General features: G+C 38.9%; 7 protein-coding genes and 1 long non-coding RNA gene across 15 annotated transcripts in view; 6 read left to right on the top strand and 2 right to left on the bottom strand.

Moving 5' to 3' along the window:
• The first annotated feature begins 18,108 nt into the window (after positions 1 to 18,108).
• Positions 18,109 to 47,367, top strand: LOC129347902 (uncharacterized). 2 transcript variants are annotated; one of them, XR_008600241.1, is made up of 5 exons: positions 18,109 to 23,221; positions 25,572 to 25,670; positions 43,424 to 43,553; positions 44,727 to 44,778; positions 44,879 to 47,367. It is a non-coding gene; the product is annotated as an uncharacterized LOC129347902 (long non-coding RNA). The 2 variants fall into 2 exon arrangements; XR_008600240.1 differs by lacking the exon at positions 44,727 to 44,778.
• A 9,426-nt stretch (positions 47,368 to 56,793) lies between these two features.
• On the top strand, positions 56,794 to 71,897 carry pparaa (peroxisome proliferator-activated receptor alpha a). Of its 2 annotated transcripts, none has more exons than XM_023277231.3 (8): positions 56,794 to 56,975; positions 61,118 to 61,337; positions 63,298 to 63,452; positions 68,463 to 68,601; positions 69,420 to 69,619; positions 69,699 to 69,968; positions 70,405 to 70,648; positions 70,762 to 71,897. In XM_023277231.3, exons 2-8 carry the CDS (start codon positions 61,142 to 61,144, stop codon positions 71,004 to 71,006), a joined length of 1,449 nt encoding a protein of 482 aa, XP_023132999.2. In that variant the 5' UTR covers positions 56,794 to 56,975; positions 61,118 to 61,141; the 3' UTR covers positions 71,007 to 71,897. The 2 variants fall into 2 exon arrangements, with proteins under 2 accessions (XP_023132999.2, XP_023133001.2); XM_023277233.3 differs by having other exon boundaries at positions 56,795 to 56,975; positions 69,702 to 69,968.
• A 3,631-nt stretch (positions 71,898 to 75,528) lies between these two features.
• On the top strand, positions 75,529 to 189,451 carry cdpf1 (cysteine rich DPF motif domain containing 1). Of its 4 annotated transcripts, XR_008600145.1 has the most exons (5): positions 75,529 to 75,748; positions 77,039 to 77,150; positions 78,195 to 78,336; positions 100,518 to 100,635; positions 189,330 to 189,451. XR_008600145.1 is itself a non-coding variant. In XM_035951407.2 (4 exons), the coding sequence occupies exons 1-3, from the start codon at positions 75,639 to 75,641 to the stop codon at positions 78,321 to 78,323; spliced, it is 351 nt and encodes a 116-aa protein (XP_035807300.1). In that variant the 5' UTR covers positions 75,529 to 75,638; the 3' UTR covers positions 78,324 to 78,336; positions 100,518 to 100,650. The 4 variants fall into 4 exon arrangements, 3 of the variants coding, with proteins under 3 accessions (XP_035807300.1, XP_054862318.1, XP_023132996.1); XM_035951407.2 differs by lacking the exon at positions 189,330 to 189,451 and having other exon boundaries at positions 100,518 to 100,650; XM_055006343.1 differs by lacking the exons at positions 100,518 to 100,635; positions 189,330 to 189,451 and adding an exon at positions 80,417 to 80,551.
• Positions 80,680 to 83,119, top strand: cdkn1ba (cyclin-dependent kinase inhibitor 1Ba). The gene is made up of 3 exons (XM_023277219.3): positions 80,680 to 81,109; positions 81,370 to 81,522; positions 81,803 to 83,119. Exons 1-2 carry the CDS (start codon positions 80,680 to 80,682, stop codon positions 81,513 to 81,515), a joined length of 576 nt encoding a protein of 191 aa, XP_023132987.1. The 3' UTR covers positions 81,516 to 81,522; positions 81,803 to 83,119.
• On the bottom strand, positions 186,402 to 200,520 carry LOC111573175 (DENN domain-containing protein 2A-like). Of its 2 annotated transcripts, none has more exons than XM_035951405.2 (20): positions 200,484 to 200,520; positions 198,157 to 198,228; positions 196,459 to 197,562; positions 195,102 to 195,193; positions 194,127 to 194,221; positions 193,831 to 194,040; positions 193,568 to 193,661; positions 193,424 to 193,474; positions 193,136 to 193,335; positions 191,995 to 192,104; positions 191,688 to 191,757; positions 191,302 to 191,379; positions 191,076 to 191,216; positions 190,016 to 190,164; positions 189,321 to 189,498; positions 189,159 to 189,200; positions 188,921 to 189,029; positions 187,940 to 188,209; positions 187,780 to 187,866; positions 186,402 to 187,683 (listed from the first exon to the last, which is right to left on the bottom strand). In XM_035951405.2, exons 2-20 carry the CDS (start codon positions 198,213 to 198,215, stop codon positions 187,652 to 187,654), a joined length of 3,171 nt encoding a protein of 1,056 aa, XP_035807298.2. In that variant the 5' UTR covers positions 198,216 to 198,228; positions 200,484 to 200,520; the 3' UTR covers positions 186,402 to 187,651. The 2 variants fall into 2 exon arrangements, with proteins under 2 accessions (XP_035807298.2, XP_023132970.2); XM_023277202.3 differs by lacking the exon at positions 200,484 to 200,520 and adding an exon at positions 199,066 to 199,338.
• Positions 200,521 to 200,714: 194 nt separating this feature from the next.
• Positions 200,715 to 213,278, top strand: slc37a3 (solute carrier family 37 member 3). Its single transcript, XM_035951406.2, has 14 exons — positions 200,715 to 200,853; positions 203,413 to 203,619; positions 204,851 to 204,965; positions 205,270 to 205,362; positions 205,748 to 205,831; positions 207,020 to 207,165; positions 208,477 to 208,573; positions 208,660 to 208,744; positions 209,068 to 209,279; positions 209,381 to 209,522; positions 210,230 to 210,331; positions 210,545 to 210,744; positions 211,033 to 211,098; positions 211,857 to 213,278. Exons 2-14 carry the CDS (start codon positions 203,543 to 203,545, stop codon positions 211,947 to 211,949), a joined length of 1,512 nt encoding a protein of 503 aa, XP_035807299.2. The 5' UTR covers positions 200,715 to 200,853; positions 203,413 to 203,542; the 3' UTR covers positions 211,950 to 213,278.
• An 833-nt stretch (positions 213,279 to 214,111) lies between these two features.
• Positions 214,112 to 221,624, bottom strand: cdkn1d (cyclin-dependent kinase inhibitor 1D). Of its 2 annotated transcripts, none has more exons than XM_035951408.2 (3): positions 221,469 to 221,624; positions 218,139 to 218,635; positions 214,112 to 217,501 (listed from the first exon to the last, which is right to left on the bottom strand). In XM_035951408.2, exons 1-3 carry the CDS (start codon positions 221,477 to 221,479, stop codon positions 217,443 to 217,445), a joined length of 567 nt encoding a protein of 188 aa, XP_035807301.1. In that variant the 5' UTR covers positions 221,480 to 221,624; the 3' UTR covers positions 214,112 to 217,442. The 2 variants fall into 2 exon arrangements, with proteins under 2 accessions (XP_035807301.1, XP_023132994.1); XM_023277226.3 differs by lacking the exon at positions 221,469 to 221,624 and adding an exon at positions 220,990 to 221,195.
• Positions 221,625 to 239,353: 17,729 nt separating this feature from the next.
• sapcd1 (suppressor APC domain containing 1) overlaps positions 239,354 to 241,260 on the top strand; it is a 6,645-nt gene continuing 4,738 nt past the window's right edge. The window contains exon 1 of the mRNA XM_023277177.3: positions 239,354 to 239,756. Coding sequence (XP_023132945.2) covers positions 239,658 to 239,756 — 99 coding nt within the window. The 5' untranslated portion in view covers positions 239,354 to 239,657. The remainder of the gene's footprint in view (positions 239,757 to 241,260) is intronic.

The raw sequence follows: 241,260 nt of genomic DNA, 5'->3' as shown, positions 1-241,260 counted from the left end.
ATCACCAAACAGTGTTGATGATAGGGATCGTCCTAAAGAGATCACTGCTGGACTTTCAGTTTCTCTCTCAGCAGCTCAAATGCCTTCTGAAATGCCACAGATGTTCAGTTTTATCAGACTCTGTGGTTCTCCAGCTCAAATATTCTCTGCTGGTGTCTCCCCAACAAAACGCCCTCATGTGGTGGAATGAAGGAAAGGTCAGGAGGTGTAGTAGGTTTGATGAAAAAGACAGAATTGATGGAAGAATTTGAAAAGATGTTTTCGAGACTAATTTTCTCTTGTGCAGAAGCGTGAAAAAGCTGCATTTTTTTGTTTATTATGATGAGGTAATTGTTGACCTTTCTACAGTTTTCTTGCTAAACCGTGTTGCCTTTGAGGGTGCAGAGCAAGGACGAACACACAACAAAACGAGGACATTTTGCTTTTAAATTTCATTCAAACGCAGTTCGCAGTGGACACAAGATAAAGTTCGTATTTTCTTGACTTGTTGACTTGAAACCGAGTCGTTCCAGGCTTCACTTGACCTGAGCAAATAACCACAATGAGATGATAAAATTCCTTCCAAAGCGTGGTATCGATCATCTGAACAAAAGCAAAGCCCGTCTCTGAGAAAAAAAATGATTGAGGGCAGCGTTGTGGAAGTGAACCTCTTAATTTAAATTCTCAACAAGGCGTTGTGAGAGATAGCAGGGCGTGGGGAAGAGAATACCTTCCATTCTTTGGTTTGTTATAAGATTGGCCAGATGCTCGTGCCCGCTCAGACTGCGTGGAACTGTAGCTGCTGTCAGATATGCACGAGAAGCGGCTTTTTTTCCCACCAAATCTGAACCATCGCAGGACCTTAAGCTGCATTTCAGCGGACAACACGCAGATGATGTCTCTGGCTCGAGGATAATCGGGGCAGAACCTTTTTTTTTTTTTTTCTTTTTTTTTGTCTTTTACTTTCTTTCTGACTCCCTTTCTCTCCCCCTCCTCTCTCTTTCTGTCCAAATAATCCTCCTAAACCACAATTTCCAAAGCCAAGATAGCACTTAAGGCAGTGCACTCACTGTCCTGGCTCCCGCTCTGCCAGATCTGTTTCTTTTCATATTCTTGCGTAGAAGTCGAGGTGAACAGGGAGACACGGGAAGGAAGGAATTCTTACAACATCAGATCAATGACGTCAGCGGCTGTAGGACTAACATCAGTTGTTTTTTGTTTGTTTTTTTTTTGTTTGTTTGTTTTTTGCTTTGATTTCTGTCACGGCAGCTGGCAGAGCTTTGCCAGGAGCAGATTTGACGGCATCATCCGCAGTGGGATGATGAATTGCAGGTCTGGAGACAGGAAGGGAGAAACCGGAGCAGTCACGTAAAGAGGGCTCACGCTGGGAACAAGCCTAAAAAAGTCCAGATTAATAGCGCTCCCCGTGGGATTCTGGGTCTGTCTTGTCCCTGAGCCCAGAATCGAAGCTGTCAGAGAGGCGGCATTGTCGAACGTAATAGTAAACATCTGATAATTCATCACAAGTGACGTTTTATGAAGAAAAGCGCGACTCATGGGGGGGGGTGTCGGATATAGACGACAATCTCATCCACAATAAGACACAAATGAGAGGAGCTGTTAACCCTCTGAACCCCAAAACCTGCTGATGGGTTGGAAAGATGCCATAAATTGCCAAAATGACACCATCTATCAACACTTTCAGACTGTAATGACCTTAAATGTGCCATATGTGACAGTCAAATCTAAGCTTAAAATCACAATATTTTATCCAACTCATTTTATTCTTCATGTTTTGTTAAAAATTCGCTGAAAATATATTGTCAGCGGTAACCAGATCCTGTGAAAAGTAAAAAATTCTGTTTCTCGACGCCGTGGAAATTGACCCGGTTTAAAGTTTGAAAATGTGGGGGAAAAAAATATATTTTCACAGTGAAACTTCTGATGTCCAAATTTTCAACATTTTTGGGAAATCTTTGAACATTTTTTGGTGGAAATAAAGAAATGTTAAAAATGTTTCTTAAGAACATTCACAAAAAATCAGCCAAAATCCAGGGAAATTCGCTGGATTTTGGTTGATTTTTTGTGAATGTTCTTAAAGAAAATATTAGAAGTTTTACTGATATATATGTAATCACTTTAGATATTTTTAGGATTTTTTTGGGGAAGATTTTTACTCATTTTTGAAAATATATACAAGAATTTTCTTGCCAAATTTGGGGGATTTTTTAAAAAAAATAAAACTTAAGGGAAACTTTTAAGGAATTATTGGAATTTTCTTCCTGAAGGTTTTGCAAATTTTCAGAAATTTGTGGAATTTTTTGGCAGAATTTTTGGATTTTTTTCAGACAAGGAAAGCATATTTTTTGGTGCCTGTAAATGAGGACAACAGGAGGTTAAACCATTAGTGGCTCAGTTGCAACATACAGGCACGTGACAAAAATTCAGAGACTCCGAGATTGAACAGAAGCAGAGAGGAAACAAGTATGGCAACAATTTTAAAATATAAGTAGTAAAATATCTAAAATATGTCGAGTCAACATTTGTTCTAGAATTGGTAACACCTGATGGACACTTGAACAAATGTTGCTAGAATAAATAATCATAAAAATTCAATTTTTTTTTTCTTTCACTGTGATTTATGGAATTGTAACTGTATGAAGTTGCACTGGAGACATTTCTGAGTTTTCTCTACTTCTAGTCCTGGTTGCGCTGTTTCCATTGAGGTTCAGTATTTTATATTCTATTTAAAAAGGGGCCCTCAGTGAGTAAAAATGCGACAAGAACATCGCATCAGCTGCTCCATTCAAGCTTCACCATCAATGACTCATCGATCAGCTGTGTGGCTACCAGCTGACTGACTTGTGGCGTCTAATCTGATTCAAAAAGCTGTACAGCGCAGCGATTATAAGCTTAGACTTCTAAGCATTGATGTACAGTCACATTACAGTCTTACAAAATCTCTTCCACTTCTTTGAAGGCTGCGCGATGGACAAACACAAGCCTACACTTCCTGTTTCGCTGTGATTCCCAGCCAGCTCTGGCAGACTCGCAGATCAGAGTTCATCTCTGATCTGTTTGAGCGGATCTGCTCAGATGCCCAAAAAACCACACTGGTGCACCGACTCTGGAAATGAAATATCTGTGCATGTTTCGCCATGCTCTTATCGTTTTCATAAAGTGATCAAAATACACTGGACAAAAATCAAAACGCAGCATGCAAATGGTCTTCTGTTCCATCTTGGATTGGAGAAAAGGTTAAAAAACTCATTGCTGTTGTTAAGATTAGATTTAAACGTAGCCAATGGTGCACAAAAAGCTTCTGGGCTGTTCAAGTGGTGACAAATTCTCAACCACTGAATTGATCCGCATCCTGTTCTGCTGTTATGTTAAAGGACCAAGATCAGATAGTTTGACCAGACACTGCTTTGACTAGGGATTTTAAGGGCCTCCTTAAAATGCAGCTTTATTCACATGATGAGATGCCACAGATGACAAGAGAAAGATAAGAACAAGCTGTTGGCTTCTGGTATGTTAGAGCTGTAGTCAGACACTTATTGTCCTTAAATGTGAGAATTTACTGCTTTTCTTTGTCTTTTATAGCAAAAAATATATGTATTTCTTTTGTCTTGGACCTTTGAATAAGCTTCACTGGCCTTTAAATAGGCATTTAAGTAGATAATTAGTCATTTATCAAGACTATTAACACCAAAAACACTGGTGATGTTAGTGATCTTCAGATGGTGGCGTGTCAGTTGGAACTGTAGTCAGACACGAACATTTCCAGCTATTTTTTATCTTCTTAAATGTGAGAATTTACTGCTTTTCTTTGTCTTTTATGACAAGAGAACTACACTTCTTTAGTCTTAGAACTCTGAATAAGCTTCACTGGCCTTAAAATAAGTATTTTTTGGTAAATTGTCAATTAATCAAGACTATCATCATCAAAAACATTGGCGATGTTAGTGATCATTAGATGCTGGTAGGTAATTTGGAGCTGTAGTCAGACACTTGGACATTTCCAGCTTTTTTTAGCCTCTTAATTGTGAGAATTTGCTGCTTTTTTTGGTCTTTTATAGCAAAAAAAACTACATTTCTTTCATCCTGGATCTTTGAATAAGCTTAACTGGCCTTAAAATGTGTGTTTTTTTGGTTTTTTTTTGGTAAATTATCAGTTAATCAAGACTATTACCACCAAAGACATTGATGATGTTGGTGATCTTCAGATGCTGGTGTGTCATTTGGACCTGTAATCAGACACTTGGACTTTCAAAGCTGTTTTAGCCTCTTAAATGTGAGAATTTGCTGCTTTTCTTTGTCTTTTATGGCACCCACTCCATCATTTGTCTTCAAAGGAATAGTTTCAGACATCCCTGTACGACATGACAACAGACCAAGTGCCACCACTCGAGCTGAGGATCATCACATCCGACTTGTCCATCTGTGAAATCCGTCACAATCAACTACAGAGACTTTTGATGAAGTTGTGAGCAATCAGAGAATATCTGCTCAACCTGTGAGGAATGGTCTGAAGGAAGCTGCTTTGTCCTCTCCTCGAACACACTGAGGCCTTGATCTGATGGCAGAATTGCGTCGTAATCGGTTCCATTGGGCAACCAGACTGTTTCATGGACACCAGCAAGACCGAGGATGATCCTTTTCACTGATGAATCTGGTTTTCAGCTGTACGGAGCAGATGGTAGATGTTGTGTTCGGCTGTTGTGCAGGGAAATGCTTTGGAGAGAGGCCCGACGGACAAAGAACATATCTGCATTTCATCGATGACAGTCTCAGTGGCCACAATACCGAGATGAAAGCCGTGGATATTGCGTTCATTCACCACCGTCACTTGACATGTCAGCAACACAATGCTTCCTCACGTTGCCAAAACATTCTATGTCCTTCTAAAGCATTAGAAATGTTCCAGTCCTACCACAGCCTGCATTCTCTCCAGACATGTAGTCCATCAAATATCTGTGGAATTCTCTGGACATACGTGTCCAACAATCTGATGCTGTCTGCCAAAATGTCCATCAACTTCACCGAGCCAAAATATTTGCTGTTATTTTTCAGATTTTCCCTGTTTTGGGAAAAGTCAAATAGTAACTAGTTGAGTCACAGAAAACAGTATTAATTTACATATTACCCATAAAATAAAAAGGAAAACAGGCCAAAAAAGGTGAAAGTTTTTATAAACTGTAATTCACTCTTTTAAGATGTTTGACTGTAAAATTCTACTGTTTTCTCTTGTCTTTGAATTAGCAAATTATATTATTTTACAAATATTAGCTATTATTTGTGAGAATTCTTAAGTATGGATAATATGTAGAAACATATATATATATATATATATATATATATATATATATATATATATATATATATATATATATATATATATATATATATATATATATATATGAAAGATCAATATATTTCATTAAGGTTTGATGTTAAAGATTGAAAAACTGAAATAAAAATGTAAACTATTATTTTGCAGATTTTCCATGTTTTGTTAATTTACAGATATTTGCTAAACTAAAAAAATCTTAATTGAAATGTTAAAAGAAAGAAAGACTTCAAACTGAAAATAATGTCAAATCCAAAATCTGTATTTTTCGTTTCACAGTTTTATTATATTTAAATCTGCTTTTTTAAAAAAAACTATCATTAGTTTACAGATATTTGCTGTTTTCTTTAACATTTGAATAGTTTTTGATTTTTAGTGATTTTTTTCCTGGCAACTGTGACATTTTTTTTAATTTTGAGTTTTTTTTCAGATTTATTTATTAATTTATATTTACAGTACATTTGGTTGTATCATGACAAAGAACAAATACTTATTCCACTCCTTTAAAATGAATGGCAGCCATCAGTCAGTTAATCTGTTAGTTGTCAACTTAGAAACCATACATAACCAAAAAAACATGAAAAATCCTTTAACTCCAGCTCATTAAATATGAATATTTCCATGTTTTTTTTCCTTCTCTGTGACCGTAAACTGAATATCTTTGGGTTACGGACAAAACAAGACATTTGAGGACGTCATCTTGGGCTCTTGGGAGCACTGATGAACATATTTTTGCAATTTTCTGAATTTTTAAAGATCAAACAACTAAACAATGAGTGGATAAAATATTAAACAAATTACTTGACAATAAAAATAATCATCATTTTTTAAATGTTTTCCCAATGGTCAGGATCCTAACTTCCTTAACTGCCTTTTAGCAGTAAAAAGCATAATAATTCTGTGTTTAAGACATAATTACAATGCCAGAAACCCTTGAAGCATAATAAAATAACATAGTATTATCAAGTAGAGTGGGTCTTTTATGTCACGGAAAGCCAATTTAGATTGCACAGAAAAGACAAAAGTAAAAAGCACATAGAATAACAATGACTATGAATTAAAGAATACCTAATGTAGCCCCGCCACAGAGAACAACGTGTAAAAACATGTCAGCCCGCTGCCAGCACATGACCTGCTTAATTATAGCTCCTATAAAAAGGCAGCAAATGACAATAGCAAAGCAAAAGAGCGACTGACAAAAAGAGAAGAGCAACATCTTAGCTTTTCTAACAAGACTGATGCTTTCTTTGTGTTTTTACGGATGAATTAATACTGTAGCTCTGCAGCCGCCGGCCCACCTTTAGTGATAATAACTTTCAGGAGGAGATTCCCCATGAAAATCACCTAACCCCTGAAATATTGTGACAGTATTTCGGCGTAATATTTGCATCTTCTATTAATGCAGCTTTATTATGAAGCCCTATAAATTGTTGACCAAGAATGATCCACCCTAATCCATCAGAGGGTTTGAAAAGCATGTTAATGTTTTAAACATAGCCTGAACAACATCATTTATCAAATCCAGAAACTGCGAAAACAGAATGAATCATCTAAGTTTCAACTTTGTGGTGGTCCTTGAATGAATCATCTATGACATGTGGTTCTGTCAGGATAAATTAGCCAAATACATGCTTTCCTATTGTGATATTTAATCAAAATCATATCTCTTCTTAAACAGTTTGCCAAATATCAACCATTTGCTGTAACCCGATTCTGGAAAAAACAAAAAATTCTGTGCTTCTCGGCACAACTGAAAAGCCATTATTGACTCAGCTGTGACCAACAGTTATTTCACAAAAAAATCATTTTAAGTAAACTGGGTTGAACTGCAGGCAGTGTTTACACAGAGCAGATATAAGACAAGCATGGAAACAAGTAGTAAAATATCTATTATCTGTAGAGTCACCATTTTTATCCCAGTATTGGTAACACATGTGGGCACTTGGAAAAAGTTTGCACATGTTGATTTCAGGGTGTTAAATTTTTGAAACTTAAATAATCAAAAATAATCAACTTTTTTTGGTACCAGATAGTGCAAAAGACAAAAAAAAAAAATCTCAATTTCTCAGCACATCAGGTGAATCAGGTGACAAAAATTCTGGGACTTTTTAGCTAAACTGGGTTGAACTGCAGGCTGTGTTTGCACACAGCAGACAGGAAAGTATGGAAACTAATTAAAAATGTTAGTAATAAAATACTTATTGTATGTAGAGTCCCCAATTTTCCAGTATTGATAACATGTACAGACACTTGGAAAAAAGTGTAAATGTTGATAAAATTTTTTATTTAAATTTTTTGTAAATTAAATAATCAAGATAATCAACTGTTTTTGGTACTGAATTGTGCAAAATACAAAAAATTCTCAATGTCTCAGCACAACTGTGAAGCCATGAATGACTCGGGTGCAACCAACAGTCACATGACAAAAATTCTGGGATTTTTCGAATGAACTGCAGGCTGTGTAGGAGACAAGTACGGAAACAAACAAAAAATAGTAATAAAACATGCAAAGTATCTAGAGTCACCATTACTTTATGTACTGGTAAGACACTTCTAATATTTTACATATTGATTTATTTTTGAATTTTACAATTAAATACAACGTTCACTTTTTTCTTTAGGATTTATGGCATTATAAATGTGCCATGCTGCACAAAAGACATTTTATTTTTGAGTTTGCTGTATTTCTATCCATAGTTGTTCTGTTTCCATAGAGGTGCAGGACTTTATAATGTTGTGAAAAAATGAGCCCACAAGTGAGTAAAAATGTGACAGGAACACCCAGAAACAGCTTGTGGTTCACAGACAAACAGATATTTGCACTGTGTTCTGTTATCAGTAAGAACATTGGCACTTTAATAAATCTTATACACACTATACTGCTGCTAAAATGAATCTTCCAGAGAAAATAATGCCCTATTTTCTCCTGTTTGAGTAGCTTTTGCTAAAACCTGCAGCTGAAATTACTTTAATAAACCATGAAACTCTACATATGTGACCCAGTTTGTGCAGATTTCTGTAGAAGCGTGAAGCAGAGTGCTGCAGACAGAAGTGTAACACACTAACACGGTGTTGATTTTGGGCTTTTTATGGGATTTATTGTCAATAAGAGAAATATAGAATAACGCCAGCCTTATCCTTTAAGTAGAACATTTGAATTTTAATTAAATCGGGACAGACAGGCATCAAAGGCCTCAGTTCTGCAGATCATGTCTGATCTACTAAGACGCCCTGATGGGTTTAATTTGTTAAAGTCAGACAAGTGCATATGGGCCATTTTTGCATACAGTTACGTGCAACTTGAGTGGCTTTCAAGCTTAACCACAATGTCAGAGGCATTGTTTGGACTCTAATACAGCAAGACAAACACATGGTGCTTATATATGTAATGGGCTACGACGCATGCTGGAATGCAGAGAAAAATCCGAGTGTGGTTGAAGAAATGAACGTCGCCCCCTGTGCTGTGGAGGGATTTCAGACTTCAGAGATAAAAAACAAAACTACCCTCCGGGGTGAAGGAGGCAGCCGAGTATTTATGACACAACTAGAAGAAACTACTTTGTAATCAAATCTAATTTACACCGTTCTGAGTATCCCTGAAAGCCGACAGAGCTGACAGGGGGAAATTGTTTCCATGTTTGAGGAACAACAATCCTACTTTTGAACAATTACTGCCTTTGAAGCATCTTGAACCTTTTTTTTTCTTCTTTTTTCTCCGAGCAGCAGATGAAGGCCGGGGCCATATTTTTAACAATGCCACGAGGCACATAAATGTCCTCGGACGTGATTCCTTTTATGTGAACAGGATTAATGTTTTCGGTGTAGAAATACAGATTTGGAGTTGTAAACATGTTGCAGATGTTGGTGGGGGAAATGGATACAGGGCATCACCAGAGAGGGCTTTGATTTCGACATCATGAGCAGCTAATGAAGCCAAAGAGGATCAGCTGCGTCCTCGTAAGTTACAAGTTTATAATTCATTTGAGAAACAACAGACCAACCAATGAAAATGCTTTAATAAGTTTATTGTTCATTGGAAAATCTTGGTGGTTTTGTGAATCTCAAAAGCACTTGTGGAAAGACAGTGATAAACCTAAAAGATGTCCTCAAAAAAAAACTGTTTATTTCATAACATGAGTGGAGCTATAACTATTAATTGATTCGTTGTCAACTATTAAACTAATCACTACCTATTTCAATAACTGATTAATCAATTTGAGTAATTTTTATGGGGAAAAAAGTAGAAAATCTCTCTTAAATGTAGATATTTTCTGGTTTCTTTCCTCCTATTTGTCAATAAACTGAATATCTACTATTGTCCATACCCAAAAGAAAACAACAAAAAAAACAACAACAACAATTTATGTCATAACATGAGTGGAGCTACAGGGCTTAATTGATTTGTTGTCTACTATTAAACTAATCACCACATATGTTAATAACTGATTAATCAGTTTGAGTTGTTTTTAAGAGGAAAAAAGTAAAAATTCTCTTCCTAAATGTGAGTATTTTCTGGTTTCTTTCCTCCTATCTGGTAATAAACTAAAAAGACCCTTTTGTCTGTGAACTAAACAAGACATTTGCTGTACTTTGGGAAACACTAATCAACATTTTCCACCATTTTCTTCCATGTTTTAGACCAAACAATGAATCAGTTAATCGACAATGAGACTATTTGTTCATCAGTGGTTGTTTATTATGAATGCAATTCTTTGTAGACTCTTTTCTTTACACATAGCATGTTTTTATAGTCAGTTCTATGCTCTATTTGGCCGTTTTTCCACTTTTTTTCCAGGATTTGTTGCATTATGCACCTCTCTGTGTTTCTTCCATTACTGTCTTTCCCCTGCTGTAACTGCAGAGGGAGACAAAGCACCAGAGAAGGTTTTAGTTCAGGTCAAACCTCTCTGCTTTGGGTCAAGCATGTCCTCTTCACGGCAAAACCCTCTCACCAAAACTCTTTCATGGCAGAAGAATAGCAGCTTTTTACCAAACCAGACAGCTCCACCGTGTTTTAATCAGTTTAAGCAAGGTTTTAGTATTATATTCCTTTATTATCATTCAATCCGGTATTGAAACCCTCATGCATATTGAGTAACAGTTTGCTGAAAGAATTCTCTTTCTGAATCCATTTATTTTTAAAAACACGTCTGGTGAACTCTTTGAACCCGATGACACTTGTAATGTATAAAGTGAGTTATTCTATTATCCTCAAGGGGGCTCTTTACTCCTGTGTTTCAACAGTACAGCAGGCAAAGCTGTACAACCAGCTGGCCCCCCTCCACCAGCCCTCAGTGCTTCCACCATCTTGGTTCCTACCATCGAAATCTCAAAATTTAACCGACACGTTTGTTTGTGCAAATGCCGCACGCATGTCGGTTTTCTCTAAAAATCTCACAGCTGTCAGTGAATGTAAATTCAAAATCGAATTCTGTGCGTTGTTGCTTTTGAGAAAAATGCAGTTTTTGCATTAGAAATTGTGTTTCTACACTTTATTCTACTACTTGTTTTGGGCTTGTAAAGCTTTAGATTCTACATTTTAGAAGAAAAATCAGTGTGTGCAGGATTTTTGTAATTTTCTGTCTTTATTTTCAGACAGAAACCTGATCCTGTTATTAGTAATCGTCAATGGAGAGCAATCAGTCTGCACAGCAACTACAAAACCAGATTTAATTCGCATTAAGTGCTTCTTAAATGCAGAATCCAGTTACACTGCAGCGCCACATTTGTCATTTTACACATGATGCTTATTAGTATGAATTACTTAAGTGAGAATCCAGAGTTTTATGTGCAAATTGAAGGAAAATAATATAATATTTGAGGATTTGGGGTGGAGTGTGTGCTGGACATCAGGCCCCTGATCCCCCTGTGTAATCCTGGGTTCAAATCCCATCTGCTGCTTTCTGTGCCGCTACTTTTTGATCAGATAGTCTGGCATTCTTTGGAGCTAATTGCGAACGATTTCAATGTTGTTTTCCTTTCAAAAAATTGGCACTTTGACAAGAAAAACCTGCAATCTCTCCACTAGTAGCCCTTCTATTTAAAGAGGACATTCATGAGATTTTTCTCCTGTTAAGGAAACTTTGTTAATTATAAAAGTAATAGTATTTGTTCATTCACATCACCAGAATTCCTCTGCAGCTGCTGCGATCCAGTACGACTTGATTTGATCTGTTCGTAATTCATATGTGAGGAATTATTGCGCTGGGGCTCTGGGAATCAAACATGTGTTACACTTCTGTAAGTTTCTATTCCCCTCAGAGATACTTGGGCCCTTAATGGGTTGGGCCTTACTGTCGAAACACACTTAACAACAAAAAAAAAAGCGCTCCCTCTCTCTTTCTCTTCCTCTCTTGCACACACACAAACACACAAATTGATACAACCGCAAGCTCTTAACCGGTTTTAGCAGGCTGCGTTAGCTCGAATCAGAGAAAACACATCTCTTCCAGGAGCGGCATCGTATCAGCGCTGACCTCGCTGATTGAGTTTGCTCACAATCACATGGGTCAAGGCCGAGGTCAGGCCCATGGATCATTTAGTTTAATGGCTGCTTCCTGCCTGCTCAGATGTACGTGCCGCGGTGTAGGAAGCAGGCAGATGTAATGTAGCACATGCTATTTAGAGGACGTGATGGGAAAGAAGACGGAGGGATGCCGTTGAGAAAGCGAAGAAAGAGCCGGTGACAAAGGCAGAAGGAGAGAGCTCTGCTAATTTTGTGGCCTGTCTGTGTCACCAGCACCCTGTTGGGACGACAGATGTGCAGATGATGTCATGTAGAAAGGGGACAGGGCCGGAGGGTGGAGCGATCAGAGCGCGGGAGGACAGTCGAGAGGCGGAGCCCCCCGATCCGAGATGGGAGAGAGGGAGGAAGGGAGGGAGAGAGAAGGAGCAGGACTGTGGCGATCCTTCATTACCCCGCAGTCACGCAGTTATTCAGTTTTCAAAAGATGTGACTCAGTGTAGTTTAGACTCCAAAATAAGCTGCTCAAAGTGTTTGCACGACGGTTAAGTAGTGTACCAGCTCTGGAAATTAAAACTTCTGTTTGCCGTGCCGCCGTCGTCGTCGTTTTGCAACAAATGTGCTGAACTGGTGGGTTTTTTAAGTCACAGAGACCTCTCACAAAGCGCAGCCTCTCCAAACCGCACAGGCCATCGCAGCTATAATTTACTTAGTGCAGTCATTGCTGAAGTTTACCCTCCCATCCCCTGACCGGCCGCAGCATAAGAACCCAATTGTTCTCGTGGTTCGGCTGCGACAATGGCTGTTTGTGGTCTTCCTGAGAGAAAAAGAAAAGTGAGAAAGAGAAAGGGATTGAAGAAGGGGGAGAAAGTGGAGCCGAGCGATTCAGTAATTTGTACCGTTCGCTGCTAAAGATATAGTCGGGGTCAACCTCGGAGAGAGGAGCCGGGGAGGTCAGCCGGGATCGCCTCAAGGACGAGATTTTCCCAACAGCCTGCGGGGCTTTAACCCATCGAACAGTTAGAGCTGTGTGACTGACTTTGGCTTGCTTGCATTTCGGCTTCCCAGCCTCCCTCTGCCCCCCACCTGCACACTTTCAGGCCAATTGTGCTTGCATGGCGGAGGGAGAAATTGAATGAATTAGGCGGTCGGATGTGGCCCTAATGGTCGTACCGCACAAAATGCAGCCATTCCTGGCATTGTTATGTGTTCGAGTGAGACTGAGAGGGATTGTGCTCTTCGGTCCGGTGCAGGAAAGCAGCTAATAAGTGAGGCAACCTGTGGGAAAGAGCAACTCTGAATTTCTGTTTGCTTTCGGAGCTGCTTTTAGACTTGATGGATTTGTGACTCGTCGATTCATTGATTCCCGAATACATGGCGGCTCTCGTGTAAAAACTGCAGCAACTCTGCAGCTCAGAATCGCATGAAAACAGCTCGACATCCCAGAGCGTGACCCTGCCTCCCAACGCAGCACACACAATGTGAACACAATGCTGCTTTTCAGGCAGATAAGATACACTGATAGCCGCAGAGGCCTAGAGTTACAGACGGCAGCTGCAGCCCACTGTTGTCCCGCTCTCTCATGGGGGAAGCAGCTCTGACCCGAGTTTGAGGACACCCTCGGTAATCATTGACCTGTTACCTGTGGCAACCGAGCCACAACATACTGTACAGCCACGGGACTGCTGATAATAAGGCGCACAGACGGACACACTGCAGTGCAAGCATGTGGGTTCACACTTTTCACTGATATCAGATTCCAAACACCAAAGTGTTAATGAAAAAGTTGTTTTCCTGCACTCATTCTCATTCTTTTTTGCTGCAAAAACACGCATGCTCATCCAGCCTTCACTGCATAAACAAAACTTTATTAAAGAAGACTGGGTGCATAGGAGTCAGTTTGGAGGAGACCAGCTTGGAGGCAGTTCCGATGTAGGGGTTTTTCTTCACTGGTTTTGATTTCTAATTAAAATATGCACACGTTCATTGAAATAGTTGCACGAAAATCCTTATTACCGTCAAACTGGCTTTGTTTCTTATGAAAATAAGGCCTGTTTGTGTCCGACTGGTGACTTGCTTAGGAGTTTATTATCAAATTTTAAGAAGCAAATATTACTCAGAGTGACTGAATAAAAGTTTGTGATCCTGGTCTGTGCAGCGTGATTGATCATGAAGTGTTTTCATGGCACTATGTGGGCCGAGGCAGCAGTCTTTCTTCACCGATTTCGATTTCGAATTAAAATCTATACTCATTCATTAAGATAGTTTGCACGAAAATCTTCCTTATTGTCAAATTGGTTGAATTTGTTAAGAAAATCAGGTCTAATTTTGATCAATAGCACGACTAGTACAAGTATATTGTGTTTCTTAGTGAGTGTGCAGCAGCCAAGGTGACCTGCTCAGGAGTTCATCAAACTTTTTCCACTTGCAGTGAAAATCTAGCAGCAGATTTTAATCGGAGTGACTGAAGAAAAGTTTGTGATTCTGGCTTGAGCAGCGTGATTGATCATGAAGTGTTTTCATGGCACTATGTAGGACAAGGCAGCAGTTTTTCTTCACCGATTTCAAATTAAAATCTATACACGTTCACTGTTATTTTTTGAAGAAAATAGGGCCCGATACTGATTAATTACATCAAAATGCTGCACCGTGTCGTGCATTTGGTGCATATCCAACAGCCAAAGTGACCTGCTCAGGAGTTTATCAAACTTTTTACACTTCGAGTGCAAACCTAGAAGCAAATTTTACTCGAAGCGAATGCAGAAAAAGTCGCGATCCTGGTCTGAGCAGCACAATCGATCATGAAGTGTTTTCATGGCGCTGTGTGGGGCGTGGCACTGCACTGCAGCACGTTCGAGGGGGGAACCAGGCCGGGGTACCATCCGAGGAGAGGAACGAGGCTGGTGGAGGGGAGAGAGAGACAGACTGGTCCTCAACGAAGCCTCCTCCCACTTTTTTTTTCTTCTTTTAACCTCCTCCTCAAAAACTTGCTCCTTCCTCGTCTCTTTCCTCTCCCCGGCTGCTGCCTTTGGGTGCTCCATGCAGAATGGTCTGTGTCTGAGAGCAGTGGCCTGAAATAAAACTAAGAGGGGTCTTGGGCGGCGGAGAATGCTAGCTTTGTCTCAGCTGCCATCCACACTGTCTGGAGACGTGGTAGGGAAAGAGCTCAGAGAGAGGGTCTGATTGCAAATTAGCAGTGCCAGAGCAGTGCCACCTCCACCAGATCCAGTCCTCTCATCACCTCCTTGAACATGCTTCAAATTGAGCAAAATAAAAAAAAGAGGTCTTAATGGAGGAGTCAGTCCTTTACCTCCTGTCAATACTTCTCACTTAATTGATGTGAGCGAGTGATAGATTGCGTGTTTGAATCTGATCAAATGAAAGATTGATGAGTGCTGAGTGCAGAAGTCCATTTAGGTGTAAAGTTTTGGATGATGAATGGTTTATACTACATCTGTAATATATCCATCAGTGGCGCAACGTCTTAACTGAAGTCATGTTTCACTTTGGTGCAACATTTTGAACAAGCAGCTGCTGCTTTGTAGTATTGAAGTCTTGAATTTTAATACATCCACTTATAAAACTGTGGGAAAAAAAGTCAGAAAAGACTAGAAAAGGTTAGCTGCTAAACATTTCTTTCATGTTTTCAGCATATTAATTTGCACAAATTAAGCAAAAATTTAAAAAATATTGCAAAAGAAGCATATAAGTGGAGAAATCTGATTTACTAAGACTGCTTTGTTGCAAAAAAACACCGTAAAATGAAACAAAAACAGTGTTTGTCGATGAAATTAACAGAAAAGAAAAAACATATTACACTTTTCTGCTTGCCAAAATTACATCAGGATACTGGTATGTATGCAATCATTTTTAATACATCATATATATTCTGTAGAATCCCTTATGATCCATTAGATAACATAAAAATTGACTGTCTATATATTATAAGTCGCCGAAATACATTATTAGCTATTATGTGTGCTATTAAAAAACTCTACAGTGTTATAAATATTGCCTTTAAAATATAATAATTATTACAAATAATAAAGCTGTGAGTAATTACACAGTGATTCAATTTTTTGCTCTTATTCTGATGTATTTATCCAGAAATGGCTAAATTGAATTAACAGTGAATTATAATAAAATGTACACAGTTTTTATGTATAAAGCAGTGTTTCTCATTACTACAGCTTTTAATACATGCTAATATTATTCACTTAAACACAGAGAAAGTATAAAAAACGATACAGAGCAGGTAGGAGTGTGTATGTTTGTTGTCTCGAGTCACATCAGGGTATCAGTATGAACTTGTGTCACCCTCTAATCCCTGTAAAGCTATAGCCTACATGCTCAGCCCATAAGCAGTGAAGCTGTAATAATACACACACACACACACACACACACACACACACACACACACACACACACACACACACGCTCCTAATCCTATAGTATGTTTATGTGCTGATGCACGTAGACAAACTCGGTCACTGAGTGCAACCGTAATGTCACTTGTCAATACAGATTTACTCAGTACACTGTGTAGCTCTGACTTGAGCACAAAAAAAAAAGAGAACAGGAACAGTTGCATAAACAAGCCTAAACCAGATGCTGTAACAATTACATTTCAGATGTTAAACCTTTTCTTTGCATTTTTATTTGAAAGAGGAACAAAGTTTTTTTTAATGCACTGAACTAAAAAAAAAAAAAAAAGAATGACTATGAGGGGTTTTTATTAATTTGCTCATTTAATAATTCACCTTTAGTTACTTATTTACTCATTTTACGTTATAATATTTCTGGGTGAGGGAGTGTGTTCTTAAAACATTCCAGGGGAGTTAATTTTTACCCATGCCAGGGCTAAATCTGAAAACCGATCACCCCTTATTTAACATGCACTTTAATTTGTGTCACTGCATTATTAAACAGTGGCTCTGCAGGAGTCTGTCCTCAGTTTCCCTTTCTATATGCTGTAATGTAGTGTGTGTTTTTTAAGATAGAAAAAAACAGATTTGAACATACAAATGGAGAATAATCTACCAACATTAGGAGTTTTCTCTTTTTTAAATAAATAAATAGTGCCAAAATCCAATTCCAGCCTGATGCATTAAACATATTGTCATCTACTTTAATTAAAGCTCATATAAAGAAGCATTAGAGATTAAATTCAGCCCTAAATAATCCCACATTGCCCTGTTTTTGTTTTTTTTTTTTTTTTTACATTAGGGGTCTTATTTTAGCAGCTTTTTGAGCTTGGGATTGGTCCTTTAGCAGCTGTGGGGTTGCTTCACCTCCTCAGCTGATTAATCAATAAAGTGCCTGTGAGGCAAATTGGGTAAAACTCAACAAGTCTGAGCTTGTCCACAAAGTCACCTGTGGTCTAAAGTGGATGAGTTAGACCTTCATTAATTCACAGAAGCAGAAAACCTTCAGCAAGCTCATTAGAGCAGCAGAAACAGGTGTGTGAAACTCATATTTGAAGCTACATACGAGTTTGTTCGTGGAATTATCATAAAAACGTAGCAGCTAAGCTAAAATGTTAGCTAGCAGGAGATGCAAATTTAAGGAGGTTTATATTTGCTTTTTTGCTGGTAACAAGTTGCACTTGTCAGAGGATAACACAGCACTTTCAAGGTAATACATATTACATGGTTACTTAGTAATGTACTCAGTTAATGTTCTTGGTTAATATTATTTGGAGTTTTAGCATAAAGAAAATAATTAGCAGCTATGCTAAAATTTTAGCTAGCAGAAGATATGAATTTAAGAAGGTTTAAATGTGCTTTTTTTGCTGTGAACAAAACCAAGTGTGACTTGTTGGAGGATAAAACAGCACCTTTAAGGTAATAAATATCACTTGGTCAGATAGTAATTTACTTATTTAATATTCCTAATTAATATAGTTTGTAGTTTTAGCATAGAGAAAATAATTAGCAGCTAAGCTAGAGTTTAAGCTAGCAGGAGATGTGAATTTAAGTGCTTTTTTTTGTTGTGAACAAAACCAAGTTAGACTTGGGGGAAGATAACACAGCACCTTTAATGTAATAAATATCACTTGGTCATATAGTCATTTACTTATTTAATATTCCTAAAGAAAATAATTAGCAGCTAAGCTAAAGTTTAAGCTAGCAGGAGATGTGAATTTAAGGGGGTCTAAAAGTGCTTTTTTGCCCTTAACAGAGCAAAGTTACACTTGTGGGAGGAGAACACAGACAGAAACCAGAAAATAAATTTAACATTGCATATATTAAATATATCTGAGTGTTGGGGGTGATAATGTGACTTTTTTTAGCAACTTTGTGGTGTACTGTTTTATTTTTATTATCTCCAACAGCAGTGTGTTACTCCTTTAATGCTCCCATGTGATAATCTGCTGCGGTTTATAATGTCGCGGTGGTAATTTGAGCTCTTTTCAACCGTGATTTATTTTTTAAAAAAGTGAATGACAGATTTACAAAATGTCTTTTTCACAAGCTTGACATCAGGTAACGAGCAAATAGTGCTTTTTTTTCGAGCCGCGGAGGGGGCATGATAGGAGAGGAGGGGAGGGAGTGAGGCAGCTCCATAATGATCAGCGAACACTGGCTGGTTTTTACACATATTTCAGCGTCGATGTGCCTTTTCTCAGTTTTTTTTCTTTTTTTTTTCTTCCGGAGACATTAAATAAGCAGCCCGACGGATCAGCCCCGCTGCACACCGGTCTGGTTGTATAACTAACTGCGTTTCACCTCAGCTGAACTTGACGCATCTGGTTCATCGGCGGCGCAGGACGCACGGCGCAGTCTGAGTGTCCCCGCTGAACCGAGCTGGATGGTCGGCCACGGGGACACACAGAGAGAGGGGTGACGGTGGTGGCGATGGTGGTGGAGCAACACTTTCATGGCCGCCTTTGGACACCGATTCTCAACACTTCTCCTTCTGCAAATATTGCTCTTTTTCCTTATTGTCAGACACACAATGGAAGACGAGCCACCATAGGAAATATAAAGACTTGGAGTTGGACACCCCCCGGAGGAAGAGATCATCCAACTTGAACTTGAGAGCATCGGTACGTATTATCATTTCTCTCTTTAAAAAGTGCGTTAAAATGACAGCTTTATAATAATAATAATAATAACAGGAAAAAAAACGTTGCACACCGAGTGGGTTGCAGCGATGTTTTCCCCCCTCAGACTGGGTCAGTGCATGGTGTCACTGTTATGACTGAAACGATCCACGCCAGTCCTTTGGGTTAAGTTTTCCCGGGTGCCAAAAACATTTGTGACATGCGAATTTGAGAGCCAGACGAGCTTTACGCGGAGATGAAATGGTCGCCAGACTGGCAATACAAGAAAAGAGGTCGCCTTTTTCGTGCCCTAGTTTCTGTTCGCAGACAGAGAGAGAGGCATAATCTTCCCCTTTGTTGTCCCCCGATGCAAACACAGATAGGCAGCCGGGCGTCCATCCACCGCCTCTGCAAATGAGCAATTTGTTGGATTTCAGTTTTAAAAAAAAAAAAAAAAAAAAAAAAAAAAGCATTTAATTTGAAAAAAAGCGGCGTCTCACGAAGCTGCTCGCCCCGAGATAATCAGTGTATGTAAGACATGGGAACATATGGTGGAGCTGTGCGGTTTTCCCCTCATGTGTCACTGTGGTTTCCCCCTCTGAGAAGTTTTTTTGATGAAATTAATTCATTGAAATCCGAGAGGAGCTCACTCAGCAGTAGCTCGATGTATTTTTAATGGTTTAAAGCCATGTATGGTGCTGCCTGGCTGCTGTTCTCAGGTGCAGACGGAGCTACTTGGACAAAAAAAAGTAAATAAATAAAGAGAAAAGAAAGTTAAAATCCTGTGAGATAGTAGTAGTAATAATAGTAATAGTCAAAGTTGGATGATCTTGATTTATTTGGTGTTTTATGTGGACATTTCCTCAGAAAGAATTAACAGGTGCTGCACATTCATCAGGTAGAGAACAGTGGAAATGAGTTTTCAGGTTCATGCAGAGTTCGATTTTAAGCTTCTTCTTGTAGCTGTACATGGTGAATATATAACACTGCACGCCTTTCCCACAAAAAATAATCAATTTGTGTTGTTTTCTTTCTTCAAAGCAGAAATTCAAACCAGCATTTAGAGTTCTAGAAGGATAATTTACAATAGAATAATTTATTATTTGCATTTGCATTGAGTGTGTTCTGTTTTACAGCACATTTCAGCTTCGTTTTTTAGTTTAGTTGTCTCCTATCATGGCACAGATTTCCTTCATACCAAAGATAACTTCTGCTTCCAACACCGCGAGGCAGCGGCACCTTACACTTGGCACAATTCAAGTTCAAAACCGTAACTTTATCAGGTTGTTTCTGCCCGTCTCGGACATTATGGCACATCTGGATGTATATTTTTTGCTTTTTGTGCTGTCAAGTTAGTGAGTGCTGGCCAGTTGGGTAAGATTCTGCTCATTCTGTGTCCGTTAAAAGTGCAAGGTGTCATTTTTTCCCTAGAAAATATTTCTGCTAGCTGACAGAAACACAATGTTGTGCTGTTACCAAATTCCCTCCATGTCTCTCTTTCGCTGGAAAGAGGAACCGAACTCTCAGAAGCCGAGATACGAACGGGGTCAGGGTGACCTTTTGGCCACCCTTCTGGTCGATCGCAAACACACTGCTTCATGTGATGTATTAATACTCTTGACGCTGCATGTTTATAAAGCACAATCACGGCTATAAACAGGAAAATGCCATTGTGCCTTCGAGAAAATGGAACAGAAACACAGGTGGCCCTCAGACAATGGACTGAGGTTCATTTCTCCACTGTGAGTCAGTGGGACAGGAGAAAGCACATGGCTGCAGAATGAAAATTGGCGTGATTATCTTCTGATTTACTCTGCCACCCTGCAGCTCAGAGCCCCGTTGTGGGCCATGCTGGCAGTGGCCAATGTGGAGACAAGGAAGAGGCTCAGATTCACCCAAAAAATTCTCTCATTTGCTTTCAGAACAGCTCCCTCCCACTCTCTCTCTCCCCTGCTCATATCTCACGCAATTGATTGAAACCCTAAACGGCGAGATTGGGCCGAACGCAACCAAGCCTTTCTATGAATAGTTGATTGGACGCAGTGTCGCGTGTTGTTTCTTTAAGGGCGTTTCAGGTCAGAGGGCGGCGAGGCGGCAGGGTCGGCGGGTTGGAGGATTTTCAATGTCCCATCCCGTCCTTTAGCTGTGCTGTAAAGGCACCCAGGCTCCTGTCACTCCCTAATCAGGTCATCTGGTGTATTGAGAGTACATGCACATAGCACTGCTTTGCCTGCGAGGGGATTTATAAGGTGCTTTTCTTAGCCGCTTTTTAAATATATCATTTATTTTATTGTGTGCGCCTGAGCCACCGTGTCATGTTCTAATCTGCACAGATGGATGGTGTATTAGCAGTAGGTGGGCGTTTGTCACTGATTATTTCTTTGGTATTAATAATGTGGAAAGCCATGAGCTGACAGTACAGGGTGTAGCCGGTGTGTGTTTTGGAAGTGCAACAGGCGCTGCGTGTTTGTTGCATACTGCTGTCCCCCAACCAAACACTTCACGTTTTTAAATCTCAGTGCAGGGCATTTAAGTGCTTGACCTAATTTCTCTGGCAGCGAAGAATCCACCAGTGAAGGCCTTCGTCTGTCCGTGTGTGCGTATGTGCGCAAGCGCGTGTTGCTCTGGGTGTTTCCTCCTTGCCTTTCTAACAGGAAGCTGATGTGGAGTTCAACTGAGGACAGGGAAAAGGCCTTTTCTTTCCACTGTGAATCATTTGAGAGCGAGAGAGGGAGAAAAAAATGAAAAAAAAAGTGGAGCAAGAGAAAAAAAAAGAAGCAACCAGGCTGCTGCATTGATTCAACCCTCTCTCACTCGTTCTCCTTTTCCCTCCTTTCATTCTCTTTACCTTATTGTCTGCTTCTTTTTCTCACTCTGTTGTTTTTGCTCCTGTGATGTCGGATAGACAGCGGCGTTCTGCAGGGAATCGGTGGGTTTATGGAGAGTTCACAACTCCTGTGAGAAGATCGGGGAAGTGGGGTGGAAAGCAAATGAAGCAGGGCTCTGTGGGGAGCAGTGCAGGTTCTTCCGGTTCAGTTTTAACATACCAACAGCCAAAAAAAAAAAAAAAAAAATGCCCGCGTTATGTACTTAGGAAGCAAAAAGACCATAAAACACCTACACAAACTGTTTTATTAAGGCCAGTGTTGAGGCGCTGTGAAGGATTCTGAAACCTTTTGTATTCCCTAAATCTGGAAAGAACAGAAGTAGCCGTCTGGGTGAGAGATAAATGCCAAACAACAAGGATGATTGGAAATCTGGCATGAAATCCCCAAAACTGCTGCAATCTTTTGGTAGTAATGCGGATTCATTTGAAGGTCACTGAGTTCAACATTTCATGCTGCATGACACGTTTTCCAAGAACCGAATCCAGGCCAAGGCAAATGTTAGAAACGTTGAAACAGCATGACCTAAACTGTAATTGTAGATAATCTCATCCTCAAGGTTTTGTGTATATATTGCGGTAAAGTGGGGGGATTTTTAGGTATTAAATAAGGCCACATATTCTAACTGAAACCACCTACTCGGGTTCTTTCATGTGTTTGCAAAATCTTTTTGACTGCAAGATGGAAGTAGGAACGTTGTGGGACGCATTGCAGCTGCAGCAAGTCAGAAATATTCATGAATGCATGTTTGACAAGGAACAATGAGGAAGATAGACTCTGGTTTTTAATGAACTGTGCTGTTTGTAGGGTAGTGGAGGGGCCTTTTCCTTGACTTTCTTGTTGTGGTTTTATAACTTTGTGCTAATATACAGAACTAAAGCGTCATGCAATGTTCTTTGGCAGCATCAGACTTGCAGCAGTTGACTTTATGCTCCCAAAGGGCAGAATCAGTTAAATCAGTGAAATAGTTTTATTATTTACAGCCTAAATTAGCATATAGCCATCTCAATTCTGCTCGGTTCATCTGTGCTTAATGTGACAATAAGTATCCTGTGTATCTAAATGTCTTTTTTTGCAAATTATGTGATCCAGCATGATTAAAAATTATGCATGATTCCAATTAACTAAACTGATTGTGTAATTAAAAACAAAACTTATGTTCGAAAGGAAGAATGAATAAATTCTTGCTGGTCCTCTGCCCAACAGCAGTGACATGTAGCAGCAGAAATGTTCCAGTGAGAATGTCCTGTTCCCAGCTCATGTTGGCACGCCGTGAGAGAACGGCGTGCAACAAAACTGTGCACTACACGTCCTTATAAATCACCAATCTCAATAATTATTCACAGTGCAGGTTGAAACAACAGAGCGGTGATGTTTCACAGTGTTGATTTGTGATACGAGCCTCTCTGTGTGTCTTTTTGGTTTTGTGGTGCAGGGCGGCCCATACCAAGAGCGAGAGGCAAATGAGGAACCACGAGGCCTCGGACACGGCGAAGAAGGTGAGCACATGGGATTTTAATAGGAAGATAATGTGTTTTGTGTAATTTCAATATTTGGTTGCACTTTTATTAAGCAGAACACAATGACATTTGTGGTTTGCTTGAAGGGCAAAGGGATACAACCTCCCGAAAAGTTGCAAAATTACATTTATTATAATTTTGGATAGAAGTTATATACAATATAATGCATCAGTTCAACCCTGTTTAGTCTTTTTTATCACTTAAAAATGCAGTTTTAATGTAAAAGTGACTAACCAGGTTGTATAAAGTTTGAAGGATAAAACTGAATTCAGTCTCTAGGAAATAAGTATTTCTTAACATTACCTGTCAAAGTTTTCAAGTAGAATTTACTCAAAATCTAAATCACACTCTTTCCTCATCACTTGTGAAACTGTGAGTGGTAGCAAGACATAAAATGATACAGGCTCGATCTGACAGTCACTGTCTAACCTTTCAGTGCAGTATATTTTTAAGAGAACGTAACAAGCAAAATCAGATTTGAGCCGAGGTTTGCCCGGCAACGCAGCCAACAAATCTGACTTTACCAGTGAAGGAGAAGAGGGGCCTGTGTGTACTTCTACAGTGACATAATTATGAGAAAAAATTAGGGGAATTTTATTGTAGCGGACTCTTTGTTACAAGAGTCTCTGGTAATGAATGAACTTTTGGCGTGACAGTTTGTGATTTTTATTTTCCTCCATTAAATTGATCCGAACATCGAGATGTTTTTGTCTCCTCGTAAATCAGAACTTTATGTCACTGTTGTGGAATTGATCCGATTTGAAAATGTGGTTTGAAACAGTAGTAGGAAGTAAAAGTACTAATTCCACACTACAAAAATGCTCCACTACAAGTAAAAGTCCTGCTTTCCAAAGCATACTTAAGCTAAATTATTTAAGTATTGTCAAAAGTATCAAAAGTAAAAGTACTTATTCTGCAGAACAATGTGTGTTTTACTTTGAAATATGATGTTTTTGGATTCATATTGCTGCAGCTTTTCTGTGTGTTGCATTTTGCTGCTTCACGTGTTTAAGATTGAGCTCATTGTTAAAACTTTATATACTGTTGGGTACTTTAATTGACAATAATGCGTCATATTCTATAAGATCATCATATTTGTAGCATCTCTGAAAAAGTCAGCTTTTTTTTTCACAAGCTTACAAAAACATCACTGTTCTCAGAGTTGTGACGATGCATTTTCCAGCTAATCCATGAGGGTTTTTAAATAGTTCATTCAGCTTTAGAAGTAGGACAGTTTTCTCAGTCCCATAAAGGAACACTTAATCCTTCCGTTTATCACAAAAATTCAGAATCACATCTGGAGATGGATGGTTTTCACTGTAAAGAAAGTGTACGAAATACTGTAACTTTAAAATTAATAAAGCTGTCAGACAAATGTAGTGGTGCTAAACAAAACAGTATTTGCCCCGAAGACGTTGAGCAAAAGTATGATGTTTGTAAAACTGCTGGAAAGTGCAACACTTGCATAAGTTATATTCCACTATTGAGCGAACTGTGCAGGTAATGAGTAACTTTTTACTCAATAAGGAAAAATAATGCGATCCACAGGCTTGAAAGGACAAAATCGACATTAACCCTCTGAACCCCAGGCAGTTCAGAGTACTTTTCGATTCTGCCACATTTTTACTCACTGTAGTCTCATTTTTTAGTGCAAAATAAAATCCTGCACCTCTATGGAAACAGCACAACCATGGCTAGAAGTAGAGACAACTCAACAATGTCTTTTGTGCAGAATAACAAAGCTATTGTGTTGTTATTATTATTATTATTATTATTATTATTATTATTATTATTATTATTATTATTATTATTATTATTATTATTATTATTATTAATAATAATAATAATAATAATAATAATAATAATAGAGACAAATAAGATGAATTTTAATTTTTTCAATTTATTTTTCGAAAATTGGAGGAAAAAAGAATCAGCATGTTACCAATAGTGTAGAGAAAAACTTGTGACTCTGTATACTTTAAATATTTAACCATTTGCATCTTTAATTATTTTTATGCCTGTCTACTGTCTGCTCTGTGTCAACACAGCCTGCAGTTCAGCTGAAAAGTCACAAAATTTTTGTCATGTGATTGTTGGTCACAGCTGAGTTACTAATGGCTTTACAGTTATGCGACACAGGGCAGAATTTTTTGTTTTTTACAGAATCTGGTTAAAGCAAATAGTTTATTTTTTGCGATTTTTAACTTAAGCAAAGTGATTTGATCATATATTTTACGCTTAGATTTACCAATCAAATGGGGTGTTGCACATGATTAGTTCAAACCTGCTGAAAAAACTGAAAATCTGACAATTCTCTCTCTTTTTACAGTTTCCGGCCTCTGCTAAATGGTGCATTTTGGCATTTTTAAAAAAACGACAACATGCCTTTCAAATCTTCTAATGGGTTTTGTGGTTCAGCACGTTAAAGGTAGGATTCTTTAGTTTTTCTTTTTTCAAGTAAAGTGTGTGACAACAGATGTAAGCAACATTCTTGACACCAGCATGCTGGGATGCCTATCCCTGCCCTACAGTAGGTGAAATCCTGCTTGCCAGTAGTTTGTCATGTTTGTTTTAACTTGCGCAAAGTACCAGATGGGTGGAGTTTACTAGTGCAGTATAATTCCAGTCCCATGACACTGAAAGTTCACTGAGTTTAAACCACTTGGGGGTTGATGCTCCTCTTAAACTTGTTTTGTATTTCTTACATGGGAAAACAACACCCCCCTCGTGAGCGTGTGAAGCACATACAGTATTTTGTGTATATCAGCCACATTATCTCACATGTTTTGAATTAAGTATCCAGACCAAAAGTGCTGTCCTTCTGTGGCCCCACCATTACATGAAGTGGAAACAATTTGCATGTTTCTCACATCACTTTATGCCATTGACTCGTAATTCAACTTGACACATTTAGTATATTTGGAAACATTAAGAGCTTCACAGAATATGAAATAAAGTTCTGCGGTTTTAAATGAAGCTCAGCTGCAGGACATGTTTGAATTGTAAAGTGGGACAGAAGAGTTTTAAAAATTTCATTTTGTAGTGGAAGCTCAGCCGGACTCGTTCTGTGTCATTCCTTTTTAAAGTGTAGAGGTAAGATTTGGCTCCAGACCAGCATGTTAGCTCTTCTGTTTTGCCTAGTGGGAAAGGTATAAACTGTTTAAATGCCGAAACCCACCGACAAGTTTGAAAGACACGTTTTCTAAAAAGAAGTTGACAAAATTGCACCATTTATCAGAGCCAGAAACTGTAAAAACTGAAGGAATAGTTATATTTTCAACTATTTGGTTATATTGAAAAAACTACCCAAAAATAAGATTAATATGGTGATATTTCATCCAGATCAATTCAGTTTACATTTTTTTTTTTAATATCAGTAATCAACTGTTGGCACCAGATTCTGCCAAAGACAAAATAATAGCCATAGGTGACAGTCAGGTGGCAAAAATCCTGGATTTTTTGAGCTGAACTGCAGGCTGTGTTTACACAGAAGACAGAAGAGATAAGTATGGAAACAAATAAAAAAATGTGAGTAGTAGAACGTATAATGTATGTAGGAGCACCATTGTTTTTTCCAGCGCTGGTGACACCTAAATGCACTTGGAAATAAGTTGTGCATGTCAATACCATTTTTTAAAATTATTTTTGTAAAATAAAAAAGCAAAGTAATTAAACTTTCTTCATATTTTCGTTTTTTTTAAAGGATTGATGACTTTATAACTTGGTCATATTGCACAAAACACACTTTTGAGTTGTGTCTAGCCATGGTTTTGCTGTTTCCATAGAAGTGCAGGATACTATATTGCTGTGAAAAATGAACCTACAATGAGTACAACTGTGAGAGGAGCAAAAATACAAACAACAAAAAAAAACAAAACGGAAAATACTCAAGGTTCCAAATGCTAAAGATAGAAAATCCTGAGTAAAACATTAATTATAAAAAAATATTAAGAAAATGAAATACTCAATTGAAGTATTATCTCCCTTATGTTGAATCATGGATTGAAAAACGTAAATTATTTCTTATAATTAGGATTATTTTTTGCTTTTTATGGCTGTATTTTAATGTAACAGTGGAGAAAGTGGGAGTTGTTGGGGAAAAAGAGCAGAGGAATGACATGCAGCAAATAGTCGGGAATCAAACCGGGGAATTTCTGCTCAGGACATTTGTACTCGAACCACGTTTCTGTCGGGTCGGCCCGAGTGAAGCAGTTGTTGTAGCTTTTCCAGCTGATCGGGGCGGCACTAGATTTACTGTGTTGGATAGTAGAAAACTTCCCATTGTGTCATTTTGCATTATTTAAAGAATATGTTTTCTATGCATCAAAGTAACTGAGAAACAACGTTTAAAATAGTGAGTGAAAATGAAAAAAAAATATATTTTAGTGGAGTGAAAGTTTAGAGAAAGAAAGCAAATTGGGCAGGAATAATATGCTATGTGGCTATTTAAATGAGAACTGATTAGTTAACTATGATTCAATGCTCATTATATTGTTCTATATCACAAGCTACACCCAAAACAAACAATAGCAGAATAAAAAGTATTTGTAAATGGCGTTAAAATGAAGTCTTATCGGTCATCTCTCTCTGTCTCTCTCTGGTGTTTTCTCTTCCCTCTTCACTTCCTCGGTTTTTCTCCCTGCAGACTTTTAGCTCATGTGTGACCTCTGCAGGTGTCACTCTATAAACAGCAAGTTGAACAGAACTCAGCTGAATATTTGCATTTCCAGTTTACACGTAATATTTTCACAACGTCTTTTTCACAACCGGCAAACAAAAAGCAACTCTTTAATAAAGCTCTGTTGCATACATTTATGTAAGAATAGTAAATTAAGCAGATTTTTTCATCCTCTTTACACACCCTCTCTGACGTGTAACTTTTATGACATGGATTTTAATGCTCCTGGCAGTTTCTTTCCACACATTTACAGCATTATATTAATTGTTTATATATGAAAATTAAAAATAATGAAATTTACCTACCAGGTGAATCCCAAAAAGACCGTTATGATTAAAATTCTTTAACAAAAGAAACTATTTAGAAGCAAACGAGTCTTAGAAATATTCGTAAAAGTTGAGAAAGTGTGTTTTCAGCGGCATTTATTATGTGAATTCATTACAAGAAAAATAAAATGTGACGTTTTGTGCATGAAACCAGTGCTCTGAGTTTAGATTTTACACATTTACAGTCTATTGGACTTAAAAGATAGATACTGTGAGTTGCAGTGGTCAGTCTACGTCCCACTACATCCCTTCTTTGGACTGAAACCTTTCATTTGATAAATCCAGTTTAGTGGAGGTCCAGTAGGCAGCTTCCCTCAGATCAGGTGCTGTCCAGATGTGCGGGTGACGGCCTTTCTCAGGCTCCTACTAATCTCGTATTTGGAGAGAAGGGATGGAACAAGAAAGCTCTGTTTGATTTCCAGCATGTTATATTCTTTATAAAAGGCTTATTCTTTGGGTATCAGATGAAGATTTGACTTATACTTGACCAGCATTCTCGTGACCATAAAAATGAGCCTCAGTCCGACACAGAGAATCCTGTATTTGATTTAAAAGTAGTTTATAAGGATTTTTTAAAGGTACTTTTTTGTTTCTTTGTTTAAACAGTTAGTATGTGCACAAGAATTAAACGTAGGTAGATAAAATGTGGACAGACACACAAGTTAGGTATGTTTAATTAGTAAAAACTTAAATGGGGAATCACAAACATTTAACTATCTGAAACTTAAGCAGTTTCATAATTTTTTTTATGCTAATGTTACATTTTTACTTACTGTGGGCTCATTTTTCATTGCGATATGAAGTCCTGCCCTTTTTTGGAAACAGCACAATAATTTTTTGAAGTAGAGAGAACTCAAAGATGTATTCTGTGCAGTGTGAGAAATTATAATTCCATCGATTGTTAAAAAGAACAACAAAAATGAAAAAAATGAAAGTAAAATTCCGTTGAATATTTATTCCACAAAAATGAAAAACACCTGTATTCAACATGTCCAACATTTTCCAAGTGCCCACAGGCGTCACCAGTAATGGAGAAAAACAATATTAGCTCTACGTACTGTAGATATTTAGTATTTAAAGTTTTAATTTGTCTAGTCGATGTAAACACAGCAAAGACTGTTGATCGCAGCTGAGCCACTAATTGCGTCACAGTTTTGCTGGATGGTTTATTTTTTCAAAGCTTAAAATGAGAGACATACAGTAGAAGAAATATGATAAATTATCACAATTTAACCTTAGATTTTATTAAATTTTCCTGATTGAACCACATGTCAAACATTATACATTCAATAATCATGAAAAGGTTGAAAATCTGCCTATTCTTTCATTTTTTTCAGTTTCTGACTGATAAATGATGGGATTTTCTTTCTTTTTAAGGTATCTTGACATTCAACCCACTGGCAGATTTGTGGGTTTAGTGGGTTAAGTGCTATCTTGTAAAATCTTTTACTCCAAACCCTCCCACCGTGCTTTGTCTGTTTTCATTTTTAGCATCTGCGATTATGTTTACATGCAGGAGAATTTAGTTTTAGTAACCCAGTTAACCCAGCTGTGGTTTGAGTCACACAAATCTAATATCTCAGTTTGAAAAGCTCTGATTATGGAGGCCGTCAGTTGACTTGCTTGGCTTGTTTCCATCACTGTGGCTTGTAAAAACGTTACTCATGCTTTAATTTTTGACCTGAACCAACACTTTTGGATGATTGTACTCATCATTCCTGCTACAAATGGGGTTATTTGTTTCTCCTGAATCAAGTGATTAATCAAACTGTTTTAATGTAGCTTTTTATTCATTATTCTCTCCATGTGAAATGTATTTTTCAGCCACTTTCTGCCCACTTTATTTAAAATTCCAAACCCAATAGGCAGAATTACAAAGCAGGATATGATTTTAGCCATAGGGACACTCTTTACAAAAGCTAAGATGAGTTAAGCACCGTGTGATTATCAAGCACGGCTGGTGTCATACTTGATAACAGGAACAGTTCAGGTCCGCTGGCGTCCAATTACAAAGCCTTACATACGAGGTAATTATGGGGTAAAGTTCAGGGCAGTGCAAAAGTGTTTGGGAGTTACTCAGGGCAGAATTACAGGCGAGGTGTAAGGTAACTTTATCTTGTGTCTGTGTTCATGGAGGAGCAGTAATCAGAGTGGATGATTGCTCTCCACCAGACAACCAGAATGAACTGTGCAGTGGCAAAAAGAATCTCTGTCTCTCCCTCTCTCAGACCGGGGGCTGCCCAGCCTCCACAGAGCGCTCGGCCACTGCTGCATTGTGGCCCGGGGCCTCATTTGAATGGGCCTTTAGTATTTTGTGTGAACAAGTCAGCGCCATTTGCATTTGTTCCAGTCACAAAGGTTTAACAGGTCAATAGGGACTCCCTGGCAGAAAACTAACACGCCAGGGTAACTTTTTTTTCCCCTCCTTCCCTCACGTCTCCTCCATCGCTGTGGTTGTCAGGCACCCGGCCGGCTTGTCCTGGTAGTATGTACCTCAAGCATGTGGTGTGTATACATATGTGTTTAAGAGTGTGTCCGTATATGTGTTTTAGGACAAGATTGGTGACAGCAGGGTGCCGGGTCAGAAAATGGGCGCTAATACTCTCCAGGCTGCACTCACAAAGGTTTAATTAACATACAACCTATAGCAGCAGCTTGTTTGAGTGACAGAGGGGATTTTGTTTTTGTGTGTTTCAAAGAAAAAAGAGACTTTCTTTCACACACATACACACACACCAGTACATTTGCGTCTGTAGGCCTGCAGAACTTCATTTCCTGGTCCTGAGTATTTACACTCTTAGCGAAATTTGTAACATGCTGTGGAACAATACACGATGATATGTGGGAGCTAATTGCACCTCGCCAGCTTCACTGCGAGTGTGATGGCAGCATAAATGACCATTGTGCCATTTATAAAGAGATAAAGTAACACATTGTTCGAAGGGCTTTCAGCTTGTTAATTCTCTTCTCTGGGAACTTGACACATTATAGAGAAAAACTTCATCTGTTTGTCTTTGGAAACAAACAAAAAACTTTGTACATTTGTTCTTAATAGAAACTGTAAATATGTCAAAATTTGAGTGACTTCAGTGAATGCAACAGCAAAAATCTTTAAAGCAGAGTTTAATTCATTTTCTGTTGATGTTAACAGTCATATAAAAGCTGTGTCACCAAAAATTATTGTCAAAATAAAACGCTTGCGTTCTAGTTCTAGTGGAGGTGCTTGCTACAAAACCATGAACCCTATTAACCCCAGTTAACAGATTCTGGGTGTTTTGGGTTTTTTTTATGCTCCTGTCACATTTTTTACTCACTGTGGGCTCATTTTTCAATGCAATGTAAAGTCCTGCTTAAACAGCATAACTATAGCTTGAAGTAGGGAGAACTCAAAATGTCTTTGGGTAGCATGATAAAATTATAATGCCATAAAACATTTAAAAAAAACAAAGTTTAAACTAATTTATTTTATAAAAATAAAAAAGAATCAGGGAACATGGACAACAATCAATCTGCTCTGTGTAAACACAGCTTGCAGTTCAGTCGAAAAGTTCCTCAATTTTAGTCACATGACTGTTTGTTGCAGCTGAGTCATAAAAGATTTCTTGACTCTATCAAGGAGCACAGAATTTTATTTTTTTGCAGAATGTGGTTGCTGCAAACAGGTTATTTTTTAATGAGACATGCAGATTAAAGTGATTTGTTGTAATATCATGAATTTGACATTAGATTGGCTTAAGAATAGTTCCATGACCACCAGAAAGTTGAAAATCTGTCGATTCTTCTTATTTTTTACAGTTTGTTGCACTGATAAATTCTGTCATTTTGGCACTTTCCTAAAAATAACATTGATTTTAAAACCACTGAGTTTTGGAGTTCAGAGAGTTAAATTCTGTATTGGTCCTGACGTTTTGAAACTGTTGTTTTTGTCCCACTAAACCTATTCGAGGAGAATATCTACAGAGAACAGAGTGTTGTCTTATCAAAGATTTATTGTGATTTTTGGAAGAATAGCAGAACGGACTCTTTATGGGTCTATTTTTTTTCTGAGCATAGCTTTTGTCGCTCATGTGGCTCGCTTGGGGTTTTCTCAGTCCAAGATCAACAGCACAGTGAACGAGTATTTTTGTATCGACTACACGCTTACATGTTCTAAAAAAAAAAAAAAAAAAAAAAAAAAGCTCAAAAGTTATCTTAGAGGAGGAACGGGCCATGCACTTGAAATAATAATAGAATAATGCTGGTTCACCGCAGATTTTCCGTCCACTTTATGTGGGATTTAAGTGCCATGAGGGCAGTAGGGTGTCCCAGTCCTCGCAAATATTGTCCTGCATTTAAAATGTCAATACTCCATTCCTCATAACAGCCAGATGTGCTGCTGAAGGGTCCTCAGGCAAGACAGAGACCCCCCAGAGTAAGAGAATACACCTGAGTGCCTCATAAGTGAATATACTGTAATACTGCTCTGTCAGACTTTACACATTGTGGACAGATATGTATTGTTTTCTCACTTAACTTGTTAAGATTTTTTTATTTATAATGTGGTGTCTAGCCTTACAAACAGCATGAAAGATTTTGTGTTTATACTGTATTGTGCAGAATTAATCTTAATTCCCTTTTTAAAAATAGGCATAATAGCAAACCTGAGTTGTATCCTTGAAGATTTCTATTTTCCTGATTCGTGTATTATATCTGACTGCGAAAAACATCAAATCAACCATGTGAAGCTTAAGAAGAAAAGTATTAGTCTCCAGTGTAATTTATGCAGGTGTGCAGGTCACAACATATGAATGCTCTGCACAACAAATATGTATGAAGATGATTTTTGTGTCCAGCATCGAGGATGGACAAAACATTTTCTTGTTCCAGACATGAACTGGTTTAATCCCTGTGTACGCTAACATGTACACTATAAGGAACTTCCGTTAGTGGCTTGGCACACATAGCATAAATACAGCAGTACATACAGACACACACAGTGTATACAGTAGGATACAAAACTATGTACACATCATGCACAACATGAACATTAAAAAATGCACTGGCTGTATTTATATCAGCACATTACAAGTGTTCTTGGAGACTGTCTTATAAGGACGTTTGACAGACAGCAGAGGAGGGACAAGTCAAATATGTCGTGGCAGACCTGAGTGGGAGCCATGCTTACAATGCTCCTGTCATGCTGATCCGAGCTCATCTGGCTGCAGCACTGTGCTCTGCTGTGCTGTATTTTGTTGCGATTGTTTGTGTTGAGCCGTGTGACCCACTATTTGGACTTCTGTTCCATTATCTTTCAAAAAACTCACTGCACTTGGGTCTCAAGCGAAGAAAAGCAAAGTGAGAGACCAGCGTCAGGTGCTACAAGCTGCGAGCTAGGCCTGTAGCCAGGCCCGGAGAGCCAGACCTGGCAGCTCCGAGGCTGCGACGTGTGAAACGCTGCACACAAAGGAGCTCACTCCATCTGTATGCACCCTACATAGGCAGGCTTTTGTTGCAGCCGACAGGCACATGACTGCTAGCATCTTAACCCCTGAGAGCCAGCGTCTCTTTTCCCCTCTCACTAGACTGCACACTGCAGTAGACACCACAATGAGTCAATACTTTTAGGTAAAAACAACACTTGATTTGAAGCAGAGGCTTAGGTTTACTCGTGATTTATGTGTTGTAGGTATTTTTGTGGACATTTCTTCTGAGAAAATACATCTAAAAAGAGAAATATAATACAAATACCTGCGTATGAGTGAAGTTTGGAGACAGATAGTTGAAATGTTCAGGCAAAACTTTGCCAAAGTGAAATGAATGCTATACATTGTTTGAAGACAATGATTTGAGGTTAATATCGAGGTCAGACATGAATAGGAGACCACAGAACAAAACAAAAAAAGTGTTTTCATATGAAATATATGTATAAATATGCAGACAGATATCTCCTGTGTCTCTGTATGGATTTACAAAACAATAAATGTGCAGAGGTCAGATCAGTAGTGTTCACATTTCAGTCTAATTACATTTCCTCTTTACTGCCATGCTAGCTTTTCTTATTTGTCTGTACATTAAAGTTATAGGCTGAGTTCAAAAATGAGACTGCCAGCCCCCACTGGGAAACCTCTCTGGAAAAATCCAATTAAAGATAAACGACTAGCATCAAGATTCAGCGGCTCCAGCAGTTAGGAGATGCTCTGACCTATTAGCACTCTAATTTTTCAGTTTTTGCATGCGATATGATCGTCCTTGAGTACATCGTTAAGTCACGCAGACACACACTCATTCTCCGTCTGGGAGTGGTTTTCTTATTAGACCTCAGTGAACCACCAATAAAAAACAAAATTATACAAATTATCTTCTAAATCCAGAAGCTTGTGAATTTCTTGCTCACATAAATACATACTGTCGGTTTCATGCAGATATACTTGTGTGCCCTGTTACCTCATATAACCCAGACAACTCCAGACATGTGTGTGTTTGTGTGGATGCGTGTGTGAAGCACTGAGCATGTGCGTGCAGACTCGTGCTCGATATGAAATCAAACAAACACTCTATTTGGAGCGTTCCTGAGCCCTTACTCAGCTGAATTAGATATGGGCGAGCGAAGCGGGCATGCTGTCATTCAGTCAAATCAGTGTCTGATTTTTTAGAAATAAGATGGAGAGGGGAGGAAATCACAAGAAGGCCAGGGAGGCTGCCGTTAAAATATAAAAACGTGGCTGCGCATCTTTACCACCTTTCCTTGTATGAGTCGTGGGCGTTCGGTCCCGACGGGGGCTGGGGTGCGAAGGGCTCCTATCTGGGCCGAGCTAGGTCACGCAGGCCCATCCAGGCTGCAGTGGCTCAGTGACGTGGCATTAAAGTAGAACCAACAGCAGGTCAGAGTGCTTTAAGAGGTGGTACCACTCCCTGAGAAAGCCCCAGACCTGCATGTGAGCTGATGTTTGATAAGAGCTGCAAAAATAATTATTTATTAATACGATATGGACCCCCGAAATGTGAGCAGTAAATAGCCAGGAATCAGGAGAGGTGTGTGTGTGTTTCTTTTATATGTTGTGAGGAGGAGGAGGAGGAGGAGGAGGAGGGGAGAAGAGGGGTAAGTTCAACTGTAAAAAAAATGTGTCTAAAAATATAGTTTTCATTTATTTTTTTGCCTCTTTGCCTGTTTGTATTTTGTCTGCGTTTTCTGCGTTATTAGTAAAGAGGTATTCCTGAACAGCAGGGTGTACAGAAATGTCACAAATGGTGTCGGGCTGAAATGTTGCAGCCTTGAGAGCACTTGACTTTGCATTCAGAGCCCTTTTCCTGTGTCATCCAGCACTGCAGAATGTTTTGATAGCTCACAGTGAAAATCTATTTACCGCAGGCTTGAATAAGACCGAGCAAGCAAGGATTGAAGCATTAGTTTTGTTGTAAATAAAATTTTTTGGCCAGTGTTATTGCAGATTACAGGGGAGGGGGAAGCCTTTTTTTTTTTTTTTTTTTTTTTTAGTCAATAATCAGAATGATATTTCTTTGTTCCCTGAATAAATATGACTGTAATTACATTTTTTTTTTGTGTCCTCAAGATGGGCAATGAATTCTGTTAGCTAAATTAGAAACTAAACTTTTCTAATAAACCAGACAGTTGCAAAATGACCTAGAGAGAGGAGTCTCATGGTTAACTGAAAGTAGGACAAGGATTCTCCCAAAGCTCTGCCCTTACTTTAATGAAGAAGAGCTGCAAGAAGGACAAGCTGTGAATCTTGTCAAAGTGCTGCTTGTGTTGGGATTTATTTGTCTGTTTTAAAAGCTGTTTAGCTTGTCTTGAGCGAACGCAGGTCCATTCGGTCTCTCCTCTTTTCCAACCTTTGCTCTGCTTTGCTGCCGAATAGGCTCGCTGCACACAGAGAAGCTCGGTTTGCTGAGGTGAGTGGCTTAATGATTATCAAAGAAATACATTTGAATCAAAGTGCTCCGTTAGTGCCCTTGATAAGTGTGAACTGTGTTTGGAAAACACTTGAGAACTTTTTCTTTTTTCTGCCACTTCGTATATTTAGAGTTTCTCTCAGTGGCTTCACCGTCTCATATATTTACTGAATAAAGCTTTTAAAAATCATTTTTATGAAGTAAAAGAAAAAAAACACACAGTTAATACTTACGCGTTTAATATGATTTAATAAAAACATTTATTTTAGCATGAGATTCAGGAAATTTGCAGTAATGAAAAAGAGTGCTTTCTGATCACACATGGAAAATGTCTAAAAAGGACTGAAAGTCAAGTGCTATTGTACTCGATTTTGGCCGTGACAGTAACTCTGTATTTTTAGTTTTGCATCTATTTATATAGAGATTTAAAGTTTTGTAAGTGTTTTGTGGCATCCTGAATAACAGCCTTCTAAATTCACTTTTAATTGCAGCGGCTCAGAGAGAAACTTCTCATGCATTTCAAACCTCAAGTAGTTTGTAAAAATGTCATATCCTTATTTCAACAATAATAGTATTTTTTAATATAAATTACTTCTAATAAAGCCTTGTGTGGAAGAAGCACTGAACTACAAGCTATTTAAAGTTCAGATTATGAAAAAGTTAAATTTTTTCTCCAGCAGAATGCAGGAAAAGCAAAAATGATCATCTTTTTAATTGTACAAATATGCAGAATCTTTTTTTGGGAGAATAATGTGTGTTTTGTTTTATCTTAATACTTTATATGTAAATGCAGAATTGAATTTTCAAATTTTTTTTCAGTTACTTTTTAAAGAAAAGATGAACATGAATTCATTTGGTTTTTAATAAAATATATCCAGAGCAAAAAGAAATCCCTGATCCCGGAATAAATTTGCTTCCTTTTTTACTGCAGTGAATTTTGACTGTATTGGCTCATAATACAATACCAATTATTCACAACATAGTATTTATTTATAGTCTTTGTTAAAAATATTTTTATATACGAAGATCAGTATTTATATATGCATGATATATATTTGTTCTCTCTTTTTCTGTTTTTCAAATAGCATGTGCTTCTATCGCATTATGCCATGTATTTGTTTAGGAAGAAATGCTTTACTAGGTCAGACTTTTTTGTTCATTCTGCCAAGAAATGAATAAAATTTGTGTATATTGTATGCTTTGAAACAGCAGAAATACATTTTTTTGCCCATCATCATTTCCGCAAAAGGAAGAAAGCATTAAATATGATGTTCACAAATCAAGGTGAATAAAAATCAACTTTTTCTGCATTGTTCTTGAGAGGCTGCACAGGGTTAACCTCAGTGTCTGAGAGGTCTCACAGCGACTGAAGGAATTCATGAAGTCACCACAGGTTTCTGCTTTAGTCTTTGTTTAAAAAAGAAATATTTTTTATATAGTACATACAGAAATACGTTGTAGAACGTGCAACGTTTTAATGGCGATTTGCCACGTCATGAGCTCTGTGAATGGCTGCATCATTCGGGCTGCCATCTTGTCTCCTTCTGTCCTCCATTTTGTGATTTTGTCTCACCTGCTGTATCGAAGTTTTACCAATGTCTCTCTGGCTCTTTGCCTCTAAGTGGAAAAAATCAATTCAGTAGCTTTCACGTGATTTTCAGATGTACATTTGTTTATTTATTTTTTTCCTTTTTTGCAAGACTTGTCAGACTTTTATTTATGTTTTTGCAGGGACAGCCAACCTAATGGCGAATATCTGCCTTTAACCTCCCTGAAAGGCTGAAATGTGCTGACTAATGCAGCAAGTTGAAAGCTGCCTGGACAGGCAAAGCTCCTCATACGGAGGCCTGAGTCCTCTTTGACAAGGTGTTTATCTTTTAAAACAATTTGTCCATGTAATCTGCGGCACTCAAGTTCGAGGCTGCACACGACATTGGGTTTTACGGCTCTGCGAACGCGAGCGACTGTGACCCGTAGCCCCATAATGGCCGCCGGGGGTCACAGAGGTTAATAGAGACTGATGTATGAGGCCCCAGAGTGACATCCCAAAGGGGATGGCCCCTTAATCCTTATTAGGCCTCTGTGTTAGTGATCCTTACCTTTCAAAGCAAACAGCACGCTCCCTTTGCCGTGGGGCCCCGAGCTGCCCCCGGCGTTACACTTCTGACCCTGGGGTCGTGGCCTTTGTTCAGAACCCTTCAGAGACTGACCTTAAGGGTCACAGTTGTAATAGAGAAGTTGTTGAGGCGCGTGCTGCTGAGGGGCCCCTCAGTAGACCACCTTGTAGAGGGAGCAGGCCCGCCGCACTGGTCACCGAACAGAGGAGGAAGCGGGTGTGTGTGTGTGTGTGTGTGTGTGTGTGTGTGTGTGTGTGTGTGTGTTCGCCGGAGTGTGAATGTATAGACGGCTGCAACTTACAGGCTTTAAATACGACAGGGCTGATCTATGTGAGTTTATATCGTGCAGAAGAATATCTTAAACTTGCAAAAAAGACCTGAAAAATTGTCATTTTAAATGCAAGAAGTCATCTCCTGAGAGGTTTGTTTGACACTGAAAAAGCTGTATTTTTGCTGAAGAAAGTGATTGTTAATTTTTTTTATTATTGTCCTTTTTTTGGTGCGTCTAAGGCTGAATTCTGATTGAATTCTTTAAAAAATAATTTGCTTTGTAATTGCAACTCATGTTGGGATTTGCCTGTATTTACATGGTACTGTATAATTTTTGGCAGTGACTATTAAAAATGACTATTTGGTTATTTTCTCAGTGTTTGCTGCTCGCCTCGGGGCAGCGCAGCACCGAGCAGCACATATGTGCCATAAATTTAATCTGTGTTTGTTAATTGGTCGTGTTTGCAGCAGTGTATTTGCAGATGATTCATAAGGATGTGAAGGCACTCTGTATCTGATAAGACCACTGAATCAACAACTTCATTGTTTCAGCTCATGAGTGAGCTATAACTCATCTTGACTGCACTGTGCAACATGAGCTGTGTGTCTCTGACACATTTACTGTGTTGTATGATACTGGTTTTGTATTTAATTTGCCTTTTGCATCTTTTTTCACTTTTTTCTGGTTTGGAAAGATTGTGCAGTGAAGTCTCCAGTCGTCTCTGTGGCTTCTCATCTTTCCTCACCTGCAGTCAATCGCCTGAAATATGCAGAGCTTTAAAATTACATGCATATCAGCTCTTAACAATGCAATTTTCTTTTATACACTGATAGTAAATGTAACGTGAGGCAGCTGGGTTTAACCTGGAGGTGAAGAGGGCTGATAAAAATGAAAAAAGTAGTGGTCATAGACTCGTGGAGGTGTCATAAACGAGGTTGTTAATATTGGAGTTTCATCAATGGCAGCACTACGCAGGCCGCTCCTGCAGGGGCGAGGCCGCGCAGAGGGCTACAGTGTCAGAAGTTGGCAGCTGAGCCAAAACCAGAGCCGTATCCTCAAATGAACTCTCCACGACGTACGGTGCAACGGGCTCTGCCAAGTTTTTTGAATTCCTGCCACATGTTAGATGGTAAACAACTGACTTGCAGACACAGTGTCTTAGATAGATGATGAACAGCTCAGGGACTCTTCAAATTGCAGATGAAACATGCGTTTATTTACACTATTGTTTGATTTATCTTCAGCATGCAGTTGTAGTGGCGTTTTGTGCGTGCAGTGATTGCAATTGGTTCAAAGATGTGGCGAGATGTGACGTCACGGGGTTCAATCCGACGACTGTTCGGTGCTCAACCCGTTTTTCTCATCAAGGGGGACACGAGTGAGTTTATATCTTTTGATAAAGCGCGCTGAAGTCTTCGGTTTGCCTCACGTTGAGCCTCCTGGTAGTCTTGTGAGTTCTGTCTCGCTCCTCGTCTTTCATGAGTTTTTGCGCATTTGTGTTGTTATTTTTTGATATGCGGATGGTGCAGCAGAAAACACAGGGAAGCTGAGTTTTATTTGGAGGCTGTGGAAAGCTGAGGAGAGTTTAGGCAAAACAAGTGCACTCAATCGCTGTCTTTTTCTGCCTCTCTCACTCCCTCCGAGTCCGTCCTGTGAGGTAGAAACACACACAGAAGCGTAACGCCTTTTCTTTCAGCCTCCAAGACTCAGAGTGAGGAGGTAGGAGAGACTGCAGCTAACCAAGTGGCCATATTAGTTTGCTGTTCAGTCGCTCATACTCACTCTTTTCTCAGTCTAAATCGCCCCACACATGATAAAAAAAACTGCTTTTATTTGTTTCAATTCGTGCAAGCCCTCTCCAGGCTCTGCGTGAGCAATAAAGGCAGATTGAAATCGAGACTAGCTAGCTGTGCTCCATGATGTGAGAGCCGTCGTTTTGTTGGACAATTTTCCCTTTTTCCCCTCTCTTTTGTACAGCTCCTACTTTGAGGAGAGAAGAGGGGAAAAAATTTGCCTGTGCTGAGTTTCTGGGTTTCTTTTGGGAAAGGAGAAAGACTGAAGGGGAGGGGAATGGCGTCCAAAAGAGAGGAAGTTGTTTTTTTTTTTTTTTCTGCGATGGGGAATCTGTTGCAAACAGCTACGGGGCCAATACAACAGTTTGGCCACAGAGAAAAGTTTTCGGGGAGGGAAGTCGGGTGGAAACCGGACGGGTGTGAATAACCTTCAGCATGCTGATGCAGGGGTTGGTAGGTGTGCAGGGAGGGAGATAGAGAGAAAAGACAGCAGGGGTGGTATCTGGCACAAAAAAAACCTAAAAAAGATCCATCGCATGCAGGCTTAAATTAACACTAGCTGTCCAGAGCGGGGCTGTTTATTACTGTAGGCTATAACAGTGCTACTCAAAGGACAAGAAAGGGTGGGAGACAGAATAGGCTGGACACTGAAGGGGGAGGCGGAGGGGGAAGGAGGGTGCAGGACACGAGCAGAGTCATCAGCAGAGTCCATTTTATCGTTCGGTTCCTGCCCGACATTTCTCCTCTCCTTATTCGCACGCAGGACCAATGCTGCTGCTACTGCTGCAGTTCACAAGCAAAGGCGAGGGTGGCCTAGTAATGGCACATGGCGGGCGCACTGCGGTAAATATTACAGGGTTTTACAGCACGGTTCACTGTTGCAATCATGGTGGGGCAGTCGCACCCAGGTGCTTATCTGGCTTTGATTGCGTGCCAGTGCAGTCCGTGTGGCTTTTCAAGTCATTAACAAGCAAAATGAAGCAGCAATCAAAGCGATATTCATCAGCGGGCGAACCCGACCTTCTTTTTTTGGGGCCTTTTTGTAAGAGGCGAGCGCCATTGCCGCCTCAAAAGTTTTGTGATTAAGGACGTGGCGGTCAAAGACAAAACCGGCTGATATCAAACCTCAAAGCGGCAGCGGCTGCGCAGAGAAAAGATGCATTGTGCTAACATTGAATCTTAAAGTTTTAGGTGTTGCAAGTTGTCCCAGAATCCTTTTAATCATTTGTTTGCAATGACTCCCCCCCCCACCCCATCCTCCCCGACTCCCACCTCGGCTCCCCCACCTCCTCCCCACCCGGCCTCGTGCACGCTCACGTCGCACCGGGCGCACCATGATGGCAACGCGTAGTGCGCACGTTACTCCCACACGTCCCCGTTTCATCATCAGCTGAGCTCCTTCTCCTCCAGTCACAGCTCGTCTCCCCTCCCTCCCTCTCTCTCTCGCCCCCTCCCCTCGCTGCTCCTGCTTCTTTTTCTATCCATCGCTCGCCTCCTCCTCCTCCTCTCTCCCTGGGTCCCGGCCACATGCGAGAGGGTAGACTAGGACGCTGCAGCTCTGAGAGAAAAAAAAAAAAAAAGGGGGGAAAAACGCTCTGCTGCTATTTCTACAGGCAGGCCCTCCCCTTTAGCTAGTCTGTGCCAAAAGAGGGAGGGATTTTTTACTACTCCCAGTCCCAGGATTTTAACCCTCTGCCTGCTCTCACTTCTCTCTGCAAGATCTGCTCCTCAATATCATGCAACAAGTGGCTTTTGGTTCTGCTGCTGCTTTCGACGCCGCCGCGGCGAAGACATTTTATCGGAGCCCCACTCGTGCATTTCGCTTCTTTTTGGTAGAGATGAACCGGACTGAGCAGAATCTTTTTTTCTTTCTTTTTCTTTTTTTTTTTGTTTTTGTGCAAAGGTTTTTTTTTGGAGCACGTGTTTCTCGATTGCTCGCCATGCTTCCTCTCCTTGTGAAGCTGAGGACGAAGGCTGTTTTTTAGCACGGAGCAGATTTCTTGTGCATGCGACTTCCGATTATTTCTCGTGCGTTTTTCCCCTCTTATCTCCTTTTTGCCCTCCACCTTCCTTAACCCCTTTTTCATCTCTAAACCTGTCCCCTCTTAGGGTTTTTCTGCCCCACCCTCGCTTCCTCACGATCCCTCTCTCTCTCCTTCTCTTGCCTCTCTTGCCTCCCTCTCTCTCTCTCTCGTGGGCAGCCTCCAGTGAAAGGGGAGCAGGAGGGCGGAGCGGCGACGGGGCTTTTTCTGGGACAGGTGCCAATTCCAAACAAAAGACACAAAAAACCCCAAAAAAGAGTGAGATAGTTCCCAACCACGGGGTTAGGAGAAAAAAAAAGTGGCATGTTTCAAGAACTGATTTGTAGTAATTACACGTGTGTGCGTGTAACTATTCTCATCTTGCAGGACTTTTTTTTTTCTTAATTGCATGAGTGAGTAGCAGCAGAGATCTTGAATTTTTCCCCCACCGCCTCCTCCTCCTCGCTGCTCTCTTGCTCCCGTGAAGGCATTTGAGTTTCGAGCGGGGAAAAGAAGGAGGGGCGGGTGGAGTTTGGAAGGGGCAGATGGAGGCGGAGCTTTGCTTCCTCTCCTCCCTGCCGAGTCTTCTGCATTATTCATATGCCCGGGCCAGTGCCGCGATCTGACTGGCTGCCTGGCTTAGCATTCATCCGACATTCAGCAGCTCTGTTTGCTAACATTCCTCATTCAAAGCCTTGTTAACTGCCAGACGGGAGGAACACGCGACTCCATGGGAAACCCACATGGCCTCCCCATTGTGGCGGGCCCTGACAGTCTCAGACTAGGAGGTGGCAGACAGGGGAGAGCGACAGGAGCTGGTTTGTAAATATCAGAAAGCAGTTAGCTGAGGTTGGGGAGGTTACCCGAGGCTTAGAGACGGGTTTGAGGGTAAGGTGGCCAGATTGTCAGGGTAAATCCCAGACAGACAGGCGGACAGACGCGTAGAAAAGGCGTTGAGGCAGACAGGGAGGCTGGTACTTTCTGGGACTCTGAATGGGTCTCTCGTTGGCGTGCCCGCCTACTCCTTGCAGGGAGTGCAGAGCTGTGTGACTGAATCCGAGCTCCTTCTCTGCCCTTCTTTACAGAGAGGATATGTGGACGTACTGTGCAGCGACCGACGGGGGCCCGGCACAATGAGCGGCGGAGATTTCTGCGCTTTATCCCGGATAGGCGATCGCTGTGCCGCGGACCCAGTTCGCTTCAAAGTCTCAGTGGGTAAGTCAAGAGAAGAGAGAGTGCGTGTGGGTGTGGAGGTAAGTGTGTGCATGTATGTGTGTGAAGCATGCACACATGCAGAGGGTTTCTTTTTTTTGGCAAAAAACAAAAAAACGGTGAGACATGAAATGAACGCCAGGAGCTGCATCGTTTGACCCTATCTCCATGTTGGCGTGTTTAAACGCTGTGTCTGGGTGTTGCTTCCTCCAGGGCTACATGACTATCCAGTGTGAGGAGGCTTAACTAAATATAGGCAAACCAGGGGGGAAACGTGGCATGGGCTTTGAACATTTCGACGAAACCGAGCTAATCTCCTCTCCGGTGCGCCGCTACCTGTAGTTTTGCGCTCAGATCGGCCTTTTTTGTGCTTGGAAGAGAGACAGTTTTGGAGGGAGCAGATAGGGACTAGTGCTGTAATGTTGGGCTGAGGGCCAGACAAGGCCTGCTACACAAGGCCGAGCCCCACCACAACGCTCTCTCTCTCTCTCACCCTCTCCCCCAGTCTCTCTGTATGTCTCTCTCTTCTTTTCTCTGCTGGTCAGCTATCAGAAAACTACTAACCGCCATTCTCGTGTTTAGCGTTGCCATTAAAACCTCACCTTATCGGAGGTTTATTGTCTATAATCGAAGGTTAAACATCAGAAAATGGGTCGGCGCTGACACGTGGCCCCCTGGTAGCTTTAATATAGCTCGAACAGGCCCTCTGGACACCCCGTTTATTATACCCTGATAATACGGGCCAACTTTAAAGCGTTCGTTTTCATTTTTTAAATTTTTCTTAACAAGAAAATGCTTCCAGGTTATTAACCAATAGACTATTTCCTCGTTAGTTTGGTTATACAACTTGCAGACTCCATGAAATAGAAAACAGTGTAAGCTAAATGCACAGTATATGGGTTGTGCTCGTCGCCCGCAATTGAGCGACGATGTTTTTTAAAAGAAATCTAAAACGTTATATTGTCACTAACATGAGCATCACTGCAGCTTCATCCCTGAGGAGGAATATCAGCTCTAATTTTGTCTGTATTAGATCAGATTTTCCACATAATTAAAAAAAAACCTGACCCGCCACACCCCTCGTCAATGCCATCCAGCATGGCATCTTTTAATTATCGCCCATAAACCAGTTTTTCAAACGCTTACTAATTGAAAATCCACACTGATTGTCGACAGGGCTTCATGTTCTTGAACACCTCAGCACATCAGAGTCGACCATGACCAAAAGGTAGGAGTGGAGGCAGCGTGAGTCATCACAGATAGCTCTAGTCATCCCACCTACATCCTATGTTTGACAGGCCTATTCATCCGCCACTCTCGCTCTACAGGGTCTGGCACGAGCTCCTCCATCACTGTCACCCTGGCAGGAAATCCTGACGTCGCTTCCCGCATTCGGTGCATCCAAACCTTCCTCTGAGACCCTCGGTTAGGGGGAGAATTATGAGTTAAAAAGAGCAGGATTTGGACGAGGAACACGTCTTTGTTGGACTCCAGTTGGCTCACAAGGTGCAGCAGTAAAATCTGCAGTAAAGTCAAATACAGGATATGAGTGACTGTTGGTATTTTTTTACTTTTATTGTCTATTTCTTACCCACGTTTTCCATGTAATGCACATACACTACTGTACATACATTTGTGTGATGCTGCATTGCGTAAACACGCTTTAACGTGCTTTTTGTAACTCGAAAACTGTTGATCGTTTTGTTAACTTTGGAAGAATTTTACAATATTTTGCAGTGTTTTTCCCCGTTTCTCATAGGTTCTCTGCATACTTTACAATCTGATTTGCCATGTTTATTTATATCATAAACAAAAAAGTGTATTTCCTCAAAATATCAGAAGACCTGCAAACAATATTGGATCTGGAGAGCATGAGATAAACCAGAATTACATATTTTTCATGCAAAAACTGTCACTAAGATGTAGTTTGTGAGATTTAATGCAGTACTTGCGGAATCTTAAAGAGGTTCTGCGTTGAGAAAATGAAATTATAGCAATTGTGAATTAGATTTTAACATCTCATCTGCAGGTCTGTTTAATAAAACATGTCGACGCTGCAGAACATGACAAAAACAAAAGGGAAGCAAATGTGAAAATCACACTACGTTTTGCACCAGACACACAACACACACACAGACACACACATGCAGGCAAACACCCAGACACATTTGATGCTATGTACCCCACAATGAACCCTAGCTCCTAAGATGAATGGGGTTCCCACGCCTCTCCCAAGGAGTGCAGGGCACAGCCTCCTCCTCTGAGCATTCACACACACACACACACACACACACACACACACACACACACAATGCATGAACTACAGATGGCCACACAGTCTCACACAAACACGAGTTCATTTGACTACGATACAAAGCCACACACATGTAGTAAAAAAGTGTCGTGACACGTTTTAAAAAACACAAATACTTAAAGTTATCATCATAAATATTATTCTGAGAGCCTGAAGCCACGACGCCAGTTTCAAAGATGGAGTCGCTCAAGCTCCAACTCGAGATGCAACTCGCCAAAATTTAAAAACATTTTATTTATTTTTTTTTAAATCTTAGTTTGTTAAGCAGCAATCCAGAGAGGAAATGAGGTCTGAGGTTTGTTTTGGTTGTTGTGCTTTCAGTTGCATTTCAGCTTCTTTTTGTTTCGTTGTGTGTGTGTGTGTGTGTTTGTGTGTGTGTGTGTGTGTGTGTGTGTGTGTGAGAGGCGAATGTGTGTGTGCTAAAGTGTTGTTTTGCAGGGAGAATTTAAATGAAGCGGGTTTTTGTGGGAGAATTCAGTATTTTGTTTTCGAAAGGTTTTAGCAACACTACGTCCTTGATAGAGAGAGGGAGCGTGTGTGAGTGTATTTTTGTGTGTGTGTGTGTGTGTGTGTGTGTGTGTGTGTGTGTGTGTGTGTGTGTGTGTGTGTGTGGGGTGTTCGTGTTTATTTCTGTCCATGGTTTAAATTGTAAATTCTGACTTATGAATTAGAAAAGAATATTTTTGCAGTATTTATTTTAAACTCACTGCACATCTCTGTTACAGTTGAAATTAAATTGTGTTGAATTATTTCAATTTTTTTAATCGTGGAAAGAAAAAGATGGTTAGCAATTCAACAATAGAGTTTAGAGTGTATATTTTTATTCTTATAAATTCCTGTAATTTTACTGTATAATAGAAGTTTATTCTGAAATGTGTGTTTTATATATTGTGTGTGTGTGTGTGTTTGTGTTACACAGAGGGGGCCTCCTGTATTTATATATTTATTTATTGCACAACTAAGCATACACTTTTAAAATAAATTGTCAGCATAAAAAAAAAAATAGAGGTTTTATGTCTAGATAATTTTTTTTTCCCTAAATGCTGATTTTTTTTGTTTCTGGTATATTTTAAATTACGAAGTGCTTTTTTTTTTTTTTTTTTTTAAATGCAGTATTTTATTTTTAGACACTAAAATTGGCCCACAACAAAAGAAACCAAGCCAATTACGTAAAATTCAAATAAATGTTGAACAAAAAGCCGCAGCTTAATTTGTAATTCCACTGACACACAGTAATATAATGCCCACTAATCATTTTCTGGAGTGAAGGCTTTTCTGAGAGCTTCTTCAACTCTGGCCAATGTATGGTAATATAGTTATCCAGGCTAAATTCGGCTGCAGCGTTCTGACCCTTGATCACTCTAACATATGTTACATCAGCCTTAATGATACACTCAAGTAGCTGCTTGGCAGGTTTATGACCTGAGCTCTACATGGACACCTTGGCGAGTGTGTGCACATTTGTGGTTATATCTGAGCAGCATTGTGTGTAACTATATTTATGTCTGTTTTTCTCTTTCATTTGCAGACTCATTATTTGGGATTTTTCTTCCTGATCAGACATTCGTATCAAGGTTGGTTGAGCAAATATTTTATTATTTCTTTTATCTCTGTTTCGTTACTGAATCCAAGTTTCTATCTACTTAACTCGCTCACGAATTCTCACACTCCTTTTCCCTCGCTTTGAATATGCATCGTTTGGCCTCCGCTTTTAGCTGCCTGAAGGCGCCCAACAATCCCCGCAGTTTGACGTTAGTTTATCGAACACAATCGCCCCGACCACGTAACGGCGGACGTGGAAGCTCGGAGTGGCGCGTCTTGTCAAAACCAGCTCTGGCGTGTTGTGTGTGTCATGTCATCTGAATCAGTAAGTCTGTGCTGCAGCTCAAAGGTAATCTCCTCAAAGGAAATTAGTCAGGAAAAGGGGGAAAGAAAAGCCGTCAGCCTAAAGGTCAAATGAAGATTAGAAGGGAAACAGTACACGAGGGCACCCCGGCTGGCACCCCGGAACCGCACAAAGGCCTCATTGTGAGGGGAAACCTTCGGCTCTGCACTCGGTGGGCCTGCAGGGTTGTGGAGACATGACACCTGTTGGCGGTTTTGGTCAACTGCACGCAAAAAAAGTGACAGGACACCTTCACAGTGTGCTCAAACCTAAATTTCATTCCAGGGCACATGAACACATCGACAATCAGCAGACTTTCCAAACAAATGCAGTCACGGGTTGGATTCAGGGTCATGAGTTTCTATCTCATGTTGTTCCCTTTTATCCGCATAGTCTTTCCAGTGACGTGACTGAGCATGTGCGTTGACGTAGACGTCAAAATGACAACGCTAGACTTTAGAGAAATAAAGCCATGACTCGTGATTTATGTCTGCTGATTTTTCAGTTTTATTCCAACCTTCTGCACAGTCAAAGTCCACTCGCTTCACAGAGTGCAGTGGTTAATCTCAAATAATTGTCAGGATAAGTCTTGACAGTTAAACACGGTTTTACAGTTTGTGGCGCCATGCATCCAAAACGTTGGATCGACATTTTTTTTGGAAAGCTGTTTGACGGTTTATGGCTACAGAGAGTTTCTCAGTTGTGCAGATCTGTAGTTTTCAATCTGATTATTTTTTATTACAAACTGCATGCTAACACTATTTTGAACGGATTGAACAATACACTTGGATATATTTTAATACATTTTTTTAAAGTTACTGCAGTGAAGAAAAGGCACATTAATCTAACACCCTGCTGGTGTGTAAGTTTGTGATTAAAAGTTTGGATATTCCTGAAATGAGTGAGTTCACCCAAGTTAATAAAAATGTTGCCAAAAATATTTCACTTATTCTGGTAGTTTGAGGTTAATTTGTTTGAGCTTTGAGATTTCTGCCTCCTCCCAAGGTAATGGAGGTTTTTGGTGCATTGAATCAGTCTAATAAGAGCATATTTCATGAAAAGTTTTTAAGTTACTGCGGTGGAAAGGATATATATGGTCAAATATGAATTATTTATTTTAACATCCTGTTGGTGTGTAAGTTTGTGATTAAAAGTGTGGACATTGTCCCAGTGTTAAAAGATTAGCTCAACCAAATTACTTAGAAAAGTCACCAAAAATACTTCACTTACCTTCGATAGTTGTGGGTTTATTTGTTCGGGGTTCGAGATTTCAGCCTCCTCCCAAGATGATAGAGGTTTTTGGTGCAATAAATCAGTTTAAAAAAAGACATATTTTATCAAAGTTTTTAAAGTTACTGCAGTAGCAAAATATGCAGAGTTAAATGAACACCATGCTAGTGTATAAGCTTAAAAGTTTGGGCATCATTAAAAGATTATATTACCAAAATTACAAATGAAGCTATGAAAAATAGTTCACTTGTCTTTGGTAGTTAGAAGTTAATTTGCTCGAGGTTTGAGAGTTCAGCCTCCTCCCAAGATAACAGAAATTTGTGATGCCGTAAATCAGTTCAATAACAACATATTTTATCCGAGTTTTTAAAGTTACTGCACTAGAGACGATACACATGGCAAAATATGCTGAATTAATTTAACACCCTTCTCGTATGTAAGTTTGTGATTAAAAGTTTGAACATTATCTCAGTTTTAAAAGATTATTTCTCCCAAATTACAAAAAAAAAGTTACCAAAATTATATCACTTTGGTAGTTTTAAGTTAATTTGTTTGGTTTTGAGATTTTGGCCTCCGCCCATGATAATAAAGATTGGTGGTGCATTAAATCAGTTTTGACTGCAGTAGAGATGATACACATGGCAAAATATGCAGAATTAATTTTAACACCCGGCTAATATATGAGTTTGTGTAAAAAGAGTAGCTCAAACAATTTAATATTAAAGTTGCCAAAAACATTTCACTTGCCTTTGGAAGTTTTGGGTTAATTTGTTCGGGCTTTGGGACTTTAGCATTCAACCAGGATAATAGGGGTTTGTGGTGCATTAAATCAGTTCAATAACAGATATTTAGGACTAACGTCATTACAGAAAGTCACCATTACTCTGAGTAATTGGGGCATTGTTTTTGGGACTAATATTTAGTTTTAATGTAATTTCTCAAAGCTGCGAGCACAAAAAGTGAAATTCAGTTGCCTTGAAGTGGAGATAAAGATGCAAAACCTTCACTAGTCTGTATAACTACAAGCCAACAGCGTTAAATGAGAAAATATGTGTAATTTAACTAACCCTTTAAGTAAAAGGCGTTCTCCTGTGTAAACCTGATCCACACATTAACAGGGCAAGTAAAAGTTGTGCACACAGTGGGCTCTACCTCGCAGGCCTGGACATTAAGTAGCTCATATAGAGGTTTGTGTGGCATTTATGGGATGACCGACCTGCAATAAAACAGCCGCAAACTGGTGCGTGCGTGTGAGGAGTTAAAGCAGTGACTCACTTTTATAAGTTCGACCCCACCTCGCTTCCTCGCGTCTCCCCAGTCGCTCCCCGGCTCGAGGGGAAACCACAGCAGAGCCGCAGCCTCTCGCTCAGGAAACTCCCTGAAACAACCACAACCTGCCGGCTTGACCTTTCAGACAAACACACACACGCTCAAACATACAAATTTATGCTCACAGGCGCCGACGTTTCCTGTGACATACACAAATAAGGTATATCTTCGTGGTTTTTCCTTTGCGCTAACAGAAGCCGACAGGTAACGACGCAGATAACCCAACGAGATCCACAGGCTGAACACACTCTCACTCATGTGTTTATATGCCGGCATGTGAGCACCTGTACACACCTGCAGCTGTTTACACGCAGGTAGCTCTCTCTGCCTGCAGATTCCTGAGCTGCAGCGCTTCTGCTGTTATGTGATGCTGGAGTGTCAGACAAGAAGTGAAAGTTTGACCCTTGAACACCCAGCAGCAGCTTCACTCTCTCCTCTCATTTGTCAGGAAACCTGAGAGGAGGCGAGCTGATGGACCGACGCCACAGAGGAGACGTGACCTGCTGAGCTCAGGTGACATTGAGGAAGTATTTGGAGAGCACACTCTTTGATTTGTGCTAATTAAGGTATGAAGAAATGATCAGAATCAGAAATACTTTATTGATTCCAGAGGGGAAACTTTACATTACAGTTGCTCCCCTTTCAAAAAAACAGTGCAAAATATATATACGAATAGAAAAATATGTCCTAAAAATACAAACATCGGTAGAAACAATATAGGCATACATGTAAAATGTGCATTTTTTTAAAAGAAAATCAAATGTTAAATCTGATAATGCTCTGACATCATATTGAATTATCTGTAAATGCAGAAAATTTAAAAAACTAAATCTGAAATAAAATATAACTTTATTACAATACTGTGAGAATAAACCAATAGTGGTAAATATTAAGTGAATAGTAGGAAAGAATTGAGTTTATTGTCATTTACACGGGTACATTAAAGTGTAGGTACATTGGAATTCTTGGTGCTTTGTAAAAACAAATTAAGGGTAAAAGTACGAGCAGCAGCAGAAGAGAAGCTATATATGAATCTATATTATTATAATAAAATAAATACACATTATAAAAAGCACTCTGTATAAAACAATATGAAAATAATGACTACATGGTGTCTAAACAGCAGCAAAAATGAGTAAACTAAAGTGAAACTAGAATACAATAGGAAAAAGTATCACTTGCAATGATATTACAGTAATAGACTAATATTTTACATGGTAATAAAATACTGCACATGAAAGAAAGTAACAAAATTCAGTTCAGTTTCTTAAGTCCACTGAGGTCAACTTACCAGAACTTTCATTTAGAAAATTATTTTGGAAAATATACTATCCAGTGAGTTAATGAAGTTTAAAAATGGCCTTTAAACGATGATGAAAGTTGGAGTTTCATCGATATGTCACATCCTGTTGAGTTGATGTGGCCACAGTGTGACCATGATTTTAATTTAGCTCCAAAAGTCCCCGAGGCTCGATGGAGGAGTCGTTCAAACCACATGGGCAAGTTTCTGGTTCCGCTGTTTGCTGCATGTTTCCCTTGCACTGCTACTATATGAAAAATATGGCCTTTAATCATCAATTTAAACATCCACTTACTAGAATTTTCTGACATTTTCACTGCGTCTCACACCTCTGATCAGCAGATATATATTCCATCTTTCAGGCCTCAGGAAATACTCAGCGTCAGGGTAGTTTTATGACACTACACCCGTCTTTTCCCGTTTTTTAGGTTGTGTTTCAACAGGTCGACAGCCTGATTCGCCTCCCGGAGATAAACTGTCCTTTGGGGTGAGGTAGTAGGTTGTATAGTTTTAGGGTCATTCCCAAGCTGTCAGATGACTATACAACTTACTGTCTTTCCTGAAGCGACTGTGATGGCGTCGTCTTCATCATCACGACCACAAACGGAAATATGACTTCTTGGAAAATACAAAATGTTTTTTGTTGTTTTTCTTTTGAAGTTAGACTTTTAAATCTCTTATTTTAACCTCAGACTGTCTGCAAAATGTTGGTGACTCTTATTACTTTCATTCTTTTTAAAGCTAAATCAGGTAAGTTAAATACCAAACTTAAGTTTTTAAGCTGTAAAGTAGGTGCTGCAGCATGTATATTTAACTTGGGACTATTCATTTTTATCATCTTTACTGAATTTATGTGACTTACATTTTTTTTTTCACTTTTTGCTTCATTTTTGGCTGTTAAGCTGCAACTTTAACTGTTATGTTGGTATTTTTTATGCAGAAACACAACATTTTAGCTCTCAAGGCTCATTATATCCTCTCAACAAAGCAGTTTTGTCTCCATCGATGAGCTCTGACGTCCGGTTCGTCTCCCCCGCTGACCCGTCTGGGTGACTCATGGTGTTCGTACAGGGTGAGGTAGTAGGTTGTGTGGTTTCAGGGTTGTGATTTTACCCCATCAGGAGCTAACTATACAACCTACTGCCTTCCCTGGAGGGCAGCAATACGTCACAGGACCGTCCTTTCTGTCGCCTTTTCTACTTACACAACATGGAAAGTCTCATTTACTGAACTTGTTTGAATTCAGAGTGAATTTGAAACTGAACTTTTGTCATGTTTTATTAAGAAGTAATGGAAGAGCAAACAATGACTGGAGCCTGTTCTGTGTGGTGATAAGAACTGTACTGATCTGCAACAATAAAGTCTGAGTTGGTGGAAAATTTTCTAAAAAGTGTCGTCTTATTCTGAGCTCATTATGCGCTCAAATACCCAGTGCTTTCCACTCTTTAGAAAAAGTTTCAAATGCAGAATTTGTCTCTTTTGCTTTAAAACAGTTTCTTAGATTTTTTTTTCGTGTACGATGTCAGTGACACTGCAGCAAATGAAAGTCAAATTTTAGATGACAATTGAAGCTGGAAAAATCAGTTTAACCTTAAATCTATGGAGTCATACGCTGTTCAGTTTACATCCCAAACTTCACCAAAGCTTTTATCTGGTTCACAGCTAATAAAACCACCTAATTCAGAAAACATGAGCGCATGTTTTCCTCGCAGATGGAGCAGGGGGACCAGGTGCCGAGGTGAAAAAAGCTGAAAAAAATAAATGGAAAAAATCATAAATTATCACCCTCCCACTTGTTTGTGTGAGAACACACTGAGTGTTTTGTTGTCTGGATTCACTGTGGAAGTCAACAGGAAAAGATGACAGCCAAAATACCCCAGTGAGTCTCAGGATGGAGGAGACGTGTCGAAACATTGTCATGCAACAGTTCGCAGTAGATGGCGCCAGATAGTGCAGGTTGTGTTGATGCTTTACTTGGGATGTTGGCAGCTTTTATTCAGTGCACAATTGTTTGATTCGTGAAGACTTTTGGCACATTGAAGGCCCGTCCTGATGACCCACATATAGAAGCTGACATAGAAAACATTGTGAAGAAACAGAGAAAAATACGTACGCTGTAACCAAAAGGTTTATTTTGCTAGAGGTCTCACATGCTGCACATCTTAAAATCACAAAAATGTACAGAAATCAACAAAAGGAATATGTTTTTTTTAACTGTTGGCTTCTCTAGTAGTATAAGGTGCTGTTAGGTGTAAATGCTAAATTATTCTTTGAGGAGGATTAGAGTTAGCAGGTAAAAAAGTGTACACCATACAGATGTGATTAAAAACTATTCCACTATCAAGGAAAAGATGTGAACCAGCAGAGCAGATAAATCTAGGTGTGCATGAAGGAGAGGAATCTATCTGATAGATGCCTGTGATCATTTTTACCTTGGCATGAAGCATAGGAGATAAGATGGCATTTACTGTTAACACGAACTCTGTCTGAAAACAGTCAAGAGGTTGGTGAACGATTTAATTTCAGCCTAAACTTTAGCTTCTTTGTCATTTCACATTTGCACTCAGACACAAGCTCAGAGCAGTAAAGTCAAATATTTTCGACATGTTCTCCAATCCAATACACCAGTTTCCAAGAAACATGTCCTAAAATGAGTCGTAATAAATGACACAGTGGTCACAAATCTACATTTTAAACATCAGCGCAAGATTTTGTTACACAAGTGATGCTCTGATAAACATTTTCTGAATCACAGTGAAAATACATCAATTCACGCTGCTTACAGGATATATTCAATAATGTGGCTGCTATCCAGTTTAATGGGAAATTAATCATTTATATATATTTTATATATATTTGTAATTAACTCATATAATAACAGGCTCTGTGACATACAGTATATGCAGTGGTGGCGACGGCACTATGGTCGTTTTGTTGTGTAAAAAGTGACAATATTTCACAATAGATAAATTACAAGTGAAAGTAGTGAAGTTTACTGTGGAATGTCAAAATGAGTTCTGGACTATTTTATATGCTAAAGACTAGATTAATCTATAACATTGGTTCACATATAAGATCTTCACGTATTGGAAAAAAAATTGCTAATCTATAAAATGACAATGACTGTTAAGGAAATGCATTGTAGTAAAATGTACAATGTAATAAATGTTATTTTAATAGCACATTCAGAACTAGTAAGTTAAATATTATGGTCAAGGCCATACAAAATTGCATGAAATACAAATTTAAATACTGAAATGAGTTAAATAATAAGATCAAGTGCTTGTGGTATTGTTAATTACGGAGATTTACCTAAATAATCAAGTTAAGATCTGACACAATTATACATTGAAAAGCCAAATGCAAAGATTTTTCTATTGGCAGCACATTGGCAACAGTGTAGAAGAAGAACTCCCTTTAAAACAGGAAGAAACCTCCAGCAGAAGCAGGTTTAGGGAGAACAGCTGTCTGTCTCCACCGGTTTGGGGTGAAGACGACAGACAAACAGGATGTAAACACTGGACAGACTGGTGGGACTGGAAACCTGTGCAGCTCCAGAACCAGAAATACCTGCAGCGAGAAGTTAAAAACATCAGTAGTTTATATGAATCATAGTCTATGATATGAATGTGTGGAAGAAATGAGGTGAGAGGTGAAACTAGCAGAGCAAAAGATGAAAAACGGAGTAAAATAAAGCAAGCGATCAACAGAAGACAGTGAGTGTAGATATGACGATTTGATTAATTAATGCCCTATAATGTATGACAATAATATATAGCATTAGAAATGAACTGCATACACGTTCACTCTGTATTTTACATATATAGATATCATTCTATAAATACTGTGTCATACTACATATTACTTATACATCTTGGATATTCATATATGTTTCATATGTTTCCTATTAATTGGCATTTTTGCAGAAAGCACTTTTTTCATCATTTGGATAAATACTGCGCTATTGTTAATTGATAATAATATAATCCTAATCACTCTATGGAATACACACCACGCTGTTTATACCATCACCTAACCCTTTTTGTTTTTTTTACTTACTTCTATTTATCTTTTTATTGATATTTTCACACATACATATTTGGTACAAATACAAATATGTATAAATGTGCTGAAATATATTCAGTATAAGCCATACTATCAGCATAAATAGTGCATGAATAAATATTGAAAATGCATGAATAATATATAGTAGTATAAATAGTACATGCAGTGGGGTGTTTACAGTAGGATACAGTATTAACAGAACTGGACACTTACATGGAAATTCATACACAGTATCTATCTATCTATCTATCTATCTACATATATATGCACTATTTATACTATTTATACTGCTGCTCATAATGAAGTTATTGTAGCACATTTACACTGCACTTAATGCCATTCCACTCATATATTTATTCATTTTTACAGATTTTTTGAGTGTAAATAGTGCATGTAAGTATGCAAGATATACAAACATCCAAGATGCAGAAGTAGTACATGTATATCCTATGAGTATTTACAGTATGATACAGTATTAATAGAATGTTACATAGAACAAAATCATATGTAACTATATCATACTGTATATACCCACACTGCATATATATATTACTCATACACTTAATTATGATTGTACACTTATATGCACTATTTATACTGTTAATAGTGATTATATGGAAGATATTTTAGCACATTCACACTACGCTTAATGCCATTCCACATAGATATTCATTCTTTGTTACAGATTTTTGAGTATAAATAGTGCATGTAAGTATGCAAGATATACAAATACTGTATCCAAAATGCACACATAACATGTATATAGTATATGCAGCATGATACAGCAGATTTGTATGCACTTACTGATGCATTTCATCGCCTTGTACTTTGTGCAGGGGCGTTAAAGTTCAATAATCAGGTTTTATCTAATCTAATGATGCTGTTGAAGTGATATTTTATTTTTATATTATTTTATTACATAGTTTTTTACGGCCACCATGAAGTGTACTGCCAGTAAATAAAGAAATCAAAAATAAATAAATAAATATATTTTTTTAAATAGAAAGAGGGGCGGGGCGCTTTCCGGTCCGCGCCCGCTGATTGGCTGAAACCATAGGTGTGTCAGGAGGTGTGTGTGCGTCACGCCGCCGCTGCTCGTCTCCGCGTCCTGACGTCGCCGCGTTGGATGAGGATGAACGTCGGCGTGTGACAGCGGGGAGGGAGGCGACGCTTCGGGGCCGAGCAGAGCTGATCGGGAACCGCGTCGGAGCGTCCCGGGACCAAAACACGTCCCACGATCCGCGATCAGACAGCGACCGTCCCGGAAACATGACCTGGAAATACTCCGGATAGCAGCCCGAGGTAAGCAGCGGCTTTTATTCCCCCAAGTGTGGCTGTTATGTAATTCTAAGAAGCTTCAGCTGAGGGTTTAACCAACTTTAATGTTCACATGTGCAGGAAACGGGGAAGAATTTTCTGTAACTTTTCGTTCCTTTATTGTTACTTCCTGACTGAGGCTTCACCTGTCACAAACCACATGGAAGCCGAAGTTGCACTTGCAGCCTCTAGTTGTGGGTTTCTCTGTGTTTATGCAGCAGCACCGAGAAACAGAGTAAAAGCAAAAGCCAGTTTGAGATGCGTGTGGTTTAACTGTGTGTTGGGGAGATCAGAAAGGTCAAAGCTGATTCAGCAGAGGTCAGAAGAAGACCAGAACCACATACCAGGCCAGTCCTGGATAGCCAGTAATCTCCAGAAGAGTTGGTGTTGTTGTGATTCTCATCTGGTGTCACGCTTTGTCCAGTCCAGCTGACGTGTCTCTGGCTCCTGTTTCCTCTTCTAAAGATAGAGCATGCAGTCTGAGATGATGGTTCCTCTGGGATTTAAACACAATGTCCTCTGAGGTGATGCAGGGGAAACCAGGGCTGGGGCAGGAGTCGTCCACGAAAGAGGAAATAAAGTTGCAGTCAAGAATGTGCTGCTGACCTATGTTGAGTATGTTGATAAAATAGGGCGATAATTTAGTCCAAATGCAGGTTTTTGTCATTAGTTAGGGCCTTTAAACCTCAAATATTCAGTATGTTCTGCCTTCAAGCATCAAGTTTGCCATTTCTCTTCAATTTTTCTTTGCAAGAAAGTCCATCTATCCTTGCAGATTTGGATTTAATCAAGCAGTAGAGTGCAAAATTTACTGCAGTTTGTGCAGTGATGCGTATAGTAGCTCTTCTCAAGACTGTAACGACAATAACACATTGTAAAAAAGAATGTTTCTTTTAGAAAAAATACTGAAAAATGGGGAAAAAAATCACAATGTCATAAGTAATAAAGTAGTAGAGATCTAACTATCTAACGAAACTATCTAAAATATGCCTGTGGTCATTTTTACCTCAGTTTAAGTAGATTTGGCATTGAAGAAATCCCAAAATAGATGTTCTGAGGCTCTTAAACGTGAGAATTTTACCGGATATGTAGAATATTTGAAGTTTTACTGCTGTTAGTTGCCCCCAAATTGATGAAAAAAACTGCACTTGTCTCCTATTTTGTCACACAATTTTGCATTTTGCTCATTTCCTAGGCTTTAAATGAGTATAAACATAATTTTCCTCACAAAAAAGCACAGTTTTGGGTTGATTAATCATGCAAAAGAGTGCAACATTTAACAAGATACTGAGATTTGTGCAGTGATATGCAACGTGGCTGTTCTCAAGGCTGTGCAATAACAATAAAAGAACAGTAAGTCCTCAAAAAAGTCCTCGATAATAAGGAGGTAGAGTGTGTAATCCTATCAAAGAAAACTATCTAAAATATGCCTGTAATCAATTTTATCTCAGTTTGCAGCCTAAGAAGTTGGCAAAATTATCAAAAAAATCATATGTGGAGGTGGTTTTGTTTGTGTTTTGATCAGATTCTACCTCAGTGTAAACAGTAATTTTGTTGGCAAGTACAATGACCATACATGCCGGGTACAAAAAGCTCAATTGCAAAGTGTGTGAACGTGACAAACTGATGTTTATTCTGTGTTTTTTGAGATCCCCCATCTTACTCCCTGACAGAGAAATCACTGTGTCAGAGTGCGAGTCAACAAACCAGTCCGTCAACAGTTGCCTCCATCTGTCTGGTCCCACGATGTCACACAGACGGAGGCCACGTACTGCCTTCCCTCTATACGCTGTGGTTATGATACACTTAACCCACATTATATCCTGTAGCACGCGTCTGTTTACACACAGTCACGTATTACACAATTCTGGTGAGCTGTCAGGACCTGTCCCCTGCAATACGAAGACTAGATCAACAAGATCAAGCACGCTCTGATCAATAACGCCTGTCCCTAGAATTGACCGAGGACAGCCAGACAGATAAAGATGACATTTTACCTAATTGGCAGGAGATTTAACAGTGAAAGCTGAAGGTGCAGAAGCCTTGTAGAGGCCGTACAGATGTGTCCAGAAGTTGTTTTTTCATAGTAAGGCTCTTGTTTTCCTGCCTTCATCTGACAATTTAGCATCTAAGCAAGTGAAATCTGTAGCTAAGAATTGCTGGAAGTCGGCTTCAGGCCTCAAGCTTTGGACACGGTGCTGTTATGTTATGGCTCGAACAGATGTTCTTTACCCCGCTGTGAGCAGCTGGGAACTCCAGCAAACTCCCGCCCACACATACCTCAGGATCCAGTCTTTCAAGTGGACAGACGAGCAGGTAGACAGTCAAAGTAGCAGAGTGTTTAGTGTAATGTAAACCCTGCATGTAGAGTTCAGTATCTCCTTTGTGTTGGTCAGTAAGTCAGACTGGATGTACTTTGTTTGGCTGCACATGTTGGGATTTAGTAATTCATTCTGAGTATTGTGCTGCTGTTGACTCAGAGGGAAAGGTTCGCTTATCAAACAGTAAATGTCGCATTCTGAGCTTTACGGTCTTCGTTCCCCAACAGTGTGTCCACATGGAGCACATCTGATATCGTTAAACATTAAATAAGCTCCTCTGACGCCTTTTAAATGTGAGTTAACTGCACTTAGATTGATTATTTATTGCAAAGTCACCCTAAGTTGTAAAATAATAAAAGCGACAGAGTTAAATCAGCTGAACTTAAGAAAACAAGTTCAATGAACTGAAAAATATTAGGTTGAATCAACTAGTGGTTACAAACAGACCTGTGTCTCTGAGTAGTTTTAACTTTTTAGCAATGCATCCTGGGTAATCTGTTTATATACTGATTTGATTTCTTGTAAAATTTTAGGTTCATTCAGCTTGTAAACGTAAGTTCCCCTGCTGCCTTTAAAAATTTGAGTTAACTGCACTTAGTTGATGAGTCAAAGCGAAAAAAACTGGCTGAGTTAAATTAACTGAACTTAAGAAAACAAGTTCAATCAACTTTACAATATCAGGTTGAGTCCAGTTGTTACAGACATGTTGTTCTGTCTCTTATTCTTTTAACTTACAGTTGCAGATTAAGAAACCACTTTATTTTACTTTATTAAATTTTTCCTTTTTACAGTGAGATTAAATACCAGTGTAGAACCAGCCAGAAGGTACTTTAATTTGTATCAGAAACACCAGAAAGTTTACACTGTATCTTTTTTCTCAAACTACTAAAATAAATAATCGTCCTTTGGGAGTTTGAACTTTGTAGCAATGCATCCTGGGTAGTACATGCTAATTTAGTTTCTTATAAACATCATCAAGTCAACTTATGAGTTGTGAAATTATTAAACGGAGGGGGTTAAATCAATTGAACCTAAGAAAACATGTTCAATAAACTTAAAATATTAAATTGAACCGACTGCAGTTTATACAGACTTGCTTTAAATTTACGTTTTCTACATTTAAAGACTTTGTTCTTCATTTCACTTACAGTTGCAGGTCAAGAAGCCATTTTCTAAACTTTAATACTTAATTTTTTTCTTTTTGTAAGATAAAATATTAGTCTAGAAACAATCAGAACTTTAAACTGTATTAAAAACACCAGAAAATGTCTGTCACATCTGTTTTCTTCTAAACTTTGTCAATCATTTCAACTTTATTCATCTTATAAACATAAGATCTCCTGCCTCCTTAATGGCACTTAGACAGATTAATTAGTTCAAAGTCACTTTATAAGGTGTGAAATTATGAAAATCTTTAAATTAACTGAACCAAAGGAAACAAGTTCAGTAAACTTAAAAGATTAACTTGAGTCAACTAGTCACGGAGACACTGGTTCAAACGGATTTGCTTTTCTTTCTACAGTTTTAGTAATGATTTTGATTAAATTTTAAGCTCTGATTTGGTTCATTTCCCTCATAGAGCTGCACATCACACATAATATGGTCAAAAAACATTGTGAAGTTGATAATCTAATGATTATTTCTGTTTTTACAGTTTATGGCTCTGATAAATGGTGTGATTTTGTTGAGTTTTAAACTCAAATGGTGGTTTTAAAAGAAGACACTGCAAATTTTTTGCTACCCAAATTCCAGACTTGTGTGTTTTGGTACCCATCAAGCATCATTCCTCATTTCTCTTCCTCACAGATCGCTGAGTGACGGGTTTTTACCATGACCTCCACCATGGCGGGGGACCTGTACAGCCCTCCATCCCCACTGGGAGACTCTCTCCTGGGCAGCCCGCTGTGTGGAGACCTGATGGAGGATCTTCGAGTCATTTCCCAGTCGATGGGAGACGACACGCTGGGGTTCGATTTCCCAGAGTACCAGAGCATCAATTCAGAGTCCAACAGCTCCATCGCACTGGGTGAGTGGATTTAATGAGTATCCGTCAACAACCAGGTTAAAATTAGACACTGTAAACTGGTAAGTAAGGGCTAGCTGTTTCCTGTCGTGAGTTTTTGGCCTTTTGGTGCCAGTTTTCTATTTGTGTGTTTACTAAAGATGCTCATATAAAGCATGTGAGCATCTGTGTGTCTGATAACAGAACATTATATTCAGTCCTGTTGAAAATAAGATAAATTTACCAGACTAATCCAACAGATTTGTTTACATGTGTTGTATATAAATATGTATAAATGCAATACATCAACTAGCTGTTTTCATTGCTGCCATCTGTTTGTTGTGTTATTTTATCTCTTCTACACTACTGTGCATCTTTTATACATTTTCCTTGCGTTTTTAGACCTTTTTGACAGCGGAAATTTTAAAGGAGGGAAAGTACAGGTGTAAATCCTGTCGTTAAAAACAACTGAATTCCATTTAGGTGAGCTGGTTGAAGGATCCTTGTTATTCACTGTGGTGACTGACTGGGGCAGGCAATGAAACTGAGTCACTGTTAATAACATGTTGTGCTGTGACAAGTCACAAAGTCTGGTGTGGAAAATTCTGTTTATGTGGTATCTGTTTTCTTCACCCAGTATGGACTGTTCAGAAGTTGCTTTTATTGGTAGTTTCATTGTGTTCAAAGTTCCTCTCACAAGCTACAATTTAAGTAAAAAAAATAACCAAGCTAGCATAAATTTTATCCGGATACGAAACATAAATAAATTTTATCTGGATACGAAACACCACGTTAAGCTAACCTTTACAGCCAGAAGTAATATTTTGAGGAATACTGTTCTTACCAAGACTCTTGTATATTAGCTATGAAGCTAATGCTACAACAAGCTGTCAGTTAGCTTAGCTTAGCTTAATATAAAGACTGGAAAAAACTAGCTTAGCTCTTGCCTCTAAAGCACCATTAAAGCTAGCACCATTAAAGCTCACTAATTGACATGTTACATCTGTTTACTTTTCCCCTGTCACTGTGCTAAATTAAATTGCATTTTAATACAAGTGTTTTTATTCATATATTTTTTTTTCTGTTGTCAGACAACAGAACAAGTATGAAATAGAAGCAGAAACACACTTCAGAGCCATTTCCAAGCTGCTAAACTATTCATTTTATAGCCTCAATGTTGTCTAATAAAATAATTGTAAATTAAAACCACTGGCTGTGCTGTGAATTTAGTGACATTTACATGTAATTCATCGCTCAGAGACAAGGAAGCAGTAGTTAGAAGTGAAAATCCTGGTCTCACACACTCATTTACTTAAGTTGACTGCTGTTTAGCTTAGTACTGTCAGTCACAGACACAGAGAGAGTCTTCTTCCTGAAGGGGGCGTGAACACCAGCAGCTCGAGACGTTGAAGTAACCCGTTTAGAAGAATACTTTGCAGTATTTTAGCTGAAATATTAAAAGACACATTCTGGAGACATCCATCCATTATCTATGCGCCGCTTAATCCTCATTAGGGTCACGGGGGGGCTGGAGTCTATCCTTTTTAGACTCTGGGAGGAAGCCAGAATATCCGGAGAAAACCCACACATGCACAGGGAAAACATACTAGCTAAACACCAAGCCACTGTACAGCCCATTCTGGAGATGTGAAACTAATTAATCTGCTGCAAAGAGGCACAATATGCGACCTTTCACATGCTAACAGCACATAATACATCACGTATAGGCAAAAACAACCAAGAGAGCTGTCATTGAAAGTATTTAAGTGAACAAATTAGTTTGCAGCAGTTTCCTATCTGCCGCCTTGAATTACCATGTGTCTTAGCAAAGCACGGCCACTGTACTGTGAATCACTTCTTTAAGAGTCTAGGAGTTTAAGAGTTTTCCAAGAAGTCTATTTTCAGTGGAAACAGAAGCTTGTCAAGGGGAAACCCAGTAAAATCGCTCACTGCCGTCTACTTTGTGCTCTGTTGTCTGCTGTAGACACCTTGACTCCCGCCTCCAGTCCGTCGTCGGGGGTTTGTGGAGCAGCTCCGGACCCAGACAAGAGCTTCAGCCCCCTCAACCTCGAGTGCAAGGTCTGCTCGGATAAAGCTTCCGGCTTCCACTACGGGGTTCATGCATGCGAGGGCTGCAAGGTGAGAAACACGGGACTGTGGTCAGACGCAATAGCGTTCAGCCTGATGGTGTCCCTGCATGTACTCTGCAACTTTACCAAAGGTGAAAAACATCACACATGTACAAACACGCACCCAAAACACACACAGAGCCTGGCATGCAGAGGCTCCTGACCCAGAGGCCAGTGGAAAGTTTCTGAGACATGCATGCATCCCCCTCTTCACATGAGTTTATGGACACGGTGACCTTGGTTGACTTGTCGCCTCTCCCCTTGTTGGCAAAGAGCCCGACTCAGTGATGTTAGCACAAATACACACTTGAACATGGTTACTGCTACTGGCACAGAGAGCAGCTGTGCTTATCATACATTTGCCCTCTTGCGGCGTCCTCTTTAGGGATTTACTGATAAGAGAAATTTGATTTGCCTGTATTTTTTAAGGGTTCTCATCAGATTAGAGGTAAACCCTTAAGACTTGAATTAGTTTGGCCCGGCAGGACATTTCCTTGCCAGAGTTTTTCTGGGATTTCAGGAGATTTTACAGAGTAGAAAAATGTGACACTGAGAACATTCTGTATCTCAGAGCTCAGTGATCTGTTGTGTGTGTTTTAAAACCCCCGAGGATCATCGCTGCATAGTTTTTGTAGTCTCACACCTCGCTAAGCTGACCACAGGTTCTTAATCGGAGCCTTTGTTTGCTATTTTTGCCTGACTCTTTAAACTCGTGTCCTTGATCAAGAAGTGCTACGGACATTTTTGAAGTTATTGCAGCTGCAACGGGTGTAGTTACTGCAGATTTACAGTCTTTTGCATTCAATTTAACTCTAATCTGTTGATTAGGAGGCTAATGTTTCACCAATTCTATCCCTCTGAGCAACTTTTCCACCAGTTGCACCATGCACATCTGTCTAGCTCTGGTTTATGGCTCACATTTAACGCTCATCTTGCCATTCAAGTGGCTGGCCGTCTTGGCACATGACCCATCATTGTGTCAAGAGACTGTTGCTATTCAAATATAGGGACATAAGTACCCTGCACATGGAGCAGTCTCCTCTGTTGGCCCTCTGTTCTTAAATTCTCTGACTGATGATGTTGCAGCATCATGGAAAAAGCTTCCTTGTGATATGCAGTGGTCACAATCCACAGTTTCCATGCTGGGCTCTGTCCGTGGATCACTTTCAACACCTCGCTTGAAAGAGAGCCGCACTCAGCGGGGGAATGTGAATGCAATGTGCTGTGATTCTTTGTTGAGAGGGTTTCTACAACTCTACAGTTTCATTTAGTGGACGCTTTTATCCAAAGCGATGCTCATATGAGAGTAGATCCAACACAAGCAGGGATCTAGTCAGGAGAAAACAACCTGGATAAGAGCCATAAAACAAGTTCAAGTGTGATAATAGCACTTTGGTGCCTACAGGCAGGAATTTGTTTTCAGTCTGTCTAGTGCAGGGGTGTCAAACATGCGGCCCGCGGGCCAAAACCGGCCCGCCAGGGGGTCCCAGCCTATGGGACGATTTTATAAAGAGTAAAAATTACAGAGACTACATTAACTGCAGATTGTACATTTGTAAAACTATAAATTTTGTATCAAATTGTTTTGATCATGAAGTGAAATATTATATTGCTCATTGTTCTTTTGTAACTTTGTGTGTCATTTTTGTAATATTTTGTCTTTTTTAGTTTTTTGTCTTTTTTTGACTGACTTTTTGTCGTTTGTCTCATGTTTTTGTCGTTTTGTTTCTTGTTTTTGTCATTTTGTTTCCTTGTTGTCACGCTTGTATTTTTTTGTCTTATTTTTCTCATTTTGTGTTTCGCGTTATTCATTGTTTTGTGTATTGTTTTGTGTAATATTTTGTCCTGTCTTTGTTGTTTGTCCATTTTTTTTGGTGCTTTGTAACTTTTTTTGCCTAATTTTTTATCTCTTTTCTGTTTTGTTTGATGTTGTCTAATTATTGGTCGTTTTGTTCTCGTTGTCATTTTGTGTCTCATTTTTGTAATATTTTGTTTTGTTTTTTGATGTTTTTTGTCTTTTCATGTCCGACTGTTGTTGTTTTGATGATGACTAAATGTTCAGTGCCTTTGCAGACACTCTGTGATCTGTAAGTTGTAATGTGTAAATGATAAACTGAGGCATATTATTGCTGAAATTGAATTTATTTTTCTGAAGAAACTTCAGGTTGTTTATAATTTTTTGTTCATTAAATGTGAACATTTGAAGAACATACTTTTTAAACAAAAACAGAGGAAAAAATTTGAAGTTTTATGGGTTAATATGCTGTAATTTGACTGGTCTGGCTCACTTAAGATCAAACTGGGCTGAATGTGGCCGTTGAACTAAAATGAGTTTGACACCCCAGGTCTAATGCAAGGGTGTTCATTGAAGAGCTGGGTTTTGAGTCTTTTCTTAAAGACTGAGAGAGGCTCTGCATATTAAACAGCATTTGGTAAGTCGTTCCACCACTAGGGAACCACAGAGGAGAAGAGTCTAGTTACCAGGCGCCTTTCGTTGGTCAGTCGTAGTGGGTTTAAGTATTAGATATGCAAAGGGACGGCCAGTACATGCAGACTCAACCCTCCTGTTGTCTTCATTTACAGGCACCAAAAAATATTGTTTCCTTGTCTGAAAAAATACAAAAATTCTGCAAAAAAAAATCCTAAAATTTCTGAAAATTAGCAAACACTTCAGAAAATTCCAATAATTCCTTAAAAGTTGACCTTCAAAGTTTTATTTTACAAAAAAATACCCCAAATTTGGCAAGAAAATTCTTGTAAATATTTTCAAAAAATGAGAAAAATCTTCCAAAAAAATCCTAAAAATATCTAGGGATTGCATATATATCAGTAAAACTTCTTGTTTTCTTTAAGAACATTCACAAAAAAATTACCAAAATCCAACGAAATTCGCTGGATTTTGGTTCATTTTTTTGTGATTGTTCTTAAAGAAACATTTTTTTAAACATTTTTTTGGACCAAAAAATGTAAAAAATTTCCCGAAAATGTGGATATCAGACGTTTCACTGTGAAAATATTGTTTTTTTCCCACATTTTCAAACTTTAAAACGGGTCGATTTGACCCGCAGGACGACACGAGGGTTAAGTTATGGAAGATAAAGAGATGCTAGCTTGATTGTGCCTGAATTTAAACTCTTCTCCCTGTTTGCCCTAAAGGAAGCGTTGCACAATAAACTTCTTTGTCATCAACCTCTTACTCACCTTACATGTCATATACCACGGCACAGTTTTGGCGTGTACACAGACATGCAAGGACATGCAACCCCGTAAACACACACATCTGTTGCACATCGCCTTTCTGATCCCTGTCATGTGGCGTCCGCTTACATGTCTCGGCCTTCACAGTTTCTCCTTTAACCGTTTTCGTGAAGATTTCAACGAGTTTCCCCCACAAAGCCAGATGTTTTCGGTTAAATATGACAGCAAAAGTAATATGTGTCACATAATGAGCCGTAATAACAAGTGCTCTTCTACACAAACGCAGCCAAGACCTTGTGTAAGATGATGTGTGTCGTGACAGTGTGGCTGCAGATTTAAAAACAGTCCGTATGACAGCGAAGGTTGAGGAACGTTCTGATTGAAATTTCAGGGATGTGCGTGGTCTGTCAGAGGATCGTATGTTTTGGCTCATGTGTGACGTCCGTTAGCTTGTGTTGGCCTCCTTCCCCCGATTCTCACATTGTGTCGGAGGGCTGCAGGCTGTCTCGTCCAATCAGGGATCCTGTCCAGAAAGGCCAAGGTTTAACGTTTAAGAGCATCCTCTGAGACGACACATGTAATTTAACTGTAGCTCAATCCAGAATGTAGTCTAACACCAGAGGTTAAAACGTACAGAATGGATGTATGAGGTGCTTCAGATATAGACGTCAGACAGAACGTACGCAGGAGATAGCTTTAATGAGTGGTAGTGGCATTTGTGTTCACATTTCATGCATAGATACTAGATGTTCACACGTACACGGTAGTATTTCAAATTTCATTTTTTCAATGCGTTTTGGTCTTTCATTTTTCCAAAAATGTAGCTTTAAGAGTCCCTTACAAGGTGTTTTTGTCTTGTGACATCAAAGTGGGCACCGTTATCTCCATTCTTACCATGAGGTGATTATGTGCACCAAAAAAGTTCTGGTGCTAATCTTGCTAACAGGAGTTTTACACAAGTTAACATATAAATGAACAGTTTCTTTTCCACTATGTTGACGTTTCACAATCAGTCCACACATATGATTCCCTTTTTTGACTTTTTTTTGTTGTTGGTAGCCATTTTGGAAGCGATTTTAGCTTATTTTCAGGATTCTGATTAGCTGTCGTAGCTCTAGGGTTGGTATTATATCGCCACCTGTTGGTTGGGCATGCTTTTAGCAGTGCTTTCATTGTGTTTTTTGCATTTTCATGTGAACTAAGAGGGGAAAATGTGTTACCTGTGAACTAGGCCTCAATCCATCTATTGGCCAAAGGATCCACAATTAGCTGTTAATGAGTGTAACGTCAAAAATTTGAACTTCTAGGACTAATCATTAAGACAAGTGAATCCACATCTTTTATTCTAGATTTAGAAAGGCTGTTGGGTCACTTTTGATGTTTGATATTTGATTTGATGATTGTAAAATTAAGAATCTGGCTGTTTAGCAACAACATTCTGGGTTTCAACGTGCTGGTCGATGGTGGTGAGTTTCCCTGTAGGTGCATGTTTGGGTTTTTTTTTTTGGCTCCAGCTTCCTCCCACAATCCAAAGACATGCATGGCAGGTTAAATGGTGATTGCATATTGCATGAATTGAGTGTAAGCATGCGTAATTGTAGACGTTTTTGTGATAGCCCTGGGATGAACTGGTAGCCTGTCCATGTGGCTCATGGATGAGGTAAAATTCAGTGAAGAGCCCCGAGAAAGAGAGTACACACATTATAATGACACTGGGAAAGTTAACAGATTTTTATGTGCCATAATGAACATATTTTGGGCTTTTATTTATAAAGAATGTTTTAGGATGACTTTATGTGAAGAGAGTCTCTGTCTCTCTCAGGGTTTCTTTCGGAGGACCATCAGGCTGAAGCTGGAGTATGACAAGTGTGAACGCAGCTGCAAAATCCAAAAGAAGAACCGTAACAAGTGCCAGTACTGCAGATTCCGCAAGTGCCTGTCTGTGGGAATGTCCCACAATGGTAATGCAACAAGCTAAACTTCTGTCAGATGGATAACAGGGAAACGTACAGTTACAGTTGCACAAGTAGAGAAATCAAAAATTCAGAGACATCAGTTTCACAACAGGGTCTAGCTAACATTGGCTACCACGGAGTAGCTTTTAAAGGCTGATACAATGTCTTTTAAAGCTGAAGAATGTACTTTTAGTTAATTTGTAAGAGGAAAATATGTTACACTATACATTTTCTCAATTTCTGCCATAATATTTGTGATAGTTTCTACCTGCCAAAGCACTACGGAGACTAGAAGTGACTTTTAAATAGAAATATAATGAACTGAAGTAACAATTCGATCATGGAAATCATGACATAATGGTCCAATCAACAATCTGTGTGCATTGTAAAAGCAGTTACACAAAGCTCTGGTCAGAATGTCCTCAACCAACACTGTAGTGTGTGTTTTTTAAAAGAGGAAGACTTGTCCTCATGTGATTTAGCTCCAGTCCAGCGTGCTTTACATTGACAGGGTTTTTATAGCAGCGCTCTGCTGGAGCCCGGCCTGACACTGAGAAAACACAAGCCCATATAGCTCCACATCTGGCCTGTCATCTGCGCTGACTTCTTGGGGTCATTGGGTTTGTTACGAAGGCCTCCTCCTGCCATTGACATGCCTCAGAAGAATGAAAATAGAACAAAATGCACTGGAGCTGTGATTGTTTTCGTTTGGAAGAATGCATATATGCTGCTGAAGCCTTATGTCTCTGTATGTGGATTTAATGTAAAATAAAAAGAAAAAACCTCTTCTACCAGTTTCTAATGAGGATTGTTTTTTTCATCAGCCATCCGGTTCGGTCGGATGCCCCAGGCGGCAAAGCTGAAGCTCAAAGAAGAACGCAAGAAAGTGGAGAGAGATGTGGAAAGCCCCATGAAGCCCGACCACAAGATTCTGGTCAGACAGATCCAGGAAGCCTACATGAAGAACTTCAGCATGAACAAGGCGAAAGCACGACTCATACTCACTGGAAAAACCAGCAAGCCAGTAAAGAGAAAGATAAACTTACAAAATAAAGTTTGAGAATATTGTCTTTTCCAGCTACAAACATCTTTGTCTTTCCCAGCAGCCTTTAATCATTCACGACATGGAGACGTTCCAGCTGGCCGAGAGGACGTTAGAGGTCCACACGGTTAGCGATGAGTATCCGGAGTCCGAGAGCAGCCTTCGAGCCGGACAGGTGATTCCAATGGAGGTGTGTGGGGAGCTCCAGCAGACGGAGGCCGAAGCCAGACTCTTCTACTGCTGCCAGAGCACCTCGGTGAAGACGGTAACAGAGCTAACGGAGTTTGCCAAGGCTGTGCCGGGTTTCCAGAACCTGGATTTGAATGATCAGGTGGGTTTAAGGATGTTACTACGAGGGCATTTCAAAAAGTTCTCAGATTCGCTGGAAAACATCAAACCTGATTTATCAACACAGTCTCCTTTAACTTCAATGAACTTTGTCCATCAATGTTTCAAGTTTTGCCTTTATGGAAGAATGTCACATCTTGAGCCTTAAGATTCTCCTCATGTATGACCTTTTCATCACTCTGAAAAAGGGTGAGGGAGGTTCCTGGGGCTTGCTTCTCCTGGAGCACCAGACCTCCAATCATCTGAGTATTTGTGGACAGTGATATGTGGCTTTTAATATACAGTTATGCCCCAAAATTGGAGTTACACCCCTTGTTTCCACGAGAACTTTTTGAAGCACCTTTGCATGCCATTTTTCTATTTAACTTGAACTCAATAGCATGTCCGAGTCATTCTGTGGCCTTTTTCCTTACTTTTAGGTGACTCTCTTGAAGTACGGCGTTTACGAAGCCTTCTTCACCCTCCTGGCCTCCTGCATGAACAAAGATGGCATCTTGGTGGCTCGTGGCGGCGGCTTCATCACCCGCGAGTTTCTCAAGAGCCTCCGGCGGCCATTTAGCGACATGATGGAGCCCAAGTTCCAGTTTGCAACCCGCTTCAACTCTCTGGAGCTGGACGACAGTGACCTGGCCCTCTTTGTGGCTGCTATTATCTGCTGTGGAGGTAACTGACAGAAAACTGATGATAATATATAACTGAACTGGTTTAAAGTGAAAAAGTAGTGTCAATTTGCTTAAAAAAAAAATCCTCTTCTTCATTGTCTTTGTCCCCCTCAGACCGTCCAGGCCTGGTGGACGTACCTCTGGTGGATCAGCTGCAAGACAGCATCGTTCAGGCGCTCCGACTCCACCTGGTGGCCAACCACCCAGACAACACCTTCCTCTTCCCCAGACTGCTGCAGAAGCTGGCTGACCTCCGGGAGCTGGTCACGGAGCATGCTCAGTTTGTGCAGGATATCAAAACGACGGAAGACACGTCGCTGCACCCGCTGCTGCAAGAAATATACAGAGACATGTACTGAAAAGTTAGCAAGCGGACATATATCATAACTTTATACCCAAAAGTGGGTATATAACATTAACTGAGACCATTATGCTCATTAATATACTGGATGCAAACTGCTGTGATCATGAAAACTCAATACTACTGGCGCAAAACTAATATGTGTAGGGGGAAAGGCAGCTGGAAAACAACCATAGATGTGCAGAGATGTTCTTTAAAACCACCCAAATGCATATAAGTAGGTTGTGCAAAGCTGCATAGAAGTCATTCATGCACTGAAACTCTAAGCTAATTATGCCTGTGACCATTAATGCCTTTGGATGTAGTTAATGCCATTTTCATGTCCTTTTATTGTGCATTTGTGCCTTATTGAAATCAAACAGCTGCATCAACAACATAACAGATCCTCAGCCGTACTTCTTTTGTAAGGAACCGCCTTTTGAAAATACTGTAATTCCATGTATTTATACTAATCCTGTGTCATACCACACAACATGCCAGCTCACTTTTTTCAGGATTTCCAGTGTTCCAGAGTACAGTATGTTTTGTACAAATCCTGCCATTGTGATTTTATTCTTTATTTTTTTCCTTTGGGCCAGTATTGAATATTTTCACAATAAGCACAATAATCTGTTGAACTGGTTTATGTTGTGTTTTGTAAATATAACAAGAATGTAGTGACCCCGGTGAAAGGGACATTTGTGTGTCTGCAGACAGCAAAAAAAAAAGAGAAAAAAAGGCCTCAAAAGGAGGAGCTGATACTTTCTGAGCCTAGAAATCCAAATGAGACAGTTTATATTTTTTATCATGTACAGTATACTAGATTTAGTAAAAATGTCTTTGCTGTTTCAATGAAAGGAATTGTTTTTTGTGGTAGCCTGGAATAAACTAATATGTTTAAGTTTTTTAATGTTGCGATTTATTTACCTGCCCAGTGAAGCCGATACTTGTCTCTTTGCATTGAATACATTTTAATATTTCCTTTAATCACATGTTAAACCTTCTGCTGTGATTATAAAACATTTTTAATATGATAAAGGTCCATACTAGGATTTGTTCCATCCACATACCTTCATTTAAAACCAAATAAATTATGAGGAAAAACAGCTTTTACCATTATACATATCCAACGTTATTAATGTTTACAGCAGGATGTTAATTTGTCAGTAAATATAAAGGATATTAATGACATAGCAACAGTTGTAAATTAACCGTTTTACAAATTATATTTTATCACTATATTCTTTCCAGTCTATTGTTTTACTCCTCCAGTCCAATAGGTGGCGGTAAAATTCCAGGAAATGAGAAAAAGTTGGAGCGAATGCATGAATATGAATGGTAAAGTTTCAAAATTAAGGTAATAGAATTGGAAAAGGAACAAAATATTGGCATCTGCGTGAAGTATAAAAGAAGACTCAGAGTATTTATGTGTGGTACAAAGTGGTTCATACACAAAAGGAGAGAAAAATATTTAAAAATGATGCTGAATAAACCACCAGATCTAATAAACAGGTATGACCAAGACCATTAAGAGTTTTATAGAGAGATTTTGAAATCATTTCTGAAAAAGAAATTGGTGTAATGTGTGTAATTTCTGCTTGTTATTTTTCTGCAATATCCCTAATATTTTTTTTTTTTTGCACTATCCTGCTGCTTCAAAACCAAAAAATCCCCAGCTGTGGGATTAATAAAGATTTATGTTATGTCAATTTATCTTAATAAAGGCTTCAAGTAGTATATTGGCTTTTAGTATTGTAGCATGTATTGGTTTGAGAGAGAAACAGTCTGGCAGTGTTCTTCAAATAATAAATACACATTCTCAGTTATGTAGTGTTAAAATGAGGGCTTTACATAATATAGATATTTAACTTCGATTTTAACAGATTTTTTTTCATATTTTAACAGAATCTGGTGCAAATTTTTACATTAAATGTGTAGAATAAAGTCAAATTTGACTAAATATGAAGATTTTCAGCTTAGATTTGCTCATTTTTGTTGATTAAAATTCAGATCACACATGAGTAGTTCAAGAAATGTTGGACATCTGCAGCTGAAATGATCATTTTTCTGCAACACTCAGATTTAGAGATCGTCTTAAAACGACAGAGTTTCAAATGCGCAGCTCAAAACTAATATTTGACCTAAAGAAGAGTCAACAATGAGTTAAAGAAGATTTAATGCCAGCGACCAAAACTTCAGCTTTGTTCTGATTAAGCTGTAGAAAATTCAGCTAGAGTCAAAAAGGGCCTCGATTTACTAAATAAAATACTAATGGAACCAACAGGGAAGAGTCCAGTAATTATACAGATATTAAGAATTGGTCAGACAAAGTTCTGCCACCGAGGTCTTCACCCTAATATGTGAATTACCCTGAGATGACACGAGTTATAAATCTAACGTGTATAAATGAAGTTCAACTGAGCTCAAGCTGAGACATCTGACTGGCCATTTTAATCATCTATCCATGCATCCATTATCTATACGCCCAGAGAAAACCCACACATGCAGAAGAAAACATGCAAACTCGATGCAGAAAGATCCCAGTGCTGACCACCGAGCCTCTGTACAGCCCCATTTTAGTCAGTGTCAAGAAAAAAAGAGACAGTGGAGAATTTGCTCTGATTTCATGCTAGTGGAAAGGAGAACAGCTGGGATAATTATAAACTGTAACAGAACCAGATAATAATTGACCTTTAAAGTTAGAATGAAGCAGTGATGGAGGCAGCAAAGTAAATAAAGGCTACTTACTGGTCACAAGGGTTCAAACCCCACTAAAAATAAAAGGATTTGGGAAAGTAGCAAAATGAAAAAGGGGAGTTTTTGCACAATAATAACAGATACGATGAAATAACTGATAATTAATGACTGGACTGTGAAGTAAACTGTTTAAATCACAGCTTTTCCTCCTCAGTCTTCTATTGATTTCAAAATTTGGGATCATTTTCATTCAAGTAGGCTGATGTGAACATGATGATGTGAAATGTGCTAACATTTACATATGGGTCAAAAAATCCAGAGATAACAAACATATCATCTCCCAGAAATAAAAATAACAACAGATCTCTTTATTTTATTTACAATTTTTGCGGTATGTGTATGAGTTTCTGTGTTGTTGTTTTGTTTGCTTAGGGTTTTTTTATGGTTTTGCACCAGATATGGGATTTTTTTTGTCGTCACTTTTGTTAATACTTGTCTTTGTTTCATGTTGTTTGGTTTTCTTTTTCTGTCTCTTTGTTGATGCCCTATTTTGCCAGATGTGTACTGTTAAAATCTGGACACCAACAAAGAGCTCTGAGTCATTTTAATGCGGGAAAAACGTGTTTATGAGGCTCACAAAATACATGTGTGCTGTGTTACAAAGAAATCACATTTCTAAATCAGATCAAGCACAGTTTTTCCTAAACCTACTATCAAATAGCTTGCTGAAACAAAGAGCTAATATTGGATATATGAATGTTTTAGGTGAATGAAAAGTGGGCTGGTGTGGTAAAAAATAATTTTGAAGCCTTGTCTGATATATAAAAAAAAGCAGAAGATCAAATAAATAATAAAAACTAATAATTCATATCAGCATTTCACTTGTGTTATTGTATTTTACATGTATGGTTATTTGAGTATGTTAAAATATTAACATAACTTATCTTCTTTAATTTCTGTTTTTTGAACAATACAAATATAAAGTGATTTATTTTGGAAGTAGAAAAAAGCTGTTTAAAGCATGTAAAAGAAAAAAAGGTGCATTTGGACCATTTACATTTTTGTTTTTAATTTTTTTAAGATTTATTCTTAATTTTTTTCTTCAATATCTTGTAATCAGGAGGTTAATATTTCTAGAATTGCAACAGGTTGGGAGCTGAGGCCTTGTAGTGAATCTGTAAATTGTTCCATGATTAAAAAAATAAAAAAAATTATTGGCTAATTATTACAGCCTTTTTTAAAAAAAAAAAAATACTGAAAACATTGCATTCAAATAAGATGTCCAAAGAAATCTGTTAAATAAATCACAGCTTCAAAAACAAAGATTTAACCCTCCTGTTGTCCTCATTTACGGGCACCAAAAAATATGTTTTCCTTGTCTGAAAAAAATTCAAAAATTCAGCAAAAAAATCCCCAAATTTCTGAAAATTTGCAAAACCTTCAGGAAGAAAATTCTAATAATTCCTTAAAAGTTTCCCTTAAAAGTTTTATTAAAAAAAAAAAATCCCCCAAATTTGGCAAGAAAATTCTTGTAAATATTTTCAAAAAATGAGTAAAAATCTCTCCCAAAAATCCTAAAAACATCTAAAGTGATTACAGATATATCAGTAAATCTTCAAATATTTTCTTTAAGAACATTCACATAAAAATCAACCAAAATCTTTTCACTGTGAAAATATTTTGTTTCCCACATTTTCAAACTTTAAAACGGGTCAATTTTGACCCGCAGGACAACACGAGGGTTAAGAGCCGTTTACGTCAACAATAGGTGGCGATACAGCTCCGAGTGGTGGCAGTTTGACATTACAGACGCGACTTAGAAGACGAAGAAGAAGACAATGCAGAAGAAGAAGCAGCCTGGTGGCGGTAAAGCTTCACGGAACAAACATGGCCGAAGCACTGGGATGCAGACGGGCTGAACTCGAACCAAACTTCTTGTGAGCAGCTGGAAAAGATGGAACAAACAAGTGAAAGCCCCCAGAAAACATTTACCTGCCAGCTGTGCGGTCTGTGCAGTGCTTTCACGTACTACGGCCAGAAACCGCCAAACACCAGAGCCATTGTGTGAGTGGAAAAGAGCAAGAAAAAAAAAGACGCTTTTTGTAGCGGAGCTCTGGAGCTAGCTGGGCTAAAGCTAATATTGTTAGCCTGTAACGTTAACTTTTGGTGCACACAAAACATAAGCCCGTTATTTATATTACGGCGTATTTAAAACAACAGCCGGTGAGTCAAAAATAATTTCCAATACAGAAATAAGTTTAAATATTAACGCTAAGACTACTTATTATGTGAATTTATCAGAGTAATTTTAAATTTAAAGCTTTAAAGCTCATATAAAATTACTTGACTAAATTGAATGTTAAAAATAACAGCTTGCAAAATTAAATATGCACATTTACGCAGCTCATTTTAGTCCATAGATAGAGTCCATAGATTATTTTATATATAATACAAAAATAATAATTAAAGCTTTATTGTAGAGATGTATTAATTTGACTGATTAAATGAACTGTTTTCATTGATGATTTTGTTTTAGTCAGTTTTTTTTTTCTTTTTTTTTGTCTGCATTTGTTCTCATTGTTTAACTCCACAAAAGGGGAGTCAACATTATATGAGATCGATGCATATTTTAGTCTTGCAGCCAAATATTTTAATAAAAATGATTTAATATTAAAATATTTGGCTAAATTAGTCAGTTTAATCTCCAAAATAAATAGTAGTGTGTTTTTTTTAGCCCTGATATTTCTTATTTTATTTCAACTTACTGTTTTAAACATTTTATTTTTAATATTGTATCATACTCATGTCTCAGTGCCTGTCTGTTTGGCACTGCATTTATTTTCATGTGCAGTTTTATTTTCTGAGCAATGTCTTTCACAAGAATTTCCTTCTGCATCAATAAAGTTTATCTTGTATTTAAATTGGTTACGGTATTTTTCCATGATTAATTGTAGCCTTAATAATTATCATATTCAGGCAAAGTTTAATTTCATGTAATTTTTTAGGGTCTCAATCGTTAATATTTAAATTACTTAATTATTTGCTGTCTTAACCATACTTTTTAAACTTTTTAGGTTAATTTGTAGTGCCAATGTTTGGCTGTTGCTCCAAATGCTATGTATAAATAACTGCAACTTGACCTAACCTACAAATTTTCCTTACTTACTTAGCTATTAAGGATTCTAAACACTAACAAATAATTATTATAATTATAGATGGAAACCCAACAAACCCAAAGAGTCGCTATGAGCAAGTATAGTGGTGAAAACAGCATATGCCTTGAGTCACATTTACGTCAAGCCAGTGTCAACCAAATGAACTTAAGTTTATGTCTTGTTCGCTGTCGTCCATCAGATTGCTCGAGGAGTGTTTTGTGACCAAAGACCCCTTCAGCCCGGATAAGGAAAAGTTTCTAGTTTTGGGATCCACCTGCAGCCTGTGCAGCAAATGTGTCTGCGTCGGATCGGTAAGATTTCTCAACCTTAACAACATGTGTGATCATGGAATTCAGCCTAATGCAGAAATGCCCGTCATTGCTTACTGAGATACAATATGTTGGGACAGATGAACCAACTCAAAATTATTATCATCAGCATAAACTGGGAATATATTAATTTGAAACACACAGCCTGTTACACACTTAAAAAAAATATAATCCCAGAACTTGTTTGCTGACTTACAGAAAAAGTTCAAAACATTATTTTTGTTGTTTTAGTCCCAAGAGGGTTAAATTTGCACCTAAAAAATAAAAGTTCACTTAATGACAAATTTTCAACCTTTGAGTTAATCCGCATCCTACTCAGGTGTGGCTTTAAAGGACAATAATCAGATAATCTGGCCTTAAAATGCAGCTTTTTTCAAAGGACATGATGCACCACATGACGAGAGGACGATGAGAGCAGGTTGCTGGATGTTTTATGTCAGTTTTTGCTATAGTCAGGCACTCAAATGTCCACAAATCCACCATGTTTTCGTAAGAAATGGGTTCAGAAAGCTCTCAATGTCCGACAAAGTGATCCTGTCTCCGCGAAATGTCCTCCAACTCAGCCGAACCCTTCAGGAGAGCAGGACAACATTGTTACAGATAATACTGGACATACTATTGACTTCTGATTTCTGACTAGTAAAATGTGTAGTTGCTTGCTTTATGATGTCCATTCTGTTACAGAGATGTCCTGTGTAGGAAAAACAAATACCTATTCCCTTGTGTCAAAAATGCAGGATAAGTTTTAGTAAGATATTACATGCTGTGTTGATATTATGGTTCGGTTGAGTTCTCTAGTATGAACAGGTGTCATTCTTAGCAAAAATCATGCATCTGTGCTTTTAATGTTTGCCTCAGATGACTTTATCATCGTGTACAGACTGAACTTCATGATCGTGAAGCTCTTGAAATCAATTAATGCAGTTTCACAAATAGAAAATCTAAAAAAATCTCTCCATCTGGGAATGAATGTGATTCGTCCCACCAGGTTGTTGTATGCTGAACTTTGCTCTCCTCTCCTGTCAGGACTGCAGCCTCTTCTACACCAAGAGGTTCTGCATGTCGTGTGTGAACAAACACTTGGACCAGTTTCCTCATCAGATCCAGGCCGAGCTGGCTAAGAAGAAGCAGAACTCCAAAGCTGCCGTCTCATGACACCAGACAAGAGGTCCATAACCTGCTCACCACTCTGCAACAAACGTCTTGAGTACATTTAGACAAAAATAGACTCAAACATGTGTAGAGGTGTTTTGCCAGAGCTCTTAATGAAAACCACACTGGAGCAAACTGCAAAAACGCCACATTGGTGAAACAAAACCTCTTGTAGTTTATTGTCGTTGCTCCGGGTTATTATTAAGTTGGCAGGAAATTAACACCACCCACCAGAAAAATGCTATTTTATGCTTGTGGCCGTTACACTGCTTTGTTATCCTACTCAGTGTTATTTATTTATTGTTAAAGGTTTTATAGAAGGAAGCAGCAGGTCTGACTTTCTCGAGGTATTTTTAAGAATGCGACCTTTGCTACTAATAAGCCTTATATTCCCATTTCTCTTTTAACTAATAATCTGTGGTAAAGTAATTTTTGCAGCCCAGTTCTTCTATTCTTGCATCGCTGCACACAGTTTTAGCGATTTTGCAGCTATAAATACGTGACCCAGACTAGAGTAGTAACTGTATAACTAGCGTTTGTTGTAGTGACTGAATTATGTAAGGTTGCATCATCCTAGTCAGGTTAAAAATACACACTTTACAGCACAATCTGTGCTTCCCAACATACAAAGAAATGGTTAAAATAATACTATAAATGCTAAAAAATATATGTTGTCAGGATTTAAGCATTATTACCTGATGGGAAAATCTCAGCAATGTCTTTAGTAAACTGTAATAAAACCAAGAACCTTCATCTTAAGGTTTCACACTTGTTGCTCCTACTGCCTGTTTTCTCTGCAGCTAAAACCACTGTGAAGGAAAGTATTACCGCTTTGGTTCTGCATTTGAGACCTTAACAAAATGTTCTCTCGCCTTATTTCTCACTCACCCGCCTAATCAGTTTGATCAAAATCTGTTTTGGGTTCAGGGATCAGTCTATACAACACCGTGCACAGTTTGCAGCAGCATAAACACATTATGGATTAAGTGTGATCCCAGCGATAGCATCTATATAACAGATGGCCTCGCTGCAGTTATCACGAGATGTTTGAGTGTTTTTAAGGGTTAATTGAAACAGCATGGCCTTAAAGGCAGGCCCAGTGATTTCTTTTTTTCTTCCTCTTTTTTTTTTTTTTACTGGCGAATGCTGCAGTGGAGGAATGTAGATGACACTGTAGAGTTTAGGTTGGGACATTGTGAACTTCTGGCCATGTAGAACTCGCTGTTCTTCTTCCATTAGCTCAGAATTCCTATACAGCTCTGGGATGTACAGAAAATAAATCCGATAATCCTCGCTGTGAATCCCAGTTAAATTCTTCAGGCCTTTTTTTCTTTTCTTTTAGAGATGCACACTCAAACCTGCATCCTTCTCTGACTCGTCTGTGTTTCAATTCTAAGTAATTACAGCCAGCAGAGCACACAAACCAGCCCTGTGGCACCAGTGGCAAAGTCTGACAGCGATAGGCACCGTGCCAACGATGACGGAAGGCTTCTGCTCCAGATCTGATGTCACTGGAGGCAGATTTTTTTTTTTCACTTTCTCGTTGTTTTCCTGCATGAAAACCTCCCTCAGTGTCACAGTATCCTCCAGTAACCTCCGAGCTGCAACTGAGTAGATTTACAATGATCGAATCAAGTGTGCCTAAGCTGTTTATGTGGCACCAAATCAAATTAAGTAGCGATATCTGTCAGCACACATGCAACGATTCGATGATGGATTCCTGTGATGATGCCACCAGCCTGGAGCTACTCCTCAGAGATAAATCTTTCTCTGCAATCAGGTGTTCGAGACAATTATCGGTTTGGATTTGACTCCGTTTGTCATGTCTAACCTGATCTTTGCTTTGATAAGTCAGCTCCTAAAGGAAGCATCACAGCTTAATTTGTAACTTCCAACCTCTATCCGCTTGGTGTTTCTTCTGTGTTTGACTAACATATTAATTAGTCCGTATTCCTGCACAGAGTCAGTGCAGTTGTGTGTTGTTGTTACCCTTGTTCAACTTTAAGAGCTCTATGGGCGGTCCTAGTGCGCAGACCAATGAATCGCCTTCTCTGTTTAAATAGTCCTTGATGTCAACTTTTCTTCTTCACTCATAGCTCCCTCTAACGCCATGTTGGTTGTTATGGCTTGATGTGTTTTCATCTGCCTTACTACGGACTTGACAGGAGTGGCTCTCTTAAACCCCCCTGCGCCGTTTGGAGACGCTTTTTTCCATCTTTTTGCGCGTAACGGATGATACGCGCGGAGTTATGCATGCACCATCCCCGTTACTTCACATTTGAGAGGATTACTACTTGGAAATAGCAGTTCGAAACGTTGTTTTTTTTTTCTTGCCTTGAGTTGTTGAGTTTCTTGTCATATGTGCAACAAAATGTCAGATGTTCGCCTTTCTAATGCGAGCCCGACATTGGAGAGGGTGGATGCGCGGCAGCCGGATAATGTCAGACCTCCGGTGCGCAGAAACCTTTTTGGAAGACCTGACCGAGAGGAGGTACGGAGGTACGTGACGGACTCGGTGCGGGAAGATGTGCAGGCTTTCACGGAGAGATATAACTTCGACCCGGTCACCGAGACGCCGCTTGCTCCGCGCAATTACGACTGGCAGCAGGACAGCGACCCACCGGAATTTTATCTCCGACCGCCTCACACCGTCCACCGGCCGCAGCGAGAGATAGACTCGCCCAACGGGGACTCGCAGGACGGGGATGGCGAGGAGGAGGCGAGTGGAAGTCGGTCGCATCGCCAGCGAGACCGAGGAGATTCACGGAAAAGACGCTCGGAAGATTCAGGTGAGAAACCTTGACTTGGTTCGAGCTGTCACACTTTTTTCTGTTTGGCTTTCACCGAGCTGTGGAGCTTAGATGCTCCGCAGCCTGGACTCGGTTGTGTTATTCGTTAAATTTGGCACGATTACGCACATTTAAGACATCTGATGCGCCATATTGCAGTTTTGCACACAAATTTGGCAGCCTGTAAAAAAGTGGAAACCACCTCGAAACTAAAACACTCACTTTTCTGCGTCTTTTTTTTTTTTTTAAACGTCTGCCAGGTTCTTGCTCCGACGAGTGCCAGACTAAAAGGTCGCATACCGACGAAGATGATGATGAAGACCAGTCGGACGGTGCAGGAACTGTGGCGCTAACAGGCGCGCAGGAGAAACCCAGCAGGCCAGAAAACTGCGCGGAGGTCCAATGAAAACCAGGTTAGGAAATATTCCACTTTTATATCATGGTTTAAATGCGCAGTAATATATATATATATATATATTTGCCCTGTGCACAAATTCCGCATGTACAACAACTGCTTTCCTGCACGCAACACTAACACGTCACCAGCTTTTCAAACTTGCATTTTTTTTTTTCAAAATCCTCCACAAACCCTTGAAGCTATGACTGTTCGTGCGTGTGGAGGGATATCAAGCATGAGCAACTGCTTTTTCAATTGCACCATTCAACAGCCTGTTTCCTCTTTATGTCCCACAGAGCGAAGAGAAGAGACCTGTTGCTGGTGGAATACTGTAGCCTTTCTCATCTGACAAGAGTGGAGAGAAAATTTATATTAAAATAACAAAAAAAGCAGCCTTATCCTAAAGAAGGGAGGAGGAGAAGGCTGCACAAGCACTGAATATGTACACTATCAAGTTTTGGCACTCATATTAAGCAAATTGCCTCAGAAGCAGCAGACAATGTAGCAGTGTGCAAATGGAGTTTTGCTCATTTTTTCCTTTTTTTGTATCTACTACCTATGTTTAAGATGTAGCACATAAGAAAGCATATTATGCTTTTCATACCTTCTTTTGTTTAAATGTGTTTAAATAAGTGTGTAAATTTGACTCGGGAAGTTGCAGTGCAATTTTCCAGCAGAGAGATATTATTTTGTTATAGTGGTCATTTGTATCATTATTCAGGTAAACTGAGTTAAGTTAAAATAAAAATTAAAAAAAAATGCAGATTTCAAGAAGTCAGGGTAATGTGGAAGCAAAATGTCTTCACTTTTTCTGTGGCTTTATTTTCCCAGTGTTATATATCTTGTTTTTTGGGTTTTTTTTTTGAAGGCCCAGATGGCCACACTGTAAGTTGAGGGTCCATCTAACTGGGAATAGCCATGATAGATAAAGTTTACATGCAAATAATGTCTCCCTATTTCCCATTTTTGTGTCATTTTTTTCTTATTTTAAGGGGGTTTGCCAAAGTTTGTGCCCTTTTTTTCCTGTGGGTGAGGGATGGGGTGGGAGGGTGGCTAAACTGCTGAGCAATATCCAACCAAATTTTTTTTATTTTTAAAGTATTTGCTAATAATCCTAAGAGTTAGCTTTTATTTTTAAATTAGGCAACTTATTATTCTCGTGACTTTTCAGGTCACATATCCCACCCCACTTTTTAACAAGTGTGGTCCAGCTTAACATAGATGAAAAATGTGTTAAAATCACTGGGCTGTGTTCTATTATTATGCAAATATGTGAATCAAAGAATTGTCTTTGTGGTGTGGAATTCATGACGAACATGTAATTGCACTATTGTTCATTTGTCGTTATTTTTAGTGAGGGCAGAAAAAACTAAGGGACACCACCTCACTTGGTGTCAGACTTTGAAGTGTACCTGTGTGCCTGTTCTTTTTTTTTTTTTTTTTTTTGAAAAACACTGAAAAAATTAAACTAACTTATTTATGTTGAGCTTTTTTTCTGTGGGTGTATGTACAGCCTCCCAAAGTGAAATTTTTGTGCATTTTTGTAAATATATATTTTCATTATTGTTTTTAAGATAAATAAATAAAATTGCAAAACTGAGCCTAATAATCGATTTTATGCCCCGTGTGTCTTTTTTTTTGTAATTTTCTTCAAACTGCCATTTATTTGTAATATATATATTCACACTTTTTGGACTGTGGAGCCACTCCACCTTCAACTAACACACTTTAAAGTAGTTTGCACTTGTAAGCTGTCACACTGAGCATAGTAATTACAAAGTGTTGCACAAAGACTTGAGTTTAAACCACTTTAGATGTTTAATTGTTCCTGCTGTTTGAGGTGATGGATCAACTATAACTTTGCAAAAGCTGATTAACAGTCTAGTGACTTCACTCACTAAAGAACTATTTCTCAATCTATAGTGAACTTTTTGCACCAAAATCAGCTGTGAACTTGTTTCTCGAGGAGCTTGGCTATTAAGGAATTTGCAAAAAAGGAGCTTTTTTCCTCCGCAGCTGCAAATAGAATAAAATCAGCCTGAAAATCCGGCACGTCTCGAGTGCAGACACGGCACCAGAGTGCAGGCTGTGACTGTGCAGAATCGCCCAGCTCTGCCTCTAAAGTTGAAAACAACAAGGGTATGTCCTGAGGAAAAGAAAAGGGGGAAAAAAGTTTTCAGTGATTGACTTTCCCTCTCTCCAATCAGGGCTGAGAGAAGAAAAGCAGACCACTTAGGAGGCAGCCAGTCACAGAGCTGTGGGAGGGAGTTCGGGACAGTACAGGCTGTTCTTTTCATGAGACACACACCACCCAATTAGTTTCATTGGCTGACTCTTTCCTGTTGATACCAGTGTGTAGGAGTCAACTGCAGAGCGAGAGAGAGCTATTCCTATGATATCTCATGCTGCCTCTGAGTGTTTGTAGTAATTACGAGTGAGCTCATGCCCTCTTTGAAACTTTCAGAGACGATCGCAGCAACTTTTAATGTGGTGGTGCTTTTTGCACAGAAAGTGTCAAATGCCAAAAATCGTGTGAAGTGTATCAGTCTTACCACAATGCTGCATTCAAAATTAGCACAAGCACACGGTGTCCTAAAGGAAATCCATAATTTATGTCTTGACACTTATACTTTGAGGAAGTTTTCAATCCTTAATGTGTGTTTGCATGTTCTCTGAACTCGCCCCGGTGTTTTTTTTTTTTGTTGTTCTGTGTAGGAACATTTTGATCTGATGTAGTGAAAACAAATCATTTTTTTTGTGCTTAGCTGGATATCACGGCACTGCTTGTTATTTGGCACTTAACATTTCTGTCATAACTGAGCTTGGAGAAGTAGAAGCACATAGAGGATTCTATGAGTACAGACCACGCCTATCTACATTTCTTAAACATAGATTTTGCACATTTGAATGTTATATGAAGTGATTTTTTATTGTTTTGCGACACAAACTTCTTCAATTTTGCTATACACATTTCATCTGTCCCATTGTTTTCCTTGTAATTTAAGTTTATTTGGCATAAACATAGTTTGTGAATCCAAACTGATGGCTGATGGCTTTACACTATAGATGGGGCAACAGCAACATGGTACATTTACAGGAAAATATGATATTTACTAGTAGTGTATGCTGATGACATTGTATTATTTACATGTAGTAATCATTGCTGAAACAGAAAATTAATAATGACTCCATTAGTCACCAACAACAAGTTTTTTCTTTGGCTCATCCAGTGTTGTGTGAATCTTTATGTACTGTTGAAGAGTACAAAGTGGTTGAGTCAGGAGAAGGGTTAAAGGTTGTAAATTACTTTAAATAGGTTAAACAACAGTTAAGCATGTTGGAAAGTATGCTTTGTCATTGGCTTCGTGCAGCAACTGTGTCAACCTTGAAGTTACTAAACGTATTGCCTGTTCCATAATTGCACTAAGAAAAGTAGGAATTAAAGTCCAACACCTGATTTGAAGGAACATAAGTCAGTCGGGGCTTGATCAGTTCCACAGAGTTCCAATAAACTTTGTGCAGTCAGGCCAATTCAATACGTGCATGCAATTTGTCGAAATGATTGCAGGTGTGCCTATTCTCAAATTGATTTTCTGCAAGCTTAATTTTTTTACACCGTAAAAAAGTTTGTTGTTTTTTTTAAGTTTTTGACTTTTTTGAGAAATAATTTGCTGTCTTTTTTTTTTTTTTTTTTTAACAGATTTTTCTGTTTTGTAAAATTCCAGATCTCGGCTAGTACAGCCACAGAAAAGAATTTCAAATTTACAAAAAAAGCAACTAAAAATCAGTTCAAAACTAAGTGATATCCACGTCAAAAATCCGTATTTTTCCAAATAATTTGCTCTTTAAAAATATTTGACTGTAAAATTACATTATTTTACTGTATTTACATCAGCAAAATATAATTATTTTTACAGATATTGCTGTTATCTGACAAAAATGTATATATTAAGGGTTAAAAGTGATAACTTTTCAACTGTAATTTGCTGATCTGTTGATAATATCCAGAAAAATCCCAGAAAAAAAGTTTTAATGTACATGATTTACATATTAACCATCAAACAAAGGGAAAAAAAACAGGCCACACTGTTCATAATGTCCACATCAAAAATCTATATGGTAATTTCTCCCTTCACATTGTGTGATCACAAAATTATTGTCTTACTGTCTTTACTTTGCAGGTAGTTTATTTTTTACAATTATCACACATTTTTCAATGTATGTTTTCTGTCACCCTTGTTTATGACAAGATTTTCTGTTTTTTTACAGTGTACTGGATAATAAAGTCGGTCAGATCAGTGTTGTAGGAACTCTAGTTACGCTGCAACCCATTGCTTAGCCTGTTTAGTTTGAAAGCATAATCTACCAGAGTAACTGAGCTTTAATTGTGTTGACTTAAAGTCAAACTAACTGAAAGAAGCCTGATTTATTAGTAAGCTAGTTTAATAGAACTGGCTTTTGGACAAAAAATGTTCCAGCCTAACTAGTTCTGAGAATGTAAACATAATTTTAATGTAGTTGCATGGCACAAATTAGCATATAATCTTTCCTAGAATATTAGACACAGAATAAAGGTTAATTTAAGAGTAGGCAAAATAAAACTCTGGACAAACAAACAAAAAAAAACATTGAAAGCACTTCTGACCAATTTGCTAACAGCATTAATTTAAGTCTGGTCTCTGATACACATCTTTTAGCTAACTCTACATTTCTAGTCTGACTCACTAGCCAGTAATGATATATAGGATATGACATGTAGAGTACATTAAATTAACAAATTATAGCCCTCTCTTGTCTATTTAAGTCAAATCTTTCACTTAAAGCCTTTTTACAGTCAGCTGACTCATGACATTTTGCTGATGTTTGTTGCAAGTGACAGTGAGTTTCAGTCCTTGACATACTGGTTTCCTCTTTATTCTCTCAGGTTTCCAGTTACAGCCTAATGCAAATAACACATGAAGCAGATGCAGTTTCAAAAAGCCAAAGCAACCGGATGCTTGGAAAGATCTTCAAGGTTCAATGTGTTTTTATAGGGATATTTTAATTAACAAGTTAAGGTGTCATTTTATTCAGTATGAACAACATGTCTTTGTGGTAGGTTAACTTTCTGAACACTACACCACAACAAAACATAATGTGACCAGAAAGTCCAGCTTCTCAGATTAGGATCCAGTTGTTTGGGCTTGATGGGGACCAGAACCTTTTGGTGGTTACAGCGACATTTGCTTGTTGTCGACGTCCTGGCCAAGAGTCCCGGCAGACGTCAAACTGAGTCATAATCAACAGAATCGGTGCTGTGTAAATATTTTTGAAGGTGGAAGCACAAGAGTGAGATTAAAACTTGCAGTATATCCAGTTAAAGTGGAAGGAACATCACCCTTGAACCTGGATTTTAAATATACTAGATATAAATACAAAATACAGTTGTGTAGATAAGATTATAATAGAAAGTGTTGGCTTTTTGGACATATTTGGACAAGCAAACTGTCTACAGATAATGTTGATATACTCAGTCAAATGAAACATAAGATTTAGTTTTTATTATTTCAATGAATAACAAAACACTGAGAACAATGAATCTGGGGTTCCAGATTAGATGCCAATGATTAGGACCTCTCTAGGGAGTGACAGGTGGAACCTGTCTTATGTAAATCTCTAACATCTTGGGTCTGGTGTTCTCTTTGCTATTCAAGTGTGTAGCGTCATCATGCCAAGATCTAAAGAGCTCTCTAAAGCCTTCAGAGAAAAGGTCATGGCAAGGGATTTAATAACATCTCCAAATTATGTGGAATAAATCATTCCACCATGAGGAAAATTGTCGACATGGACTTGCCCTGCAAATTCAGACCACAAGGAGACGGTTTGATGCAAAAAGAAGCCTTTAAGAGCCCCAAAAATTCATCCCAACATCTGGGGTAACTCCTGCAGCTGTTGGTGTCAAAGTGCAATCAGACAGATATCACACAAGTTTGACCTTTGTGGGAGCAGAACAAGGCAAAAAGGCCTTAGCCTTTTTGTAGAGTTTTTGGCCACAGTAACAGCAGATATGTTTGGACCAAAGACAGATTTTCAGGAAAAGAACTTCACCAGCTGGGAAACATGTTGGTTGAAATGTTATGGTTTGGTTTTGCTTCACTGCCTTAGGAACTGGGCAGCTTGAAATCATTGATTCAACTATGAATTCTGCATCATATCAAAGAGAGCCTGGAGATAATGTCAGGCCATCTGTCCGAAAGATTAAGTTGAACCAGAAGTGGACCTTTCAACAGATAATCCCAGTGGCACAAGAAAAATCCACCAAAGAATGACTCAAAAAGAAGAAATGGAGGGTTCTGGAATGGCCTAGTAAAAGCCTAGATTGGACTTCCGGTTTTACATCTGATTTGAATCAGCAGAATGTGCAAGAAAACCTTCAAACATCTTGAAACTGAAGGGATTTTGCAAGAAGGGTGGTAAAGAACTTCGGCAAGCCCATGTTGGAAACTGGTGGACAGCTATACAAAACATCTACAAGAAGTTATTTCTGCTGAAGGTGACAATACTACCTGTTAGTTTTTCCACAGATGGATATTACTTTTATTGATATTTTTGTTGATTTGGAAGAGGATTGAATCTTTCCTTGTCAAAATATGTCAAAAAAGGCAACAATTTCCATGCACGGACACACATACACTATTTTGGCAAAAGTATTCGCTCACCTGCCTTGACTCGCATATGAACGTAAGTGACATCCCATTCCTAATCCATAGGGTTCAATATGACGTCAGTCCACCCTTTGCAGCTATAACAGCTTCAACTCTTCTGGGAAGGCTGTCCACAAGGTTTAGGAGTGTGTTTATGGGAATTTTTCACCATTCTTCCAGAAGCGCATTTGTGAGGTCACACACTGATGCTGGACCAGAAGGTCTGGCTCTCAGTCTCCGCTCTAATTCATCCCAAAGGTGTTCTATCGGGTTGAGGTCAGGACTCTGTGCAGGCCAGTCAAGTTCATCCACACCAGACTCTGTCATCCATGTCTTTATGGACCTTGCTTTGTGCACTGGTGCACAGTCATGTTGGAAGAGGAAGGGGCCAGTTCCAAACTGTTCCCACAAAGTTGAGAGTATGGAATTGTCCAAAATGTCTTGGTATGCTGAAGCATTCAGAGTTCCTTTCACTGGAACTAAGGGGCCAAGCCCAGCTCCTGAAAAACAACCCCACACCATAATCCCCCCTCCACCAAACTTTACACTTGGCACAATGCAGTCCGACAAGTATCGTTCTCCTGGCAACCGCCAAACTCAGACTGGTCCATCAGATTGCCAGATGGAGAAGCGTGATTGGTCACTCCAGAGAAGGCGTCTCCACTGCTCTAGAGTCCAGTGGTGGCTGCTTTACACCACTGCATCCCACGCTTTGCATTGCACTTGGTGATGTATGGCTTGGATGCAGCTGCTTGGCCATGGAAACCCATTCCATGATGCTCTCTGCTGAAACACTGTTGTTGAGCTAATCTGAAGGCCACATGAAGTTTGAAGGTCTGCAGCGATTGACTCTGCAGAAAGTCGGTGACCTCTTGGCACTATGCGCCTCAGCATCCGCTGACCACGCTCCATCAGTTTACGTGGCCTACCACTTGGTGGCTGAGTTGCTGTCGTTCCCACACACTTCCACTTTCTTATAATACAGCTGACAGTTGACTGTGGAATATTTAGGAGTGAGGAAATGTCACGACTGGATTTGTTGCACAGGTGGCATCCTATCACAGTTCCACGCTGGAATTCACTGAGCTCCTGAGAGTGACCCATTCTTTCACAAATGTTTGTAAAAGCAGTCTGCAGCCTAGGTACTTGATTTTATACACCTGTAGCCATGGAAGTGCTTGGAACACCTGGTTCTGATTATTTGGATGGGTGAGTGAATACTTTTGGCAATATAGTGTATGATGTAGTCTGAACCCAGCATTTGTGGTGGGATGACTTAGACCTTGATTATTCAACCTGTGTAGAGATGCAGATAGGTCAAACTGAAATCTGAGTGATATGAAGCCTTTAAAATTGCCACGATTGGCTTTGTGATGCTGTCAGGCCTGTTGTAAGCATGCTGTTGATTTGTTTTCCATGATAGACCAATGTTAATGTGGAAGTTTTACATTTTGAGGATATCAGGGTATAAATTTTCAACAAAAAAAAGTAAGTCTTTAACTCTTAACTTAGAGCTGGAAAAACACATTTGAGAAAACAAATCACAGCTGAAAGGTTTCTTAATCCAATGGAGAAAGACACCAAGAAGGTAGAACAGGAAGAGAGTCAGTGGTTCGTGCAGTACGCCGTGATGCAATATGAAATCACCGCTTCAGAGGATTTCAGAAAGCTGTGCTGGGCATGACCTCAAAACCACGCAGGGTGTGGGTGTCTATGTGTGCTTTAGCATGTGACTGCGTTACCCCAGACTGACCTTTTTCATCATTACACTTGATGAACTAGACACATGCACACAAAGCTGTAGCCTCGTTGACTTTTTTTTTTTACCAGCCTCCTGCACCTTTCAAGATGTATGCAGAGTTTAATCAGTCTCCCGTGGACACTGCTCCACCGTGAGCTGTTCCGAATTTGCTTCCAAGTCAGGAAAACACTTCCATATTCCCAGCATTAAATTAGCGGGCCCCTAATTATTGCTGCAGATAACGAGAGGAGAAATGGGTCATAAAAGTCTGACATCTTGGAGCTGACACTATTAAGAGATATTCAGCAGAGGGCCTACAAAGTATGAGCTCATAACTTGGCAAACTCCACTGGAGGGGAAATGGAGGTGTGTTTTTTTCTATTTTTTGTAAGAATGTCTTGTTTTTTATGGAAATACAACTTCCCCATCTGTTTCATGTTATTAATTTGTCAGATTTTTTTAAAATTTTTTTTATTTTTTTTAAACTTCCTTTAATTTTCTTTACAAGGGCAGCGCTGCTTTAGTTTTTTTCCCCCCTTTTTGCTCTGCTTCACGGTCATGTGCTCTTGGCAGCGGTGAGAGATAAAGTAGAGATAGTTAAGGCAGGAAGACAGAAAGAAGAAGAGGGAGGAAGAACCGAAGAGAAAGGAAAGAGAAGGGTAGGGTTAAAGAGAGGAAAAGGAAGACTTGCTGTTTGGCTGCGTGTTGCTGCAGCACGGCCAAATCACGTCCAGCGCAGGATGTAAACAAACTAATCTGCCAATGCGAAGTCTTTACACATTTTGGTTTTGCTCTGGGCTGCGTGACTCATGCAGCCTGGCAGTGTGACCTCAGATGCTGGCTGGCCTGCTGCTGCTTCAGGACTGGAGCTTTAGTTTGCCTTGCAGCAGGGGTCACCAAGACTATGCAGGCCCGCTGTGTTCCCCCCTAATGCATACAAATACCCCTCCATAAAGTGGATAGAAAAACAAACTTCTGCCTTTTTCAGTAAAGTTTCCGTGCAGGCTTGCAGAGTTTAACATTCAGTTTATCAGCACAAACAGACAAGGTCCTTAAAGTTGTCGTACTCAAGATTTCAGTCCTGATTGATTCCAGTTTACAGTGCAGCCAAACAAAACCAAGTTGTTTTTAGTATAGAAGTTGAGTAATCCTTGCAACTGTGATTGGATTTGTGCGCTTCATGCAGCTGCATTGATGAAAAATGCCCAAAAAATGACACATTTTTGATAACGAATTTCATTTTAGCGCTAATGTTGGCGACCACTGCATTCCTGATGCTGCTTCACAATGAAAGCCATTCTGTGGTTGGCTGGTTGAGTGCCTCTTAAGTGTATTAGCAGTGGTATAAAATATTTGTTATAACAGGTACTAATCAAACACAGCTCTGATACAGTAAACAGTGAGGCTAAAATCAGTGGGATAACTGTGGTTTTCTGCAAATTCTTTGTGTGAAGTCAGTTTAAATCCAATGTAGGAATGGCAAAGAAAGTGCTGCTGGATGAATATATCACAGATTGTAAATAAATTCACTTGCAAACTGCAAAGGTTAGTCAAAGAATTTATCTACAGCTATGTTAAATTATATTAGTAGCTTTTCAGGCATGAAATCTAAACAGGTGAGTATTTGATGCTTTCCATCATCACAAATGGGGCATCTTTGGGAATATCATTAGATGTCAGCTTTGGGAACTTGTAATTGCCCTTTTCTCAATTTCCTGATGTTTTATGGATCAACAAAAACCGATTAGCCCTTTGCTGAACTGCTGTTGCAGAAGCCTGATCATAAACAGGATTTGAATTCACGAAGATCTTAATAATTATAACTTTGAATACAGTATTTTAGAGATACAATAAGGTCAGATAATGAGGTTATTATATCTTTACTGAAAGAAGCCACTGTATTCATGCTATGGCAACTGTTTGCGATCTCAAGGCCAACTGAATGTTCAGTTTTCATGAAGCGCCTTTGATTTTTCTCGTCCGACCCCTGGGGCTTGATGACATGAGCATTTGAGAGCAGAAGAACACCAACTCGGTTGAAATAAGGCAACAGTCAACTGCTGAGGTGACTCGTGCTTTTGCTAATACCCCGAGGCCATGTCTTTTCCCCCGTATACATCAATGCTGAGGCAGCTGGGGGACGGCAGGCCAAGCTCCGCGTTTCCATATGTGCACGACAATCATAGCTAAGTCAAATCTAAAACGCAGTGAGGGTGAATTTTCCTTTAATCAATAACAGGTTGATGTAACTGTATGTTTGTTTTCATGCTGGGGTGTCTGCAAGTGTTTCATGCAACCACAGAATTCGGCTAATATGAGCATGTTTTTGTGATTCACTGATCTCAATACCTGCTGCTTATTTTTTTTGACTTATGTAAGAAGTATCTGATGCAAGATCAGGCTCTGGTTACTGTGATATTTTATTAATGATGTATTTGACAGCTTTTCCACGCTGCCAAGATAAATTTATGGGTGGATGCTCTGTAACGTATCTGTCAGTGTATCACCTCAACAGCATATTAGTCAGTGTTTGCAGCTTGTTAAAAGCAAAGAAATAAAAAACGGCTCGGATGATGTCTGAATGGGTGAACCCTTGGTTGGGGTTTTCAGCGGTGAGTAATGCTTTACCCGAGGACGGACGTGTGGCTGCAGGAAGTATCGGCACTCGCAGGTCAGGCCGAGGTCATAACGAACTCCTCTAATGTGTCTGATTGGCGCTATGACTGGTTGAGTTTGGGTTGAGACCCTTCGAGGGGGCGAATGTTAAAGGCTAAGTCTCTACATCAAGGTTGCAGGGAGATTGTTTTATTTCACAGCAGGTCAGAAACAAAGATTCTGGGGAGTTCACAAATCTGGTCACAACTGTGATGTCTTTTTTAGCGTGAAATATGAGAATACATGGAGAGCATGCTGATCTCCTGTCATGAAAATTGTTATTTTTTAGGCACTGTGATAAAAAAAATCATCCTCAAAGAAAGTTTAATTTTCAAATCAACCATTTTCCAAAGCATGTTTTAAGTTTTTACATTGATTTCTTACCGTTTGTCACCTTTTCCATTCACTGAAGCTTACTTGTGCTTGAAGGTCACAATGCATATTCATTGTTTTCAATCTTTTCAGGCTTTCTTTTTGTTACTTGTTAAGGCAGTTGCAAGAATTCCAAGCCTCTGCATATTGGTGTCTTAAAAAATATTCAAATCCAAAAGACATGTTAATATTACAAACACAGAAGAGCAAGAATAAGCCAAACAGTCACATACTCATCTACGGCCACATTAATGGCGCAAATGTTCTAACGTTTATTATCTATAATCATTGACTGTGTATAAAAGATGGATGTGACCTCTGAAAAGTGTCTGAAAAATGAAGACAAACCTGCATTCTTTCTAACAGCCAGCAGGGGGCGTCTGCTCTGGTTGCCAAAAGAAGTCAGATCGTATAGAAGTCTATGAGAAAATGACCCTACTTCTTTCTTGATTTATTGCCTCAATAAGTGTTTTCCTATTGAATTTATGGTCTCATTTGGTAGTTTCACTTGTCCTCCAACACAGTATGATGTTATTGTTATAAATTATGGTCCCATTTAAAGTAAATCAGACAATAAAGCAGGGTATGCTATGGGCAACGTCTATTGGAAATACGTAGTGTCCTCAAGTTCCCCCGTCAGATCCACCCCTTGCTTGACACATCTGGGTTCCAAAGGCCAAGACGGTGATGGCCAAATTTCAAACTCAAGGCTTTAAAACGGATGTCTACAAGCAAATCGGAGACATTGAGGTAGCTACATCTATCTTTTTTGTGCATACAGTGATTATAGTTTTAGTTGGCGTGAACATTTGCTAATCACCACTAAACAATGTCAGTGTCAGGCTGATGGATTTATCTTAAACCAAAATGTCAGACCAGTTTAAATAATAGCCTGATGATGGCATTGTACATAAAGTTAAGGTGTCAGAATTGACATCAGATTACCCAATGTGGTAACAATTCATCCAACTGTTGGTGAGACTTAGCTTCAAAACCACATCCTCATGGTGGCACTAACTTTGGTGTTGGTATTTGGTATTAAACAGTGATGAAATACATACTGTACTTCATTTGTATTATTGTTTATAGGACAAAATTATCACACTTTCTAATTTTTAGCGACTACAGAACCTTGTTGCCCTGAGTTCAGCCCTTAAAATAACTTTCTCTGACTGCATATTAACTGAGGCCTCACTGCTGTAAGCTTAGCAGGCCAAAACCACAATCATAGCCTTAAAAGTAACCCTTACCGCCCTCAATTTTCCCTTGGTACACACTGCATTTGATGGGATGAAGCCTGCAGATATGACAGGTTTTACAATCACCCAAGCTGTCTTGCATTGCTTAATGCACAGCGCAGTATATGGGTGGTGAGGTTTAGCATGTGACTGTCACCAGAGTTTCTGCTGAGGTGGTATAAGGGTGATAGCAGAGGCTGAATATCAGAGCATCTGTGCTGAATGTCAGGACTTGTGACTGAGAAAGCAGGGACCTCTTTTAAGAGATGGCACCACTTTGTATGCTGAATTTCCATTTTCTCCAATTGCCTTGATTCCTTTTTGTTGCCTCATCTTACCCCTACACATAAGTAAAAGCTGTGAAGATTTTCTGGTTAATCTCTGCCTTTTTTTTTCTTACTAGACAGAGGTTTGTTGTTACACAGTGCAGCATAGGTGAAAGCCTGTCAGTTTACAGGGTGGGGGATGGTTTGAGTCTGAACTCGTGGTTGACACCAGAGAATTGACCTTTTGCAGCAAAGACAAACTTGCCCTGAAGTTGACACCAGTGTGTGATATGACGCTGGATAAAAAGGCATGACCTCAGCTGACTTCAGAACTGCTGAAACTGAAAAACCTTCTTAGGAACTCTGTCTTTGCCCTAATTGCAACATCTTCATCCTTTGAACAATTTAATTCAAAAATCAAACCAAAAATGTGTTGGACCATGAAAAAAAGTCAAGTCAAGAGTCAAAAAGATTGAATCTACAACCACCCATCAGTTCTGTGAGGTTTGTGCTTGTGCATCATCTCGTTTTGAGCTAAATGCTAATCAGTAATTTAAGCAGTAATCTCTGCAGACGTTTATCAGGTATATGCTAACATTGGTTAAATAGCACTAAAATCAAAGTAGATCTGAAGCTGGCAGGAATTTCACTGGTAAGCGTTGGAAAAATTGGACCTGATTGCGGAACTATTTGAAAATCTGTTTGGGTTTTTTTCGGAATTAATACCGAAGGAAACTTGGATCTGCTAAATATCATAACAATCCATGTCATAGTTAGTGAGACTGGTTTGTTTGAAACCACAGATGGTAGCCATGGTGGGACTACAGGAGAGTTCCTGTGTTCTGGGCACCACGAATGTCTATACATGGATAGTTTTTGAGATATCTAGTAGAAACAAGGTTCTCCGCACCTTACAGCAAAACTCAGCTGAAATTGATGCTTCTCAGCTTGAGAACAGCAAATTTCCAAAGTACAAAGGGGTTCTAGAGCACACTCCTTAATTCACAGCCTTTTATTGTGAAGACAGACTAACATTTCAACACTGCTGTGTCTCCATCAGAGTCAAAGTAGATAAATTCACAAGGCAAACAGATACAACCAGCCTAAACCAGGTGTACAGTTCGATGATGAATCCAGTAGTGGGTGTTACCATAGTCAGTGTCCAAGTGTTAACATGCCCAGCATCATGCCAGAAACAAAGAATTATCCAATTACCAGGCATCCACCACTCATCCAATAACAATTGTACACCCATTTTGGTTGTATATATCAGCTTGCCTCATGTCTTTGTCCTTTTTGACTCTGATGAAGACAAAGTAGAGTTGGATCATTAGTCTGTTTGCACAATGGAAGGCTTTGACTATAGTCATGTGTTCCAAACCCTTTTTGTACTTTTGGGATATTCCAATTTGGACAAAAGTGGCGGATCAGCCAATTGAAGTTGCCTGGAGGATAGTATAGCTAGAAATATGTTTACTGGTAACAAAATAAAAATGTTTGTCCGTGAGTTTGGCACTTCAGTTAAATCGCTTACACAAGAGTCATTGTTCTTTTGTTCTCAGGAATAACAAAGAAACCCAAAGGTTTAGCGCTGTGTTAAATAGCCGAAGGATGTCTCCTATAAATCTGAACTCAAAACATCTGAGTCTCATACTACATCATCTACATTTGACCACATATCCACAGGAGAACATAAAATACGTTGTAAACGTGACAGCAGGGTGGATTTATCCCCAAAAACCAGACCATAACCTTACACAACATATTAATGATAAGCGAGTCAAGCACATTTCTGGACCATTTTAGCTCACAGGAAATTTTTGTTACACCCTTGATTGGTAAAGTCAACTCCAATCAGCTCGGAGGAGTGATTGCACATGCACAAAACACAACCCACATTCAGGCCCGGGAGCTGCCCAGTGCTGCCACAACCACAGTTGGGAGTCCAGTTCATTGAGAGGGAAGCGCATCCCGTTCACTACCGCTGCCCACATTTATCCTGGCTGTCTCAGTTTACCCAGAGAAATGATTTACAGATGTGAAAACCCCACATCTGCAGCTTCGGCTCTGTGCTGCTGTTGATTTGCATCAGCATTTTGCAGTGAGAGAAGATGAACATTAGTCACTGCTAAGTTGAAAATAGTCATTGTAGGTTGTTGTGTTGTTAACCACAGTAGGAGGTGATATGTACGAATGTGTTTGTCTTTATCTGATGCTTTTTATATTAGATATCATATGGTATCGCCAAACTAGGTTGCAACTTAGAATACACACTATGCCAACCCAGAGTTTCAACTGTTCTGTCAGTGGTTTTACAAAATCATGTTGTCCTCCTTGTGTAGGGGTCACACTTTAGGTTGTATCTCGTGTGGTATTTTAAATCCATTAGCCAGTATATATTGAGCTGAAACTGTCTGTAAAAATTGCAAATCAAACTGCAGCTGCAATCTCTGTATGAAAAATTGCAATAAGATGTTTTCCCCCGATTAATTCATGTAGTTCAAGGATGCTTTGGTTGCTTTATTGATTGAATTTTTACACTGCATGATGCATTTTAGTAAGAACATAAGTTTTTGCTTAGCTTATTGTTGCTTCTTTGTGTCTTTGGAGCTGAATTGCTGCAATGAGGGAGACGGATAGACTGGTGCAGAAAGGCCGGAGGATTTGTTTTTGGGGGTGTGAGAGAAAATCTAGAGACAGAAAGAAGACAGATGCCTGCAGGCTGTTTTTTTTTTTTTTTAAATTTCTGTGGTATCAGGGTCACTGATGGCTCACACGTTTGCCAGACGCATGCACTTTCACACTCGCACACGCACACACATGCATGAACACACACCGCCTAAAGCTAATGCTTCCCACTCACTTTCACTTCATGAGGCTGCTCTTTTGTCTGGTTTGTAGTTGGAGACTAACATTTTGAACCAAACAACGCATGCAAAAGGGGGACATCAGATGACTTTTGGCATTGATCAGATCAAACACGGGTAAAACCTGCACCCACGCCTGCAATGGTGAACTACTTTGTGTGTGAATACATGTGAGAGAAAGACAGAGAGAGAGAGAGAGAGAGAGGAGGAAACAGCAAGCTCGAACAGAAAAACAACAAGTCTGTCTCTGGCGCAAACCACAAGCCAAATGTCACATCCAGTACAGCACAGTTTGAAGGAAAACCGCTGCACCAAGTTCTTTTTCTCACAAATAAACATATATTTTTCTCTCACATCTATCTATCTCTATTTTAAAGAACATTTTACTTCTACAGTGTCACAAAGGTTGTTACCAGGTGAACCCAAAAAAAAAGGATCAAGAACATCTGTTTTTAGTAAGACTTGCATGATACTATATCACTTGTCAAGAAAACAAATCAGCATGGTCAGCACCCGCTGCCTATCTCTCCTCTGGATATTAACCATCTGTTCACCATAAATGAACACACATGCGAGCACCTGGGCTTCATCCAAAAACAAGGTCCCCTTTTTATGATTGATGATGATGCATTTAGCCCTGTGATAAGCCATAATGTGGCTGTATTGGTTGATTATTAACTGTAATTAAGCTCCAGGATCATCACATAAACTAAACGTACTCCGAGTGCACTGGAACAAAGGACAGTGTACACAATTAACTGACAGATGGATGAAAAATCCAATAATGTTGATAAGGTGCCAAGTTCAAAGTTCAGCTTTAAATGACAGCAAATGTTTTCCTACTGATAAGCACTCCAGCACTTTCATTGTTCATAAATAACAAGGCTTTAATTCATAACTGGCAGAATCTTCTTTTGGTTTGTAAGTAAAACACTCTCTGAATTTTTTAAAGATGAATTTTAAGCACATTTTTGAGTGAAACTCTGAGTATATTCCTGATTTCCTTAATGTCCTTGAACTATTGATTCATTTTGCATCACAGTATCACATCTGTGCAATGTTGACTTACCCTGCAATTTATTACACGTCTGCTTATCTTTCTGCTTTCGACTGCCAAGGAGACAAGTGTGTGTATCTACCAGTAGCAACTTTTTAATCCATGTAAACTAAATTAACTTTTAATGGAGGTCAATGTGAAGTCTCTGGTTAATTTTCTAAATTATCACCTTGAAATAGGGATTGTGAGATTTCTTTGAAATGTTTTACTGTGGGTAAAGATTGCTACGCCCCCACAGTTTAGTGAAGCAGACAGGAGTTTAACCACCTTACCCTGCAATCAGACAACCCTTTCTAGTGTGATCTTTAAAGCCACCAGATTCTGATGAGAAAAATAATGATTTAACCATATAGAATAGGGGAGTATCTGGTGTCTTTTAACATGCTGGTTTGCCAAAGCTCAGTCTTAAATGCCTGTTTAAAGTGTTGCAGCCAGGTAGGCCGACTTGCATCATTTGTTGAACAACTGTGATAGCTGGATGCCAAGTAGCTGAGAACATTTGTATCTGTCTTTTCCAATGCAGTGGCTTTGGATGCAATGTGTGCCAACTTGCATAAACGTTTTTGCAATGATATCTGAGCAAAGATCAAAGCGTTCATGTTCACTCTGATGTGGTTTTACAGCCTTTTAAATTACATTTGTTCGTCCCACTGTTCAGTAGAACTGGTTTCTTTTATTTGCATTCAGTGTGTCCAGGGTTACCACACACACACTTAGGTGGCTCCTATAAGCGTTCTGTTCACAAATACATCCATCCATTATCTATACACCGCTTAATCCTCACTAGGGTCGCGGGGGGGCTGGAGCCTATCCCAGCTGACTCAGGTGAAGGCAGGGGACACCCTAGACAGGTCGCCAGTCGGTCACAGGGCTACATACAAAGACAAACAATCACTCTCCCATTCACACCTACGGGCAATTTAGAATGATCAATTAACCTCAGCATATTTTTGGACTGTGGGAGGAAGCCGGAGTACCCGGAGAAAACCCACGCATGCACAGGGAGAACATGCAAACTCCATGCAGAAAGATCCCGGGAAAGCCGGGACGCGAACCAGGGATCTTCTCGCTGCAAGGCGAAAGTGCTAACCACTACGCCACTGTGCAGCCCTTCACAAATACATACTGTATTTTAAGCAAAAAAATGGGGAATTAATATCCTGTAAACAGATGAGAACTATTTTTTTTATATGTTACTCAATAAGATAAAATACATTATTGTTGGGGACTATTTCAAGCTGCAGATTTGCTGAGCAGTAAATCTATGATGTTTATACTCAAGTTTATGAAGGTACATGCCAGCTAGTGAAACAGCAAGGCTTATTGATTTAATTATTTTTAGATGATAAAGAAGCACATCGTCTGCAAACATGATGACACTAGACGAACAAAATACGCCCCAAATCAGAGCCGCAAACATCCAGAGTAACAGATTCTGGAGGGAAGCAGGCACAGATGTATTTCAAGCCAATTTCTTCTCCGGTGAAGTCTCAGGAAATAAATCTCATGGCTTTATCTTTTGAGTTCTTGTATTAGCTAAGCCCCTTTCAGACATGCCCTCTTTTTCAATAATCTGACAGCATTTGAATTTGTCGGTTTCATTTTTGAATAAGTACCCTGGTACCTTTTCCACAAGACTCACAATGACAATTTAAAGTTGAACCTAGTGACCTTTACATGTCACTTTCAGCATGGCACAAGTCTGATCTAGATGCAGTTGTATTTAGAGATAGACAGGAACAAGATTATGATGTACCGACATTGTTGTATATAGTGGGCGCCACTTGATGTACTGTTCTGTCTTGGGGAAAAGGCAAATATGTTGCAGGTATTATTGTATTTCAGCATTATGCATGTTACCGTTTGACTAGGGACGCTGTATCTTCAATTTTGGACTTGTTGCTTCCCAGGACAATTACAGTTGATTTAAAAAAAATAAACACAAGCAATCCTGAGCATTTTTCTCCTGCCTTGTTTGAACCTATCTGATGTCTTTTTTAGTACCAGTCATTTGTAATAGTTTTGAAAGGCACAGACAAGATGATGTTCTCCTGCCTCTAGGGGCAGTATTATGTCTTTATGTTTATCTGTATGTGAGGTTTAACAAAATGCATTGTTTCTTGCAATCTTAGGCTCTCAGAACGAGACTGAGTTGTCCACCTGCATCTACAGGACAAGGAACACTTCTTTAAGAACTGCAATGCTGACCTTCTGGAAAGAAGAAGACAGATGGTTTGAGAGAGGAGTGAAGTAAGTAGTCATGTCCCAATCTCAACGATCAAGGGTAATTTTTAACTGATTAGTGACAGCACAAACCCAAGTCCAATCATTTGTTTACATAGGATGCAAAATTTTAAATTTACGCCTGATGGCTCATATTGGCCACAGTGGACTTCTGTCCAGCGCTGGGATAGCTCTTCTAACAAATGAACATATCATGTGGGTCTCGAAGACAGCTCTGTTACATTTGTCATTAGGATCAAAGAACGCCGCCCCATTTAGTTCCAGCTTGCCTGAATCGCATGAGCTGTATGTAGAGGTCTTTAAGTGTCACAGAAGACTTTTTCATGGTGTCCCTTTATTAACTAAACCCCTACAGTGTTCTCTGGTTGTCAATATAGAACTGCTCATTGTCTGAATGATCACTTCCTCTGGTCTCTATAGTAATAAACAGAAACACCTAGTGGTGCAACCAGGTACTGCAACTAATCTGCAACATTTAAAATGTGCATTTTGTAGGAAAATGGTGTTGAGTATCAGCTGATGCTAAATATTAAATGACTCGGACTGGATCAGTGGTAAAAAGAAAAAAAAAGAAAAATGTTGATCAGGACATCCCTAAAAGGCAGTTATCTATGTAAAATTGGAACATTCATCTCTAAGCAGAAGAGGGGGTCAACTAGACCACTTATCAGTTACTTGTAATGCAGTCTTGATTTTTCTTCATGGCAAGTTTTAACCACCTTGCTTCACAACCACTCACAGCTACAGATATATGAGTCTTAGGACATTCATGGGCCAATAGCAATGAGATTTAATGCCAGCAATATACTGTAAATCTGGGATCCCTCATCAGTTAAATAGAACTGAAGAAGCCTTTTGATATGTGAAATGTGATCAAGAACCATAAAGGAGAAGTTCAGGATTACATCAAGTTATCATAGTATTGTACAGAATTGTGCGGGAAACATTTTGTCTAGTCAGGCCACAATAGTTGGTGACTATGAAAGTTTAACTGCCGCTTCCACTATTTTACCGGTTAACCACACAGAATAGAACAGAACCTTCGACTGATGCAGCATTTATATGCCAAACAGATCGTTGGACAAACTTACAGACCACAGAAAAAAATGCAACCAGAGCATGAGTGGCGACTCTTGTTAATTTCCCAACCTGTCTGTCACCCAGGCCATTTTTGCAACTGAGTGCATTCTGAGCTTCCTCTATGTCTCCAAAGAGGCCTATAAAATGAGCCATAATTGTTATGTAGATGAGCGATGAGGTTATGTCCTCGGGTGTATAAATATATCTTTATATGAGAGCATGGTAGGTAATGAGCAGTCATTATGATAGGGGCTGTCTTACATTGCACACTGAGTCACATCCCAAGGGCTCCAACACACACATATACACTAAATGCTGGCAGTTTTCTTTCTGGCCTGCGAAGGGAAGGACTGAAACCAAAACTTTTCACTGGTCCGACAGAAAAAGAGGGAGAAGGAGGAGAAAAGACTGAAAGAAACGGAGAAATCCTACTACTTAACGGCAGGAATGTCTTGGCTTTCGCAGATATCTTCTACCATCAGTACAGAAAGAGAGGGAGGACTGGTGTGTTTGGCAGCAACACCCTCTAAATCAAACACGCGAGTTGCAGCAGAGGGGAAACCACTGCAAGGAAACCATGAATTTGATTTTGAAGTTATCGGTGTCAGCTCCCCTATCTCGTGTTCCACTACTGGAGTTTCTGAGCCTCTTGCAGTAATCTCATGTTTAAACACTGTTCTGGAATTGGATAAAACTGGCGGGCCACCATTATCATCTTCAACACCACACAGCAGCCACGCCTCTCCTTGAATCATCGACCAAACTGACACTGCAGAGCACATTGTGAACTCTCAACAGCATTTATACTGGAACAAAATATGGAAAATAACTGTATTTTTATTAGCTTGTAGTTTTAATGTGTGACTGAAACTGAATTAATGTATTTCAGCTTTTTAATTTTGTGCTAAAACCCATGAATGCTCAACACTGCAATCAAAAAAAGAACTTAAAGCTGCACTAATCAGTATTTTGATATTAGAAATAGCTCAATAGCTTCAACTTGAATAAATAAACAGTTGCTTGTTGTCAAATACCCACTGAAAATCACCTAATTTGTCAGCATTTTAGCATCTGTCAGCCTATTGTTTTGGTTTTACTCGCTTACAACTTAACTGTTTTTAGTCTTACTGCTCTCATCAACAATTTTTCAAAAGTGCTTATGCTAAACTGTGCTACCTGCCTAGCATGAAGTAATGCAGTGTAGCAGTTAGCAGCAGTAGAAGCCATATGTTTTTGCAAATCAGTACACTGCACTTACTGCTATCTACAGAAGAGAGAATTGCATATTAGTCTTGCACACAAATGCACCAAAGAAGAACAGGTGATGTTTGGACGTCATCTTACCTGTCGCATGTTTACTCACTGTGATCTCATTGTTCACTGCAATATAAAGTCCTGGACCTCTATGGAACAACACAACCCTGGCTAGAAGTAGAGAGAACATAAAAAAAATACTTGTGTGTAGTATAACAAAATTATAATACCACAAATTAAAAAAAAAAAAAAAACCAAGATGATTTTGCTACTACATTTTACAAAAAACAAAGAATTAAAAAAATTGAGTGTACTACATTTTTCCAAGTTTTACCAAGTCTTACCAATACTGGAAGAAAAAAAAAATCTGGTTGTATGTACTATGAATAATTTGCTATTTACATTATTCATTTGTTTATTTGGCACACATGCCAGCTAGTGAAACTTATTTATGTGTTTAGTGAAACTTACAGGCTTATTGGATAAATAATTTTTTAGATGGTAAAGAAGCATGTCATCTGCAAACAATGACAACACTAGACAAGCAAAATTCTCCAGGAATCAGAGCCGCCAACTTCTTCCAGAGTAACAAATTTTGGAGGGAAACGTTTTAAGATGTCAGGCACAGATGTATTTCTTGCCAACAGGGTGATTTTACACCGCACAGATAGGAGACAAGTATAGAAAAACCGAATAGTTCATGATTTTTTGTTACGTAATTGTTAGCTATAGCCATGTCGCTAATGGCTTCACGGTTGTGTTGAGGAGAGCAGAATTTTTTGTTTTTCATAGAATCTTGCTGGTATAAATGATTTATTTTTGCCCATTTTTCAATGATTTTCATGAAATACCACAATTTGCAGTATACATTTGGTAAAGTTTTCATGGAGAAATGGTTTCTGGTTCCAATAAATGGTCAAGTTTGGGTAAAAACACAACATGCATGGGAGAAAGAAGTTGTCAATGCGCCCACAAAATGAGAGGAATAGGAAGATACAGGATTTTGTGGTTTACAGATGGCACATTTGTTGAAGGAATCCACAGATTTCCAAAGATGCCTCCATATGTCTTAAGACTATTCTGGAAGGTGTGTTTGAAATATGGTTCAAGATTCCGGTTGTTTTGAGATTAAGTCCCCCACTATGGCCAGTCATTTGGCACTTTGTCATTAAACTACCTTTTCATCATGTTTTTACCCCTGAAGGACGCGATTTACTCAAATAGGTCAACAGGGATTGGTTTTATCGCTGTGCTCTCTAATGTCCAGTGTTGTGAAGGAACCTTTCCACCTCTGGCTGGATTGCCACTCAGCTTCAAAGCTATTAGAGTAGCACAAGGTCAGCGGTCAATCTGTTTGTGTTCCTCCTGACATGAGTGCAGTCAGCGGGCCGTGGAGAAGGTAGACGGAACGAAAGATGGGTGGAGATTTTATCGGCTGTTTTCTTAAAGAGGAACTTACACTGGCTCGCCATCAAGAAGAAACTGTTTAACCACATAATGATGTCAGCCACATTTTTAAAAAATAAATCTGTGCAAATTAATCTGCATGACACACTTGCACACCTTGTTTCACCGGCCTCATGGGGGTTACTCATTGATATAATACCTTCCCTGGCCCTTCACTAAAAAGGTTACCCGTTGCCAATGAATGCCTAACCGTTACACAAACTTAAATCTAACCTTAACCCAACCTCAAAACATGCCTTCACCTTAAAATCTAATGATTTGTCTTCTGTATACTTGGTTTTTGTCCCCATAATTTTACCATGTTAACAGATTTAGGAGTAATGCCTGCCTACACACACAGTTTCTTCTCTATATATTACAGATACAAGGTGTTTCTTTTAACGTCTACTGATTTTTCCTTTCTTGGTGAAATATATTTGTGCCCAGGTAATGTTTTCCAACACTGGAATGAGGAAACATTGTTAATCAACATATACACTGACACTGCAACCCTACCTTACAAAAATTATGCTAGCTAGTAAGTAAATTGAATTTTAATTTACATTTCTAAAGAGGCTAAGCATTTTTCCTCACTGAAACTTAAGACTGTGACATAGTAGGAAAAGTCTCCCGTTTGAAAGAGCCACGTCTATGAAAAGCTGTTTTAACATTTAATAGCTAGACTTGATATCCATAATGTAATTCTTCCTAGTCAAAAGGAGCATTTGAGGTATCCACAATGTCATTCTTCCTTGGATATTCACGATGTCAACTGCAGATAACTCCAACTGATTTATAATATTTATAAAAATGATAATTAAAGTATCAGATATCTGCAATTTTATCCTGGTTAGTTGTAACTGTTATTCAAGATATCTTTAATTTACCCTAAATTCAAGACATCTACACTGTCCTTTTTAGATATCCTAAATTAAAGAATGATGTTGTAAATATCTCAGATGTGTTATTACATATTTCATTAGGTAATATAATGGCAGATATGTTAAATCAGAGTTTTGATTTGGTGGAACCACCGTTCACATATGTTTAATTACATCAGAAACTACAGCGAGACGCGGAGCAGCTTGCTGTTCAAACATGCTATGACACTGTTGTCATAACTGCATATGATGAGACGTTTTACTGTCACATCGGAACAGCCTGAAGCCTGTGACCACAAGTCTCAAATGAACAAAGCTCTTGTTCCCCACAAACTCCTTGTTGATAAGCGTTTCCTATTTCATGGCTATTTCGACTGATCCACCACAGCAGCTGTCATTACTTCAGCTAACACTGCCTTGAATTAGTGACATCATGCTTAATAGTTCGGACTAGTTTTTATGACTTATGACATATCTGCAGCTTTAATTTTGACAAATCAAAATTGAATCAGATATCTCCAGTTGTTGTTTTGACTTGTCAGAATAATATTTAAAATACAGAGTAAAAATTTAGTAGAGTAGAGACAGTGTAATTACGACTAATCCAAAAGACAGTATTGATATCTGAAATTTTAATTTTGGTAAAAAGATAAAAGAATTGGGTTTCACATCCTGTGTTGGAGCATTATTCTTAGACTTAATTATTGGTTTTTTTTGTTCCTTACTTTCAGTTTTCCTTCACTGTTTTTTTTAGGTTTAGGCACCAAACCTACATGGTTAGGTTTAAGAAAATAATACATTTTGGGTTAAAATATGACAGTTTTACCGCATGTTTTAAGGTTTTCTTCCAGTCTCTGGTTTGACAGAATGACAAGTCCCGCCCCATCTAACATATGATTTATTGGCTGGAAAGGAGCGACAGTGAAGAAATAAAGTAAATGGAAAATATATATTGATATGAGACAATCAAACCTAATCCAGCAAATAACATTTCTTTAAAACACATTTGGAAATACAGTTTTTAGCTGTGCGGGAATATATTTTTGGGATGAAACTAAACGCATCATGCACTCTTCACTGGCCTAGCTTTGTACACCCACCATCTACCCCAACCTCCTCCTGTGGACTCAGATGACATTTGTAAATATGGTGCTTCTTTCATTCAGAAACATACGGCCTCCCATGCTTTTCCCCATGAAAATATCCAAATTTGCAATACAACATCCACTTGTAGTGACTATAGTGTTTTTCAAATTTAACTTTGTATACCTGCCATGAACCCCAACCTCCTCCTGTTGATTTAGGTGGATCTCATAAATGTGATACTTTCTTCATTCAAAAACATACTCCCTAATAGATTTTTTTTCTATCAAAGTATACAAATTTGCAATATAGTTTTCAATTGTAGTGACTCTTTCTAAACTTAACCTTGTACACCCACATTCCACCCCAACCTCCTCCTGTGGACACAGATGAAACTTGTAAATGTGATGCTTCCTTCATTCAAAAATATATTGCCAGACGCACATTTTTCCCATCAAATTGTTCAACTTTGCAAGACAGCATCCACTTCTAGGGACTGTGGTGTAATTAAACTTGGCTTTGTATGCCCACCATCCACCCCAACCTCCTCCTGTGAACTCAGGAGCTTCCTAGTGCTTCCTTCATTTGAAAACATCGCCTCTGAATATAATCCACATTTACACTCACCGTGTACTGGATTCCATTTAACTGTTTTTCTGTCCACCACAGGTGAAGTGGATGTTGTATTGGATCACACTGGATTTGCTAATGCATGTAAATGTATCTGAATATCATTTCTAGTAGACAGGACTGGAAAATGTTGTTATGTGAAGGTAGAGTATGAACCAGAGAATGAGTTTAGCTGCATTGATCTAAAGGAAACAGCAGACATTGGTTAATCCTTTTAGTTTATCACTAAAATCACCCCTTTGATATTATAGTCATTTGATCCAGTGTTATGACCATTAATCCATGAATTTAACACAAAATTGCCCACTACATCCATATTTCCTCTAATGTGTATGTAATGTACCATATGTAGATTTTTTTCCGCACTTTATAAATGTAAAAATCCCCATGCACTACTCAATAAACACAAAAATAGGGGAATAAGAACACAACCAGGACATCTATCCTGAGCTGACAATAATATTCATTCAGGGTCAGACCGGGAAAAATGATAAACAACAGATGGAACCTAGTGTGCACTCCATGAACAAACCATGAATAAACATGACGACGCTGTATTTTCACCTACTGGGATTCAAACAAACAAAAAACTAGGCTGTTTCTCGTCAGCGCGTCGTGCTAAAAAGACAGGTAATGCATCTTCCAAAATCATTGACACTAAAACTGCTTTACCACATGTTGATGAGTGGTGGATGAAATGATGGTTGTGCAGATTGGAAACTCGTGTTTTCAGAAAATCTAGAGTTGACTGATGAGCTTCAGATAATGTTTCAACCTCAAAAGTGACACCCTCAAATTTTTGGAAGTGAACCTCTCATACGCTCCGACCACCGAGCCATAAGTCATTCCCTGGTAGGAAATCATGGAGAGCATTGGGGCCCGAATTCATTCCTTGTCAAAACAGGACATACTACAGCGGCCATTAAATTGAAAGGAATGTAGGGAGCGCGTCTCGTAATTTCTCTCTGTCTCTCTTGGCCTCTAACGTCTACTCGTTTGGAAAAGCAAAATGAAAGACAGGCTTCGGTTCGCGTGCTCAGGGTCTCGTTGCTTTAAACCTTGAGGGCAAATGTGTCGGTGGGGGGATACTGGGTGATGATGAAGGGCATATGGAGTGGACAGCTAACATATTTCACAGGCAGGACAGATCAAAGAGTGATGACATGCTTGTTCTCTTTCTCTTGCTTTGTCTTTCTACCTTTCCTCTCTGCTTTTTGGGCAACTAATAAAGTCCACTAATCTAATTAGGGCCTCCTTAAAGGGACCGAGTGGAGCCTCGTGTGCAGAGAAAATATTGTTTTTCTGGACCGTGGTTTGGAAAATCTCCATCTTCGAGGGTGGAGCGGGAATTTTTTGTACCGTCACTGCTTCACTTCTCACCTCTTGTCTTTGCCATTCGAGGCTTAACTGAGGACAAGATGTTATCGCTACAGCTGCCTCTGATGGGTGAGATTTCTCCAGGTCACCTAAAGCTACGTAATAGCAGTCACATGAGGTGATCACACAGGAATATACCACTCACAGTAAGAGGTAGGGATTAAAAACCACGTGTAAGCTAAAGCAGAAATGAAAACGGCTTAAATACACAGAAGCTTCGGAGTTGATTTTGCATATGAGAGACATGCAAGGAATTTGAGTTCCTTCCAAAAATATACACACCCAGGAATACTTTCCATATCAAGCAGCCGCATATGGCTGATTAATAACACATATGTCTTCATCTCATTTTCTTTCTGTTATCTAAATTGCCCTTTAGTGAATCACAAGCATGTCAAGTCACGATGCTGTCAGCTGTTTAATTATCAATGTAAAATGGCTAAACTGGCTTTAAAAGGTAGTCAGCTTGGGTAGAAGAGAAACAAGATGTTAAAGATGATAATATAACACACATTGTTATGTTGCCACCGCAGTTTTTGCACCAGCAGCTGTTTTTTTTTTTGTGTGTGTGTTTGGGTTGCGGTGTAATGATATGTGTGATTTTACTACGACAAGGGTGTGGCTGCACTCGACTTTGCCGCTTACGCTTCACACACAAACACACCCGGCCTTAAAGAGGCAGCCCAGTCGAGAATACGTGTTACTCACTGTAGCAGATTGTTGCTTTGACGTTGTCTTGTGTTAGTGTTGCAGACAGAAATGAGGTGTGAAAAAAAAAAACAATTTCACAATTACTGCATTATGATTAATAGCTTCTGTGGAATCAACAGTAATATGCAATTTCTCACAAAACCCCAGATTCCTGTACCAGTGTATTCTTATTCCAATAAGCATACTTTTATGGTACGATTGGGTTGATTTTGTGTCAAAAAAAGCAGTATATTGAGACGTCTGTAGAATAATTCACACTTTTGTGCTCAGTTTACTCATATTCGATTACAAAAGCATTATCTAAAGTATCATCTTTTGCATTATTTGCCTTGCTAATGTAATATTTGTCACTTTTTTCCACCAAATAATGCTTAGGTGTGTTTAAAAGTAATTTACTAGCCCTAATTTTGCATATGTTGATTTAAGAATCATTTTCTGTCTTAAATCGCAAAAACACAGACACACAAGCACACAAGAGGAGTTATTTTACTTCTAAGGAAAAAAAGAATTTCAAAATTACTGCATAATGATTAATAACCTCTGTGGAATCAACAGTAAGACAGCATTTCTCATAAAACCCCAGATTTCTAGACCAAAGTATTTTAATATAACCTTTCAAATGTATTGGAAGAATCTACCTTTTTGTTATTATGGGTTGTTTTTGTGTCTGAAAAGGCTGTATCTTGAGGGATGTGTACAAAAATATACATGTTTGTGTTCAGTTTATTCATTTTTGGTCACAAAGTCATAATCTGAAGTATCATCTTTGGCATTTTTCACCTTGCTAATGTGATATTTTGTGTCTTTTTTTCCTTTTTTCAAGCAGTGGTTAGGAGTCTTAAACCTTTTGCCTTATCCAGTATTAAACAATTCTACAGTTCATTTCCTGGAGATTGAATACTGCCAACTTTGTTTTTTGCTTTGAATTTGCAAATGTGACTGAGAAATATGAAATTTTCCGACTCAACATTGCAAAAACACACGCACACAAGTGCACTAGAGGAACTATTTTACTACTTGCACTGTCAAGCAAACCGGTTGGACCAGCAGCTCAACAGGAGCCAAACTATTTCCCTCCAAAGCTGCTGGGCGGAGACACAGGTGCAGGAGTGCTGGCATGTTGCCCTCTCTGCTCTGCAGGCAGGGGACATTTCCAGACAGATAGAGGTACTTTTCCAATCCAGCCGTAAAGCCTGTCCGGGAGGGTAAACCACCACTGCAGTCTGTGCCAGTGTTTTTCCCCGCATTCCTCTACAAGTCATATAGAACTTCAAGTTCTTACAGAGAGACAGTGGTTAAAAAAAGAAATGGCTCAGAGTTTTTATTTTTCCCTGGTGTGACTAAATGAATGCACAAAAACAAGTGAGAAACATGGTGCATCCAGGAGTCAGGAGTGCGCAGGAGCCAGTGTGTATGTAGGGCATTAGTGGGTGTGCATGTGTACCTTAGCACAAAGTTGTGTGCTTACGGTCCCTGTCACATGTCTAATTAGTAAGAATACATTACACTATTTGTGTGTGTGTGCAGGCCCAGGTAAAGTGTTTACAGTACTCATAAATCTAGTCATGCAGGTGGTGATTAAACCTGCATTAGTGGCCATAAACCTCTGGAAAGTGTTTTGCACTGTGTGGGAAAATATCACGTACACGTTAATGTATAGTAAATAATTAACAGGTGTATTCATCTGAGACTGATCTGCAATAATTCACCTCTGATACGAGCAGATAGGTATTTAATCAAACAGATCATTTTTTCGCCCCCACCTTTCACCTGTGTGTTACTAATGTGTCTGCCTTCCCTTTTAGTATTTAAATCTGCTTTGGCTTCCTTTTTTATTGTATATTATTGTAACTGGTTCCTCATATTTTATTACAGTTGAAATTCTCAAAACACTAACAGCCATCACTACATTTTATGTCATCTGCAAAATGTAATAACTCACTCAAAATGTTAAATTCTTGTTTCAAAATCAGCTAAATTGCTTATGATTACATGTTACATAAAACTACATGTAATGTGAGGGAATTGTGTATAAGATTATGTAAGCCCACATAAAAGCTGCAGTAAAAGGAGGATTTTGTGTCGTTTAGGTTATTGTTTTAGTTGTACTGCACTTGTAGACATTGCTGTCAATCCTGCTGGGAATGTAGGGCAGTGTTTGGACACTAAAGAGCCACATATTCCTCTCAGGAGCTGGTGGAGAACAAATGAGAGCTAAAAGGAAATCAAATATCAGCCTTATACTTGCTAAGTGACCAGAAATATGACTCCATGTTAATGCAAATTTCACATTAAATAGGCCACAACATCTTTGTAAGTAAATAAGAGAATTAAAAAAAACCCTTATCATTACTTTAAAAGTCGCATATCATGCTCGTATTTGACAAGTTAATAAAGTCTCCCATGTCTTAAGTTCTAACTCAAAGTACTGCACAGAACATTAATTCTACCTTGTTTATGCTTCCTCTGTTTTTAAATCTGTTCCAAGCAGCAAGTGCCTAGTGGTGGTCAGTGGTATTGCACTTCCTTATTGGCTTCATTTTTCAGAGCCGGTTGCTTCATTCATCTTTCTTACACATTTATAATAATATATTATGTTAAAAACAATCAAAAACAGGCAATTTACATAATACGACTCCTTTAATGTGACAGTCCAACTTCGGCTGGAGCCTTGGTGGTAATTTGCAGTTGTGTTTTTGAATGTCACTTTACAGAGAGCCAACCCAAGTGGCTGTTGTCAACTGTGCAATGCCTTCATAGCAATTTGAGGTCATAACACATGAAAACAATAATGAAATAATATCTGCTGATATGAGGTTTAAAAAAAAACGTTTGTTGCTTCACAGATAAGTAGAAGAGCAAGTCTATCTTATTAGCTCAGCCTTCCCTCTTGGCAGAAAGATGAAGTGATGGGGCATGCATGGCTTGTAGTTTTTGTGCAGGAATGTCACCCCACATAGTCAGTTTGTAACACTTTCATTGTAAGAACTTTACTGTATAACTGGGTCATAGGCTAAAGCACCATTGCGTTGCCTCATTTGCCCAAAGATGGTGACTCAACAGACATTTTTTGAATGAAAAGCTGCCAATTGTCTGTACATAGAGTAACCTTAAAGCAAATTTCCATAGCTGGTGGAGGAACTTTTGCCCACAAACAATGGCTTAGCTGTCAGTAGCCCATCATGTCCCATGAAGTTAGTTGTTGGGTTCTCTTTGTTGGTAGGTCTGAGTATGGCTAACTAGTCTAAAATTAGAGGGACACAATTGGGGGCAGTAGGACTATTGGAAGGTTGCTGTGCTATGAGGGGTTTGTGGGAATCTTCTGACTTGTTTGGCAGTGATGATGTGAATCCTGCTACAGGGAATTCATGTTAAGGCGCTATGTTCTCAAGGTTCAAGTTGGTTTGCAGGAAAACCACAGTGCTGGAGACTATCTTTGATGCAGTCCTTATAGCGTTTCTTTATCCACTTGTTTCCATGGCTCTGCGCAAGCACACTATAGAGCAGCTACCATGGCATGCATGTCCTGTCCATATGAACTAAGTGGGTGGGTGAGAACTTGATGTTCTTGTTGTTTATCAAACGAGACCTCAGATGACCCAACAACTGTCTGGCCTTGCAGATTGGAGCAGTTATCTCCTCGTCAATGGAACCATCAGAAGAGATAATACTCTGCAGATATCTGACCCGGTCGACTGACTTCAGCTCAGTGCCTTTTGTGTCTATTTGTATACTTGGGAATGTGCTGTGGTGTCTGGAGCAGGTTAATGCAGGACATGTACAGTCACAGTAAGGTAAAAGTGGAAGCCCTTGTAGCGGCATCCAGTAAAGACAAATTTGTCACTATATGACAAAGGATTGCCGGACCTATTTCTGAAATGTCTCCTCACCTATAAAACCCACAGTAAAGGCGTCAGCTTGACTATTCCTGGCTTATGATAAAAAACTCCTCCTCCTCCATGTGCCACTGCGATACACAGGCCACGATAAGATTACTCCCTCACACTCTCTCTATCTGTCCTCCCTCTATCCTCTGCACTTTACCCTTTCTTCCTCCCCCTTTCTATACCTCTCCCATAACTGCCTCCATCTCCCTCTACACACATACATGCACCTTCCTCCCCTCGGCACGAACTGCACTCCCCACCTGTCCTGCCTTGTCATCATGCGCTCCATACCTCATCATACTTGTCTTTATCTCTTTCTATCTGTTCCTACTCTCTCGTCACACCTCTTTTATCTCCCTCCGTCTGGTTCATTCAGGGTTAATGCGTCATCGTGAGCCCACTTGGCCCATGTAAGGAACAGACAGAACAAAGAAATCCTGTGTAGAATGATGGTGTGTTTTCACATAATGTAGCCGCAGGATTATAACAGATTTGCTAAAAGATGTCTTGGCTTTAGGAAGAATTCAAGGAGCTTTGCATCTTTTTCACTGAAGAAAAAAACATAATTTAAGCAACTAAAGATCTGTTTGCAGAGTGTGTGATGGAATCTGCAATGAATTTAAACAATGTGTGGCATTAACAGGGTTATTTTGATTTGGGTTTTCTTCTCTAAAGCATCTTTGGTGGTTCTTTGAGGCATTTGGGCAGCCTGAAGAATCACTGTGTTGGAAAACTTCTAAATTAAGGCAGAGGAAAAAGGGGAAGTTTTTTTTTCTTCATCTTTGTTGACCATCTGTCAGGGTGCCATGGAAACATTTGGGTTTGGGTGTTTGTGCTCATACCCACAGATGTCCAGAGGAGATTGTGTGGTGACCACAGATGACACAGCTTCACTGTCTCCTTTCATCCAACCTCAAATCAGGTGCACACACAACTATGCGACAACAACAACAGTGACACTGGAACATTAAAGGCAGATCTGGTGTCCTGTAAGCAGCCGTTACCACCATCCAAAACAGGAAATGCTGACAGACGCAGTAAGATGTCATTGTCTCTCAGGCTGGGAAAACGCCGTGGCCTTATCAACCAATAAACCAAAGCATGGAAAAAAAGTCAGTCAAAGGCCTGAAGGGTTGCAGGAATGTAGGCAGCGGCACATTGTAAATAGCAAACCATAATTCAAAACTGTTTCAGAATCTGTTTTAAAAAAAACCTCAGTAACAATTTGCCCGCAAGGTGTCCTATGATATTTTTATGTAAGTGGGTCATGGACTCAAAGTAAGACACAGTCTTCTAACTTTTTGACCAACCCCTCTACGCTGATGAATTTTAGAAATTACCTTGATGTACAGTATAGTGCATTTAATTTAGCCATTGTTGCCATGTGTCAGGTTAGTGGGGTGAATGCATTTGAAAGTAATAATTTAGCAATGTCTCCATAGATGTTGCATTTCAAGAGAATTTGATTGGTATGTTCCCTTGGGTCTTAAATTTCAAGAGTACCTAGTACCTAGTACCTAGTACCTGTGCATCAAACAACCACTTAATTCCATTGTCCATGTGCCCTTTCTCCTCAGTAAAGACGCTAAATATCCTTTGGTGACTCTGTGTTTTCTGATAGGAGAGTGACAGTGATTTGAATCACCACTTCCAGTCAGAACTTTTAGAATGAAATCAGCGCAAAAACAAGATGCAGAGAATTTCTACAGCCTTTAGGCAACCATATGTACCCTTAATCGTGCGATCATGAGTGTATCTGCAAGGAGAATCATGATTCAGATCATGACTCTACCCCAAGAGTGTCATATGATCTTTTGGCCACATCACCTGACCCTACAATGTTGCTGCCTTCCCAAAATTTTGTGGAAATTCAAGTTGTATCTTGATGTGTCAGCTTTGACTAGATTTGTTCCTCAAATGTTCAGTTAGTCGAAAACCTGAGGCTCGAGCAATCTTTTTGCATTATGGCACTGTTGGTCACTTCCTCCACATTTTTGGCAAAGACTCAAACTATTGGATGGATCGGCAATAAATTCTGTAAAGATAATTACAGCACCCATATAATTTACTGTAGCCTAATGGCTTTGGTGGGGCCCTTTCTAGTTTTGTTAAAATCCTCATGCTGTTTATGACAGAAAGGACACAGGGATGCAGTAGTTTCAGTAATAAGAGAGCAGCTGTCTAAGATGACATTTCCCTCGAACAACCAACAAGAAAAGTTTACGAAGGATTTTTTCCTTAGCTTACTATCATAAGCAGACATAGTGTTCTCTTTAAGATATTATCTGAAATCAGCAGCAGCCTGGAAACCTGGTAACCAAACCAAAACATATTGTTTCCATTGGTAAAAGCGCAAATGTAATGTAAAGTATAGGCCATTTGAAGTTAATAGGCTAAACCATGAAACACAGTCAGCATGCTTATTAAAGCATGAACACCGGGAATCTAAACAGAGCTTTAGTTTATCTTTACTCAGCAGAATCGGTTGTGTTCTGCAGGAGAGGCTGACTTTATGAGTATAAATCAGCAGGAGGCCATCCGTTCCTCAGTCAGACTTGGTAGCTCGGTTTTGCCAAAACGTCTTTAAAAAATAAAAAGAGAGGGGCAAACTTCAGAATAATTTTAAGTGCTCCAGACTGGGGGGTAAGTCAGCCGACAAATTTATCCTCCATTAATGATAATAATACCCTTTTAGGGCTATTTTCAGCCAACGGTGGTTGCCATCAGATACATTTTTAGCCTGTTTAAATGCTCTGTGCTTTTTTCCAACTCTGAGTTACTGAGGGAAAATAGATGCTGGTGGAGAGACCTCAGACCGCAGCATGGAACTACGTCAGGCCCATTAAAACGCCAGAAGTTCACTAAGTATAGGGAGCGCTCTTCAGGTCGCATGCCGTTCCCTCCTCTCCCTCTGCCTCCCTTTAATGTGTGAGTATGTGTGTGTGGTGGTTATGAAGTCCAGGTTTATTTGTCAATAGGGAGGCCTAGAGTTTAGGATGATGGTGTAAAGTGACTATCATTCAGCTGGCAGACCAGTCCTCAGCTGATCCCCAACTATCTATTTTGTGGTCTACATTTAGCCTCGGTAGCAGTCCTCCTTCTGAATCACCGCTATGCTATGCATGCATGCATGCATGCATTTTAGATACAGGATGCCTGGAGCAGTACGTTCACTGCACAGTATGTCCAATGGGATAACAACTTAAGGAGTCAACCAATGAGTGTGTTACTGTGAAAAGAGTTCAGTTCAGTTTAACATTTTTATTACGCTAATTCACAACAGAATTAATAGCAAGGCATTTCACATGTTATGGTTAAGATATTACAAAGAGAAACCCAACAAATCCAAACAATTCCCTTTGAGCAGCTTTTTAGAAACAACAGGAGCAAAAAACTCCAGCAGAGCCAGGCTTAGGGATGGCGGTCAAATGCCTCGACTGGTTGGGGTGAGAGGGGCAGAAAAGGGTAGACAATAAAAAAATAGGCAAACAATCCATGAAAGAACACTGGGAAGCACTGGGAATGATGGGGAAAACAGTAACCACAGATCAGCAAGGGTCCATTCCAGATCCTCAGATATCAGCAGATAAAAGAAAACTGAAACTATTAGAAACACAAAGCACAAAGTGACTTGTAATGGTGGCACATAAATGTATGGAGAGTGGAAGAGAGGTGTTCTGTGGATCATGGAAAGTCCCCCAGCAGCCCAGGCCAATAAAAGCATACCTAAGGGATGGTTCAGGGTCACATGAGCCAGCACTATCTGTAAGCTTTATCAAAAAGAAAAGATTAAAGCCTCATCCTTAATGTAGAGAGGCCGTCTGCATCCTGAACCCAAAGTGGGACCTGATTCAGCAGAAGAGGAGCTAACTTTTTGAAATACCAGGATCTCCAAGTAAGCCTGCAACCTGAGAGCAAGGTGCTTATTTGGGATATTATGGTACAATAAAGTCTTTATGACATGATAGAGCTTGGTCATTAAGGGCTTTGTATGTGAGGAGAAGGATTTCTAAGTTCTATTTTGGATTGTACAGAGCACCAACACTAAGCGTGTATGAACAACATGCATTTTGAAAGTTTTAAAGCTGAGGTTGGCAGTACTTTTCTTGCTTATGTCACCCTTCAGCATATTGTAATTTAAGTGGTCTGAGAAGGAACTAGACTCTTTTGCTTCCACTTGGCTCTGTTTTTGGGTCTTCAGAAAATCTAAACTAACATACAACAACGTCAGCTATGGAGTTCCACAGGGTTTTGTACTAGGACTGATACTATTCACAATATCGTTATTCTTGTACATGCTCTGCTTAGGCAATAATATTAGAATACACAAAGCTTACATTTCTGTTGTTTCTTTTGTTTCTGTTGTAGATGGCACCCAGCTACATTTATCTTTGAAGCCAGATGAAACAAATCAGTTAGTCAAACTTCAGAGAGATCACACTCCTCCCATATTAGCTTCTCTTAATTGGCTCCCTTTAATATCCAGGATAGAATTTAAAATTCGTCCTCTAACATACAAAGCTCTTAATGGCTAAGCTCCATTGTGTCTCAAAGGCCTTATTGTGCAATATTATCATAAAAGAGGACTTAAGTGTCAGACTGTGGTCCCTAGAGTTTCCATAATCAGGATGAAAGGTAGATCCTTCAGCTGTTAGAACCAGCTTTCAGTTTAGGTTGGGAGGCAGACACCCTCTTTACTTTTAAGATTAGGCTTAAAACTTTCCTCAGTGATAAAGTTAGAACTCGCTCAGGGTCACCTATGCTGCTTTAGGCCTAGACTGCTGGGGGATTTCCCATGATGCTCTGAGCACGCTATTTAAATACAAATGAATTGGATTGAATTAAACTGCTATTTGTTTCCTGGACAGGTAACCTGTTCATCTTCATTTTCCTGTAAATGTTTCGCAGTGGTTGACAGTTATCTGTAATAGCTGGTGATGAGGGGTTTTGTTAAATGTTGCTAATAGTTTAGCCTTCTGCTAAAGGCTGCAGCTGTGACTAATTCAATTTCATGTTCATGTTTACATTGAGCTTGTGTTGCATATACGCATGAACGGGCGCATGAATATACACGTGCTATCTGGAGGATGTTTTGGTTTTTTGCCCTTTCCACAATTCTGCCTACCCCAGCTTTATTGAATTTACAATTTGGAGTTGGGTGAAATTAATGCACTTTTATTTAAAGTCTCTGAGGACAGAAATAAACAGTAAAGGTAAGCATTTTGAGCCACAGTTTCCCCTCACACCATGACTCATGATTGAATTTCCCACTGTGCCCCATTATTATTGCTTTATATATACATCTACATATAGATATTTTTACACGAGCCACAAGGACAGAATACTGAGGAAAATGTTGGCATGTCGACTCACACCCTTTTTACGTGGTGGAATTACACCACGAAGTGCCTGACTGTGCCACCGTGCACTTCACACTAATGGCACCAGGTTTAGTTCAACCCAAGCCTGTCAGGGCATGAAATCTTCACTTTTATTTACTGTGAAAGGCAACTTAGTTCACAAGAACTGTTTTCAACCTAATGATTGTCAACACTGATACTGGGATTGTTACAGTGGTTGTACTTGATCCTGATTAGCCCTTTTCCAGCTGTTACACGACGCTGATTACAGTTGCTTCGTTTTGGCATTCTGCTGAGCAAAATTAAATGGAAAAATATTTAGATTTTTTTAAAGTAATTCTGTTTTCTCCATCACTTCCCCTCATTTATTTGTTCACTCAACCTAAAAATAGGCTAAAATCTGAAAGTTTCCATACATCGCATTTTATTTCAAGATAAGACGTGTGAACTACAGCAAAGGTTGAAGAGCATCAGGATTTATTCGTCCACACACAACACACTACAAAACAGATTCCAACCGAAAGGCTTATGTTAAAAGTATGACTTCAATATCGCGCTGCTGCAACCTTTATGCAGAGATCTCCCAGGGCTGGCAAGGTCAAGTGGCAGCAACATTATCAAGGTCATCATATGAAACAAAGATTTGCACACATGCTTTACTTGCAAGTTTACAGCCAAATGGTTGACAGCAAAGAAATGAAAGAAAAACTAACTTGGTCAGATGACAGGCACAATTGAAAGTACTGCCTGAATTGTGCCAAAGTAGTCGGCTGACATATCACACCCTCCGGGAGGGTCACACGTTTTAGATGCCAACAGCTGTAAACAGGTATCACTTGGTCTTCTTACTCTGCCAGTTTTGTTTTTACTCAAAGAATTTGCCTTAGGATTGTTTCCACTGGTTGTAGCAGCCTTAACCTAGCTGGAGCACAGCTTGACTCTGCACTCAGTGTTGTTTGAGGACAAAGTTTATCAGCGAGTTGTGACTGAACTGACAGCACAAGAATGGGCTACATACCATAGTGGGTATAATGTACTTGTAAACACATGCTTTGTGAGATAATGGGCCAAGATTACTTCAGATGATGAGGTGACTCCATAACGCCACAACAAGCCAGAAACAAGACCCAAGTGAACTTTGCTCACATTTCACTTCAGCTGCAGCACGTGGCCTGGTTTACTGTGAACAGGAATAACCTGGATTCGTTTTTACAATGTATCTCTGGTTGTTAGGGCATGGTCGCCTTAGTAGGAGTGTGTTTTATCCTTTTTAATCCTAAAAGTACAGTAATGGCAAATGAGTGACAGGTGTAAAACCACAAAGAAATAAGGTTGGGTCTTTGTGAGCTAAAACTGAATTCCTACTAGAGAACTCTTAGATGACACAGCTTTTTTAGTATGATGAGTCATAGAGAAAACAGTGATTTTTTTTACAGCTGGGCCTTGGGACTTTCTTAGATTAACACTTGTGATACGTTGCCTAGGTGCAGCGCCAATGTGACTGACTAAGAACTACTGTATGCATTGTTTTGTGGAGATTTTTGTTTGTTGGAAAGGTGTGAGGGCTATTGTTTTATTTTTATAGGCCATGCCCTTTAAAGCCATCAGCTGATGTTACACACCCTTGTTAGTCTACGTCTCTTGGATGCCGGTAAGCATGAGGAGGTTTCATTTCTAAAGAATGACTTCAACTGCCATCATACCAGATATCAGAAGACGACATGAATTTTTGTGCGTTTTTTTAAACTCAGCAAGCTGCAGCTTTAAGCAGCCAAGTATCCCAAGAAATTACATGCATTTAAGTTATTTGTATACAAATCCCTCTCAAGATTAGTGTCACTGCAAAGTCCCTTTATGTGGTAAAGCAGACACGAATAGAATGAATGAATGGCTTTATTTCAGTTACAAGATTACAGTACAATAATTTTATTTTGTGCATTCAAAAAAATATACATTCTTGCAGGATGCTTTTTTCCTTTTCCTTCCTCCCTCTTTCCCTTCTCCCCCCTCCTCTCACAAAAAAGAAAGAATGAAAAAGAAAAGAAAAAAGACAAAAAATGAAAAAAATAAAATAATCAAACAAAAAAATATACATATACATACAACAATATTTTTTTTCTTTTTCTTTTTTTTTTTTTAACAAGTTCTGTAACAGAAAATAGGAATAGGCAGAAGCCAAGGCTTATTTTGCCTATCCTGTACAATCCATAGTATCACCCAGCATATCAGTAATATAAGAAATAAAAGACAAAAAGAAAAAACAAAAGATTTTACTCAATTTGTCTTCTTATTCATTTCACATATCACTCATTTTACATTGTAATCCTTGATTATTTTGCCTTTCAATGCTTTTTTGAAACTCACCAAAGATCTACACAGCTTCAACTCATCACTAAGTCCATTCCATAAAATAGCCCCCAAATGTGAAACACATCTGTATTTAACATTAGTTCTTATATGACCTCTTTCAAAGACACCCAGCTCTCTTAAATTATAATTTTTTTTCTCTTAATTTAAAAAATTGTTGAATAAATTCCCTGTAGAGCTTATTTTTCTTTTTACAAGCTTTTTCCAACCCTTCTGTGAACTATGGTTTTCCCTTCTTTTTTGGATTTGGTCTATATTCTTTCAATGGGCAATGGCGGTCATAAAAAAACAAAAATGTATCTAAAAAAGCTTCATATGACTGATTGGTATCTTCCACATAAACTTCTTGCCAGTCATGATTTACAAGCTCTGTCTTGAGTGCCGTGATTGCCTCTGGCGATTTTGTTCTAACTAAATTACTAGTCTGTGTATTTGTTCCTACTACTCTGCTCGGGCGGTGCGGCTAGTTAGCCCCGGTAGCTGCTGGTTAGCTTAGCCTCCAACGGCTCCTCCGCGAAACAAGCCGCCGCTTCGTAGAGATTTAGGACTGAAAAATGGCCGCTTCGGCTCTGTCTGTGCTTCTGAATCCCCACACCGAAATTCTCAGGTCATCCAGCATCAAAGCTTCAAGCAAGAAGAACTTTGGACTTTAGAGCACAAACCAACATCTGTCTCTAAGTTCCATGAGGGATACCAGACTCATACTTACCAGTTGGGTTATGTTCTAACCTTCGCATGTGTCATGGATATAAATGGAAGAAATTAGTTTCCTCTCAACCTTAGGCCTTACCAAACCCTAGAGATGAGGTAAGAAGCTCAAACATCTGGTGGGAGCTTGAAGTAGACTTAGCTGGCTTGGTTCAATGCAAAGAAGTAGTTCTTCCATCAAAAGGAGGCAACTTAGGTGGTTCAGGCATCCTGGGCACCTTCTTGTAGAGGTTTTTTAGCCAAGTCCAACTGAGTAGGTTCTGGGAACACCTTGGGATCCCCCAGTAGGAGCTCTAGGAAGTTGTTGGGTAAATGGATGTCTGGAATGCCCGGCTTAACGAGCTGCCACCACAACCCAACCGTGATTAGCAGAAGAATATAAATGGAGTGATACAGTACAGAGTGCCCCAATTTTCTTTGATTTACTAATTCAACTCAGATCTCTAATCTTAAACCTGCATGAACTAATTTAGTGTCCAAAGAGGGCAGAGGGAATGAGCCCTAATTACAACACAGTATTGACATCCCTTAGTCATATTAGTTAATATGGTAAACATCTGCTTACATTTACTGATGCATTTCCACTTCCAGAAGAAACGGTGCATTACCTGTCATGTTTGTACCTGTAGAGACTAAGACAATACTTGAAGCCGCTGAGATGCTCCACCTGGATGATCTTTATGGTGTGCTGATTGGCACTTTCCTTGTTGAATCTTTGAATCACACAACCAGCAGCTATTGTAGAAACCTGACACCTCAACGGTCAAACACATGACTAGACAATCACTGGTTCCTATTTATGACTCCTACACTACCCATAAGTGAATATAAGCTAATTATCAAATTTTTTGGCTTTGTTTTGCTCCCCATCAGCTCCCGAGTAGATCAAATGCAGTGAGTTTTTTACTGAAAGTGGACAAGTGAACCACCTCACAGCTGAGGTCACAGGAAAGAACTGCACATGTGGGTATATTTGGCGGATGGCATTGTGGAGTTGGCTGGTGTTTGCATGCAGAGAATAGGCACGTGACTGTATTTGCTTGATGCGTCAGTATGAAAAACTATTTGCTCACTGCTTGTGTGTTAATTGTGTGTGTGTTAGCAGCACAGCTGCAAGAAAAGACTCCCATTATAGTAAAGATTGACACATCAACGGTCAAACAAATGACTAGACAATCATTGGTTCCTATTTATGACTCCTACACTACCCATAAGTGAATATAAGCTAATTATTAAAATTTTTGGCTTTGTTTTGCTCCCTATCAGCTCCCGAGTAGATCAAATGCAGTGAGTTTTTTACTGAAAGTGGACAAGTGAACCAAAACAGTCACATGGAAACCCACAATCTTCTTGCTGTTAGGCGACAGTGCGAATAACTCCACCGCTGTACCACAGCAAGGTACATAATCCTGAGCAGCAATGCAAAGAACGCAGTCATTGTGAGTTAAAAAAAAAAAAAACAAACTCGTGCATTCATAACGTGTACATGGTTGGTTTTAAATATCCAGTCATTATTTGCATGTAACCAAAGCCGTGATAACATCGTCTGTGGTTGCTTTGTTTCTAACATTACTCAGCTGTACTCAGTGCAGTTTAAAGGAGTGCAGGTCTGTCTAGTTGTGCTAGATAGGGCAGTAAGAAGCAATGCAATCTGGCAGCTTGTTGAGTTCTTTTGTGAAACAAGTTAAAATGAGACAAAACTGGGCGAGGTCCTGTTTTTATTCTTTGTACCAGTTTAATAGATTCATTTAATAGGAGATTATTTGACCAGATGATTGTCACCCTGATAAGGAAGGTGTAACTCAGGTGATTATTTTTGTTTAAATGTTAAGATGCATTTGTATCTTATAAAACCTAAATTTAAGCAGCGTTACTTTATACAGTCATTCCTTTACCATGATGGTCGTTGTTTCCACTACTTGCTGCCTTCTATTACCCTTTCCACTTTTTTTTTTTTTTTTTTTACTTTAGAAATTTTAAATTATTTCATGCCTGTGATTTTGGGATACAGTGAGACTGAGACGCTCATTCATTTCATCCCATTTGTCTCACCAGGCTCTGCTTCCATGGTAATATTCACAATATTGCAGTGTATTCTGTTTATTTAAGCCAAACATGTACTCAGATCCCCGTCGCGGCAGACAGCGAGACATTAACCTTTATTTAGCTACTACAGCCCACTGAAATTGCATCTGTGATCAAACGTCAAGTTTACCACTGTACAAATATCATCAAAGACCTTCCTCGCCTTTGACAGGCACGTTCCATAATAACAGCATATCCCGGGGCGAGAAAACTCCTTAGTTACTTCAAACTACACTTTGTTTGCACTCGGCTAAAAATAAAAAAAAAAACTGTTCCAGGGAGCAAAAACATCATATATATGCCTTATATGGTCCGGGCTATTGGAGCCTTTATGGTTGCATATAAAAATAAACAAGCGTGCTGTCATCGCAGAGGCTGTTATATTCTAAAGCCAGGCAATTAAAAATGTGCTGATAGTAGCAGTGCAGCAGCCGAGAACTGAGACGGTGCCAGGGCTCCATATGTGCGAGGGAAGAATGAACTCACAGATGGGGTCACAGGAAAGAACAGCACATGTGGGTATATTGTGGCATTGTGGAGTTGGCTGGTGTTTGCATGCAGAGAATAGGCGCGTGACTGTATTTGCTTGATGCGTCAGTATGAAAAACTGTTTGCTCACTGCTTGTGTGCTAATTGTGTGTGTGTGTGTTCGCAGCACACCTGCAAGAAAAGACTCCCATTATAGTAAAGATTGTAAGGTAGATTGCAGCGTGACAGCTTAATAGGGCGTGAGCGCAGCTGCATTGTTTGGTTTCTACCAGAGTTACTCAGTTGAGATGAATGCCGTCTCGCTCACACTCACACATGCAGGCTTGTTGGGGATGTGGTGTGCGAGCTGGCTTATGTACTCAATCACTCCTCAACGTCACTCCTCAGCGTTTATGGCAGGTTGCACACACACACACACACACACACACACACTTGCAGCTTCACACAAACACCACCTATATGCAGCAGCCTTTTCCCAGGAGATGGAGTTCACACTTCACACTCTGTATTCTGCACTCAGGGTGGCCACGTTCTGCAATGGAGGTAAACAGAGAAAAAAAGAGGAAATTCTATAAAAATCTTATAGGGGGTTTACCTTTTCCACTGCTGTGCTTCCAACTGCTTTCAAAAATTTGTTTGGGAAACTCTGCATGTCAATTTTGCGTCCGTGCAGGTCTTTTGAGGAGTCGGCTCACGTTGCAAAACACACAAACATGGTGTAATTTGTGTTTGCACTGTAATCAAAGCCGGAGCTGAGAAAGTCGAGAAGAGCACAGCACTTGCATTGTACCGTGTCGCCCCCCAGGGAGGTCTGATGATTAGATGTTTATCCACTCATACATTTTAAAATTAATCTTCTGGGGGTCGTTTTCATGCAGGTATTTGGCTTGAAGCACAGCTTTTTCTGCTCTGTTGGGTATTTTTTCCCACCTGTTTCTCTTTGGCAATGCAGTGTAACCCAGTCTAAACAAAATTACATTTCTATACAACTACACTCCACTTTAAATTTAAGTATCTTCCGCTGGACTTGAATCTGAAGTATCACAAATATGATTCAAATCAACATATCATTGCTACTTGTTTTATTGCTTTATTGTTCCTCCTCTCCAGTCAATCAGTCATATCATATATTAGATTTGTCACCCTATATCCCAGTAAATAAAGGAGAAGCTTCAAACATGTAAATTCCCAGTCATCCAGGTCTTGGTCATCCCAGGAGTTTCAGTTAAGAGCAACTGGACTTGTCTTTTTGGTTCTCTAAGAACTCTAATCTATAAGGCTTCTTTATTTCTTTCACGTTGCCCCGCCCATAACAATTGTGATTGGTTTAAGGGACTACAGCAAGACAAAGTTTTTTCCCCCTTCTTGGACACAGTGATGATGAAGTGCAGACCAGGTTGCAGAGGAAAATCGTCTGTGCGAAACTAGCCTAAACCAGAGAGCGATTAGGCATCAAAATAAACAGCAACTAAAAACAGAGCAAAGAGACAAGTGTAGAAACTAAATAAAAAATGTTAACAGTTAAATATCTAAAGCATGAAAAGTCACCATTTTTTCTAGTACTGGCAGCACCTCTATCAACATGTACAACATTTTTCAACAGGTGCTGCCAATATTGGAAAAAATGGTGATGAAAAGTCACCATTTTGACTTTTCATCACCATTTGTTATGCTGCTCAGATGATGTTTTTGAGTTCTTCCTACCGATATACCATTGTCTCCATAGACAAACAGGACTTTCTGTCACAGTGAAAAACAAGAAAAGCATTCAGAGAGTGCAGTACTCCTCCAAGGTTGCCCAGTCGTCATATCATCTCCGTCGGCTGAAATCTTGAAAAAATATGTAGTGGGCGATGGAGTTGATGGGACTTGGAAACACTCGCACAATTTAATCAATTGTTCCTTGTATCATTTTGGATGGATAAGTCCTGATAAGTCTGTTCACTTGTAGTCATAGTTACAGTGACGCCGTACCGCTATCTCGCAATGATACAGAAATCTTTACCAAATCCGTGGATCCAGACTGTAATCTGCATCACTGTCAAAATCTAATTATTTGGTCCTTGTGTCATTTCTGACCTTCCCTGAAAATGTCCTTCAAATCCGTTTGTCCATTGACAGACAGACAGACTAACAGTCAAACCAATGCCAATCACCACATAACTCAACCGAGGCTCCGCCTCCTACACAGATTAATTAGTCAGCAGTGTGTAAAAATGTGACAGGAGCAAAGAACACCCAGAAACTGCTTATGGTTTAAGGATTTAAGTTGTTAAAGGGATAGTTTGTTGTTTTGGGAAATATACCTATTCCTAGAGACGATCACCACCAGGTAGCATAACGTAGCATAAAATCCAGAAATAGAGTGAACCAGCTAGATGTTCTCTGTTCAAAGGCAACAAATATCACCTACCAGAAGCTGTAAAACTCACCAATTAACACATTATATCACAATTTTTCAATCCATACAAAAACTGAGGTGCAAAAATGACAATCTGCTACTTTATTTAGGGTAATTTGACTCAATCGTGGATGGAAATGTATTCCTCCTATTACAAACATCTGGGGTGGGGCTGTTAAAGAAAATTTCTAGGAACCAATATGATTGGATCTGCCTTTACCAATCCTTAACACACCTGCGGATAATTTGATATGATGATGATGATGATGATGATGATGATGATGATGATGACAGGTTGTTGCTAACTGCACCATTCTACACAGCTGAGAATGAACCCTCACTATCTCTCTCTCTCACACACATATATAATCAAGTCATAAGTCTACAGAATGTAGCCTGCAGCGTTCAGATGGAGACGGGGAGTGAATTCATCCTCTGTCAGCTGCTGAAAAACAAACCCAGCATAAGACTTAGTGTGTCTGACTCCTGGAGTCTACGCAAGCAACAGTCTTGTTTGATAAATGATGTCACCGAAACTTGGCCAGAGCAGACTCGGGGGCAAACACACACAAAGACAAACACACACACACACACACACACACACACACACACACACACACACACACACACACACACACACACACACACCTTGAAACCACTGGTGCTCGGGTCAAAAAAGTGGTTTGTTTGGCAGAAAAAGAAGATGTGGAAAGTTAGCTGAAGCAGCATTAGCCAAAAAGAACAAAGACAAGAGCTACAGAAAGAGAGACTTTGAAAAAAGGGTTAAAAAAAAAGAATATTATAGCTTTTGTTTGCTAAATTCTTACATGTGACTCAGTGTGACATGGTTGTAACGCCATAAATCATAAAAAAAGATAAAACAAAAGGTGAAGTACCCACACGTATTACCAATACTGGGAAAAGAATTTGCAGCTCTACATAGTATAGATACTATACAAACTGCATTTTTAATTTGTTTTCCACACTTGTCCTTTATGTACTCAGTGTAAACACACCCTGTAGTTCAGCTGAAAAGTCTCTGAATTTTTGTCACATGACTGTTGGTTGTGGCTGAGTCACTAATGTCTTATCGTTTATGTTGAGAAGCATAGAATTTTTCTGATTTTACAGAATCTGGCTAGGTTGTATACTTTATTTCTGACAAATTTTTAGATGGGGTTGTTTTTGGGTGTTGGATTTTAGATGTCAGAGAGTTAATGTAGACTCTGGCTCCATAATTGTATTATATGTGGAGTGAGGTGTCAGTTTTTCACCAAAGAGCCTTGGTCCTGTTTAGTTATTGGATGAAAAGTGAATAAAAAATAATAAACCATGGTAAAGTGTAGAGAGGACCTTTTTGTCTTGCGACTACATTGATCATGATGCAGAGAGAAAAGAAGAGCCTTGAAAACAGAATGTGATCTCACAGACTGTATTTTTGTGCATCATGTGGTTAAAGGATTGCTCTCTGCTTATCTTGTTGTAAATAAAGTCCCATGAAAAGAGTAAAACCAACAATCAGTTGTACTAACAGCTACTTCTGGTGCTGTCGAAGCATAATAAAGCCAGCTTTTCCATGCCATAGAGCTTCTGTAGACCAAAAATTATTATAAGAACATCAACGAGCCATACTGTTGTGCTCCTTCATTATAACATTACAAGGCACTGTGGTTTATTTTGAGTCAATCCCACAACAATTGTTCTGCTGTCGTAAATGCGCACAAAGACACCAGATGTGTATTATTCATCAACTGAAAGTGGTCCTATTTATCCTTGTTTGAGTAGCATTTGAGAAAAAGTAACGTGCCCAGCCCATTTTCAGAAGCTATTTCGCTTTTTTTAACAAAAGAATGTATTTCAGAGTGTTTTTTCTACAGGAAGTAGATAAAACTCAGGAATGTCTTTTGTGCAGCATAACAAAGCAATAATCTCATAAATCTTAAAGAAGAAAAATAGAAAGTTGAATTTCTTTGGTTATTTATTTTACAGAAATTTAAATAAACTGGAATCAGTATGTGCCACTTTTTTTTTCCATACCACCAAAAATAGGAAAAATAACAGAACTATTGACATTTAATGTCTGTTTCCATACTTGTGGCTTCTCTATGAACACTGCCTGCAGTTCAGTCAAAAAGTCATTGTACCTTTAGTGATGTGACTGTTGGTCGCAGCTGAGTCAGTCATAGTTTCTTGCCTTTACAAAATCCGGATTTTGCAAATGCTGCATTTTTGGCAAATTTTTAAACAGGGCACATAGACGAAGCAATTTTGTCGAAATGTCACAATTTTATGCTTAGATTTGGTTAACTGTCTCCATGGATTCCTATTCAATGATGGTCAGAAAGTGAAAAATCTGAGTAGTCTGTTTTGACAGTTTCTAATTTCGGTAAATGGTGTTGTTTTGCAGATTTGGCATTCCTTGGCGGAGTTATGTGGCCATCGCCTTACGTTTGTCTGTTAATCTGTGAATCTGTCTGTCTGTCTGTCTGTCTGTCTGTCTGTGCACAAAATTACTCAAAAACGGAATTACGGAATTGGATGAAATTTTCAGGGAAAGTCATTGTGAGATAGTGGCACGGTGTCACTGTAACTATGACAACAAGTGAACGCTACGCCAGCTGCCTGCTGATGATTACATGATTGTGATCCTACTACAAATCCACTGCTGCGGACTTGTCGGGACTTATCCGTCTGAAATTGTACAACGACTGAGCAGCCTTGGTGGAGTACTCTGCTCTCTGAGTGCTTTTCTTGTTTGACTTGCAATGATAGACAAGCATCTCTGGTACTGCTGGTGTTTAAGATTGTGTGTGAGAAACACATTGTAAAGTGCATTGCAGAACTTAACTAACGTTCAAAGGTGGTATATAAGTGCGGACTATTTGCTACCGCCCTTTCAAACTTCTGGTGTTCAATTGGTTGCTCTTTTAATATGCAAAATGAAAGAATCTTACGAATCCTGTAGCTTGTAGTCTTTGCTTTGCCTCTCGCTTTTGCTTGTTTGTATTTCTTTTAACCAATCACAGTCATCCTGAGTGGTAGGATACGACTTTAGTGTTTCCTTAAGATCCAAATCCTCTGCATTAGTTGAAATTTAGTTGTTGGTATTATATCCCAGAGCGAAGAAAATGGTAACATATAGTGGAAAGGGAAAAAGCAGCAAATGAAAGTCACATGATGTGGATGCAGTCTTAATAGGGGTCAATAGGCTTGAAAACATGGAGGTCTCACAATTTTACAGCCTTTATTGCGACCTAGTAACTTTTCTTGCAGTGGACCAACATAGCTGTTACCCACTATGCTGAGAGACTGTGTTGAATAGGGAAAAAGTGCAGAATGCATTTACCTGAAGTCATCTCGAGCTTTCCAAATGAGCTGGTAAACTGATCCTGCCATCTGTGGTTTGGGATGTGATGAGAGGAGGAAGGGAGGGAACAGAATGTGAAAAGCATAATTGACATACTGAGGTGGTTACACTGAATGCTGCAGTAGTTCTAAGCTGTTTTGTGATTCACTACCTCACCAGTCATCATCTATGCTTTTTTTTGTAGCTCTTATTACCTGTTTTTGCATTTCACAATAACACTTCTAGGCATTTTGTTATTGCAGTTTCACCTCACGGGAGGAAAAGGAAAGAGTCGCTTTTTTAAATCTAATATTAATCCTGAAGTGTTCCACCAGGCTTCTCAGTTTTATGTGTGTAAATGTCTGGTAAACAACTTTAATCACCAAGCAACTGATGACAAACCTCCACCGTTCATCGTCTGTGTTTTTGCTATATTCCTGCCTTTACCTCACCCATCTCATTAACACATACATCCTCCCAAACTCCCCCTTTTTCCTCCGCCGGGCCGGGACCGTCTCCGTTTTATGTGTCCGAGGAGAGGCCTGTACGTCTCGCTGTCTATTTCTTTACCATGTCTGAACCGCAGGCGGCACACGCAACTTCCACTCGTCCATTAATGCCTCTGGATCAGGAACAGGTGGTTAATATAATTCCATTTGAAGGCTTTTCCAACTCTGGCTGCACACTCTGCTCCGCTCTGCTCAGTACAATGATTGCGTGAGGACTTTATCTGGGCCCATTATGGGATTAAACCTAAAGATGCAGCAATGCTCTCGTGATTTTTTTTCATGGTTTTAGAAAAAAGCTGCTGACAGAAGGACGTGGGCGTGTTTCTGAATATCACACCTGCATAACATCAGTGTGTCCCTGCCAAGAGAGTACAATATGAGTCTTGTTTGAAAAGACGTGTTGAAGTTGCGTTAATCTCTTCTATTGCAAGCCATAACTCAAGGTCTGTGTCAGTGTGATTTCATGTTATGTCTGCATGAAACGGTAAATATAAACTCCAGCTTTCTACTCAGTAATGACAAATGTGAAGCGTACGTAAATAAACAGCAACAGATGAGTGTCAAAACTTCACATAAATCACTGCAGAAGAACGCCAGAGTCACATGAAGGTGCCTGTGCATTGAGATTATTTGTTTATGCTATCGTTATGGTGATACTAAAGTGGATGCTGCAGGCTGAGTGGCAGGAACACTAGCTTTATTATGTTTTGGGCAATGTGAGATTTAACTTCAGTGCACTTATTTAACACATATATCCTGTTGTGTCATATTCGGATCCTGCACTTAAATAAAGTACTACTACCACAGTGTAAAACTAAGTCATTCAAAGTACAAGCAGAGAAGTATTTTTACCCAAATATACAAGTATTTAACATGAAAGTGCTCATCATGCAGCCAATACAGTTGTCTGTCTTGATTGTGTATTATCTTTAATGCCATCCTCAAAATACAGAGTGATTAACTGCAAAGCAAGTTAAACAAATTCCGGATTTCTTCATGTGAGTCGGATCTAAAATCTAAAACCCAAATCAGAAGTACCATGTTACAACAGTGTTCATCAACTTTCTTCGCTAACCAGACTTTCTTCTCCAGAATTGATACTCATTCAGAAAAAAGATAGTGCTGGATGCATTATTTGACTTCTTCTTCTGCCACCTGAGTTTTCCTAACCTTTAGCCTTGAGTTTTGTCAGTGTTGTTTTCCTTCAGTCCTTGTTGTGTCCTTAGCATATTCCTTGTGGCTCTTCATGCCATGTTGTACTTAGATTTGGTCAGCTTTTAGTCCTGTGTCCCTGCTTTGCCAGTAATTAGTTCCTTGTGTTGTCCCAAGAATATTTGTAGCCCTGTGTGTTCGCAGTTGTTAACTTTTTGTATTTAATTTTTTCGCTAGCTTCCTGGGAGTTTTGTTTCCTTGGTTTTCAGTGTTCAGTTTTCTATTGTTAACCGAGCCGTTCGTTTAGTTAACTTGCCTGTTCACCCTGCCTTGCCCACTTCCCTGGTTAGTCTGGTTTGTCTGTCACTGTACATAGTAGTTCTTGGTGTGGTTCCACTTACTGTAAACAGGAAAAGCATTGAGAGAGCGCAATACTCTGCCAAGGCTGCTCAATTGTTGTGTGGTTTCCGATGGATAAGTCCCGATAAGCAGTGGATTTGTAGTAGGATCGCAATCATGTGATCGTCAGCAGGTAGCTGACGTAACGTTCACTTGTTGTCATAGTTACAGTGACGCCGTGCCACTATCTCACAATGATACAAAAATCTTTAACAAATCCATGGACCCAGACTATAAGCCGCATCACTGCCAAAATCTAATGAGGTGGTCCTTGTGTCATTTCTGACTTTCCCTGAAAATTTCATCCAATTCCGTAATTCCGTTTTTGAGCAATTTTGTGCACAGATAGACTAACAGACGGACAAACATATGCCGATCGTCACATAACTCCACAGCGTTCCACAACAGAATAATTAATGCCTGTCACTTATTCTCTGGACTCATTCTCGTTGGCATCTGCACCTAAGTTTCCTCGTAAAATAAAACGGAATATGGTCAGGAAAATAACTGGTGAAACGGAGACGCTTCTTACAGCCGATTTAAATCCCAAATGTTGAACAGAACCGTCTCAGATGAACTAAGCAGCATCAGTTACCATGGTGGTCAGATAATTAGAAGTATGGCACAAAAACAGAGAAGTATCCAAGACAAGTTGCTGACACACCAGATAAAAAAATGTAACGAAAGTCAACAGAAGAAAGCAATCGAAGAGAACGGCATAAATACGTCCACAGTGTTTGTGTAATTACACTAACTGCCAGGAGGGGGAGAAAAAAGCGATTCACTTCAAACGGTAAAGTTGCATATGTAAGAAATAGTAGACAAATAGAACTACAAGTATGTCAAAATGATAAATAATGTCATTTTCCACCACTGACAATGGTGTTCATCAGATTCTGTTAATGACTAATATGAACCTCAAATGTGACAAAGACGTTTCTTATGAACGCCGGTATTTTTTAAAACCATGTCGTAACTATGAGCACAGTGGTAACATTTGTTTTATTTCAGGATTAAGTCTAAAGTTGATTTTTTAATCATCTAATAGATATTAATCCTTTGCGTTTACGAACTTACTCGCTGTAAATGTTTTTTCTGTCTGGCCGGTTGGGTGTGTCGGTGGGTGGGGATACCACAGGATGTATCGGGACATTTTTAAAAGCTGCACGTAGAAATGCCTCAAAAAATGACTCACAAACCTGTACGGCATGTGCTTATATTCTGGCCATTTATGTGGTGAAGTAAAAAAAAATCTGAGTTAATGGTCCTTTAAGATGGTGAGGATACAGCGTAGTGTGGAGAAAGAAAGAAACGACTGGAAGATGAGTTAAATAGTAAATCAGTAATGAAGTGTTTACCACTACACCACACTGCACAACCGCTTACTAGGATCATGTTATAGCCAGTAAACCAGTGGAATCAGTGGAAATCAGCAACTGCTCCCCGTCCTTGATGTCTGGATTTCCACAGAAGCAATAACGAGCTGTATGTGATCCACACATTACAGGCTAAACATGGAAAAGCCATCAGACCTGGGTCACCTATGGGTGAAGAAATCAGGCTTTTTTTTTTTTATTTCCCGTGTGAGTCCATGCAGGCTTATGGAAACCTTCAAACTGAGTGAAGTCATGCCAGTTACAGTACAATGAAGCTGATGTAATAAACCAACTGGCCGCTTTATTAAAGGACTTTATTTTACAATTTTTAAAAAAAAGAAAAAAGACAGAGATGACGTTTTGTTTTCACAATGCTTTTAGATTTTCCTTCATTTCATTGCACATTTTTTTGGAATGTTACCACGCTTTGACCTCTAGGATGGGACAGAGAGAAGTCAGGCACGTCTGATAGTGATGGAAAAGTGAAGGGAGGCGGCGAGAACGACGCCTGTGCTTTTGTTGGAGGCCAACCAAGACTTGGAGCAGAGAAAACAGGGGCTGCAAAGACATTTGGGATATTATCCACACAGGACATGTACGCTGCAGCTGATTTATAACAGCAGTGAGCGTTCGGTTTTCAATAGAAAAATCTGTTGTCTGCCTCTGGAGTTGTTCGCTGGATTGCACTGGCTATTGTCTGGTATGGGTTTTGTAAGAAATTTGTGGGCTTTTTTTAGTTTAAATTGTGATGTTGCCAGCCATTCTGCAGGAAATAGAAACAAAACAGGTGCTTCTGGCAGCCAAAAACAAAATAAGTGCAAATATCAGAGACCCAAAAGCGTCTACAGAGACAGGTCACTGTTTAGCATGCAACAGGAAACAATACTTCAGTGTGTGCCAGTATGTCATTCATGTCATTAGAATTATAGAAACTCTTCGTAAAACAAAGCTACGCCTTTGTTTTTGTGGAACATTATTTGTGATCCTCTGTATGTTGACATAAAAACATTGTACTATCTTTATAGGGACATTAGTGCAAATGAAAATACTCTTTACAAGTATTTTTTTAAATTATTTATTAGAACTAGTTGGTAATTTTATCTAATTTTGTAAAGGAAAAAGGAAGCGACACAATGAGCCACAGAGGATAGGCCTTGTTTTCTCCTCTTTCCTCATGTTTCCCCCTGGTTCCTCTGGTTGTTTGTGGTTCTGGGTGTGGTTTTCCACTCAGCTCCTCCCTCAGGTTGCATCAGATCACCTGTTCTGTCTCCACCTCCTCCTGGTTTCATCAGCCGATTCACCTGCTCCTCATCATCCCATCAGTGTGAACTATTTAAGCTCTGCTTCTACAGACATTCATTCAGTCTGTTAGTGTGGTAGTGTCACTAAAGCACAGAGTTTTGGGCTTTTTTTTAACCCCCTTTCAACCCTTTTACCTCACAGTCGAAGGAGATATTTGATCTGGATCAATTTTTGACCCAGATTATCCACTAATGTTCAGTCTTAAACCTACCAAACCGGTTAATCTCAAACCTTTACTAGTACTAGCTAACATACAGATGGTAAAACTGAATAACCCTCCGAATCCCAAACAATATCTGTGTTTTTTACTGCTCCTGTCACATTTTCACTCACTGTGAGCTCATTTTTCACTGCAGTATTTGTTTGGCGATCAAATGTCTAGAAATTCTAACATATTTTTGGACAGTTAAAAATATACCTATTTGTTTTGTTATTGTTTTAACCAAATGTTAGATGAGATGAGCAAAACAAAGCAGTTGACCTTCTGTGTAGGTTTTTGTCTCCTGTCACATTTTTTCTCCCTGTGAGATCATTTTTTTACTGTAATATAAAGACATGCATCGCAATGGAAACAACACAATCATAGATGGGACAAAAACAAGAAAAGCTGCATTTCTTTGATTATTTACTTTAGAAGAAAACAACATGCCCAATGTCTTTCCAAGTGGCCATAGGTGTTACAAGTACTAGAAAAAATAGAGTATTATTGGAGGCCATAAAACTTTTTTACTTTTGTGACATTTAAAAAAAAAAAAAAATTTCCATGTTGAAATTCAAGGTCAATGAAGTTACCATATATGGTTCCTTGCCCATTAGTGGTAAAAAAAAAAAACAACAACAACCAGAAACAAAACAAAAAAACATTCCAACAAATGTATGTCATCACTTAGCACAACTACCGAGCTGTAAAACGTGTGAGTTTTGTCAACTAATCATGGTTAGTTTTGACGTTTCGCCTGCAAATATAGAAGAGGACCAAGCCGCAAATTGGTCTTTTTCCAACTTCGGAGTAAAGAGATAGTTTGATACGTTCCAGGCCTCTGCTGATTGGTCAAATGCCGCGATGTAGTGTGCTGTAACGTAGAATGATCTTCGCTGACTGGCTAGGTGATAACCACATGCTTCTTGACCTCACTGAGAGGCTGTAGCAACGCCATATTTAATGTGTGCGGAGGTTACCAAATATGATTTCTTGCCCGATAAAAGGTTAAAAGACAGAATTCACTCGGTGGTTTTCCTTTCTTGATTGTGCTTCTCTTCAGGCCTCACCGGCTGATTGCCCAGATCTATTTCTCCTGTTCTAGTTAGTATAAATCCCAGTCAGGCACCTGCTCCACTCACTGATTGTATCTTGCACCGAAAGAGGCAGTTTGCCAAAACATCAAACCAAACTCCTTTCAGTTTCCTGCAGCTTTTTATGTGTCTACAGATTGTCTTATCTGTTTCCTCTTTACTGTTTATACCAGCGACCAACAGCAACAGCAAGTAGGTTCATGTTGGCATCAGTTTGTTTTGTTGACCTTTCCATACATGCTACTTTAACTATACTAAATAGAATACTATGTTTTATTGGTGAGCTTCAAGCAGTTCCTCAGAATTTTTTTTGCTCCTGTCACATTTTTACTCACTGTAGGCTCATTTTTCACTGCAATAAAATGTCCTGCACCTCTATGGAAATAACACAAACAGATCCAGAAGTAGAGAGAGCTTAAAAATGTATTTTGTGCAGTATAACAAAGTTTTAATGCCGTATATCACCCAAAAAGGACAAAATCTGAGAAAAACAATGGGATCAACAAGTTTTACCAATGCTAGAAAAAATGTTGACTGTATATTTTTATAGATGTTGTAGGCGCTACTTACATTCTTAATTTGTTTTCATGATCGTCTTGTATCTTCTTTGCGTAAACACTGCCTGCAGTTCAGCTGAAAAAAGTCCAGAGTTTTTGTTGGTCGTAGCCGAGTCACTCATAGCTTCAAAGTTTTGCCAGAAAAACAGAGAATTTTTTAATTTTCTGCAGAGTTTTGGTTAATGCAAAGTGTCTATTTTTGCTGATTAGGGATGTAACACGTTGGAGATTAGTAGAGATTCACTCTGTTTTTACAGTTTCTTGCACTGATAAATTTAAAGAAAACATATTTTCTAACCCTGCAGGTGGGATTTGGTACAAAAAGGTAGAGCCAGGACAGATACCTTGAGATTCATGTCTGGAATTCTTTTTAAGAGCTCAACACAGACATAACATATGAGCAGTTTTTGCTGGATGTTACTTATATTCTTCCTCCTGCTCCTCTGAAGCTGCAAACCTACTAATGTGTCTGAACCACTAGACTTTCCTGTAATCAGATGAAGTCCCTGGTTGAGATGTGTGCAGCTTGTTGAGCCAAAACAATGCTTGACTAACAACTGATGAGTGGAAATATCTATAGCATAAATGCAGAGTCCAGTGCTGTGTCCTGCCTCCCTCCTCTTCCCTCTTCTTTCCTGTTTTCCCGCCAAGTGAAATGTTCTCATTTCACAGTCTCTCGCTCTTTCTCTTTCTGTCTCCTTTTCCTTTCTTTTTTCTCTATCTCCCCTCCGACAAATAAACAGGTCTCACGTGAGCTCCGTCCTCTCAGAAAGAGGACACCGCCCTGTCTGGCCTCCACGGCGACCTGGGCAGCACTGTGATTGGCTGGTTTTGCAGCGCTGTGGCAGACAGGGATAGCGTGTCTGAGACAAAAACACAGGGCATCCTGCCAGCTGTTGTCCCCGAGGGGTGAGGACTCGTAGATGGAGAACACGAAGTGAGCGGCTGGCTGTCTGGCTGCAGGACAAGTCAGTGTGGAGGGCTTTGCTGCAACACACTCTACATCTGTTTTGAAAGCACATAGCAGCCACATGTTGAATACATCCAAAGCACAGATGATTAAACCATATTCAACTGAGGTTTGTTTTATATTCTTCATGCACAGTCAACCTAAATATCAGCAATATTAATCCCAGCAGTGGCTCGGTAGGAAAAGCCATTGGAGTTTTTATATCAGATTTAGGAATGAAACCCTCTCTCCTCCTGGCCGAGTGATGAAATGACTAGATGCTTGAAACACCTCATGGAAAAACCAACTAAATCTTCTTGTCAGGTTTAAAAGAGGTCTGGCAATCAGCGCATTTTCTCAAAGCAATGTGAGACGGCGAAAGGTCTATTTTTGCCTCACATTGACAACTCGAATCATCTATTCTCACATCACAGCTGCATCTGATCAAAAAAGCTGCAAAATGATTTAATATGGTAGAATCAAAGAGTCCTGAAAGACCTGATGAAGGGGAATAAAAGTCGCAAACTGAAACTTTTTTCAGATCGTTTTCACAGATTGTCAGTTTTAGCTTACTGATGTCTTCATGTTCGGTTTACTATAAGCAGCTAACTGACTCACTGGCAGCCTGACAGACTAAACAGCTTCCTCACCGCTGACTGATTAAGTCTATAATTAACAGTTTAATAGGCCTGCTGAACGGCTAATTGTTAGTGGTGGGTGCTAACTGCAGTAATTTGCTCTGAGCAGTGGCATGCTGGGTCATGCAGGTGCATTTAGATGGAACCATTGACTGCATATGAAGATGATCAAAAACCAGTCGTTGGGTTTTGTTTCCATCTTGGCAATTTTCCTAACTTCCAGCTAATCCAAAAATGATCAAGGAGATGCAGTGTGAGTTGAGTTGATGGAGGTCATACAACCGTCTCCAGGCCATGAATTGGATTCCTCAATTATGCATAGCTTTAATCTTTAATATCATTTAAATGAATGAGTTATATAAAATTTAAACTCCTGATTAGTTGTCAAGATCTGAAAAATTAGTTATGGAGACCACAACTGCTGTTTGTACCAGGAATTTCCACTGTAAAGTTGGACCTGCTAACATCAGAGTCTGTGGAGGTTGTCTCACTTTTAGAATCAGGCTCAAGTGGCCATTAGAAAAACTGCTGCTTTGGCACTTTAATAGACCTGCTAAAAGACTAATTGCTCATTTGACTTGTGGATGCTAACTGCAGTAAATTATTCTGAGTAGTGGCATTCTAAGTCATGAAGCTGAATTGAGATGGTACCACTGACTGTATGTTAAGATGAATAAAACCTCTCTAACGTCAGCCTTTAGTTTCGCTAAAGAATGGCTTTGACACTCGGTAAGGTGACCATCTTGGCAGTCTTCCTAACTTCTGGCTAATCCAAAAATGATGAAAGAGATGCAGTGTGAGTGGAGTTGATGGAGGTCATGCAACTCTGGGCATGAATCAGATTCCCTTAATTCTGTATAACTTTAAGCTTTAATAGAAGTTAAAAAGGTGAGTTATATGAAAATCAATCGTGTGATCTATTTTCAAAAATGGGTAAATTAGCTCTAGAGACCAAAGCAGCTGTTTGTACCAGACTGTAAAAATGTTGATTTCTGCTTAAAAGTTGATCAGTTAACATTGGGGTCTATGGAGGTTGACTGACTTTTAAAGCCAGCGTCAAGGGGCCGTTTGAAGAACTGCAGTTGTTGGTGCTTCCACTTTGGCTTGATTTTTCAGCCCTGAAGTTTTTTAGCAGAAGTGTCTCCATTTTAATTCTGTAGTAAAAAATGTAAAGATGCCATGTCAAATTTTCTGCACAGTCTTTTTACAGCAAAAATATAGAGACTAGTGTTGGTCTTGTGAAAGTTGTTCCTTCTTCTAAATGACATACAAAGTGACAATATGCACATCTTAAGGGCTTCAGTCAAATCAACTCAGCTTCTCTTTTTGATTCTTGAAGACTTTTCATCTCTCGTCCAAGAATCTTCATCAGTTTTAACTGACTAATGGGAAGTCCCGCATATACAATGTGCCGTCACGCCAAAATCCCATTATCAATGGCCCATTAATGACCCATGACTCACACGACTCGAAGTGCGAGTGGTTGTGAAACTGCAAAGTGAAGGATGATTTGAGGTGTTAATTGTGGGGAAACTGGGGATAAATCTCAAGACTGCATTATAAGTACCTGATAAATGGTGTGGTAGATCCCTTCCTCTGTTTAATGATGGTTGTTCCACTTTAGCATAGATGGCTTTCTTTACTGTAAACATTGTTTTTCTCATGACTAATAGACATGTTATTTTAAGGTGACAGTAATTCCCCATCAGCCAGTTACAACTGAAGAAGCCTCTTGGATGAGATATGAATGTTTTTAAGAACTAAAAAGAGAAGCGGAGTTGCTTTTACTGTAATGCTCTTCAGATTATCATGACCTGAATGACTAAGGATCTACGCAGACATGATGCATATTATGGTGGATCAGTTGCTTTGATAAGAAATTATTTCTGATGTAAAGATCTCTTCAATAATGGTCGGCATAATTTACATCTCCACTAAAAGGGGAGGTTATGTACCCTCCAACTGTCGCCAAGTGCTTGCTCAAAGGGAATTCACAAGAAATATTGGATTTGTTGGGTTCTCTGATTTATAATGATAAATAAAATTGAATTGAACTGAACTTAACTGAACTGCATTTGCTACATAAAGAAAGCCACACAGCCCTAGAAGCTGCTAATTCTACAAGAAAAGTCATACAACACCACTACAAAACGAAGGTAGTCCCATTTAAGAAGATGCAAAGTTGAAATTTTGCATTAGTCTTTGTAGAAGTAATAGAAATCTCAATAATTCCGTGCAGATTTTTTTTTTTTTGTATTTCACATCTCACTACAGAAAGTATATATAGAAACAGTGCAAAACATACAACAAGTTATACTTTGTGAGTTAGCTCAATGGAGAAGGCGAAAGAAGAGGAGGGTGGTGGGCTGGATACGAGCCAGACAGTCGGGACAGGATAAAACAGGAAAGACGGTGAAAAAACCAGAGATACTCCAAGGACTTTGCAGACATCCCAGTGTCTCAGTCAGTGAGTGTCTCCCTGCCACACCCTAAACCTCTTCCCTCTTCTTCCCCCTTTGACTGATAATCAGTCTCTATGTGTCTGAACCTGCCATGATGAGCTGCTCTGCCTCTTTTAAACATGCCTGTGTGTCATGCAACTACTGACCCTCGATTGAATCATTATCCAGACCTGGAATAATCTCATTTGGTTGCACCTAAGTGCTTAGACAGACCTCTGTTGTGTCAAACCTGAACATTTCTTGGCCTGTTGGAAGTAGATTAGATTTGAGAAGACATATGGATGGCTGAAACTACTAAAAAAGGACATAAGAAGAACAACATTTGCTTTTTACTTAAATTAATCCCTTCAGTCTTTCAGACTCAGGTGTCACAAGAAACTTCCTCTTTCACAACCCGCCGCCGCCGCCAAGGTGCTGATTAGGCTTTTCGCTGTCTCACCTCTAAAAGCGTTACAGTGTTACCAAACCATGTCTGGGTTTGAAGTATGTAAGCCATTGAATTAAGGGAGATTTAAGAATGAGATTATATTTCAGAGTGTGAGTCAAGGTGTGTGTGGAATGTCAGGTTGTCAGACCAGTGTGTCGTCTTTTATTACAAAACCACAAAGTCTGCACTCGAAACTCAATACAAGCATTTTGGTGAAAACCTCGCTGGCATCATTAGTGTCTCTAAAACAAAGAATTTGTTGTGTTTATAGGGCAGATTTGAACTCAGATAATATTTGGTAGTGCGAGTTTGAAAACAGTCTCTGGTGACTTTCTAGTGCTTCCTGCTGACTCATTTTGAAATGAGAATCTTGTAGAAGGGTTTTAAACAGGCACTTGATGATAGATTTTATCTTGCTGAAACAATCGGACCAAAACTACATGTAGGAGGAAAAAAGTCTGCTGATCCACGTAGATGATATGGAAATAACGAACAGCATTGTTCTTGTTTTGCAGTGTTTAGCTAGTTATTTAGTCCCACTAATAGCCCTGAATTATGCATAACTTAAAGCCCTAATACAATTTAAACAGGCAAGTTATATATACAATCACCACCGTGCATTTGCGATGAAGAGGAAAACTAGCTATACAGACTAAAAACATTGTTTGTATCAGACTGTAAACATGCTTATTTCTGGTGTAGAGTTGAGCATTTTAACATGGAGGTCTATGGGAGTTGACTGACTTTTGGAGTCAACCTCAAGTGGCCATTTGAGGAACTGCAGTTGTTGTGTGTTCGGTGTTAGCTTCATTTTTCGGCCTTAGAGATCAACATTTGGTCCTAGCAGTACAATGAAGAAAAATGTAAAGTGACACCATACTAGTATGTTTTTTTCTGAATATCTTACAAACATGCAGGTATTTTTAAGTAGTATGTTTCACTTTTACCATGAATGTGTGCACATCCTGCTGCTAGGAGTCTCTCAATCAAAACAGTAATAACAAAATGCAGTTTTATAGCATCATGATGTAGCGTGGGATCATGGGAGTTGTTTTCACCACCATTGCCAAACAAAATTTACTTGACGGGACTCAGGCAAAATTCACAAAGACATGTATTAGAGCTTTATTCACATTACATTCAGTCATCTGTCACTGTTAGTTAATGAATTGCTTATTTACTTTTGCACTGTAAAACAAAAATGACAGATTTTTTCCTCAGTATTTTTAAAAATGTTCGAAACAATACAAAATAGTGTGAAAAACAAACAGTGAATTTGTCTGGTGTAGAATGACATTAAAATACTTTTTTAAAATTAAGACTGTTAAAATCCATTTACAAATCTGTCAAATTAAAAACAAATATTTTTTAAAAAATTGTCAAATTCCAATTTAATAGTGTAAATATGTATTCAGAATTAGATACAATTGGCGACAATTAAAAGAAAATAAATATAACATTATGCTTTTCTCTGGGTTTGAACGTGGTTTGGAACATTTGGGATGATAGAAGTACACATGTGTACAAAATATACATTATTCTGGTCATTTTCAGACATTTTAATGCAAAAATGTTGCATTATAAACCTTTCAAGAGACAAAGCTCCTAGAATTCAACCAACACCAATGTTTTGCAGTTAAAAGCAGTGACTTGCGAAATGAGAATTTCTCTCTTCCCCCAAAAAGTAATGTGGTATTCGGGTATTACTTGCTGCAGGTAGTGAGCTGGTACACTGGAAATGCTAACCATTACGGTTTACTTTAGAACACATTTTAGGTTTAATCCATTTCTTTCCATTTTTACTCTTCTGATTCAGGTTTTACAAAGTCTGACCTAATGAGATTTGAATTTGATTACTGTTTGTGAAGTTTAGAAAATGACAATTTACAACAGGAGTTATGTCTTTAAAGGAAGCTGAACTGGTTCAGATAAGGGTCCAGATAAAATATTACAACCCACATCCATCAGAAAGTTCTTTTAAAATGTTTTGCACGGTGATGCATCATCACAATGACCTTTGCCCAGCGAATTCCTGCATTTTTGGACTTCAAACGAACCCAGAGGAGCCTTTCTAGCATCTCCACAGTTGTTTTTCTGTCACCAGGATATGATGCATGATGATGACACAAGAGTCCTAATAAACAAAGTCTGAAAACTGAACATTCCTGCTGCAGGAATGTGAAGAACGCTCGTCGTCAGCCTTTTTTTTCCAGCCCTGTGGGGTTATCAAGCAGCTGTTGGGGCTGGCCGAAGTCTTTAGAACAAAACAGAAAATCATCTATCTGTCAGCAAAGTGTCTCTTTCAAAAGACTGGTAGGGTCAGAGCGGAGTCAAGGTCAGGTGTGATGTACATGACAAACAGCAGCTACAGACAATAGGAGGATCTGTAGGAATGAAAGCTTTATCTGCGAAGTGTGGCTCAGTGACGGCACATGAAAGTGACGCTGCTGACCCAGAAATCTGCTCTCATGTTACACGTTTTGTTTGGTTTGGCCTTTTTTGACTGTAGAAGAGGCTGAATATTTCTCCTAAAACAAGTTTTTAACTTTGAATTTCAGACTTTAGCTCATTGGACCTTCATGAAACCATTTTGATGCTGGTAGGGAATCATGGGACTTGCTGTTTTCAAAACTTATTTTTCTGATAAAAAGACAGTTAAAATACATTCACGAATGTATCACAATTTCACAAATAGTTTATTTTTTATTTAGCAAATTAAATTCCATTTTGATAGTGTAAATATATTTCTAAAATTAAATATTTTATTTAAAAGAAAAATATTTTTAAAATAATTAAAAGACAATTAAATACATTCACAAGCATATAATAATTTTGCAAATATTTCTTTTTATTTCATAAATTTTATTGTTAAATTATTTTTTTTATGTTGTAAATATATTTCTGAAATGAATGACACTGATTATAACACCGTTTGTTAGTTTTAATCATGTTAGTTGTCTTCACAATCATTGTTGAATAAAATGTAACAATTTTGAATCTGGCAACAATCATACAAAAACTTCAGGAATTTTATGGGATTTGTCCTTTTTAATTTTCATGACATTTCTTTTTGTATTTTTGAACTACATTTTTTAAAATAATTTTTTTAAAACTAAGAAGTTAAAATACATTCACAAGTGTGTCATATTTTCACAATTTTTTCATATTTAGTTGTTTTTTATTAGCACAAATATGTTTCTATTTGCACGCCAGTGATTATAACATAGTTTATTTTTTTGATTTTTTCTTTTTATTTATTTTTTATATTTTGTATTTTTTTCAAAAGAAAATATTACTATATATTATTTTTATTCAATAAATTAAATTGTTAAGTTAAATTTAAACATATAATTCTAAAATTAGATCCAATTAAGGACGTTGAAAATAAGGAGAGGTATTGGTTGTGTAATTTTTATATAGATTTATTTGGTAAAAGGGAAATATCTTGTCTACTTACACAAGTGTAACTTTGTGTGACTCAGTGACGGCACATCAAAGTGAGGCCTCATGACCTTGAAATCTGGTTTCAAGTTGCACATGTGGGTAGTTTGGCCTTTTTTGTCTGTAAAAGTTGCTTAAAATACTTCGACCAGAATAAGTTTTTAAGAGAGAATTTGGGCCTTGAACTTGTAGATGTTCATAAACCCCTTTTGATGCTACCTGCCAGTTATTCAAACAGTTTATTTATGTGGAAATGTATCTAGACAACACTTCTGCTTTCAACCATAAGGAAAGACGGGGGATTAGCATGTTTCCACAACCGCTCGCATGACTCACGAGCAAATATGAGGGCCACTGATGTCCTCTTCCTCCTTCTTCTTCTCTTTGTTCTAATTTTAAAAGCCTGACATTGACAAATAAATAACCTCTCCTTGGGGTTTAAATGAGTCAGCGGAGCCTTTCATCACACGCCGACGTGTCAGCGGGTTCAGACGTCTGTAATTCGATCGGCGCTCGGAGAGAAAGCGCAACTCTGACCTCTGACCTCGGCCAGGCCCTGCATCCTCTCAGCTCTCGGGAGACGTGATGCAAAGCTGCAGAGTTTAAACGCTGCCAGACATCTGAGCGCCGTCGCTGCCGTCCTCCAGACCAAAGTCACAAATGATGGACCTGACTGATGTTGTTTTAGCCCATCAACTGATCCATCTCTGTTCCTCTTCTGTGTTTATTTATTTTATGGTTAAAGGAGCATGTTTGCGATTAAGCTGTCACCACAGTCCCTTCTCGTCTCTCTATCTCAGTTGCATGTTGCCAAGACAACCCCGAGGCCGAGCTAAACCCATCAACACATCTTTCTTGCTTTAAAACGTTGCACTTTTTCCCCTTATTTAAGAACCAGTAGTTAAAAATCTGACCTCTGCTGGAGCAGTTTCACCACTTTTGCTCTGCTGGAGGCAATATTGTCTGTGTTATGGCTGTGGGAGTTTTTTTTTCTGGAGATATTGAACCCTAAATGTGACTTCCTAGCAAAGACAGAACAAAGAAAAAGTCCAAACAGAATTCAGGATGTAGCTAATGTTTGAATTTCTGGCCAGAATAAACTCATTTATAAAAATTGAGCGAATTCTGAGACACTGCAGGAGGAGCTTTTCTTGGATTCTGTCAGATTCATTTAGATTTGTAGTCCTCCAGAAATGCTAGATCCCTTAAATCCTATAAGTCTGTCAAAGTCTAAGTCTAATGCAATTTAGCTGCATGATTGCATCTTTAAACTCCACACCTCAAGTATGTGTCAAACCCCTCCACCTTAAGAAGTTGTACTCTCACACTATTTTCAGTTGGTGAACAATTCTGAGCATCAAACATTTCCATTTCTGCATTGTGGTGTTTATATATGCACCAGTTTGCACCTTTTATGTGTCAAGTAATGTTGATAATGGCCCTATTTATGTAAAGGAAAACAGAAAATTCAGGGGTTAATTAAAATAATTCACATTTTAATTAAATTAAATTTAAATATTTTTTAAAAAATAATTTAAAATAATCAAAATATTCTCTCTTGTGTAGATCAACTTTTCTCATTTAATAGTACTACTTCTGGTTCAGCACACTTACAGGCAGCACCTCTAAATGTTCCTTTTTGCACACTGGAAACTTAAAATAGATATTTATTCCATCTCAAATCATCAGCAGCCTTCAGCTCCACCACCTCGAATTTGCTTAAAACTTTTTTTGATCAAAAACTATAGATATTTAAAATGTTGTCTGTCAAGTTTTACATTGCTATATTAAATATTTCCTAAGATAATTGAAAAAATACTTACCGTTTTTTTTTTTTGAACACTGAAGTCAACAAGTAATATTTTCTGAACCACATGTACTCCCTTGTCACAATAATAGAAAAATAAAATGTGTAGAATACATTTTTAATGTGAGTTATTTGTTGTTTAACTTTCAAAAGCGAACAGGTAGATAAAACTGTACCACAAAAATAAAAATAAATAATTAGATATAAGATCATGTGCCGCATAATCCAAATAGAACAAAGTTTCAAAATACTTTATAATACTCTAAATATTTTATATATTTTAATTTCTTCAGTAGTTCCTGAGATGTTCAAATCAAATTTCAATGTGGAAAAAAAAATGTGAAAGCAAGTCAGTTATTACTATTATTATTTTTACTTTTATTATTTTTATTGTTATATTATTTCAGAAATATCTTAATAAATAGACATATTTTATTTACTTTAACTTTAAAATTCTGGTAAATTAAAGAAGGTGGTGCAAAATGTAATGATTTTAGACAGAATGTCACTACACTGTATATGTATTTGGTATGCTAAAAAAAAGACCTGCCCCTTTTAGAGGCTTTGTTTTTAATGTATTTATTGTAAGGAACAAATGTATGTATTCTGTATATTAAAGGGAACACATCTCCTATGACCACCTTGAAATCTCTGTCTATGCCTGAAGGATGCCTGAGGATTACTTATTCAGACTTTAGAGGCCTCCTGTTGAATTTTTGGTTTTTTTTGCAGAGAAGTTCTCTCATTTTAATCTTAAAGAATAAATCCAGTGGAGAGTCTCTTTAACACTAGCAGCACTGAAGGAAACAGACAAATAAATCCAGTATAAATATATGTAAAATATAACTCCTATGAGAAACTGAAATGCATTTGAGCTCACAGATACACACAATACATTTCCTTGTGAAATCTAAAATCTAAAAATGAGTTGTGGACTTTAAAAGATGTCAGAGTAAATTCATGGCCACTATTGTTCCGAAATGCAACGCACAAAATGAGAAATGAGAAAAACAACTCCCAGCTGGAAATAATTAAAACTAATTGTGGACAGTGGTGAGACAGCTCCAGGAAGAAAAAAAAAACCCTGGAAAATCATTTTGGTTTGAGTTCATTGATTAGTTTCCAGATTGTATAACTGGCAGTAGCTCATCCGAGCTGCAGCTTTGACTGATGTCTATCAGCACCGTGTCGTGTCTCATTTGCTGTTAGCAGAAAACACTAGAAGGTGGAATCTGCTGTGAACTCTGTGTTCAATTGAGCAAATGTGTCCTGACGGTCTGCTGGCTTGTGTGAGCTCAGTAAATAGGAAACAAACAGAGGGCTGGACTGATTCACAGGACTCTATTCCAACAAACTGTGAGCCTCTGCACAGGACACATGCTAACGAGCTAAATATGCTAACTAGTTAAAAAAAACAGCCATCTTTCTCCACAGTTGCAGACTCTGTCCAACAATAAAGCGCATTATATATGTGTATATTAACTGCAAATACATTTAATATGAGAATGACCACATAGTCTATTCTTAGTAGGTACAATTGTACATATACTATAATTTGAAACTGAGGCCTACTGTTAGCATACATCACATGAGCCCTCTGAACCGCAAGTCTCTGTCACATTTTTACTCACTGTGGGCTCATTTTTCACGACAATATAAAATCCTGCACCTCTATAGAAACAACACAACCATAACCAGAAGTAGAGAGAAGTCAGATATGTATTATGTGCGGTATTTTAAAGTTAAAGTGTCGTAAATCATAAAAAAGTTTAAAAAAAATAAATAAATAAATAAAGTTTTTTTTTTTTTAAAGTGTACAAGGGTTTTCCAAGTGCCCACAGGTGTTAATACTAAGGGGAAACAATGATACCACAAACTGCACAAACTATCAATATTTTACTATTTACATTTTTAATTTGCTTCCACAAATGTCTCCTACACTGCCTGCAGTTCAGCCCAGTTCAGGTGAAAAGTTCCTCAGTTCTTGTTAGATGAGTGTTAGTCGCAGACGAGTCAATTTTAGCTTTTTGGTTGAGATGAGAAGTGCAGATTTTTTTAGTTTTTGGCAGTCTGTTCATTGCAAAAGGCAAATTTTTGGTGCATTTTTAAATGACGTAAAAATAGCGATTTTGATTTTTGATTTGGTCAATTTTGCTGACGAAACCAAAAAGTCACACATAATTAGTTCATCGGGAAAGCTGAAAATTCAATGATTCTTTCTGTTTTCTCACTTTCTGGCTCTGATAAGTGGTGTCATTTTGGTTTTGAAGCTAAATCGTCTGCAATTTTTGGGAGTTCGGGGGGTTAAAGACAGTACGAGGATACCGAGTAGTGACTCATTACAGGTGTGACAGATGTTGCTCAAAACCTACGTCAGCAAACTGTCTCCAGTCAGAGTGAAACCTTTGGCATTTGAATGCTGTTATTCTTAATGATTTTGTGTCCTGTTGATTAATTCAGCATTTCTGGGAACACACATCACCAAAATATCTCAAGTTAAAATATCCAAATACTTAGACTACCTCCACGTAGAAAATGTTAACATTTGCTGGCATGCTAACGCTTGTTTGTATCCTGAGTGGGTTTGTGTTTGAACAGCAGTAGAGGTGGTGTGTGATACAGTGAGAGATAGACTGTTGATAACTGCTGTCTGCTGTAGCAAAACCGCACAGGGCTATGAAACCACTGCTGAGGTCTGAATAATGAGGAACTCTAACTGTCAACTTCAGACCCCTGAACACACAAACATGCAGAAAACCTTCAGCCTTCAAACACGTGGAAGATTTCACCACTTGGTTTTTGGGCAGAATCTTTTTGCAGCAACTTGTAGATTCATTTAATGATGGTTAATGAGCATAAACTGCCATAAACTATCTGAAAAGTTAATGAACTTTAAACTTAGATATTTCTTCAAAATCCCTTTTTTTTTGCATGTCTCATTTAAAAATTCTCCAAAAAGTAATTTCTGTACCAAGTAGATTCTGGGGGGAAAAAAAAACAAACTACTTTTTCAGCCTCCAACAGTTCTTGAACTATCACATGTGACTTCTTTGAACCAAAAATGACCAAATCTAAGCCTTCAATAAAGACATTTCCTATTTAAAACCTGTCTCCTTTTAAAATTCTCCCCAAAATGTACCATCTGTAATATGTAGGTTCTGTAAAAACAAAAAATTCTGCACTTTTTTTCTCAACTGAAAAGCCATTTCTCATTCAGCTGCAACCAAACATCATGTGACAAAAATTCAAGGATTTTTTTTTTTTTTTTTTTGCTGAACTGGGCTGAACAAGGAAAACCAACAACATGACTTCTACTTTTGTCAGAGCCAGACACTGTAAAAAACGAAAAAAAATCACAGGATTTTCAATTTTCCAATGGTTTTTAAACTAATCACGTGCGACTTGAGGTTTCGTCCGAAAAACTGACCAAATCTAAGCTTCAAAACAATAATATTACATCAAAATCACCTTATTTTACACGCCTCATGTAAAGGTCAACCAAAATTAACAATCTGCATCAAGTACATTTTATAAAAAACTAAAAATTCTGCACTTCTTTTCTCAACTGACAAACTACTAGCAACTCAGCTGCAACTAACAGTCACACAAGAATATGGAAACTTTTGTATGAACTGCAGGCTATGTTAACACAGACTCCATAGAAAACTAGTATGGAAGCAAATTAAAAACTTAGAGTGTGTTGAGCCAATTTTTTTCCCAAATATTGGTAACACGTATGGGCACTTGGAGGGAAGAAAAGCTGTACATCTTGATTCCATGTATTTATTTATTTGTAAAAATATAAAAGAATTATATTTTTTTAAATTCTCCATCTGGAATGAGTAGATTCTGTAAAAAAAAAAAAAAAAAAAAAAACAGACTTCTTTCTGTTCACAGAAAAGCCACCAGTGACTCAGCTTCAACCAAAAGTCATTTGCCAAATTATTCTGGGATTTTTTAACCAAAGAACAGAAATTAAAAAAAATAACCCAACCTATTAAAACCAATAATTACACCATTTATCAGATCATGAAACTGTGAAAAGGGAAAAAAATAATTGAATTTTAAACTTTCCAGCAGTCCTTAAGCTAGTCGTGTTTGACTTTAGGTTTTGTTGAGAAAATTGACCAAATCTAAGCTTTTAATCAGGATATTTCATTAAAATCACAATTTTACATGTCTTATTTAAGGTTCTTCAAAACGAACCATCTGTAATAAGTCGATTCTGTAAAAAGCAAACAAATCTGCGCTTCTTTTCTCAACTAAGAAACCATTAATGACTCAGTTACAACCAAACATCACATGGTAAAAACTTGGGGATTCTTTAGCTGAACTGGGCTGAACAAGCAAAGCCAAAAAATAAAAAAAAACGAGTGTGTGGAGCGATTTCATCACCCACCTGATCAATGCTACACACTCATGCATGCCAGCACACTGCAGACACATGACTGCTCAGGCCTGTTGTTAATAGTGGGTATGTGACGGACATGTGGTGAAAGAAACGGCGGCAGCACGAAGGAAAGAGGAGGAGAAGAAGAAGGAGGACGTGGAGGTCAATGGGTTCCTCCACGCTCCGCTTACTGGTCACACCGCAGAATCACTTCTAGCTTCGCCTCCTCCTCACGTCTCTTCCCAACAGACATGCAGCCTTACCACACACCAACGGTCTGAGTCAGAGAACGAGGCTTATGAAATCCAGGTTTGCCACATCGGCCCTCGCTCGGCAAGATAAAAAGACGCACAAGTCAGCTCTCTGTCTTTTCACTGCCATCGTATCACCTCTAAACACACAGGTGATGTATGTATGTGTAAACAGATGTGTGTGCAAAAAAATGTGCATGCATGCCTGCACGCTTGCGGCCAACTTGTTGATACATGGACCATTTCATTTTCTTGGTCACAACGAGCCGGTTGGACAACTCGAAGTGCTTGGCAGAAGTTCAAAAGCAGTATAGGCTGACCGATATTATAAACAGAGAGTTGTTGGGGTTTTTTTTTTTTTTTTGGTAAAAGGGGAAAAAGGCTTTGCAATCCAAATGCCGTGCAAGTGGTCTGCGCACAACATGGGGAGATAACAGAGAACATAATCCAAAGCTTGAAGGAACATAGTGTTGCTTTATACAAATAAAATAAACCAACCGCACAATTAGAGTCGAGCCCTTTTTGGGGGTTTGCTTTCAGTTAAATAAACACCGAGGAGTAACAGAGCAGTGCAGCGGGCATAATGACACACAATTAGCTCCTTCAAAGTTTACATGTTGGTGTAGTAAAAATTTCCCATCATTTTGAAACGTTCACATTTTCCACTAGAGGACAAAATCCGAGCCCGAGATCCGCAGCTGGGATGTGAAGACGTTGTTTGAGTTGAAACTAACAGCAGTAATGACAGTAAAACCCTCAAATCTCTGACAGAGTTAAATGATAATACCCACCATAAATCCTCTGAAGCCTGGCTGTGGGTTTGAAAGGCATGTTTTCTTTTTTTTTTTTTTTTTTTTAAACAATCCTGAATTACACCATTCATCACAAATAGAAAATGTAAAAACAGAGGCAATCATTGGATTTTCAATTAATTAATCATGTGAGACTTTTGGTTTTGTGGGATAAACTGACCAAAACTCAGCTTTAAATTGTTATATTTGTTTCAAATCATTTTGTTTTACATGTTTCCTTTAGAAATTCACCAAAAAATAACCATCTGCAATAGGAAGATTCAATAAATTCTGCACTACTTTTCTCAACCGACAAGTAATTAATGACTCAGCTGCAACCAAACGTCCGTGAAAAAATTCTGAGACTTTTCGGTTTAACTGCAGGCGATGTTTACATAGCAAATAGAAGAAAAGTATGGAAGTAGTAAAATATCTATAGCACGTAACCGTATTCTAAATATGACATAGCATACTTGTGTAATAACTCTAAGGAAATATATTTTTTAAAAAGAATCATTGGATTTTGCTGATTTCCAGCAATCCTTGAACTAATCATGTAAAAATATAAATCACCCAAAATTAACAGTTTGCGCTAAATAAATTTTGTATGTTAAAAAAATAATAATTAAACTCCTCTCAGTTCATCTAAAAAGCTATGAGGGACACAGCCAGAACCAAAAGTCATGTGACAAAAATTCATAGACTTTTCAGCTGAACTGCAGGCAGTGTTTACAAAGAGCAGATAGAAGACAAATATGGAAAGAAATGAATGATATTAAGTGTGAAATAGAACTTAGTTTATCAGTAAAAAAATAGAGCTTGGCTCAAAAACAATACACAAAGCAGCTAGTTGTCAGCAAGTTCTTTAGGGATACATTTAGCATGGTGAAATATCTTGTCAAACTGTAAATAGTAAAATATACATAGTAAGTAGAGTCACTATTTTTCCTGTCTACTTCTAATCATGGTTGTTTTGTTTCCACAGAGGTTTAGAACATTATATTGCAGTGAAAAATGAGCCAACAGCGACTAAAAATGTGACAGGAGGCCAAAAAAACACCAGTTCAGAGGGTTAACGTGCATAAGCTGGACTTTATATGTGCGCAGCTGGAAGATACCACGATAAAAACATAGTTCTCTCTGTGCTTCCTCACTTCTTTAACGTTCTCTTATAGCAGTGAAACAGAGAATAATGTTCAAGCTCACAAGGTGAAGCGACACATCACAAGCAGTTAACAGCTTTTTATATTTTATGTTCCAGCTTTGCTAAACCTTCTCAAACCACTTCCTAGTTGAAAAACATTTCCAACATCATTTCCTCGCAGAGATGTAGTCAGAACTGGCAGCGACGGGCCGACGTGCTTCCTCCGTCCTGACAGTTTTACCGACTGAAGGATACTTTGGATAACGAGGCCTGACTAGCACCACCCAGCCACATCAAAACTACATCCAGCCCCACTCAATACATGCACATACATTCTTCTTTTTTTCCAGCAAGGAAAGCAAGAAAACAAGGATCCTCTATCGCTGTCTTGCGGCCAGTAATTTTCCTTCAAAGCACCCGTGGGAGCCATACATTTTCACATATGGCAAGCTGAGTCTGGGTTTTATGAGATGAATTGTTTTGGGCTTTCTGTGAGAAGAGAAGGAGTAAAAATTTTAACTGTCTGTGGCAAAGACAGAGTGGGAGAGAGAGAGGAAAAGATGTTTTGATCCAGTAATTTCTCCGCCGTGACATGAAAAGCAGCTCCGACGTTATTGGCTTGTCTGTTTTAGCAAACAATGAGATGTGAAATTGTAATAAAAGAGAACACTGATGAGAGTTTCCTGGAGGTTCTCAGACTTTTCACAAGGAGCGTCCCACCCAAAAAACACAAGTCCAGCTCTGCACAAACACACACTTACAACAGGCTCATTTAAATTCGGCTTCTGTTCGCAGAGACAAAACAAATCTCTCTTAATCTTCATGGTTTGATGCGCAACGATTCCAGCAGAGATAAAAAGAGAAATTTAGAGCAGAAGCTTCCTTGAAATGCACCAACAACCCAGAATTATATCATTATAATGGTTGCAATTACAGACCAGCAAGAGTGTAATCTGTATTCTGTGTTAATTCTTATGTTCCTGAGAGTTTTAGTGCAAATGTCAGATCATTTTTCTTCAAATAGTGAGTTGAGGCCCTTTGACTTGACCTCAGTGACTGTGCACCAGGAGACACACTTGAATGCATCGCCCCCTGCTGGACCTTAAACCAGAGGATTAAACATTAGGGCATTTATGGATTATCTTGACAATCACTCAACTATTTTACTGCAGATTTACTCTCAATGGGAGTTTAAAAAGAAGTATTTTTCTTCATTTTTTCTGCTCCATGTTGAAAATTCAAGCCAAAAGTCTATTTGTGTCTGTTCATCTCTGAAAATCAATAACTACAAAATAAACAGTGGAGCTGGCAGACACATTTGCTTGCACAAAGTTCCCTCTCACACAAAGACAAACAGGGAATAACAGATAATCAAGATTTGTTTGTCTTCACCCAGTATGACCTTGTGTGTGTTAATGAAATCATGCATGCATACCAAGGATAAATACACATTTACAGATATTTGACTAAAGAGCAGCATGAAGATCTGCAAATAAATAGATTATAGAACAGATTCATTTAATTTCTGATCCATGCATAATATTTGGACAATAAGTCATTTCTCTGATCCACTGAAAGTTGTTTACACGTGACCAAAGGAAGCAAATTTAGCTCAACTAGACTTTTAGTCACGTTTGAGTCATTGGATGAAAGATACAGACGACAAGGGGTCATGAGGTGATTAATGATTTGCAGGAATGAGAAATAAGGAAAAAAAACCTATTTTTAGACTGTTTTTAACTTGAAATAATATTTATGTCATCTGACTTTTAAAAATAAGCAAAAAACACTCACTGTTTTCCTGGATTCTTGGCACCGATGCCAATTTTTAGAGAATAAGGTGACATAAACTTGTAAAGACCGTGCATATCAGGGGTGTCAAACATGCGGCTAGCGGGCCAAAATTGGCCCCTCAGAGGGTCCAATGTAGGACGACTTTATAAAAATTACAGCGAAGACATTAAATGCAAATTGTAAATTTGTAAAACTATAAATTTAAAATAATTTCTAGATCATGATAAGTTGATCTGATCATAAAGTAAAATACTACATTGCTCATTGTTCTTTTGCCATTTTGTGTCTCATTTTTGTGATATTTTGTCTTGTTTTTGTTGTTTTTTTGTCTGACTTTTGTTGCTTGTCTCATGTTTTTGTCGTTTTGTTTCTCTTTTTTGTTGTTTTGTGTTTCCTTTTTGTCTCGCTTGTGCTGTTTGTCTGTTTTTTTGTCATTTTGTTTCTCGCTTTTGTCATTTTTTGTCTCTGGTGTTTTTGTCAGTTTTTTTGTCGCTTTGTAACTTTTTTGTCTAATTTTTTGTCTCTTTTTTGTTTAGTTTTGTGTCGTTTGTCTCATTTTTGGTCATTTTGTTTCTCGTTTTTGTCCTTTTGTCTCATTTTTGGTCATTTTGTTTCTTGTTTTTGTCCTTTTGTCTCATTTTTGCAATATTTTGTTGTTTTTTGTCAGACTGTTGTCATTTTGATCATAAAGTCAAATACTATCTTGTTCAGTTCAGAAAAATGCCTTGATTTTACTGGTCTAGCCCACTCAAGATCAAATTGGATTTAATGTGGCCCCTGAACTAAAATGAGTTTGACACCCCTGATGAATATGATAGCAGTCTTTAGTTACAATGACTTCTATAACTCTTCATTTTTGAATACAATTGCTACAAGAAGTAACCATGCATTTTGGTTCTTTCATTAATTTATTTTAGGTCTTCCGGAAATATGATCATCATATATATATATATATGTATGTATGTATGTATGTATGTATGTATGTATGTATGTATGTATGTATGTATGTATGTATGTATGTATATATATATATATATATATATATATATATATATATATATATATATATATATATATATATATATATAAATATAAAAAATAATATTTTGTTAAACGTCGTTTGGCCATTTTCACCTCAACCAGGCACTTTTGGTCACCGTCTACAAGCTTCTGGTTGTATCTTTGACCAGTTTTCCTGAAATAATTGGTGCATTCAACTAAATTTATTGGCTTTCTGACACAAAGTTGTTTCTTCATAATAGTCCATATCCTTGACATTCTTCAGGACTTAAAATCTTAATTCTAGCCTGATTTAGCCATTTTCAAAAACACTTTTCATGTGTGTTTGGGGTCATTGTCTTGTTGTTACACCTAAATGCATCCAAGATCCAACCTTCTGGCTGATGATTTTAGGTTTTCCTGAAGAATGTAAAGGTAATCCTCCTTCTTCAGTATTCCATTTACTTAAGCACCAAAACAGCCCCAGAGCATGATACTGCCACCACCGTGCTTGACAGTAGGTTTGGTGTTCTTGGGGTTAAAGGCCTCACCTTCTCTGCTCCAATCATATTTTGGGTCATTGCGACCAAAGAGCTCAATCTTTGTTTCATCTGACCACAGAACTTTTATCTAGATCCCTTTTCTGGGTTCATGTGATCATCAGCAACCTGCCAGTTTCAGAGGAACTTCTTGTATGGCAGCCTCTCAGCTCATGGAGATGTAGAACACACTTGACTGTGTTCCAGCAGCTTCTAATTCATTGCAGACTTGCTTTGTGGGGATTCTTGGTTGACTCTTGACCATCATGACCAATTGTCTCTCAGCAGCAGGTGATAGTTTGTGTATTTTGTCCTGATTGTGACAGTAGCACAACTGTAATGTGCTCTTTAGGCTCCTAAACAGTTGTTTGCACAGATGATTTTGGGATCTCTAGCTGCTTCAAAATGACTCCAAGTGACTTTCCTGAGTTGTTAAAGTCAATGGTTTGCTTCTTCAGGTCTGTGCTGTGTTCCTCAGACTTAGATATTGTTGTGTTTGTAGCAGAGTCTGAAAAGTGTTTCAAATGGACGCTATTTAAGATGAAGTCCCCAGCTGTAGTCAATCGTATTCACTCACTTGAAGTTAAGAGGTCATGTCACTAAGAAAATTTGACTAGCACAGCTTTCTACATCACCACAACTAGTATTTCAAGTTGCTGTATGTATATTTTTGACGCAGGAGATTTGGTCATTTTTACAGAAGAACCAGGAAAACAAAATGCACGATTGTTTGGGGGTTTTTTGGGACAAAGACGCTAATGACACTATTTCTAAATAAACACAGGCATTTTTCACTGCATTATATCCCTACAAAAAAAATTTTTAGATTTTATATCGGACAACATATAGGCCAATATCAGGCGATCATACCAGCCAACCAGTATGCTGGCAGGCCTTGCTGTGGGGTGAAGTGAGGTGAGGTGAATTGAGGTGACAAGAAAAAAGGGTTGGGAACCACTGTTCCAGAAGTTATCTACCCCCGGAAAAGTGGTATCTACATCCAGATGTTGTGAAGAAGATAAGAACTTGCGTTTAACAATCATTTCCCCTGCGGTTCTCGCTGAGCTAGAATGAGAACATCTCCTGTTAAGCAAATTCTGGGCCCTGAACATCTTATCAGTCACACAGTGGTGCTATATTCCAGTTGCACAATGCCGTGGAACACATAAAATGCACAACTTAAACTCCCTGGCCAGACTCTCTTATTGGACAAAAGCAAAATACCACTTCTGGAACAGCCTCTCTGAGTCTTTCCTTGAGTTGAGGGAATAAAAACCCTAAAATGCAAATTTAATGTGAGATTTGGTTCAAAAACACAGATTACACCCTGAAATTTGCCGCTAAATCCTTAAATATCAGCACTTGCCAACATTATTTGAGTCACCGGTATTGACTGTCAACGCTGTCAACACCTAGCAATTTGTATTGTGGTCATATCTTCCGCTGATGCTGTAAATGTTGAACTTTCTGTTGCTTTAAAACCTCTTAGGGGGATTCTTTAAGGATAAGGTTGTGTTAGGTGTGTCATTCTGTTCCAATGAAGCCGCACCCTCGTCTGGGAGGATAATATCCACCTCTTCCTGCTCTCCCTCCCACTTCCAGACACAAAATCAAAATTAGCTGTCCTTCCTCTAACTCTGCTTTTGCTTATGTACATTTTCCAGTTTGAGAGATTTACGATTGCCTCGTAACCGGAGTATTTACTTGTGCGCATTTATTTTTCTCGAGGTCTCTCTTAAAAAGGAGGCTTTCTAATCTCAAAGGGACCCCGTAAAAAGAAAGGTTGAATGAAATAAAGTTCTACTCCCTCGTTCCTTCCAGCCTCCTCCCCCATAAACAACCTGTAAACCTCTGATTTATTGTTATTACAGCTGAGTTGAATCAAAGAGTGGCAGGGGCACAGACAGGAAAGGCAGGGACTGACGTGGCCCGGGGCTACGGTCCGCAGACAGTACACCGACTTTTAAATGGAGTTTGGTCGATATGGCGTTTTAACATGTCTGTCGCGGCTAACTCCATTTCCTCATGTGGGCTGCTTGTCGTCTGGAAGGAAATCAAACTCATTTCAGGAGGTTCAAGGACAGACATGGTATGTGCTGTCCCTGCATGGGGGTGGTTACGACAAAATATGAGTAAATAATCAGCTAAAATAATCAGAAAAAGATGCTTTATGGATGATTCAGTCCTCCTTGTTTGTTCCAGAACTCCTACTTTTCTCATTTTCCTTCCCTGTTCTTTCTGAACTGTCTTCTGCAATCATATTCCTACCCTGCACTGATTACATATTCTCCAGCAACGTATGCGGCATAATCACGTTTTTCAGTCCAGATGTGACGCTCAGAGGAGCATCGTGAGTCAGGTGGCACCGGCCTCTCCGTGCCAAAGTCACATGATTGTTGTTCCAAAAAGCAGAGAGCGCAGTAATTGTCCAGATGTTCCATAGTTCTGACCCTCTTTTAACATGATACAGCTGTATACAGCCTCGCTGATTGACTGACTAATTCGCCCAACGAAAACCTGCTGGGAATATGTTTGCAATCAAAATGCATAATCTTTTCAACATGGTGGGGAACAGTCCTCAGATAAATGGTGTTTTTAGACATTTCCCATCATATTTTGCTCACAGGACCAGTGTTTACGGTTCCTGATCTTTTACCTGCTAATGACATCCTCAGCTGAGCTTTATGTTTAATGTTAATTAGCAATTAGCTGCTAATCATGAGTCACTGTGAGCCTTGTCAGTGCGTTTAGTTTGATCCTTGTTATAGATGTGAATTACTGTGGGATGGGAATTTGCATCAGTAAAACATCAGATCTGATCAATAACACACATCTCAGAACGTGATCTGATGAACTCATAAAGTTGTCAGTATTCTTCTGATTCCCCGACTTGTAGCCTGTTTGAGTTTAATGAGTTTCAATGAAGCACAAGCAGTAAATCTCACTCAGCATACAGAGGAATTTGTTATCTTTCAAGACAGTGAGAAAACGAACATTACAGCACATGTGAGTTTTTTTTTTTCTGCAGAACACTGAGTGTAACACTTGTACTGCGTCCTGTCGCCCTGCTGTTTCCTGCTTCCTAATGCCCACAGTTTCACACGCTACGTTCCCACCGTCCGGCCCTCTGCTGTTCCCACTACTACTGCACCACTTCTCCTTCCCGCCATCCGACCCCCTCTGCTGCTCTACACTGTAAAAAAAAAATCTGTAGTTTTGCAGGCCATAAAAATCTATCTGACATGACTCGGATAGAAATCACGATCACAGATGAGGTCAGGAAGGAAAAGTTTTATTTGTGTTGTTGAGTCACATACTGATGTTTCCTTCATTAACAGAATCTGTGCAACATCTGTATTTTCCACTTATCTAAGAATCTGTGTGATATCAGTGTCTTTCTACACACAGAATATCCCTGTACAATATGTTTAGTGTAGTCAGTCAAAGGAATCTGTGCATAATTTTAATTTCTACATATTGGAGAACATATAGGAGTATAGTATTAACAACACGTGTATATTTCTTGTGTATTTTTATTTTTCTACTGATGTCCCTACAGTTTTTCCTCTTTGCCGCTCTAACACTGCAGATTTTCCAGTTGGGGGATTAATAAAGGCTTATTTTTGGCTCTTCCTTTGCTAACTTACCATTACACTGTAAAAAAAAAAAAATCAATCACATATTGTTAAAATAAAGAAAAATATAAATAAATTACAAAAATACATGTTTAATAGAAAATAATAATAAAAATATTAGTTTTTCATTCATTAAATGAAACTGTGAAATTCTGTTTATTACTTTAAACATATTTCAATAATAATAATAATAATAATAATAATGTAATGTTAAAGAAAAATTAACCAAAAAAATACTGCTTCTGTAATTTTATACATATTTGTTTGTTCAGTTCAATTAAACTGTCAAAAATATTTTTTATCACTATGTACAATTTTTTTTATTACAGTAATAATAATAATAATAATAGTAATAATACATTTTATTTTTAAATGCCTTTCTGGACACCCAAGGTCACGTTGCAGGAAAGACAAATACAACAGAACAGATAAAAACCATACAAAAAGATTTTTAAAAAACAGAGAGATAAAAAAAAACATACATAAAGATGTCTAGCCATATCATACTTTTTAAAAAAATTATTATTATTATTGTTTATAATTTTTTAAACATATGTAAATATCCTTCATTAACCATTCAAAGCCAAAAAATACTCATTATTTCATGTTTAATTAATGCTCTTAAAAACATCTGCTCCCCTCTCAAACCCGCTTTAACCCCGTCTCTTCCATCACCCCTTTCTAAACCTGTCACCCCATGTTTCTCCTGTTCATTCTTCTCCACTTTCCTTTTTTTTTTTTTTTGCATTTCCCACTGTACACTCCTCATATCTCTGACATCCTATCTGCCTCCTGCCCTCCTCCTCCTTGACCGCCGAATCCACATCCAGCTGAGTTCTTCTGGGCTCCACAGTCACCAGATGGCATCAGGCAGAACCCAAACATCTGTGTTACCCAACTCGGCCCGAACCAGGCTCCGAAGGATACGCAGCTGTATAAACAGCCTGTGTGTAAAAATGCAAGCTATGCAGCTGAGCACAGGGGTCCTCACCAGGTCACCATGAAAAGAAATATTATTAATAATGATAATAATGTCAGAGTAAATACCTTCGCTTGAGACGTGACTGTGTGCTTGTGTGACAGTGGGGCATGGGAAAGATACAAGACAAAGCCTCTGGGCTAAGATTAGATTCACCAGAGTGCAGGGTCCAGAGAGCTGCATTAAAAACATGCCACAATATACTGTCAATAAGACTGATAGAATTTTAATTTATGTACTTTATAATGAACCAACATGTTAGATTAGCTCAGTTTCATTAGCAGTAAAACAATAAAGTGCCATTTTTTACACTTTTTATGTAAGATAGTCAGATTTGATGGTACATTTAACCCCTAAAAACTCATGAGTGTGTATTAGCGTTTTCCCATGAAAGAAATCCCTAAAATGGCTTTAATGAACCCTACACCACAATTCTCCACCCATCCTTCCTCACTCACTGCAGCTTGAGCACACCAGCTCACCTACAGCTCTGCTTAAACAACTGGAAAACTACTCTAAGCTACACAACAGCAACTTGTAATACTGTGGGAAAACAACCATACATGTTAGAACTAAAATTCTGAAGAAGTATAATGATGCAAAAAGTCCCACCCTTGGAAGCTGACAGGATTGGTTCATTAGGTTTGTTACATATGAAACTCTCTAAGTCTTAACCTGTGCTTTTGAGACTGTCGTCATTTCACTCATGATATGTCCTCTAGCAAATATAAAACATCTCATGAACATGTTGACAAGGTTAAAAAAAAAAGACCTTGATTCTCACTGGAGAAGGTTTTACACAAAATAAAAGAGACAGTGTCTATTAGGTAGGTCAAAGCTAGCTGTTTCCTACTGCATGCAGTTGTTATGCTAAGCTAGGTTAATTAGCTGCTGACTCAACTTACAAGGGTTGATCAAAAAGTTCCAGGACTGTGGAGGTGCATGTGAACTGAGCATTTCACCAACATGTACAAGCAATAACAGTCATGAGTTATAATGTCAAGTGACCCTGCACTATCAACAGCAGAACCCGTGTTAGATATGTTTTTGGGACCACTGGTAGGTGCACATTTGTGATTTCTCTCAGACTGGAGCAGAAAAGAACATGACTTTCTGAATCAGTTAGCAGCAGAATGATCCGAGCTTGAAGTGGAGGATCATCACTGGTGTTGAGAGGTGGGTCTGCAGCTACCATCAAGAGAAGAGATGGCAATTTTCACAGTGGAAAAGGCCACAGTTTCTAAAACTGGACAAACTGTGTTGCGTCAAGAGTGCACCTAGAGTACTGTCGTTGTTTCCTTCAACATTCATGTGGTTCTACACCAGGAATTAGTCCTCAAGGGTCAGACCATAAAGGAAGAATTTGGCTATAATGTTCTGAGGTGTCTGAGCAAAAACGTTTGGTATATTTGACCTGAACGGAGTACAATGACATGTGAGTGCTCCAACAACAAAGCAATCATTGCTCCCATCCTGCCATACTCACTAGATTTGGCAGTCAGATTTTGGTGCTTTACATATTATATAAATTTGCACTTGCTCTCCAGCCCTGAAACGTTTTGATCAACCCTTGTACATATTTTGCATAGAAATCCAAGATATACCCATTTTTCTTGTCTTCTAAATTTTACATAAACAATAAAGGCACAGACAGAGCAAAAAAAATCATTATTTGCAGAAATGTTCTTAATTTTTCTAAAGCTGTAGTACCTACAGTTGTAAACAAAAGTTTCCATACACTACCATGCCTATCATGGCAGTCTCTGTTTTCAGAGGGTTAAAGGTCATGCCACAGCTTTCTATATTATGTATGTATATTTTTTCATGCAGCAAATTTTGTCTTTATCAGACCTATAATAAATCTGAGAAAGCATGATTTTTTTTTTGTGACAAAGATGTGTGTTTTAAAGATTCCATGACTGAAAATTGGAGCTGTTAGACTCTTTGGAAACTCAAGCCTGCCATGATATACATGATCTTTACAAGTGTATGGAAACTTTTGTTTTGTTGTTATCTGCTATCAGAATTGTAGGAAGTGCAACATCATTTAAGTCTTCTGGTATGTAAATTGCTTTGCACTTGTGCAAAACAGCAATGCATGCTGTGACTGAAGTGTGGTACTTCCCAAACTTTCTAAAATGCAACTATGTTTGGTATGAAAGCTACCGCACACACACACACACACACACACACACACACACACACACACACACACACACACACACACACACACACACACACACACACACACACACGTGCACAAAGTACCCAAAAAGTCCCCTCTGGTGAAAGTTGAAGCTCTCACAAAGAGCCAGGATGTAGCATAACAATGGAGCGACACACAGTACATGAGTGACTAAGCCGAGCTTGATGAGTCTGGGCTGAAGTGGGATTACCTGCATGTGGACCGTAACACAAGTAACTACTCATAGTGAAAGTTCAGCAAGAACTCGATCTGTCTCATGTCTGAGGAATACATGTTGAAGAAACACAGATTCTGGCAGTTGTGTTTGTTGCATTGGATTGGATTTTCGTAGTTTATCTCACAGGGAGCTGTTGGCCTATTCTCTTTTCCCTGAAACTCCAAAACAGCACTCGGGCCCACTTGAGAGTACTCTGGGCTTGGATGAGCTTCGTCCTCTGGCACCGAGTCATCGGCACAAGAATCTGGCCGCCTTCCAAACACAATATTTGTCAGAGTAGCCTTGTTTCAAACCTTTGCTGTTTATTACATTCTGTAGCCCTGCACTGTTGTTTTTTTGCGGCAGAGATGAAGTTTCACATTCAGCCTTAAGATTCCAATTAAAAGCCCTTTCATGTTCTTTTTTAATCACTCAAAAAAATATCGAAACTGTACAGCGAGTGTTTTTAATCAGCCTGCACAGCTGCACAGAGAGAGGGGAAAAAACTATGCATTAATTTTTCATCTGCATCATATGGTTCAAATAATTTTCTAGTATTCTTTGAGACTTTGACTTGAAGAGCTTCCACTTCGCATGTCAGCCCCAGAAGAGTGGAAAGATGTAAGCAATCTGGATTTTGGATTTATGGGCCGCAATGAAAAAATTAACATCTCACACAGTTTCAAAGTTTTCCTCAGAAACTTTCCATCTGGATGGAAAATGTTGTGTTGATTTCAGTGCCACTCCAGGTTTAGGAGTCCATCTGTTAAGGTACTGTAAATCTAGATCTAACATAGCAGCTGTTTATTTTTAATCATTAGAATAAAGATGTAAAATAAGTTCAATATATCTACTGGTGAGTACATTTTGCAGTATGTCCTTTAAACTCTGGCTGCTGCTGGACGTTTGACTGGTGGAAACTAACTGGCTCCTGTTCAGTTGAATATTTTACTGAAGGCATAAAAGTCAGACAATGCAACAAGCCTTTTAAGTCAACAGTTTGGGTCAAGTATCAAAAGGCGGCGGTGTGTGAGCGACCCAAATGTGCCCAGTGTTTGGAGCTGTCAGCTTCCTGCACCTGCAGACTTGACATATGGCAGAAGTCTGGACCTCCTGAGATGACTCAGTCACAACAATGTGAGAAAACAGGCTTCCTTTAAAGTCTGTAACAGAGCGATAGAAATACATACACTGTAAAAAGTCATTCAAGGGACCTATTCACACTACTTGACTAAATGCATTGTTAGCTTATTGACTTGGATAAACCTTTGGATAAATGGGTTGTGTAGACATAATAATGTTGCCAATTTCATCAACTTAATAATTTGTGTAGTTTGAACTCAAATTTCTTTGTTTGTTGATATAAAGTGGCGTTCAAGTTGGGGAAACTGAACTTTTCTTCACCATGACGTCATGACTTGCCTGCTTAAACTAAAAGGTGTTCATGATTATGGTGATTAAGGACATAACACTTAAAAAGTCATGGAAATATTAGTTGGAACAACTTAATTTTTATGACTAATCAACTTCAAAAATTAGAAATACTTGTGATTGTGGAGGAAAAACTGGTTCATCTAACTCACTGGATAGTTAAAACTAAACACTGAGGTGAAGTTGAGGTAACTTCATGAAAATAACTTTATTTTTCTTCTTGAGTTCAGAATTTCAAGTCTGCTTTACCATCATGGACTATTAAGACAGTTAATCAAACATGCTTTATAGATGAAAGATGAATTCCTCCACCTCACTGTACTTTGTCGGTTGAATGTAGTTTCATTAGAAATCATCATAACCTCTAAAAATGATGACAACTGTTGCATTAATGTGCTTTTGGTTGAGTCCAAACATTACATTTTACAGTGTAGAGAGAGATTCTGTATTTTTTTGCTCACTGAAACCACATGACTCGGTTAAACACGTCATTTCAAGCCTCACCACGAAATTCAACAGAAATCTCAGCTGCTAGACTTACTTACAGTGTCATTGTTTTACTGAAATTCTTTCAAATTTGTGGTATACCTGCACCGACTGCTCATTTTTCTCCATTTTTGTTGCTGTTTGTAGCTGTCTTCACTGTTAAAGTTTGCTTCTAATGCATAAAACACACCACAGGACCAGGTTATTCTATCTTTTCAGCAAGAACGTCAAACTGCTTTGAAGATCAAAGTGTCGCGTGCCTTCACATCTCTGTATTTGCTGCCAGCTCCTTCCTCCTCACCGGTGCACTGTGCATGGCAGGCGGCCACGGCTCAGGTTCTCCATCATAAAGCAGCGGAAACCCCTTCTGTCCATTGTTTGAAAGCTCTCCCGATGGCACCGCAGCTCCTAGCGGTGCAGATTTGCAAATGTTCTGTGTAACGTTAATAGAAAATGAGTGCCGAGGTCTCCCTTGAATGACTTTCCAGCACATTAGTGCCAGGAAGCCGTTCATTTTAATGTCAGCGGTGTATTAGCGCTGCTATATAGTGTTTTGACTGTAACTATCCCAGCATTTACTCTAAATATACACACAGCATTCTTCTTCTGCCAAGCATATCTTTAAGGCATAGTTAAGTAATTACTGGAGGTTTTAAAATAAACACATCCGGTGCACAGGCTCAGTTTTGTTAACAGGACGACGGTTACCACCCTTTCATGGTGCACATCCAGCGCTGGATAACACTTGAGTCGATGCCCAGAGAACATGACACATGAGCTGTCTCCAGAATAAAGAGGTGGAGACCAGCTCGGGGCGGCTGTCCGGCATCTTGGCTCTACAGGATCCTTCATATTTCACACTGTCTCCGTTAGAGAACTTCTCATTTTTTAGGCCCCAGCGTCGAGCCGGCTGGCATGTTTGGTATGTGACCGCGGTGCATTTAAATCTGGCCCATTTCATAGCCCTGCCTTCCCTCCTCTTCCTAACTCCCACAAGCTCAGAAATACATTCATGCAAATATTCTTTGATAAACATCAGCAGGCTTGACTATCAGCTAAATGGAAAAATCGTTGCATTACTGAATTCACTGGAGGAAAAGTGGAAAATTAATCCAGATATGAGGCCAAAGTGGCGCTTTAAAAATACCCCACTTCACTAGACGTTAAAGCCTAGTTGGGCTTGAATTACAAAACTGTACAAGAAAGGACAAATGAGTGTATGGAAACATGCTTTTTGCCATGCATTTCTAATTTTCTATATTTTCATCATCATTAATCAGAGTTGAAAGGCCTCATATAGTGCCCTTTTCAGCAAATTAATTAAAGTCTCACATGCCTCCAGAATGTATCTTTCAATTTTTCAGCTCAAAATACTGCAGAGATGTTTCATTTTATCATGATTGTGTAATTCCTGGTTTTAGTCCTGCTTTTGAACATGCTGTTTGAGTGTCAGTAGCCATAAATGTAGCTGAGATACTACTGTTCACACTTCATTCAGGACGAAGACTCTCTCTGTGAGCCAACACAAACTTTTTATTGCTTCTACCATTCTCTCTGAGTGCTTATTGTACATAAAAATATCACAGAATTCCCAGCAAAATGGTTGTCTTTAACTAGCATTTGGGGAATTTGTTGGACATTCATGTGGTTATAAAGTCAGTAGTTTAACAAAGCAGCAGCTTAAAAAATGCCCTGAAGTAACAGCTGGTTAAAATGTAATCCCAATAGACTGTGTTTCAGTCATTAATTTATACTGGTTCCTTTGTCTGACAACAGAAACAGAAAAATATATGAATGAGAACATCTTTATTGGGAATTCATCTATAGTAAAATACAGTATATGTGAGCACAGACAGCAGGCGAGAAGCTTAAGGAATGACAACAGTAAGGACTTATATTTTAGCAGGTTTAATTCTACACCTCCATGTTTTATGATACACCAAACACAATAAAAATGGAGTTTTAGCTTATGGCACCTTTAAAATTAGGCAATTATTAGTATAGGATTCATGGATCAGAGGGATTCATGACTGATTCCATGCTGCTCTTGCCATCACCATTGAAGCATGGCAACACAGTACCACAAACTTCACTCACTTTAACTCAAAGATTAGACAAATGTGATTTTGATTAGATTTCTTGCTACTAACTGCTATAAAACAAAACAAAAGAAGAAACTTAATACCCCATGGAGCTAAAATCAGGCTGCCACTACTTTTTATCTGTTTTGTTAATATTCATTTTCTTATTAATAGGAATAATACTGAAGAAAAGCTAAATCAAGTGCTTTATAAATGCTGTGTCTGTCAGTTCAGACCAGGAAATAGTGAAAAATGTGTGCGCATGTTCTTAGTTTAGCATATTACCCATAGAGGTATCCCACAAATTAACAATCTGACCTTAAGATGGTGCTAGAGAAAAGCCAGTAATAAACTAAAGTAAAAAGGCTTTGTGGTCTGACCAACAAGAATGACTTCACAATTTTTCATGGAAATTCATCAAAATAGTTTGTAATTAGATGTCTTACTCTGGATTAAAGTGGTGACTAACTGATGGACAAACCAATATACTAGTTTGCTATGTTTAATCACAGAAAAAACTTGGTATATCTTGACAAATACCAAACTGACTGGTCATAAACTACACAAGCTTTATGAAAAACTGTGGACGGGTTAATTACACCTGTGATTTAGTGCAGTATCCCTATTTAAACAGAGGGCTTTTCAAGGTTTCATTGGTATCTGTTAAAGCCATTGTTTCCTCAGTCTATAAATTCACTGTCTTGGTATTCAGCTTGGCATCCACTGCACCCCAGCTATCATCAGACCAATCCTCACAGTCTGGCACCAGTCGACGGTATTACAGTAACATCCTGTCCTCTCCTTACAAAGAATGCTTGTTTTGGCACTCATTCGGATGTGTTCTCCATTAGAGGCTTTAACACTCTCAGTCGCTGCATTATCTGCGCCCATCAATGACTGTCAAAACACGGGAGGGAGGTTACGCTGCCAGACGTGCAGCAGGATACTTGACACCACTTCTAATCTTTGCCTGCTTGAAATACCAACCAGAAGCAGGTGAACAAGAGGAGCAGACAGAGATGGAGAGAGATTGTTGAAATGATTATAGTTAATGGCAGTGAAGTGGTTTCAGGGCAACAAGTAAAATGGAGCCACAGGAACAACTAGTGCTATGCAAGGTTAAAGTCTCATATCTAGCAGGCTCTACAAGTAACCTGCACAGGAACATTACAACTGTACATCCATTGATGCAGCTGGAGGAAATAATACAAGCAAGTGAACCTGCTACTAATGAAAGTGTCAGTTTGTCTCCAGCAGAACTCCAGACTGTGTGACCTTTTTTGAGACTGTGAGAGTCAAATTTTCAAGTGGTCGCATTGTGCCAGGTCATGGTGATCATTAAGTTGTATTGGTGTCGCTCTAACCAGTACAGGCAGCAACTGTGTTAACCACAGTAGTAGACAGTGGTACTTTTATAACTTTGGTGTACTGTGGTATTTATGCTTACCAATGCGGTCTCCTCCTGAAATGAGAAGCGCACCTACATGTGCTGTTTTTATCACTCATAGAAAAGATCGCATGTAGAAAAAAATCGCCCGGTTATGTACTGGAAAAATATGACATTAGAATGCTCTAGTTTAACACTTTTCAACATCGCTTATGGTCACACACCTGTCTGAGCACCGCAGCCTGCAATGTTGGGACGTTTATGGAACACTGGTAAATTGTACTGTCTATTGGTGAGAAAATGTTCAGCAAGTGATGCATTTTGCCTGTGACAAGGTGCTACCAATGAAAAAGTTTACCACCACAAGACCTACAACCCAGAGTCTACGAGACAGTTTGTGCAAAAGGCTATGACTGATTATGATCGATTCTCTTAGCTTCTTTTCACAAGAAAAGGTGAAGCAATTACATGACTTGAGTCAGAAATATACCTGACATTGCATGATGTCCACTTCAGTGGACACATGATTAATTGTAATTTACTACTTATTTGAAATTAAATTTTCAAAAACTAAAGAATGATATTATTACTTACTTATTATTACTATATGTTGCTGTATATCATCGTATTTTTCTACCTCTAGGATTCTTGTGGAACAAAAGAATTGACTGGATATTGTAGCGGTGGTCAACAGGTGTGATTGTCTGTCGGCCATCTTGAATTCAGAGGAAATTAATTTGCAGTTACAATGACTGACCACTGAATAAACCTCAATGGAGTGGTGCAGTAGAGAGCGCTCTAGTGCCTGATATGCATTTTCATCAAAGAAACCATTGCATTAAGGAGAATATGACTTTTGAACAGCTGTCCACTACAGTGACCACTAAGTGCCAGAGGGTAAATGTAATTTTTGTAGCCCTCTGTTCCATGTTGAGTAAAATAAGCAATATAAATAATAAAAATTTCATATAATGTATGTTTTGTACATTAGCATTTATAATTTTACATTATTTTTGCTAATAAATTTATTGAAGCAACCAGAAATCTGAGGTTTACATATCATTTATCTCTTTCAGTCTTTAGAGGACCATTGGTGCTCATCACGATTGCTGATTATCATTGGAGCCTATATGGCACATCATTGATTATATTTGCTTAGTATAAAGATTGGAACAAAGGGCAAACAGCTAGCTTGGGTCAATTTAAACTTAAATGTGCTTCTTGAAGTTCAAAATCTAAGAGTTCTAACGTGCAGCTGTCATGTTAGAATTAAGTGGCTGTGTTGAGAGTCACTGAGTGGTAAAATAGACTTTGTAACTTCCATAATAAACAATTTTCTACCGGCATTCCTTACTGGAGTATATTTTTTTATTCGTCATTGCATTCAAATGTAACAGTCCATTCCTCTTGACCAAAGTAGGTGGCATGCAGTTCATGCGATTCATTTTGTGTAGTATAAGAGCCAAATGATGCATTCACACACAGAACCTGATGAAGAAAACCTGGTTAATGAACAAAGTTACAGGCAATCGTGATACCTGGTGTCCCTGATTAGGTTTGTAGGTCTTGTTGAGCCAGATTACCAAAAATCGTGAAGAAAGTCAAACAATTAGCAGCTAAAGAGAAAGATAGCTCCCACAGGGGTTGGTGGAGACAAAAAACGAGCTAAAAAGCAAGTTATTATTCCACTTACATTTGTTAGGTGGTCAGAAATGCAATTCCAAATAAATACCAAATAAAACAAACCAAAACAGGCGATGTGTTTATGAAATTAATAAGAGTTAGAAGTCCTAACTGAAGCGGAACATTGACCAGTAAATGTTACCATCTGTTCATTGCTGAATTGCCATGTTAAACTTGTGCACCACATTGCATGTCATTTTTATTTAGAAGCATCCTGATTAAGAGACTCATGGAAATAAAATTAGACCTCCCAGGCATTTCCTCTCTAACACCTGCAACTAAAATCTGTTCTTGATCATGTCAGTTTAATTTGACCGCTACCAGATCTCCTATAACTGCCTGCAAAAGGTGAGGCTGCCATTAGCCGGGAAGCATAGAGGAGGAGTGGGCACATGAGGTCAGCCAACCCCTAATTCTAATGGTAATAGCCTGTAGCACCGTATGACACATTTTAGCAAAAGTTCCCTTCCTGGAGCAAAACTTTGGCTTCCTGTTCAATGTTCATTTACACCCTCCGTGAGCTGGTGTGTTTCTTCAAATTAATTGTGAGACTTTTTGTTTGGACGTAAACTACCATAGCAGATGATTGGAGGCACATTGCATTATTAAGATTCATTCTGCAAGTTCTGTTTTCTGTTGCCTTTATAATGAGCTGGTCCACGGCCCGAACCCTTGGGAGCAGTATAATCACAGTTTAATGAGCTGTATCAGGACCAGCGCCTAGAGCTGAGGGATTTGGAGCTCCTGACGAGGCTACAGGCCCTACCTGTTACCCCAAATGCTCCCATAACACAACATCTGGATCTAATGGCAATAAAATAACAACATGTGTGACTGTTATTTACGAATGCAAAAGGTTTGCCCAATTTGGCTCATATTTATTGGCAAATTGGTACCAAAAAAATAAGGGTTTTCAATTATTTATATTCAGAAGTAGTTCTCAAACTCACAGACAATGCAGCAATATATGGACAATCTGTTAATGTGGCTTTTTAGATATAAAGAGAGAGCAGAGTACATGTGTACTACTGTTTGTGTGCACACTTCTGTTGCACTACATTAGTGTGCAGACCTGAGAAATAAGGATTTTTGTCATGGATGAAAGCAGCACGTACAAACAACTGACAACAAATCAGGCACACCTCTTGAGGCTTGAGTCACAGCCACAATGATTCATGCTGTCGGAAAACAGCAGCAAGGCCATACATGCAAGTTTGTGATTTATTGACACAAATAGACAAATGTTTTCCATTACAGTTAGATGGGAGCGCAGATGTTGCAGAATTGGCCAATTTCCTTGTCTTTGTATGGTATCAATTTGGGCCTAAGAACTTGTATGGGCATAGCAACAAGCTAATGTGCATGCTAATGGGAATGTAACCCAACAAAACCACATTTGACATATTTGACAATGTTATGGTTGCCAAATCTTAAAAGAACAGGCATAAACTTGTTTGCTGAACTTTAAATATCACCTGCAAAAATAATGCTGATCTTAATACTGGACACCTCTTGTTCCTGGAAGATCTGGAACTGTTCTCAGAACAGTAAAGTAAAGTATGATCACTGGAAGAGCTACAACATTTTTTTTTTAAAAACCCAGGAAGAACTGTTTACAGAGTATTTTTCAGTTGTTTTCACATGCAAATACACCAGGAATTATTTTAACCTAATGCCATCCATGTATTCATGCACCCATCCATTTTATTCTGCTTATCGGGATGCAGTGGCAGCAGACCAAGTAGGACATTACAGATGTTTCTCTCCCAAGACGTTATCAGGCCAGATGAGATATATTATTCTTCCAGTGAGGTCTTGGTTGACCCCTAGGTGTCCTCGCAGTTGGATGTGCCTAGAAAACCTCTAATAGAAGATGCCCAGGAGGTATCCTCATCAAATAAACCACCTCAGCTGGCTCCTTTCAACACGAACGAGCAACAACTCCACTGTGAGCTCCCTCCAGATGTCCAAGCGCCTATCTCTAAGGCTCAACCCAGCCACCCTGTGAAGGAAACCTATTTTGACGGCTTGTATCCACAAACTCATTCTTTTGATGACTACCCAGAACTCATGACCTAAAGTGGGGGTTTAAGCATGGACCAACTTGCAAATGAAGAGCATTGCCTTCTGGATCTGCTCCGTCTTTACCAAAATGACCTAGTATAGTGTCCTTCCCCAGTTTGTGTCTCTATCTCATGCTCCATTCACTTGTGAACAAGATCTGGAGATATTGTAAGTTCTTCACCTTAGGGCAGCAACTCATGACCAATCCAGAGGAAGTAACCCACCAGTTTCTTCCACCTCCATGGCCTCAAAGGTGGAGATGCTGGCTCTCAAGTTGGCTGAGATGACCAAACTGGACAGTCTCCTTGACCTAGCTGCACCTTAAGATCCTGTCTATAAAAATCCCATTTTGGTTTGTTAGCCTCCAGATGTTAGAGTCCAACAAATCAGGTTCCTGCTTTGATTGTACAATAACTAGATGACTCATAACAATGGCCCTGAATGTCTGTACTCCCACAGTATCCCCCACAGGGTTCCCCGGGTAACATCATTGTAGAGCTCCCTCAGTAATTCTGCAAGACTAAAGAATTGGTCCACTGTTCACACAGCAAGGACAGAATCTGTACTGCTCCTCCTGAATCCGACAGTGGAAAATGCATTACACAGGAATGTAAATGGATGAATTGGTTCATCTATTCATTAGATAAGATTTTAGTTTGACCACTTTATCCAATTTCATTCTTCAGTTTAAAGACAGAATGAAGGGCCAAGGCATACACTGATACAAAATCTCTAAAGAATTTTTTTCTGTTCTTCTTGTTATCAGGAAAGCAGGCTGAAGCACAGGTGCTATTGTTTAGTGCATTGAAAAGATGACATTTACATATATGTGTGTTGTAAGAGAGATGCATCTTTAATCTTTTTTCCCCTTGTATCTAACCAGTAATGCAAACTGTAAAAATCCCTCTACTTTGCGTCTTTCTTGTGTAGACACTGTCTATAATGTCATAGTCTCCGTATCCAGGTCAGGATGCATTTTGGTTTCTACTTAGTGGAAAATGAGTTGAAGGAGACCCTTCCCCAGAGGCAACTCCCTGAGCCACAAACATCCAAAATGTATAAAAGGACAGAGTCTGTGTTTATACAAGTGTTTCACATAATACCAATCCCAGACATATTTCTGAATGAGACTAAGTGGTGGATGATTTTCGGAATCACAACTTTTTCCTCTCTGAAGGGTCCAGTCAGATCTTCAGACACCTGCCTCACTTCTCAGGAATTCATCTGTCGGCACTGCTGCATTTCGTCTGAATCCTCGCACTGCAATGCTTGGTCAAGTTCTGTTTTTCTCACTTAGGTGTGAAGCATGCACAGTAAACTCATCATGAATGGACAACAAAGATGATACTAGTCGTGGCTGCTTGGAGATTACTGATGCAACCTGCTTTAACATCTAGACCACCCACTTCCAGGTTTATTTGACATTTCGACACCTAATTGATTGCAAAAGCTTCTGATATGTAAACTGCATGTTTGCGAGTCTGGCCAGGTTCTTTTACTGTTTACTACTGCTGGTGCTCTCTCTTCATATCTTTGGGTTTGGAAGACTATGAGCAACCAACCACCACGCTGAGGATCTATACTAATTGATAACATGTGTCTGAGGAGGTAACTTGATACTAAGCTAGAGAACGACCTAAACACAGGCCACCTGCTGCGGTTTGGAGCGAGACGGGTTTATCTCCCACCACAGTGGAGGCCATTCTGATTCAGACAGTTCAATTGAGGACACGCTGGCTGGAGTCCATAAGTCAGTCAATCAACTTGTTCAGTCTAAAGTCCAAAGTTGAAAAGGTTTGGCCAGACTGGTTGCCTCTACAGCAGCAGAAAATGTCCATTTCCAAGATGTAATATCAGAGAGGAAAAAGACTTTTGGGGAATCTCATTAATCACTGTTTCTAAAATAAAGAGAGTCCAACATGTAAAAGCGTTTTATCAATGGAAGTTTCTTTACTATTTCATTGTGTGCTCTTTGGCAAGACAAAGTTTCACCTTTTTCCAATAGTGGCTATCTCATTTTGGAACAAAATGTTAAAGGCTTATTGGAGCCAAACTGGCTCATATGTCATTTAGAGGATTTCATTAAATGTCTCATATGTCCTGTATTCATTAAATGTCTTCGGTTTGCTCTGTGGCCAAATACAAGCTTATGAGCTAGGTGCAATTACACCGTTCTTTCCGTTACAACATTTTTTCTCCCTCCGGACAGTTTTGTACATATCAGCTCATAGTGCTGTGGAACATCCTGGAGAGAATTAGCTGAAACTTCTGCACTGTCTCTCTGTTGTGCAGAGAAACAGGCCTGAGATGGCTGCCAGCTACCACACACACAACTGTGCTTGTCACTCCCAGGACACGGCACAGTCAGTGGCTTGGACAGTACACAGATAAGATAATACACAAGCCCAGCCACTTCCCCCTTTCCCACATTTATCAAAACGAGGTCCAGCTACCTCATGTTAACTATACATACAGTACATTATGTCTGCCAAGAGGTCTGTCATCAGCAGAAAATGGTGGTATCTGTACAAATGCCAGAAACGAACAACTGAAACATGTTCTATGTAGCAACCGCTGTGGAGTAAGACCACAAAAATAAATTCTGAGGTTTTTTCCGTGTTGTTCTAGGTGATTTCAGTCAATGATTTACGTAAACAAGTCGTTACATGTTTACAGGATTATCTTCAGTTTGAAAATACTGAATGATAAACTGTCAAACTGGATTGGAACTCGTGGTTGTGAAGTGCTGCACGCTTTATTTTCAATCAGCTCTTGAGGTCTGGCACAGCATGAGGAGCTGGATCGCACAGAAACACACTTTCACATGTATGTATATTCTACATAGGAAATGGATCAATGACATTTCCAGAGCATAACATAGTGTTCCAAAAATGTTTTACAGAAGGATTGAAATCAGATCACCTATCCACAGTGGTATTTGTCCAGGCACCAAGAGCTGAGATGAGTGTTGATCTTGGAACCGGTGTCCAATAGATTTGAAACTAACCTCCTATCCAATGGCAAATGTACACCAGCTTTAGGCTGATTATGGATGTATGTATTTGGCCAGTGTCAATTTTGATTCAAAACATTTGTCCGCGCTATTAAAGATAGTTAGCATGTGCTCGATTTATCATCCCATTTCCCCCCCGTCCTTTCTACAACCACAAACAAGGACAAGCACCAATGCACACACTGCAGTAGTGTTGTGCTGATTGAACCGAGCCACTTTGCTTGTTTGCTTTTTACAGAATCAGGGTTGTGCACGAACATCAGATTTTTATTTAGCATACAAAAAAAAGTTAAAAGTACCAGACAGGGACAAGAAATTCACTAAATTTGCCAAAAAGTATATTATTCAATAAGAATTGTAAAATCTAGTAGTCCTGCTTGTATTGTGAACAAATGGTGGCATCTGGATAGCCCTTAATCATTTATTTTTGCTTTCCGTAATGTGTACCGTTTAAGAAATTCAACCTTTTAACACACTGAGGATAGTGCACCCATGTTTGCCTTTTTTAAAAATCTAATGTGTAATTGCGAGACCTGATAGCCCAGTGGCTATGGTGCATACCACATGGACAAACCCTTTGTAATACCACCCATAGGTTTCCTGCAGAGATGGTATGAAGGCCACTCTGGTGGTTCCAGCCCACCTTTACTGATTTTGCCTCAAACATTATTTTGATGGATTAGGTTGACATAATCATGTTAGCAATTTAATTAGTCAGTTTAATGTTAAGTGTAGTATAAACTCAAATTTCAGTGCTAGTTGATTTTAAACTAAACACTGGGGTTAAGTTGAAGCGCCTTAATGAAAATAGTTTGATAGCTTTATTTTTCTTCATCTTGAGTTCAGGATTTCAAGTCCGCTACCTCATCTTAAACAGTTAAAACTGATAGACAAACATAGCTTTCATAGTAGATGAAAAGCTAATTACTCCAACTCATTGCAGTTTGTTGATTGAACAACATTGTTGAGTGTGGACTGTCTTGTGACTTCACTCGTCTGCCTCATCTTTATTTATGTGTAACTGTAAGCCTTAATGCAATGTCAATGGGTGAGTTATATAAAAGATTACCTCTCGCACAGTTGTCATGAAAGGGGAGAAAAGCTATAGAGACCAAAACTTGCTATAAACATATTTATTTCTGCTGTAAAGTTTGACATTTCAACATGAGGCTCTATGGGGAGGGGTTAACTTAAAGAGCCAGCCTCAAGTGGCCACTCAAGGAACTGCAGTTTTTGGCACTTGCATGTTGGCTTCAGTTTTCAGCTGCTTCAGTTGGCACTTGGCACAAATGTCCAGAGCAGCATGTTCCTTGTTCAGTTCTTGGCTGTGAACCATGTGCTGTATGTTGTTCTACTCGTCTTTTCCCCTATATTTCCTGTTTCACTCCACTACACACACCATCTATGCATTAGAACTGTGTGGGTGTGGAGGATGTCTTTTTGTTGCTACCACAAGGGCCCCAAAGTCGTGTTTGAATATGAAGACATAAGAAAATACTTTTTTTTTGCATCATTACTGTACTGAGACTCCTCTTTCCTGACTTATTTGGTGCAGAATTACTCAACATTGACTGAGTTTGTGTGTTTAGTATAATATTTCTGTAGTCAAATGTCCAAATAACTGCAGAGTAATTTGCTTTGGCAGCTCCGACGAAACCTGGAATTTTATCAAAACTGCACTCAAAAGAGACACACACTCTCCCTCCTGCTCTCTGACACACACACCTCCTCTTTATTACTGTAGACTCCAATCTATTTGCCATGTGCTTGGGAATTCTCCTCGCCAAATTTTTTACTGTTCCTCCCTCTTTTTTTCCCTGAACTTGTCAAAAAAAAGTGAATACATGGCGCATATATTTCAGTCCTTCATTTTTACAATCGTGGATTTTCTGTATTTAAAGCATCTGTCGGACTCACATCACAGCGAGGTAAAGACCTACCCTTTGACCTTCAATAACTGATTCAATACCATCCACAATCTGCACCGGCGGGAAAAAAAGTCCCGCTTAACCTTTTCCAGAACTTTCCAGACTTCTGCTGGTTAAAAAGCTACAGGAGCACAAATCACTGTGGGGACTGGCTGAAGTGGAAAATGAAGAGGCACAAAATAAAGCATGTTTTCTATTACTGTCATCTTAAGGAGAGAGCAGCGGGAGCCAACAAGTATTACAGTAAAGATTTGGAGCAAAGGAATACACTGCATATCTTCAGGGATTTGATAGTACCTTGGCAAGACGGAGGAGAAACCTGTGGAAAATTTGCTTGGACAGAATGTACAGGAGCAACCACTGAGCCAATATGCAAGTCAAATCCAGTTGAATGGTGGCTTGTTAACTCTAAAATTAGTCAAGAAAAATGATATAAAGCACACATAGACAAATAATAAAAAATCCTACACCTGAGGAGAGCTGTAGATCATCCTCGAAGACAGTGGCTAAAAGCGCTTTTGTGACAGCTCTGGAGGAAAATAAACACAACCACCAAGAGATAAGCATTTCTAATCCCCGAGAATAAATACACAGGGTGATGAATGGCTGAGTGACAGCTTAAAGACAGAGCCTATTTGTATGGGCGTACTTCCTCATGGCAACATTACTCACAGGCTGCGCGTACAGTTGTCAGGCAATTTTCCCTCTCTGCAAATAGCACCACTCTCTCAACACACTCGGTTTGCTCTGCATGTCTGCACATTAGTCCTGATTTTAAAAACACCCTTGCTTGCTGCAGTTTTTTTTAAAAATTATAGTCAACATAGCAGAAGTTATGATACGCTGGGTTGTATTTATTGCAGAAATAAGCTGATAATGGACACAAGTGGCAAAATAATCCCCTGATTTAACTCATGCATGCAGAGAAAAAACACATAAAACACGCACACTCAAACATGGGTCCGATGTTAATGTGAAAACCATGTGTTACTGTATATTTTTCCCCTTTATTGCGAGCAGTAATTGTCACTCAAGCTGTTTTATATCATGCTGGCCAATGTAAAACTACAAGTGTGCCGTCGTTGCAGCGAATGCCATCGTAGGTACGAGTGGATCACATTTCATCGAGATTATCACTTTAACAGATGGCAGACTTTGCAAGAAAAGATATTATGATTGTTGTGGACTCTGAGTGGCAGTCACGTTGTTAATTTTGGCAAGCTAGCGGGACGTTGAGAGGGGAGGTGAAAGGAGAGTGCGCAAAAAGACACTTGTGTGAATGTGATCGTGTGTGCACGCATGTCTTTTTATCTATCTATCTATCTATCTATCTATGGCATCACTGAGTTTGACAGCATTTTTTCAAAATTAAATGTCACAACAACCATTAAACAGATTGCCCAAATTTAATGCAGATGCTATTGTGTTTATTTTACACTAACATTGCGTCTAAATATTTGCAAATTAAGTACATCATCATCAGCCTCTGCTTGTATTTATGGCTAATGTTTGCAAATGTTAGCATGGTGGAGTCGCTCCTCATAAAATTTGTACACCCAGCACCATGTACATACGTAGTCACAGGATATCTGGAGAATTTAGAGCCTTCCACTGTGTTTGGGCACTGTCAATGGCATGTATAATTTAAAAGAATATCCAAAGTCCAATAGCAACTACTTCAGTCTCTCCTCATAACAACCATGTGTTTTGGGCACCATTTGTTTTCCTGATGCATCTGCAGTCACACAGTCCCCTGATTACAAATTTTGGTTTGCATGTCGACATCTGCAATGAGATCTATGCGAACCATCGTGGACTTGGGTTGGTGACAAAATTGAAGTCATTGTGGACACCCGGAAAAAATTAAATGGCCTTTATAGGAACAACCATGTATCACAGCTTTTCATATCCACACCAGAGTATAACTGAGGCTTTAATCAGGCTTTATGGTGACCTAATAAGGTCTTTTCCCTTTTCTGTCAGGACTTCCATGATGTAGTTTGCTGCTGTGTTCTTGCATTTCATTTTCTTGTGGTCATCCCATCCTTTGCTTAGCCCCCTGTGCTGTTTAGAGTGTTTTGTGCAGCTAAATATGTACGTCACTTTTTCAGTATTTGCTGTGTTCTATTATGCTGACTTAGTATGTTGCATTACTTCTGTGAGTATTATATCTATATTAGCTTGTCTTGCTAAGATGGGTTGATTATTACTATTGTTTTAGGGTTTTTTTGGTAAGCTATTGTGTTATATTTGATATTTGTATTAAGTCGCAAATCTCAAGCTTCTCTGTGCTGATTGGAACCAAACGAAAACCTCCAGGGCTCTAAAATGAAGTCAGTCCAGAAGTGTCAAATCCTGGCTATAGTTCCTGGCTCTAAAAGCAAGTCAGTCCACATAGACTCCCATGTTAAAATGCACAACTTTACAGAAGAAATAAACATGTTACAATCTAGTAAAAGAGAGAGTATTGGTCTATATACACAATATTTCACTGGTCATGACAACTGTACGGGGGGGAAATTTTACATAACTTACACACATTAAAGACAAGGAATTTGCTTTGGTTCATTAAAGTGCCCTCAGTTGTGGACATTTTCTCGTCATGTTCTTACCAAACATGCTGTAGCGGTTAGCATCTGGGACAAGTTCTTCTCTAGAAGTCACACTTCAAAAACAGGCACCACATAGAAGTCGTAGAGCGGTTTCAGATGCTGCCTTTTGTCTTGTTTGATGATGCAACCGGTTTCTGCAGCTGCACATTTTCTGGTTAGACTCCTAAAAATAAACTGTTGAATCCTCTATGCTTATTGCATTGTGCGCAAGATTTAATAGGCGCCCGTATCAGAGCTGGAAGACACACACAAAGTTACTCCACGCATGCAAACCACATGAAGAGAGATGAGTCCACATTATAGACCGGACCACCCTGCAACTGCTCTGACAAAGAATCCCCTGCAAACTGGTCTGTGTGCATGACTATGTTTGTCCATGTCCACGCTGCAGGCTCCAGACAGACTCCTCTTCATGCTCGACACAAACACAAAGCCAGACGATGGCGAGATAGGAAATTTTTTTAAAAATTGGGGGTATGACCCTTTAAAAGGTCCTTTGAGCTGCATGAATGAGTGAGAGGAAGAGAGGAGGATTTTAACCCTTGTCATCGGTTGCCGTGACTAATGGCAGAGTAATGGCGGTGTGGATAAACTTGGACACGTATAGGAGACCACATGCAGACAGGCCTGACTGACGCACCCTCAAGCCTGGAAATCTATGTGTGTGGCCTGAGCCTCCCTCCCCCCCTCCAACTCACCCACCACTCTTCTTTTTCCCTCTTTCTATCACCTTCCCCTTTCAAAATTTGAGATTGAAGTGAGAAAAAATAGGCAAACACACAGTACTTTTCCTCTAATCAATGTCCAGCACCTTTCTGATTCCTTCATCTTCTTTGCTAGCTTCTACTTTGTCCCCACAGGTTTCCAGCTTTCCTTGTTTAGCAGCAGGGAAATGGAAACCCACCCCTCCTAATCCCCTTTTTCTGTCCACTTTACTTCTGTCAGATTCATCTCTCCCTCTCTTCTTCCTCCTACCACCTCCTCCTGGCTCCCTGTTATGTTCTCCATATGCTTTAATGGCTCCTCCTCTAGATGAAGGAGGGGGAAATGATTCAGGCCGCTGGCATGCATGGCAGGGTTGCAGCTGGACACTGCACCTGCAGCTCTGAAAAACAAGCTGACGGCTGCATGTTCGGGAACCTCTTAGTGCATGTGAGCGCACATGTGCATGCATTTTTCCACGTGCACGGTAAACAAATCATTCTCATACTTCAAACTCCCGCTCTTTTCTTCACTGCTACCTCCTAGTTTCCTATGTTTTACTGCTTTTTGATTCCCACACCCCTGCCCTCAGTGAGTGGGGTTCCCAAATGAAACACAAAAGGACCTTGTGGGAACCTGAAGGCACCATATTTGTGTTGTGACGATAACAATACCCTAGGCACACATAATTTGTACGAAATTACATCTGGCACCTGGGATTTACAACCTCAGTGACCTTGAGCTTTTTTTTTTTTTTTTACAAACTGAAGTCAGTGCAGAGCCGCACCGAAACAGCCTCTTTGATTGAGGTTTGTGGGAGAGAAGGTATCAAAAATGACACGAGATGACATTACACTTTTCATTTTGATTGATGACAAGTGCTGATTAGTTGCCGCACCTCCGTGCCTCCATAAATTGCACCATAAATCATGTAATTAGCAGAGGCAGCCTCCAGAGAGTCTCAAATGCAAGTTTGCAAGCCTTGAAATGAGGTCAATAAATCTCCAGGGAGATTTTTATGACTGAATTGGTGGTTTGGCTTTAATGGTTTGTGATGTTTGCATGATTTTATTTCTGCAGAGAATACCTGCATGGGTCTTGCAGCAGGTTCTCACTTGCAGGTATTTCCAAGTAGGAGGATAATGTGGTTATCGGCATGTTGCATCTCTTAAAGGTGGAATCCCGTCAGGGCTCCTCAGGAAGGCTCTTCATCGGGAAGATTAGAGTTTCAACAAGCTATTGTTGTTTCTAAGTGGCAGATAAGAGCACTCTCTGCCTGGCTGAAGACACATGACATTGTGTTTGCAGTGGTGAGATATATTCCGCTGGGAGGTTCTGCTGTTGAATTACACCGGTGCAGGATGTAAGGCTTCGGGGGGGGTCAACCCCTGCAGACTCCAATTAATAGAAACCATAATTACCTCCGCGCTAACAAGCTAGTTGTCTTGAACCGCAGCCAGGTGTTTAGCAGGAAACAGCTCGGGACACTTTGGGTTTGGGGTTCACCCATGTGCACACACAAACACACTCCAAGAACCTGAGTGAGTTGTGCAAACATTTCGGCAGCCGTCACAGCTCTTCTCTCACCACATCCATTCATCTTCTTGAGACGACTCCGGTCCCACAGCGCTGCAGCTTTCCCACCTTGGGAGCCAGATAGGAAGCTGCGGTATGATTTTCACATTTGTTACCCTGTGACAGCTCCACTGAACATGCATGTTTCAGAGCGGCGGTTCTCAACCTCTTTTGCCTCCACAGACCTGTCAGAGGAGCTCAACTACCCCCTTCACTCACCACCATGTTCCAAATGTGTGCACTCGTGTTGACTTTACACTGGGTGTTATTCAACACTGTTATGTAAAGGTGACTTGATATTGTTCCAGTAAATTTTTTCATAAAACAGTCGCTGAACATTTAAACTACCACACGCAGTGACTGAAGCTATTTTCCCTTTACTTGTCGATATTTTTTCAGTACTATGCCACATCTATTATCTATCTATGTTTAGCTGACAACAACGAATTGCATACTGTCAATTCTCTAGGGAAACCTTTGGTCCTGACATGCTTTGACACCTACCTATACATTGTTAGAGTTCAGAGCTAAAGAAGCCTGCAGAGGTGGAACGTCTTCAAGAACCAAAAAGAGAATCCAGTTGCTTTTTACTGAGGCTCTTAGGATTACCGTGACCTGGATGACTGAGAATCCACCCACCTTAGCAGAAACTTTCAACACTCTACAGCAGCAGTGCACCACACAACCCTCTAAAAACAGCTCACAAACACAACAAATGTGTTGACTGGGCCTTCAGACTCCCCACATCTCAGTCAGATATGCGGGATACACCAGAATAAGCCTGATCCCTAAAGGCACCACCCCAGATTTGCTGCTCAACATCCAGGGCCAGCAACCACAGGACACCCATAGCTGTTTTGTCAGGAGGAGACCAACACAGTAATCAACAGGTGGTTTTGTGCTTGTGGCAGATGGATGTATTTACAACCCTTTATCAATTGCTTTTCGCTCACTGTTTGAACGTGTGCTCATGACATCTCTTTAAACTCTAACCTGTTTCAACAATCTACGCATTGCTTTTAGCCTAAAACACAAAATATGGAAGAATCTGTGTAATAACAAAATCTTTCTATATAGAGAGTAGCCCTTCTAATTTGCAGAGGCAGCCTCCAGAGAGCATCAATAACAGTTTCAATAACAGTAGGCCTACGAACTGTTTTAAATCCAAATTTGGAAAGGAATATATGCTTTGTGTAATGATGTTAGATTCTAATGGTGTTACTCTCAAGCATTTTTATTTGATTTTTGTAGCTAGCTAAGATCACAAATAACCTTAGCCTGGCAATCATAGATGTATGTATTGGACTGAAGAAACACAAATACTCACACCAGACTACAACTGCACGGTTAGATTATTTTCATTGTGGATTAATCTGTTGGTTCTTTTCTCGATTAATCATTAGGTGTTTGGGAAATACTTGCTGACATTTTCCACAGTTTTGTGATATTTTATGGACCAAAGTTCTCATCTCGTTTGTCCACAACCAGAGATATTCCCTTTACTGTCATAGAGATGTAAAGAAATAAGAAAATATTAAAATTGAGAAGCTGGAATTAGATAATGTAGACTTTTTTTCTTGAAAAATTAATCAAATCTAATTGATCAAGATAGTTGACAATTTAATAGCTGACAACTAATAAATCAATCAGTTTATCAGTAAACTGTTGCAGCTTTTAGGTGCAATATGTCATACTTTAATCCACAGGGAACTCAGTATGTACTAGACATATTGTGCCTATAAAAACTATTCAATGCCCTTGAAAGATTTCCCCTTTTTTGCTTTTTAGCATTGAATCATGGTCAGTTTTATTTGGCTTTTAGGGGAAGAATTTTAAAACAAAGATAATTTCAAGCCAAAGTCAAAACTGTTTTTTTTTTTTTTTTAAACAAAGGGATGTGAATTAATTAAAAATATAAAACATTAAATAAGTGATTGCATAAGTATTCACCTCCTTTGCAGTGACTCACCAAATTTAGTTGGGTGTCACCAGCTGGACCTAGAAATTACACAATTATTGAAATGGAGATCATCTTAGTGCAGTCGATGTGTCTCAAGTGGGATTATAGTATCACGCCTGTATTTGAAAGGTCCAGTCACTGGTGAATCAGTACTCTTGGCTATAACTACACCATACAGACAAAAGAACACTCTAAACAACTCTGAAATGGTTACTGACGAGCATAAGTCAGGAGATGGACACAAGAAAATTTCCAGGTCACTGACTATCCCTTGGATTACAGTTAAATCCATCATTAGAATATGGAAGGAATATGGCACAATTAGTGTAAATCTGCTTAGGGCAGGCCTTCTGCAAAAAATAGATGAGTACACAAGAAACAGATTAGTGAGGGAGGCCACCAAGACACCTATGACCCCTCTAGTTACGAGTACAGCAGCTGATATGGGAGAAACTGTGCCTACAGCAAGAGCTGCCTGTTCTTTACCAGTCAAAGTTTTATGAAAGAGTTACAAACAGAAAGCCAATTGTTGAAAAAAGCTCATATGAAGTCTCAACTGGAGTCCAACAGAAGGCCCGTGGGACACTCTAAAGACAAGTAAAAGAAAGTTCTTTGGTCTGACGACACCAAAACTGAGCTTTTTGGCCAACGGAGTAGATGCTATGTTAAGCAGACACCGAACACTGCACATCATCAGAAATTCACCACGTCCACCATGAAGCATGGTGGTGGAAGCATCATAATGTGAAGCATGGTGGTGGCAGCATCATAATGTGAAGCATGGTGGTGGCAGCATCATAATGTGAAGCATGGTGGTGGAAGCATCATAATGTGAAGCATGGTGGTGGCAGCATCATAATGTGAAGCATGGTGGTGGCAGCATCATAATGTGAAGCATGGTGGTGGCAGCATCATAATGTGAAGCATGGTGGTGGCAGCATCATAATGTGAAGCATGGTGGTGGAAGCATCATAATGTGAACCATAGTGGTGGCAGCATCATGATGTGAAGCATGGTGGTGGCAGCATCATATTGTGAAGCATGGTGGTGGCAGCATCATAATGTGAAGCATGGTGGTGGCAGCATCATAATGTGAACCATAGTGGTGGCAGCATCATGATGTGAAGCATGGTGGTGGCAGCATCATAATGTGAAGCATGGTGGTGGCAGCATCATAATGTGAAGCATGGTGGTGGCAGCATCATAATGTGAAGCATGGTGGTGGAAGCATCATAATGTGAAGCATGGTGGTGGAAGCATCATAATGTGAACCATAGTGGTGGCAGCATCATGATGTGAAGCATGGTAGTGGCAGCAAGCATGGTGGTGGCAGCATCATAATGTGAAGCATGGTGGTGGCAGCATCATAATGTGAAGCATGGTGGTGGCAGCATCATAATGTGAAGCATGGTGGTGGCAGCATCATAATGTGAAGCATGGTGGTGGCAGCATCATAATGTGAAGCATGGTGGTGGAAGCATCATAATGTGAACCATAGTGGTGGCAGCATCATGATGTGAAGCATAGTGGTGGAAGCATGCCTTGGAAGGCTTGCAAAGGTGGTGGTAAAATGAATGCAGCAAAAGATAGGGAAATTTACTTATGCAATCACTTATCTTACCAATTATATTTTTATTTAACTGACGTAACTTTGTCGAAATATATTCACTTTTGACATCTAGACTTTTTTGTAAATTCTTGTCAAAAAGGAACAAACTATACTTAAACTATACTAAAAACGCCTTTTATAGGCACTGTGCCTGGTTGTGAATCACTGGCTTAGAGATTATTTACTCTGTGTGGGTTTGTGAAGTCTAAGATGTCTGTTCAACGTGGTTTGTGCTGTGTGCATCTGTGCATATGGATCAGCAGCTTAGTCAGCAGGTGGGTGTGAACTTGCCACTTGCAGGGCGACAGGTTAGAGGCCCTAAGGCTTGTTTAGCAGGCAGGAACAACTGAGCACACTATTCCTCAGACAATACACTACTATGCTCTGCTCTGCACCTGTGTTATGTTTTCATGCTGACAAAGATGTGCTTTCCTCTTTGTGGGCTAAAGATCTGCTTTGTTTCCATGACTCAGAGACTAAAATAGTAAAGCTGCCACCAACTCTGAACTAAGGCTCTTTGTAGTAAAAAGGCCAAATACCTTCAAACGCACAAACACAGCAGCGAATGGTTAGCAAATGGGTGGCATGTGGATAGTTCACGTTGTAAAACTGGCACACAAATGCTGCTTGGACACAATTCGCTTGGCTTTTATTCCCTTCTTGTTTGCAGTGTGTAGCAAAACTCATATTGTACAGTTTGCACAGTTTCATTTGATACATCTGGTATTTGCCATGAAATAATCTCATCATTCAGGATCTGCAAACTGCATGAAGGAGGGAAAACACATTTGCAAAAATGATATCCAAACTCTAAACATATAATGCAATGACTGTATGACATACGGGCATGTGTTTTGATGGAAATAAAACATGACGGCATCAAGACAACAAGTCACCACATCAAAACCAGAGAATATTTATTCAAAGCACTTGTGATGTTGTCACTGTTAAGACTTGGAGCAAAGTGAAGCATGTAGGAGCAGGAAAACTACTTTGTGTCACTGTCAGTGTCAAGATCATCCAATCAGAGAAAATATACTACTGCCCCCTGGTGGATCTGGAGAATACCATGACCATGAACTTGGATGTCGCAGTACAGTTCATCCAATTGCTTACTACTGTAATGTGATAGTCTATTTTTCATACTAATTAATCCTCTGAACCCCAGAACCCACCAGCGGGTTTAAAGGGCATGTTATCACTTACAAAATCAACAAAATTGCAGAGCCATAAACTGTAAAAAACAGAAAGAATTGTCAGATTTTCAACTTAATGATGGTCTCTGAACTAATAATGTGTGACATGCAGTTCTGGTGGGAACACAAACCAAATCAAAGCTTAAAATCCCAATATTTCATGTTAATCACATATTGGAATTTGCCAAAAATAAACCATTTGCATTGTCCAGATTCTGTTAAAAAAAAAAAAAAAAAAAAATCAAAAAACAATCTGTTCTTTATGGTGCCACCATGAAGCCATTAGTGACTCAGCTGAGACCAACAGTCAAGTGGCAAAAATTCTGGAAATTTTTGACTGAACTATGGGTTGTGTTTAGACAAAACAGAGAGCATACAAGTATTGAAATACATTCAAAATCTCAGAGGTAAAATATCCATAGCATGTAAAGCCATATTTTTTTTCCAGTAACAAAAGCACAAGGGGGCACTTGAAAATGGTGATTTAAATTTGTCATACTGCACAAAAGACATTTTTGAGTTATTGTTATGCTGTTTCCATAGGAGCACATTTATATTGTGTTGCGAAGCAAAATATCACACAAAAACTGCCTGGAGATCAGAGGATTAAACCATTCAGTGACATCTTGTGCTGTGAATAATCTTAATTTACAGAAATATAGCATCCTCGTTTTATACACTGTGTTATTTGTATTCATGAACATTGTTGCCTGAAGAATCTTATTTAAAAAAGAGTCAACCAAGGACTCCTTAAGTGTTTCTGCAAGTCTGCAGTCCCAAGTTTCTTCATCTGTGTGAGACACAGCAGCATCTTCCTTTTGTGAAGTTGTCGTCAGTGAGACTCAGTGGCTGAATGTGGATGGTGTGGACGAGCTCTTTGACAAGCAGTCAAATTATGATTTAGTTTGCTTCTTCTTTTTAGGTGGCGTCTCTTTATGTGAAGCTATAGTTGCATTATTTCTTGGACAGAAACTTCATTTTGTTTCCTGTATCAATGGAAAAACAACAACAGTGGTTTAAAGTGAGACTGTTTCACTATAATAAAGCAATTCTGGCTATGACCACCAGAGAATCATGCTTACCCAATCCTTTCAGAAACCTGTTAACCCTCCGATGCTCATTCTCATGAATAGAGTCCAGATACTCCTGAACTCTCACTTCAAACAGTCCTGAGGAGAGAAAAAAAACCTCATGAATCGCTGCATCACTTCCAAACACCTGAACCTCGTCTTTCTGCGGTACCTCTCAGAGCCTGTCTGTGGAGCTCCCTCTCCTGGATGAACCAGCCAAACATCTGGGTCTCCATGAATACCTCCAGGAAGCGGCGCACGGTCTTGGATGGGATCGCTTTACGGAAACCCTCCCCCTGGAATGAGCAGGGGACGGGGGAGGAGGACGAGGAGGAGTAGCCGTCCTCGCGTTCACTAGTGATGAAGAGTGGATAGTGGCCCACCAGCTCCACGAAGAAACGGACAAAGGCCTCGGACACGACAGTACTGAGGTGACCAGAGTCTGGAGATATAAAGACAGAAAACATCTCACATTCAAGCTCCTGCTGGTCAGTTAAAGTAACACTGAATAGAGAAAAATGCTTTTTTTCTCATCTAGGCAACTGGTTCACCCCTTTCTGAAGACATTAACAGTAATTTGTTGGCATTTTTGGACACATATTAAGACTGGTAAAGGGTAAAACCTGTCAACTTTTCCTGTTGCGCCACCATGAGGTAACAAGTGTGATTTTGAGTGTTTGAGCAGATATTGGATGAACTGCGATAAGATTAATTTCTGGTTCATTATCCAGCAACTTCAGCTCTATCTGAGTTTTGTGCTAATTAAGAAATATTACATGCTAACATGTGACAATCAGGTGATGCACACATGGTAAATGTTGTAAACCATGTAAATCAACACATGTAAACATTGCTGAGCTAGTTGTAGCACAGCATTTAGCTTAGTTTTATTTGTTTATTTTTGCAGGGACAGTGCATATTTAAAAGTAATTGCACCAGAGTTAGTTAGCAGCTAAGTAGCATCCGTTGTCCCTGGGCAGGTACAGAAAGAGACAACAAGCGCAGAGCCATAAATACACAACATAAAATGATACAAAACTTAAATGAGACAATAGTTAAAGCGTCAAAGAGCCTCAAGCACGGCAGTATACAGTTTGTAGTGAAGGGCTTAAACCAGAAACACTTATTTCAGTTAAGTTTCGTTGGTTCTCACCATTGGTTATATCTCCTCCTCGCTCATTTGCAAGTTCTCTTCTCCTCTCCAGGACATTCTCCAGGGCTGTTTGGAGCTTCGATGGCAGGATGGAGTCCTCGTCATCCAACTAAATGTGACAAAACAGGAAATAAAATTTGTTTCTAGGTGTGTTAAGGCAGAAATAATTAGTTCCACATCTATACAGATCATGCAGAACCACAAAAAACACCCAAACCTGCTTATGGAATTGACCTACCTGTCTGAGGAATCGACTGTTTCCAAGATCCACAACCAGAACCTGCAGAATAAATTATTAGATAAGATAGGTTAAACTTTATTAATCCCAAAGGAAATTCTTGATTTTCTATATATGGCTTCAGTTTCATGCAGAACATTTAGAGTCTATCTCCTCTCTGACCTCCTCCAGGGGCAGCTCGGTGAGTTGGGGTAACGAACTGGACAGCAGGCCCACAATGAAAGGAGTCGGAGTGCAGACGATGTCGAGCATCGCCGAGGGCAGCACTGGGATGTAGGTGTGCTGCCATACGAAGGGGTAAAGTAGTGCCACGACTGCATGACAGCACTGGGAGAGAGTACTGCAGGAGAGAACAGGGAAAATGATGGTTACGTGCTTGTAATTGTACGTTTCAGTTGCTTCAGCGTATTCCTTCCCTCCACATGGGGGTGCTGCAGTCTGAACAGTGAGTATTCCCGGCAGTAAAGACATTTCCCAGGGAGGAAGGCGAGGCTACATACTTGTTTCATTGACATCATTGGGCTTCACATTCCTGTCCTCTACTACTGTGACCGCTCTTTCTGACTCCCACTGGACTTCTTTGGCAGAACAAACAAACTGGCCTCGGTGCAACAACAACTCAACAGCATTCCCCTCAAAATATCTCTCTGGCATGTTCCCTGAATAAAACTGCAGAAAATTTATTAAGCAATGTGCCCCTGGACCACCCGTGTTCTGATAAAGTCATGACAAAACCATCTTCATAGCTACATAAACAATGGGGAGGATGTTCAGGATGATGAGTAGAGTTGTCACATAGTGGGAGGATACAGATTTTAGTGTATTTAGTGGAATGTGGCACCACTAAAGGGACCTACCTGAGCTTTTCAGCGGTGAAGATGACTCGTCTTTCCAGCAGCAGAGAGCCGAACACTCTTAGAAGCAGCCGTAGACTCAAACAGGAAAACAGACATTCAAAGTCCACATGTTCCAGACGTGAGTCGGATGGTCGACAGAGCTCCATCACCTGGGAAATAAATGGATAAACGATACTTTATTTCATTATAAATACTACGTATACATCCAAGTTAAACATTTTCTATTCAAAATGCAGGTTATAATTGGACTTTAAATACACTTTGTGCGTCAGGATACAAGTGCAAATACACTAACCTTCTGAACCTAATGCAATATTCCTTGGAATATTGGCTCCTGTCACATTTTTACCCACTGTAGGCTCATTTGTCACTGCAATATAAAGACCTGCACATCCATGGAAACAGTACAGCCATGGCTAGAAGCAGCAATAACTCAGAAGTGTCTTTTCAGCAGAATGACACAGTTATAGTGCCATACATCTAAGACATGTTGAATTTATTTGATCATTTATTTTACAAAAATTGAAATAAACCTGAAATAAACATGTACAACATTTTTACAAGAGCCCATTAGTGTTACCAAAATATGAAATGGAAATAGGGATTCCACATACTACAGAAAATTTGAGAATATATTTTAAAAATTGTTTTCATACTCGTTTTCAATCTGGTATGTGCAAACACAGCCTGCAGTTCAACCGAATAGTCCCTAAATTTTTGTGACATGGCTGACAGCAACTCATGGCTTCTTTAAAAAAAAAAAACAAAAAAAACATTATATAGAAATTATTACATTTTTTTAAAAAAATTTTTTTTTTTTAAACTATCAATAATTTCTGCTTCCATGGTTCTTGGCACTGATAAATAGTTAATTTTTCAAAAGAAACCTGACAGCCAGTTTTGGGGTTCAGAGTATTCATTTTAAAGCTACAATGTCAAGCTAAAACAAGCAAAGTCCTAAAACTCTATTTAAAAATTGGGCACATTTCTTCATTTTAGCTTCCTATATATGCTTAATTTCAACATCTAGTACATTTTGCTGCTAGAGTTTTCCACTCACCTCAGTGCCTGATCCGGGAAGAAAAGTTTTGATGTTGATGGTTCTACCAGGAGCTGGAAACTGGGCCTCCATGATGGCTCTCATGAACGGTTGAACCAGAGCTGGAGATAGAGCCCTCCGCCTCTCCACCTCATCCAACACCTACAACACACACACACACACACACTCAGTTTATACATTTATTCGACATTGTGTCAGTAACATCATCACAGTGGGAGTAGCTCACCTTGGAGAACAGGTTGAAACAGCCCAGGTGACTGACTATACAGTAAACCTCTGGAAGACGTTTGCCTTTTCCGCTGGGCTGCAAAGAAAGATGAAAAATCAGAACAAAGTTTAGAAAGTCGCTGCAAGATTTTTGACAGAACGCAAATAGTTCAGGAATAGTGAAACACACAAACACCGTAGAGACACATAAACAGAAACGTATGCACACCCACACACATTCAGTTCCCAGTCTCACACACTTCCGGCCAGACTCTGAGATGGACTGTTTTCCCACAGGCACACCGACTTATTTTGGCACGGTTATTTACTCAGCCGTCATCATGGTATTTACCCACTTCCTGTTCAGCATCAGCACACTCATTTATTCTGCTCATTTCTGTTTACCAGTAAACGGCGACAGTATCCGAACCTCCTGCTCCCGTCCTCTCCGGTCAACACGAAGGAGAACATCTCACTGCCAGGGACGAGCCACCACAAATAAAAATGTGATGAGTGTATTTTTACTGTACATATGGAAAATACACATACATATCAAATGTAATGCTAATATTTATAATTTTTCTGCACATAAGCTCTCAAGCATCTGCAGTCATGTGTGTCATGGGTTAAAGAAAATTTCCTAGTGGTACTAAGAGTTGGATTTTCCGTATGTTTTACATTGCGATACTGTATATATCTCTGGGACTCTCACCTTGGATAGGTTTCTACAGGCTCCCAGTCTTTTGCATCAGGAAAACAGAACTGAGGAATGATCCTCAGCTGATCCTCCGTCTCCCTCATGAACTTGAAGCTTCGCTCCAGCTGCACATTAACAGAAGAATACACAAAGTTCATGCATTTTCATTCACTTCATTTATCTCATTTTACATGCATAATGATGCTTAATCAACCAGAAGAGATTTGTTCTCGAAGACAAATTAAAGTAAACTGTTTGAATTCAGGTAAATTGCAATTGGATCAATTTTGCTTCGAGATAAACAAGAAACATCCAGGTTCAAAGGTCCAACAATGTGCCCATTTTTTAGTAAATTAATTCAGCAAACTTTTAAATTTTCAGCTCAAAATACTGCAATGATGGTGCATTTCACCGTGACTGTATAACTCCTGGTATTCGTCTTGTTCTTAACAGGCTGTTTCAGTGTCTGTAGCTTAACATGTAGCTGAGCTGCTGCTGTCCACACCCACTTCAGGAAGAAGACTCTCTCTGCATTTGTAGCTTTATTGGGAATCGACATGGTAAAATATTTGACAACATGACGGATGAAATACGTGAATGAGACCAAAAACTTTATATCATTTTTTTAATCACAATTTTCTCCCCGAGTGATCATTTTACATGAAAAAATTTGCTAATTTTCCAGCATAGCCACTCTTGTGTTTGATGAGTTTGTCAGACAATGTTGCAGTTATAAAATCAGTATTTTAGTGGTACAGAGCGGAGGCTTGGAAATGACTCTGAATTGACTGATGATTAACATGTAGTCTCAATAGGTTTCAGTCACTATTTCATCTCCATACAACTGTCTGACAAAAAAAGTGAAAAATATGTAAATGAGAGTAGCTTTATTGGGAATTTGGCTGTTTTAAAATACAGTATTTATGAGCACAGAGAGCAGGAGAGAAGCAAATAGATACAAATACTGGCTGAGTTTAGGTTGTACTGAAGCATAACAGGTGATCTTGTATGGCTAAATCAAACTAAGTTACATTTTCTGAATTGTTTTAAATTGTTTACTTTTTTTCATTGCCTGGCTTTCCATTTTAATGCATCTGGCTCTTAATAAGTTAGCAACAAAAATCAGCAGCGATTCCAGCACCCCTCTGCTTCTGACCTTAGGTGGGAACTGCTGTGTGACCTCCGGCAGATAGTGGCCGCCAGCCTTCGACTTCTGCAGTGACACAACCAGGAAGTATTCAAAAAGTTTGCGCTGCTCCACAGAGCAGTTTCTGGTGTTGGTGCCATTGAAGTGGACCTGGGCCTGGTTCGGCTGGCTCAGTATGGACTGGACTGTCGTGAGGCGCTGACGGTGAGCTGGGAGAGAAGAGGTAAGTTAGAGTACAAAGTGTAAATTATAATCCAAGACAAGTGAGGTTCTCCAGATTAAAGTATAGTACCCTACCTTTTGCTCTTTCTTCAACTTCACTCTCAGAGTCACTGTTTTCATCTGTTACTGTGAATTAAAGCCAAAAACACATATTTCACTTGAGGTGTGAAAGAAAACAAAACATTTAAAGAAAATTTATCTTCATCAAGATCATTTCACCTCTTCCTGAGCTTGTTTCAGCATAATGATAGATCCTTCTTAGAGGTTTTTTCCTGTTCCGAGCCTCAAATATGCCGTTGATCCTCAGTACAACCTGTTGAAAAAGTTCTGTGTCAGTCTGAAAACAGCTTGATATGTTTCGTGAGCTACAAAATGCTGAAACCTGGCAGCCAAACTTGTGCTAAGAAATATTCAGTTCAAGTAAAAGAAAGTTTTTCCAACTTGGTGCTGGTGATTCTGCACTAGAAAATATGCCTTCAGACCGTTGGTATCCTGCGGCAGGTTCGACTGTAGGGGTCTCCAGGTATCCATGGCGTGTGTTCAGGCCCGATGGGGGTGGATGGAGGGCTGAGCTGTGGTGGAGATGAAACGCCTCCACTACTGTTGCTGTGGGTTGGCTGGTTGGTTCTCCGCAGGTCCAGCAACTTAAAGCTCCTGCCTGAGTTCTGTCTAAAGAAGCCCGGTCTTGGCAACTCCAGACATGAAAATCATTGTTAATCTTTCATAGTTACTTAAGGCAAGTGGTTGCTGGATGATGTTTATTTTATACTTCAGGTACCTTGGTGTTATCAGCGCCAGGTGAAGAAGGCAAAGACTGCTGGGAGCTCTGACTCTCCAGCTCTATGTCCTCATATGGGTTTTCTTTGGATGAATCTGCAGAAAAACAAGAAACAGACATGTTTGGTTCATGTTTGCATTTTCTTGTTATTGGTTATGCGCTCTAAAGTGATCAGGGACTAAAAGAGACTTTTCCTGGTGCCAATTGCGAATGTTCACTATGGATGCATTACAATGGTGGAAAATAAATTGGTCATTTATTGAAAATACCATACTTGAGTGCACTTTTAAAGTAGTTGCACTATACTTTTTTTCATAACACTTTTATTTCTACTCCACTACACTGTAAAAATCTGTAATTTTACAGAATATTTCCTTTATGTTTTTCTGTATTTTTGAAATACACGAAGATATCGATCAATAAAATAACAAAATCACACTGTAAATTTACACTTGTGTAAAATAACATTAACAAACCATAACTGTGAATAACCATAACATTTTTCAACCTACAAATATTTACATTGCATTTAAAAATGTATTGCAATTTCACGAATATTTCCTTTTTATTTGATAGATGAATCTAGTAAATATTAATACTTTAAATACTGTGCATCAGTAAATATTAAATTCATAAGCAATATCTAGCTGAGGTAAAATTATCCAATATTTCACATTAGTAAGGTCACTTTGATGCATTAATATTAACAATTTAATGATGTCATATATCATGATATATTAGTTATCAGAGCCTTTTATGGGAAACTTTTATGTTTCTTACATATTTCTACTTACTCGAGGTTTAAGTACTTCATCACCACTGTCATGATTTTGGAATAAAATTACATATGATTGTTTTCTGCTGAATACTGTCTGTCTCAACCATTGCATCTCTAACTTCCCTTCATTAACACTTACTATATTACAGATTTTAAAACAGAAGTCCATAAATAACAACAGACTGAAGGTGTCTGACCCAAGATGTCTTCATAGTGATGTTCCTGAGACAGCGAGCGAGAGAAGAGTGGACTGTTTGACCCTCCAAGGTCTTCAAACTCAAACGATCTCCTGTCACAGTGAACACAAAAGTGCTAATGATTACACAATGTTTTATCTAACTTTGACACTTTGTGTGGAGTTTCCTCACAGTTCAACATCAGTTCTGACATTCATTTAGCTCTGCTTAGTACAGCAACTATAAAAAAAATATTCAGACCCCTTAGAAGTTTTTTCCCCCTTTATTACTTTTCAACATGGTCAGTAAAATTTGGCTTTTCAGACAAGAATATACAAAAAAGATACTTTCATGTCGAAGTGTAAACAGATTTCTACAAAATCATGTCAGTTATTCAAAAATATAAAAGATAAAATGAGTGATGAGTATTCCAGGATGTATCTCCGCATCATGATGCTGCCACCACCATGCTTCAGTGGGGCTGGTGTGTTTGTGATGATGTGCAGTGTTTGGTGTCCGCCAAACATATTGTCTAGTCCAGTGGCCAAAAAGCTGTTTAGTCTCATCAGATCTTCCCATCAGACTCAGTCTCCCACATGTCTTCTGGCAAACTCTAGTCAAAATTTACTGTGAGGTTTTTTCGTTAGTGACTTTCTGTTTTCCCATAAAGTTTTAACTGGTGAACAACAGCCAACAGTTGCTCCCATCTCAACCACTGAGCTTGTAACCCCTTCAGAGGAGTCATAGGTGTCTTGGTGGCCTCCCTCACTAGTTTTTCTGTGTTCAGTTGCTCAGATTTTGAGGATGACCTGCTCTAGGCAGATTTACACATGCGCCGTATTTATTCCATGTCTAAATGATGGATTAAACTGTCTTCCAAGGAATATTATCAGTGACTTGGAAATTTTATTGTTTCCATGACTTATCCTTTTCCACTACCTTTTTTACAGAGTTATTTGGAATATTTTGTCTTAACTGGGCAGGTATACTGATACACCAATGACTGGACCTCCCAGATACAGGTGTCTTTATACTACAATCATTTTGTTGCCCTCAGATGATCTCCATTACACCAACTAGCCCCAACAGGCTGCACATATGTTGAATTTGGTGAGTTACTTTAAAAGGGGTGAATACTTATCCAATTACTTATTTCACATTTTGTATTTTAATGAATTGACATTACTTTGTAGGAATCAGTTTTCACTTTAACATGACAGAGTTGTTTTTTTTTTGTAAATTCTTGTCTAAAGATACAAATTAAATTGACATGATTCAGCATTGAAAAGCATTAAAGGTGAAAACTTCTCAGGTGGATGAATGCTTTTTATAGGCACTGTGTATTAACAAGAAGTTCATTTTTCTGATCCATGCGTACCTGTTGATGTTGTCTCGAACTGTCTGCCCCCTGGGTCTCCCATAGATACCAGAAGGAGGTTTTGAGGATGTTTTTGAGGAGATGGAGGGCAATGGAGGGAGGTTCCTCTGCCCTCTCCCCTGCCTCTTTCCAATCGGGGCAGTTGCTGGGTGCTGGAAGGTTCGTCTGGGTTTGGGTACTGGGTTGATGGGAGGCATACCCGGCTCTGTGTACACGTTCTCTTGACACTCCTTCACGTCTCTCGCCACATTACTTCGACCGAAAGCTTCTGATTGTTTTTTCTTCACCTCCACTTGTTTGTCTTTGCTTGGTGGGCTGAAGTAGTTTCCGAGCTCTGGAGGGGTCTTCCCCAGGTTCTCGCCCATAGACTCCAGCTTTTTGAAAAGACTGAATATGGCTCTCTTCTCCTGGCTTGCTTGTTCTGCTGCTCTCCTGTCGTTGCTTTTCCTTAGGGTCCCAACCTGCTGCTTCTCTGTTGCTGTAGGCGAACAAGGCCTTAAATCCCCAAGCTTTTCGACATTCTCTTTCTCATGATCTTGTGTTTCTTTATGAACTACAACTCGTCTGTAGTCCTCCACTGTTTGGTTGTCGATGGACTTACTGCTATTGAGTGTTCCTCTTTGCTGTTTCCCGAGTTCAACAGGTGAACAAGGCCTCGAATCTCCTACATTCTCCTTGCCAAGGTAATGCGTGTCCTTATGGGCTACTCTCCTGGAACTCTCAGTACTTGATTTGCCAATAGATTCATTGTCTGTTTTTGTTAGGGATTCTGTCCTTTTTACACTGACACATTGGCCCAAAGTACCTGAGGTAAGAGGTGAATGAGTGGGTTCTTTGCCCTCCCACAAAGAAATCTTGTCCTTGATGTTGCCTCTATTGGATCTGGGCAGCTTGGTTCCTACCAGCAGAGCATTATCATTGCTATGATGGTCAAACGTTGACTTCCTGTGAGCCATCATGGATGAATCTTCCCTCTGGTAGCTCAGGTTGTCTAACTGGGTGAAGGGGAGTTTTGGTATCCCCTCTGGTCTTTGTCCAGCTCCCTTGTTTTCCAGTGAAGCAATATAAAAACCTCTTCTTCCACCAAGAGTGTCCTTCTTAAGCCTAAACACACAAAGAAAACAACTTACAATACAAAATGTTCAGTGTATAGAATCTAGTGGCAATCATATGAAATTTCACTTGAACTCATTTGATAGGACAGTAGGGGTGTCAAGCTAAAAGGTTGGGAACCACAGTTTTGCAGAATTCCTCTGTAAGCACATATATTTACACTGACTACCTGAATTCAGTTACAAAAATAGAAAAAAAAACAATAAAATGCTCACAAAAGCCTAGCTGCCTGCTACCAGAGTTTCCTGAACTTCCCAGTTTGCTCCCAGTGACTACCAGTCAGGGGACACTGGGTCTTTTTCTGGCGACAGTGGGAAACTTCAGCCTGAGAGTAAATGCCAGAGGACAAGCCTATGACCGAGCATCTTCTTCTCATCGGCTTTGCTAAATAAACACATACTTGGACCGAGGCCCGTTTCATCAAACTGTTATGTTTTAATAAATAAACGGGAGGAAATGGGAAGCCCTAAGTTGAAAGACCTTTTCTGACATTTCCTGAATGGATGTGATGATTAAAGGGCAGCTGTTTCTTTGTTTCTCAGGCTCAGGAGGAAATTTTACTGATAAACCCGTTCAGATACAAACCTGATGACAGTGGAGTAGATGCAGTCCTGCTTTGTTTTCATTATTTCAGCAGCCTCCATGATCACTGTACACCTGAGAGAGGAAGACAGAGATGAATCTACAGTTTTTTAGTGACATCCTGTCTGGCTTGTCTCCAGCTCACAGTTAGTGTCAGGCTTTTTAGGGCCTCATGTTGTCATATTGTTTTCACATTACATTTCAGTATGAGGGGACAGCTGGGCAGACTCAAGGAAAGACTCGACAGCAAGGGACTCCCTGAAGCAGTTCATCAACTAACTTTTCATTCAGCGTTCATATGGGAGCTCTTGTATGATTGAACCACTCTTCACTTCCTTGTGTTGCCTTTATTTCATCACTTTATGTTCCTTTTTCTGGCACTTTGTCCTCACAGGATTCTAACCTTTGACCTCCACAGTGACTTTCACATCTCGGAGGTGAACGTTTCAAAGTTCAGCGTCCTCTAAGATAGCGCTTTCCCAGATCTGAGGCTGCTGTCACCATTTGTTTGGCTAATATGTAGTCCAAATGACATTGTGCATGAGCAGAGAGACTCCATGCAGCCCCTCAAAGCTGGAGACTGGCTGATTAAATACGAAACAAGGCACCAAGATGCATAGCTGCTGTGTGATAAAAAGGCTGCACAATCAATCAAAAACACAAATGGTTATCACTTGTGCAGAAGTTTGTGTTATCTTATCGGTTCTGTATCATGCACATATTTTTTTTTCCTCTCATGAATGCATTTTTAAAACAACAAGTTTCTTTCTTTCTTTTTTTATTATAACTCAGATTATTCTGCAGTAAAGTATTTCTTCTGGCAAAGACAAGCTGAACGGGATGGCATAAACCCATGAAATTCCTTCTTCCTTTCAACATTCTGTAGTATCAAATTACAAAATTAAACCTTACCTCGCTCTGTTGTACAGTTTCCATGAGTTTATGAGTGAAATCGGACCAGGAAGCATGTGATGCTTCTATAACGGTATCCATTGGTATAACCTCCAAACCACTGCAGTTTCCTTTATGTATGTCCACCCTAAATGGGTTCTGTAGCTTGATTTAAGCCTTTAAGAGATTCTTCTGATGCTTAATTGAAAGAGCCATCGAGACATCTCAAACGGAAGCACAGAATCCTTCTCTCTCTGCCTCTTCTCCAATCTTCAACTTTCATTCACCCTCTCTCTCCACACAGCCTGGATATGACTTCCTCCCTCCCTCCCTCACTCTCTCTCTCTCTGTGTGTCTCTAACTTTAGAAAGAATGATTGAATGTCTCCCAACTACTGACAGAAAATCACACTAATTCTTTTCTACTGGCTGCCTGGGAATTTATGACACATGGGACAGTCATCATCGCATTACATTATTTCCCTCGAAATTTGAAGTTCGCTGGGATTTATGTCACAACTGTTGCTGGGCTACAGTTGCTCATGCAGCTGCAGCGAATCCTCCCTCACAGCCGGACCAGTGATTCATATTCAACTCCATACAGAAACTTAGGATACGCAAATGAGACAAGCAAACTCTTGTTATTTGGCTTAATTAACTCTTCCTGAAGAGCTTGCTGAAGTTGATTGACATTTTAGGAGTCAGCATAATGTTATTTTTTAAATGACGTGGTGAAGTTGTGGATATTCAAGTACCTGCCTATGGCCTTAACTGACATGCCAGCATCTATAAAAGTCCGTTACCATGTTCCTCTTGTCATCTGTGGCATTGTGTCACTCAGATAAAGCTGCATTTAAATCATTTTATCATTAAGTCATTACTATCTGTGGTAAATTTGTCACGACTTCAACAGCTCAAGCTTTTTTGCTAACTAAATTTAACATTTTTCTAAGCACAACACTAGAATACATTTACATTTTTTTGTTTATTTATTCATGTATTTATTTATTAGATTTATTCATTTATTTTAGAAGTCGTGTCTGAAAACAACCTGAGTTGACCAAATTGGTGTACATACATATTACAAGGCAATCAACAAAAATATGTGCAACAAGCAAGCAAGAACAAAGACTTAATATAATAATAATAATAATAATAATAATAATAATAATAATAATAATAATAATAATAATAATAATAATAATAATAATAATAATATTATAATGTAAAACAAAATAAGCTACATGTAAAATTATAAAAACAAGGTAAAATAGGATAACTTGTAAGGATATGAAAATATGGCGATAGAGAAAGAAAGATCGAAAAAGCTGCTGAAGTTTTCAAAGAAGTGCTAGAAATTGCAATACTGTCAGTATCCATTCAGAATACTGTTTAAATGCATATATAGTAACCAAAGTAGCATCAGTGTAAGAGTCTTACCAGAATTCAGGTTCAGTGCTGGATCCCTGTTGCAGTGTTGGGCTGTAAAATGGATCATTTAATGACAGTATTTTTGGCGGTGCACCTTTTAAACTGTTCAGAAATCTGCCTGCAGCCAATGACAGGTTTCACCCCACAAGTGTCTCAGTGACAGGTGGGAGCTGAACAGCTGCAGTGCTTTTCTATATTATGGTCTCTGATCCCAGCTGTTTCTGGGCCTGTAGTTCCCCTCCTGGCCTGCAGATGACAGCATCGCGCCGCGGCCCTCTGCGGACAGCGACGCTCACAGCGACGGAGAAATCCACAGTAAACACAGAAAGCAGACTGTCGCCAGGAGAGCACGTTAGCTAACAAAAACCTGGTCTCAGAGGTAAGAAAACGAGTATTTCTTGTTCTTCATAAGTGTGTAAACTGTCAGCTGTTTGTTCGTAGACTTTTGTTGTGAATTAAAAGTGTAAAGGAGCCGGAAGTGAGTGTGTAGATACAGCTGTAGCTCACATACAGTACGAGCCTTGTCACATACTGTATGTTAGCCACCGCTAGCAAACACTATGTGACAGAAGCTGCTCTGTTAGTGCTAAATGTTCCCTCTGAGAAATACAGAATACTGGCGAAAATCAGTGCAGTAGCCTGAACAGAAATGGATCTATTATCACGTAAATAATAGACGAGTTGCTCCTCTAAAACATGCTAATTTCCTTTAAAAACAAGTAAGAGTCACAAACAAACTGATATCGACGAGCTCCTGTTTGTTTCAGAGTAATATGGTGAAAACAGTGTTTACTTTTCAGTCCTAGCTGTCAGATAATGTTTTTACAAGGATTTGGACATTACCACCAGACCTCTAAAGATGCTGTTAAGTCTAATTTGCCTTTATGGAGCTTGTCTGACAGCCACCTTTTCAGGTAACAGCCTGTGTTTTGCTAAAAAACTAAGAAAAAGAGTACTGTCTCTAGATGGTATCTTGATAATTGCATGATACATGGGACTTTCAAAATGCCGATTAGATGATTCACAAACATTTTTAACTCTGTGTCACTACATTTTCAATTGTATTTGGCTTAGAACTAAAGTGACACAACAGTGTACATAAACTTCTGTAGATAATGAGCAGTGAATGGCTTCCTGGGTAGACTATCAGTCATGTGACAAACATTTATCAAGAAAGTGAAAGTAGGGCCATTGACTTTCATATCACTCCATTTATATGAACTAGCTGGTTTAATTTATGTGTCAAACAGAGAGAGTCAATATTGATTCAAAAACTTAAATCAATTAGTTCCCTGTAAATGACATGAACACATCTTATTCCTGTTTGTGTAGCACATGCAGCGGAAACTTGGATGAAACCAGCGTGTAGGTGTTAAGAGGCGACATTTTGGCATTGAGAAAAACAGTGCAACAGCTTGAGTCGTCAGCAGACCACAAGAATTTTCCACAGATGTTTTCAGTGTGAATGCTGACCTAATTATTATTGAGTAGTCTGGCTCCTGCCTGTGTCTGTGATCTGTTAACTCTCCATAAAACCTGATCATTGCTTCAGGACCTGACTGATTGTTCCTACTTGTCACTGAAGGTGACCAGCGCTTTGGTATATGGCCCTTCAACTGCTTAGGCAACTCAGTATCATCTACAAAATCTCTTCTCAGAACTCACTTTAATGATTTGGCTGCTAATTCTTGTATTTATTGAAATTCTATAAGCCTGTTTCTATTTTAAATTATAGCAATTGTAGCTTTTATCATGTGATTTTATTGTAAAACACTCTAACTTTTAAAATGCGCAGTAGATTAAATGTTTATTAATATTATTACTATTATTGTTAAGCAACCGGTAATAACAATATTAATAATGTTTACACAGCACTTTACAAAATCCAGGGTACAACATGCTTTACAGAACAACAAAATTGAGCAAACAAGTCATAAAATAATCAGGATTTAGGACAAATATAATCACAACATGGTTTATTAGACCAGCACTTTGTTAAAAGAGGTAAAAACAGAGACTGGAAGAAATACAGAATGTTTGTAGAACACAAATGGCCTGCCAGTAAAAATATATTTTAAGAAGAGACTTAAAAGATGTCAGATTATTCCAGAGCCTCGGGGCCCTGAATATAAACAAAATGTACACTTAATGACCCTGTTAGTTTTTAGCCATGTCCCTAAAACGGATAAAAGATCTCTCCTTAAGGATCTTAGAGTACATCCTCATGAATATGGGACTAAAATAACTTGAGTTGAGGTATGAGGACCAAAAAAGACGTAGTAGTGCATCCGTAGCTCTTAAGTGAATCCTGTGTAAACAACATAAAGCACAGCAGTGTTACAGCAGTACAGGCTGGTGGGGGAGGTGGATTATTTTTAGAGGAAGTCCATATGCCCGTACACTGGGTCGATTGACCTGTTTTGGGCAATACACACCTCGGCATTCTGACCAGGTGTTCATATTAAAGTTTTAGCTCATGGGGACGACAGTTTTCAGCAACTTATCACTGCCTGTCACAGTTCAGGAGTTGTCCAGGACTCGTTTTAAGGTAAAGTAAATCAGGTAAATGAAAATTATCACTTTGACGGGACAGTCTTGGCTGAACTCAAACATGACTTCCTTTTAAAGAAACAGCCACCCTTTAACTCTGGAAAAATGCATGAAATACGACTTTAAATCTGGGCTCTGTTGTGGCTATTATTAGGGACACAAGCAGTCAGATATTTTAGCTTCTGCTCACTGCAGCTGATAGATCCTCCAGTTTTCTGCATCTGTACATCGATAACTTCTACTTTTTTTTTTTTTTTACTGTAAAGTGAGTTCTCTATGTGTTTGTTTTTGGTAGTTTACCAAAAACCTGTAATCGATAAAAAAAAAAATAAAAAAAAAAAACATTAGGGCAGTTATTGATTTAACACTGGCTTCCTTCTTCCCCTAGTGATGTGTTTGTCCCAGCTGCTATAGTGGAAGAGTCTAGCTGAACCCCCTCCCTACCCTTGAAGACCTCCACCAACAAAACCTCCTTCCTCCACCTCCACCTCCTCCTCCTCCCTCCGGCCGCCCCTGTGATGCCTCCCTCGTGCTGTGGCTGTCTGTCACAGTACACCCACCATCACCTGGTCGCCTTCCTCCTCACCTTCTTTAGGTAATCCAGAGTCTCTGTCCCCTCAGACCAGTGCAGGATTTTAAATGTGCGTCTCGGTTTGTTTCTGCATAACCTCATGATTCCAGATAGATGAACAGAGTAACTGGAAGCCTAATGACAGCTAGACAGCGAATTTTTCTTGTTTTTGTGTTTTGCTAGGCAGGTTTTTATTAATTTTCCCACTGCTTTATCGACTGGTCGCAGGAAAGATGAGGTTTATGACTAGTTTTTGCAGCAGTTTCTGAACAAAAATGTCCAAACCAGCCTGCTGGGCCACAACAAAACAGCGAGGATGCAAAGTGAAAAGGAAATATCAGTGCAGTTTGTGCAGAAACACGGTGTGAAAGATGTGACCTGTTAATTTAGTTTAAAGGTCTATAGGGTAAGGTTAATGGATAGTATCAGCTGTCTATGTTCATTTCGGATAGATAGGGAAGATACAGAAATTACAAACACCATTATGCTATTGTTAAAGGTTTGTACACTCTTAAGTCTTGTTTAAAGTGAATAGATGCTGAAAATGTCAACCTCAACTGAAGAAAAAAAAAACAATCTACCAAGATTTATTTAGTCAATAATCACTTGAGGTGTAGTTTTATGAGATATTTCTTTTGGGATATGTATTTTTTTATTTTGCAAAATATGTAAAGAGATTCATGCAGTTTAGAAATGAAGAATGTGCAGTGAGTTAAACATGGAAGGACATGAATCATATTGTTGTCGGTAAGTTTCATACCATGTATTTTTCTTTCACAGTCATAGAGTTAATATTTGATTACAGTAGTTTTAGTATCACAAGTTTGTGGTTGTGCCACCAGGTTTCAACAGTTCTTATCAGGAACAAAGCAAAGTGCTGTCTGCAGCGGTGAGCAGCTCACAGAGAACTACATGCAATTTTTTTTCTGTTTCCTGTTTTCTCGATAAAAATGTTGCATTCCAGTGTTTCCTGTAATTTCTTTGAGCACAGTTCAACTGCTGCTACTGTGGAATTTAACTTACTGAAAATTAATAATTAGCATTCAGAATGTGACCTTATGTAGCCTGAGACAACAAACAAGAACATGTGAGGGACTATGAGAAAAAAAAATCCATTTTAGTATATCAAACAATCATTAGATATTTCAGCACTTGCTTCCCTGAAATGAGAACTTTGATGGATGCTCTTTAATATATCCCTTTCTAACAACTTTTGCTTTTACTTTCTGAGTGAACCTCTATTCTGTGTGTCCAGCTATGTGTTGCTACATGCATCCAGGAAGACGTTCAGCAATGTGAAAGTGAGCATCTCAACCCAGTGGACGCCGTCCATCCAGAATGACAGTGCTCCAGCGTTCTCCCCCAGCGAGGTACTAAGCAACAAGTACAAAAAATACAAAAAACAAGTTAAAAGCTGTCTGCTAAGGTGAAGAATGGCTATTATTTACTGTTGTTTAGCCAAATATTGTTTTGGAAGTAAAGTATTTCCATGCGTATCACTGTTATTTTACCTTTTGTACACTTTAGACAGTTAGACAGCGTAGTCCACAGTCCAATTTAATGCCAAATGAACAAAAACAAACTTCTGCTTTCATGTCTCTGGGAAAAGCTCCCTTGAACTACCCTTGTAGATGAACTGCGTATAATTAAGTGTGTTTTCTTTGACTGTCCCAGACATGGGAGGACAATCATCTGTTTGCAGATGAAAAGCAGGCCACCCTGTTTCTAGGAGCTCTGGACTCCATCTTCCTCTTCTCATACGCTGTGGTGAGTGAACTACACCATTTTCTGTGTTTAACAAGCTTCTGAGAGCGGCCGCAGAAATGGACAGAGCTGGCAGTGGCTGATGTTGACGAGTGTTTACAGCGTGCCAAGTTGGGCTGAGAGGGAAACCAGATTCTGAAACACCGGAAAAATCTAGATATAAATCATCTGACAAGCATCATAATTTCACGTAAGAAGAATTTAAATAAAGCACAAACCTTTAATGAGAGAATTACCTGTGTAGGGTCTCAGATGGTAAAACAAAGGGAAATATTCATTATGTTGCTGGAACACAACATGGCTTATATTGCATCTTTAGTTTTGAGTAAAATCAGGCCAGTTGTTGTCTTTTTATTTGTGTAATTTTGGTTTGTTCTTGTCTCCACAGGGTCTGTATTTGAGTGGTGTGATTGGAGACAGGGTGAACCTGCGATACGTCCTGTGTGTCGGTCTGTGTGGTTCTGCTGCAGTGGTCAGTATTAAGTCATTAAGCTAAATTATGTAACTTATCCTGTGTTATGTCCCTTTGTGATCATCATTTTATTATATTTTCTTAGTGACAACAGATTGAATCACCTATTTGAGTTATTTAACCCTCTGAACCCCAGGCAGTTCTGAAATTTTTTTTGCTCCTTTCACATTTTTACTCACTGTGGCCTAATTTTTTACTGCAATATTAAGTCCTGCACCTCCAGCGAAACAAAACAACCATGGATAGATGTGTAGAGAGCTCAAAAATGTCTATTGAGAAATTTAGTAATTTATTTACTGGGTAAAGCATAAATAAAGAAAACACGAAAGCTCAATTTCTTTGAATATTCTTCTTACAAAAAATGTAAAGGAAACTTGGAATCGACTCGTGCAACATTTTTCGAAGTGCCCGCAGGTAAAATTGTGGCTCTACATCCCAATAATATTTCACGACTCACATTTTTGTTACGTGAATGTTTGTCACAGTTAAGACATTCATGGCTTCTCAGTTGCACTCAGGAGCTAAGACTCTAGTAATTGCATCGGGCTTATGTCGGGTTTTAACACTTCTCTGCACATCAGCTCCAAACATATTTTACCATGCTGAATGTATCTTCCAAGAACTTTCACCTTTTTACACCATTATCGAGCTGTGCTGCATTTATGTTATTAATCAATCATGTTTTAGTTTTCTTTCAGTCTCTCTTGATTTTCTCTCTGTAAAAATAGCCTGCAGTACTGAAACTGAAAATATTCAGAGTTTTTATGAAATTACTGTTTGTTGCAGATAAGTCAAATATGGGTTTTTGGTTGAGTTAAAGAGCACAGAATTTTTTGTTTTCTTACATAATTTGGTTTGTTCCAGTGCTATCTTTTTGAGAATTTTTAAATAATATGTAAAGTAATTTGAATGAAATTACATGATTCTAAGCTCAGATTTGCTTAATTTTTCCAATGACACCGAAAGTTACACATAATGAGTTGAAGAATTATAAGACAGCTGAAAATGCAATGCTTCTCTCTTGTTTTTACAGTAATTGCCGTAATTCTGGCAATTAAAGCATTTAAATGCCTTTCAAACCACATTAGCAGGTTTTGGGCACTCAAGTTCAGAAAATACTCCCAGCACTGTGTGTATTGGCATATGTAATATTGTGCGGTGCAACTGAAGCTGTTCATGCGTTTGCAGGAGTTTGTGTTCGGCACTCTGACCGAATGGCTCCACATCTACAACATCTATCTGTACTGTTTCCTCTGGATCCTGAACGGGCTGCTGCAGTCGGCCGTCTGGCCCTGCGTGGTGGCCGTCATGGGCAACTGGTTCGGCAAGACGGGGTGGGTGACATCTCTGTTTACAGTATCCACGTTTATCTAACACTGCTTCTGTTATTACCAGCAGATGTATTTAGGTCACAGGCACAACATCTGCACAGCCTAGAGATGCTAGAAACACTGCTCACACAGTGACGGCCATTCAGTGGTGCTGCTGCACAAACATTAGACGCCATTTAGCTGCAGGTTTCCTCTGCAGCAGGACTTGTAATGTGCTGACTGTAAAAATAGTCAATCTGTTTCTGCACTTAGTAAAATAAAGTATGTTTTGTTCTGTTGTTTAAAGCAGGGGTGTCAAAGTCATCTTAGTTCAGGAGCCACATTCAATCCAAGTTGATCTCCAGTGGGCCGGACCAGTAAAATCACAACATAGTAACCGATAAATAACCACAACTCCAAATTTTCTCCGTTGTTTTAGTGCAAAAAAGTACTTTCTGAAAATGTTCACATTTAAGGAATCATCTTTTTACAAAACATCATGAACCACCTGAAATTTCTTAATAAAAATAAATTCAATTTCAACAACATTATGCCCCCAGTTTATCATTTGCACATTACAACTTTCAGATCACAGAGTGTCACAAAGGCACGAAACATTTAGTTACAGGTGTCTGGAACTGAACAATATAGTGTTTTACTTTAAAAAAGACAAAAAAAACAACAAAAACGACAAAATATTACAAAAATGACCTACAAACAACAAAAGCGAGAAACAAAATGACAAAAAAACGGGACAAATGACACAAAACAGAGCAAAAAAATTACAACAAATTAGACAAAATTGTTACAAAGCAACAAAAAAAATGTACATACAAGACAAAAAAATGACAAGACTGAAACAAAATGCCAAAAGCGATACACAAAACAATGAATAAAGCAGAACACAAAATGACAAAAATGATATATAAAAACATAAGCGTGACAAAAAGGAAACACAAAAACGAGAAACAAAACGACAAAAATGTGACGGAAACGATAAAAGTCAGACAAAAAAATAACAAAAAAAGACAAAATATTACAATAATGAGACACAAAATGACAAAGGAACAATGAACAATGTAGTATTTTACTTTATGATCAAACAACTTGTCATGGTCTAGAAATTATTTTAAATTTATAGTTTTACAAATTTACAAATTGCAGTTAATGTCTTCTCTGTAATTTTCACACTTTACAAAGCCATGTGGCGGGCCGGATCGGACTTTCTGGTGGGCCGCTTTTGTTTGACCCCCAGTTTAAAGCAATTGAAGTCCTGTTTTTTTTCATAGAAACACCTGAAAATAGAATTTTCTAACAAAACTTGATGTGTTCCAGGCGTGGTTTTGTGTTCGGCCTGTGGAGCGCTTGTGCATCTGTGGGAAACATCTTAGGAGCCTTCCTGGCTTCTAGTGTGCTCAAATATGGATATGAGGTGAGAGAACACGTGCATTTCTGCTCAACCGCTACTTTTACTGTCACACAACCAGCAGCTTGTTTTGACTGTGTTTCTTTGTGCAGTATGCGTTCCTGGTGACGTCTGTGGTGCAGTTTGCTGGAGGGATCGTCGTGTTCTTCGGCCTGCTCACCTCCCCGAAAGAAGTCGGTAAGAACTGTTGGGAAAATGTGGTTTTTCTGCACCTTTAAAGTTGAATGCAAACGTTACCCAGATGCTGCACGGATTCCTGTGTTCCACTTTGCTTTGGGAGATGTACAAATTAAATTTCTGCTTAATATTTGTGTGTGTATCTATGTGGTCGTATTGCTGCTTTTTTAACTGGACCACCCACCTTTGTGTGTTTACTTTGAATTCCCAAGAAAGCCAGCGTGAACTTGTGTCACATTACGGCCTGAAATAGAAACATTTCTGTGTTTGTATTACCTAAAGTCTTGATTAAATTTAAGCTGTAATATGTGTTTGTGTTTCAGGTTTGAGCTTGGAGTCGGAAACCGGACTCGGCCCAGTGGAGACCGACACCGACAGCCACAAGCCTCTGATGAGCGACGAGGAGGACGAGGTGGAGGTGGAGGTTTACGCCAGGCGATACGAGGCGGCCGCCGAGCAGCTGGACGAACCTCCAGTCCAACCTCCACAAGCCATCAGCTTCCTGCAGGCTTTCTGTCTGCCTGGAGTGCTGCCTGTGAGTCTGAAGAAGACGGATTTACTAAGCTTTTTCCCACACGTGATTAAATTCATGACACTATTCTCACCCTGATGACTCTGTCTGTGTTTATCCTGCAGTATTCTCTGGCTTACGCCTGTCTGAAGCTGGTCAACTACTCCTTCTTCTTCTGGCTTCCCTTCTACCTGAGTAGCAACTACAGATGGAAGGAGACTGAGGCCGACCGCCTGTCTGTGTGGTACGATGTCGGAGGGATCATCGGTAAGCAGCGAGCTTTCAATTATAGTAATAATAGTATTATTAAGGTTTGACTTGTTTTCGAAGAAATAGTAGCTTTTTATAGAGTGTGGTACCTTGGAAGAAGCATTTTTATGTAAGTTTCAGGACCGTGATGCTCTTATATTAAGTGGAAATATGAAATGGAGCTGAAATGAGTAATGGATTTGTCAAATAGCAGTTGTTTTAATGTTTGATTAAGTGGTTTTTCAAGCAAATCTGCCCAACAATCCCCGGTTTCTGCTTCTCCACTGTGAAGATTTGCTTCTTGTTTTTGTCTTGTGCAAGAATAAACTAATTGTCTTTGAGTTTTGGCCCACTGGTCGTACAAAACTAGCTATTTAAATACATCAACTTGCATTTTAGGAAACCGAGTGGCACATTTTTAAACAAATTTCTAACATTTTTTGCAGGATTATTTGAGAAAATAACTGAAATATTAATCTCCAACCTCAGCTGCGAGAGAGAGACCAGTCGTAAGGCATAGTTCACTCAGACATACATTCTGGACAGCTCTTCTTTAATAAAAAAATGTGATATATGTGAACAATTCCTAAAATAAGACATCCAAATTGCAATTTTACACTTGATAAACCAGCTCATAAACAATCACAACCGTAGTTTCTTATGATTTATATACTAGTTTGTGTAAATTCTAAGTTTGTCTCCATCATCTTGTGTCTTTGTTTCAGGAGGAACAGTTCAGGGTCTGATCTCTGATTTTATGGGGAAGAGAGCTCCAGTGTTGGCACTCAGTCTGGCGCTGGCAATGGGAGCCCTGGTGGGATACAGCAGTGAGTACAAATATATCATCTGTAGGCCAGACACAAGCTTTAAAGACACAGAATTAATGAGCAAAATGAAATGATAAACCCAAAATTGAGGGAGGTAGCTACAACAGTATCAAAATACAGCACTAAATCTGCACTCTTTTGGGTTTAAAATGCCTTAAATTCATTTTGAGAGTTAGAGTCTAGGTTAATATTTTCATTTTTGTCCACTCTCAGGGTCTCCTAATGACCAGGTGATAAACGCGGTGCTCTTGGCCACCACCGGCTTCTTCATCGGCGGTCCGTCCAACATGATCAGCTCGGCCATATCCGCTGATCTGGGCAGACAGGAGGCTCTGAGGGGCAGCAAGGAGGCTCTGGCTACTGTCACTGGTATAGTGGATGGAACTGGAAGTATAGGAGCTGCTGCAGGACAGGTAAACACAAAAATATGGATAATTTTAGCACCAAAACAAACTTAGTTAGCAAGCTGCACCAAGGTTGAAAATTCTCTGCATTCTGTCCGGCAACTTGGAACCTGCCATGCCAAAAGTATCCTTCAAAAACAGAAATAATAAATTAAAACAATACATTAAAATGCAGGTTTGTATTGTACACATTTAAGCTGTTTCCACAAACCCTCTCACAGCATTTATTTTGTCAATTTCATGAGATACAGCCATGCAAATGTCATTTAACCTGTAGATTTCTCCATCATCCTGTAGTATCTGGTGTCTTTGATTGAGAGCAAGCTGGGCTGGATGAGCGTCTTCTACTTCTTCATCGTCATGGTGAGATTGTTTTGCAAGCATGAATGTGGCTTTTTATTTGTGGAACAAAGTATAAAAATGTATGTTGTACACCGGGAATGTTTCCAGAGTCATATTTTTATATTTTGAGAAGCCATTTGACTTTTAACATTATCCTTTTAAAGCTCTCCAAATTTAATTTATTCCTGTGATCTGACCTGGATGGAAAGTGTTTCTCAGTTACTAATAGCAGGGGCCTCTCAGGGGTCTACTTAGGAGCAATTATATTTATTATATATAATAATGGTCTTTCTTAAGTGTGTCCAGATGTTCGTGTCTGAATGTACTCTGATGACACTGTGATTTTTACTCATTTACTGTCTAAATAAAATGCAGCAGCCAAACTGACAGCTGCTGTGGGCTGCTCGACTCTTAATTGCACAGTGAGGAACAACATTTTGATTAATCCAGTTGTTTCTATTACAGTTAAAGCAATGGGGAAGTGAAATTCCAGCCCAGAAAACATGAAAGATTTAGGACGCGGTGTTAAAAAAACAGCCTAAAGTCAGCACAAAAGGTTCACCTCCAGTGACACTTCAGCATATTGTGTCTTATGTTGTACCTGTTGTTCTGTAGTTGCGTTCAAATTCTTGTGCAGATGCTTTTAATTTGTGCGCTGTCCCTGCAAAACAACCAATAAACTAAAATATTCTATTTATTTTGTTCTGTTTTGGACTCATATTCATCTACAGACGCATCAATCGAACTCACTCGTGACTTAACATGTGTTTTTCTCTCAGACTGGTGGCAGCATTGTGTTCATCACGCCGCTGCTTCTCAAAGAGCTGCGAGCCATGTGGAGAGACAGACGAGCGCGGCGACGCCAGCTGTGAAAACCTCAACATCTGCCAGCTGTAATGTTTCTCCTCTTATCGGCGGCACAGCAGGTCAGATTCAGCTCCTCGGGTGAGTTTCAGGATGTAGAAAACGAAACCTAGAACGCACAGGTACACTTCTTTCAGTGTAAATACGAAGATTTGGAGGTTGAGCTGAAGTGCCTGACTGAAAAAAGAGTTTTAAAAGGGACCTGACCGTCACACAGAATGTAGTAGTGTAAATATTTTAGCTTTTAAACGGGTGTAAATCGTTCACTTTTTATGTTAGGTCGATATGACTGAATTTCATTTTTAAACCGCGAATTCTTAACTTAAACATCAGACTCTTGTGGACATTTAAAGGGTCAGAATTACCTAAAGAATGTGAAAAGTGATTGTTATGTAAAAAAAAAAAAAAAAAAAAAGTCTATTGTTAGCGGTTGTAGATATGTAAAATATTTCTATCGGGTTCGGTTGAGGGTATTAGTTTTGCACTCCAGAGGTAATCAGGCAGTCGTGAACCACTTTGATCGTAACATTTTGGGAAACTTTCACTTCACAGCCACTTTATCTGTCATCTGTACAGTTTTTTTTGGTAATCCAGATCAGAAATTTTGCTGTAAAGCCTTTTTGTAGCAGAGACTGGTTCTCTGGATTATTCCCTTTTCACCTCCTTTTTGCTTGAATGTTTACAGCTTAAATTTTAGTGTCTTAAATCACAGTTAACTCACACACAATGGGTTGGAATATGCTGTTCCGTTCTCACATTTTTAATTTACATTTTAGCGTGTAGCTAAAAACTAAACTGACATCACAAAAGAGTTTGCAGCAAAATATTAGTTTTGTTTGTTTGAGGAACTTAACTGTTAATCTATGTGTCACTTATTGAGTTTTAATTGCCAATGATGGTAAAATATTACTGCAAGGTTTTAATGCACGGTGGCGGCATTATCATAAAATTTCATCCGTCTGCTAATTATTGTCGGGACAGTTTGTCTTCAAAGCCAAACAAGCTAATTTTGGTTAAAAGAAGAATACACAAATTTTCATGTGAAGTGTTTTTAACATGTTTGAATAATGACATGAGGCCATGATTTTTTATCATCTGTATGAGGTAGGTTTCTTTTCTTAAACTTGGTGCAGAATAGGAGAATTTCATTGCTTTTGTCCCCCAATGAGCCAATTAAGTGTAATAGAATGTCAGTTGAAATAGATGTGGAATGTGTAACACTATCTGTGGTGCATTTTAAACTCGTTTTTATTTTAATTTATGTGAACTTTTCGATTTTGAACCGATGTAAATGCATTTTACTTTCTTTCTGAAATAAATGCAACATATGTTTTGCAGACTGAGTATTTGAGATAAGATTATTATGGTATGTGTGGAAATGTATACGAAACTGAGCTTTGACACCCTACGGATGGATGGATAGATACTTTATTAATGTCGAGGGAATTGGGATGTTTGAAAAGCATACTGTTTATTGCATACAGGAACTGTAAAAACAGGAGGATTTGTCAGAACTTTCTTACTTTCCAAGGATTCTTGAACTATTCATGAGTGACATTGGCATGATAAACCAAATCTACACTTACATGATTTTCCATCAAAATAACTTTACCTGTCATTTTAAAATCACAAAAAATGAAGCAGTTGAATGAACACAATTCTGGCAAAAACTAAAAAATTTTGTTCTTCTCAGCTCAGCATAGAAGCCATGATTGACTCGGCTCTGATCAGCCGTCACATGGCAAAAATTCAGAAAGTTTTCAGGTGAACTGCAGGCTGTTTATTCCCAGAGCAGAGAGGAGACGAAAAATGTTGCCCACGCTGATTCTAGTTCTTAAAAAATTTTGTAAAACATTTTTAAAAATTTTTTTTCTTAATTTAACTGTCAAACTGAAGACATTTTTGAGGTCTCTCTACTTCTAGCCATGGTTGTGTAGTTTCCATAGAGATGCAGGACTTTACATAGCAGTGGAAAATGAGCCAACAGTGAATAAAAATGAGACAGGATTTTGGGTTTCAGGAAATTAAGTGTCATTATTATCGCTTGCAACAAAATAAAAATCATCTGCTTTGGTGAAATTTGCAATTCCACACAAGAACCACCAGGGGGCGATATTAGTGCAAAATCAACCACAATGTAACAGTAGCAGAAAACACGTCAGACCAGTAATTTACGGCTTAAATCAATATAACATTTTATTAATTTGCGCACACTATATGACATGATGAAAGGCAACAGTGCACCAACAACCCAGCAACAGAATCTTTAACATTTTCTATACAAATATTCCTATTTAAAAAAAGGATATGATTTTGATCTCATACAGTTCTTACATGTTGCAAGGATACATATACCAGTATTAAATTACAATAAAATTATTACAACTGGTATACAAATATTATCATACATTCATGCATATACAAAGTCAAAAAAAATGGAAAACACTACACCTCGATATAGCTGCGACAAGTGAATTAGGGAAGCAGCGTTTGCTTGAGCACTGTGAGATTTTTATTTTTATTTTTCCTCTCCATAGTGTCTTATGGGAGAGGTTTAATTGTCAACAAATTCCTCATCTGTGTCTCAGTTTTTCAATGAGGATTTTTAAGTTTGTTTTTTTTTAAAGACTGCTCTAGAAAAGTAGTTCTTTTGTCAACCACATTTTAAAGTAGTGCAAAGGTGTAGTTTCAGGAGAAAAAAAATACAATTAGTTGTAGCAAAAAAGGTGAATTTAGAATTATTTCCGCACAAAAACAAAAGACAAAAACTGCAAATAAGTTAATATAGACTTTGAAAGTTTCGTCTTGAAAGATGCACACAAACAGTCTCACACACACACACACACACACACACACACACACACACACATATATATAAGCTGACAAACAAGCAAGAAATCCTGACGATTTTTAAACCATGTCGGTTATTTTAAAATCTGTGACTCTGTGTGGAATGATGGGGGAAAAAAAGAGCACAACATGATTACAAACAACTGCTTTCATGCTGATTTTTCGCACAGACTGAGGCAGCCGGTTCACAAAAGAGAGACTGAGAGACTTTTTAAGGGGGGAAACAAAAGCATGTCTGAATCTGAGGCCGCTCGTCTGGCTGGAGGGACCCTTTGATCGAGGAAGGGTCTCAGACATTTTCTCTCGTGAAGGTTTTCTATTAAAGTTCGTCCCTTTTTCCCCGTCGTCCTCCCCCCAACCGCTGTCAAAGCAAAGAGTGACAACAAAAGCCGGCCGCCTCCCCCCTCCGGGGATCGGGGTTTCCTTTACGTCGAGCTCTGACACACTGACTCTTTTACCTGATGTGAAACTCGACACGAAGCGCTGAACCTCAACAGCTTTTACCACAACACAATAACAAGCTTTAACCCTTCCGCCCCTCTATGGGTCCATCTCTCGGTCTCTCTTTCGTGGCCTGTACATGCAAACAACCTGAGCTACACTGATTGTTTTTCGGTTACTGAATCACACGATGAGGTAGTAAAGAGCGGATTAACCCTGGTTATGGCTTCTTGTCCATATTTAAAAAATGACAATTAACGTACTGAGGGGAAAAAAACAGAAGATTGTGTTATGGGTCACAGAAAGCCAACAGCCTCACCTTTTAAATACTGTAAACTTGACATTTTAACCCTCTAAAGGCCAAATCCTGCTGAAAAGTTTGATGAAGTTGGGAATTTAACCAAATGTAACTTTAAAATTGGGAAAGTTTCTACAGGTTACATTTAAAAAGTCCCCAAATTAACCATTTACATGAAAGAGATTCTGTTTAAAAAAAAATAATAAAATTCTGTACTTCCCAGTGCAACCAGGAAGCCACAAGTGACACAAGTGGAACTAAAAGTCACAAAGCAAAAATTCAGGGACTTTTCCAGCCAAACTAGATTGAACTGCAGGCTGTGCAGACATTAAACAAGTATGAAAACCATTTCTCCAGTATTGTTAATGCCTTTGGGCAATTGAAAAATGTCGTACATGTTGATTTATTTTTAGATATTTTTGTAAAATATATAATTCAGGAAAATCTACTTTTTGTTTTGCCCATTTTTTAAATGTTTTTTTTTGGCATTTTAACTGTGGTTTTCGGAGGGTTAAAAGTATTTCAAAGTAAAAATCTTGACCTTCCGTTGACTTCCTGTTACCCATAACTGATAAAAATGTCTCTTATTTAATGGCACAACAATTCCTTTGGTTCAACTGCCTCAGCTGCCATAAAAACTCATGAAAAACCTGAAACTAAACACACTCACTGACACACAAACACTTATATGCAAACATATATATAAAGATATACAAAGCAAACACTATAAAAACTGCACAGCGACGGAAAAATGTGACACAGCTTGACTCTTCAAATATAGATATAGAAAAAAAAAGAAAATTATCAAAAGCAGAAACCAAAAAGTTTAGGTTCCTCTGAGCTGCAACACAGTGATAAAACACTACATTCCCTTCATGGAGAAAAGAGGCGTGAATAAAAACCTACAAGGTGGACATCATCGCATGAAGACAAAGAGTGAAAAAATGCTACATTATTTAAAGCATAAAGCTGATGAAAACATACCACCTGATATGTTTCGGTCTGTCACCATTAACATTTTTTACAACCCCATTATGCGAATAATACAAAGCAAAAAGAGAATATAGTTTGTTATTTGTACTTTTTTTTTTTTTGCAAAGTTGTGATGGTGGAAAATGGCCGATACTTTTAGGGTGGCAACAGTGGAGTGTAAAAGAGCCACAAGGCATAATTTTGGGGGGCGATGGCATCTTAAAAACACCTTATCTTACCTCGTTTTACTATGTTTTTAATTTTATTTTATTTTTAACGATGACCTAGCATCGCGAATAATAAATAAATAGTCACATGTGAAACTTTACTATTATTATTATTGCTCAGAATTTTCTCGTACAGGTACGACCGCTTCATCTCAGGAGCTGAAACCTCCACCGCTGACCTTTAACCTGGAGGTAATCGCAGTCGCGCTGCCAAACTTTGAACCCTCGAGGCGAGGTTTCGACCCCCGGCTCAACTCGAGCTGTCAGGGCCGAGGCTAAAAGGCTACGTGTGGTTCCAGGAATAGTAACTGGTCTAATCAAAACCTCTTCTGACGGGAGGGGGAAAAAAACAGGTCAAGGGCTGAGGTTGAAGACTTTTCAAGAGGAGAATTAACCTCTTCCAACTCCTGAAAGAGTGCATTCAAAATGATTTCACAGTATAGTCAAAAGCTGAGTAAAACAGTATAGAGAATATACACTATATAGTTATCCACAAAAACCGTTTCTACAGTCCGAGCTGTGTTAAATGGTAGCTTTCCTGTGCTGAAAATGAAAGGTATGTGGTGTCAGAGGTTTCTAAGCCCACGCACGTATGTGCTTGTGGACAGTCACTTACAAATTGCTACATATATACAAAAGGATGAAGGTGAGGTGATGCGTGAAGGAAGTCGACCACTTGGTGATCGTCCACTGGGTCTCGTTGTGCTTTTCTTCTACTGCCGAGATGATACTTTGTAATGCAGCAGCTTCCTCTTCTTCACCTTGAAGAAATCTGGAGAGAAAGAACACAACGCCAATCAGTTAGGAGTGAGGTCGACGTTTAGAGAAATAGACGGGAAATTACAGGCTTAGCTCTCTCCAACTGTGACCTTGAAACAAAAATATTAAATCTGATATTATTAATTTATTCCCATACTTGTCTCTTCCTTACTCTGCTGAATACACTGCCTGCAGTTCAGCTGAAAAGTTTTAATTTTTTTGCCATTTAGCTGTTACACACACACAAGCTGCTAATCATTTTCCGGTTGCATCTAGAAGCTCAGAATATTTAGTTTTTTACAGATTTGAGTTCCTGAAAACGGTACACTGCCTGCAGTTCACCTGAGAAGTCCGCTAATTTTAGTCACATTATCAGCTGAGTTACCAATGGCTTTTTGGTTGCACTGAGGAGTGCACAATCTTAGTTTTTCTTTGTCAAATCTAATTAAAGTAAACAGTGAAGTGATTTTAATTAAATATCATGAATTAAAGCTTAGATTTGGTTTCCAGACAAAAGCAAAAACCTCAAATCATTTGTTCAAGACCATTTGGAAAGTTGAAAAACAGACGATTCATAGTGTTTTTACAGGTTCTGGCTTTGATCTATCGTGTAATTTTGGTCAAACCTGCAACGTATTAAGCAAACTCACCTGTGATGGCCGCCTGTCTGCGTTTCCCCGGCCGTTGGAGCCGGTAGCACCCCCTTGTGGTCACTTCCAGATACTCGTCGCCGGACCCAGATGAGCTGCTGGACACCGGTGAACCCTCGCTGGACGAAGACGACGCCCACCTCTTGGCTTTCGTCGCCTCGGCTGCAGGCCTCGCCGCCGGCTGCACCATACAGCTGCGGTAAAACACCGGAACGTCCTGCCACCTCAGAGCCTCCCACTCCATGCTGGAGCCGTTCCCCGGCACGTCGCTCTGGAAGTCAAAGTTCCAGCGCTTGTTGGCCACCTCCACACTCATGCAGAGCAGCCGCTGGAAGTCCTTCTGCAGCTGCTGGTGGTCGACGGGCCCGAAGAGGTTCCTCCTCACCGGACCCACCTTCAGCTTCAAGGCCTCAATGCCTCCCAGATGAGAAACCTCCGAATCCGACCCCAAAGTCGGTCCTGATGTGGATGCTGATGTTGAGGCCATGGCCATGTCCCTATCGGAGAACAAACAGAGTTAGAGGAAGGCCAGAGGTTCAGTTCTCTCTGTTGGGCTTCAATGAGGTGTGATGTGAACTTTTACAGGTGCAGATGTGCTGTTACAGGCACGGTGTCGACCCTCTGGGGTGCCTTTGTGTTTTATGTGATCAAACACACATGTGGCTTCGCCCGCTGAGTAATTACTGCAGAAACAGGTACCCGAAGTAACAGCAAATAAATCTCACCGCCGCGCCATGACAGAATGAACCTGATTCTCCACCTGCTCCGGTGTTTGCCAGTCGAAGGTCGACAGTAAAGGTCAGCGGAGAAGAAGTCAGTGTTGTGAGGAATGTTTCCTGCATTCCCCGTCTGCCGCTTTCAATTAGAGGACGACTGCTGGATTCTGAGATTAACTTCTACACTCTGCCGTAAGTTTCCAACCTGTTTTTATCTTGATATGTAGTCAGATGATGTTCTACATAGAGGTGGATAAAAACCACATCCCCTGCAGACTCTTGAAGTCTCTGAGCTCCTGTTCGACTCCCACTTAACTGACTCTATCAGCTGTGCGTAGGCAGTGAAACAAGATGACATTTGTTATCTGGAATAGGCACAAATTCAAGTTAAATTTAATCATTCTTTTCTAGGTTATAAATCCTTCAGGAGACTCAAAGGCTGCAACACTTCCAACAGTTTAGTGCTAATAGCATCACTAAGAGACTTAGACTTTATTTATCTGATGCTGTTAGAAAAGCTCCGTTTACGCAGCAACACGATGAAATGCAAAAAAACAGCTTTTTCACATTGGCACACACTTATTTTTTGCACTTGAAACCAGCCTAATGTGGTTGTACGTCTAAAAATATCACAAAAACTGATTGTGCGGTTCGTTTTAAATCTGTATCGCCCAGTTTATATGCATCTGCAGATACTTTTATCTGGATCAGACAGTCATAAAGTGGAAATCTGTCTGCGGTGGTAATAAAAGTGTGTCTTTGCAAAACTTTAATGATTAACCAAAAAGCAAATGTGCAGTTTACAGCATAATCAGGCCTGACATTTACGATTTTGAGGAATATTATAGTATGGTTTCTCTTGTTTAGTCTCTATGCATGCTTAAAATCCTTGTTTAGACTCTAATTAATATGATTTCCAGTTGGATTTTACATATAAAATTAAGAAATTATCTCTTTTCCAATCATCCAATTGGCTACAATCTACCCTCATGAATGAATTTTTGATGCATTTATAATATTTCAGTCACATTTAAGGGCTGCAGTCCCTTTTTGGCATGTGGGAAACTAGTCATTTCAAGCTTTTTCCACCATTAAAAACAACTAAATTGGTTCTAACCTAACACACAAAGCAGCTAAAATACAAGAATAACTGCTCACACGAACTGAAGTCGTTTTTTGGCACAACACCGGCTTAGAGAAAAAATAAAAAGCAGGCCAAAGGGGGGCCGGGAGGAGAAGATTCAGAGCGTTGCGCAACTGTTTGACGCCTACAGAATATATAGCAAGAAGAAGCACTTTCACAAGTCAGCTTGGCGATTTTTTACAACCTTTCTACTCATACAAACCGTTAAACAACGCGTAGGGAACCACAGCTTCCTAATTCAAACTTTTTCAAGTGCGCACTTTGCTCCAATCTCTATAAACTACAGATTAAAACCACCACCGCAACTTCAATTTCCCTCGTTTGTTTTCTTAAAAGGATGATAACTGTTCATTTTAGGGCCGCATATAAAAAAACAAACCCACAATTGCTTTCTTCCACCAGCAGGGCTGCTCGCTGCGAGTGAAAGTTGTTTGCGTCGAGAGCGAAGTGGGCGCGGTATGCAGGTCAGGTTTCCACTGTGGTCGGTGTCCCCACATCCAGAAAAACACCGACACCAAAATGTAACTCAAAAAAACACTCAAAATGCACCAAACACCCCTGCGACAGCAAAACACTAATGCGCAAAAAAAGCAACAGCGGAAAAGTTGGTTTTCGTGCTGCGTAAAGTGAATTGAGTGTGCAGAGAGAAGCTGGTGACGCAGTTAGATTCACTGACGATGTGGGTCAATGAGATGCGGCACACAAACAGCCCTGCATCCCGACAAGTCGCCGAAGGCTTACTTTTACGCACAGAATTTACGCTTATTAAGAACGACAACAGAAAATGATGTTGGATAACTTTTACGCAGCTGTCAATTAAGTGCGTAAAAGCGGTAAATTAGAGCGACAGAACTGCTTTAACTTTGCATTTATCCACATTAGAACGAACCAAATTGTGGACACTTTCTATAAAAAAAATAATCACCATTAACATACAAAATACTCCCCTAAGCTATAACCACAAGCAATACAAAGCACATTTTCTTCTTACCATCAGCGTCAATGTCTCAAAAAGTCCTCAAAGTTCAAGCGTTTCGTCTCCAAATTACGCACAGCTCATTCAGTCCCAGGAATGAAAGGTGTTCCTGACAGTCCCGTGTACATAAAGCGTCACGTTGAAGGGTTTCAGTGGACTCTACCCAAGGGAGGGTCGTGCTTGTCCCCTTATCTGCGACTTGTTTGTTATGGACTCAGAAGACAGGAGGAGGAGAAGGGGATGTCCTACTAGAGGACCCAGTCACGTGGTTTCCATCAAAACAGTCATTGTTGGAGCGCAGCCAGGAGGTAAACAACGACCATAAACTATTACTGCACTTTTACGCATCACATTTTGCGCAATCTATGCTTGCAAAGCTGCAGAATTGCACGGAATATTACACCTCTCCAGAAAAAAAAACTAGTAAAAAGTGCAATAAATGCATCTAATAAAGTGTTACTACACATGCATTAGAGTGTAAATAACTTTCTTACCCTGTTTTCATGATGGTAAAAGTCCGCTGCGTGTTTTTGTGCGCTTCTGCTGCTGCTCCGAACCTGTTGCTTCTGCGCTCTGCTGCGCTCCTTGTGCCTCACTTCTCCTCCAGCGGGAACAGAAGTAGGTCAAATATCTTGGCGATGGCCGCCATTTCCCCTTCTCCCTCAAATGTGACACACATTCTCGTGTAGTGCTTGCATCACGTTTTGTTTTGGCGCCGCGCCCACCTCCTCAAGTCACGTTGAGCTGCAACGTGAGCTGGACACGAAGCCCCATTTAGACTTTTTTTCCCGCAGTTTTCCACGTTTATTTCCAACTTTTCATCGGTTTGAAAAGTGGGGAAAAAGCACTGAAAGTTAAACTGCATGGCCATATGCATGTGGTCATTAAAAGAAAAACTTCTCCATGTGATGAATAAACGCTACTTTTCACTTTTAATAAACTTACTTACTCAATAAATCAAAATAAAATGAGACTGTGGAAAATTAAACTTTGCAGCTACTTTTACATGTCAAATAATGCGATTAATCATATCTCATGCTGAGCTAAAACTGCATAAAAGCTGTTTTACTGGAACATAATAAATCTGACAGTACAGTGTGTACTATATACACTATGTGCACCATAGAAGTTATTTATTACAGCTTTCCACTAATAACACTAGTATGATGTTTAACATTAATAAAGGGGTGGAAACAAGTTAGATAACTGATTAATAATTTTTTAAAAAGTTATTTTAAGCAGCAATGCATAAGATTTCACATTTTTTAATATCTCATATATGCTTGTTTTCTTCTTTAAATAATAAACTGAATATGTTGAGGTTTTGGACTGGAAAGAATAAAAAACAATACATTTTAATATTCAAATTAGGTCTCCTGGAGCTGGTAATTTATATTTTTAAAAGTATATTAAATTTTACATTTAAAAATTGTGTATTATATTATTTATATATTTTTAAAGCAAAAAAAAATAACTTATTGAGAATATGTCTGCTGGTTTGTTTTTCATTGTGGGCCAAAAAAAAATCATGTGATAAAACTGGCATTTTTCTTGCATTTATGTGCATCATTTTGCATTAAAAAGCAGAATATGGATCATTTTAATCATCCTGATCATTCATTTTCTTACCCTTCATTTTTAGCGGTGCACATACTCCTCTTATTTTTAAGTTCCAACTCTTTTTCAGTTTATGAATGACCGCTCAGTCGTCTCTTTCACGTCACTTGTCCCTCTTTTGCCCTTCCGACTACTATTATCACACATTCTTTGTCTCCATAACCGTTATGAAATACTGTAGCTTCTAGTTTGTAATTGAGAAATTGAGTCCCCTGTTTCCTTTTGTTGCACAGACTCTTACAAGTGCATTACACGGGCAGCAGACTGACTGTTGAATTGCTCTTCAGTGACGTAACACAGCAGTCATCGGAGAACGAGGCCTGTATCCAGCCAACGCCCCTCACTCAGAGGGTCATTCCAGGTTTTAGACACCGGCTATTTTTACGCTATTCATCGCCTGGACGTCTCGCACAAGCAGTAATATTTTCCCTCCTCAAACCCGCCAAACACAGACAGTGTTTCTGCGGAACTTTACGAGACGTTCTCATGATTAGAGCAGGTAGCGGCGGTCCTTTTGTAGCTTCTGTGACATTTGCGGCCTAAAAGTAATTATGTCACCACTGTGGAATGTTTCTTAATTGGAGGATTTTCACATGGGGGGCTTAATGGAGAAAGTTCAAGGCAGTTCAAGGCTCCAAACAAGCAAAACAATTTCCCTTAATTCAGCCAAGTGTGTTTATGGGTCTCACATAAACCCGTAAAATCTCAGCTTTGGGCTTAATTTATTTGGAGTCTGAATGGGAAGGCAATGAATGGAAATTGTTGGGGAGACCGGCTGAACTTTTAAACCAAGTTTATAAACAACCCCCTAATTCCTGAACTCAGTAAACACATATGTTAATAGTAATGAGTCCTGAACTTATACAGCAGAATGCTTTGTTGGTCTATACCTTCCACAACGACACATAGTGGTGTCTGATCATATGACAATGCTATAGTATACTAGGGTTTGGTTAGATTTACCAAAGTGGCTGTTTCTCTTAAGGTTAGGGAAGCTTTGTTGTCATGGTTACAATGAGGTTACAATTAGGGTTAGAAAATATCATAGGCAGGCTTTAAGAAACAGCATTGCTCATTAATACCAGTCTTCTGTGTTAACATCCAATGTTTATTTGACCCATCCATCCACCCCAACCTCCTCCTTATGTCGCTCGATAGCTTCCCATTGTTTTGTTGTCATTTGTACTCTTTTTAACAACAATATAATAACAATATATATGTATTTTTTGCTTACTAAATCACTTATTAGTTGCAGAATTAGCATTTTCTAAATCCGAACAAGCGTTTTAACAAAAAACAGGCGCTGTTAGCTACTAGAAAGTGTCCATTCATCAGCTCTAGATTCAATTACAGTAACACACTCGACTCCAGTTATTAGTAAAGAACACATTTACAGGTTTAAGTTAAAACAAAAGGACCACATTAATCCAATTCTTGCAGGCCTTCACTGGATATCAGTTTGTTATAGATTTTAATTCTAACATTTTATTGCCTGTTTTTAAAGCCTGACACGGACAGTGTCTTTTAACCTTCCTGTTGTTTTCATTTACGGGCACCAAAAAATATTGTTTCCTTGTCTGAAAAAATATAAAAATTCAGCAAAAAAAAAAATCCCCAAATTTCTGAAAATTTGCAAAACCTTCAGGAAGAAAATTCTAATAATTCCTTAAAAGTTTCCCTTAAAAGTTTTTTTTTTAAATCGCCCAAATTTGGCAAGAAAATATTTTCCAAAAATGAGTAAAAATCTTCCAAAAAATCCTAAAAATATCTAAAGTGATTACATATATAGCAGTGAAACCTCTAATATTTTCTTTAAGAACATTCACAAAAAAAATCATTTAAAATCCAGCAAATTTCGCTGGATTTTGGTTGATTTTTTTGTGAATGTTCTTAAAGAAACATTTTTTAAACATTTTTTTCCACCAAAAAATGTTCAAAGATTTCCCAAAAATGTTGAAAATGTGGACATCAGAAGTTTCGCTGTGAAAATATATATTTTTTCCACATTTTCCAACTTTAAAACGGGTCAATTTGACCCGCAGGACGACACGAGGGTTAAAACATTACTCAGAACCTTCTTTTACCACAATGCCTCCTCTAAACTGGTTCTATAGAGGTTATTTAATTTTGTTCTTTTATATATGTGGTGCTGTGTCTGTATGGTTTTATCATCTTATCATCTGCTTTATGGAGCCTTGTCACCTGTCAGGCCCTTGGAGCCTGATTTGGCTGCCAGCAACAATATAAATATGACAATGAACCTCATTCACTCTGCTATCAACCAGCCAGCCGCTAGCGTCAGAAAAAAAGTGTAAATGTAGAGTGACTGTGGAGGATATTATGTATTTCAGCAGAATGTCATTGAGCCTGTCAAAACACGCTCCTTTATCTGCTCTAACTTTGCTCCGAGCTGATATGCTGTCGAAACTTTGTGCAGGACTTAGATTAGATATGGAGGTCTGCAACTTAAGCAAGAAACATTCATATTTTTCCAAAAAGGAAATCAAGTGTTTGTTCATTTTAAGAAACCAGACTTATATTTTCTGTCATATAATCACTGTTACTTTTCAATGAAGGAAAAGTTTTTCTTTTCTGTTAAACCCTCCCAGTCTCAAGCAGTTTCTGGGCATTTTGTTTGTTTCTTTTACATTTTTGTGTTCTGTGGGCTCATTTTTCACTGTAATATAAAGTCCTGCACCTCTATGGAAACAGTACAACCTTAACTAGAAGGAGAGAGAACTTAGAAATGTCTTATGTGCAGTCTTACACAGTTAAAATGTTGTTAATCATCAAAAGAGAAAGGATGAATTTCTTTTAATAAAAAAAAAGAAAGGAAAAAAATATGTGCATCATTTTTTGTGCACAAAGGTGAAACAAACCAGAGCGACTTCACATAATATAAATATTTTAGTACTTATATTTTTATTTGTTTCCATACTTGCTTCCTATTTGCTCCTTACACACCATGCAGTTCATCTTAGTTTAGCTAAAAAGTCCTTGAATTTTTGTCACTAGACTGTTGGTCGCGGCTGACTCACTAATAGCTTGCTGGTTGCAATGAGAAGTGCTGAATTTTTTTTGTCTTTTGGAGATTCTGCTTCGAGCAAATACTTTTTTTTGGCAAATTTTTAAACAATCCGTACACAATAAATATATCTTAATGAAATATCACGATTTTAACCCTCGTGTCGTCCTGCGGGTCAAAATTTTGGTTGATTTTTTTTGTGAATGTTCTTAAGAAACGTTTTTAACATTTCTTTTTTTCCACTAAAAAAATTTTATGTGAATGTTCTTAAAGAAAATATTACAAGTTTTACTGATATATATGTAATCACTTTAGATATTTTTAGATTTTTTTTTTGGAAGGTTTTTATAAATTTTTTCAAAATATTTACAAGAATTTTCTTGCCAAATTTGGGGGAATTTTTTTTTTTTTTAAATAAAACTTTTAAGGGAAACTTTTAAGGAATTATTGGAATTTTCTTCCTGAAGGTTTTGCAAATTTTCAGAAATTTGGGGAATTTTTTTTGCTGAATTTTTGGATTTTTTTCAGACAAGGAAACAATATTTTTTGGTGCCCATAATTGAGGAAAACAGGAGGGTTAAGGTGAGATTTGTTTCAGTTTTAGGATAAAATGCACTTATGAGTAGTTCAAGGACAGTCTGAAAGTTGACAATCTGATGGTTCTTTCTGTTTTGACAGTTTGTGTTGCTGATAAATGTTGTAAGTTTGGCATGTTTTTATAGATAACATGCCTTTCACGTCTGTCAGTTGACAATATACTCGATTAAAACACGATTCCTAAAATAATCGATAGCTCCACTTGTATTTACTGTAATTGTCAAGTGGAAAATCAAGCTTCTGCACAAAGATATGATTATTGTCTTAATGCAGAAGAGGAAAAACTTTAACCATGGTGACAACAAAAGGCGTTTTTACTCACATTATTGTGTTGATGAACAAAGACACACAATGCTTTTTCTATATACATATTGGTGTTGCTTTTTTGTTATTATTATTATTATTATTATTATTATTATTATTATTATTATTATTATATATACTGAGTAATATTCAGTCTCTCATTGTGACACATAATAGTCAATTACTGCTGTGGCCCAGTTCCCTAATGCCCCGCTAATCTGTGTGTCATATTTGAGGGTTCCCCAGCAGACAATGAGGCTTCAGCAGCATGATCCCTCTGTGTTTTGTCGTCGCTCTGACCTGTATTTACAGTCAGCTTGTTGTGCGACATTACATCCCTAATCCTCCTCTTGTTGTCTACAGTAGCTGTGTGTGTTGTGGAGTCCCATCCCTAATCCCGTGCTGCATGGTACAGTTGGATATGCAGTCATTAAGCCCATTGTTTTGGCCCTCCGTGGTCAGTGGCCTTTGAATAAATTAGCACGCTTGTAAAACAACAGTCACACAATGTGACTCAGGTCAGAAGACTGGGAACCGTCACAGTGGGTCTGGTGCTTGTGGAATAAAGGGAAAAATCAGTTCTCCTCTTTCCATTTGAATGTGACTGATTCGGTGTGGAAACAAGACAAACAAAGGGCACAATAGAGAATCCATTAAGAAACTCACCGTTTATAATCCTGCAATTGCAGGCGGTCTTTTGCAATTGTTTTTAGTTTGCATGTTAATCAGTAACAAGTAATGTGAAGGTTTGTGTCACAGAACATAGAAAATATTCCAAATATAGCTGACAAGTCCTTAGTGAAGGATGCTACTGAAAAAATAATTTTAGTGAATAATTACTGTCACATATTCCTGTGAAGAAAACAAGACGACTCAAGACTAACTAAAGATATTAACCTCCTGTTGTCCTCATTTACAGGCACCAAAAAATACTATTTCCTTGTCTGAAAAAAATCCAAAAATTCAGCAAAAAAATTCCCCAAATTTCTGAAAATTTGCAAAATCTCCAGGAAGAAAATTCCAATAATTCCTTAAAAGTTTCCCTTAAAAGTTTTATTTTTTTTTAAAAAATCCCCCAAATTTGGCAAGAAAAGTCTTGTAAATATTTTCAAAAAATGAATAAAAATCTTCCAAAAAAATCCTAAAAATATCTAAAGTGATTCCATATATATCAGTAAAACTTCTAATATTTTCTTTAAGAATATTCACAAAAAAATCAACCAAAATCCAGTGAAATTCACTGGATTTTGGTTGATTTTTTTGTGTGAATGTTCTTAACAAACATTTTTAACATTTCTTTTTTTCCACCAAAAAATGTTCAAAGATTTCCCAAAAATGTTGAAAATGTGGACATCAGAAGTTTCACTGTGAAAATATTTTTTTTCCACATTTCAAACTTTAAAACGGGTCAATTTTGTGATATCTGTAAATATTGGTAATCTGACAAAGTACAGTTTTTGACAGTGGAACATTACTATATCCTTTATCATCTTTAGTCTTTTAGCTCAGAATCTTTTGGTTTTTTTCCATGCAAACACCTTATTTTGGGGGAAATACCACATTTTTAAATTTAGATTTGGGTCAGTTCTTCAAGAACTGTCACAAAGTTGAAAATTCGATGGTCTTTTTACAGTTTCTGGAGCTGATAAATGCTGTAATTTTGGCAGTTTTTGAAAAAGAAAACATGCCTTTCAAATTCAACAGGCCTTTGTTAAGGTCCTCAAGTTTTCTCAAGTCTTTCTGACTCTTATCAACTGACATGAACTACACCTGTAATGTTGCTTTAGGTGGTGCGATGCTCCAATTTAACACCTTTGAACAGCACAGCAGTGACCTCTAATATCACTACAGATCTCTCAGATGCTGTTTTCAAACTGAAATGCTGTTTGGTTTCACTCCGGATGTGACAGAAGTTTCACAAAGCTGCAGGTCAAAGATCATCAGCCAAACCGCCACCTAGAAACTCAGAGAACGCCGCCGCTGAAGATGCTTTTTGGCAAAACACCAAACGAGAACGTACAGAGTGTTCTGATTGTATGTCAGCAGGAAGCTTCTCTGGTTCAGAGGAAGCTACAATAGAGAGCAAAAAAAAAAAAAAAAAACGAAGAGAGGAAGTTGCTGGTTCACAGGTGCAGTCGGGGGTTTCCACATCCTTCTGCCATTCAGATGTGGAAGCAAATGCTGAGAAGATACACCACAGACAGGAGGTTGTTTACGTCAGACATTAGTTCCTGACACCACAACAAACTGCAAACAAGGAGAAGAAAGTAGACTTCATACAGGAACGTGGTGTGAGGATTAAGGGAAGACAGCAACAACTTTAACCCTCCTGTTGTCCTCATTTACAGGCACCAAAAAATCGTTTCCTTGTCTGAAAAAAATCCAAAACTTCAGCAAAAAAAATTCCCCAAATTTCTGAAAATTTGCAAAACCTTCAGGAAGAAAATTCCAATAATTCCTTAAAAGTTTCCCTTAAAAGTTTTATTTAAAAAAAATAAATAAAAATCCCCCAAATTTGGCAAGAAAATTCTTGTAAATATTTTCAAAAAATGAGTAAAAATCTTCCCAAAAAAAATCCTAAAAAGTGATTACATATATATCAGTAAAACTTCTAATATTCTCTTAAGAACATTCATATAAAAATCATCCAAAATCCAGCAAATTTTGCTGGATTTTGGATGATTTTTATGTGAATGTTCTTAAGAAACACTTTTAACATTTCTTTTTTCCACCAAAAAATGTTCAAAAATTCCCAAAAAATGTTGAAAATATGGACATCAGAAGTTTCACTGTGAAAATATTTTTTTTCCCCACATTTTCAAACTTTAAAACGGGTCAATTTTGACCCAGAGGACGACACAAGGGTTAAAACAAGTAAAAAAGAGAAAAGCTTAGATAGCCCTTCAGATCTGACCGGTCATTTAGGAGATGCATGACTTCACGTTTGCTGATTAATGTCCACAAGCTGAAAACTCGACTTCTCACCTGCGATTCGTGCTGATCCACACATATGCGCATGTATACATGCAAACATTGATGCGGCAGATAGAGATCTGCCACAACACAAAGTGTGCAGCACAGCAGTAAAGATACCTGCAAGCTACAACTGTGTCCTGTACGGAAACTAGGCTGGTTCCAGTGAGCATGAGTTTAGTGAATCACAGAGAACAAAGCGATACGTTTTAGTGGCTTTATTATTTTAGTGTGTATCGCATACTAACCACAGACTGACATGTGGTTATTGTGATGCTTTTACAGGAATACCTCGAAATTTCCAGAAACTCTTGTTTACTTTTTTGGTGTGAGTTTGATGAGAAGATCAGTGAAACTTTTACAACTTCATGAAAAAGCTAGAAACAAGGGAAACGGCTGGACTGGTTCAAACTAAGGCTGCATAAAGGGGTTGATGGGCCTACAAAGTACATAACTGCATTTGCATTAGGATGACATAAAACACTTTAATTAATTACCCCATTTTTTTTTTTTTAACCCTCGTGTTATCCAAAATCCAGCAAATCAACCAAAATCCAGCAAATTTCACTGGGGGGGTGGGATTCACTGGGGAATCAAAAAAAAAAAAAAAATAAGGTCAGTGGGCCCAGAAGTGTTTTGTAATAAGTGTCAGTGGGAGGAGTTTCCATGGGAGTGTTCACCCAGCTGTGGGGGCCACAGGTGGGGTAGTGGGGGAGGAGACTGTGATTTCATACCAGAGCTTTGGGGCTTTGGTGAAAGCGAGGCGGCCTGCTGGCAGCTGGATATTGTCAGGGAGTTTGGCTGTGGGAGTGTACGTGTCAGGGTGAACTGGTTTTAGGTGAAATGTGCCCGAGGAGGCTCTGACTGTTTGTTTTGGAGGTGGGGAGGGGGGGGGGGTCCTCAGGCCTGGGGGGGTGCCGGTGTGCAACATGCAGATTTCATTGACTGGTGCAACTTTTCTGTCACTCTTTCTTGCACATTTTAACGCACTTCTTGTTCTGTTTCTAGAGCAGGCCAGAGCCTCAAGGTGATAGCATGGTGCTCTTTGAAATGTTGGTTTTGCAGAGCGTGTTTGTCGGCGTGGGGAGAGTAAAAGGGGGAGGAGATGGGGGAGGCGAGGCGAGTGTAAATCAATCCGTTGTTTTTCCTTGCAAATATGGCGTGAGGGTGACTTGTTTTGGTGAAGACAGGGCAACTTTGAGACGTGTTCAATGTCAAAAGTGGACAGGAAGTCGCATCAGGGATCAGAATAATTTAATTACGGCATGAAAACCTGCCTCTTAACTCACTGAAACTACACTTTATCTGCCATTTATGTGTCCTGAAGTGTTTTTTTTTTCCTGAGGTGAAAAGGTGGTGTGCTTCAGCTGATGTGCTTTTTTTTTGTCCTTATGTACATCTGGGGAACATCTGGTTTCCATCTGTGCCTCAGCGTGTCGTATTGAGCTGAGCGTGACAATGCAGGAGAAAGAAAAAGGAGAGGGCACGGGGTTGTGTTTGAGTTTGGATGCGTGACGGGCTGGAGAAGGCAGACGAATGAGCGAGCGAGTAAATGAATGACTGCGCTGAAAAGTGAGAGAAGTGTGATTTGTGTTTCCTGCAGCCAGTAATCTTGAAGTTTTGCTGTTTCAAATCGCACAAATGGGGAAGATAAGCGTAAATCTTCAAGGTCAATCAGATATTTCGCGCAACTGGTTCAACACCTGTGACTGTCAGATAGAAATCCAACATGTATGACTTAGCAGGAAGTCTTACCTGTTTGATACTGTATGTTTAGTAGAGTTTTCTGGGATTTATGATTCAGTTTCACCCTTGTGTCGTCCTGCGGGTCAGAATTTTTTTGATTTTTTTGTGAATGTTCTTAAAGAAAGTATTAGAAGTTTTACTGATATGTATGTAATCACTTTAGATATTTTTAGGATTTTTTTTGGAAGATTTTTCCTAATTTTTTTGAAAATATTTACAAGAATTTTCTTGCCAAATTTGGGTTTTTTTAAAAAAATAAAACTTTCAAAAATTATTGGAATTTTCTGCCTGACGGTTTTGCAAATTTTCAGAAATTTGGGGAATTTTTTTCTGAATTTTCGGATTTTTTTCAGACAAGGAAACAATATTTTTTTGGTGTCCATAAATGAGGACAACAGGAGGGTTTAAATGCGCAGAAAGAATCATCAGAATGCGTCCTCGAAGTCTGACCTCCTTGCTAGAAAGCAGAGTCCAGATCCAGATGTTGACACAGTTCTTGGAAAGAAGAAGGAAGGTGAGACAGAGGGGAACAGGGGGCCTCTGAGTTTCGGGGGGAGTCGGTATTTGCTGGGGCCTCATGGTATTGATGGTAACTGGGCCAGCTGGGCCAGCTTAGGCACAATTTCCAGGTTTTGCAGCGGTTTGGTTTATCTGACCGCATGAATCTGTCAGCGTGTGTTAGATTGGACAAAGATTGGAAATGATAAGACCTGTCATGATGTTATTTTATGTCATGATTTGTGATTATTTTTTAAAAAATGAAGCCGGCGCATCAGATAGAGCTGAAAAGATTTGCGGGTTCTGGGTATTTTTACTCAGTGTGGGCTCATTTTTCACTGCAATATGAAGTCCTGGACCTCTATGGAAACAGTACAATGATGACTAGAAGTAGAGCGAACTCAGAAATGTCTTAGATGCAGCATAGAACTGTTGTAATGCCATAAACTGGTGGGGAAAAGATGCAAAACAAAGTTGAATTTCTTTGTTTATTGTATATAAATTGAAAAAACCTGAAAATGACATGTACAACAGTCTTCCAGAAGCCCATATGTTTGACCAACTCTGGAAAAAAACACGGTGACTCCACATACTATAGATATTTTACAACTTACATTTATATTAGTTTTCTTTATAGTCTCCCATCTGCTCTGTTTAAGCATAGCCTGCAGTTCAACCAAGTTCACATGAAAAGTCTCAGAATTTTTGCAACTGAGTCACTAATTACCTCTTCAAGAGACATAAATCTTAAGAAAGTAGAACTTTTCAGTTTTTAGCGAATTTTGTTGAGCCAAATTGTTAATTTTTGGCACTTGAACAAAATAAATTGACATGCAGAATAATGTGACTTGGACAAAATGCAACATACAAATAATTTTTAGCTTTTAACTGACAGAACAGCACATCATGGATGATTCAGCCTATATGATTGTTCATCAAGATGGATAAACAATCGATGACGTCATCCATAAGCTTCCTCAAGAACGGTATTTATGCTTTTTGCAGCAGCCATATTGGCAGTGTCGAACTCTTCCTAACACCTGCCTAATCCGAAAATGGGCGATGAAGTGGAGCTGAAGCCAACTGTCACTCAGAGTTTCCTTATTTATGCGCAACTTCCAGCCTTAGTGCAATTTAAATGGGCGTGTTATGTAAAAATCCGCACCCCTTTCAGTTGTCATGAACAGTGAAATTAGCTCTGGAGACCAAAACTATTTCTTGTACCAGGCTGTAAACATGTTTATTTCTGCTGTAAAGTTGTACATTTTAACATAGGGGTCTATGGGGATTCACTCACTTTTGGAAACAGCCTCAAGTGGACACTTAAGGAACTGCAGTTTTTGGCACTTATCCTTTTTATCACCGCAGGTTGATGCTTGGTTTCACTTCCTGTTGTCACAGTATCAGACATTGGCTGCTTGATTTTTAAGGCCAAAAGGATTCACTATGGCAACATTATAACAATACCTATGCTTAATTCATTTCTGCAATCTGCTTTTCTTTCTAAAGCGAAAAAGAGCTTTTTTAAGGTGTATGCAGAGCATCTTGCGCTCGTCTGTCATTTCCTGTGCCATGAGTTTGAAATGTTGTAGTCGACACACACTGTTAGCTAGTTAGTTATTGCATCTTCTGCATGTGTTATAGCTTGTGGCTACTGGCTCTAAGATTCAGCACTTGGTTTCATAGTCTTACATCTTTTATCTAATAAACTGTAAAACTTTAGGCTTTAGACTGTGACTGTTACTGTAGACTGAGACTTTGATGAGTGTTGTTGCTCGACACATATACAGTCAATTCAACAAATGTAGCTGGACAAATATGAAAACTTTGGAATTTTCACATTTAACTTACAGTTTTGTGAATTTAAACAAAATTTGCTCTGGAGTTTTCAATTACTAATCCTCTGACATGTCATTGGATTCAAAGGTTCAACTTACTGCTATATGTTGGTAGAAATGGAGGAATACAGTCTGAAAACAAGGCAGTATGTCATAAGTAAAAACTAGATCAGAAAAGCCCTTCCTTACTTCGTATCAAGCTTTGTTAAATCAAATCATTTAAGAAACCTTCATATATATATATATATGTATGTTACATTGGCAGCTATAGACTCTCAATTGTCCATATATAAATCAAAACCATGAGATTACTATTAAGTCAGATTGGAGCCAATATATTTAGCATAACAACAAAAGTACTTTCTGTGGCTTCTCAAGGAGGGACTGAGGAGGGACCTTGTTTTGATTTCTTAAACGCAATGTGTGGATTTCCAAGAACAAGGATGTGTGTTACTCTGTAATGAGGCCCCTTGAGAGACCAGAGACATGGGTTTTTTTTAAATCCCTGGTTGAAGTCAGGGTGTGTGGAGGGGGGCTACAAATCTGGTTAAGATTCCACAGAGCTATGATGTGGAACAGTGATCCTGCAGTGGCCGGTTTGGCTGCAGAGGTGAAGGCAGCGCTCCAGTATAATGTCTCTGTTCTGCTCCTCTGTGACTCTCCAGCTCTGTTTCTGAGATCCGAGGGTGTCCGAACTTCTGTCCACTTCTGCCCTCGTGTCGGAGCCGCTCTCAAAGTTGGTCCTGAAAGCAGCAGTGGCAGCGAGAGAGCAAATATGTGAGTGTGAGAGCGAAGCAGGAAGCAGCCTGGGGCCCACTCTCAGCCACAAAGTAGTAGTAGTGACTAAAAAGATTCACTTCAGGAGGAAACTACAGCATGTGTGTGTGTCTTAGATTGACTCTTCACAACATGAGAATTGTCGCTCGTGTAGCTATATTTAAACTGTTTGTGTGATACTTCCTCATCATGATCTTTCGTGATAACAAAAAAAACAAGCAAGAGTTTACTTTTACACACATCTGATCAACATATCAGCTGTGTGCAAGTTTAAAAGGTACTATTTTGGTATTTTAAATGTCTTTAATTTGTGTTTTTCCTCCCAGGAAAGAGCTCTACACTGTAAAAAGTGAGTTTGAGCTGTAGGTAAAGTAATGTTTTGATTAAATCTGATTTACTTTGAACTAAGGTTTTGAAGTTTGGTCTAACAAATAGACACTATTGCGTTGTATTCTGGGAATTGTAGGATTTTACACTGCAAAAAAGCAAAAAAAATAAATCGTATTTTGGGGAACAAAATACAGCAGAATACCGGAAAATTACCATCTCATGAAAATACTGTAATTTTCTGTAATTAAAACTCATTTTCTGGCCTTAATTTTACATGAAATAATGCATATGTTGGGCTTTTTTATGCTTTTTAATGTATACTGAAGGTTTAAAAAACAATATGTAACATATGTGGTGTATGCATATTATAATAATAAATTATTTCTATATAAGAGTTAGGGTAAGGTATGATGATAGATATGATGACATTAATTCTGCATTTTTGTTGCAAAAACGTCGATAAATATACAAGATTTCTCTCAGTTAATGAATAAATCTTTGTAAAATTAGAGCCAATATTTTTTCTGTTAATAGTTAATAATTGGATTTCATTTTCAAAATATATTTACAGAATTACACTTAAATTTAACTGTTTGAAAAGCACTAAAATATTTGTGAAATTAAAAATAATAATATAGAAAAAATTTGAAAAATTAAAAATGAGTTATTCATACACTGTAAAAAAAAAGATGGATATGGCTGTTTACATTTGTGGATTCTATCAACTTGAAATTATACTTTATCTCTTTAAAATCTAATCTCAGGGAAATGTTTTGCATTTTACATGAAGGTCTTTAGGTGGACAAACAGAAAATTCCAACCCAACTTTTCTTTAAATTAAGTTACAGCAATGCAAAAGATTCATTTGAGACAAATCCAATTATCTAAGTACATCTAATTTCTAACCGTGGCGTTAATATTATTTGTTAACTTAATTTGGCTTAGCTTAATTCAATTGCGTGCTGCCAATTAATGCAATTTATTTAAGCTGGCCCAACAATTGTCTTTTTTTTCAGTGTTCGTGGCTGAAATGAGCTCAAACCGAGGCGTCAGAGCAGAAAACAGCAGCTATTGTTGATGTTTTCATGAACTCATAAAGCTTTAGGCTTGATTTCAGGGAGAATCACATGTTTGGTGATGTAACAAAGGGTCATGGGTTCCTGCAGGCTTCATCTCAGGGATCCTGAAACAGTGCAGCAGCTTAAATCTCTTTATGATCCTTTAAGGCCTTCAGGCTGGTAGGACTCAGCTGTGACATGTGACGAGAAATTAGCAGAGAAACGGTTATTCTTCTTCTGGGAATCTCTGCGTTGTAATGTATCTGCAGCGGTAAAGTAAAGTGGGGGTTGTGCAGAAGAAGTTATGGGTCAAACAAACAAAGAACTGGGGCACATTTTTTGCTCAGGAGGAAGGTTGAAAATAGCTGAAATGCTTTTGAGGAATTCTCAGTGGGTCGGCTCCTCATTGCCATCTGGTGTTCAGTAAAAGCTAAAGCACTAACAATCTTAGGAGAAGTTACTAAAATGTCAGCTGTGAATATGATTCTCAGCTGCAGCAGGCGACCTGGACTCACAGCTCACTCTGCTGGTGATCAGGCAGGACTGCAGCTTTAAAAAAAAAAACAACAGGAGATTCTGCAGCAGTAAAAGGCCAGTGATGAATGTTTGCAATGCTTTTTTAATGTTCAGCTGATCACATATGAATGTAGAATGTGTCAGATGCTGCTGCCTTATCTTTGGTGTTTTCACTGTGCGGTGGTGTGATAATGAGGTGGGTGGGATCGTTGTGGGTCGTCAGGAGGAACAGACTGAGCCGCTCCCTCTTTATGATCAACACACACCATGTACTGAACGTACAGACTGACTCTCAGCAGAACGTCATAAAAGTCTTAATCCTGCAGTGTTAAACTGGAAGACTGACAAGAGACCAAGAATGGTCAAAACTGGAGCAGCAGAGGAAGATTTATTGAGTTTTGATTCTTGTTTTCATGGTTCAAAATCTCTGCACTGTAGAAATTAAAATAAAAAAACTTCAGTGATTTGCTTCAGTTTATGAAACACAATTGAATTTATCCAAATGAAGTTAACAAGTAATATCAGTGTCACTGTTTTAAGATGCCTCTCAGATTAATTAGATTTTACGGAACGTAAAATGCTTGAAGTTTCAACAGTTTTCCAATATAATTATTTGCTTTACCCAAACGTTAACTGTCTAAACATGATTTTGCCATGTACTGTACTTTTCTCTGTAATCTGCCTTGAAGATAACAGCATTTGGTTCACAGCAATAAAAAGGCAGCAGGAAACCTAAATTTACAGATTTAAAAGGATGAAGTACAATTTCAAGTTGATAGAATCCACAAGAGTAAAGTGCCTTCAAGAAAGCATGAAGATAAATGAGATTTATTTAAAACAGGATGTTACCTACAGCTCCTCCACACAGAGGCTCAGTATTATTCAATATGTCATCATGACTAGTTATAAATCGCATCAGTCTTTTCTGTACCTTCTGTTCCTGCACTTGGTGGGAAGGAGGAATGAAATAAAGAAGTAAAAGAGAGAATAAAAATCACAAGAGTGGCATAGTCACCATGAAGGAAAATAATATTCTTACTCACTGTTCCAAAACTACATGTATATACGTGTGTGTGTATAAATTCTAATGCCTGGTACAACTAAAGGTACATTTGATTGGACAAATATAGTGATAACAAAAATATCTAGTCATTTTCCATTGTTTTCTTGATAATTACCAAAATCACTTAAGTTCTTACATCAACAGCTGTGGCATTGTACTGCCAAACATTGCTTTTAGGCATTCCATGTTTTCTTTTCTGTCTGTTTTAGTCACATGATACACACAGGAGTACTTGATTGCATAACCATTGTTTTTGATGACAGGTTTGTGAGAAAACAGAGTTGAAAAACCTGTAACTCTTGACAGTTTCTGGCTCTGATAACTGCTGTGAAAAAAAAAGATTATGTGCTAATCAGTTCCACTGACAGGTTTTGGGATTCAGAGGGTTCACATTGGGTGTCGAGTGTTTCTTAAAACATTGTTGTACAAGTACTTTTACTTTAATGCAGGATTTCAGTACTATGACACTGTGTATGTACTTTATTTGTACTGACTGTGAAAATCTGGCTACAAGAATGCCAGAAAAAACTGTGGAGTACTGTGACATTTAGAAACAGTAAAGGTGGGAAAAATAATACCAAATAACTTTATCTTTATATTTAACCAAAGAGGGAAAATCCGTAAAATAACAGTTTAAAAAATAATTTATCACTTTTCAGCTTTCAGCATACATAATTTTCTTTTAAAACACAGCGAATATCTGTAAAATAACAATGTTTTAGCAGATTTAAATACAATTTAAGAAAAAAGTGTAATTTTAAAAATATGGTAACGATATAAAATGATAATTTAACATTTGTAGGATTTTCTATATCAATGTTGTTCACGGTTTCTTGTATTATGGTTAACATCTAAATTAATACTTTCAATACATTTAATACAAGAACATCTGTAAAATTACAGTAAATCATTCAAAAATTTATAGTTAAAAAGTTTTTTTTTTGACAGTGCATGATCAATATTAATCTTTACTCCAGTTATTTCAATTGAGGAATTACCAAATTTTTTTTTTTTTTTTTAGTTTTACATTTTTTAAAAGCTTGTTGAAGGTGTTTTTGTATCCATATTAATCTCTCATATGCCGCATTACGCTAAAATCCTGCTACCACTGTCACTATAAACCTTCATCCACCCACTGATGTGTCAGTTTGTCCCGAGGCAGTGATGACAAACACATGCTACTGATTTTCTGTGCTGCCATCGACCAGCAGAACAGCTCATAGTAATGATTTTAACCCTCGTGTCCTCCTGCGGGTCAAAATTTACCCGTTTTAAAGTTTGAAAATGTGGGGAAAAAAATATTTTCACAGTGAAAACTTCCACATTTTCAACATTTTTTTGGAACTGTTTGAACATTTTTTTGGTGGAAAAAAGGAAATGTTAAAAAATGTTTCTTTAAGAACATTCAGAAAAAAATTGGGGGATTTTTTTAAAAATAAAACTTTTAATGGAAACTTTTAAGGAATTATTGGAATTTTCTTCCTGAAGATTTTACAAATTTTCAGAAATTTGGGGAATTTTTTTGCAGAATTTTTTGATTTTTTTCAGACAAAGAAACAGTATTTTTTGGTGCCCATAAATGAGGACAACAGGAGAGTTAAAGTCAGTTCACTGAGGCTGAAAATCCATAGACCAAAATTTCCCCTTGACTGTCCTGTTTGTTTGTCACGACTGCTATATTCACTTCACTCCACACCTCCGAGCTCTTCACCTTTCGTCCTCAGGTTATGTCACATTCCTGGGAACATGTCGGGACAGAAAGCTCACCTGAAACCGAGAATGGAAATAATCTGATGTTCTGTGTTTTCATTCAGCCGCACCTGCGCAGGAATGTCACGTTTCAGCTTCAGTCGAGGGATGACATGATTATAGTAAACCCTTCCAACTCTTGAGCAGAGAAACCTTGAAAACACAACCTGTTTTCCTGCTGAGATTTGACATAAACAAGCTGTCACAACACTGATGAACACACTGCAGTTTGCACCTGTATCCTCTTGTCCACAGTTTCATTTCCACTGTTGTCCTTTCTGGTTTTATTGGACTCACCGCTGCCAGTTTCCTCCCTCCTGTTTTGTCGCTGTATGTCGATTAACCAGTCATGGCAGTGACATGTGGAATTTTTCATTCCCTCGCCCTGGGGGCACCATGCTGTTCGTGCCTGTGCATCCCGCTGCCTCTTTTTTTTCCCCCACTCCTGACTCCTCTTTTTCACACTCACTCATTCTCTCTCTGTGGTATTATTGTGAGTCAGCCGGTGTCGAGCTGAGGTTTGTTGTTTTGCGGTCAGCTGTATGGGGTCGTGGTGGCGGTAGTAGTGGCTGTCAGTGACTGATCTCCTCTCCATGGCCTGTCCTTCCTCTGGTTCTGCCTCCTACACTGTGGTTATCATCCCGCTGAAGACCAGCCTCTACAGCCTGGACGCACTGCGCTTCTACCTATGGGTGAGGATCAAGTTCGTGTTCCTTTTCTGCTTCTTTTGTCCAGAATTAGAGGCTCTAATCAGCTGTCATGTCACCTCATGTGCTTCAGAACAAACAAGATCACATCCAGAATATCAATTCAAGTATTTATTACCTCATGTATCGGTAAAAATATGGCCTGTGTGATACGTTTTGCCAATTTTACACCAACATGACCTCTTTTTCTCTTCTGGAATGTCATTTAAATGTATAATTTGAATCATTTCGTACACGCACATGTGCCAGATGCTAAAAAAAAAAGCTTTGTGTCCCTTTAGGCTCACATAACTTACATATTTCTGTAGTTGATTTGGGCTGAAAGGCAGCAATAAAAACAACTTTGGTTGATTTTACAGTGCATATGTACATTATGCAGCTCACTGTAAGTACAAGCTAGAACAAGCTAGCGAGGAAGGCGCACCAAAGTACAAGAACAACTGACATACAGATCTCTGAATTCCTATCTGGGAATCAAAATAATTGCCAGAATCTACTGATTAAATTCAGTTATAATTAATAGATCAATCATCTTCTAAATTAATGCTGGCTTTTCTATGAGATGTAAGAAGACAATCGATCAAAATGTCCTTAGGGTCCTTGGTGATCATCGTCAATATATTTAAGCAACACTTTGGAGAAATTTTGTCGCTACAAATGACTTAAATAAGTATTTGATTATCAAGAGACTCCATTAATTTAGTTGTTGTAACTATAGTCATAATGCCACTGCTGTCAGAGACATTTAAGAAATTGTCCTGTCCAATATCAGACAATAGATGAGACTGTAAATGAAGGGAAACTAAAGTACAGAAATGTCAGTGATATGGTTTCAAACAGTGTTACCATTTTATACTTTGTCCACAACAGAGAAGTGACAGGTTCATCTGTAAAATATCCAACTCAGTACATTTTGTTGTGATAATTTGAACCTGTCCAATACGCTGGTTGGTTTATTATTGGCTCAGATCAGCTTATCAGAGATAAATCTGTTGCGTACATGTTGTTTAAAATACCGATCTGAAAAACCTGCTTGGGGTGATTTAGAAATGGTGTCGTCATGGTGAGCTGCTACCTACTTTGCTGGAAAGTTAATAAACAACTACTCCATAATGTTTGCTTTTCAATAGAACTCCAACAAACTGTATGTGTGAATATGTATGTATGAAGAATATTGGCAAAATCCAGTCAGCTGTAGTCAGAATATCTAAACCTCCCATTGGGACTCCAGCCAATACCTGTCGATCACCCACCTCTGGGAGTCTTTATAGTACTGAATGTTCTGGTACTTCTGAATATCCTGGACTAGGTGGTTTTTGGGATGTTGACTGGAGCATTAGCAGCACTAGAGGGAGGGTCTGGTGCCTCATTGCTTAAAACCCTTGAGGCATCCTTGGGTCTTTCTGTATGTTCTGGTTCTCCTGGGACACAGGAAGATCACAGTTTGTTTCAGCTTCCTGGACTCTTTCAGGGTAACTGTCTGCTTTCT

The sequence above is a fragment of the Amphiprion ocellaris genome, chromosome 21, assembly GCF_022539595.1.
Source record: "Amphiprion ocellaris isolate individual 3 ecotype Okinawa chromosome 21, ASM2253959v1, whole genome shotgun sequence".
NCBI lineage: Eukaryota > Metazoa > Chordata > Actinopteri > Pomacentridae > Amphiprion > Amphiprion ocellaris.
This window is presented reverse-complemented; position numbering and strand designations above follow the sequence as displayed.

Bases quoted from the DNA above. Each gene is read 5' to 3' on its own strand.
- pparaa (XM_023277231.3), top strand. From the start codon at position 61,142: ATGACCTCCACCATGGCGGGGGACCTGTACAGCCCTCCATCCCCACTG. The intron at 69,620-69,698 runs GTAAAGAGAAAG...TGTCTTTCCCAG, and splicing joins CTGGAAAAACCAGCAAGCCA to CAGCCTTTAATCATTCACGA. The intron at 70,649-70,761 runs GTAACTGACAGA...TGTCCCCCTCAG, and splicing joins TGCTATTATCTGCTGTGGAG to ACCGTCCAGGCCTGGTGGAC.
- cdpf1 (XM_035951407.2), top strand. From the start codon at position 75,639: ATGGAACAAACAAGTGAAAGCCCCCAGAAAACATTTACCTGCCAGCTG. The intron at 75,749-77,038 runs GTGAGTGGAAAA...GTCGTCCATCAG, and splicing joins CCAAACACCAGAGCCATTGT to ATTGCTCGAGGAGTGTTTTG. The intron at 77,151-78,194 runs GTAAGATTTCTC...CTCTCCTGTCAG, and splicing joins AATGTGTCTGCGTCGGATCG to GACTGCAGCCTCTTCTACAC.
- cdkn1ba (XM_023277219.3), top strand. From the start codon at position 80,680: ATGTGCAACAAAATGTCAGATGTTCGCCTTTCTAATGCGAGCCCGACA. The intron at 81,110-81,369 runs GTGAGAAACCTT...AACGTCTGCCAG, and splicing joins AAGACGCTCGGAAGATTCAG to GTTCTTGCTCCGACGAGTGC.
- LOC111573175 (XM_023277202.3), bottom strand. From the start codon at position 199,121: ATGCTTCCTGGTCCGATTTCACTCATAAACTCATGGAAACTGTACAAC. The intron at 189,201-189,320 runs GTCAGAGAGGAG...TTTATTCTGCAG, and splicing joins CCGAGCTGCCCCTGGAGGAG to GTTCTGGTTGTGGATCTTGG. The intron at 189,030-189,158 runs GTAGGTCAATTC...TGTCACATTTAG, and splicing joins ACAGTCGATTCCTCAGACAG to TTGGATGACGAGGACTCCAT.
- slc37a3 (XM_035951406.2), top strand. From the start codon at position 203,543: ATGCCTCCCTCGTGCTGTGGCTGTCTGTCACAGTACACCCACCATCAC. The intron at 210,745-211,032 runs GTAAACACAAAA...ATCATCCTGTAG, and splicing joins TAGGAGCTGCTGCAGGACAG to TATCTGGTGTCTTTGATTGA. The intron at 211,099-211,856 runs GTGAGATTGTTT...TTTTTCTCTCAG, and splicing joins TCTACTTCTTCATCGTCATG to ACTGGTGGCAGCATTGTGTT.
- cdkn1d (XM_035951408.2), bottom strand. The intron at 217,502-218,138 runs GTGAGTTTGCTT...CTTTCTCTCCAG, and splicing joins CAGACAGGCGGCCATCACAG to ATTTCTTCAAGGTGAAGAAG.